At 42.2% G+C, this 288358-nt stretch overlaps 1 protein-coding gene and 1 pseudogene across 2 annotated transcripts; one reads left to right on the top strand and one right to left on the bottom strand.

Annotated features, from left to right (window-relative positions):
- The first annotated feature begins 55880 nt into the window (after positions 1–55880).
- AHR (aryl hydrocarbon receptor) lies at positions 55881–227543 on the top strand. 2 transcript variants are annotated; one of them, XM_040352834.1, is made up of 11 exons: positions 55881–56283; positions 125545–125732; positions 179043–179149; positions 193460–193549; positions 204931–205054; positions 212088–212218; positions 213553–213755; positions 214301–214410; positions 217336–217477; positions 220641–221889; positions 225599–227543. In XM_040352834.1, the coding sequence occupies exons 1-11, from the start codon at positions 56228–56230 to the stop codon at positions 225752–225754; spliced, it is 2556 nt and encodes an 851-aa protein (XP_040208768.1). In that variant the 5' UTR covers positions 55881–56227; the 3' UTR covers positions 225755–227543. The 2 variants fall into 2 exon arrangements, with proteins under 2 accessions (XP_040208768.1, XP_040208767.1); XM_040352833.1 differs by having other exon boundaries at positions 55882–56283; positions 225596–227543.
- A 16323-nt stretch (positions 227544–243866) lies between these two features.
- LOC120942148 lies at positions 243867–244043 on the bottom strand (annotated as a pseudogene).
- Positions 244044–288358: the final 44315 nt, after the last annotated feature.

Genomic DNA, 288358 nt, shown 5'->3' with positions numbered 1-288358 from the left:
TCAAAATTGCGCCCGCTCGTGGAATGGCGTCAAACTTTTACCCTTAAAAATCTCAATAGGCGACGTTTAAAAAATTCTATAGGTTGCATCTTTTGAGTTAAAGAGAAGGGCCCAGATTCAAGAAGCACTTGCGCAGGAGCAAGTGTGATTTGCGCCGCGCAAGTACTGATTTGCTCCCAGGCAAATTTGCGGCTGATTCTGTAAACCAGTTAAGCCAGAAATTCTGCCATTTTCCCGCGCACGCAGCCTCGCTGCTCCGGCGCAATTATTGCAAAATTTTGCGCGGGGTGTAAGTTGCGCCTTCATGGAATTCCCTCAGCGAATATGCAAATTAGGTACTGCCGATGATTCAGAAACATGCGCGTGTGATGCGCACCTTGCACTGGAAGCGCGCAAGCTTTTTTCCCCGGACAAACTTGCTCCTGCTAAAAGCAGGGGCAAGTTAGCAAAAGATGGCCAAATGTCAGCTGCAGGAGCGCGCAACTTCAGCAGCACCTAGACAGACGAGCTGAACAAGCAGAGCACCCACATTTTCGGGACCTCACATCTGTGCACCAACATGCCAGGGGCAGCTATGGTTCTTGATATCCTATTGACTGAGCCGACTCGTAGGAGGGCACGGGAGAGGATTTACAGAGGGCGCTACAACCTTTTTGATATGAGTGATAATGAGGTGTATCGCATGTTTCGCTTCAGCCCTGAAGTCATCCTTGAGTTGGTAACAATCCTGCAGGATGACATCAGCAGCCCGACCCATCGGGGACAGGCAGTGCAGCCACTGGTGAAGGCAGTGGCAACCCTTCATTTTTTGGCAAGTGGCTCATTTCAGCGCACAGGTGGAGTGGTGGCGGGGATGTCCCAATCCAGCATGAGCAGGTGTGTGCACCAAGTGATCCCTGCAATACTCAGACGCATGGGCGCACAATTTATCAAACCAACCATGGCTGACCTGCGGCAGAAGGCAATCAGTGATTTTTATGAAATAGCCAGATTCCCACGCACTGTGGGTGCAATAGATTGTACCCATGTGGCACTACGCCCCCCCCCCGGCTCCTCGAGCATATCTACTGCAACAGGAAGCATTGGCATTCGATAAATGTGCAGGTGATTGTGGATGCACATGGCCTCATATGGCATGTCCGTGCCAAACACCCAGGGTCAAGCCATGACAGTTTTATTTACCGACACAGCCCCATCCCAACCGAGTTTGACCAGAACATGTATGGAGACAGCTGGCTGATTGGTGAGTGACATGGGTGTCAGGTATGACTGCCCCCCCCCATGATGCAGACATCACAAGGGGCACATGCATGACTAACATCCTCCTGTCTTTTCCCTTCCAGGTGACTCTGCATATGCCCTGGGACCTCACATGATGACCCCATTTCGTAACCCTCAAACACCAGGAGAGGAAAGATTTAACGAAGCCCATGCACGTACCCGTGCGGTGGTGGAGCGCACATTTGGCATCCTTAAATCTCGATTCAGATGTCTGGATAAATCAGGGGGGACCCTGTTGTATTCACCCAACTTTGTGTGCCAAATCGTCGGGGCATGTTGTATTCTCCACAATTTTGCTGAGAGAAGGGGCATGCACATTGAGCTACGCAATGACCTTACCCCCGAACCACGCAACCCCCCCCCCCAATAAACACTACCGGATCTTCTGAGGGAAGAGCAATCCGGAATGGTCTTGTGGAACGTCTCTTTGCACATTAAACACACCCTGATCTTGTCAAGTATAATGCATGTATGCACACCACTGTAGTCCCTAGCACACACACGACACATGCACCCCAAATTGGATTAGACCCAACAATACCCCATGGTATTAGGGAGCAGCAACGCCGCGTCAAGGCTCCAATTATGTTGCTGTCCATTCATACACCTTTCACATGGCAGAGGGTGACACCCCTTTTCCAGCAGGAGTGCCACCCCCCCCCATTCACACACCAGTCACACTGTAGTATACACTCCTCACCATGTGTAGGGACTACAAATAAATATAAAAGCTCATATTCTGAGCATCTAAGAAAAAAAAAAAAACTCAGATTCTGAGCATATAATAATTGTTCAAATTATATCATTTTTTTGATTTCTTCTTTGGGCCAAGGGTGCCCCGGCTCTGGCTCCTCAATCTCCGTGGTGCGGAGGAGGCATGGGGTGGGGATGGAGGGGGGGAGGAGCATCAACCCCTACTTCCAGACTCCTCGCAGGTGGTGGCTGCATGCCCTCCATGGCGTTGGCCAGGCGGGCGAGGATGGTGTTGGTCTGGGCCAACATCCGCATTTGGCGGGTGGTGGTGTCCCGCTGATGACGGCGGGTAACTCTCCCCTCCTCCCGCACTGCAGCGGTGTTGGCCTGCACAGCAGCGGTGTTGGCCTCCACCGCAGCTGCCATCCTGCTTAATAAAGCGGGGGCGTTCTCCTGAGCCACCAAGCAGGTGACTATGGCCTTGGAGTTGCCACTTATTTCAGCCAGGCTCTGTGAGACATGTTTGTCCCGGTCTGCATGCAGGGTGAGGGCATGCTGCACAGAGGTGGAGGTGGATGCCATGCTGTCCACCAGACGTCGAACATCTCCCACCATGGCCCCTATATGGCGGGTCTGCAGGGCCTGCTCCTCCAGCAGACCGTCACGGAGGCTGGAGGATATATGCCTCGTTTTTGGACAGAGCCTTCCTGGTTCAAAACCACTTCCTCCACCATACTTGGCCCCGGTAGGATCTCCTCCTGGACCAGCATTGCCATAATGTCCATGGGGCCTGACTGGATCAGGTATGGATGGCGTGGGTCGCCCCGCAGCCGAAGACGGCCCAGCTTCATCATCCTCATCACCACCTGTGGATGACACCAAAACGAAAGATTTTGCTGGTGCAACACACTGCTCACATGTTCACTTCTACCCCCTCCCATGATGCACAGCAGATATGAATCAAAAATAATAGTTCCATCTTCACTTCTACCCACAAATATGTTGACTTCTACCCCCTCCCATGATGCACAGCAGATATGAATCAAAAATAATAGTTCCATCTTCACTTCTACCCACAAATATGTTCACTTCTACCCCCTCCCATGATGCACAGCAGATATGAAACAAAAATAACTTACCAGTCCCCAAGTTCCCAACAGTGGAGTCGTACCCTGCAAGTCCCTCCACCTGCTCCTGCACAAAAGTTTGGGCAATAAGCTCCTCCTCATGATTTAGGCGGATCTTACATCGCGGTCCACCTCCCGTGCCACCGGTATGTTTTCGGATAAGAGCCAGTTTATCCCGGACCCTGCGCCTCATATCATTCAGTTTTTTTTGGATGTCATCCCAGGAACAATCTTCATTACCCAGGGCATTGATGTCCAGGGCTATGGCTTCAAAGATAGCCCTCCTTTGGGCAACGGTGGTGTTTGCCCGCTGGGCACCATATAGGAGTTCTTTATGTTGCTGGAGTGCAGCAATTAGGATGTCCATCTCCGCAGCCACGAAGTTTGCCTTTCTTTTTTTAGTTCCTTTGGGAGGTGCCATCTCTTCAAAATGGGCTGAATTTCCTTGCTCAGGGGGGGTTGGAAAAAGCAGGATAAAATTCAGCAAAGAACCTGCGCAAGTCTGCTCCTATTTATTTGCTCAGTGCAAGCAGCTGAGCAGGATTTGCCCTGAAAGTATGCTAGGCGCAGTTTGACGCATGCGCAGACGGCAGCGCTCTAACTGCGCATGCGCGCACCCGGCGCAAACCTCTGCTGAGTCGAAAAATCCTCATTTACATAGGGGCACACCCACTTTCACTTGCGCGGCCTTGCGCCCTCAGCTTTGCCTTAAACAGGAGCAAATTAAATGAACAAACGATTCTTGAATCAGGTGGCAATTTGGCAAAATTGCCCCAGCGCAGAGAAATTCAGCTGAGCAGCTCATGTGTAAGTAATGGGCAAATCTACCTGAATCTGGGCCAAGGTCTAGAATTATTGCTCTCGCTCTAACGATCGCGGTGATACATCACTTGTATGGTTTGAACACCGTTTTCATATGCGCGCGCTACTCACGTATGCGTTCGCTTCTGCGCGCAAGCTCGTCAGGACGGGGACGGGGGGCTTTAAAAAAAAAAATTTTGTTTTCTTATTTACTTTTATTTATTTTATACATTTTTACACACAAAAAAAATGGGTCACTTTTATTTCTATTACAAGGGATGTAAACATCCCTTGTAATAGAAAAAAGCATGACAGGTCCTCTTAAATATGAGATCTGGGGTCAAAAAGACCTCAGATCTCATATTTACACTAAAATGCAAAAAAATATATTTGTCATTTGAAAAAATGACAACAAGAAAATATGCCTTTAAGAAGCATGGGCGGAAGTGATGTTTTGACGTCGCTTCCGCCCTGCTATGCTATGGAGACGGGTGGGGGCCATCTTGCCCTCACTCGTATCCCAGCCGAGCAGGAGACAGGACCCGATCGCCTCTGCCGCTGCCGACGGCTCTGGTAAGCGGCGGTGGGAGCGGGGGAGTGGCGGGAGGGGGGGGTCCCTCTCCCGCCGCGAATCCGTTGTGGAGACCACCGTTATCGTTTAAAGGACCGCTCACAGGAAAGATGGATATCTCGGTTGTGGCAGTGGCTGCTGCCGTTATGAGATATCCATCTTTAAAGTGATGACGTATATATACGTATAAGTGGTTAAAAGATACACTCCCCCGCATTCCACATATGCTTACAAGATTAATAGATAAATAAAAGTGCATCACTTAGAGCAGTGGTTCTCAATCTGGGGGTCAGGACCCCCTTGGGGGTCAAATGATGATTCTCCAGGGGTCACCAAATCCTGGGCAGTTTCTGAAGCATGCACCGCTCTCCCAGCCTTTTTGCGGCCGCCCAGCTGTTCCTGGAGCCCGCGGCTGACCACTCAATCTCTTCGCAGCTGCCCATTCAGTTCATGGCATGGGTGGGGGGGGCAGAGACTAAAGGTCAGCTGACTGGGGTTGGAATGTGAAATAAGAGGGTCTCCTATATCTTGATTTCGGCATAGGTGTCGCTGCTACGAGACACCCCAAAGTCTGAGACACAGTGAGTAACACTGCCTGTGATTATAGTTGCCATTTAAAAGTCCCCACTAGCTCCGCTCCCTTCCTTCTAATTCACTTTCCCTGTTATGTATAATTAAGAATGATCATTGTCAGTTCGTGCTGGCTGATTGGGGGCCTGCGTTACCTGGGGGGCTAAGCCCCCCCCGATGTTTTGGTGGGGGGTGGCTCTTCTGGATAGGCGGGCCTCCTACGGTGGCTTGGACTATGAGTTGGACTTCTGTGTGTAATGGGCCAGTATAAGCCATCTTGTCGCACTAGTAGGCACTAGCCCGCGTTCTAACATAGTTTTTTCTAAATGCATTCAACGGGACTAAAATTTTATGATCCCAAAAATGTTGTATTGATACTGTACAAGGAACAGTTGAGATTGTTGTATCCTTGTATCGAAAAATTTCAATAAAAATCATTGAAACTAAAAGTCCCCACTACAGTTCTCAGATCAGCAGATGACCTTGGTCAAGAGCACCAATGTTGGCTGATCAGAACTCCCCCAGCATTGCCACTCATCCCATTCCCCCCACCCCCCACCAAGGAGTAAGAGGGAATAAAAATAGAGAATACATGGAAGGGAGGGGAAAAGAGGGGGAGGAACAAAAAAAAAAGTAAGAGAAAGAACAAGAAAGACGGCTAGAGAGAGGAATGGGGGACAAGAAATTAGGATAGAGAGAGATAAAACGGAAAGAAAGGAGAACAAAAGAGAAAGAGAGTGGTACATCCCAAAATGTACCATAAGGGGTTTTAATACTGTACGAGTGGAAGGGACTCAGGGAGCACTAAATGTTCATGAGTTAGGGGCGGAAATTACTTGCCTTGGGACAACCCACACTACGAAAATCATTTTACTGTTAGGGGTCCCCACAACTTCAGAAATTTTATCAAGGGGTCACGGCACTAGAAAGGTTGAGAACCACTGACTTAGAGAGACATCAGCTCACTCAGATAGAAGTTCCTACGAACGATCTAGCAGCTGGGTGAGTCCTGGGTAGATCCTCCTTCCTGTAAGACGATACGTTGCGTAGCCACGCTCTGACGTGTTTCGTAATTGGTTCACGTCTTCAGAGGGCGTGTCTACACAAAGCGACTGATCGTTTAAATAGGGTAGTGAGTTTGGATGGCTCCGCCCACTCCTTCGGCGGCAGCTCGTCTCCAAGACAAGCTGCTTCCGAATACGTCAGCAGGTTCCAGTCTCCTCAGCTCATCAGCATGAGAATCCCCTTCGCTGCTGACACTTGTAATTCTACACACCTGCCTCTAAACAGATCGTAGTATAATCCTATCAGGCTGGGCATTACAGACTCCTGTTCCGCCTGCCTTTCTACTCAGTGCCTGCTATCAGAGAATGCAATAGTATCGGCTACATCCTGCCCTTTCATTTATCTGATGCACTCTAATCAGGACTGGATGTGCATGCCATTAAATTCTATGCACTGTCAAAATTAAAAACAGATCCTGTACAGACATCAACTTAGTTAATACCATGCATTGCTATCAAGAGTAAGCAACATTACATTACATCATTACTTAATATCATTAAACAAAACAGGCCTTATGCATGAATGTAATAAACCTAAAAATAAAATATAAATAAAAAAAAACTTTAAAAAAATCATCATACAAAATGAATGAATTCATTATGACACAATACCCTTTTCTAGGCTCAAAGGACTTCAGTGAAGAAGAGGTTCAATAAAACTTATATGCTTCTATGCAATGACTTACGATGACTACATGTGATTGTGTTACCACTATATGCATATTAACATCCCCATTCAGGCAGTCATAAAAAAAAAAAAAAAAATGAAATACTTGACATGCGTATCATCAATAATTGCTTATAAAGCAATTCAAGTCTAGGTCTATATTCAGCCCATTGGGGCAAAGGGCGTTGGTAAGAAATAGCCATTGAGTTTTTAACGTTTCTCCAATTGGGGTGTATCTTATCCACCCCCCAAAATTTCAGACCAATCGAATTCCTATTGTGTTTCTCTCTGAAATGTAGTGAAACACTGTGGCCCAGATTCACAGAGTGTGGGCGCACATTACGCCACCGTAGAGTAACCAATCTATGCTACGCCAACGCATCGCAGAGAGGCAAGCAATGCATTCAGCAAGCCAGTGCTCCCAACACTGCGCCAGCGTGGCGTGGGATTCAAAGGCATACGCCGGCGTAGGTGGAAGTGGGCGTGACCCATGCAAATGAGGCGTGACCCCATGCAAATGATGGGCCGAGCGCCAGACAGATACGTATCACGAACTGCGCATGCTCCGTGACGTGGACGCATCCCCCTGCGCCTACTCACAACCACATCGGAACAACTACCTAAACTACGCCGGATCACTGCGTCACGCGAGAACATAACCTACGCCCAGCCAGACACACGTCCAGCGTAAAATACGCCGGCTTGTGTTCCCTGGTGCAAACCTTTGCATGTCTGCTGCTGGGTTGCACCTCCTTTATGGGGAATAACTTTACGCCGGACGTACAACTTACGTGCACCTTGCGTAGGGCGCACGCAGGTTTGTGAATCGCCGTATTTCTCTCATTTGCATGTTTGAATGGCTAATCAATGGGAGCGGCACCATGCACCCAGCCTAAATGTACGCCCACCCTAAGCCGGCGTAAGCAAGCTACGTCGACAGGGTGTAGTCTGGTTTTAGGGGCATATCTGTTTGTGGGTCTGGCGCACAGATACGACGGCGCACATTTGCACTTACGTCGGCGTAACTTGTTATACGTTGGCGTAAGTGCTTTGTAAATCTGGGCCTGTGTTCCTTATACCCTATGGTGATATTGTACATATGTTCTGATACCCTTTTAGATAAAGTTCTTTTGGTACGACCAATGTACATTAACCCGCAAGGGCATTTCATGGTGTATACCACATGCGTTGTTAGGCACGTGATACACTCCTTGATTTCGAACTTTTTGCCGTTAGCTGTAGATATAAAGCTAGTTAGACCTCTTAAGTGAGTTGACACTTGTCAACATGCTTTGCAGCATCTACAGGCAGTAAAGCCTGTCCTTTCCCAAAATATTTGGATTTTCTTAGGTGGATCCAAAACTTTTTTAACTATCTGGTCCCCAAATGTTGATGTTTTTTGATGCTCCGGCATATAGCGCGCACCCCTAAAGTGGACCCGACATTTCTGTAAAAAAAAACATTTTAGTACTTACAGTTTTGGTGTCTTGCGCGGCGTCCATCGGCGGCCTCGTCGGGTCCAGCGTCCGTCTGCGGCTTCGGGTGTCCTCTTCGTCGTGTCCGGCGTCCTTCCCGCTTGATCCCCGCTTTCCCGCGCCGAGTTTGGATACTGCGCCGGCATATACCGAGCGCAGTACACTCGTGTATAATCGGGCAGGCTCAGCTACTCTCGCGCTCACGTCCTGTACGTCCAGGACGTGAGCGCGAGAGGAGCCGAGCCTGCCCAACTATACACGAGTGTACTGCGCTCTGTATATGCCGGCGCAGTGTTCAAACTCGGCGCGGGAAAGCGGGTATCGGCGTATATCGCGCACCCACGATTTTGCCCTGATTTTCAGGGCAAAAAAGTGCGCGGTATACGCCGATAAATACGGTACTTGAAAAAAAGTATCGGTACTTGTACTCGGTCTTAAAAAAGTGGTATCGGGACAACCCTAATTGTAACCCTTCTCCACAAAACGCTCCCTAATCAGTGTGGCTTGGGTTAAGTAATCATCATCCTGGGTACAATTGCATTTGATGCGCATAAATTGGCCCTTAGGTATATTTCGGAGCCATTGTGGATGGTGGCCACTTTGTATAGGGATATAACTATTACGATCTGTGGCCTTGAAATATGCCTCAGTGTAATAGTGTTCAATTCCCTTGATTACCATAGCATCCAGATAGTGTATCTGTTGTTGATCCCAATTGAATTCCAGTCTTATGAAGCCAGGGTCCGGTGAGTAGAACATCTAAAGGGGCACATAAGTGACACATTCTCTGCTTTCACCTAGGCTGGATAAAAGTTAGAACATGTTTTAATTTTTCTCATCGCGAATTGCAGCATTTTTTTCCTCTGCAGTTTTCTCATAGGGAAACCGGCCGTGTGTACACGGGGGAAAGGGGACCAAGCCAGTCCTCGGTTTTCCCGTCGGGTTTCTCGGCGGTGTTTTCACCGTCGAGAAACCCGATCATGTGTACACGGCATTAGACCCCCCAAACATCGTACAGTATATATATATTTAGCAGAAGCCCTATAGAATAAACTGATGGGTGTTGCAATGTTTTTATGTGACACAGTATTTGTTTTTCAAACTATTTTTTGGGGAGAATTTTTTTTTTTTTTTATAAATTTTATTGCACCCAAACACAATATAATACCAAATTGTTTTCGTAAAATATAAAATATGATGTTACGCCAAGTAAATAGATACCTAACATGTCACATTTTAAAATTGGATGTCCTACAGTCAGCAAGTGGTTAAACATACTAGTTGCCTGGCTACTTTTGTCATCCAAGTACCATATTTATCGGTGTATAACACGCACTTGTTTCCCCTGAAAATAGGAGGCAAATCACAGGTGCGTGTTATACGCCGATCGTGTACCTCAGAGGGGAAGGAGGGGGATGAGTGGCGCGGGAATCACTGAGCCATCATCTACTGTTTACCCGGCTCTAACTTGGCTCTGACGTCACACACACAGAGTCCCTGTGTTCTGTCAATTACAGGAGCTGGTCCAATGCCGATGGCGGAGGCAGGACTGTGTATGTGACTGTCGACTGAGTAAACATGAGATGACGGCCTCGTTGATTCCAGGCTGCAGAGTGAGTCTGCAGATCACAGGAGCTTGTCGAATGCCGATGGCAGAGACGGGACTGTGTATGTGACTGCCAACCGAGTAAACAGGAGATGACGTCTCGGTGATTCCAGGCTGCAGAGGTGAGGCTGCAGATGAGCATCAGGCTGCATTTATGGGAGATTGGCTGCAGATAGGCTCAGATCAGGCAGCAAATGGTACAGATCAGGCTGCAGATGGGCACAGATCAGGCTGAAAATGGACACATATCAGGCTGCAGATGGGGACAGATCGGGCTGCAAATGGGCGCATATCAGGCTGCAGATGGGCATAGATCAGGCTGCATTGAGGCTGAAGATGGGCACTAATCAGGCTGCATTAATGGGCACTGACCATTATTTTGCTTCAAAGTGGTTTATTTATTTTTTTTTTACGTTTTTTTCCTGAAACTTCCCTCAGTGAGCAATTGGGGTGCGTGTTATACGCCGATAAATACGGTAATTGAGCTACAACATCAAAGCAGAAGGTGAAGCCAGGACTTTTGCATACATGTTTTGAATCATAGGTGTTTATTTACTAAAAGAAAAAAGGCTGTTCACTTTGCAAGGAAATTTGCAAGGGAATTTTACCCAGAGCTTAGTGAATGCAGTGAGATTTCACTTTGCAAATTACGCCCAGTCAAGATTTTTTTTTAAAAAACTGTATTTTTGCTTGCACATGATTGGAAAGCTGCTTTCCATGGGGACACCTGTGCTTGCCCTCGCCCAAGTCCCGCTGCTGCGTCCATTGACACAGATAGCGGGCCTTGGCCCCACCCCCCACTCCAGTGTCACAGCTTTTGATTGACACCAGCAGGTTCCCACTGCTATTTATCTGCTATTAATCTGTCCAATAAGGAGGGAGACAGTGGCGGGAGCTGGATCAGATTGGGTTCAGGTAAGATATAGAAGGTGTCTGGGGGGGGGGGGGGGGCTGCAGCATAAACGGTTTTTCATAGAATGCACCTTAAAGAGTTTTTTAACCCAAAAAAATAAAAACAGACCCTGTTCCCTCTTAAAGCATGTTATACAGCACAGTGCTTGTGCGGTGGCATTTGCCCCCCTGTATCACCTAAAAACCTGGCTTATCCAGCCTGGCTAAAACACCCCCCCCCCAATAAACTGACCATGGTATATTTACGTGCCTTCATCATCTGCAGCCCTTGCCACTAGGTGCAATTTACCTACTCCAGATAAATTAGTCCAAACAACCTAGGTGGAACTTTGAGGACTCCCAGGCCTTTATGAGCAATGCCTCCATCTTCGTGTTAATGGAGTATTTAAGGACAGGAAAGAGACTACCCCTCCAGTTTTGGAACTGAATCATCAATCTGCTAAATTATAAGGGGGATAATGCTCCTGAGTTCCTACTACAACTCCAAATCTTGCTGCAATTTCTGGGACCTGTGTGAGAATCTTCACTTTGCTTGACACTAAAATAACATTCCCAGAAGGCAGAGAACTGGTGATGCAACCTACAGTAGTTGGTTAATCTGTGCACCTTCCCTGTTCTAGTTGGAGTGAAGTAGTTTTCTCATGTGATGTCCTGGAACATGATTGGGAAAGACAACAATAAATGGAAGTGAACACTGCTTCAGCAGTTCCACACCCAGCTTGTCTGCTGCACTCATGCTTCACCCTGGTAGGTTTTATACACTCATCTCCCCACGAGTTGGGTGGTTTTAGTGGTCACAGTTTTAGAGTTTTTTGTTCTATCCCTCTTGGCAGTGTTTTTTTAATCACATTTTTCTTCCTATCCCCGGTTATGCATTCACCCTGGGTTTTTGGGAGTTATCTCATTTAATTGGTACACTGACAGCCATTTAAGCTTACATTATCTTTTATGGCTTTTGCATACTACCACATATCTTTATTATACACTGGCTAACACCTCATTTTTAAATACATACATACGCATACAAAGTCACTTGACACAGTGATATTTTTCACCAGTTATTACATGGGTGCTAATTTAAAAAACGTTCACTTACTTAACTCATTGCTACGTTTTGTTTTTCACACACTCTGGGTGACTGGGACCAATTTTTTATTTTTTGATTCTATTGACCTAGCCCTATTGACACCTCCATCATCCTTCAATTATAATCTTACCTGGCATAGCACCTAATGACATTATCTTATTGTGACAGTGTAGCCGTTTACATACATATACCCAATTTAATTTGATATATATAAATTTTTCACAGTTACTACGATGGAGCATATATTGAATGGGATTCATGGCCCGTGTCACTGGCAAACTACATCTTGTGCTGTTTGTCCTCACTGATCCTAGGCCCACAGCTCCCAGGTTAGACATCCCTGATGGTCACTGCATACGTTTTGCAAATTTGTAAGTATATTTCCCTTACTGGTAACCTTTTTACAGAACATGAGTATCTCTGTGTCAACGAGTACAAAGAAGGGCAACAAAGCTAATAAAGGGTCTGGAGGATATTAGTTATGAGGAAAGGTTGCGAGCACTGAACTTATTCTCTCTGGAGAAGAGACGCTTGAGAGGGGATATGATTTTAATGTACAAATACCGTACTGGTGACCCCACAATAGGGATAAACCTTTTTCACAGAAGGGAGTTTAACAAGACATGTGGCCACTCATTAAAATTAGAAGAAAATAGGTTTAACCTTAAACTACGTAGAGGGTTCTTTACTGTAAGAGTGGCAAGGTTGTGGAATACCCTTCTACACAGGGCTCGAGTCCTGCGGGAACGCGTGGGAACGACCTCCCTGCACTTTTTCACAGCAGGAACACCGTTTCCTTTGCAGGACTCGAGCCGCGATTCCTCGATGCCGAAATGTCTCCTGGGAGCTTTTGTCATTGTTCCCAGGAGACATTGCGCCTAATGCCCCCCTCCTTCCCCCAGTATTTGCTTAGAAGTCATTGGTCGCTAGGACCAGTGTCCTAGCAACCAATGACGCTTGCCGATGCTCGGTCCACCTCAGCTCCGCCCCCTAATTCCAGCTCCCTCAGTTCCTCTCTGCTCTGCATGCAGAGCAAAGCAGCGGCCACCCTGACCCCACTCGTCCCTGTCAATGCAGCGCTTCTTGCAGGAGCCTGGCAGAAGGAGCAGCCAGTCAGAGTAGAGGGAGGAAGTGTGCAAGCAACCCACAGTTTATAGAACGGGACAGCAGGAGAGAGGTATGTGTACAGTCCATCACTGAGCACCACTGTCCCTCTAGCCATCCTACGGTCCCCCTAGCCATCCCATGGTCCATCCTGTCCATCCCACTGTCCATCCCATGGTGCCCCTGTCCATCCCACGGTCCCTCTGTCCATCCCACGGTCCCCCTGTCCATCCCACTGTCCCCCTGTCCATTCCACTGTCCCTCTGTCCATCTCACGGTCCCCCTGTCCATCCCACGGTCCCTCTGTCCATCCCACGGCCCCCCTGTCCATCCCCCTGTCATCCCTCTATCCATCCCACGGTCCCCCTCTCAATCCCATGGTCCCCCTGTCCATCCCTTTAGCCATCCCACTGTTCCTCTAGCCATTCCACAGTCCCTCTAGCCACCCCACTGTCCCCCTGTCCATCCCACGGTCCCCCTGTCCATCCCACGGTCCCCCTATCCACCCCACGGTCTCCCTGAGCATCCCGCGGTCTCCCTGTGCATCCCACTGTTCCTCTGACTACTCTGTGGGCCCTCTGACCACTCGGCAGCCTCTACAGGGCTGTGGCAGGGAGAGAGCAAGCAGTAGTGGAATAGGGCAGCCATGAGGTAGGTGGTGTGCTCTGCTTTTCCTAACATTCACCTGGCATGGATTAATGGCCATCACTCCTCAGGACTCTCTGCAGGGGGCACTCTAGAGGTACTATCTGTGTGCCTCCAGAGTGCTACTTTACTTCCTCCCCTTACTTTCTCCAGAGTGCCCCTTTACAGTAGGACTAAGGGGACACTCTGGTGGGCGATGTAAGGGGGTACTCTGGAGGAGAATGTAAGGCGCACTCCAGAGGATGTAAGGAGGCACTAAGGGGGCACCCCGGAGGATGTAAGGGGGCTCTGACTAAGTTAGTACCGCCAGAGTGCCCCCTTACATCCCCCCTTACAACCTCCAGGGTACCCCCTTAGTGCCTCCAGAGTGCCCCTTTACTTCCTCCAAAGTGCCCCCTTACATCCTTCGAAGTGCCCCACCACCAAGGTGGTATAGCAGGGGCTGACAGACTATCAGGAGGTGGTATTGCACACCTCTTCATCCTCTCTCCACTAACTACCCCCGCCATACACTCCGCACTTCTCTCCTGTACATATTACCCCCGTCATACACTCCGCACTCCTCTCCTGTACATATTACCCACCTCCATACACTCCCTACTCCTCTCCTGTACATACTACTCACCACCATACACTCTGCATTCCCTACTTAACATTACCACATTCTGCACTATATAAGTCATCTCAGACTCTCTTTAACAACACCCCCTTTAAGCCAATATTTAGCACAATTTAAGACCACTGTGGTGATTATTTTGTTAGTTTGACAAGTTAAGTTATTTTGTTTTTGTAAACTGGCACTTTACAATAAATGTTGCACTGTATTTTCTGTGAAATAAATATGCATATGAGCGTATGATTTTTTTTTTTTGGTGGGGGAGTGGATCTTGGGTGGGAGTTTTCACACATTTTTCCCCAGGACTTGACCCCTGCTTCTACAGGCAGTGGTCTCAGTGAGGAGCATATAGTTTCAATAAACTATTAGATAAGCGCCTGATCGACCACAACATACAGGGATATACAATGTAATATTGATATGTAATCACACACATAGGTTGGACTTGATGGACTTGTGTCTTTTTTCAACCTTACCTACTATGTAACTTTGTTGTATTTCATATAATTATTTTACATTACAGATAATTTATGCATGCATTAAACCCTGATGAAGTGAACGCTGATTCACGAAACGCGTCAGAACCAAAAGATGCATTTGTTGAACGAATTATGGACTGACTTGTTTCCTATTCATTCTGATACGGAAAGATCATGTTTACTATAACAAATCTGCTTGATAATATGGCATCTGTCTTTTATGTTAATTTATGAATATTGTACTTGTCAATAAATGTATATACCATTCATTTATAATTTGGTTTGTCATGACTAATTTTAAGTCCCAAGGGCAAATGTATGTTTTTACTATGCATTAGATGATTCAGTTCAGAATTCAAACATTGCATTACAAACCCTTCAAAAAATAATTGCAGACAAAGGTCAGAAGCATTAACCCTTTAGGAAGATGTACCTGACAAATTCCTTTATTATTCAATAAAAAAACTGAGGTGTGTGCTTGACCAACTCAAAAAGGAAACACTTAATTCCAGATCTGTCCAAAATGAGTCACAAGAACACTTCAGAGATCTACATACACAAAACCATATAGCAATAGAAATACTACACAATTTGAATAAATCATTTTACCACCTTAGGAACCTTGTAAAAAGGATTATGCAGAATGTATTTTCCAGGGTATGTAGTTACATTTTCCAATTACTGTCTACTACAGTGCATTCAATAGGACATCAAAAACGTAAGCTGAAATTGAGGCAAGTAATGTACAGTAAAACCTTGGATTGTGAACATAATTTGTTTCGGAAGCATACTTGTAATCCAAAGCACTTGTATATCAAAGCAAATTTCCCCACAGGAAATAATGGAACCTCAAATGATTTGTTCCACAACCATTTATTCATAAGTCCTTCCTTTTTTTTCACGATCTCATGCTTGTAAGCCTGGAGGAGAGATGTGGGGTCTTATTGACCCTGCATATCTCCATAAAGAGGACCTGTCACACTGATTCCTATTACAAGGGATGTTTACATTCCTTGTAATAGGAATAAAACTGATCAAAAAAAAAAAAAGTGTAAAAATAAAAAAATTAAGTAAAATAAAAATAATTTTTATTTTATATTTTAAACGCCCCTGTCCCCGGTAGCTTGCGCGCAGAAGCGAACAGGCACGCAAGTCCTGCCCACATATGTAAACGCCGTTCAAACCCCACATGTGAGGTATTGACACATGCGTTAGAGCGTGTGCAACAATTCTAGCACTAGACCTTCTCTGTAACTCGAAAATAGTAACCTGTAAACAATTTTAAAGCGTCGTCTATGGAGATTTTTAAGTACCGAAGTTTGGCGCCATTCCATGAGTGTGCGCAATTTTAAAACGTGTCATGTTAGGTATCTATTTACTCGGCGTAACATCATCTTTCACATTATACAAAAAAATTGGGATAACTTTACTGTTTTGTTGTTTTTTTAATTCATGAAACCGTTTTTTCCCTAAGAAAAGGCGTTTGAGAAATTATTGCGCAAATACCGTGCGAGAAAAAAAGTTGCAATGACCACCATTTTATTCCCTAGGGTGTCTGCTAAAAAAATATATAATGTTTGGGGGTTCTGATTAATTTTCTAGCAAAAAAAAACAATTTTTACATGAAGGAGAGAAGTGCCAGATTAGGCCCGGTTGTCAAGTGGTTAAAAGAGGCACATCTAGGTATGCAGGCATTCAGGGTAAAGCTGTCTGCAATCGTGGCCGGGAAGACTACCCTGCAGTAGAGCAATCTGAAAGCGAGGCTTGAACCGCTCGTGAAGCGCAGCGTAGAAGGGACAACATCAATGGTGGTGAGGAGGATGGTCTATGTGGACATCTTTACCCCAGATGCCTGCATACTTAGATGTGCCTGTTTTAATCATCAATCATGTGAGTTTCTAAATGTTGTACCTTCATTAAATTTAACTATTGTTACACTTGGAGGCACCTCTCTTCTCTTTTATACTGAGGCCGGGTACTCACGACCAAACATGTATGGTGAAAGCGGTCCGTCGGACCGTTTTCACCATACATGTCTGCCAGAGGGCTTCTGTACGATGGTTGTACACACCATCGTACAGAAGTCCGCGCGTAAACAATACGCGGGGCGTGTCCGCGGTGTCGCCGCGTCGATGACGCGGTGTCGCCGCGACAATGACGCAGCGACGTGGGCGGCCCGCCTTTAAAATGCTTCCACGCATGCGTCGAAGTCATTCGACGCATGCGAGGGACGGCGGGCGCCTGGACATGTACGGTAGGTCTGTACTGACGACCGTACATGTCCGAGCGGGCAGAATTCCAGCGGACTGTTTTAAAACAAGTCCAGGAATATTTGTCTGCTGGGAAAAGGCCCGGCGGGCAAATGTTTGCTGGAATTCGGCCCGCTCGCGCCCACACACGACCAAACATGTCTGCTGAAACTGGCCTGCGGACCAGTTTCAGCAGACATGTTTGGTCGTGAGTACGGGGCCTCAGTTGTGAGGTGACGCTACTCTTATATCAAGACATCGCTTGTATATCAAGTAAAAATGTATTTAAAAATGCTGCTTGTCTTGCAAAACACTCTCAAACCAAGTTACTCTCAAGCCAAGGTTTTACTGTAGTTATTTTCATTAAAACATATTACATGTATGTGTAAATGCAGCTAGCATACATGTTTGAATGTGTCTTAATGTGTCTTAGGCCTCCATTAAAATAAAGTACAACTAGAAAGTAAAAATAAATTGAGTATTGAGCACTCCGTCTCATGTAGATCTATGTTGTCATTAGGAAATAAGAGTACATTTTTTATGTCAGTTTGTGCTGCTTGTGGCTTCACCCCAGACAGAAGCCATATTTATGGGCATTCCTGTAGGTGCACTGATGCCCTGCCCTGCCCTTTCCATCTGTGCTGTGTGCTTCTTATTTAGAATGATGTGCCTAGGATCAGGTGATCATGAACAGTGGAACTGTTCTGAATGACCTGATGATAGGCACATTACACAGAACACGTACAAGAAGTATTATATGCAAGAAGTGCAGTGCAGATTCATATACTGCACTTGTGTACTGTACTATGTTATGAACTGTACACAAGAACAAGATCAGTGTTCTGGCCCCTCTCTACTCCCTCATTGTTTTTATATTCATTGCTCTGTCACTTTCTACCCTTAAGCCTCGTACACACGATCGGTTTTCCCGGAAGGAAAACTGCCAGGAGAGCCTTTGGCCGGGAAAACCGGATGTGTGTAAGCTTCCTAGCAGTTTTCCCATCAGGAAAACAGCCAGGAATCCCGGCGGGAAAATAGAGAACCTGCTCTCCGTTTTTTCGTTGGGATGCCCGCTGTTTTTTTTTCCGCCAGATCTACTACTTACCTATGGGAAACACTGCGAGACAGTGCCGATGGAGCATACACATGGCCGGGATTCCCGGCCAAAGCTCCATGGCAGTTTTTCTGCCGGGTTCCCGGCTTCCCCCTCGGTTTTCTCATGGACTTTTTACTGCTGAGAAAACTGAGCATGTGTACATGGCTTCAGACATTACCACCTTCTCTTTTCTTAAGGCAGCCACCAGACAAAAATGTTGTTATTTATGCGGATGTATTCAAATTTCTGAATCAGAATAGTAACGCATTTCAACAATTCCAAAATAAAATATTTCAAAACAAATTATCCGAATTCTAATTCAAACATTAATTCGATTTAAAATTTGGAAAATGTATTTAAAAAATGAATTTGAATATAAATTTGAAATGGAAACATATTGCAATAAATACTGGCTATAAAAGTAAAATAAGATAAAGGTTCCTTCTTATAGGCTGATGAATAAAACAGAACGGAATAGAATAAAGCATAATAGAATAAAATAGAATAGAAAAAATACTGGATAGAAAATAAAATAATACAATAGAAAAGAAAATATCGGTAATAGAACAAAAAATAATAGAACATATTTGAATAGAATAGAGTAAATATAGCTTACGAATTTCAAATAAATACAAATTTAAAATTGATTTGAAAATAACGAATATAGGAAATGAATCTGAATATACAAAATTTATTACAAAAACGAATCATTCTAACATAAGGAGTGTGATGAAACAAAATTAATAACTTAATGAATGAATCTGAAAATAAACAAAACAAATGTTTCCATCACACACATCTCTACCAGCCACAGCTCAGAGTGAATCAGCAGCACTTTAAGGGGCTACAAATTCCTTGAGCTGCTCATCCGCTTTTTTTTTTAGCCTTAGCAGTGGCAATTTCTTCCACACAAGGAGCCTTGTGCTGACAGGCTTCCTCTGTTCCTGCTGTGGTGAGTGACAGCATTCCTCTCCAGCGGCACCTGCTGCCAGAGACAAGCTTTGCCACTCACACCTCTATCTCTTGGCAAGCAGTGTTTGTGGACAGCAGTAGGCAGGGCTGGATTTGCTCTCCCTGCCGCCCCAAGGCCAGGTTCTGCAATGCACCCCCTCCCCGCCAACCGAACCCCCCCCCCCCCCCCCCAAATCAACAGAGAATGGCAACCGGAAGGCAGGGGCGGCTCGGTTAATTCAAATATTTTTTGTTTCTTTTTTTTTTTACTTTTTTTATCACTTTTTTTATATTTTGTAGCCTGTTACTTTTTTTTTTGTATAATTTTCTTCTTATTTTTAATATTATTTTTCTTATTCTTTACTTTTTAATTACTTTCTTATTTTAATAATTTAATTATTATTATTTTTTTTGTTATCATTTTTTTCACTTAACTTTATTGCTATCACACAGGAGAAAACAATTCCATGTGATAGCAATTGGAGGTGACAGGTTCTCTTTATTGACCCTGTCACCTCCAAAACAGGAGTCCTAGAACTGTGCTAGAACTCCTGTCACAACTGAGATGGGAAGAGCACAGCTTACCCCTCTCACTGTGTACATCAGCGGCAGGGACAGTCACAGGAGATAGACTCGGTGGCCGGGGGAGGACGGAGTCCCGAAGACAGAGCCAGTAGAGAGAGGTATGTGGGGGGGAGGGGAGGACGGCAGCACACATTTTACAAGTGATTGCGGCATCATCGAGCGAGCGGATTCCAGAAAGCAACTTACTGCCCTTAACTAGCCGTCGGGGGACTCCATGCCGCTGCCGCCCCGAGGCCCGGCCTAGGTGGCCTTGTGGGAAATTCGGGCCTGGCAGTAGGGGAAGGGAAGGGGAAAGCTGTCTGACGGCGCTGCAAAGCAATGGTAGCTTAGATTGGAATGGGATGATAAATTGTATGAGAAAGTATTCTGTTGTTTTTGTATTGCTTCCTTTATGTGAAATTCCTGGTGTTCCTGCTAGTCCCCTTGTTTTCCTATTAAAAACTGACCACACTAAGCAGGAGAGCACACTGTGGTCAGTTCTCTAGCTATGCTGGTAACTCAGTGTACTTTCCTCCAATGATCAGACTTGTCCTGACATGCCACTGCTACACAGCCATTCACTGGCAAGATCAGTGTGCTGATGATTCTCCTCCCCCAGCTCGTATGCAGCTGACAACAGAGGGAATTACTTATAAAAAAAGGGGGGGGGGAAAGGTATTTGTAATGTTTTTTTTTATATCTATACAAAAAATGTTTTGCCTTTCATTTCTATTTTAAACTGAATGGGTTGTTTTACAAAGTGATTGTTTACAATCACTTTAACTAGTGAGTTAGCAGCCTGGGGTCTGTTCTTGACAAAGCTGTACTGCTGCAGCAGTGGAAGTTGAAGACATTGATATGCTGTCTTGCAGGGGTGTGCTGGATCACAAGACTGGCCAAACAGGATTACAAATACTATGGTAGGTAAAACAGTTGCCATGTGTGTGTTTTTAAATGGATATTTAGTTACCTGCTTAGTTCAGTCTTCACAGGCCAAGACTCATGGGCCCCTATAAGAAAGGCGGACTCTGCCAGTGGATCCGTCTGCTTAGCTGGAAATCTGTCCACTGATTCCCGCTGAGCAGGTAGATGACAGGTCTGTGTTCACTCTTTTTATGCAGCGAGGACACAGACACAGCCTGCTTTCCTCTATGGGCAGTCGGATGTAAACGACCCCTTGTCTGTTTACACCTGACGGCCATCTGATCCTCTAGACCAGCCTTTCTCAACCAGTGTGCCGCGGCACACTGGTGTGCCGTCAGAGGTTTTCAGGTGTGCCGCGGGGGTCAGTGGAGAGAAGGCTGTCAGATGAGCTCTCCTGCCGAACTGTGAGAAGCTCTGTCGGCTTCAAAAATGAAAGTGAAGTGCAGAGGAGTGTGCTGTGCTCTCTGCTTCCCCCTAGAGTGCAGTACCCGGCTAAAGAGAAATCTGAAAAGGTACTGAGCTAGAAGCTACATAATTTTTTTTTTAAATGGCTTTATACATTTGTCTGTGTGTGTGTGCACATGTGACTGTCTCTGTGTGTGTGTGCACATGTGACTGTCTGTGTGTGTGTGTGTGCACATGTGACTGTCTGTATGTGTGTGTGCGTGTGTGTGTGCACATGTGACTGTCTGTCTGTATGTATGTGTGTGTGTGTGTGTGTGTGTGCACATGTGACTGTCTGTATGTGTGTGTGCGTGTGTGTGTGCACATGTGACTGTCTGTATGTATGTGTGTGTGTGCGTGCACATGTGACTGTCTGTATGTGTGTGTGCGTGTGTGTGTGCACATGTGACTGTCTGTATGTATGTGTGTGTGTGCGTGCACATGTGACTGTCTGTCTGTATGTGTGTGTGTGTGTGTGCACATGTGACTGTGTATGTGTGTGTGTGCACATGTGACTGTCTGTCTGTATGTGTGTGTGTGTGTGTGCACATGTGACTGTGTATGTGTGTGTGTGTGCACATGTGACTGTCTGTCTGTATGTGTGTGTGTGTGCACATGTGACTGTCTGTCTGTATGTGTGTGTGTGTGTGTGCACATGTGACTGTCTGTCTGTATGTGTGTGTGTGTGCACATGTGACTGTGTATGTGTGTGTGTGCACATGTGACTGTCTGTCTGTATGTGTGTGTGTGCACATGTGACTGTCTGTCTGTATGTGTGTGTGTGTGTGTGTGCACATGTGACTGTCTGTCTGTATGTGTGTGTGTGTGCACATGTGACTGTGTATGTGTGTGTGTGCACATGTGACTGTCTGTCTGTATGTGTGTGCACATGTGACTGTCTGTCTGTCTGTATGTGTGTGTGTGCACATGTGACTGTCTGTCTGTATGTGTGTGTGTGTGTGTGTGCACATGTGACTGTCTGTCTGTCTGTATGTGTGTGTGTGCACATGTGACTGTGTATGTGTGTGTGTGCGCATGTGACTGTCTGTCTGTGTGTGTATGTATGTATGTATGTATGTATGTATCAGGTTTGCCAACTTTCAGTAAATTTACAAAGAGTTTGTAAAATCCATACTTTTTGCATTTGTCCATGAATGTCCGTTACAGACATGCAGCCTACATGTCCGCAATGGACATTCAAGGACAGATGAAAAAAGTACGGATTTTACAAACTTCGTAAATTTACTGAAAGTTGGCAACCCTGGTATGTATGTATGTATGTATGTGTATGCATGTGTAAGCCTGTGTCTGTAGTCTGTATGTATGTTACTTTTAATCCTGCCCCCCCCCCCCATTCCTGTACCATGACAATGGATTTTGTAGGGCTTGTTTGATAGCAAGGACTGCTGCTTCTCTGAAAAGCAATCCATGCACAGATCGCTTTTCAGAGGCATTTGACAGGCGGTAAAGAGGAATTATGTTGCCTCTTTACTACCTGTTTTAAGCCCGTAAATGCAGCATCACTACACCGCAACCGTGCAATGCACACAGTTGCGGGGTAGTTGCAGTGCACCCCCATTCACCCTCGGTATACCTCCAGTTGCAGCCACAGCATGTGAACACCCCAGCTGCTGCCTCTGCAGCTAAAGGTAGAAAAGTTGAGGGTGGTAAAAACGTCTCAACCATGTGGTTTTACCGCCCCTTTGACATGTTAACAAGCCCTTGGTTCACATCTGTGCAGCTGCATGTAGGGCAGACCATTCATTTCAATGGGCTTCTGTACCCACAAAAATGCAGGGAAACAAGTCCCCAACCTTCTTCTTTTTTTTTAATTGCACTGCAGCTAAAGCACCCGACATTTTCCAATGTGTGGGTGTACCATTAAGAATTAATGGTACCTCTAAAGAGCAGAGCATTATTCTGTGTGTCAGGAATGAGCGCGATTTTGCGCGTGTTCTGCGACACACCATAATGTGAACCAAGCCTTGGACTGGGGTGCCTCAAGACTGAAAATACTTTTTAAGGGTGCCCCGACTGGAAAAAGGTTGAGAAACACTGCTCTAGACCAGGGATCTCCAAGCTCATAGAATAGAAAAAATACTGGATAGACTAAAAAAGAATAGAACATATTTGAATAGAATAGAGCAAATATAGCTTATGAATTTTAAATTAATCCGAATTTAAAATAGATTTGAAAATAACAAATATAGGAAATGAATCATTCTAACATAAGGAGTGTGATGAAACAAAATTAATAACTTAATGAATGAATCTGAAAATAAACAAAACAAATGTTTCCATCACACACATCTCTACCAGCCACAGCTCAGAGTGAATCAGCAGCACTTTAAGGGGCTACAAATTCCTTGAGCTGCTCATCCGCTTTTTTTTTTAGCCTTAGCAGTGGCAATTTCTTCCACACAAGGAGCCTTGTGCTGACAGGCTTCCTCTGTTCCTGCTGTGGTGAGTGACAGCATTCCTCTCTGCTGTCAGAGACAAGCTTTGCCACTCACACCTCTATCTCTTGGCAAGCAGTGTTTGTAGACAGCAGTAGGCAGAGCTGGATTTGCTCTCCCTGCCGCCCCAAGGCCAGGTTCTGCAATGCACCCCCTCCCCGCCAACCGAACCCCCCCCCCCCCCAAATCAACAGAGAATGGCAACCGGAAGGCAGGGGTGGCTCGGTTAATTCAAATATTTTTTTTTTTTTTTTTTTTTTTTTTTACTTTTTTATCACTTTTTTTATATTTTGTAGCCTGTTACTTTTTTTTTTGTATAATTTTCTTCTTATTTTTAATATTATTTTTCTTATTCTTTACTTTTTAATTACTTTCTTATTTTAATAATTTAATTATTATTTCTTTTTTTTTATCATTTTTTTTCACTTAACTTTATTGCTATCACACAGGAGAAAACAATTCCATGTGATAGCAATTGGAGGTGACAGGTTCTCTTTATTGACCCTGTCACCTCCAAAACAGGAGTCCTAGAACTGTGCTAGAACTCCTGTCACAGCTGAGATGGGAAGAGCACAGCTTACCCCTCTCACTGTGTACATCAGCGGCAGGGACAGTCACAGGAGACAGACTCGGTGGCCGGGGGAGGACGGAGTCCCGAAGACAGAGCCAGTAGAGAGAGGTATGTGGGGGGGAGGGGAGGACGGCAGCACACATTTTACAAGTGATTGCGGCGTCATCGCCGCAATCGCTTGTTAACGAGCGAGCGGATTCCAGAAAGCAACTTACTGCCCTTAACTAGCTGTCGGGGGACTCCATGCCGCTGCCGCCCCGAGGCGCCCGGCCTAGGTGGCCTTGTGGGAAATTCGGGCCTGGCAGTAGGGGAAGGGAAGGGGAAAGCTGTCTGACTGCGCTGCAAAGCAATGGTAGCATAGATTGGAATGGGATGATAAATTGTATTCTGTTGTTTTTGTATTGCTTCCTTTATGTGAAATTCCTGGTGTTCCTGCTAGTCCCCTTGTTTTCCTATTAAAAACTGACCACACTAAGCAGGAGAGCACACTGTGGTCAGTTCTCTAGCTATGCTGGTAACTCAGTGTACTTTCCTCCAATGATCAGACTTGTCCTGATATGCCACTGCTACACAGCCATTCACTGGCAAGATCAGTGTGCTGATGATTCTCCTCCCCCAGCTCGTATGCAGCTGACAACAGAGGGAATGTGATCACTTATAAAAAAAAATGGCATGTACCATCATAATTGTAAAGCATTGCTATTTTCGGTATAAACATTCTTGAAAAACAAAATAGCGGTCATTTCTGTGGCTTCCAAAAATTTCTGTAGGCCTGCACATTTTTATTTCTAAAAATACAGGTTAAAAATGCATCAGGAATTCATAACAAGAATGTACACACATTTCAGTGCCCTTTTCACCTGGCAGTGTAATGAAGAGAAGAGACTAGAGGAAAACAAGTTGCTAATGCTACGTGATCTTCAAATCAATTCATGTTTAATCTAATCTGTAATACATTCCTCTTGAATTATGTAAGTAGTATTGTTAATTCAGTACCATGTTTTAGGTGAGCAGAAGAGGTGATTCTTGTCTATGTACCAAAAACATGGGGCCGGATTCATGTAGCTCAGCGGATCTTTAGATCCGCTACAGTAGGTGTTTGTGATATTGTGTTTTTAGCACGACAGCATCGCGCTGATTCTCGGCGACATGGTGCCGAGATCTCGCACTCACTGGAATAGTGACAGCACATCCCAGCAAGCGCGTCATAGAAGCGACGGGAGATCCGACTTGGATTCCCGCCAATTCTACACGTGTGCGGCGTTTGTTATGAATCCTGAGGGGGAAGTCCCCGCCGGATTTTAAATAAAAATCCGGCATGGGTTCCCCCCTCAGGATTATACCGGGCCCTTAGGTCTGTTATGGGTTGTAAGAAGAGCCCCCCTACGCCGAAAAAAACGGCGTAGGGGGTCCCCCTACAATCCATACCAGACCCGTATCCAAAGCACGCTACCCGGCCAGCCAGGAAGGGAGTGGGGACGAGCGAGTGCCCCCCCCTCCTGAGCCGTACCAGGCTGCATGCCCTCAACATGGGGGGGGGGTTGGGTGCTCTGGGGCAGGGGGGCGCACTGCGGCCCCCCCACCTCAGAGCACCCTGTCCCCATGTTGATGAGGACAGGGCCCCTTCCCGACAACCCTGGCCGTTGGTTGTCGGGGTATGCGGGCGGGAGGCTTATCGGAATCTGGGAGCCCCCTTTAATAAGGGGGCCCCCAGATACCGGCCCCCCACCCTAAGTGAATGAGTATGGGGTACATCGTACCCCTACCCATTCACCTGCAAGAAAAGTGGTAAAAACACAAATAAACCACACAGGGTATTAAAATATTTTATTAGTCTGCTCCGGAGGCCTCCCCTGTCTTCTTTATTAGCTCTTTTACCAGGGGGAGCTTCTTCTTTGACGTCTTCGGGTGGGTGGGGGCCGCCGTCTGGTTCTCTTCCACCGGTTCTCTTTTAAAAAAGCCCCCACCCCCCGGCGGGTTTCCTCCGGCGTCTTCGGCGGGGGGGGCTTCTTCCGCTATCCCGACGGGTCTTCTCCGCTATCCGGGGGGTCTTCTCAACTCTCCGGGGGTCTCCTTCTATGTTCGCTGCTCTCCGCTGTTGACTCGGCGCACCCCGGTTCTTCGTCTCGCTGTCCGGTGCCTTCTTCCGTGCTGTACGTCTTCTTCTCCTTCCGTGCTGTGAGTTCTTCTTCCGTGCTGTGACGTCATGTTCTTCACTTCTCTTCTTCTCCCGATGTTGACACGCCGGCTCTTCTCGCTGAAATGACGGATGCGCGCCTTGCATCGGACCTATATAGGCCTCACAGTCCCATCATGCTCTGTACCTACCCATGTGATACCTACCCACGTGAAGAAGACAATAAAGAAGACAGGGGAGACCTCCGGAGCAGACTAATAAAATATTTTAATACCCTGTGTGGTTTATTTGTGTTTTTACCACTTTTCTTGCAGGTGAATGGGTAGGGGTACGATGTACCCCATACTCATTCACTTAGGGTGGGGGGCCGGTATCTGGGGGCCCCCTTATTAAAGGGGGCTCCCAGATTCCGATAAGCCTCCCGCCCGCATACCCCGACAACCAACGGCCAGGGTTGTCGGGAAGGGGCCCTGTCCTCATCAACATGGGGACAGGGTGCTCTGAGGTGGGGGGGCCGCAGTGCGCCCCCCTGCCCCAGAGCACCCAACCCCCCCCATGTTGAGGGCATGCAGCCTGGTACGGCTCAGGAGGGGGGGCGCTCGCTCGTCCCCACTCCCTTCCTGGCTGGCCGGGTAGCGTGCTTTGGATACGGGTCTGGTATGGATTGTAGGGGGACCCCCTATGCCGTTTTTTTCGGCGTAGGGGGGCTCTCCTTACAACCCATAACAGACCTAAGGGCCCGGTATGCTCCTGAGGGGGGAACCCATGCCGGATTTTTATTTAAAATCCGGCGGGGACTTCCCCCTCAGGATTCATAACAAACGCCGCACAGGTGTAGAATTGGCGGGAATCCAAGTCGGATCTCCCGTCGCTTCTATGACGGCTCTGTCTCCATCGCGGCAAGCCAGCTCGGCGCTGGCTCCCGCGATGGGGCTCGTAGGTGCTCAATCTCGCCGAGAAAGAGAGCGAGATTGACACAAAATCGGGTTCACCTACTGTAGATCTACCTGGTTTACGATCCGCCGGTGCAATTTAGCGAGGCTAGTGCATGATTCATAAAGCACTTACCTCGCAAATTGCACCGTTGGATCGTAACTCCCCCCGGCGGAATGCAAATTCTGCGGCTAGGGGGAGTGTACAATTTAAATCAGGCGCATTCCCGCGCCGATTTAACTGCGCATGCGCCGCCGGCTAAAAAGCCCAGTGCGCATGCTCCATATGACGTCGCTAGGACGTCATTGTTAGCGGCGGGTACGTCAATTGCGGCCATCGGGATTCCCGATCGACTTACGCAAACGACGTAAAAATTTTGAATCTCGGCGCGGGAACGGCGGCCATACTTAACATTAGCTACCCCTCATATAGCAGGAGTAGCTCTCCGCCGGAAAAAGCCGAACGCAAACGACGTTGAAAAAGAGCGACGGGCGGGCGTACGGACGTGAATCGGCGGTTCTCCTCATTTGCATATGCGACGTGTAAAACAAAGCGACGACACCTATCGGCCGGCGGGAGATTACAGCCTAAGATTCGACTGGTGTAAGTCACTTACACCAGTCAGATCTAAGGGAGATCTATGCGGAACTGATTCTTATGAATCAGTCGCATAGCTCCGACCGTGGGATCTCACAGATCCGACCGTCGGGTCTCACAGATACGACGGCGGATCAGGAGATCCGCCGGCGTATCTATTGATGAATCTGGCCCATTGTTTTTTTCTGAATACTTTTAGACCTCATGCACACTTGAGCTCCTAAACACCTGTTTTTCATGTTATAAATTAAGTTGCCGCTCAGTGAGTAAAATAAGTATTTGACCACCTACCAACGAACAATTATTCTGGCTCCCACAGACTGGCTACAGTATGTGCTCATGTGGTACACAGATTAGTCCTGTCAATTTTAGAAGGTGCTCCTAACGGCATCTGTCCTCAGAATCTCTTTCTTCCGTTCAAACCTCACCACCATGGGTAAGACCAAATAGCTGTCAAAGGAAGTCAGGAACAAGATTGTAGACCTGCACAAGGCTATAATGGGCTACAAGACCACCAGCAAGAAGCTTGGTGAGAAGGAGACAACTGTTGGAGCGATTATTTGCAAATGGAAGAAATACAAAATAACCATCAATCGCCCTCGGTTTGGAGAGCCATACAAGATTTTGCCTCATGGGGTAAGGTTCAACATAAGAAAAGTGAGGGATCAACTCAGAACTACACGGGAGGAGCTTGTGAATGATCTCAAGGCAGTTGGGACCACAATCACCAAGCAAACCATTGGTAACACAATAAGCCATCATGGAATGGAATCCTGCAGCATTCACAAGGTCGCCCTACTCAAGAAGGCACATGTACAGGCCCCTCTAATGTCTGCCAATGAACATCTATATGATTCAGAGAAGGATTGGGAAAAAGTGCTGTGGTCAAATGAGACCAAAATTGAGCTCTTTGGCATTAACTCGACTCGCCGCGTTTGGAGGAAGAAAAATGCTGACTATGACCCTAAGAACATTATCCATACAATCAAGCAAGGAGGTGGAAACATTATGCTTTTGGGCTGTTTCTCTGCTAAAGGTACGGGCCAACTTTGCTGCATTGAGGGGCCAATGGATAGGGCCATGCATTGTAAAATCTTGGATGAAAACCTTCTTCCCTCAGCCAGAACACTGAAGACAGGTCAGGGATGGATCTTCCAACATGAAAATGACCCAAAACCTACCGCCAAGGCAACAAAGGAGTGGCTCAAGAAGAAGCACATTAAGGTCATGCTGTTTATGATAGACTGCACCTCTGTGTATGACCTGGCTTGTCTGACTCTGCTCCAGTCTTTCTGCTTCCAGCCTGTGTAGCTCCAGTACTGCCGTCCTGCATCTACAGCTTACCTGCATCTGCTGTCCTGCATCCACAGCAATAACTGCATTCGCTGTTCCTGCTACCTTCTGCTGCTCACCAATCCAGTCTGGTCATCAGCTGCCACTACCGCTACCAACAGAGGATTTTGAAGGTTCCCTATGTGCTCTCACGGCTACTGTTGCAACTCCAGTGGTCCTTGATCCGGGGCTGTACCAGAGGTCTCCCTCTACTCGTCAGGCTCTCCCAGACAGTACGTAACAGTGAGGGATTTGTCCCAGAGGGAGACAAAATTGATATTTCTTATGAAATGTCTCATACCGCATTGCTTGAAAATAGCAGTGGTTCTAAATTGTTTTATAAATATTTTTTTACCTTAGTTAGTGTATTAATTGTATCAGTTTTTTTATATAAGTGTCTGTACCTAATTTATATACATAATTGATTCAAATCCATTTATGTTATTTGATTTAATGTATCACTGTAAGTCATTTTATATCATTATGATTAATTGACTTATGTAACATATAAAAAAATTTAAGAAGATTTTCCTCCTAAGAGGAAAAAACACTGCGTTAACAATAAATTAAAAATAATATTGAAAAAAAAAACACACATGTGTGAGGAAAAAGCATATAACCTAGGTACAGCGCTATGCAATTGATAAAGTGATATGCAAAACAGTGATTAATCAGCATGCATATGATGTAATTGTATCAGTTTTTTTATATAAGTGTCTGTACCTAATTTATATACATAATTGATTCAAATCCATTTATGTTATTTGATTTAATGTATCACTGTAAGTCATTTTATATCATTATGATTAATTGACTTATGTAACATATAAAAAAAATTAGGAAGATTTTCCTCCTAAGAGGAAAAAACACTGCGTTAACAATAAATTAAAAATAATATTGAAAAAAAAAAACACACGTGTGAGGAAAAAGCATATAACCTAGGTACAGCGCTGTGCAATTGATAAAGTGATATGCAAAACAGTGATTAATCAGCATGCATATGATGTAATAATTAACATATATAAAAAAATATATAAATGACCATAGTGAACAATGTCCAGAAAAAAATCCAGGAAAAATAAGTAAATATTAATAAAGTTCATAAGGAGTGATCTGTGGTAAAAATCTATTTCGTGAAAACGGAATTCCACCACCAAAAGGACAACAACTCGTGTATTGTAGTCTCCTTACCAAACATATATGACCACCATTACAGCGGTCAAAAGCAGGCACAGGGATATTTTAAGTCTTCCCGGGCAGACTTTCTCCAGATCAGAGTGCTGGGAGGATCAATCCATAAACCTCGTTCCAATGGGGGTGTGTTGAATTCAGACTTGAACATCAACATCTGCTTTTATCTTTTTTGCTTCTTGTGTTGAATTGCCAGTTTCTCTCAACCGTTTTACTTTGGGGAACGCTTTAACAATTCCTTTTGGTTCCATGCAAACTATTGCCCGAAATTGTCTGGGACAAGTCCGGGCAATAGTTTGCATGCAACCAAAAGGAATTGTTAAAGCGTTCCCCAAAGTAAAACGGTTGAGAGAAACTAGCAATTCAACACAAGAAGCAAAAAAGATAATATCCCTGTGCCTGCTTTTGACCGCTGTAATGGTGGTCATATATGTTTGGTTAGGAGACTACAATACACGAGTTGGTGTCCTTTTGGTGGTGGAATTCCGTTTTTACGAAATTGATTTTTACCACAGATCACTCCTTATGAACTTTATTAATATTTACTTATTTTTCCTGGATTTTTTTCTGGACATTGTTCACTATGGTCATTTATATATTTTTTTATATATGTTAATTATTACATCATTTGCATGCTGATTAATCACTGTTTTGCATATCACTTTATCAATTGCATAGCGCTGTACCTAGGTTATATATAAAAAAAAATTATAAAGATATATTACTTATTGTTATTTATGCATCAAATATAAGTATATACATGGCGGATGCTAGATACATCAACTCCTTGGGGACACTAGGCGGGTTGAAAATTTAGTCTTTGCCATTTGCATAAGGGGGAGTACTTAAATGAGGTTGCCGTGCCGTACAGAAAATTCCAGGACGAAGTCGGTATGACTAAACGCGCCAGGATATGGCCCTACGGCAACCATAAGTGATAATCACGTACCACCGGAAGTTACATTCCGAGTGGTGACATCCAAGTTTTCTTAAGTTCAACGGGACATAATATCTCTGGGATCATAAACGATACCAATGTGAGAATTTCATTGCCTTCTGGTAGGTGCTCTACCATTAGGCGGGTGAAGTAATGTTTTGTTTAATACATTTTTATATACTGTATCACACTATTTGGAGTTTATTTCCTCCACTTATTACGATTATCCTTGGACTTCTATCTGATGGGATGTCGTTTTTAACCTGATTGCTGTTTTTGACAAAACACGAGAGTGTGAGGCAATATTAGCTGGTTAGTGTACATCTGATTGGGGAAGCAGTGGCACGTTTGCTCACATGGTGTGGTGACAGTTGGAAGCCCAGCAATCAAGTGTCTGAATATTTATGGACTATTAATCTAATCTCTTTATGCCCTATCACTGTGGGGTTTTACATAAGTGTTATCACTATCTGTATCGCTACTATTTACCTTCAATATATATAGGTATATTATTTATTTTTAATTTTAGAATAAATTATTAATCTGGCTAATGAAAAAAATTAATTCCCAAGTGCTTGACATGTCTAAACGTGCTGTCGCATTTACAAGTGTTAGGAGTTTTTTCTGCTGCCAGCAGAAAGTCAAATTACTGAGTTGGTCAAAGTGTCCAGTGTTAATGAGGCCTTACACAGTTTTTGTCTCAATGTTGAATAAACTTTAGATTCTGAAACTGTAGCATCTGAGGAGAATTCAGCACTGAAAGAAGCTTCTGCAGTGACCATCCAACAGTGACATTCAAAGAAGTATGGGTTTTCTTTTTATTTAAGATTCATGCTTACCTAGGTGGATGCATCTTCCCTCTGCGCCTCTAAGACTGAGAACCGAGTGATCAAACACCGCCGATCGCTCAGTTCTCAGAGCTTTCTGAGCAGAGAGTTGGTGACTGTCAGTCAGCAGCTCTCTACTCTGCCCCCCCCCCCCCGGGCTCACTGGAGTGCTGAGCTGTGGAGGGGGCTCAACCATATGGTTGTGATCCTTCCTGAGCCTGGACCAGCTCTGTGAGGTCAGCCGACAGAAGGTTTCAGCCCACTGTCTGCTGAAAATGGGTCACAGGAGTGCATAACTAATTGCACTCCTGTGATCCATAGGAGAAGTACAGACAAAAACTTTAACTTTACTTCTGAACACAATGAACACTTTTCAAACAATGAAAAAACACCAATGGCTCTTTATAGTCACATTGGGTTTGATTTACTAAAACTGGGGAGTGCAAAATCGGATGCAGTTGTGCATGGTAGCCAATCAGTTTGTGACTTCAGTTTGTTCAATTAAGCTTGGCAAAAAAAATCCTGGAAGCTGGTTGGTTTCTATGCAGAAACCATTTGTCCCATTTCACGATTTAAGATGAATGTTCTGCACTTGTCTTTCACTTCCCCTCCTATAAACCCTAATCAGTCATACCTCTCATTACATCTCCAAACCCATCATCTGTCAGTTATTCTACACATCCACCCCCTCATTCCTTCTCTGAACCTTGGCTTCCTTTCATTCTTCCACTGCAGACAAGCTCCATATCCCAATCACTCATGAAACTTAGTCATTCTCCCAAGCTTAGTCATTTGTCTGGCATAATCCTCTGAATTTCAGTCATTTGTGGTCTTTAGTTTCACCTAAACTTAATTCCTAATCTGCAGATATAGAGTATTCCTCAGCTGTTAAACTAGCCATGTACAGCTAGATTTCTCTTGTTTGGATTGCGAGCTAAACGCTTCATCTATGTTAAATAGCATGGATGGAGGAATCCACACTGCCAGCTATTGTATTTAACTACTTCCCGACCGCGCACCGCCGTTCTACGTCGGCAAGGTGGCTGTCCTAGGCGAGAGCACGTAGTATAACGTCCTCTCTTCTAGCCGCCACTAGGGGGCGCCGCCGGAGGCGCGCGCGCGCCCCCCGCTCGCCCCCGACTCCCGTGCGTGTGCCCGGCGGGCTCGATCGCCGCCGGGCACCCGCGATTGCTCGTTACAGAGCGGGGACCGGGAGCTGTGTGTGTAAACACCCAGCTCCCGGTCCTGTCAGCGGGGGAAATGCTGATCTTCTGTTCATACAATGTATGAACAGAGGATCAGTGTTTCCCCTAGTGAGGCCACCCCCCCCCACAGTAAGATAACACCCAGGGACATACTTAACCCCTTCCCTGCCCCCTAGTGTTAACCCCTTCACTGCCAGTGGCATTTTTATAGTAATCCAATGCATTTTTATAGCACTGATCGCTATAAAAATGCCAATGGTCCCAAAAATGTGTCAAAAGTGTCCGAAGTGTCCGCCATAATGTCGCAGTACCGAAAAAAATCGCTGATCGCCGCCATTACTAGTAAAAAAATATATTAATAAAAATGCCATAAAAATACCCCCTATTTAGTAAACGCTATAACTTTTGCGCAAACCAATCAATAAACGCTTATTGCGATTTTTTTTACGAAAAATTGGTAGAAGAATACGTATCGTCCTAAACTGAGGAAAAAAAATGTTTTTTTATATATTTTTGGGGGATATTTATTACAGCAAAAAGTAAAAAATATTCATTGTTTTTCAAAATTGTCGCTCTATTTTTGTTCATAGCGCAAATAAAAACCGCAGAGGTGATCAAATACCACAAAAAGAAAGCTCTATTTGTGGGGAAAAAAGGACGCCAATTTTGTTTGGGAGCCACGTCGCATGACCGCGCAATTGTCAGTTAAAGCAGCGCAGTCCCGAATCGCAAAAAGTACTCTGGTCTTTGGGCAGCAATATGGTCCGGGGGGGTAAGTGGTTAAAGGGGTGTTCCAGGCATTTTTTGTGTTTATTAAAAGTCAGCAGCTACAAAAAGTGTAGCTGCTGGCTTTTAATAAACACACACTCACCTGCTCCACGTTCCAGCGACGCGCCGACCAGGGCTCCGCTCCTCTCCCCCCCCCTTCCCGGCCGGCGTCTTCATCCTAAGTGTGGGCACCCGGCCGTGACAGCTTTCGGCTTCACGGCCGGGCACCCACTGCACATGCGCGAGTGGCGCTGCGCTCTCTCATTGGACAGGCGATCGCATGGGACCTGTCATGTGTCCCAGGCGATCGCCTACAGGGAGGGGCTGCAGTAGGCGATTAAGCTATTCGCCTACGATGCCCCTCGGCGGAAGGGGGACAGGAAGTCCCACTCCTCCTGAAGCCCCCACTAACCCCCCAAAAAATTACATGCCAAATGTGGCATGTAAGGGGGTGAGGAGTGGGTTGAGCGAAAGTTCCAATTTTGGGTGGAACTCCGCTTTAACCAGCCGCAGCTCCAATGGCTGCATGAATACCCAAGCAGTGACTGCATCTTTATAAACTCCAGCTGTTAGCTAGGGGTTTTATACTCCTGACTGTATAGCGGGCAGTGGGCTTTAATGTGGCATTCTGCTGAAGGCACAGCACCCCCAGCCCGATAGCCCTTGCCATGTTTCCCAGGCTCCTCTGTCCCACCTGTGGACCCAGGACTGGCATGGCAAGTGTCGGTGGGTGGAATCATGGTGGGTCTGCCACGTGGCAGATTTCAGTGAATGAATGACCTGGCTGTGTGGGTTGAGCCCCGCACAACCACACTGTTTTCAAACTCTGACAGCGGGTGTGGGGAGAAGAACTTAAGGGAGCAGTGAGGGGGAGAGGAGCAGATCAAGAACATGTTACTCCCTAAGTTTGGTTGTAACATGTTCTAAAAGGTGAACTTAGCCTTTAGATCCTAACTCCCTCCCATCCCCCTGTAACTCATACTGGTGTTTATTTTTATTAACTGAATTAAGTAAATTATACTCACCTAAGGTCTGTCTGTCTATCTTTTTTTTCTACCTAATTTATTAGAGAAAAAAGGCATACAATTTTAAAGGCCATATGAAAACAGTGAGCACTTGAAGTGTTTACATTATAGTTTCTTGAAAAAAGTATTCATACCCCTTGAAATGTTCCACATTTTGTCATGTTACAACCAAAAATGTAAATGTAATTTATTGGGATGTTACCAACACAAAGTGGTACATAATTGTGAAGTGGAAGGAAAATGATAAATGGTTTTCAATTGTTTTTACAAATAAATATGTGAAAAGTGTGGCTGCTTCTCTGATTAATGCTCTTCTTGCCCAGCCTGTTAGTTTAGGTGGACAGCCATGTCTTGGTAGGTTTGCAGTTGTACCATACTCTTTCCATTTTCGGATGATGGATAAAACAGTGTTTCGTGAGATAGTCAATGCTTGGGATATTTTTTTATAACCTAACCTGCTTTATTAACTTTATCCCTGACCTGTCTGGTGTGTTCCTTGGACTTCATGATGTTGTTCCCTAAGGTTCTCTAACAACTCTCTGAGGGCTTCACAGAACATCTGTATTTATACTGAGATTAATTTACACACAGGTGGATTAACTATTTAGTAATTAAGTGACTTCTGAAGGCAATTGGTTCCACTAGATTTTAATTAGAAGTATCAGAGTAAAAGGGGATGAATACAAATGCACGCCACACTTTTCAGATATTTATTTGTAAAACATTTTGAAAACCATTTATCATTTTCCTTTCACTTCACAATTATGTGCCACTTTCTGTTGGTCTAACACAGAAAATTCCCAAAAAATACATTTACGTCTTTTTTTTTCATATTCATTCCTAATTCATTTTTCTTTCCAATATTAACACTTCATAAAAAATAAGGAAAACAAATTAATAGTTTTCTACATCATAGACTTAATACATATACAAACAGTAAGGATACATTGAGTTGTATACTAAAAAAACATCTAAGGGAAAGAAGACAACCGGCCCAAAGAACCTAGGGCCAGATTCACGTAGGTGAGCGGCGGCGTAACGTATCGTAGATACGTTACACCGCCGCAAGTTTTCATCGCAAGTGCCTGATTCACAGAGCACTTGCAATGAAAATCAAATGGGCGTGTGCCATTTAAATTAGGCGCGCTCCCGCGCCAGACCTACTGCGCATGCTCAGTTTCGCAATTCCTGTCGTGCATTGCGTGCCGTGACGTCATTTTTTCGAACGGCGACGCGCGTAGCGTACTTACGTATTCCCGGACGTGTTACGCAAACGGCGTTAAATTTTAAATTTCGACGCGGGAACGACGGCCATACTTTAAACAGCAATACGATTGCTGAGTAAAGTTAGGGCAGGTCAAACGACGACTAACTTTGTGACGGGAAACTAGACTAGCAGCGACGTAGCGAACGCGAAAATCCGTCGGAAATCGCCGTAACTCCTAATTTGCATACCCGACGCTGGTTTACGATGCAAACTCCCCCCAGCGGCGGCCGCGGTACTGCATCCTAAGATCCGACAGTGTAAAACAATTACACCTGTCGGATCTTATGGATATCTATGCGTAACTGATTCTATGAATCAGTCGCATAGATAGAAACAGAGATACTACGCCGTCGTATCTCTTTGGTGAATCTGGCCCCTATATCCCATTTGTTCTACCTAATTCCCATATTGTAAACATAACATTGCCCATTACTCCCACCCCTCTATTCCTCCCCAACTATTGCTACTCAATTGGTCTCCTTAAGATTAACCTCATAAAACAATTCTCTCGCCCAATTATCTCCTTCCCCCTGGTTTAACCAAGCGACTTAAAAAATCATAACACCGCTAAACTAGCAAATCTATGGCTTTCCAATCAAATATTGTATTTTAATTATTCTCCAGCCCTGCTATAGCTTTTGCCCTCTAAAGGGGGGCACCCATTTTTTCCAGCCAAGGCCTCCATATCTTCTCAAATTCCTTAAGATTACCTCTTTTTGTTAAACTGCTCTTTCTTTACAGATCGTCTCGTTTATTACCCCGATCCAATCCCTTACTGCCTTTTCTGGCTTGAAACAAGCATCTCAGAATTGCCACTGTGGTACTCTTCTGCTCCTCCCGTTCCTTCCTAAATCCCAATACGCATAGTGTGGCCTCCATCTCCACTGAGGTTCCAAATGTGTCACTCATGATATTAAGCACTCCCTCCCAGTACCGGAACAACTTTGGACATCGCCACACCATGTGTATAAGGTCTCCAGACCCATGGCATCTAGGACATTTATCATCTAATCTTCTACCATACTTAAATAGACGCTTGGGAGTGTAATAGGGTCTATTTATCAACATCAGGTGCAAGACTTTCTGCGGGGGTGAAACTGATACCTTCGGTCCCATCTCTAGAATTCTCCTCCACTGCTCCTGTGTTATTTCCCCTATGTATTCTTCTCATCTCTCTCTTACTTTCAGGAGTTTAAGCCCTGTGTTGGCTTTTTTGCTTATCTGTCTGTATATTTCGGATATAAGGCCCTTAGTTGAGCCTACCTTGAGTACGTTTTTTTTTTTTATATTCAATTTGTTTTTATTGGATTTTTTAAAACATAAATATAATTAACATTACATTATCGATAAGCATACAAAAGGATTCCACAATTTAAATGGATTCAACATTTCATACACATAAATTACAACAATAAACAATTACACATAACACAACAATATGGGTCAATCCTGCCTCCTCCTGATCTTTTACTCTCTCCTCAACCTTTGACCTCTCCTCCCGTCTCCCCCACCCCAGGAAGAAAGACAAGAAAGGAAGAAAAAAAAAGGGGGGGGATTTTAAGTGCTGGGTGCCCAATTTCTATTTCTAAACTATTGGTGCCTGTGCCCTCCATATTCTATTATTATGAGGGGACAAGAGTAAACTCTCGTACCCCATTACCTATTTGCCTCTCTCAAAGGTAGGGAGGGAGGGAGGGAATGGGAGAAGGTAAAAAAAAAAAAAAGAACAAAAATGCCCCTTAACCCAACCCCCTTTATTCACCAAAACTATTTGATTTAAGTGCAATTTGTGCTTCTCACCCTTTAATTTAAGTGACTTCACACATTTCTCCCTCCCTTCCCCTCTCCTTCCCTTGTACCAGGGAGAGAGGGAAAGAGAGAGAGGGGGAAAAAAAATAAAACAGACTTCCTCCCGGGGGGGGGGGGGGTGGGAGGAGGAGCCCCTAATCATACCTCAGGCCAAACAGGCCAATGTTACCTAAATACTATCTTCACTACACATGTAGCCTATATAAACCGTAGACTGTCTAAACTTTGCCCAGCCCCCCCAAGTTCCAATATCACGACTATTTGGTTCCTTATGTTAAGACGTTGCCTCCTCCATACTTCTTATCCTTTCTACCTCCCTTAACCACTCTTGTATCGGAGGGGCTAGCTTGTCTTTCCATCTTTTCGGAATCAATGTCTTTGCTGCATTTAATAATATTGGGATAATTGTCATTTTATATTTTTTCCTGGGGATAGTCGTAGCATGGAACAAACATTGCCATGGGTCCAAGCTAATTTCAATTCCACTGATCTCTTTAACTAGCTTTAGTATTTGGATCCAATATAACTGGATCTTCGGACACTGCCACCAAATGTGGGCATGCGTTCCCACCTCCCCACACTCCCTCCAGCATAGAGGTGTTTCCTGGGAATTTATCTTATTTAGTTTCGCTGGCACATAATACCATTTAATTAGTAATTTAAAATTAATTTATTTTATCTGTAAATCCACAGAAGTAGAGTGGACATAGTCCAAAATTCTACTTCTCATGCTGTCTGGCAGTGGCTGGTTTAGTTCTAATTCCCAGCTCTCCGTTGGGCACACGGCACCTCGCTCTAAATGTGTCATTAGCAACTTGTAAATGGTAGGAATTCCATGCTTATCTATCCCTATTTGATCAAATAGTTTTTCCCATGCATTCAAGCTACCAACCCCCTCAAGCAGCTGTTTATATCTCCAGGCTTCCCAAGGGGTGGGCCCATATCTTTCCCGCAATTCGCTTAATAAACATAGGACATTCCCCCTCATGACATCTCTTAGATGTCACACCATAGAATCCATCCCCAGATAAATCCCAGCAAATGGGTTTCAGCGGATAGATCCTATGGTGTGTACACGCCAGCAGATCTTTTTCCGCTGATATATCTCCCCTGGGATGGATTCCAGCAGATCGAATATTTGCTGACATGCAGAACATATCCATCTGCTGGAGTCCATCCCAACGGATGGATCCGCTGGTCTGTACAGACTCACCGGATCCATCCGTCCGAAGGGATCCCCCGCATGCGTCGTAATGATTTGACGCATGCGTGGAATTCCTTATATGACAGCGTCGCGCACGTCGCCGCGTCATAATCGCGGCGACGGCACGACACGTCATCGCCAGAGGATTTCGGCGCAGATTTCAATGCGATGGTGAGTACACTCCATCGCATTCAAATCTGCTGAAATCCTCGAGAGGATTTATCCGCGGAAACGGTCCGCTGGACCGTATTCGCGGATAAATTCTATCGTCTGTATGGGGCCTTAGTCTCAGATAGGTAGATGTGATCCATTTTAAATATAATTTATTATCTTTCCCTGGTGGGAAATAATTATTTCCTGTTAGGGGCATTAGGGGGCTATTATATTGTCCTTGTATATTTTTAATTAACTTATCCCACGTTCTTAAAGCTTCTAGCGTAATCGGGGCCGCTTCTTCCAAGGGACCTCTAAACTGTTTTGGAATCCAAATGGTCTGCCCTAACTCGGAGTTGCACATTTTTGCCTCCAGTTCTACCCATTTTTTCTGCTGGGGGACTAAGGTCCAATCCATGACCCTCTGTACGATTGCTGCCTCATGATATTTTTGCAGGTCTGGGAGGAATACTCCTCCCTTCTCTTTTGATCTAGTTAGTGTCCGGAAGGCGATGCGAATACTTTTATTGTTCCACACAAATTTCTGTATTACCAATCTCAGAGTTTTAAAAAAAGCTTGGGGAATATATATCGGCAAGCTTTGAAATATGTACAGAGCCTCTAGGGGGAACATCATTTTAACCACACTTATCCTGCCGAACCATGATAGTCTATTAGCAGGATATCTTTTCAATTATTTTTTAATTTTATTCAGCAATTGCATGTAGTTATCTTGATATAAATCTACAGTTGATCTTGACAAGAATACTCCCAGGTATTTTAGACCTTTTTGTTTCCATCCGAAGGGGTATAATTTTCAGAGGTCTCTACTATTACTTGTTGGGACCGAAATATTCAAAATTTCAGTTTTTTCCATACTTACCTTTAAATTTGAAACCTGACCATATTTTCCCAGTTCTTCCATAATTTTTGGGAGGCTTTGCGTAGGGTTTGTTATATATACCATAATGTCATCCGCAAAGGCAGATATTTTGTATTCTTGACCCCCCGCTTCTATGCCTATGTTAAGAAAGGTTCCAATGATAACACAAAGAGCAAAGGGGAAAGTGGGCAGCCCTGATGAGTTCCATTGAAAAGCCTTGAGTAGGTTTTGTAACAGAGGCATTTTATTCCATTCCAAGGTTTGTGTCCTAAATTGGGTTTCAAGGGCATGCCCCAGCTGGAGGTAAGTAAAAAATGAATGTTGTGGGATATTAAATTCCTGTCTCAAGTCCTGGAATTTCTTATAGGTGTCACCATCATACAGTTGTCTCAACCTTTTAATACCATGTGTTTCCCATTCCCTGACCCTTCCTATCTGGAGGATTTCCTGCAGGTTGCTGTTATTCCCAAGGGGGGTATATTCAGTGAGCCCAGTATATCCAATCAGTTTTTTAACTGTTTTCCATATTTTGTTTTTCATTTTTATTATTGGGTTCCTATAACTAAAGGAATCCGCCTCTAGTACTTCAATAATTGTATTATGTAATGCTCCATTCAGCATTATTCTCCCGTTGGGGGTACCTCCTCCCGGAGTGTCACATCCCATTAAGTGTTGCAGTTGTGCCGATAAGTAATAACTCTCGGGATGAGGGATTGCCAGGCCTCCTTCCGTTACCGGCAGCTGGAGTATGCAAAGTCGGATCCTGGCTTGTCCCTCTTTCCATATTAACTCTCTGAAAAGGGTTTCAATTTTTTTTAAACCATTTCTTACAAATCCAGATGGGCGAACTATGCAGTATATACATTAGTTGTGGCTGCCAGATCATCTTAATTAGACTGCATCTATCAGCCGCTGACAAGGGGAAGCGCTTCCAGATGTTAATTTTTTGTTTAAATTTGACCAATAATGATATTAGATTTTTACTTATATATTGATGGGATCTTTCGTCACCAATATCCCCAAGTATCTCAATGTATCCACCGCCGTCAGCTGCGGCATTCCTGGTACTATCACTTCTCCAATCAGATCCACCGGTAATAACTCAGATTTCTCACAATTTATCTCTAGGCCTGTAAAACTACCAAACACCTCCACTATACTCATTGCTTTTACCAATGATTGCTCCGTATCTCCCAAGAAGAGAAGGAGATCATCTGCATATAACGCGATTCTTTCATCTCCTGTCTTCCTCTGGAATCCAGCTATCTCAGAGCTTGATCTTATAGTAATGGCCAAAGGTTCCATCGCTAGGGCGAAGAGCAGGGGTGACAAAGGGCACCCCTGTCTCGTCCCCCTCTCCAACCCGTCCATTGACACAGACAGTAGGACTCAGCCCCGCCCCCGACTCCCATGTCTTTTTTTAGTAAGAAAAAAAATAATACACAGATAAGTTTGTGTCGCCAGATCCCCCACTGCTGTGACTGACATCTGATTGCTTTATCTCATGAATGGCATGAGAGCAAAGAGTGTGCTACGATTCCATCTTCACATCCCTCCTCCTTTCTTCTCCAGCTCTCCCGGGATTGGCTGTTCCACACCCCAGCATGATTGGGCATTCTGAAGTCATGTGGTGCCTTTCCTGAGTTTTAACTGGATGTTACTCATCATGGGGCATGATCAGTGTGACTGAAGAGTAGAGTGTAGGGGTGGGCGGGAAGTCTTGTGACATTACGACTCTGCCCACAAGCTCTGGCAAAAAGAACCAAGCACCAATTCCAGAGTTTTGTGGGGCTCCTACTGCTGAAGGGGGTGACATTTGAAGGTAGGGATACATGCAGAAGGCTTCCATGTATATATACATTAATTGTATAGTGAGGTGAGGGGCGCAATATCAAAATAGTGGATGCGTGTCTCAATGTGCGTTTGAGTAGTACACAGTGTAACTGTGTACCCAAATCTATGTGAAAAACCAAACAGATTATACTCTAAACTCTATAAGTACAATAGTGCCAAATGCCGTGGAAAAAAAAAAAAAATTTAAAAGAATGTCCAGCAAATAAATAGTTAAGTGCAAAATGGATCCAGTGTTGTATCAAGTCCAGGTGCAAAATGCAAATAATCCAATCCCAAATCGCAGGGAAAAGTGCAAATGCTAAAGTGCTTGTGAATCTTCAAAATAGCCAAAGTGCGAGAAAGAAGTGATCCGCCTTCACCTATAGGTCACCAGAATAATAATGGATGGCTCCTTACCACACGGTGTTGACCAGATTACTTAAAATATGGTCAATCAGGCTTGTTTTAAATGAGGATCAGCAGGGTCTCATTGGATTCCAATGTCAGCGATTGCAGCAAATGGTGTACCAAGAAAGGAGAAGAGATACCACCATAGTGTAAAACCATTTAATATACAAAAGTTAAAATTACAATGCCAAGTGGCCTCTTACTGTTGCTGGTGCCCGTTCCCGGCACTGAGGCTGTAGGTGGTGGGGATAGTAAGACAAGATAAGAGATGACCGCGTCCTGGTCCACTAGCGTGCGTTCCACCGCTAGTTGTCCATCAACCAGTGAGACCGGAAGTGCGTGGCTATGCGTGCGCGCCCGGATACCGCCTCGACGTCACGTTTCAGTTAAACCGTCTTCATACGCTTCCTGAAGACGGTTTAACTGAAACGTGACGTCGAGGCGGTATCCGGGTGCGCACGCATAGCCACGCACTTCCGGTCTCACTGGTTGATGGACAACTAGCGGTGGAACGCACGCTAGTGGACCAGGATGCGGCCATCTCTTATCTTGTCTTACTATCCCCACCACCTACAGCCTCAGTGCCGGGAACGGGCACCAGCAACAGTAAGAGGCCACTTGGCATTGTAATTTTAACTTTCGTATATTAAATGGTTTTACACTATGGTGGTATCTCTTCTCCTTTCTTGGTACACCATTTGCTGCAATCGCTGACATTGGAATCCAATGAGACCCTGCTGATCCTCATTTAAAACAAGTCTGATTGACCATATTTTAAGTAATCTGGTCAACACCGTGTGGTAAGGAGCCATCCATTATTATTCTGGTGACCTATAGGTGAAGGCGGATCACTTCTTTCTCGCACTTTGGCTATTTTGAAGATTCACAAGCACTTTAGCATTTGCACTTTTCCCTGCGATTTGGGATTGGATTATTTGCATTTTGCACCTGGACTTGATACAACACTGGATCCATTTTGCACTTAACTATTTATTTGCTGGACATTCTTTTAAATTTTTATTTTATTTTTTTATTTTTATTTTTTTCACGGCATTTGGCACTATTGTACTTATAGAGTTTAGACTATAATCTGTTTGGTTTTTCACATAGATTTGGGTACACAGTTACACTGTGTACTACTCAAACGCACATTGTGACACGCATCCACTATTTTGATATAGCGCCCCTCACCTCACTATACAATATATGCAAGTCAGTCACCTGATTTTATTTGGGAGCAGCTTCACTCAGTTAGTCACTTGATTTATCAAGTATATAATTTAGTGTAATTCATTTGGCGCGAGATTTATTTTTCCTGTATATATACATTAATACTATGCCATTGGTTTATACTGGGTGAGTGGTGGGTTTACATCCATTTTAAGGTAAAGATTGGGGATGTTGGGAGAAGATAAAGAGTGGGGATGTCAGGTAAAGGTGATGAATGATTGGGGATGTTGGGTGAAGGTGATAATTGGCAATGTCAGGTTAAGGTGAAGATTGGGGATGTTGGCAGAAGATGAAGATTGGGGATGTCAGGTAAAGGTGATGAATAATTGGGGGTGTTGGGTGAAGGTAATAATTGGCGATATTGAGTTAAGGAGAATAATTGGGAATATCGGGTGAAGGTGATAATTGGGGAAGTCAGGTTAAGGTGAAGATTGGTGATGTCGGTGATGATTGGAGATGTTGGGTGAAGGTGATAAAAGGCAATGTGGGGTTAAGGTGATGATTGGGGATGTCAGGGGAAGGTGATAAATGGCAATGTAAGGTTAAGGTGAAGATGGGGATGTTAGTAGAAGGTGATGATTGGGGATGTCAGGTGAAGGCGATGACTTTGGATGTCGGGTGAAGGTGACATCTGGGGATGACTGGAGATGTGCTGGGTGAAGCTGGCAATTGGAGAAGTCTGGTGAAGGTGATAATCTGGGATGTCAGGGGAAGGTGATAAATTGGCAATGTTGGGTTAAGGTAAAGATTGGGGATGTTGGGAGAAGATGACCAGTGGGGATGTCAGGTCAAGTAGACGATTGGGGATGTTGGATGGAGGTGATAATAGGCAATTTTAGGTTGAAGTGATGATTGGGAATGTTGGGTGAGGGTGATGATTGGGGATATCAGGTGAAGGTGATGATTGGGAATGTGGGGTGAAGGTTATGATTGGGTATGTGGGGTGAAGGTGATGATTAGGGATGTGGGGTAAAGTTGATGATTGGGGATGTTGGGTGAAGGTTATGATTGGGGATGTGGGGATGTGGGGTAAAGGTGATGATTGGGGATGTTGGGTGAAGGTTATGATTGGGGATGTGGGGATGTGGGGTGAAGGTGATGATTGGGGATGTGGGGGGAAAGTGATGATTGGGGATGTGGGGTGAAAGTGATTATTGGGGATGTTAAGTGAAGGTGATTATTAGGGATGTTGGGTGAAGGTGATGATTGGGGTTGTCAGGTGAAGGTGATGATTAGCGTGACGGGAGTCACTTTGGGTGGGGGGGTTCATGGAATCCAGCTTACTTTAGAGATGTTGGGAAACCTGTCTCAGCTCCCCATACCCCTCTTATGTCTAAGTGACCCTGTGTCTATTAGGGGAAATAATGGTTGACCGAGGAAATAATGGACAACTACTTAATGGTTGTCGGGTAAAGGTGATGATTGGGGACGTGGGGTGAAGGTGATGAATGGGGATGTGGGGTGAAGATTATGATTGGGGACGTGGAGTGAAGGTGATGATTGGAGATGTCGGGTGAAGTGATGATTGGGGATGTCGGGTGAAGATGATGATTGGGGATGTCGGGTGAAGATGATGATTGGGGATGATGAGTCAAGGTGATGACTGGGGATCACAGAAGGTGATGATTGGAGATGTTGGGTGAAGGTGATGATTGGGGATGTGGGGTGAATGTGATAATTGGAGATGTTGGGTGAAGGTGATGATTGGAAATGTTGGATGAAGGTGATGATTGGATATGTTGAGTGAAGGTGGCGATTGAGGATATGGGGTGAAGGTGATGATTGGGGATGTGGTGTGAAGGTGATAATTGGGGATGTTGTGTGAAGGTGATAATTGGGGATGTTGGGTGATGATTGGGGTTGTCGGGTGATGATTGGGGTTGTCAGGTGAAGATAATGATTGGAGATGTTGGGTAAAGGTGATGATTGGGAATTTAATGATATGGGACATAAACACTCAAATCAGAACACCTCATCCCGTTTAATGTGAATCAAAAAAGAATAAATGGACGAAGAGTAAATATACCCTGGGATTTTTAAACGGTGTTCAGTTATTGATATAAGAATACACAGGTATTAAAAGTGTACATGTTTATTGAGAAGGTAAAAGATAACAAGCAGTTGATAAGAAACCATCCATGTTGGGTATATGACATTTGGCCATACGCATAGAAAGCTGTAGTAAGATCACTCAACCAGTTTCGCTCGGATGAGCTTCTTCAGGAGTTTTTTTGATGTTACAGCAGATTATGCTAGAGATTACAGAAAACAAATACACAATGGATGGACAGCAAGTTAGTAATTGTTTGAAAGAAGAATTCAGACAATAAATCAAAGTACAGGTGTTGGTTTGATAACCAAGAATTATATATATAAATCATTGGAAAAAAAAAATATATATATATATATATAATTAATCAGATTGTAACTACAGTGCAAGCAGGGATAAAATCTAACCATAGCAGCCAATAAACAAAGGAGGTCATAAAGAGTTAATCTAGAAGGATCCCATATGTAGTTGTTCTCAACCTAGCAATCCAGATAGTTCCACCCATTCAGTTTGAGCCACAGAAGGTAAAGAGCAGTGTAGAGTCCCTCTAGAAGTACAAAGACAAATAGGGAACTTAATAGAAAGCTCGATGAAGAAATCAAACAACAGCATCCCAGGGATGGGAGACATAATCCCACCATCAAGCGATATAGTAGAACAAAAGAAAAAATTATAAAAAAAATAAATATCAACTAAAGTCATCAAAAGCTTCCGTACCTGTAAATCAAAGGTTTCCAAAGATTATATACCCAAATCTAAAACTTTTCCTGCTTTGCAAGGCAATCCAACATATGGGCCTTCACGAAAAAAGTGACACAAGAAATATGTCAAACAAAATGGAAAGACTTACCTCAGTCCAATTTAACTGCCAGTCAGAGGGATGCTTTGTTATCCCTACAACAAAATACAAATATAATCATTAAGCCCTCCGATAAGGGGGGCAATTTAGTGGTTATGGATGTTAAAAATTATGAGCATATGGTTTTGGCTTTATTACAGAACAAGGAATAGTACCGAAAGGTATCAGCTAGTCATGTTAAACTAACAATCAATCGCTATCAACATCTCATTGGCACCGGAAATCATAAAGGCCTGATAACCCAAAAAACTTGGGAATTCCTGAATGTTAAAAGCCGTAAAGATGTTGCTGGCCCAAGTGAAAATGTATTATATTATGTTATTATAGTGGGTGTGCTGCAATCAAGGTAGAAAAAAGGGTCAGGGTACCTCTTTGGTGTCTGGTCCTTTAAAAATATGTGTGGTAAGTGAATTGCGCTCCCCTACTTCTTCCTTTATTTATCACCACCTATTTCTAGGTACTGATTAGAAATATATGACACCTCTATTTAGATACACAAATGTGCTAATAATCTTCTCATGGGTAATATAAGTGCACCCAACAGAGACATAGACCTATATACAATTTGCGTGAATCTGTCTATACAGTTATGACATAGTGTTCATTAAGTGCTCTAGTGCCCTTATTCAATACGTTAAAAGTGACTGCCCATCCTAGACAAACCAGTGTTACACGAAGACCAAAAAAATATATGTAACAATATTATAGAACAATATATATGGTAAAATAACATATATGTATGACAATTCGATAAAGGAGTACAAAATGAATCCTCTATTCATTAAAGTCCCAATGTGCTGATTAAATATTCAATTTAGTGCTTCTCCCGTGGGTTTATAATGCAGCGATAATGACACCACTTTCTGTGATATGACACCACTTTCTGTGATATTCCCGTCACCGCTAGAAATGGCCACTCACCAGATCTCAATCAATCAAAATGCCTTTGGTTCATTCCCAGGATAACCACTCCTTTTACACGTCTGTTCACCAATCGCCAGATGCCTTGAGTGTGTCAATGGGGTCTCTATCTCTCCTACAATGGCTCATAAAAAAGAGGAGTGCCCCTCATGGTGTAGTATGTAAAAAATGTATTGGCTATTTAAAAACAAATAGATATTGCACTCATATTTAAATGTGCCCATATGCCGGCACCAAGCTTCTCCAACCATGTATGCAAAGCCAATCCAAGTTGGAAGGTAAAAGTTATTCCTCTCAGGTTCTCCCAGTGCCTACCTCACGATCAGCGCGCAGTTCTGTGGGTATCAGCAGCCTATACGCGTTTCACGATCAATGTTGCATTCTCAGTAAGCTCGATTCAATTCCTGAATGTTACCTCTCCCCGTACACCCACTTTGTACGCACTTCCCAAAATCCATAAGAAGCATTCAACCCTCCAGGACGTCCAATAGTGTCCAGCAACGGATCCCTGACTGAAACAGCCAGCCAATTAGTGGATGACTTCCTTAGACCTCATGTAGTGGGCCCTGTGTCCTGAAGATAGGACACAGGGCCCTCTACATGACCTTCTTAGGACACTGGATGGCGTTAACATACCAGTGGGATCCTGGCTGGTGGCACTGGACGTCTAAGCCCTCTACAACTCCATACCCCATGCCTTCGGTGTGCGAGTTGTGGAGGGTTTCATTTCCGAAAACCGAGAAACACCCAAACTTTATAATCGGTTTATTCTCGACTTGCTAGATTTAATTTTATCTAATAACATCTTCTTATTTGGGGGCTCCCACTACCTCCGGATACAGGGAATGGCTATGGGGACCAAATGTGACCCCTCCTATGCCAACCTGTATCTGAGGGGGGGGGGGGGGCGAGATCTCTTTTTCAGAGACAATCTGCAATCATTCTTTGAACAAATCCCAATCTGGAGAAGATTTATAGATGACATCTTCTTCATTTGGACAGGCCCAAGAGAGACTCTAACGACATTTCTTGATAGTCTGAAAGTCAACGACTTCAACCTTAAATTCACATTTGAAATGGATCAAAGACAATTGACCTTTTTGGATCTAAAGATAGTAGTACAGGAAGATGGCAGCATTGGCACCTCACGTTTTCGAAAGCCATCGGCAGGCAACTCTTTGCTGCATGCCGCAAGTTCTCAACCTAATTCTCTAATCTCGAGTGTGCCCTACGGGCAATATCTGAGACTACGACGAAATCGTAGCAAAGACGTTGACTTTGAGGTTGAAGCCAAATTGTTAAAGTCCCGCTTTTTGGAGCAATAAAGGTCTGAAAAAGGCCTACCTACGGGCCAAACAGCAAAATAGGAGATCTTTTACCATCCAAATCAAATTCAGGTGTACGTTTGATTACTAAATTTTCAGGTCAACACTACCAAATTCGTAAGATCCTAGAGAAATATTGGTATTTGTTGATGTAGTGCTACCCCCGCAGAAGCCGCTGATTTGTTTTGGGATCAGCGTATTAAGTTACCCTGCAGTATGCCTAGGGGTGATAGCAGTGAGTCAAAACAGTGAGCGGATGTCCAGACAGTGAATAAAGTTTTTTTTGTAATGCTTTATTCTCCAGGCCAACACGGCCAACATCAACATAAATTGGGAAGGACAAGGTTGATGAAGAGAGAGAGAGAGAGAGAACCTTGCAGTATCAGGCCTGAATATTGAATGGAGCAGTTAGTACTGCTCTGTATAGTACCAAGTTGTAACTCGTCGCCACTCCAAATGGAGTGGGTAAAGTGCCCCCGGACAGACCCCTCTCAAGAGCCTGGCAGCCGAGATGTCACTTAGGATTTCTGGGAGGAACAGGCCTCTCTCACAGACCTGGCTCTAGGGCCTCTGCCACAGGCCAATTACGATAACTGAGCTAGATGGATAAATGGAGCGAATCCTCCCAGTAGATTTCTGCATTGGTTATCAGATGACAGCAAGCATACCTGTCAGTACTCTGGTCACCAGATCCCCAATTGGTTTGTTCAGGCTCTGTTGGACAACCTGCCTCCGGGTCCTCCTCAGACCGACTCCCCAAACGAACGGCACCCAGCCTGGGATCCTTTCAATAGAACCGGGAACCCAGTAAGTCACTGGGGTCCCCTTGTACCTCCGCATGAGGTTCCAAGTAGTCTGCAACTTTGGCCAGGTGGGCCGCGCCGACGGGGTCCATGGATGCGCGCACCCTGAAGGTGGATGCCACACCTGGAACGGGGACCCCGCGAAAATTTTAGCACACATGACCCCTGTCACAGATATACCCCTTCCCAGCATGCCCCGCGAGGGAAAAGCTTCTCTAATTGGCTGCTGGGGAGAACTTGCTCTGCCAGAACCCCTCTGGCGCCAACTGCTGGCCAGTGATGGTATCACATCCCTGGAATACAGACTGACCCAGTGGACATTTCTGAAATGACAGAAGTCACAATTTAGACAAATTGTGAATGGGAGCAAAAAAACTCTCCCATTCCCACTAACTTTAGCGTAGTGCCCATACATTGACAAGTGACAAGATGGTGTCAAAACACATTAATGCCTGAGATCACATACAAAAGATCTTGATCATTACGGTATAGCCTTGTTCACAGTCATCATACTTCTCAAATGTCTCCCTCTTATGATCTCAAAGGCACCAGACCATGCCATAGGTGCCCTTACTGTAGATATGTCCATTCATCACAAACTGTTGTTCTTCCGAATGGACATACCCACTGACCCCAATTTTCTGTGACGTGTCTACATTATGCAATGTGTGTGCAATGCTTTTTATATAGGCAAGACTAAAATACCTTTCCACCATCGAATTTGTGACCATGTCTCACTGATTAGGAAAAAGAAAATGGAGACTCCAACATTAATCTTTTTCATCAGTTTGATAGTCTAAAAATGCACTTCTCTGCCCTGGAACATGTCCCTCCAGGGGACAGAGGAGGAGATTATGACAAAATACTTCTCCAAATAGAAGCAAGATGGATACAAAGCTTTAAAGTGGCCTCAATGACGCTTTCAGTTTATAACCATTTTTGTAATAGTTTTTTCGCTTTCTTTCCTCCCCCCCTCCCCAACTCCCTTCCTTTCTCTCCTCTTCCCCCTCCATTTTCATTGGCTATACTTCTCTGTTTCCTGATTTACAGGTACGGAAGCTTTTGATGACTTTAGTTGATATCTATTTATTTTATAATTTTTTCTTTTGTTCTACTATATCGCTTGATGGTGGTATTATGGCTCCCATCCCTGGGATGCTGTTTTTTTTATTTCTTCATCAAGCTTTCTATTAAGTTCCCTATTTGTCTTTGTACTTCTAGAGCAGTGGTTCTCAACCTGGGGGTCAGGACCCCCTTGGGGGTCAAATGAGGATTTGCCAGAGGTCACCAAAACCTGAGCTGTTCCTGAAGAACGTGGCCGCCCACTCAGCCTCTTCACAGCTGCCCATTCAGTTCACGGCATAGCTGGGGGGCAGAGACTAGAGGTCAGCTGACTGATGAGGAATGTGAAGTGGGAGGGGCTGGAGGAGACCCTATCTGCTGATTTCAGCGTAGGTGTCACTGCTACGAGAAACCACAAATTCAGAGACACAGTGAGTAACACTACCTGTGATTAGAGTTGCCTTTAAAAGTCCCCACTACAGTTTTCAGATCAGCAGATGACCTTGATCAAGAGCATCTAAGTTGGCTGATCCCAACTCCCCACCGTACATGTGAAACGCGTAGAGGCCTATGGGAAATTTCTTCACGACCGGAAATACGTCACGCGTCACCTCCACGGCACTTCCGCATACTGAACAGCGCACAATCGAGGTGTGGAACGCACGCCGAAGAGCCATAGCAGTAACGCTGAACAGACTAGTGCCGGTTAGGCACTTGGAAATGTGAGTGAAAAATCTTTTTATGTTTATAAATAAACCTGCCCTACTTTTACATACTACACCATATGGAGTTTTTTCTTTTGGAGCAAGGAAAGCAGTTGGAGGCTGGTGTGGATGCAAAAGTTTTTTCTGCATGTTGATCTAGCATACATCTAAAAGGAGAGACGGAAATATTGCCACAAAATTGAGGAGACACACACCTGGATACTAATTACAGGCTATGTACCTACCCTTGTCTGGTGAGAGTTTAGCACATAAGAGGTGGTGGTATCACACAGAGGGTGAAAAAGTCACAGAATTTCAGTCAAGAATATTGACACTATACATATATTTTCTTGGAAAAAATTTGGGAAATTTTCTCTGGAATTTTGAACATTGGACTTTTCTTTGTGCATGTTTTCATTGGTTTAATTATCCGTGATTGCATATTGCGGGGCACGTTTTGAGCACGTTGGTTTTATTGCATATTTAAATGATTTATGTTTGTAAAGAGATTGAAAGTGTTATATTTATAGGGGTCAAAAGTAAATTTTGCACTGAATCAGCGCAGTAGTATATGTGCAGCATATACAAATATATATTTCCTATATTATCACACCTCCTGGAGGTGTTCACAGTAACTGCAGCAGATATAGTAATTTGATGAAAAAACACAATTTTTGCGCCGGTGACACCACATACACATGGATGGTTTCTTATCAACTGCTTGTTATCTTTTACCTTCTTAACCACTTCCCGCCCGGCCTATGGCCGATTTACGTCCGGGAAGTGGTTGTGAAATCCTGACAGGACGTTCACGAACGTCCTGCAGGATTTCATGCTGCGCGCGCAGCGCGGCTATCGGTGATGCGGGGTGTCAGTCTGACACCCTGCATCTCCGATCTCGGTAAAGAGCCTCAGGCGGAGACTCTTTACCACGTGATCAGCCGTGTCCAATCACGGCTGATCACGATGTAAACAGGAAGAGTCGTCGATGGCTCTTCCTCACTCGCGTCTGACAGACGCGAGTAGAGGAGAGCCGATCGGCGGCTCTCCTGACAGGGGGGGTTCGCGCTGATTGTTTATCAGCGCAGCCCCCCCTCGGATCGCCACATGGACCACCAGGGAAGCCCACCCTGGACCACCAGGGTGGGCCAAACAAAAACAAAAAAAAAGCCTGAAATAAAAAATAAGTAAAAAAAAATAAAAATAAAGCATTAAAAAAAAAGATGCCAATCAGTGCCCACAAATGGGCACTGACTGGCAACCTGGGTAAATCACCTGTGCTGCCCCACAGTGTCCATCAGTGCCACCCCAGTGTCCAGTGCCACCCCACAGTGCCCATCAGTGCCCATCTGTGCCACCCATAAGTATCCATCAGTGCCACCCATAAGTGCCACCCATGAGTGCCCATCTGTGCCGCCTATGAGTGCCCAGTGCCGCCCAAGAGTGCCCATCAGTGCCGCCTATGAGTGCCCATCAGTGCCGCCTATGAGTGCCCATCAGTGCCGCCTATGTGTGCCCATCAGTGCCGCCTATGTGTGCCCATCAGTGCCGCCTATGTGTGCCCATCAGTGCTACATACCAGCGCCGCCAATCAGTGCCACCTCATCTGTACCCGTCAGTACTACCTCATCGATGTCCATCAGTGCCATCTCATCGGTGCCCATCAGTGCCACCATATCAGTGCCCGTAATTGAAAGAGAAAAACGTATTTACAAAAAAATTAACAGAAAAAAATAAAAACATAATTTTTTTTCAAAATTTTCAGTCTTTTTTTAGTTGTTGCGCAATAAAAAAAAATCGCAGAGGTGATCAAACACCACCAAAAGAAAGCTCTATTTGTGGGTAAAAAAGGACGCCAATTTTGTTTGGGTACAGTGTAGCACGACCGCGCAATTGTCATTCAAAGTGCGACAGTGCTGAAAGCTGAAAATTGGCTTGGGCAGGAAGGTGCGTAAGTGCCCTGTATGGAAGTGGTTTAATAAACATGTAAACTTTTAATACCTGTGTATTCTTACGTCAATAATTGAACACCGTTTTAAAATCCCAGGGTATATTTACTCTTCGCACTTTTTTGGTGAAAGTGATGATTGGGAATGTTTGGTGAAGGTGATAATTGGGGATGTGAGGTGAAGATTGGGGATGTTGGGTGGTGATGATTGGGGATGTTGGGTGAAGGTGATGATTGGAGTCACTTTGGGTGGGGGGTTCATGGAATCCAGCTTACTTTAGAGATGTTGGGAAACCTGTCTCGGCTCCCTATACCCCTCTTATGTCTAAGTGACCCTGTGTCTATTAGGGGAAATAATGGACAACCACTTAGTGGTTGTCGGGTGATTGGGGATGTTGGGTGAAGTGATGACTGGGGAGTTGGGGTGAAGGTGATGATTGGGGATGTCGGGTGAAGGTGATGATTGGGGATGTTGGGTGAAGGTGATGATTGGGGAGTTGGGGTGAAGGTGATGATTGGGGATGTTGGGTGAAGGTGATGATTGGGGAGTTGGGGTGAAGGTGATGATTGGGGATGTTGGGTGAAGGTGATGATTGGGGAGTTGGGGTGAAGGTGATGATTGGGGATGTTGGGTGAAGGTGATGATTGGGGAGTTGGGGTGAAGGTGATGATTGGGGATGTTGGGTGAAGGTGATGATTGGGGAGTTGGGGTGAAGGTGATGATTGGGGATGTTGGGTGAAGGTGATGATTGGGGAGTTGGGGTGAAGGTGATGATTGAAGATGTTGAGTGAAGGTGATGACTGGGGAGTTGGGGTGAAGGTGATGATTGGGGTGAAGGTGATGATTGGGGATGTCAGATGAAGTGGATGAAAGATGGGTGAAGCGGATGGATGAGTCGGGTGAAGCAGATGGATGGGTTGGATGGATGACACGGATGAATGGATGAGTCGGGTTTAGCGGATGCATGTGTTAGATGGATGAGTCAGGTGAAGCAGATGGTTGAGACAGGTGAAGCGGATGGATGAGACAGGTGAAGCGTATGGATGAGTCAGGTGAAGCGGATGGATGGGTTGGATGGATGAGTCAGGTGAAGCGGATGGATGGGTTGGATGGATGAGTCAGGTGAAGCGGATGGATGGGTTGGATGGATGAGTCAGGTGAAGCAGATGGATGGGTTGGATGGATGAGTCAGGTGAAGCGGATGGATGGGTTGGATGGATGAGTCAGGTGAAGCAGATGGATGGGTTGGATGGATGAGTCAGGTGAAGCGGATGGATGAGCCAGGTGAAGCGGATGGATGAGTCAGGTGAAGCGGATGGATGAGTCAGGTGAAGCGGATGGATGGATGAGTCAGGTGAAGTGGATGGATGGGTTGGATGGATGAGTCAGGTGAAGCGGATGGATGGGTTGGATGGATGAGTCAGGTGAAGCGGATGGATGGGTTGGATGGATGAGTCAGGTGAAGCAGATGGATGGGTTGGATGGATGAGTCAGGTGAAGCGGATGGATGAGTCAGGTGAAGCGGATGGATGAGACAGGTGAAGCGGATGGATGAGTCAGGTGAAGCGGATGGATGAGTCAGGTGAAGCGGATGGATGAGACAGGTGAAGCGGATGGATGAGTCAGGTGAAGCGGATGGATGAGACAGGTGAAGCGGATGGATGAGTCAGGTGAAGCGGATGGATGAGTCAGGTGAAGCGGATGGATGGATAAGACGAGTGAAGTGGATGGATGGGTTGGATGGATGAGTCAGGTGAAGCGGATGGATGGGTTGGATGGATGAGTCAGGTGAAGCGGATGGATGGGTTGGATGGATGAGTCAGGTGAAGCGGATGGATGGGTTGGATGGATGAGTCAGGTGAAGCGGATGGATGGGTTGGATGGATGAGTCAGGTGAAGCGGATGGATGGGTTGGATGGATGAGACAGGTGAAGAGGATGGATGAGTTGGATGGATGAGTCAGGTGAAGCGGATGGATGAGTCAGGTGAAGCGGATGGATGAGACAGGTGAAGCTGAGGGGTAGGAATGACAGGCTGGGCCACCCAATGACAGATTCCAGTGATGAGAAATGACTGGGCTGACCTGGGAGGATGATCTATCACCATGACAGGGGAGGAGGAGGCAGAGGACGAATGAGGGAGGTTAGGTGACCCAGATTAGGAGGACAGCTGAGGACATGATGTGAGGGAATTGTGAGGACGACAGAGGGGAACTAATGACCGACTTGTGAAACCTCCATGCTGGGGGGGGGGGGGGAGGGGTGAGCACAGTACGATATGTATGTGATGACAGGCTGGAACTCAAGTCACAGCAATGTCTTCTGATCCCGGAATATCCGTGTCCCGGTGTATCAGACTCTGCACACACCGACCTCCTCTCCCTTCCATCTACACTCCCACAAAACAACAAAATGGGAGCGCGCACACCTCTCTGCGCAGGCGCCGAACATTCTTACGTGCCCCCGCAATTACCAGTGACAAGGGGCCCTTCGCACATGCGCTACACGGCGGTGGGTGGAGCCGGGAAGTGTGGGCCGCGCCTGCGCATTGTACTCTCGGAGTCTGTCGGTGGCTGGACTTGCAGAAGTGAAGAAGAGTTGAGGAAGGGGGATAGAGGAGCGCTGGGCAGGACTCGTATCTAATGCCACCAACACAGATACGGCGCCTCTCCACACCTCCGATACACCCCGCTAGAAGCCCGCCGCCCCCCATCTACTGACCGGAGCCCGACCTTCCCCGCTCCACACCTCCTATACGGATTATTTCTTTTTGCTTTAAAAGCGCTGTTGGCCTGGAAGGCGAGGAGGAGGAAAGAAGAAAGATATTAAATATTTATCAAGTTTTTCTAAGCTGGAGGAAAAGATGAACAGCAACATCATGTATGCGAGCAGGAAGAGGAGAAAACCCGTCCAGAAGGCGTAAGTCACCGACCGACCTTCCTTCACAGGGGCCCCACAGGGGACACTTCCACATACGAGCCTACCAGGGGCCCCTTCTGCATTGTAACTTCGCAGGTGACACCAGTGGCCCCTCGTACATAGAAACCTCACAAGTGACACCAGGGGCCCCTCATGCATTGTAGCCTCACAGGTGACACCAGGGGCCCCTTCTGCATTGTAACCTCGCAGGTGACACCAGGGGCCCCTCATGCATTTCAGCCTAGCAGGTGACACCAGGGGCCTCTCATGCATAGAAACCTCACAAGTGACACCAGGGGCCCCTCATGCCTTGTAGCCTCACAGGTGACACCAGGGGCCTCTCATGCATAGAAACCTCACAAGTGACACCAGGGGCCCCTCATGCCTTGTAGCCTCACAGGTGACACCAGGGGCCTCTCATGCATAGAAACCTCACAGGTGACACCAGGGGCCCCTCATGCATTTCAGCCTAGCAGGTGACACCAGGGGCCTCTCATGTATAGAAACCTCACAAGTGACACCAGGGGCCCCTCATGCATTTCAGCCTAGCAGGTGACACCAGGGGCCCCCCATGCATTGTTGCCTCACAGGTGACACCAGGGGCCCCCCATGCATTGTAGCCTCACAGGTGACACCAGGGGCCCCTCATGCATAGAAACCTCACAAGTGACACCAGGGGCCCCTTCTGCATTTCAGCCTAGCAGGTGACACCAGGGGCCTCTCATGCATAGAAACCTCACAAGAGACACCATGGGCCACTCATGCATTGTAGCCTCACAGGTGACACCAGGGGCCCCTCATGCATTTCAGCCTAGCAGGTGACACCAGGGGCCTCTCATGCATAGAAACCTCACAAGAGACACCATGGGCCACTCATGCATTGTAGCCTCACAGGTGACACCAGGGGCCCCTCATGCATTTCAGCCTAGCAGGTGACACCAGGGGCCTCTCATGCATAGAAACCTCACAAGAGACACCATGGGCCACTCATGCATTGTAGCCTCACAGGTGACACCAGGGGCCCCTCATGCATTTCAGCCTAGCAGGTGACACCAGGGGCCTCTCATGCATAGAAACCTCACAAGTGACACCGCCCCCCCCCCCCCATGCATTGTAGCCTCACAGGTGACACCAGGGGCCCCCTTAATGCATAGAAACCTCACAAGTGACACCAGGGGCCCCTTCTGCATTTGAGCCCAGCAGGTAACACCGGGCACCCCTTCTGCTTAGCAATCTCACAGGTGACACCAGGGGCCCCTTTTGCATACAATACTCACAGGTGCCTATATAGGAAAAACTTCTCTTATTTAAATTCTTCATATTATTTATTTAACATTCTAAAACCACATCTATCATTTTAAAGATATGTCTTTATTTATCTACAAAATAGTAGTATTTATTCTAAGAGGTCAATATTTATTTTCTGAAAACTTAAAATATTTTGAAAGAAGAAACCTCACTGGTGATAACAGGGGCCACTTGCCTACAAGGGACACCAGGGACTCCTCCTGCATGGGGACTCACAGGTGACAGCGGGGGGGGGGGGGGGGGGGTCACATAGGAGCCTCACAAGTGACACCAGGGGCCCCTCATGCATAGAAACCTCACAGGTGACACCAGGGGCCCCTCATGCATTGTACATTTTCTAAAAGTCCATTTATTAATCTACAATGGACTAAGGAGAATCTTTTACCCTATTGTTAGAATATACAGTGTGCACAGCAAGTTTACAACTGATAACCCTGTCTGTGCTGGCAGATCTCGTTTTTTATATATAATATATAAAACATACACACACTCTTCCATAAGTTTCCACACCTTTTTTTTTATATTTACATTACATAGAAGGGAGATGGGAACTATGCAACCATTTATTATTTTTTATTTATTTTTGTGTCGTGTGAATGGGAACATATAACCAAAATAAATAGGGTGCAAAAGTGGAAATTTCCTTTTAATTGCATGATATAGATGGCTAGACTTTTTTTATATATAATATAGTAGGAAAGGGTTAAACGTTTGTCCTCCGAGTCTCTTTAGGAGATTTCCCTTCATCTCCTGTCCTATGGATTCAGCAGGATGTGAGGGAAAGTTTCCCTTTTAGTAGTTCCTGGAAGATTTCTCCTCTCTTCCTGTTCTGGTGACTACTCCAGGAGGTTTCATTCCCCATCCCTTGCTGGTGATAATAAGAGAGAGAACATCATTGTAAAGGGGGGGGGGGGGTTGTAATCCCTTCCCCTCCACCCCCAACCCCTATCCAAGTGAAGGAATAACGTTTTGCCTTTAGTTATATCAGTGCACTTGTAGCAGCACAGCTGCATCTTGTACATGAGATAGTTTTGTATTTACACCAACAGCTCTGTGTATGGGAGACCTTTTTTATTTGAACATTACAATCTGATTGTATGATCTCCTTTTAGATGTACCTAGGCCTGCATACAATGGATTAGATATATTAGGTCCTCATGTTACATAATGTTCAATCTAAAGGAGATTGTATTGTATGGTCAGACTGTAACGTGTGTAGTGTTGACCATAAGGGTTGATTCTTCTGTACCCACCTTCTACTCGTTATTCTTGGTCCAAGCAGAATTGTGTACAGCTTTGACCATGAAGAAGGGGGTAGACCTGGGAGGCTCATCCTGACCTCTTGGTGGAAATAAAGTATGTCATGTACAGTGATGGTGAAAACGGTTTCTTTGTGTGTTGGTGTGTGGTCATGGTCTGATGGGTGGGGGGCATGTGTCCCTGACCTGAGAGTCTGTCACAGAGCACTGACAGCTAGGATACCGACTACTATCACAATGACTTGTCTAGCTTTGCTGCTTCAAGATGTGATTCACTCTGGTGGCATGAACTGTGGTTAGAACTACTTAGAGCAAGTCTCATCTTACAGCTAGAGATGAACAATACTCGCTTGTGTTTCCACACTTTTTATTTTCCTTCTGTTTTTTTCTACAGTATAATGTTTCACCCCCTACTCCTTGCTTTGCCTATCAAAGTAAAAGTGTTTGGTTTTGTAATTGGGAATCTTCATAAGAAATTTATATATATATATATATATATATATATATATATATATATATATATATATATATATATATATATATATATATATATATATTTTAGTAGCCATATTTTAAAAGATTTCCACAAGATTTAGGGCTGTATACAGATGTTGGGTCTTTATGTTGACTTTTAGATCTCCATTGCATATATAATAAGGATAATTAGATTGTTTAATTGTAGAAACCCACCTTATAGAAGATTTGTCTCCTGTTTCTAAATTGGTTCAGACATCGGGTCTGGCAATTTTTTTTTTTTTTTTTTTTTTTAAATGGTATTTTGTATGTCTTTATTCTAAGCTGAAGGAGCCTCATGCGTATGCAGTATTGGGATGAACCATCTTGTTATATAATAGATCTTGAGCAACACATTGCACGCGCAGGAGATGGTGAAGGGTTAATGTTTACAAGCTGCACTGTAGTGGAAATAACATGGAGTGGCTGTCATATACATTACAAGTGCCCCTTAATTTAGGAAGGAAATAAGGAATTACTGTATGGATATATGAATCGTTAACATGGCCAGAAACAGATTGCTCTTGTGCCGTAAATACGTAATCGGAATTCACGATGGGGGCCATGTTTGCTTATCCTCCAATAGAAGCTTATACTAAATGTATTGTTATAACCTGTAGAAGCAAATAATGCACACTTAACAGTTTAGAACATTTTGTGTGTTGTTTTGGTCGGGCTGCTCCACCCCTTATTGTTTGTAGTTTTTCCTTCTTTCCTTCCCACAAGTATTACTACATGGCAGATCATACCCTTCATTTTCTCCCCTATTTTAATGCTGGCGGTTCCGTCAACCACAACGTGTGTTTTTTTTTTTTTTTTTTTTCACTTTTTTTTCCTGAGTGTTTTGAAACTGCAGAGCCAGATATTATCTGTTTTGTCTATCTCGTGTGGTCAGCCCTTTTCACTGCAACATCCTTGTCTGCCATACTTGATAGAGGCGTTGACTCCTTTAGTCAAGGACTACACAGATGACTTTGTGGCAGCTACTTTTTTTTTTCCAAGATGTTTTTTTTATTTTTTTTATAAAGTATTTTTGGATGTTTAAAGCATCATACATTGTTTTCACCTCTCGCATCTGTGTGTGTATTAAAAAAAAAATAAAAATATATATATATATATATATATATCACACACACACACACGTGTTGTCAACCTAATTTTGTGTGTGTATATAATATTTATATTCTCCATATACAGTATCTCAAAAGTGAGTACACCCCTCACATTTTTGTAAATATTTTATTATATCTTTTCATGTGACAACACTGAAGAAATTACCCTTTGCTACAATGTAAAGTAGTGTACAGCTTATATAACAGTGTCAATTTGCTGTCCCCTCAAAATAACTCAACACACAGCAATTCATGTCTAAACTGCTAGCAACAAACTGAGTAGACCCCCAAGTGAAAATGTCCAAATTGGGCCCAAAGTATCAATATTTTGTGTGGCCACCATTATTTTCCAGGATGACTTGACACTCTTGGGCACAGGTTGCCACTGGAGTCCTCTTCCATTCCTCCATAGCGACATCACGAAGCTGGTGGATTTTGGAGACCTTGCGCTTCTCTACCTTCTGTTTGAGGATGGATGCTCAATAGGTTTTAGGTCTGGAGAAATGCTTGGCCAGTCCATCACCTTTACCCTCAGCTTCTTTAGCAGGGTAGTGGTCATCTTGGAGGTGTGTTTGGGGTCATTATGTTGGAATACTGCCCTGCGGCCCAGTCTTCGAAGGGAGGGGGCTCATGCTCTGCTTCAGTATGTCACAGTACATGTTGTCATTCATGGTTCCCTCAATGAACTGTAGCTCCCCAGTGATGGCAACACTCGTGAAGCCCCAGACCACGACTCCCACCACCATGCTTGACTGTAGGCAAGGCACACTTGTCTTTGTACTCCTCACCTGGTTGCCGCCACACAAGCTTGGCACCATCTGAACCAAAAAAGTTAATCTTGGTCTCATCAGACCACAGGACATGGTTCCCGGAATCCATGTCCTTAGTCTGCTTGTCTTTAGCAAACGGTTAATGGGCTTTCTTGTGCATCATTTTAGACATGGCTTGCTTCTGGGACAACAGCCATGCACACCAGTTTGCTGCAGTGTGCTATGTATGGTCTGAGAACTGACAGGCTGACCCCCCCACCCTTTCAACCTCTGCAGCAATGCTGACAGCACTCCTATGTCTATTTCCCAAAGACAACCTCTGGATATGACGCTAAGCATTTGCACTTGACTACTTTGGTCAATCATGGCGAGGCCTGTTCTGAGTGGAACCTGTCCTGTTAAAATGCTGTATGGTCTTGGCCCCCGTACTGCTCCTCTTCTGAAGGATAAGAACGACACTGGATGGAAATGAGCGCCTTGAGGCGATTCAGTTCTCATTTGTAGCGCTATACAAGTTATTTACTCACTCACTGCAGCTCAGTTTCAGGGTCTTGGCAATCTTCTTATAGCCTGGGCCATCTTTATGTAGAGCAACAATTTTTCAGATCTTCAGAGAATTAATTGCCATGAGATGCCATGCTGAACTTCCAGTGACCAGTATGAGAAAGTGAGAGGAATAACCCAAAATTTAAGACGCCTGCTCCACATTCACACCTGAGACCTTGTAACACTAATGAGTCACATGAAATCGGGGAGGAAAAATGGCTAATTGGGTCCAATTTGGACGTTTTCACTTAGTGGTGTACTCTTATTGCCAGTGGTTTAGACATTAATGTCAGTGTGTTGAGTTATTTTGAGGGGACAGCAAATTTACACTGTTATACAAACTCACTACTTTACATTGTAGCAAAAAGTGTAATTTCTTCAGTGTTGTCACATGAGAAGGTGTGTGTGTTTTTTTTTTTTTTTTCCACTGTGCATGGACCCAAAAGGTAAAAATATATGAAGCTGTAGAATATTTTCTTCTCCACACTACTCTATTTCCTGTGCTCATGCTCTACTCCAGGGGTCCCCAAACTGGGCCAGGTGTGGCCCTTTGCTTGCCTTTTATGGCCCTTGAGGCACTATTCCTTCCTCTGACACCAGCAATGGGGTACTATTCCTCCCACTGACACCAATTTTTTTTTTTTTAAATCCCACTGACCACCAAACATTCGGCATTGTTCACACCCACCAATGCCAGGGTATTTTCTACTTCCACTGGCTATAGCCCAGCCTCCCCTAAAGTTTGAAGGCCAGTAAACTGACCCTTTTGTTTCAAAAGTTTGGAGACCCTTGCTCTTCTCTAAAGCCTCGTACACATGATTGAATTTTCATCGTACGAAGCGTAGGACTTTTGTCTGACGGGCGTTGGCCATGAACTTGTATTGCATACAAATGGCCAACAAACGCAAAACTACGTGGTTTTTCGGCTCTTTAGTGCCACCGTTTGGGCAACTTGTGTTATGGTGAGAATTGCTTCTGAGCATGCGTGTTGTGCTTTGGAGTTTTTTCCGACGGACTTGTTTACACACGATCAGAAAATCCAACAAGACACATTTGATGTTGTAAAATTTGAAAGCATGCTATCCCACATTTGTCTGCGAAAAATCCAACCAACAATTGTCCGATGGAGCATACAAACGCTCGGATTTACCGACAACAGCCTGTCCTCACACTTTTCCCCTCGGAAAATCCAATCGTGTGTACAAGGCTTAACTCTAATTTATGGGTACTCTGTGTAGTTTCTAAGTGTTCTTAGAACTTATATTTTTTTGCCCAAAAAAGCAGCTATTTGTTTTAAATTGTTCTGTTTAGCATATTGCACACCTGGAATGTAACGATTTGCCTTTTAGCTCTGGTGGCATAAGGTCTTCTCCTTGCCTGTATTCTTATGTGTAATTTTCTTTTGCAATTACTATAGGCTCAAATTGGAGTGTGTGTGTGTGCATATGACTACTAAAATGCATCACTTTTTTATTTTTTTTTCTCTAGTTATAGAACTGGAAGATGAATAATGTAAATAGCAGAACAATGAGGTTATGAAATAGTTGTGAAATGTACACACATATTTTGTCTATAGTTTAGAGACTTCATCCATTCCAGGCTCAGATTACATACAACCAGAGCTTGGAAACAAACCTGTGTGTGAGTTTGTATTTATTTTATTTTTAAAGGCACAGTCTAAAAGGAAGCTGTATAGTGGATTTTTTGTATGTACCGTACTTTCAATAGAGGAAAATATGGATGGATGGAATTTTTTTTTATTTTTTATTATGAGCTTTAATAATATTATTAACTCTGATTAACACATTCGACAAAAAAAGGTGTTAAATAAGGCTTTTAAATTGACAGTGGTGACCGATATATACTTTTATCAACATATACTTTCTCAGAATCTGGTTCTTGTAACTTGAATAAAAGAAGACCGATTTCTAATTAAATGTGGCTGCGGGTGCAGATCTTGGTGGTAGTAGCAAATATTCAAACAAGAACTTTGAAGGCCAAAGTGGAGAAGGGTTCCATGTGAACAGCAGTTGGCACAGAATTGGACCCTGCTCTTGATGCTTCACTTTCATGTCCTTTAGATTGTGATCTTTGACTGCTCATGTCTCCCGAGCCCCTATAGATTGTAAGCCTTTGCGCCATGTCTCGTGTCCTACCTTTCTTTTCAAACTCTTGATCTTCATGATTCGCCTCTCTTATTCTTTTGGTTTTGTAAATTTATTTCTGCTTGTGTCTATTCCCCCTCCCCCCAAATATCCTTTACCAGGATGTGCCTTGCATTTTTTCATTTTATACTTGATGTTTTAGTTGTGATTTTTTTATAACCAAACTGGTTGTCACTAGATGTATAAAGTAGAACAATATTTTAGTTTGTAGAACGAATTGTGATAAAATGCTATACAGTACGAGACTCAGACGGGTCTGAAGGATGGTCTCCATGAATAATCACATTCAATGTGTGTCGTGCCACCGTTACAGACAGTGGTGGGAGTTGCATGTTGGTGCATGTAGGATGATACTATTCAGGTAGTCATCGTGATGTTTAGAGATCTTGTGTAGTTTTCTGTGTGACGGTACTTGGGAGGATGGGCTGACGGGAACGTTTCAAAACATTGTAATTTAACACCATCACTTTAATTTGGATGCCTTTGCAAAACAATGAATATAATGAGGGGATGGAGAACATTCACAGAGTTTATAATGCGAGTCATGATGACTCATCTAGACTTTGTGGATCCCCTTTTATAAGGGAAAACAAATATTTGTGTGTGTTGGTTCTCCTTCTAAATATTTATTTCAAAGCTTATTAAGTTAGGAAACTGTTGGTATTTTAACTTTTTAAGACCTCATTAGGGCCTCATGAACATTGCAAGATTTGTAGTGGAGGAGATTGATCTTCTTAGAATCTTACATACTTTGTGCAGAACTAAAAGCATGGTATTTTCTCTGCAGTGCTTGTATTTTCCCTGCTATGTTATTTTTAATGCACATCTGTATATTTTTTACCACCATGGAAAATAAAATTGAGGAAAATCTGGTATTTTTAGTAAAGCTGAGAAATGTTCTGGCCTTCAGCTTTCATAATGTTTTCCATTGACTTAACCTATTGCACTCATAGCTTTTGTTACTTTTTTTTTTCCCTAAGTGTACACAGAATAAAATTTAGCCAAATGCAAAAAAATATCCAGTACTGTATGTTGCAACTCTCCAAAATATAGCAGAGTATCTTAAAGAAACAGTGATATTTTACTGCCACAACTATTTTTTTTTTTTTTTTGCCATACACTGTGAGCTCATTGGAAGAAAGGTGCACGTACACCAGGGGTCAACAATATCCGGGCGCCAGGTCGCCTTGGAGACAAATTGTGACCTGGCGCCCGCCGGGGGAGGTGGGGGGCGCACAGGATCCCCCGCCGCGCGATCGCCGGTAATTGAGGCCACGGCTTTGCGAAGTTCCAAGCTCTTCCTTCTGTGAGCTGGTGCCATCTGGTGGTGGCCATTGGCATTACAAGTTAAACAGCAATTCTAATGTGTGTAATTTTTTACTATTTTCACTGCCATCTCCTTCCCTCTAATTAGAACCCCCAAAAATGTATATATATTTTTTATTCTAACACCCCAGAGAATAAAATGGCGATCGTTGCAATACTTTGTTACGCCGTATTTGCGCAGCGGTCTTACAAGCACACTTTTTTTGGGAAAAAAATACTTTTTTTAATAAGACAACAGTAAAGTTATCCCAATCTTTGTTTATATTATGAAAGATAATGTTACGCTGAGTAAATTGATACCCAACATGTCACGCTTCAAAATTGCGTCTGCTCGTGGAATGCCGACAAACTGTTACCCTTTAAAATCTCCATAGGCGACGTTTAAAAGAATCTACAGGTTACATGTTTTGAGTTAGAGGAGGTCTAGAGCTAGAATTATTGCTCTCGCTCTAACGATCGCGGTGATACCTCACGTGTGGTTTGAATACCGTTTACATATGCGGGCGCTACTGACGTATGTGTTCGCTTTTGTGCGTGAGCTCGTCGGGACAGGGCGCATTTTCTGGCTCCTAACTTTTTTAGCTGGCTCCTAGATTCCAAGCAAATTTGTCAAACCCTGATGTACACACAACCAATCCTCATAAGGCAGAGACTTGCAGAGCTGTACTGTGAATTAACCAGCTGTCTGCTAATCTATTTATAGCACCCACCCAGACACAAAATTCAGCCAGGCTGACACATGTCAGAAGTTATCTAGCTGATAACAAAAAAAATGGAGCAGGAGAAAGGCATGGGACTTGGGGCTTTGGAGAGGGATAAGAAAACACTGCAGATATATGTGCCCAGCTCAAATGTCAGGAATCGGGTTTACATCCACTTTTAAAGAGAAGCTCTAGGCTCCCCCCAAAAAAATTTCAAGTCCGCAGGTACAAATACTGCAGCTGCTGACTTTTAATATTAGGACACTTACCTGTCCTGGGATCTAGTGATGTCCTCGCCTAAGCCAGCTCTTTAATCAGCTTCTGGTGCTGGCACTGGCATCATAAGTAAGGGAAACTGGCAGTGAACCCTTGCAGCTTCTAAGCCGGTTTCCTGCTTCCCATGTGTGAGCCTTGCTGTGATTTGTGCATGGTCCTGTAGTCTTCTGGGGCTTGTGATGCATCCCAGAAGGCTGGGGGGGGTCAACTTCCAGGCATCATCCTAGTACCTTTTTTAGAGCAGGCGATCAGCTTTTAAGGGATAACAACCAATGCGGCTAAAAGCCGCTCGGCTATTAGCCCGGAGGAGTGGGAGGGGACGTTTTGCCACTCTCCCTGGTCCTCCAGTCCCACCGGGAGACCCGAGCCACGATCCAGCACTTCCACCGGCTAGAGTGAGACTGAAAGGAAGATGGAAACGGCTTCCTTCCAGTCTACTATGTGTAAACATGGGAACAACGTCACTTCCAGTTTAGTTGGCTGCTAATGGCGACGATTTAAAAAAAAAAAGTCAGAATTGCTGTTTTTGGCAAACTGAATACTTTGAAGTGCAAAAGGAGGTACTCTATCCATAAAGAGTACCTGTCGCCACCTATTACTGTCACAAGGGATGTTTACATTCCTTGTGACAGCAATAAAAGTGATTAAAAATTAAATGGTGTGTGTTTTTTTTTTCACATTGTCTCTTAACCACATAAGGACCGCCTCCTGCACATATACATCGGCAGAATGGCATGGCTGGGCACATCCACGTACAGGTATGTCCTGTACTAGTACCCGCGACCCGGTCCGAAGCTCCGAGACCGCGGGACTCGCGGACCCGATCGCCGCTGGAGTCCCGCGATCGGTCCCCGGAGCTGAAGAACGAGGAGAGCCGTGTGTAAACACAGCTTCCCCGTTCTTCACTGTGGCGGCAGCATCGATCGTATCATCCCTTTTTATAGGGGGACACAATCGATGGCGTCACAGCCACACCCCCCTACAGTTGTAAACACACACTTCAGGTCACACAACCCCATCAGCGCCCCCTGTGGTTAACTCCCAAACTGCAATTGTCATTTTCACAATAAACAATGCCTTTTAAATGCATTTTTTGCTGTGAAAATGACAATGGTCCCAAAAATGTGTCGAAGTGTCCGCCATAATGTCGCAGTCACGAAAAAAAAAACGCTGATCGCCGCCATTAGTAGTAAAAAATTTTTTTTCATAAAAATGCAATAAAACTATACCCTATTTTGTAAACGCTATAAATTTTGCGCAAACCAACCGATAAACGCTTATTGCGATGATTTTTTTTTTTTTTACGAAAAATAGGTAGAAGAATACGTATCTGCCTAAACTGAGGAGAATTTTTTATTTATTTATTTTTTTTTTTATATATATTTTTGGGGGATATTTATTATAGCAAAAAGTCAAAAATATTGCATTTTTTTCAAAATTGTCGCTCTATTTTTGTTTATAGCGCAAAAAATTAAAACCGCAGAGGTGATCAAATACCACAAAAAGAAAGCTCTATTTGTGGGGAAAAAAAGGATGCCAATTTTGTTTGGGAGCCACGTCGCACGACCATGCAATTGTCCGTTAAAGCGACGCAGTGCCGAATCGCAAAAAGGGGCCTGGTATTTTACCTCCATTTTGGTCTGGGTCTTAAGTGGTTAAAAAAAAAAAAAAAAAAATGTAAACAGTGTTCAAATCAAACATGTGAGGAATCGCAGTGATCATCAGAGTGAGAGCAATAACTCTAGCACTAGAATGGGGATTTTTAGGTACTGTAGTTTGTCGCCATTCCACGAGTGTGCGCAATTTCAAAGCATGACATGTTGGGCATCCATTTACTCGGCAGAACATCATCTTTCACATTATACAGAAACATTGGGCTGACTTTACTGTTTTTATATATATATATATATATATATATATATATATATATATATATATATATATATATATATATATATATATATATATATATATATATATATATATATATATATATATATATATATATATTTTATTCATGAAAGTGTCTCTCTCCCAGCCCCCCCCACCGAAAAAAAGACACACACACACTAATATATGTATGTGTGCGTTTGGGGGTTCTAAGTAATTTTCTAGCAAAAAAATACAGATTTTAACTTTTAAGCAACAAATGTCAGAAATAGGCTTAGGCATGAAAGGGTTAACTGCTTGAATGGTCATATTTCGGAGAATGTGTACTACTTTTGTTTGTTTTTGTGCAGTTAAAGTTTGTAGCTAACTTTTGTTTTCTAGTTTTGGATCGAGTGGGAAAGGATTAGAGCCCCTGTCGGGTTTTAAGACTTCTTGGAGCAGCTGGAGAGATTTTCCCCTTACTGAGTGAGGGGAACTCTAACATCAATACAGAGGGAAATACAGGTGCTGTTTTTAACTTGGAAGGGAAAGGCTAAAACCATTATCAACTTTATAGTGTTGTCTGTGTGTCCCTTATGCCAGCGGTCGACAATATCCGGGCGCCAGGTTGCAATTGCGGCAAGAAATTGTGACCTGGCGCCCGCGCCTGCCGGTAATTGAGGCCGCGGCCTATAAGGCCACGAATCCGTGGCCTCAATTACCGGCCGCCGCGATCGCGTGGTGGGGGCGCAAGGAGGCACAGGATCCTGTGTCTCCGTGTGCCCCGCGATCACGGCGGACCCGTGACGGCCGGTAATTGAGGCCGCGGCTTTGCAGCCTTGTGAAGTCCCAAGCTCTTCCTTCTGTGAGCTGGCGCCATCTGGTGGTGGCCGTTGGCATTGCAAGTTAAACAGCAATTCTAAAATGTAATTTTTCACTGCCATCTCCTTCCCTCTAATTAGGACCCCCAAACATATATATATATATAACACCCTAGAGAATAAAATGGCGATCGTTGCAATACTTTCTGTCACGCCATATTTGCGCAGCGGTCTTACAAGCGCACTTTTTTGGGAAAAATATTACACTTTTTTTAATTAAAAAAATAAGGCAACAGTAAAGTTATCCCAATTGTTTTAATATTGTGAAAGATAATGTTACGCCGAGTAAATTGATACCCAACATGTCACGCTTCAAAATTGCGTCCGCTCGTGGAATGCCGACAAACTTTTACCCTTTCTCCATAGGTGACGTTTAAAAAAATCTACAGGTTGCATGTTTTGAGTTATAGAGGAGGTCTAGGGCTAAAATTATTGCTCTCGCTCTAGCGATCGCGGCGATACCTCACATGTGTGGTTTGAATACCCTTTACATATGCGGGCGCTACTCGCGTATGTGTTCGCTTCTGCGTGCGAGCTCGTCGTGGCTCCTAGATCCCAAGCAAATTTATCAAACCCTGCCTAATGCAAATTTTCTCTTGCTGTTGGGGGTGGTGGGGAAGGGTCACTAGAACAGGAACTGAGGGGACATCCCTCTCACAGGGCCTCAGATAGCAGTGAGGCTCTGTTCACACTAGTGCCACTTGTCGTGTGACTTTGGACATATAAACTTGCATGACAAGTCGCTGCCCATCATCTTCAGTGGCACCGGTACTTGTTACAATCTATGTATTTTTTTTTATTTTTCATGTAATCTTTATTTTGAGAGTTTTTATAAAGAACATACATACAGTCAGCCAACATGGCTCAGAAAAAAGGAAGACAAAGACGTTACATGACATGACACATCGGGTTGTGTACCGGGTACATGTGTTCAGCATAGGGGTTGTAACAATCCAGGGGTGCACCTGTCTCGGGGGACACATCCGGGAGAATGATTAACAACTTATTACAACCATGTTATAAATTCGCTCAATCGTGGGTCACCCCTGTCATCTTTATCCGGTACACCCCTGTGGAGGGTAAGGCTGGATTCACACCTATGCATTTTTGGTGCTTTTTGCAGATTTGCACTACAGATTGTATTTCATAGGAAACCATGTTAAATGGACTGTAGTGCAAATCTGCAAAATGCAAAAAGCACTAAAACTGCATAGGTGTGAATCCAGCCCAAATGCCTCAAAACAACCTTAGGAATCAAATCATACCTCTGGGTATCAGACCCACAGACAATGAGGGAGTAGAGAAGGGAAACCTAAATGAAGGAGGGACGAACGACGAAATAATAAAATAGTGAAACGGTACAAAAACCAGAAATTTGTCATATTTGTCCTTGCACTGCGCCATCCACTTCTCAGCAGCCATAATTGTATTCACCAATGCCACCCATTCAGTATGGGTTGGTACCTGTGGCGTCTTCCAATGGGGCCGCTTTGAGCAGATGGGGCAGTGTGGACTTGCGATACTGGCTGACAGGGACATTGGGGAAGTGTAGCAGAGACTCCAACGGGGAATCCAGTTCTACGTCTAGAATGAGCTTAATCTGTGCATGTACATCTTGCCAAAAGGGTTGTAGTTTGGGGCATTCCCACCAAATGTGGAGGAAAGTGCCCCTGTGGCCACAGTCTCTCCAGCATACGTCTGGTGGAGAAGGATAGATCTTTGTAAGTTTGGAGGGTACCCTATACCACCTGGTCAGGACCTTTATAGCTATTCTTGTTTCGACCGTGCTCAAATGAGTGAGTCTATATAAGTGGTCCAGCTGGGGCTCGGTGAAGACGTGCTGAAGGTCCCTCTCCCACTCCCGTATGAACCCCGGATTGTAGCAGGTTATATCCAATCTATGTAATTTAAAGCCGCAGCGGCTTTGAAAAATGTCCTGCACTACTTTGATGCAGCTTTCTTGTGACGTGAGTGCTAGAGAGTATAAAGTCGCACTCAGAATCGCTTTTAGAGTCTCACTAGTGGGAACAGAGCATAAAACTATACAGGAGTTTGAACTTTTGCTAAATCTATCCCAAACTACAAAAACTAAAAACAATTTGCTTATAAATACTTTAATGCATTAATCTGGCCCCCTGGCTGATTCATAATTTGAAGTGCCTTCGACAGAAACTTCCCAGCATACATATCATTTTCAAACTTTGGAATATATATATATATATATATATATATATATATATATATATATATATATATATATATATATATATATATATATATATATATATATATATATATATATATACTTTTTTTTCTTCTTATATTTTTGTTTTGCGGATGTTTAGGATGGGAGAAATGCGCGTTTCTGTGTTTTTACCTGCAAGTGTGTATGGTTTGGTTTGCTTTGGCAGTTATGCATAAATTTACCTGGACTTTTTGGCTTCTGAAGGATTGTGAATATTTTATTCAGTTTAATGAAACTTGGTCAGTCGTAGTCAAATTAAAAACCTTTTGCTTTTTATAGTTGTTTGAGCTCACAAGGTAGGTATATTTGACACATATGGTCTCGGGAACATTTTTATTGTTTACTGATCGGTGCAGGGGGTGTTTTTTCTTTTTTTTGCCTAGCGGGATGTGAAAAATGCAGCAAAAGTGGGCTGAATGCCAAATAATGTTTTAAAGGACATTAAGAAGACCTTTGGTCTTTTATTTAGAAGGATTTGGGAATTGGAACCTTTAAAGCATGACACTTTACTAGGGCACAAGGCAGAGAGCTTGTTTCTTGCAGCAAGTGGGGGAAATCTTCTTCTCATTTTCCAGAACATCAACGGCTGCTTTAAAGCAACTGTTTATAGACCCTCCTCTCCTTCTGCTCAGCAGTTCCATTTATTTAGTGCTTTGACATTGTACATGACATCAGTTATTATGAACTCGTTCAGTGCCAAGGTCTCTTTATATTCAATTAGCTGTGCTTTGCTTTGTAACTGGCTCACCTGGGTGTAGAAAACAGCAGGCGTTGCACAAAAGGGACGTACGGCTTAATTGAGTTTAAATATTAGGGCTGCGCATCTTTACTGGTCTCACAATTTGATTACCCTGTCCACAATTTGATTCCGTGATGCATCACGATTACTGCACAAGTGCGCATGGGTAAAAACTTTTTATACAAAAATTCAAGCAGTCAATAAAACAGTTTTTTGCAGAGGGGTGGCTGGGATCAGGCTGAGGGGTGATGAGAGTGGAGGGATGGGATCAGTGACACTGGCACTTACCTGTTCTCAGTGTCAGTTGATCCTCCTCCATGATGCTCAGTGTGTCTTTGGCTGTATCCAGTGAACGCAGCTGGATTGCGGCTGCGAGCAAGGTGCGTTTTCGGGAGGACCTCATCTGATGTAAATCTGGAACGCCGACAGTCCGTTCAGCTGTCATTTTGCAAAAGGCCGGGCGGGAAGTGTTTAAAACAAGCCTCCATTGTCTATAACAGTGTTTCTCAAATCCAGTCCTCAAGGCGCTCCAACATGTCATGTTTTCAGGCTTTCCATTATTTTGCATAGGTGATTTGATCAGTTTTTAGTAATTACCACAGCCGTTTCATCTGAGGGAAATCCTGAAAACATGACCTATTGGGGCGCCTTGAGGACTGGAGTTGAGAAACATTGGTCTATAAGCACTTTTAGTATGGATGTACCGCTGGCTTTTTTTTTTTTTTTTTGGTACTAGCTGATACCTACCACAACTGTTTAGTGTACACTTTATCTGTCTACAATGGTACAAAGCATTGAAAGGTAATTTACAAATTAAATACATTTTTACTTCTTATTTTGCACTTTAATGTGAAACATGTAAAAATATTAACGAATGAATCAAACAAAAAAGTTTTTTTAATTTTATTAATGGCTTATAAAATGGTCTGCACTTTTAACTCAGCTGTGTGTGTGTGTGTGTGTGTGTGTGTGTGTGTGTGTGTGTGTGTTTTATTTCTCTCTATCTCTATCTCTATCTCTATCTCTCTCTCTCTATCTCTCTCGTGCCTTGCGAAAGTATTCGGCCCCCTTGAACTTTGCGACCTTTTGCCACATTTCAGGCTTTAAACATAAAGATGTAAAGAAAAAAAAAGTGGGACACAATCATGAAGATGAACAAAATTTATTGGATATTTCAAACTTTTTTAACAAATAAAAAAACGAAAAATTGGGCGTGCAAAATTATTCAGCCCTCTTAAGTTGATACTTTGTAGCGCCGCCTTTTGCTGCGATTACAGCTGTAAGTCGCTTGGGGTATGTCTCTATCAGTTTTGCACATCGAGAGACTGAAATTTTTGCCCATTCCTCCTTGCAAAACCGTGAGGTTGGATGGAGAGCGTTTGTGAACAGCAGTTGTCAGTTCTTTCCACAGATTCTCGATTGGATTCAGGTCTGGACTTGGCCATTCTAACACCTGTATATGTTTATTTGTGAACCATTCCATTGTAGATTTTTCTTTATGTTTTGGATCATTGTCTTGTTGGAAGACAAATCTCCGTCCCAGTCTCAGGTCTTTTGCAGACTCCATCAGGTTTTCTTCCAGAATGGTCCTGTATTTGGCTCCATCCATCTTCCCATCAATTTTTTTTTTATCAAATAACGTTTTATTGAATAAATGAAGAGAAAAGTAGGTAGCATACAGTATACAAGAGCATATGTCACAGCATCTTCCCATAAATTTTAACCATCTTCCCTGTCCCTGCTGAAGAAAAGTAGGCCCAAACCATGATGCTGCCACCACCATGTTTGATAGTGGGGATGGTGTGTTCAGGGTGATGAGCTGTGTTGCTTTTACACCAAACATAAAGTTTTGCACGGTTGCCAAATAGTTCGATTTTGGTTTCATCTGACCAGAGCACCTTCTTCCACATGTTTGGTGTGTCTCCCAGGTGGCTTGTGGCAAACTTTAAACAACACTTTTTATGGATATCTTTAAGAAATGGCTTTCTTCTTGCCACTCTTCCATGAAGGCCAGATTTGTGCAGTATACAACTGATTGTTGTCCTATGGACAGAGTCTCCCACCTCAGCTGTAGATTCTCTGCAGTTCACCCAGAGTGATCATGGGCCTCTTGGCTGCATCTCTGATCAGTCTTCTCCTTGTATGAGCTGAAAGTTTAGAGGGACGGCCAGGTCTTTGTAGATTTGCAGTGGTCTGATACTCCTTCCATTTCAATATTATCGCTTGCACAGTGCTCCTTGGGATGTTTAAAGCTTGGGAAATCTTTTTGTATCCAAATCCGGCTTTAAACTTCTCCACAACAGTATCTCGGACCTGCCTGGTGTGTTCCTTGTTCTTCATGATGCTCTGCGCTTTAAACGGACCTCTGAGACTATCACAGTGCAGGTGCATTTTTACGGAGACTTGATTACACACAGGTGGATTCTATTTATCATCATTAGTCATTTAGGTCAACATTGGATCATTCAGAGATCCTCACTGAACTTCTGGAGAGAGTTTGCTGCACTGAAAGTAAAGAAGTTGAATAATTTTGCATGCCCGTTTTTTATTTGTTAAAGTTTGAAATATCCAATAAATTTTGTTCCACTTCATGATTGTGTCCCACTTGTTGATTCTTCAAAAAAAATTACAGTTTTATATCTTTATGTTTTGAAGCCTGAAATGTGGCAAAAGGTCGCAAAGTTCAAGGGGGCCGAATACTTTCGCAAGGCACTGTGTATGTATATGTATTTGTGTGTGTGTGTGTGTGTGTGTGTGTATATATATATATATATATATATATATATATATATATATATATATATATATATATATATATATATATATATATATATACAGGGAGTGCAGAATTATTAGGCAAGTTGTATTTTTGAGGATTAATTTTATTATTGAACAACAACCATGTTCTCAATGAACCCAAAAACTCATTAATATCAAAGCTGAATATTTTTGGAAGTAGTTTTTAGTTTGTTTTTAGTTTTAGCTATTTTAGGGGGATATCTGTGTGTGCAGGTGACTATTACTGTGCATAATTATTAGGCAACTTAACAAAAAAAAAATATACCCATTTCAATTATTTATTTTTACCAGTGAAACCAATATAACATCTCAACATTCACAAATATACATTTCTGACATTCAAAAACAAAACAAAAACAAATCAGTGACCAATATAGCCACCTTTCTTTGCAAGGACACTCAAAAGCCTGCCATCCATGGATTCTGTCAGTGTTTTGATCTGTTCACCATCAACATTGCGTGCAGCAGCAACCACAGCCTCCCAGACACTGTTCAGAGAGGTGTACTGTTTTCCCTCCTTGTAAATCTCACATTTGATGATGGACCACAGGTTCTCAATGGGGTTCAGATCAGGTGAACAAGGAGGCCATGTCATTAGTTTTTCTTCTTTTATACCCTTTCTTGCCAGCCACGCTGTGGAGTACTTGGACGCGTGTGATGGAGCATTGTCCTGCATGAAAATCATGTTTTTCTTGAAGGATGCAGACTTCTTCCTGTACCACTGCTTGAAGAAGGTGTCTTCCAGAAACTGGCAGTAGGACTGGGAGTTGAGCTTGACTCCATCCTCAACCCGAAAAGGCCCCACAAGCTCATCTTTGATGATACCAGCCCAAACCAGTACTCCACCACCACCTTGCTGGCGTCTGAGTCGGACTGGAGCTCTCTGCCCTTTACCAATCCAGCCACGGGCCCATCCATCTGGCCCATCAAGACTCACTCTCATTTCATCAGTCCATAAAACCTTAGAAAAATCAGTCTTGAGATATTTCTTGGCCCAGTCTTGACGTTTCAGCTTGTGTGTCTTGTTCAGTGGTGGTCTTCTTTCAGCCTTTCTTACCTTGGCCATGTCTCTGAGTATTGCACACCTTGTGCTTTTGGGCACTCCAGTGATGTTGCAGCTCTGAAATATGGCCAAACTGGTGGCATCTTGGCAGCTGCACGCTTGACTTTTCTCAGTTCATGGGCAGTTATTTTGCGCCTTGGTTTTTCCACACGCTTCTTGCGACCCTGTTGACTATTTTGAATGAAACGCTTGATTGTTCGATGATCACGCTTCAGAAGCCTTGCAATTTTAAGAGTGCTGCATCCCTCTGCAAGATATCTCACTATTTTTGACTTTTCTGAGCCTGTCAAGTCCTTCTTTTGACCCATTTTGCCAAAGGAAAGGAAGTTGACTAATAATTATGCACACCTGATATAGGGTGTTGATGTCATTAGACCACACACCTTCTCATTACAGAGATGCACATCACCTAATATGCTTAATTGGTAGTAGGCTTTCGAATCTATACAGCTTGGAGTAAGACAACATGCATAAAGAGGATGATGTGGTCAAAATACTCATTTGCCTAATAATTCTGCACTCCCTGTGTGTGTATATGTGTATATGTGTGTGTGTGTGTATATGTGTGTGTATATATATATATATATATATATATATATATATATATATATATATATATATATATATATATATATATATATATATATAATTTTTTACTGAAGGTAACTTTTTACCAATGCCATTTTTAATATACCTATTTAAAACTGCCAGGTTTACTTTGAAGAGCAGACCATAGGAGGGTTACTTTTACAATTCCAACCTGAACAGCTGTGAGACACGGGGGTCATCATATTTTTACATTTCTTCCACATGTTTCTGACTGTTGGAATAAGGACCTTTTTTTTTTTTTTTTATAATCTAGAGCTGTTGAAACAATTTCAAATAGTTTCATGCTATTTATATATCGTCAACATGCTATATGTAAGATTCATTCATATCTTTCTCTGTCCCTTAATCTAAAAATAAGCAATCAACACATGTATCTGTTGCATTGTGACTGGAGAGCAGCTGACACCTTCCCATATGATGTGTTCCCATCCTGCATGTATTGTGCTTGGTTCATACAGGGTCAGAGCAGGAAGTGGAAGGGGGGCACAGGCAGGAACTGAAATGTATTTGGCATGGGGAATGGGGGGATAAAGAATATTGTTACAGGGCTGTGGTTGTGGTGAAATTTGGTTGAGGGTATTCTGTGTGGTCTATTTAGATATGCATATTACCTTTTTAATAATGTTTGGGCTTTTAGGTCTGCAAGGGACACGTGTGATAAAGTTGTTGTGTGTTTTTTTTTTTTTTTTTTTTTGAGGGCACATTTTTTTGGGCCCACCAGTACATGGAGGCTTCAGCATCCCAAGGCATATACAGAGTCTTCATATACAGTGTCTTGCAAAAGTATTCACCCCCCTTGGCATTTTTTTGTGTTTTTTGGTGCCTCACAACCTTGAATTTAACTTAGATTGTTTTGAGGAACATTTTTTTGTTTTTTGTGAAGCAAACACATAGGACAACATAACAGAAAAAGTCAATGCATAACTTATTCACCCCACTAAAGTCAATACTTTGTAGAGCCACCTTATGTGGCTATCACAGCTCCAAATTGCTTTGGATAAGTCTCTGAGCTTGTGCCACATCTCACCACTGGAATTTTTGCCCATTCCTCCTTGCAAAGCTGCTCCAGCTCCTTTTAAACATTTCTGTTCACAAGCACAAATCATCCAACTTGAAGTCTGACCAAAGATTTTCTATTGGATTGAGGTCTGGGCTTTGACTAGGCCATTCTAACACATTTACATGTTTCCCCTTAAACCACTCAAGTGTTGCTTTAGCAGTGTGTTTGGGGTCATTGTCCTGCTGGAAGGTGAACCTCCGTCCTAGCCTCAAATCACAAATAGAATTGTACAGGCTTTGTTCAAGAATATCCCTGTATTTAGCACCATGCATCTTTCCCTCAACTCTGACCAGTTTCTCAGTTCCGACTTCTGAAAAATATCCCCACAGCGTAATGCTGCCACCACTATGTTTTACTATGGTGCTCTTTGGGTGATGTGTTGGGTTTGCACTAGACATAGCGTTTTCTTTGGCCGGTGCTGTCAATCAAAGGGAGTGAGCCAGTGAGGCAAGAGAGGAGGCAGGGCAGTGGCTCTGTATCTAAATGGACACAGGGAGCTTTGCTAATCCACTGCATGGGGCAGGCAAGTATGATATTATATATATATATATATATATATATATATATATATATATATATATATATATATATATATATATATATATATTGTAGTAAAGTCAAATATAGTGGAGTCCGGTTAGATAATTGATATTTAGGTATTAGTATGATGACTATAAATTATGTTCCGCAGCAACACACCAGGCTCTCCAGAGAGTGCATTTATTTGACTTCCAATACAGAACAAAGTCCAAATTCCACAGATGATACAAATCTAACAGAGTAATTCAAAGTCCCATTTGACTAGATCAGTTCTAGACCTGTGCCATATTCAGAGAATATACAGAGAATATTCTGAGTGACAAGACTGACCTCCAGAATTATATTGCCTATCCACTGAATGGCTGAGCAATTTGATTGTCTGTCTTTGATCTACATCCTGTCTTTCAGAGTAACAGATAATGACCCCAGCCATGCCCTAATGTTCATTCTTGCATACTAACAAGCTTCCTCTGATATGTGTAATTAGATTACAGATAACAAAGGTGCTCAAACCTGAGCACATCAGTCATTTTCTGCCCTTTTGATATGTGTAGTTAAATCTTGTTTGGCCACTAACCCCTTTGGTCAGCAAACACCCTTTGATGTGTAATCTTGAATGCCTGTATGGAACACATATATATGGTGATATACATATAACACACTAATATATATATAATGTGTATATACAGTCCTGATCAAAAGTTTAAGACCACTTCAAAAATGGCAAAAAATCATATTTTACATTGTTGGATCTTAACAAGGTTCCAAGTAGAGCTTCAACATGCAACAGGAAGAAATGAGAGTGAGACAAAACATTTTTTGAGCATTCAATTTAATGAAAATGACGAATAAACTAAAACAGGCTGTTTTTCAGCTGATCAAAAGTTTAGGACCACATGCCTTTAAAAGGCCAAATCTGTGCAAAGATGTGGATTCATTGTCATTCTCTGTCGGGTAGTCACACGTTGTGATGGCAAAGACAAAAAAACCCTCCCTTTTTGAACGTGGTCGGGTTGCTGAACTGCATAAGCAGGGTCTCTCATCAAGACACTGGACGATCCTCGACCCAAATTAAGGCCCTTACTGGTGCTGACTGCAGCCCCATAACCATCAGACGGCATCTGAGACTGAAAGGGTTCAAAAACCTTGTCTCCTTGAACGCCACAGAACTGCTCGTTTGGACTTTGCAAGAGAGCACCAAACATGGGACATTCAAAGGTGGAAGAAAGTTTTATTCTCTGATGAGAAAAAATTTAACCTTGATGGTCCTGATGGTTTGCAACGTTGCTGGCATGACAAGGGGGCACCATCATTTTTTGGGGTGCTTTTTCCTTCAGTGGAACAATGGAGCTCCAGGAAGTGCAGGGGCGTCAAACGGCCGCTGGCTATGTCCAGATGTTGCAGAGAGCATTCCTCATGACTGAGGGCCCTCGTCTGTGTGGTAACGACAGATTTCAACAGGACAACGCTACAGTACACAATGCACGCAGGACAAGGGACTTTTTCCAGGAGAATAACATCACTCTTTTGGCCCATCCTGTGTGTTTCCCTGATCTAAATCCAATTGAGAACCTTTGGGGATGGATGGCAAGGGAAGTTTACAAAAATGGACAACCGTTCCAGACAGTAGATGGCCTTCGTGCGGCTGTCTTCACCACTTGGAGAAATGTTCCCACTCGCCTCATGGAAACGCGAGGCATCAAGCATACCGAAACAAATTTGTGATCAACGATAACGGCAGAGCTACTCATTACTGAGTTCATGTTTTGGAAGTTGGATTTCTGTTTTAGGGGGGGTTTTGTGGAGCTGTGGTCCTAAACTTTTGATCAGCTGAAAAACAGCCTGTTTCAGTTTATTCGTTGTTTTCATTAAATTGAATGCTCAAATGTCTTGTCTCACTCTCATTTCTTCTTGTTGCATGTTGAAGCTCTACTTAGAACCTTGTTAAGATCCAACAATGTAAAATATGATATTTTGCCATTTTTCAAGTGGTCTTAAACTTTTGATCAGGACTGTATATATTAATATTACAACATATGCCCCCACTTGAGTCGGTTCTAACTACTAGAACTGACTCATAATTCAAGCAAAAAACATCATTATGGTTTGAGGTACTGGATGCTTTACAATGGCTCATATATAATATGAAGTTGAGACTGGTTACATCTCTCTTCACCAACCTCTAAAATATCCCCATGAAACAGTTCTTAGATAATATAACTTTAGACCATCACTGGAAAAGGGTTCGGTAAACGTGGCCCGTATAGCTGTTAGGCCTCATTTTAAAGCTTGCTCCTTTTTTTTTTTTTGTAAATCACGATCTTGAATATTGTGCAAAAATGAGCTGAAGTCAGTCCATCCTGACTTCATCACATCTCTCACCATCTCACTGAAAGTAAACTTGGTATGCCTTTGGAGCTCCAATCCACACAAGTCCAGGATTCTCATCTCCAGGCTCAAAGTTTCCATTTTTAAAGATGCTTTTACACAAACGCCAGCAAATCCTGAAATTCTACTTCCATCTTTATAGTAAGAAGAACCATTAATGTATCAGCAGTTGCTTTCAAGGTCAAAAGGTTTGGATACGGCAGTAAAAATTCTGTGCTGCAAACTATTTCCTTGCACTTGACACCTTTAATCATTAATCCCCACCAATCAGGACACTTGGTTCCTTTTAACATCAAACCCTCAATATTCTCTGATAATAAAGCTGTAGTCCATCTGCTTCCTTCCATTTCCTATTTAAGCAATGATGACCTGTTGTGTACATGTCAAGTACCTGAATTTGTTGATTGCCAGCAACAATTTGCTTTCGTAATGTGCTGTAGGCCGACCCCTCATTGCCTTTAATAGAGCTGTTATATGTATCATTCAGTCCATAATTCCACCAGAATGGTATACCAATACCCCCATGCGACGGTTTAGATAGAATCAGCTTGACATCAGTGTTTATCAGATCTTCTGTCCAGACAGGGTGGCAGTGGAAATTCTTGCCAGTATTTTTTCATGAAAGGTAGAAAGGTCTTTTTCATCCATATATGTCATAGCCTTCAGTATATTATAAACAACTGATTCCACAATGTTTCAAATCATGACTAGAGTGATGAATTTAATTCACCCCTCTTATAAATTTAGGAAAACCACCCAACCTACTATAATTTATGCCAAGCCATTGTGCAGCATTACCTCAGATGTCAAATATATTGATATCAATATGCATTGTACAGATGTTATAAAATTATTTTAGGTGTAAATGCTTCGCTCTGGTTTTAAGATGAAGTTCAAGAAATAAAACATAATAAAAATAAAGAAGCAAAATATATCAGGGAAAGGGAGAAAATGAAAAAAATAGGGCGTTGGGGGTCCATAAAAAAAAAAAAAGGAAATTTGAATGTTCAAAAAAAAAGTCCATTGCTTGATGAATATTGAGGGAGTGTCCATGAATTATTTATAATTTCTTGTATAGTGATATATTGTCCATTCAGCGTTTCTCCCCCACTAGCCAGCAATTTCTCCTGCTATTCATATGCAAAACGAGTATCTCCAGCAATATACCTGAAAGACAAAAAACTCTCCAACAAAAACTCATTAGCAAAGTCCTTAAACAAAGTACTATTTACAGTTTACACTTTAAAGCTAATTCACCCCCACTGCTAGAGAAGCGTCATTTGCATTCAAAAACAGATCTGGACCCTTCAACTGTTCTAATAATTTTGTAATATTCTATTTTCATCTTATCATACTCAATCTTCAGATGGTCATATTTGTTTTAACTGAGGAAATGGTATCCAGGTCCTTTTTTTATTATTATGGTCAGCTCTGTTTTTCATATTAATATCACCTATGTTTGACCCAGAGTTTCCTCTTTTGATGTGATCATTAGATATTATCTTCTGATCTTTCTGTTCAGTGTTTGTCCTAAACAATGTGGCTACATCAATTCGACAGCCTGCTCATTTGACCTTCTCCATAAATGATCTGCCCTCAACAATACATCTTTTAAATCATGAGGATTCGGGCTAACTAATAAAATATTTTGTTTAATATCTTCATGCAAAGCATCTAGAAACATACTGATATGTATCGAGCCTCCACGTTCAAATGCAAGATTATTACCGACCAATAATTCCATAATAGTTGCTATCCTGTGTGACAATTCATAGGGAGATTCACTTTGCATTTGTTGGACCTTCCAATGAATAGCAACATCAGAACGTACTCCATACAAAAAACATAATAATTCCAGTAATATGTCCCTTGTCCTCAGAGGCTGAATACAAATCGGTTTAATTCTCATCCAAAGACTATTTCCTATAGAATGTTGCAAAACTCTTTCTAAGTCAGATGGGTTGAGACTGTATATATCTCTGACCTGCTGCAAGTCACAAAACCATTTTAAAAATCTGTTTAAATCATGGCAGGGGAACCATTCCTATTTCTTTAAAAATTGCATCCAGTTATTTTGGTTTCAAATGTTTCATTACAAGCTGAACTTCACCTGTATTATTATTATTATTGTTGTAAATGTAAACTGTGCTGGTCACAGTGGGTGCGGCTGGCAATGAATTATCAGATTTAATATGAGGTTCTGTTTCATTTGATAGAAAGTTTGTGTTTGTATTTTGCTGCAGATTGCTGAATCCAAGATTTGATGCACATCTGCATCCCGAGATCTCTTTTCTAATTCCATAATAATTCTTAATTTTAATCTCTCATTTTCCTCTGATAATTCATCACAACGTTTAGATTTCTCAAGCAAAGCTCCCCCAATGGTAGCTGCATGCAATTTTAAATTTACCGTCTCAGTTTCTGATTGGTTTTGTAACCTCTGACAAATCTTATGGCTATTATCAACTGCATTCTGTAACTGCGTAATTTCCTCAACTTTATTATTCAAAGAACTTTCCATTGTTAAACAGCAAGACAACAAGCCCTGCACAATACAACCTTTTCTTTTACTTTCTGAAATTTTGCTATCAAAAATACTTTTCTCAAGAACCCGACGTTCTACCCCGGCATTGATATATCCCAACACCTTTAATAAATGGGTATTATACAAGCTGACAGACTCTTCCTCTTTCATGTCCTTTCCCACTATTTGTGAAACATATGGCATTCCACAAGCTGAGATATTTAGATATCTACAAATAAAAAATGTCTTCAAGTCATTTCTAGACTCTTCCCCGACGCCAACACGGTTATCCACTTTTGAAAATCTCTGTAGAAATGACCCCCATACTAAGGGAATTATTTCAACTATTTACTCCCAGTTACTGACCAGTTCCATTTCTGAGAAACTACCTTATGTGTGTAAATGGGAAAAGGACTTGGATCTAGAGCTAGACGCATCAGAATGGAAACAAATTTGGAATAACACTAAATCAGCATCCCTGAATGAAATAGCGGTTGAAACAAACTACAAGGTTCTCACTCGATGGTACTTAGTGCCAGTCAGGATTGCGAAATATGTGCAAAATTACCCGGACCACTGTTTCAGGGGATGCTCATCACCTGGGACATATTTTCACATTTGGTGGTCGTGTCCAAAAACACTATCATTTTGGTCAGAAATGTTCCATATTATCAGCGCCCTCTTCGAAAAGACAATTCCCCTAGATCCCAAAATGGCGCTACTAAACCTAAAACCTGACAATGTGTCAAATATGCAATTTAAACTAATTCTGCAGCTTCTTACAGCCGCGAAACAGACACTCGCGAAGGCTTGGAAGTCACCTAATTTATCACTAAATGAAGTGACAAATAGAATGAACAACGCAATGTCTCACGCCAAAATGATGGCAATCGATATGGATACGATCGCCAGATTCGAGAAAATATGGAAGCCTTGGTTCACATATGTAATTCCTAATGCAATAATTAACGATGTTTTACAGCCATGGTAGCCCAGCCAATTTAACAACCTACTGCAATGACTTCAGAACTCAGATTGCTCCTGCAGACCCCCTCTTCCTCAACCCCTCTCTTCTCCGCCTCCCTTCTCCCCCCCCCCTCTTCAGAAACCTGTTCTTAGCTTAACAATGTTGTTTTCGCAACTACTATTACAATGTTGAATATCGTTGAAACTCCCAACGATTGCACCAAAAGACTGTACATTGGGACATGGCCCTAGGCCCAGTTTAGTGTACAATGGCTAAAAGAAGTAATGCAAAGTGAACCTAGGTAGCCAGTTATTCAGTCACTATTGCTACTGTATACATTGTTAGGATGACTGAAATAAGTGACTTTTGCAATGTACAATGACTGTTTGTTTGTTAACCACTTCCCGACCTCCTCATGTACATATACGTCAGCAGAATGGCACGGACAGGCACATGTACATACCTGTACGTCCTCTGCTAGACGTGGGTGGGGGGTCAGATCGGGACCCCCCCGGTACATGCGGAGGTCGGGTCCGCTCGGGGAGCGATCCGGGACGACGGCGCGGCTATTTGTTTTTAGCCGCTCCGTCGCGATCGCTCCCCGGATCTGAAGAACGGGGAGAGCCGTGTGTAAACACGGCTTCCCCGTGCTTCACTGTGGCGGCGCATCGATCGGGTGATCCCCTTTATAGGGGAGATCCGATCGATGTCATTCCTACAGCCACACCCCCTACACTAGTAAACACACACACAGTGATCCCTAAATGTTACAGCGCCCCCTGTGTTTAACTCCCAAACTGCAACTGTCATTTTCACAATAAAGAATGCAATTTAAATGCATTTTTTGCTGTGAAAATGACAATGGTCCCAAAAATGTGTCAAAATTGTCCGAAGTGTCCGTCATAATGTCGCAGTCACAGAAAAAATCGCTGATCGCCGCCATTAGTAGTAAAAAAAAAAAAAATTTGTAAACGCTATAAATTTTGCGCAAACCAACCGATAAACGATTATTGCGATTTATTTATTTTTTACCAAAAATAGGTAGAAGAATACGTATCGGCCTAAACTGAGGAAAAAAAAAATTTATATATGTTTTTGGGGGATATTTATTACAGCAAAAAGTAAAAAATATAGCATTTTTTCAAAATTGTCGCTCTATTTTTGTTTATAGCGCAAAAAATAAAAACCGCAGAGGTGATCAAATACCACCAAAAGAAAGCTCTATTTGTGGGGAAAAAAAGGACGCCAATTTTGTTTGGGAGCCACGTCGCACGACCGCGCAATTGTCTGTTAAAGCGACGCAGTCCCGAACTGTAAAAACCCCTTGGGTCTTTAGGCAGCAATATGGTCCGGGGCTTAAGTGGTTAAAGAGTTTCTTCTCCTTGCAAAAACACTTTTCTCTAAAAATTCCTTCATCATGGTCCACGTCTGCTTACATTTTTCTGGAATTTCATAAGGACCGCCATGGCGCTTAATACATTTTAATACCCATCTGTTAATTTTATCAGAACTGACACTAGCTTCACACTGAGTAAGCATTTTGACTATATTACTAATAATAAAAAATAAATAAATAAGGAAATATTTTACTCACCGCATTTGAGGCTCCATATTGCCAGTTCCGATCTTCTGGTACACAACAGTCTTTTCTTTCTTCAGTTTCCAGTCTCCAGAGAATAATTCTGGGGTTCCAAACTTGTTTAATCTTGTAAATCAGACTCTCTTATATCACAACCAGACATTAGAGTCACAGCACAGTTCTTGGGTCTCCATCAGACTTCTGTCCACCTCACAGGATTGTTGTCATCACCGACCTTCTCTTACTAAGTCCTAAAAAAATGCTCTTCTGGTCGCTTGAACGGCACCAATGTAGTCAAGTCAATCCACAGAGTAAATATGACAACGAAAAGTAGATTTAGAGTCCCATCTTTTCCTAGACCTGTGCCATATACAGAGAATATTCTGAGTGACAAGACTGACCTCAAGGAATTATATTGCCTATCCACTGAATGGCTATCTTTTATCTACCTCCTGTCTTTCAGAGTGACAGATAATGACCCCAGCCATGCCCTAATTTGCATTCTTGCAAAACATGTAGCAATAACATGTAGGGCTGCAACTAACACATTTTTTCATAATCGATTAGTTGGCCAAATTATTGTTTTGATCGGATAATAGCCTTAAAGAAAAAAAATTGGGGGCCAATTTGTTGGGCAGATTACAAAACACAAATTGCCACAAAAACACATTACATGCTTTTCTGCAAATTCTCCATTGAAGTAAATTGAACCAAAAAAAACAAAATAGCACCGTTTTGTATTAAAAAGTCCTTGCCCTTTCTAAATACGCAGCAGCTGAGAAAAAATCATGGATGTGAACATGTCCCATAGGAAAAGATGTAAATGAACTGTAGTGTTTCTGCAAATAGCACCAAAAAACAGAGGTGTGACCCCCAGCCAGAGATGTTTAGTAACATAATGGGGGTTAAAAAATAAGTACAAAAAGAGCAAATAATCGCTACTGTAAGGGGTTACTTTTTTTACTGTGTGACAGTGAAAGTAATATTTACAGTAGCGATTTGCTTTTTTGTACTATAAAGGGCTAATTTTCTTTTTTTTTTAACCCCATTATGTTACTGGCCGATTAATCGATTATGAAAATTGTAATCGATTAATTTCATAATCGATTAGTTGACGATTAATCGATTAGTTGTTTCGGCCCTACTAACAAGCTTCCTTTTGATATGTGTAATTAGATTACAGATAACAAAGGTGCTCAAACCTGAGCACATCAGAGTAATTTTCTGCCCTTTTGATATGTGTAGTAAATCTTGTTTGGCCACTAACCCCTTTGGTCAGCAAACACCCTTTTAAAGGGGAGTTTTGAATGCCTGTATGTAACACATATATATGGTGTTATATAATATAAATATATATAATATAAATGTGTGTGTGTGTGTGTGTGTGTGTGTGTGTTACAACAGATCTATATATCTCTAATCTCTCTATTATTAATATTTTTTTTATAAATAAGACTTTAGTATGACTTTTAAAAATGGTGCTGATTGAGAGAGTTTTTCAGATTTAGTCCCTGTTCACACTGAAGCAAATTGGATCCGATCCAAAAGGCATAGTTTTGCATGTTATCTGAAAAAACAGTGGGTGTAGTGCGGGTATGGTGCGAATTTTATCTCCAGCTATGCCTAATCCCCTTAGAAATCACATTAATTTGCATTTAGAATTGCACCTTTTCACAACATACTAATTTTCTTAAGACTTTTCTAAAGAATTTCTGTTCATACTTCTATCCATCCATGGCCAGCTTTAGTGAGGGTTATAACCTGTCGTTGTTGTTTTTTTTTATTTTTTTTTTTTATGTCCTAATGGAGAGATTTCCCTTCACTTCTTTATCCTATTGCCAAAACAGGAAGTGAGAGGAAATCCCTCGCAAGCGGGCAAATCTCTGCATGTCACCAGGACTAGTGCCCCCATTGGAAGGTTTCCCCTTTATTACTATATTTGTTGCTTAATAATTTCAGTAGGCTGTGTTTAGCGCAGCGCATGCATCGCAAAGAAGACAGGCCAGTGTACAAGGTGTTATAAGGAGTTGATGTAGAGCCCTACTGCTAAACGGGCGGATGAACTGCTGCCGGGGCTCATTCACACAGAAGCACAGGGACATGTTTATTCTCTCGAATTACTACGCACATCCCTGTGTGTATACCTGCGCAGGATGGATGCGTGACTCTGAACGCAGTCAGAGACTGCTTTGGGTCCGCACAGAAGTACAGACAGGGATGTGTGTGAAAATCTGTGCAGCCATCAGCCTGTCATTGATTTGAAAAGGCTGGTTGCACAGACCTGACCCCCCCCCCCCAGGGAGATGAACCTGACCCTCTGCTTGGGTGTACAAATCCCACCGCATGTCTGAATGAGCCTGTTCTAGAGGCTGCAGCTGCATGGGAATTTTTTTGTGTTGTACTGTTTTTTTTTTTTTTTTTTTATTCTTTTAACTTTATTATAAATAATAATTTATTTTTTTATTGCTGTGTTGCAGAGCTTGTTCTGGGCAATAAGATCCTATTCTTATGTATGATCTGAGAATTCAGGAATTAGGGGGCTTCTGTCCCTTTTTAAATGGCCTTCAAGTTTGTCTTTTCTTGAGTCTGTTATATTTTCTTTAATGTGTTAATCCTGGTTTCTCTAGATAATAAGAGCTTTGTAGGCTGAAGAGAAAAGTCATGTTGCTTCTCGCCCCATGAAACTCTTAACTTGCCCTAATTTGCTCCATAGCAGCTTAGAAGAGACAGAAGCAGTTTCATTATCCTTGGAAGAATGTGTTGTGTGTTTAGGAACGTCTGCTAAATAATGTCTGAGGCTGAAAAATTGGACTTGAGATAGAAGTGAAGTTGAATGTCCATGTTTGTAACAAAATGCCATCCTGGAGTGGACCCATATGATTCAGTACAGTTTATTTCAGAAGAACCGTGGGATTTATCAGTAGAGTAAAAACTCCAGGTCTCAAGATCGGATCTGATACTTTTTGAATATCTTTGCGTCACTGATTCAATCCAAGCATGCTGAAAGTGGTGTCAGAACTCCTGGTCTGCATATGTGGTTTCAATTAGTGACTCAAAGTATTAAATTCAGAGGTTCAGCATAATTTCCAGGAATCTTGAATTTTCAGGAGGAAATTCCCTGTTGTAAGCAACATATTTCATGACGGGTATCCTTAAATCAATAATTACTTGGGGTTCACATTATTTAAAGTTGAAGTGTGGATAAGGTACATTGTGATGTGATTATAGCAAAAAGTAAACACTATTGCTTTTTTTTTTTTTCAAAAGTGTTACTCTATCTTTGTTTATAGCGCAAAAAATAAAAAACGCAGAGGTAATCAAATACCACCAAAAAAAAGCTCTATTTGTGGGATAAAAAGACGTAAATGTTGTTTGGGAGCCATGTCGCACGACCGCACAATTGTCAGTTAAAGCGATGCAGTGCTGAATCGCAAAAAGTGTCTGGTCAAATCCTCCGGATCTGAATTGTGTTTGTTTTTTGGGGCGGGAGGGGGGGGGGGGTTTAACAAACACTTTAAAGCAGAATTTCACTCTTTCAATCAACGTTAACTTTTTAATCATTATGCTGATATCATAAGTATATAGGTAAGCATATCATATTTATTTGAAACTTCATTGGTTACTTCTAGGCCTAGGCAAATTACGTCAAACATTCTAGGAGTCTTCAGGAGGGGAGAAGTTTTTTTTTTTCAGCTAAGCACACCCTCCTGTATGCATGCTTGAGCTAAGGGCAGATGTATTTCAGGAAGTAAATGCCACATGAACCACCTCCCCTTTTCTCATGATGGCCACAATCAGAAATTCCAGAGGGTACTTTCAAAGTGATTCCGCTGCAAAATAAAGCATGGAGACATGGCTGGATGGTTTATTTTGCTTTTAAATATAAGGCTTTGTGTAAATTTTAACTACTTTGACTGCCTGAAAACGCAAAATCGTGCCTTTTGTGGGCTGGTGGTTAAACCGTTCCTAACCTGAACGAGATTCTTCTGCATTCAGGAGAGGGTGGTTAGGGGAGGATGAACCTCTCCTAACTGTAGCAGCTCCTAAACGATCCTTAAAGCCTATGGGGCAGATCCACAAAGCGAGTACGCCGGCGTATCTACTGATACGCCGGCGTACTTTCAAATTTCCCGCGTCGTATCTTTGTTTTGAATCCTCAAAACAAGATACGACGGCATCTGGGTTAGATCCGACAGGTGTATGGCTTCGTACGCCTTCGGATCTAAGATGCAATTTTCCGGCGTCCGCTGGTTTTCCGCGTCGAGTATGCAAATTAGCCATTTCCGACGATCCACGAACGTACGAGCGGCCGTCGCATTCTTTTACGTCGTCTCTAGTCGGCTTTTTCCGGCATATAGTTAAAGCTGCTGTTTCGTGGCGTATAGTTAAACCTGCTATGTTAAGAATGGCCGTCGTTCCCGCGTTTTAATTAGAATTTTTTTTTGTTTGCGTAAGTCGTCCGTGAATCGCGGGATGGACGTAATTTACATCAAAGTCCAAAACAATGACGTCCTTGCGACGTCATTTCGCGCAATGCATTTCGCGCAATGCACGGCGGGAAATTTAGGGACAGGGCATGCGCAGTTCGTTCGGCGCGGGGACGCACTTCATTTAAATGAAACGCGCCCCCTACTCGCCGATTTGAATTAGGCACCGTTACGCCGCCGTAACTTACGGCGCAAATTCTTTGTGGATTCAAAGCTACAACAAGTAAGTTACAGCGGCGTAGCGTATCTCGCATACGCTGCGCCCATGCAATTCTTTCTGGATCTGCCCCTTAGTGTATATGGACACAGATTTTCTGGAGTTGAGTTTAGGTGCTTTGGCAAAAAAATGCAAAAATGGAGCCTAAAAATCAAATAAATGGCGTTCTTGATTTGCGGTGCTCAGATGCAATGTAGTTCCACTTTAAATTGACTCTCGGGACCCAGCAGACAGCAGTCCATTTTTCCTGCCTAAGAACTTGCTCAGGTGAGCAAAGGAAAAATATAATAGTTTTTTTTTTTTTTGTATAATTTTTTTTATAGAATTGTGCTTGGATGAATAGTACCTGTGGTGCCTTCAGATTTCAAGGATATTGATATTATTATTATTTTACAGAATTTATATGTTATGCATCGCTTTACAACATAAGGGCAGTCGGTACTATTACAATACCATTTTTAATACAGTAGGAATCGGCGGATCCTGTTCTCTGATTCCTATATGGAATGGGAACATTGGTTTATATAGACATTGTAATGACCGTGATCTCTAGCAGTGGCTGATTGTCTTCAGCTTTTCTGTAGCATTACATTTTATGATATTGTGTGAACCCCCTTTTTGATGAGGTCTTGAGGTCTCTTTTATCAAATAAGTTGACCAACTATCTAGCCTTCATTAAGCTTTCTAACCTCCCTCATCCTATTAGATATTGAAATGGAATACTGCGGATAAGAACCTACAACTTTCCTGGTCTAGTTATTTGTTCTGAGAGAGTGACTCATAGTATTGAAGTCAAAGGTCAGCATTTCAGCCACATTAGTTTCATTTTCAGAAGGTCCACAATGGTAGTCCCTGTATTTCTGGCATGACGTGTTTTTAATTGAAAATATACTTGTACTGATTTATTTTTATAGAAAATTTGCAATAAAAAATAGTGTGTGAAGAATAGAGCTTAAGGGCGGGGTAGGGGCTGCCTGTATTATTGCTATGTAGATATGATGGCCACCCTGATCACTTCTACTGAAAGGGTACAGACCCCATTTAAAATACATTTAGGCCTCCCAGTGCAGCCACAGGCTTGTTTCAACATTGTAATTGCTATGGCATTTTCTGTAGGTCATTGGCTGTCTAGGAGAGGGACAACAATAGTTATCAGTTAAAGGGTTTATTTCTAGTACATGTAATTTTTGTAGCTTACACAATAGATACCTTTTTGTTCTGCCGGTTTAGTGATTAATCACTACTGTTTGCAATTAGTCATTGGTAATTTGAGTAGTGATAATGAAACGTAAAAAATCATCTTTAGCCTAGATGCCCATTCACACCAATTGGGTCATTCATTTTAATGGGCTTTAATGTGTTATTGCATGTTGCAGTGCAATGCAAAGTGGGTGGCATTCAAAACGAATGGCACTGCAGCGCACCAACACGCATAACCTGTTGGCACACTGTTATGAGTAAGCTCTAAACAGACAGCCATTGGTGTCTTCAAAGATGCCCTAAAGAAAATATGATACAGAATGATATTATAAGAGGGATCCTTCACACAAGTAAATTAGTTAACTAGTTAAGTTGTGTTTTACTGCAGGATGTATTAAAATAAATCAAGCCACCTACAACGCCTTAATTATAATGTAAAGTACACTGCCACTTCTTTGTATTCTAGATCATCGTACCTGTGGCTATTGTGAGTTTATTTTTTATTTTATTTTTTATTATTATTGATTTTTTTTTCTCTCATGCAATAGCTTTCTAGCCTTATTCTAGATAGTAGTTATCAAAAGCTTAAAGCGGATGTCCGCTGAAAAAAAAAATATTAAAGCCAGCAGCTACAAATACTGCAGCTGCTGACTTTTAATATCAGCACACTTGCCTGTCCCAGACTCCCTTGCCGTCCGCAGCAGAGGACGAGTGTTCTATAATTGTTTTAAGAGTTCTATTTGGGTATTCCCTGAGCTGTGGAGAGTGGCAGCACAACCAAATGCGGTGGCTAAACCAGTGGAGACATCTGTTTTCAATTGTGCGCACAGCAATTTATCAAGGGCAGGAGAATTTGTTTCTCTTATGCATATCTGGCTGATTCCCCTGAAAGTGGGAAACCACTGAAATAGACACTGCTACACTCCACTTACTTCCAGGTCCTGTGTCAAGAGACTGGCCTGGTGCATTCTGAACACATTAGGTTGGCACAGTAGGAGCTATTTAGAGAATACTTTGCATTTTCTGAATGAATGCAAAGCATTCTCTGATTGGACATGGTGGAGAGGCAGGGCAGGGGTGGCACACTCCCCACATTGTCCAATTGGAGAATGTTTTGCATTTATGAACAAAGGAAGATGCATGTGCAGAGCTACTGCTCTCCTGTGCTTAAAATGCAACAGGACAGCCGCTTGTTGTGGGACACATAATCAAGGAAATCTGGGATTGGCTAAGTAGGCATAGCTACATATGGAAAAAAATACCCATACCTGGAATTTATCTTTTAATATTTTTATTTGGTTTCTTTTAACAGAAGTTCCCCATGATTGTCAGACACCTAATGTTGTACATATCCAAAAGAAGGGTATTAGGAAAGAAGCTTCCAACTAAAGGCCAGTGCGTTCTATTCACATCTGTAGTAGTAAAGATAATGGAATCGCTCCTAAAGAGAAGGATCATTGATCATTTAAAAAAAATCAGACTAATCTGATTTAATTTTTGAAGTCTGTTTTAGACCAAATTGATACTGTCTATCTTGGTTTCAGTAAAGAATTTGGTACAGTTCCACATACGGTAATATCTTTTAAAAGTTGTACAAGGTGTTTATTCAGAACAGAAACCAGTCACTAGCCGTGTAGCATAAGGCTCTGTTTCAGGCCTCGTTCTAGTTAATGTTTGTAAGTGGTTCAACTAAAGACCTAGTGGGAAAGGTATGTGTCTTGCTGATGACCTAAAGCTGTGTACTATTTGTAACATGATTTGGCAATGCCAGAATATTGGTCAAAGTGTTGGAAACTACAGTTCCATATATCTAAATGCAAATTTAATGCACCTAGGGAAAAGGAATTCTTTGATAGAATACAAAGTTGTGGATCCAGTGTTGGTCAGAAATACAGAGGAAAAAGATTGTGTGGTGCTTAGTCCAGATGATTGCAAAATGAGCAAACGGTATGACCATGCATTGGTAAAAGCGATTAGAAGTCTGGGATGCATCACTAGATGGTTCTCTAGCTGATGGAAGAAGGTTCTGATTGCCCTATTGAGATCTTTTAGTCCTATACTGGTCCTGACATATTTTTAAAAAATAATGCAGTGTAAATTAACATCCTTTTTGTTTGGGGCTCTTCAAAACCTTGCCTACCTAAGCATACGTTATATCTTCCAAAACTTAAACGTAGTCTTGGATTTCCTAACTTATCTACTTATTACCATGCGGCTCATTTGGCACAAATACCTAAATTCCATGGGACTACTGAAATTCCACTTTGGCTCTGGATTCTATAGATTGTGACCCATTATCAATATCCAATCTCTTGTGGTTACAACCCTCCTGCCGAAAAAAAAACGTAGAAATCCAATAACGAAACAGTCCCTTGTAATATGGGACAAATTGAAATTGTTCTGTGGCTTACAACCTTCTTATAATCCACTCTTATCGTTCCTTAAAAATCCTACCTTTTTTTTTTTTTTTTTTTTTTTTTTTTTTTTTTAATCCTGCCTGGAAATTTCCTAAAACCTCTAAAGCATGGACTGCCTCTAAATTGACCCAATTTCATGATCTTACTCTAATTCCTTTCTAGCATTCTCTGATTTAGGTAACGGTCATGAACTTCCAAACCCTGAAATTTTCCAACATCTTCAGATTAAAATATTTTATATGCCTAATATCCAAGGAAGACTTGCACTCGATAAATTATCATACTTTGAAAATATATGTAAACCTGACCTCCATGCAAAAGGACTGATTTCGAACATATATGCCCAACTCATTTCTAAATATGATTCTAGCCCGCCCACATATGTAGCGAAGTGGGAATCTGATCTTGTATTCTCATTGGACACAGAAGTATGGGATAAGATTTGGATTACTACAAAATCTTCCTCTCAAAAATATAGCCGCTTTAGAAACAAAGTACTTACAAGTTGGTACTTAGTTCCTACCAGAATTGAGAAATTTGCCCCCAATTACTCCTTCTCTTGTTTTCGAGGCTGCACTGAACCTGGATCACACTTCAATATTTGGTGGACCTGTCCAATTGTCAAAAGATTTTGGAAAAACATATTCCGCATGACCTCGACACTATTTGCAGTGTCCAACCTTCCTGATCCTTTGATTGCGCTTTTGAATTTAAAACCGACAACTCTCTCTAATAAACAGTTCAAGCTACTGCTACAGACCACTACAGTCACGAAACAAACAACCTCTAAAGCCTGGAAAACTCATACCCTGATATTAACTGAAACTAATTGTAGAATTAATCAAGCCATGGTTCATGCCAAAACAGAGGCTATAACACATGACTAAATTCAAGAATATATGGCTCCCTTAATTTCGATGCAACCCTATTGATACCTGCATAAATTTCTTATGCATTTTCATTTTCTCATATTGAATATATGATTGGAAATACGCCTTGCCTCGAAGATCCCTTTCCTTTCTTTTCTAACCCTTTCGCTATTTTACCTTTCCTTTTTCCTTTCTTATATTTTTCTCTCTTTATCAGGTTCACATAGCGTTGCTCATAATGGTATTTCTAATTTTTTATGACGTTATTAACCGTTGGAATTTTCTCTTACTTGGAAAATGAAAGTGATAATCCCTTAACGCTTCATTTATTAGGAACTTTAGATATTCCCAAATTATTATTATTTTGAGACTCCAATATTCTACCATAGTCTAAGTTTAGACAAATTTGTTTTCTTAACACTATAGGAAATATCTCTGAGTTGACAATCTCTCTTGATTAAAATACGAGGAAACTTTATTTTTATTTTTATTATAATGTTATACTGTACCTTACAATTGTATATACCTGTATCACTTTTGCACAAGGAACACCCAGCTCAAAAATCCGGGAGTCCCCAGACACTGATGCCGCCATCTTAAATTAGGGCAAACACGCCAGTTGTCTATTGCTAATACAGACATATAATGAAATTAGCCACGCACTAGCCAAAACCATATCAAAGCAAATAAACCTTGATAATAAAAATTACAACTTACAATTGTAAAAATTAAATTTTTTTAATTTTAAATATATTCAGGAAAGAGAACATACAGAACTCATCCTATGATGAATGAGTGACTCAAGAAATAAAAAATTATGTAAAATGGCCAGATACAATAGATGTTAAAATCTATATCGTGCTATTACATAGGATGATGAAAAGTATGTTTTTATAAAATTGATCCTGGGACTAACTATTGATCCTAGGCACGATCTTAAGGAATATAAAATTTGCCAGGTGTATGAATTATCACCTCTAAGCCAATTCTCACACAAGGTTGTTCTAGATGAGAGAACAAAAAAACTTGATAATTAGAATCCCATAAACTGTAGAAAAGAGCACATCAGACTATCAAATGGTGTAACCACGTGGCATTGGTAGGAAAGATGTTCAATGATGGTCTAATTGGGATGTTCCCTATGAATGAATTAATGGGACCTACCCAGATCTCTGAGCCAGTGTACATCCAAAGTATATCAATCATAGGTATCTCATCCCACCAACACAAAGTTCATCCATTCTCAATAAAGGCATTGACATCCGTATCTATGTTAAGGCCATGAGGCACATAACATTGTATCCGATAAATCCATGCCATCTCCAATTTGGAGAGTTGTCTCACCAAAGAACTGCCTCTCAAATGGGCATCAAATGTATCAATCCCTGTGAAGGACTTTTTGCCTATATGCTTCTGTTTAATCCTACCTGCTAGTTTACTGCTGTGTGTGTGTGTGTGTGTGTGTGTGTGTGTGTGTTAGAGGGAAGGTGGTTTCAGGTGGGACTCACTCCTCTAACAGACTATTGATATGTTAATGACCTCAGTGTGTTGGCTGGGTTACGGTTATGATGTACATCATAATGTTTAGAAACAGAATGATGTTGGAAACCAGTCTTAATATTGGTGATGTGCTCACCCAATCTAACTTGCATGGACATTTTGGTCCTGCCAATATACCGAAGCCCACAGGGACATTGTAAAAAGTATACTATTCCTGTAGAACTACATGTGATTAAAGGTACAATTTTATGTTCCCTAGATGTGCTTGTAGAGAAAGAGGAATCCGTTTTCTTTGATCTTCTTTTATTCAGTGTGCAGACCTGACATCTGCGACACTGGTAACCAGACAGATCCTTTTGAAAAAAAGAAAACCCTTTTCTTAGGAGGTTGACCACATTGGGGGCCACGCTATCTCTAAGGGAAGGAACTCCCCTAAAAATAACCTGGGGGTTTGGAGGCAAAAATGTGTTGACCCTATCATTCCCCAATATGTGCCAATGTTTACGTATGATATTCTTAATAGCAAAATGTTGTGTGGAAAAGGTGATAATGAATGGTACTGATGGTTTTTCCCTAACTTTTATAGTCCCAGCATTCAACAATACTGATCTATCAATATTAGCTATCTCCTCCATTGTTGTTTCAAGGGGTCCATGTTGGTAGCCCTTCTCCTGTAATCTTCCCTTAAGGATCCCTGCTTGCAACCTATAGTCATCTATGGTTGTGCAGTTCCGTCTGATCCTAATGAATTGGCTTTTAGGGACAGATTTCAGCCAAGAGTCATTATGACAACTCCCCAATGGGATAAATGAATTTAGATCTGTCTGTTTGAAATATGATTTAGTCCTAAAAGAATCGCTGGCCTTCATGATGGTTAAGATCTAAAAAGTTATTACTCTCTTGGCTGGCCTCATGGACAAAACTAATACCCCTCTCATTGTCATTGAGAGAGGAAAAGAAATCGTCAAATCCAGGTTTACTGCCCCCCCCCCATAGGAGGAGGACGTCGTCTATGTACCTTACCCACAAAATCAAATGGGGGTTTCTATGCTTATAGACGACGTCCTCCTCCCATTTGGCATAAACAGATAAGCCAGACTGGGGGCATATTTGGCCCCCATGGCTACACCGCGTTGTTGGCGGTAATATTGGTGGTCAAACCAAAAATAATTGTGTCCTGCTGCATATTCAAGTTGTTTCATAATAAACTCTTGTTGCAATTCAGGTACACTCGAGAAGAGTTCTAGATAGTACTTGACCGCTGAAATACCTAAATGATGTGGGATGATGGTGTACAGCGGCGTCACATCAGCTGTCACTATCCACATCTCATCACTAGGTGTAATTCGAGAAATCAAATTCAATACATGTCTTGTATCCTTAAGATACAAAGGTATTTGTTGTACCAAAGGTTGTAAAAAATGGTCTATGTACTTGCCCACCCGGACATGATGGAGTCGATCCCACTCACGATCAGTCGACCCTGGGGGCAAGTAAGACTTTTGTGTATTTTGGGTAAACAGTATAATACTGGTACCCTAGGGGCCTTTGGAATGAGAAAAATTTGCTCCGTTTTCAGTCAAAATACCCTGTTCAGAACCCTTTAAGACAGAATGCATTATTTTTTTACATATCAGAAAATACAGAGCACCACACGCATAGCTCGGTACACTGTCCATACGTGTCAGTATACACAGTGTAGCACACATATAGCTCAGTACACCATTCATACCTGTCAGTAGGTGCCTGAGAACTTGTGACTGTGTGAGGGCCAATTCTTCATGGAACATGTAGGTCTGGACAGAAAAATAAAGTGATTCTAAAGGCAGAAATGTTTTACCTTGCTAGGGGAACTGTACTTTGTGGCTTGCTATAGGGTCACTCTATAGTTACTATAGTTTGCTCCTCCTATAGGGGCACTCTATACTATAGTTTGCCCCTTCTATAGGGGAGAAGGAGCCAGAAGTGTTTACAGGCTGAAAAAAACCCCCCCACCAAAGGCATGTTCAGGAGCGGGAAAAAAACGATCTAGTATTTTGAGCGTCAATGCATTTCAATGGGCAGAATAAATTATTATTGGCCAATTTAATACATTAGCACTGAAATCCAGACACACCTAAATGCATGTGCAATATGTGACTTCTGCTGTGTGTTTTTTTTTTTTTTTTTTTTTTTTTTTTTAAAGAGGCTTTTTCTTGTCAGGAGTTCTGGCATTCAGATGGGCTCAAATAGGCACCCAGTGTGCATGAGGCCTAATATATTACAAGCAAGAGTTATTTTGTTGTATTACTGGTTTGCATAGCATTGGTTTTTCTGCTTTTCATATAATTCAGTCTGTTTGCAAATATGTTGCTGTTTGTTTTGTGTTCAAGTTTTTTAAGCAAAACTTTAATTTACATGCATTTAAGAAATAGAACATACATTTGCAAAGTTGCTAGAGCATGATCTTGAAAAATAATTCTAATTTGACCTTCGCGAGTGGTCTTGACATGAAAGCATTTTTAAACCCAAGAACCGAAATGTAATATTGCAGTTTTCCAGTCATTGGATGTGGTAATCGAGTTAAAGTGTTACTAAACCCAGGACTCTGCATTCACTATATGTCTGGTCTCCCACAGTACATGGAAGGCAATTTATTTTCCTAAATGTAAACTAAATACCTTTTCTGTTCAGCAGTGTATATATCAGTGTCCAGCTGAGAACTGGTTAATTCTTGTAGGAGGAGTTTTCAGTTTCCTCTGACTGTCCTATGAGGCTGCATGGCTTCTGGCCCTGTGCCGATCATCACATGCACACCCCCCCCCCCCTCCAAAAAAAGCTCTCTGCACATGCTCAGTTTGATGTGTAATGTTGGTGTGCCTCATAGGGCTCTGTACTATCAGCAGATTAATTATGGTCTATGGAAGAAGGGGAGGATCAAAGACAGGGTCAAACAGCCTTTTTACACAATGCGCAGGATTAACCCCTTAGGTTCCACGCGAGTACAACAAGCATACTTTACTGCATGTACAGACTGATTTTACTGTTGTGGGTTTAGTTACATTTAAATTTATTTTTATCAGGCTCTGCCCACCCCACTACTGAACTCCTTGGCCATGTGCCTGTCTTTGTGAGTGCACTAAGGAAGGTGTGCCAGGTATGGACACTGACCTCGGTGCCAGCCTCTGACAAATTTGGCACCGCCAATTTTGGTGCAGAAGCCCAACAAAATGCTAAAGCAGCCTTTTTCAACCAGGGTGCCTTTAAAAAAAAAAAATGCCTAAAAATTGCACAAAGATTGTATACAAGCCAACGGGTGGATCAGGCCTGCCTGGAAAAAGCCACAGGTTTTCATTGTGAGCTATTAAACCTTCCAGCTACCGTGTCCTAACAACCAATGATATCGGTTGATAAGGGGGATGTTGGGTGCCTGCACATTGTGCACAACAGCCTTGTTTTCACCTCTACTTCCCCACTCTGTCAGTACTGGGGTCATGTTGGCTGTGTGAGAAGAGAAATGCTGGAATAGTGGTCAGTCACAAGTGTGCAAAGGTGTATTTAGCTTTGAAAGAATAAATGACCTCTAATGTTGGGTGCCCTACATGTGTGGATATGTAAAACGATTTCATATTTTACATTTTAGAATGGGGTGCCTCGAGATGGTCCATAATTTTAACCACTTCACGCAAAACGATGTAAATAACGTTTTAAAAAAAGGCTTGGTCCTTTTGGTGGTTTAAGGGTGCCTTGATTGAAAAAAGGTTGAGAGACACTGATCTAAAGGGCGTCTATGGAAGTTTGTATGAATTCTACCTTGTGTTTTGGTGCACCTTAAAAGTATTTAGCTGATTTTAAACTGCAAGTTAAATTGGGGCTTAAAAGAGGCGTTTGTGTAGACCAGGGGTGCTGTGGCCCTTGGAGCCTGTGATGTGGCCCTCAACCTCAAACCAGGGAAGCTCTTGCCCAGGATCGGCAGGACATTGATCAGGATCTGGGCTTGCTAACCCGCCATCCCAGAGCATGAGAGTGCATCAAGTCTCCTCTGTAGCACCGGCTCCTGTACCATGTGGAGTGCACTTTGCATGGGTTCTTTATAGTAGCCTGGAGAGCCATACCAGCATAAGCTGGAAGAGGAAAAGAAAGTTGGTGTATTAAACAACATATATATTGCACTTTTGCAATGGGCATATTGGCACCTTAAAAGGGTAAATAACTATTAGGCTGCTTTCACACTGATCTACCAGTGCAGCACATTTAACCTGCAGCTTAGCTACGCTTTGCCATAGACTTCTATTATATCTTGCTGGTGTGGTGGACTTTCTGAAAGCAAAATTCCTGAATGTCGGAAATGTATGTGTACGGCTCAGGCTCGGTAGAGAGGGGGCATGACGGGATGCAGCCTGTCCTGGCTCCTGTGAAAATTCAAAGTGGGGAGGGGGGGGTTATTCCCTGGAAGTCGCACATCTATAGTATCCTAGAGAGGTGAGTAGTGGCAACCTCAGCCTGGACCCCCACCAGGCCACGCCCCCAACTTGGATCACTCCGCCCCTCAGAGCTTAGTCTCTTTTTCTTTTAAAATTCCTGAACCCTGGTGTTCTTTCAGAAAGTGCACCACACCCAGGTAAACCGTAGTACATCAGTGTGAAAATGGTCTTATAGGCTCAAGACAGTAAGGGCTAGTTTAAATTTGCAGTTTGGGGGGGGGGGGGGTAAAACCCCATAGTTGAGGCATGTTTTTACCACACACCCCCAACCACTGGTTTAATGTCAAGGGACGCAATGACGACCCCTCTCTATGCTCCACAGGGCCCTTTCAGCCTCCCTGTCACATTTTGTTTTACATTGGGACAGGAGGGGCGACGGGGCTGGTGCATACAGGAACCAATTCTCTCCATTTCCTTCCTGCTGAAAGCTGGCTCCTCCTTCTCCCGCCTCCTTCTCTCCCACCTCCTTCTCTCCCTCCTGGCTGCAGGAGGAAAATGTTCATTATGCTATTCATCATCATAATAATAATAATAATAATAATAAAAAAAAAAAATTGAAATTCTGAACCATTTAAATTGCGGCATGTGATCGTTTGCCAAATCACTTAAGTGGCCCTTGCTGTTCAAAAGGTTGAGCACCCTTGCTATAGACACTGCTTAGAAAAGCATCACAAAAAACATGGCAAAATCCTCTAAAACATTCTCCTGGGAGTCCAAATTGTGACCAAAGGAACTCCAAGTGGTTTGTAGGAGAGAGAGGTAGGCCAGTCATTTGATATACAGCTGGTATTGGAGGTCATCAAAAGAAATTCTAATTCTAAGAGCATGGCATAAAATTCAGAGCACAGGATAGGTTATGGAATCAACGGTGCGGCCGTATCGCACAATAAATGTGATCTTTGTTTACATAGTGCTTGTAACATTGTATAGATTACGTGCACTTGTGTGAAGGCAACAAGCCATGTTTAAGCTTGTGTCATTGAATAAACAAAATTGCATAGCACTCCTAGGGTTAGTCAGGACACAATACAAAAGAAGCAGAAATAATGCATGTTTACGCTTTTGAATTGGTCTTGACTTTTTTTTTTCTCAAGGATTATTTTAGGCATATTTGTTGATATAGTGTGCTGGTAAATGGGTTGGAACTAATATTTGTGACACGATGTAAGCCTTTGGACGAGACAAACATGGCAGTGTTCTGGTGGTGATGACCTCATTCAAATGTACATCTGTGGTTTAGTTTTATACAGTCATTGATTTACATGCAGCTAAAGGAGACCATTTCATTTTATTCTGAATCCGTTATCCAATCAAAGAAATGTGGTGCGATTAATTTGGGTTCTTTAATTGACCAGTTTAGCAAATTGCAGAGCTCTTTAGGCTCTGCAAATTACACTTCAAAGACCATAAATAGCTGCATTTGAAATGGCTTGTTCTTATCAGAAGCCTTTTCATCTCTAATTATGTTTTCGCTTGGTTGACTCTTGCTCTCAGTAGCCAGTTTTGATTGTCCTTAAAGTACTCTGCAAAAAAAGAAATAGAAAAAAAGTGTACAGAATAAATTGGGACATTTAATTGAGGGCACAAATTGTTCTGTAGAGTGTGGATAATTAGCACCAATACTGTACCAGTCTGATGGAAACAAAACTCCATATTCTGTTTGTCAGATGTGTGTCTAGAATGCTCTCGGTTAACTTTGATTACAGGAGAAGTGCTGGAAGTTATAATGAATCGAATGTTTTAGAAACATTGTATCCACTCTTGTTAGAATAGATGTAACCCTTCACTGAATGATACCACTGTGTACTGTATTGTAAACATTCGCCACATGGAATTTAAAATACGGTCTTCTCTTTTTGCTGATTTTTTTTCGCAGCCTGTCCCTGTGCATGCATTGAAGTGGTGGCTGCATGTTTTTTTCCCCCAGGTTGTATTTTGAACTCTGCAGATAATGATGAGGGGGGGGGGGAGCCTCCCCGTGAAAGTTTTTGTGCAGTCACTTCCTGTTGGGTGACAAGGTATGTCCCAGGCTCCTCAGATTTATTATGAAGATGATAAAAATTGTTCCTGCACAGCAAACCTGCCCTGTTATGCTGCAACCATTGAAGTACAAGTAGACAGGCGGTAGCTGCAAGAGGCCGCAACAAGGGAAACATTAGAAAATATTTTATATATAAAAAAAAAATTGCAGTTTATGATGCATGGTGCTTTTAGCTCACTGTTATTCATTCAAGACAAGTGTGTCCAACCTGCGACCCAAGTTGCCTATGAATGCAGCCCAACGCAAATTGTAAACTTAAAAATGCATTTTCACTTGGCAAACACATTTGATAGGGTCTCTTTATTGGACTTTGATAAGTTGTATCTTCCCAGGGGGACCACTAAGTATTTTTCTTCTTTTTTTTCTGTGCTCGGCGTTGGGCTTTAACTGTTTGTTTATTATTTGTAACCAACAGAGATGCTGTAGAGTTGACTGGTGGTAATCGGCAAGCAATCAGACTTCTGTATTTTTTTTTTTTCTTGTGCCAATTTGTATATGGAATGGAGATTGTAGATTAGGATATAAAAGGAAATATTGGGTTTAGGGCCATGCATATATATATATATATATATATATATATATATATATATATATATATATATATATATATATATATATATATATATATATATATATATATATATATAAAAAATGTATTGTGTCATTCAGACTCGCAGTACAATTATCCTTTAATAAAATAACGCCATACTATTACTTACAGATCTGTGTGCTGATTCTGCTTATGGTGTAAATTATATGGTCGTTCACTTGTTGTTTCAGGGTTGCTATATGGACTGTCTATAGGGAATATATATTTCCTATTTATCAAGGGATTGGTTTCTGCTTTGCTGTAATAGTTACTAAGCTTCTAATTATAATGATTATATATTTCCTCAGGTCCACCTCTTCTGATACCATTGCTCTATGCACTGTACACAGTGTTTATAGTTAACATAGTGTTTTTATTATATCCAGGACTATATTACGTTTTGGGTACATTTTATAAATATTTAATATTATGCAGTCTAATATCCAACCAGAAAATGGATCTCCTAGAATTCTTTTCCCATTTTCAGCTGTGCAGAAAGAAGTTCCATGGATTACATGGCTCCAAATTGTTCTCACTTGTCCCTTTTATCAGATGGTTTAGTACAGGGGTGCACAACCTTTTGAAGACTGGGCCACAGGGAAATGGAATAATTCAGAATGGTTTGAATGCTTTATTTTGAATAACATAATGGACATTTTCCTCCTGCAGCCACTAAATGTCAGCGGAAGGGACAGGAGGAGAAGCTGGATTTGAGCGGTTGTAGAAGGAAAATGGATAGGATCAGTTCCTGTATATGCTGCCCTTGTCACCCCCCCCCCCCCATCCAAGTGTAAAACAGAACGGGACAGGGAGGCTGTATGGGCCAAACAAGGAGAGAGGCGCCTCTGGGTGCAATACTACAAACAATTTAATTTTAAAAAAGCCACAGGTTAAAAACCACTCACATTTAGGTGGTCAAGTGAAGGCATGTAGGATTCCTCCAGAAGGAGGAGTAGGTGTCATCTGGTGCGTCTGGTTGGTATCTTCCTCGGGTCCCTGGTATGGCGCTGTGAAGTGAAGGGGATCAGTTCTACTACCGCTGATGGAATCCGGTGGTTTGCGGTGGACGGGGCGATCCTTAACAGCCACTGCATGCGCGGGTGTACCGATGGGAGATGACGTCACCAGGCAAGCGACGCGTTTCCGAATGCTGGCAGCGAATGACAGGGCTGCCGCATTCCTTTCTCAAGCTCTCAGGCTGTATGGGCCCCCTGGAGCAGGGCCGATCCTAGGGTCACAGATGCCTGGGTGCAGAAATACTTCTGATGTCCCCACATGGGCGTGGTCATCTTACTAACTCCTCCCCTTTATAAATGTTTCTATGGAAATGAGTCAATGGCACAACGCCTGAGGATAATTCTAAATTTAAGTTTACAGTTGTTTCACTAAGCCTAAACTGCAAGCATGCCCACCCCTTCCTGAATTTTACCAGCATCAACTAATCACAGCTCAACTACTAAGAAACATAGGGATTTGGAAACAAGCAATAAAGAACTTGAATGCAGTCTGCAGCTCCTATTGGCTCCAACATTTCCAACGCTGATCAAGAAAAATTAAATAATCCTTCCAAAGGACGTGTTGGCACTTAAATCATCCCAACACCGTGCTTAACACTTAACCCCTTCAGCGCTCCCTAGTGGTTAACTCCCAAACTGCAATTGTCATTTCCACAGTAAACAATGCATTTTTATAGCATTTTTTGCTGTGAAAATTACAATTCCCAAAGTCCCAAAAATTGTGCGAAGTGTCCGACATAATGTCGCAGCCACGAAAAAAAACGCTGATCGCCGCCATTAGTAGGAATTTTTTTTTATAAAAATGCAATAAAACTATCCCCTATTTTGTAAACACTATAAATTGTGCGCGAACTAATCGATAAACGCTTATTGTGATTTTTTTTTTTACCAAAAATAGGTAGAAGAATACACTGAGGAAAAAAATAGTTTTTTTTATATATTTTTGGAGGATATTTATTATAGCAAAAAGGAAAAAATATTGCATTTTTTTCAAAATTGTCGCTCTATTTATGTTTCTAGCGCAAAAAATAAAAACCGTAGAGGTGATCAAATACCACCAAAAGAAAGCTCTATTTGTGGGAAAAAAAATTACGGCAACTTTGTTTTGGAGCCACGTCGCACGACCGCGCAATTGTCAGTTAAAGCAACGCAGTGCCGAATCGCAAAAAAACTGGCTGGGTCCTTTTACCTGCCTAAAGGTCCGGGTCTTAAGTGGTTAAAGAGCAGCTCATGTACTCTGACAGGCGTTTTGCTAAGAGCGACAGGATGCTCGGATGTGAACAAGGATGACTGAAAACAATAGGTTTTTGCTTGTTGATCTTTGATCTGCAAACTACAAGCTATCAATCACCCAGGTTTGAACAGGGCCCAGTAAATCTGAGCTTTTGTTTTGGCTATGAATCAGCAGGCTGGGAGAGGAGCGGCCAAGAAAGCACATTCAAGGTGCATTTTTTTTTCTACAGTCGCACATCAGATGGGTCAGTAGCGCCTGTGATTTTAAGGGAAAGAGCCATGTTGAACTATGTACATGGAAGACCCGTAGTGATATTTCAGTGAGGTAAGACATACAGTATATACTGTATACGTAGGAATCAATTTCTTGAGAATCTCTTTTCATAACATTTTGTAAAGGTGCACACCACTGCATAAATAAAAGCATCAGTATCTCTTACCTGTGCAGTCTTCCAGTCATATGCGTGGAATGTCGATCAGGCCTTGGCTAGAATTTGTACATTCGCAGAATCCTATCCTAGCTTGAGTGTCTTAGATTAGTTCCCTTAGTTATATGTTATGACGAGGTGTTTTTGTGTTGTAAAGCAAAAATGGTGAAACCTGAAAAACAGTAATAATTTGCTGTTTAATGCCATCATTTGTTTAATATAGTTGTTTTTGAAGCTTTTAATGTCCTTCTGGGCTCATTATGACTTAAGCCTTTAATTATGCATTAAGTACCCAAATAACAAGTAGATCCAGTATATTAATATGGTAATGTGGTCATGTATTCAATTACATGCATGTGTTTATTCTTGTCTGTTGTGTCTTGTATGTCACCCAGGCAATAGGATTAATTCACAGAAGCATAATGCTTGCTGTGTTTTCATGGCCTCTATTTGCTTTTATTTGTACAGTGGATTTTTATTGTCTGATAGCTCCACTGGGCAGGCCGGGAAATCCCGCTGACTTCAGTCAGGGAAGCTGGGAGGAGAGAGCCAGGAGTCACATGAGCGCTGGGGAGGCACTGTGACGTCAGTTTTGTTGAGGGGAGCAGAGCTGCACTGGTGAAAGCTGGCAGGGAGGGGAGGAGATCTGCGGATGACAGAGGCACATAAATGGACCACGTTCATCTGCCATGATATACCGTGTTCAGTTTACAGGGGGGGTGGGGATCAGAACTGAGCAGGGTCAGCCAGGTATTTCAGGAGATACAGGGGGCCAAATTACACAGCACAAGCACTGTGCTGTGTAAAATGCTTTAAAGGAACAGGATAATTTTTTTTTTTGGGGGGTGGGTGGGTAATGCACTTTAACCACTTATGACCAGCCTTTGTCATTATACGACGGCAGGTTATCACGACCCCGCGAATCACCGTAGGTGTATGTCGACAACTTTAAGAGCGATAGCGGGCACCCTGATGCGCGTAGCAGGCGGTCACGAGAGCCAAAATGGGTGTGTGTGTAAACCCACAAACCCATGTTCTGAGAGGAGAGACAGATCGTCTGTTTCTAGTAATTAGATCGATCTCTCTCGCGCTCTCTCTCCCACCCCCCACAGTTAGAGACACTCATGAGACAACACGTTTAACCCGTTGATCACCGCCTAGTGTTAATCCCTTCCCAGTGACATTTATACAGTAAGCAGTGCATTTTTATAGCACTGATTGCTGTATAAATGTCAAGGGTCCCATCAAAGTGTCCAATCTGTCCACCGCAATGTCGCAGTCCCACTAAAAATCAGATATTGGTTTAAAAAAAATTAAAATGCGGAAGAATATTTATCAGCCTAAGCCCTAAACTGATGAAGAATTTTTTTATTTTTTACATTTTTTTTAATGTAGCAAAAAGTCAAAAAATATTTAATTTTAATATTTCTTTTCAAAATTGTCACACTTTTTTGTTTACAGCGTAAAAAAAAAAAAAAAAAACGCAGATGTGATCAAATACCACCAACAGAAAGCTCTATTTGTGGGAAAAAAATCATAAAATTTGTTTGGGTACAGTGTCGCACGACGGCGCAATTGTCAGCTAAAACGATGCAGTGCCATATCGTAAAGACTGGCCCGGTCATTAAGGGGGCAATACTTCAGGTGGTGATGCAATAAGTTGCGAGATAAAAAAAAAAGAAAGAGAGAAAAAGAGGCTTTGTTTCATGGGAAAACATTTTTGCACATCTCAAAGAAATATGTGTGTGAACTGAACATTTTTATAAGAAAGTTATGAGATACACAAGCTAAGAGTTAAGATAACACCTCCATCTTAGTGAATTGAGCTTAATGCTGCCTGCAAAAACACGTCCATTTAATTTTGTCTATGCATGCCCAGGCTGGCACTTAGGGTTGGCGGAAGCTAAAGTTGTTTCAGAAGGCTAACTGTCTTGTAGTCTCCTTAGTATTTAATGCCCTGTATGCATAGGGACTTGCTAAAGGCAAATAGGCTGCTAACTTTGCAAAGGAAATTATCCTTTAGCTTGGTGAATGTGATGAAATTTGCATTTTTGCTTGCACATGATTTGATGACGGTGGTCAACAGAGAATCACCTCAGTCACTTAGCTAAGGGAAAAATTCCCTTTTGTAAATTGAACAACCTTTTGCCTTTATTAAATTAACCCAATAGAATGTGTTTATTGATTATGATCTCCCATTGGGTGAAGTGCAGCTCTACCCACTGATTTAAAGTCTAAGTTCACATCTAGAACATGTTACACCTGTCTTTAGGGTTCAGGCACACCCCCCCCCCTCACCCAAAGCCATTGTCGCATTTAAATCAGCACGGCTGTGCAGAGATCTGTGACCTTGCACCTACGATCAACACATCACATGTGCAATGCTTTGCAGACTCCTGTAGAAAAAAAATAATGAATGCAGTTTTTTTTTCTACCCCTGCAAGAATATGTGCATTTATTTAAAAAAAAATCCTTAAAAGGGAACTTTACCTTTAACTTTTTTCAAAACAGTTGCATTTAAAGCACTACGGAACTCAAAACCAAAAATGTGTTATATTGCAGCTTACCCATCATTAGATGTGGAGGCTGCATAAGTTTCCTTTTTCTTTGGCTTTTTTTCCCCCTTCTGTTTTCACCAGGTGATCTGGCCAGTAACATACCTCCTGTATTAGTGAGACAATATTCTGGAGGAATGAGGCACAGCAAACAGCAGCATTGTCCGTCTGAGGGGGTATTGTTGGGAGTACTAGCGGATTTGGATTGAAGCCAAATTCCAGCTCACACTTTATAATCGGGTACAGTAAACGGTTATTTTCCTTTTGGGATAAAGGTGTTAAATGGATTGTCTCCATGTAAACTGATACATTCACGCAAGTCATATGTAAACGCTATTCAAACCAAACATGTGAGGTGTCTCCGCATGCGTAAGAGCGAGAGCAACAATTCTAGCACTAGACCACCTCTGTAACGCTAAACATGTAACCTATAAAAAAAATGCAAACCACGCCTATGGAGATTTTTAAGTACTGAAGTTTGGCGCCATTCCACGAGTGCACAATTTTAAAGCATGACATGTTGGGTATTTATTCGGTGTAACATCATCTTTCACATTATACAAAAAAATTGGGCTAACTTTACAGTTTTGTTGTTTTTTTAATGAACTTTTCCAAAAACAATTACCATGTGACATAAGTTGCAAAGACCACCATTTTATTCCATATGGTGTCTGCTAAAAAAAACATATATTGTTTGGGGGTTCTGAGTAATTTTCTAGCAACAAAATTATGATTTTTACATATAGGAAAGGAGTCTGCTATGGCAGCGTTGGCCATCTTACCCTTTTGTAGGTTTCTCTATAAGGCAACTCTATCTGATCTATTTTGTCGTGTTTCCTGTATGCTGGCTAAACAGCGTCTTGGACCCCTTTCACACTGAAGTGTTTTTACAGCGTTTTAGCGTTAAAAATAGCGCCATTAAAACGATCATAAAACGCTCTCCATGCATCTCAATGGACCCTTTCACACTGAGTCCCGCAAGCAGCATCTTTGGAGCAGCTTTTGGGCGCTGAAAAAAAAGCTCCAAAAATGCCCCTCTCCATTGAAATGAATTGAAAGCGCTGTAAAAACGCCTTACCCTTTCACACTGAGGCGTTGCACTGGCGGGGCGTTGAGAAAAGTCCTGCAAGCAGCATCTTTAGAGCAGCTTATGGGCGCTGAAAAAAAAATGCTCCAAAAACGCCCCTCTCCATTAAAATGAATTGAAAGCGCTGTTAAGCGCTTTACCCTTTCACACTGAGGCACTGCAAAAACGCCCTAAAACGTTAGGGTCTTAGTGGTGCTTTACCAGCACATTGGGATTGCAGATGAGGCTTCGCTCCAATAACGATTGAAAAACGCCCCAGCCTAAATGTAACATATGCAGGTTATTTTATTTCCTCTCCTAGGGATTATAGTATTCTTCTTGTCATTGCTATCATCTTCCTTTTTCTCCAGGACGGTGACACGTTGGGCAAGGTATCTTCTATGGTCAGGGCAAGCATCTACATGGCCTCAAATCTCTCTCCCCTAGATGTCACAATCATCGTCAATCTACTCTCCAGAACTAAATGGAAATACTAATCATGGAGGATAAGATCCTCACAAATGGTTTCATTTCTTGCTAATAACCGAAAGCCCATCCCAGACAATTTAAAACGTTTCCCTTGCCCTTGGCATGGGTCTTGAAGAATAATAAAAGGTTTCTGTACCTGATCCTCTGCTCTACTTTAATTGGACTTTTTTAAACTCTAATCTATTTCCTTGTTAGTCGTCTTCTCACATTATACATTACATCACAGCAGTCTCTTGCATAATTCAGTAATCTCTCAATGTCAAAGATTTGATAGCTTATGTAGATGCCTTAATGTTGGCTCCTATTGGCACACACATAATGATTTGGGTTTCTCTGTCAAACCCCCTCACATGCGCTTTCTTTCCCCTGATGCCCTTAGGGTTTTAAAGCTTACTTCTGTGATGCTGAAGGTGACCAGTAACAGAAAAGGTTCAGTCCGGCTTCAAGATTTGCATAAATTGCCTAAACCTTTAGCAAGGGCATTGTTCAACTTTAGTTAAAGCTACACAGTTTGTTTTTCTACAGATGCTTTTTATCTGTATCGGCAGTTTTTTTGGTAAAGGTGAACTAACCCTTTAAACGACTTCATATGAGGAGAGTGGTCCTGTGCGGTAGTTATTGGCTGAGCTGTGTGCATACATGTCTCGCATAGATCAAAGCCCTATTGCCTCCTCTCATCTTGGGAGTTTCCAGAAAATTACAATATTATTGTCAATGACATTGATGGGAGATCGAGGAAATGCTTTTCTCCTTCTTGCAACAAACAAATAACATTGTTCTTTAGCCTAAGCATAGTCGCATGCTTGGAATTGAAGGACTAAATTTAAATGACTAAGCCCACCTTTCTGACAATGCTTCATGTTACACGGAAAGGGAGCTAGTCTATGCTCCGAACAATCGTAGCAAACATCTAAATTGTCCCGAAAGCCGCACATCAAGACAGACCCGCTGTGTAGTGGTGAGTGGCAGTCTCAGCCTTGACCCCACCAGGCCATGCCCCCAATGTCTTTTGCTCCACCCAATGATTAAGCTCCAGGGGGTGGAGTAAAGCATGCTGGGAGGCATGACCTGGTGGTGATCCAGTCATTGCACAGAGGGGTCTGTCTTGATGTGCAGCTTTTGAAATACTTTGAATGTTTGGTTAAAATCACTAATTGGTACACTTTATAATGCACCTGTGCCCATAATGTGAACATTTAAATTAAGTCACTTTCTAAAGGGTTCATATTTATGGACTCTGAGGCCCGTGGAGTATGATGAGCTGTAAGTGTCTAGAGTAGTGTCGAGTTGTATGCAGGTAGCCTGTTTTCCTAAAGCAGAACGCCGCCCAAAAGGGAAAGTTCTGCTTTAAGGCCTCCTGTCCGCTCTTTCAAGAACGGCAGTTTTAGGGTGGGGGTTTGACAGGTACGTGCTCCCACTCACACTCCGAAAGCCCCCCCCCCCGCTTCCACATCCAAGAAGAATGCACAGCTTACACATGTGCAGTGGGCAGCCGACTGAAGCCACAAGCTGTCACAGCCAAATGCCCACAGTTAAGATGCTGGCGCCAGGATCCCGAAGGCTAGTGAAGAACTAGTCCGGGGTAGCATAGAGCTTGATCATGGGACAGGCGATTGGCTGTTTATTACAAGTCGGCAGCTACAGTTTTTAATTTTTAGACTGTAGCTCCTTTTTAACAAAGAAGTAGTAGCTGTACATATGAGTTTGACAGGTACACAGAGACGGGCGCACGGTCCTGAATGCAGACAGTGTGTGCTTCCAGAGCCATGCACTCTATGCTGCATACCTGGTAAGCTCCGTTATGTGGGTGAGTCTGTATAACTATTGCATTTCCATTGAATAACACAGACTGCCTGTACAGAGCTCCATGTTTCTCCAGAAACATAAAAAAATGCTTTTCACACTGAGCCTTTGCGCACATGTGAATGAGACCTGCAATCCACTGTGTGTGTTTACACAATGCCTAGATCTGCTGTCATAGATAAAAGCAGAGCTTTCACTGCCTGTGTTGTAAATGGTGAAAATTAGTTTTCTTCACGATGCTTATAGATACAGAGATGAATGAGGGCTTGCTTTTGAATGCTTTTATTGCTTATTTAGAATGTTTGAATACCGGTACTTTATTGTGCATGTTCGCAGAACAGTTTTATTTTAATGGCGATTTATCTAACATTTTACAAGCGATAATGTAATTCTTTGGCACTAAATGTGTTGGGGACAGAAGGTGCAACAGCAAATGCACAGAAAATGTTTGCATTATGGATGACTTGCCTCAAGCAGTGCCCCCTCTGATCATGAGGCATCCATACTCTCCCTTGGCACCCCATTCTTGCCATCTTCTCCCATTCTTTCTAGTCTGAAATCTTCAGCTGTATTGATTGGTCATCCCAAGATGATGTAACTTCCAGGCACTTAAGGTGTTCTGCAAAATTGTAATTGTAGCCAGAGAATCAACATTTTTGGTTGAAACGACATACAGAGCCACCTATTTGTCTTGACAATCTACCTACAAGCACGTTTTTAAAAGAAAACTTTTAGTTTCATTTTAATGGCTATTAAATCTCAATATTTTGTGCCCCACAAATCTGGAGTATCATTATACAGTCTCCAGGCATTGGCTCCTGGAATTCCCCAGTATAGTAACATTCCTTTGAACCTAATTGGAGGACATTACAAACATAAAACAGGACTTGAATCTCTGTAATCTTTGTTCAAACAAAATGTATTGCTGTGTCATGGCTCACAAGACTAAGTTGGAGCACAGCACTTTCTTCTATGACAGATACAGTATTCTTTAATGCCATACCAAAGTGCCGTTTTGTGCTTCGGTTGCCTTTTATGTTCTTAAACAACAAATGCTTTGTTTGGGATGTGATCATTTTTATGTATAGAAAATCCCGGAAAAGCGATGTCCCACTGTTACACAGTTGTATTTGTGTAGATGCGTTGTCACACACACATAGAAAATATATATATATATATATATATATATATATATATATATATATATAATTCTATTGCTCACACCCTATTTTGCTAGTTGCGTAGAGATGCTATTATAATAAATATGCATAAGTAAATATTTCATCATCAAGTAAATTGCACAATCTGACTTTTTATGTAAATGAGTTCTGCCTTCTACAGTAATGACCGAGAATCTGTGTGTGTGTTTATAACACAGCACATAATGTAGAATGTAACAGTGAAAATACATGTAAAGTTCATTCTCTGATAGTAAATAATCAAGCTTTCTCTGTCCTTATTTAACATAGGGTTAAACTGCTGATGTTTACTACAATTTTTACATGCGCAGTCTTCCTCCTTGCCGTCATCTAATTGTAGGGATGGACAAATTCATATAGAATTCAGGAGCCTGTCAGGCCAGCTTCAGAGGAAACTAGAAATGGTGCCAGAAGGGATTTGTTTACAACATTAGGTACTAGTTGTAACTATCTTGGGCACAGTGACTATCTGGCTGTTGGTAGCTTGTGTTATAAGCTCAGTTTAGCTAAAGAGGGCTACTGTATGTACAGTTTGTATAGTTTCTATGTATATTTATTTATATTCTATGTAGTTTGTATGTATAGTTTCTGCATACTGTTCTTAGGGAGTGACTATGTATGTATGTATGTATGTAAGCACTGATTTTCTATAATTAATGCATATCTAAACTCGGAAACAAACCACCCTTAGATGTGGTGGCTGCATTCATTTTCACTTTTCAGGCAACATTCACTGCATGTACAGAAATATACCTGTTAATCTTGCCAGAAATGCAGTGTCCTTGCCACTTATTGTGAGTTTAAATAAAAAACGCAAAGAACCTTTCTTTTGAATCATGTGATTTCCCACAGCCCTGTGTGGTTTGGCTGCACAAGTGTGCACCTAGCCTTATGCCTCATACACATGATCCGATTATCGTATGACGTATCGTTCGCATTTTGTTGCATGAATTTAATATCGAATACAACGGTGCAAAACTGGCTCTATGAAAAGTAAGATTTTTGTTGTAGGATTATGAAAAAACCTTCCGGTGTGCATAGCTACGTATCGGAAATGATTTCAAATACATGTCACCCCTGTGTCTGCCACGCCTTTTGGCTATCCGTTAGGGGTGCAACAGATCATCATTGGTAAAAAAATTGGTAAAAAAATTATTTTTTATAGTAGTCCAAAAAATAAGAAATAAATCCAGTTCTGTGGTTAGTGTTGGAACAATATCCGAGTGAAAGCGTTCAGGCTAACCCTTACCAGAAGTATAGATCCCCAAGGATCAAAAAGAGCCATCCATGGTGTAGCCAAGAGAAGATCCAACATGGAACGGTGCAGAAGCTCTTACTTCAGTGGACTCAGCCCAGCAGTGTAAATTACTGACAGGCGCTCAGTGAGAGGCACTGACCTCTCACTGAGCGCCTGTCAGTAATTTACACTGCTGGAAGTGTGCGGTCACCAAAAATAAGGACTTGTTTGACAAACGTCTCCCTGCTGTTGACCGTAACACACTGACATGCAATATTGATCCCTTGAGGGTCGCCTAGTTCTGGTAAGGGTCAGTGTGTCTTTATGGTGGTGGTGCTCCAGCTTTACTTCACAGTGTCTGTCAATATTAGCCACCGGGAGTTAGTCAGAGTGTTTGTTCACCATACGTTTTTGCACTATTTCTTTCTGTTTTCTCTTTTTCTACTGGGCTGAGTCCACTGAAGTAAGAGCTTCTGCACCGTTCCATGTTGGATCTTCTGTTGGCTACACCATGGATGGCTCTTTTTGATCCTTGGGGATCTATACTTCTGGTAAGGGTTAGCCTGAACGCTTTCACTCGGATATTGTTCCAACACTAACCACAGAATTGGATTTATTTCTTATTTTGTGGACTACTATAAAAAATAATTTTTTTACCAATTTTGTATGTGCACACTTATTGGGACTCCCAACTTGTTGATCTTTTGGTCACCTTTAGGAGGTGTCTCTAGTACAACTCCTTTTTATTTTTATTTTATATGGTCACTTATATATAATTTTTAGCGCAACTCCCACCTTTTATCATCCGTTTTTTATGTTGTATAACATTTTGAGTTTGCTGCTGTTTTAGAGGTTTTTTTTTGGTATGCGCATTTTTTCACTTCTTACAACAGATCATCATTGATCTGTGATCTGAACGGGTCACCGCATTCAGATCGGCACACCACTCAATCCGCAGCCATAGGAAAGGCCGCGGCTTTGTCCCTGCTCTGAATCGGCGGCCATCTTGGTACACCCAACGGCGGCGGCCTAGGTGAGCCCCCCAGAGCGGCGTGCTGACGGGGGAGATGACGTGGACATTACAAGGGGGGGGGTCACGTGGACATTACGGGGGGGGGGAATGACGTGGACATTACAGTGGGGACTATATATGGCGGTGATCCAAAAAATGATCCGATCCGTGACTCTGATCTGAGGAACGATCTGAATCGTGAGTTTAAGATACGTTGCACCCCTACTATATCCGTTCATAGTGTACAGGCTTATTCGTGTATACCAACGATTAGATTATAAAAACGATCATTGGATAATCGGATCGTGTGTAAGAGGCATTGGACTCGCATCTCAAGAAATGGTAAAATGCAGTATATACTTTTTGTTATTGGGGTTGAGAACTTATAAACTGGGTTTTTTTTTTTTTTGTGATCAGGATAGAATGGGATGGCCAGGATAATGAGGAGAAACCACTGCCAGGCCGCTGTAAACATTAACCTTTTATCTCAGTTTGCCAGATTTGGCAAAGGCCCAGACATCAGTCATGTTGAGTAGAACAAGGAAAGACGTAAGACAATCTGCAGTTGGCCTCTAAATTTGAGAACCCGACTACTTGTAATGGAGTTTGTATAACAACCAGATTTGTACACTAAATAAAGTGTAAACTGATGAAAATTACAAACTTCCCTTTCCCAAGGAACCTCATTTTATCTGTTTTACTAAATAAAACTTTTGCATTACTAAAACGTGAATGTTTGTTTTGTGAAATGTGTAGCACTACAAAAAAATACAGTTACTGAACTTAGATTATGAGTGTGTGTAATATATATATATATATATATATATATATATATATATATATATATATATATATATATATATATATATATATATATATATATATATATATATATATATATATATATATATATATATATATATAAAAAAATTTTTTGTGTGTGTATTGTGCCAATAAAATTGAGTACGTTTTTGTAAAAGTTGTACTGTAAAAAAAAATGAAAAATATTCAAAGATCTGCATTTTTCTTCTATTATGGCTGCTGCAGTAGACATAAACACGGTTCTTGTGCTCTGAGGCATTTGGCACTTGTTGTGTTCACTGCCTGAGAAGAAAACCGATGCATCGGTCAGTACCACTGTTATTGCCTCACAATCACCAGGCAGATTCATGCATTCTGAGTCGCCAAGACTGCTTTAATTCCCAAAGCACCATTAGCTTGATCCCTCCCTCCTTTTTATTTTTATAGGACAGTTGATATGAGTACCAATATCTGGTAAGCCAAGTTAATGCGGTTATGTACATTGGCATACCCACCTGTGTGAGGGCTGTGTTTACCCACATGGGGGATGTACAGGCGTTTTGCGCATCCTTGTGCAGGCAGTTCCATTCAGATCATTTGGGATGCAGGGGCGGCATGGACACGGCCACTGCTCCCGATTTGACAGTCATGTGGGTGCATGTAGCTCTCCAACAACAGTAAGTGCAGGCAAGCACACCCCTTGAAAAAGTGTACGGTTAAGTACCCCCACGTGAACAAGGCCTTAGCGCTGGCTTTCTCCATTAAAAATTAGCTCCTGAATAGCTAGACCTTCCCTATAAGGCTTGCTTCACACATTGTTTGCACATGCGCGTTGCACGTGGGTAAAATAATTATTCAGACAAGAATTGGTAAATAAGCCCCTCCCACGCATCTGCTAAAGAGCAGCGCGTTTCTATGCTTGACAGTAATGCATATTCTTAAAGTGGAGGTTCACCCGAAAACTTTAATTTTTAACATTAGATTGATGCTCATTTTGTCAAGGGGAATCGGGTAGTTTTTGTAAAATCGAAGCAGTACTTACCGTTTTAGAGAGCGATCTTCTCCGCCGCTTCCGGGTATGGGCTGCGGGACTGGGCGTTCCTATTTGATTGACAGGCTTCCGACGGTCGCATACATCGCGTCACGATTTTCCGAAAGTAGCCGAACGTCAGTGCGCAGGCGCCGTATAGAGCCGCACCGACGTTCGGGTTCTTTCGGCTACTCGTGACACGATGTATTCGACCGTCGGAAGCCTGTCAATCAAATAGGAACGCCCAGTCCCGAAGACCATACCCGGAAGCGGCGGAGAAGATCGCTCTCTAAAACGGTAAGTACCGCTTGGATTTAAAAAAAACTACCCGATTCCCCTTGACAAAATGAGCATCAATCTAATGTTAAATTTTTTTTCGGGTAAACTCTCGCTTTAAGTGTTTTCCAACGGCTCTAATTCACACCCGTGCAATCAGTTCCAGTCAGTTTCTGCACCAGAAATTGACTGCACTGGTGTGAACTAGAGCCATAGGATGACATGGAAAACACTGTGCATGCATTTTTAGAGCCAGCTCATACTTTCCAGGTCAGTTTTTGCTTACAATTCACACCACACACCGTTTCAGTGCGTTTTTGATACAATTTGCTAGGTTCCAGCACAGTTCTCTGCAGAAGAAATGCAGCACGCTCTTTTATTTTCTTGACTGGAAACTGATTGCCCTGGTGTGAACTAGAGCCATTGGAATACATGGAAAACACTGCATGCATTTTTGGTGCAGAAAAAAGTGCACAGAGCTGCATCTGGTGTGAACTAGCACTAAGGCTGGGTTCACACTGCTGCGCTGTTAGATGTTGAAAATTTGTTCAGTTTTTTTTTTTTGTCCCGTGTGAGGTGCGAATTTACCGCGATTTTACTGTGAATTTCCAGAGTTGGACACGTGTTAATGTCTAATGTAAAAAACTTCCTTTGTACTTCCTGGTTTTTGTGGAGAGTAGTGTGGTGGAATTCGCACATATCTGAACCGACAATGCAATTCCAGAACGATTTACATTGATGTCTATGGAGACTAAATTCGCAACGCAACGCTGTAAACTCGCACAAGACCCCTTTTATTATTTCATCACATTTGCATAGATGTGAACAACCGTCAATGAAAACAATGACTTTTTGGACGATATGCGAATCTAGGTTATTTTTTTTTTTTTTAACACATCGCATTTGTTATCAGCTCGCACATGTGTGAACAGGGCCTAAGAGGACAAAATGTTATAGAGGGGAGACTATGCACACAAGTTGATGTAGCAGTAGCTCATATTTTTGTAAAAGTGGAAGATCATTTACTGGTTATACTTTTAAATCCTGATGGTGCTGCATTCCTGAATTTTCTATATATTCCCTATAAGTATCTGCTCATTAATTGGCCAGTATTTGTTCAATAACTTTTTTAAACAGGTTTTTTTTTTATAGGAGTATAACAAGTGGGGTTCCAAACCAGCTCTTTACATACTCGTTGGGTGCAGGGAAAAAAAATAATTGGGGTACGGGACTAGTGGTGAATCAAGTTGATGTATAAATGGTATTTCTCTATCGTACATCACGGGACACAGAGCGGCATATTCATTACTATGTGGGTTATATGGAGTACCTTCAGGTGATGGACACTGGCAATCTTAAACAGGAAGTGCCCTCCCTATATAACCCCCTCCCATAGGAGGAGTACCTCAGTTTTTTCGCCAGTGTCTTAGGTGTTGGTCATGAAATAGCTTTGCCTCCACATCCTTGGGATCAAGGCAGGCTAACCGGATCTGTCCAAGGTGCCTCAGTGCCAAAGTGGACAGTACCCGGGCCCCCAAACCGAGGGGTTTTGCCTATAACGCTTCTCTTGTTAGAGAGCTGGACCCTGGGCCCAGGACTTAGAGCCTGTTTGTTAAAGTGCCTAAAGTAACCTGTTTGCCAGGGTGCTGTATAGGTCCAGGACAGTGGGTTCCTTCCAGGACCCCAGGGCCTGAAGGTCTAGTACGCTACCCACGGAGATGGGGGAAGGTTGGACCACTTGCTGTGCAAAGTCCTGCGGCGTGGAGCAGGTAAGAAGGGGGGCCTGCGGGACTTGGTTCGACAGCAGGCCCTCCAGGGAAAGATCCAGGGGAAGTTAGCCTGCATGTGCTCTAGCATTGGCAATAGGGGCCACTATGTCTAGGAAAGACAGGATGGTCTGTGTATTTTACTTCCCAAATATTGGATTTCCCTGGTCTGTTTGCAGGTAACCATCTGGCTGCGCGCTAGGTGAGCAAAGAAGGGGCTGTGGGCCTATACCTTTCCCAGAACTTAGGTTTTAACTACCAAAAGTTCCTACCTGGCTGGGTGTCAGTCTGCAGGTTTAAGGCCGCTCTGTGTCCGGTAAGAGAGAGAGGAAGAGAAGCCTCAAAACGCTTCCTCTGGCTCAGGGCTGTAGCAGGGCTCCGGGTGACTTCCAGCTTGGCCCCCCCGTGTTAACGGGCGCGCGCGCGTGCACGAGGATATGACAAAATTTCGCGCCGTTGCGCGGGGGGGGCGGGGATGTCAAGTTCATAGGAGGAAGGGGCGTCCCTTCCTCTGTGCTGTACAGCTCATTCAGTTCTGAGCTTGGAAGCAGGACGACACAGAGCGGCAGCGCTGCGGCTGAGGAACAGTGACACCCGGTGGCGCAAGCGAGTATTGCAGTTCTGGAATTCAGAACTAGCTTAATATTATCTAGCCTAAAAATCCTTATGGCAGCAGGTGGATACTAGCAATTTTTGTGTGGGGGACAGTGTGCTTTAAAAAAAAAAAAAAAAAAAAAAAAATAAAATAAAAAGGCATTGACTGGGCTCCCCACCAGGTTTTTGGTCATCAGTAGTACTGCTGTTCCCTAAACCACATATATTATCTCCTGACCACAACAGTCAGTTGTTGTATACAGGGGTACCTCGGTATTGTACCATGGCTCCCAAAGGCTCGGGATCAAGGGGTGCAAAAGGGGTCAAAAAACCAAAGGGTTCCCCCTCGGATTCTGAGGATACGAGTCAGGCTATGCCAGTACTCTCCCCACCTGTCAACCCAGTGGTGGGTGCCTTGGGTGAGCCATTAGGGGGGTCTGGTGCTGAGGCTGGCCCAGATCCACCCAACCCTGTGTTTATCACAGAGGAGATGCTAGCCGTCTCCCTAGGAGGGCTAGAAGAAAGATTGGCAGCTATGATCACCAAATCCATGTCAGGCAAGAAGCGGACTAGATCCCCTTCGCCTAAGTGTGTATCCTCGGATAATGAGGTTCTTTCCCCGGAGGAGTTAAAAGATCAAGAGGAATTGGACCAGAACCTAGAGGGTTCAGAGATTGAGGAATCTACTGTAGAGGAACCATTTTCAGCCTCCCAAGCGGAGGGTTTATGGATACAGTCTTTGACAGACATGGTCCGCTCGGCCTTTAAGTTGCCCTTACCAGAGCCTCGGGTTCCGGCAGTTTCTTCTTTGGGCTCCTTAAAAGTGCCCTTGAGCAACGCAGTTTTTCCGGTCCATCCTCTGTTAGAGGAGTTAATCTTCCAGGATTGGGTACGGCCGGACAGAGTTTTTCTGCCGCCTAGAAGATTTTCTATTATCTACCCTATGGAGGAGAAATTTGCCAAAAAATGGGCGCTCCCAGCCGTGGACGCAGCCATCTCCTGTGTGAATAAATCATTAACTTGCCCGGTGGAAAACATACAAATGTTTAAAGACCCGGTGGATAAACGTTTAGAATCACTTTTGAAAGCTTCCTTTGCTACGGCAGGAGCAGTGATACAGCCAGCGGTGGCTGCTATCGGGGTCTGTCAGGCTTTAAAGGACCAGACTAAACAGATGCTTAAAGACATTCCTGCCCAGCAGGCAGAGGAGCTATCTGATATTCCCAGAGCCTTGTGCTTTGCGGTGGACGCTATAAAGGACTCCATCCAACAGGCGTCTCGTTTATCACTATATTTGGTGCATATGAGAAGGCTCTTATGGTTAAAGAACTGGGCGGCCGAACCCCCATGCAAGAAGTTGCTGGCGGGGTTCCCCTTCCATGGAGGACGACTCTTCGGAGAAGATCTGGATAAATACATTCAGACTATTTCAAGTGGCAAAAGTACCCTTCTACCAGTAAAAAAGAAGTTCCGGGGGCCCGCCTTTAAAAGGCAGCTTTCCCCTATGCCGAGTAACTCAAATTCCAGGCAGTATCGACGGCCTCCTGCGCGATCCAACTTTAACAATAAGTCGCAGGGACAGGCCCCTGGGGGCAAGAAGCCATGGTATCGCAAACCAACAAAGCCAGCCCCTAAGTCTACTTTATGAAGGGGCGCCCCCACTCACTCGAGTGGGGGGGAAGGCTTTGTCTCTTTGCAGAGGTTTGGGAAGCCAACATCCCCGACAAATGGGTCCAGTCATCTGTGGCCTCAGGCTACAGATTAGAGTTTCAAAAGTTTCCTCCGCCTCATTTCCAGGAATCAAGGGTTCCGAACGATCCAGCAAAAAAGGCCTTGTTGCTAGCGGCATTGGATCGTCTGCTTCGCCAGGGCGTGATAGTAGAGGTACCAGCCCAAGAGAAAGGGCTAGGTTTCTACTCCAATCTGTTTGTCATACCAAAACCCAACGGCGATGTCAGACCAATCTTGGACCTAAAGAGTCTAAACGTTTACCTAAAGGTCCAGTCATTTCGGATGGAATCCGTTCGGTCAGCAGCCGCCGCACTCCAGAGGGACGACTTTCTGGCGTCTATAGACATAAAGGACGCTTACCTTCATATACCGATCTTTCAGCCACATCAAAGATTTTTACGCTTCACGGTGGCTCAGCGTCACTTCCAATTTGTGGCGCTCCCTTTCGGGCTGGCTACGGCCCCCCGGGTATTCACGAAGGTCCTAGCTCCAATTCTAGCCAATCTAAGAATCCAAGGGGTCACGGTCCTAGCATACTTGGACGACCTCTTAATCATAGATCACTCGCCTCCTTGCTTGGAGCGAGCAGTAGCCCTCACGGTTCAGTACCTGGAGAGGTTCGGTTGGGTCCTAAACCGAGAAAAGTCAGCATTTCAACCCTCAAAACAGTCGGAATATCTCGGCATGAGGTTAGACACGGCTCAGCAGAAGGTATTTTTGCCCCTGGTAAAGGTCAAAGATATCAAGGAATTGATTCGATTGGTTCTAAGCCAAAGAAAACCAACTGTTCGCCTATGTATGCGTTTACTAGGCAAGCTAGTGGCCCCGTTCGAGGCGGTACCTTACGCACAGAGCCATACTCGCGTCCTACAGGCAGCCATTCTCACAGCTTGGAGCAAGAAGGCCCAGGCCTTGGAGTTTCCTTTAACTCTATCATCAAGAGTCCGGCAAAGTCTGGGCTGGTGGTTAAACCCTCAGAATCTGCTAAAGGGAAAATCTTTCACCCCCATAGCCTGGAAGATAGTGACCACAGATGCCAGCCGGAAAGGCTGGGGAGCGGTCTTGGATGGTTGCACTCGCCAAGGTACTTGGGCAGAGGCGGACAAGCAGCTGCCCATCAATATCCTGGAGCTCAGAGCGGCTCGGCTAGCCCTCCTGGCATGGACATCAAAATTGCAGGGGTCCCCGGTGAGGATACAATCGGACAATGCCACAGCTGTGGCATATATAAACCACCAAGGGGGAACCAGGAGTCGCGCCGCTCAGAGAGAAGTGAGCTTAATTTTTCTATGGGCAGAAGCTCATGTACCCTGCATATCGGCAATATTCATTCCCGGAGTGGACAACCTGCAGGCGGACTTCCTAAGTCGCCAAACTCTGTCGCCGGGGGAGTGGTCTCTACATCCCCAGGTCTTTCGGACAATCTGCCAGAAGTGGGGTGTGCCAGACGTGGATGTCATGGCATCAAGGTTCAACAATAAACTAGACAGGTTCATGTCCCGGACAAGGGACCCGATGGCCTGCGGAACCGATGCGTTGGTGTGCCCTTGGCATCAGTTCAAACTTCTGTATGCCTTTCCCCCGCTACAGTTACTACCCCGCTTGTTGCGCAGGATCAGGGTGGAGCACAAACCAGTCATCCTCGTAGCTCCAGCATGGCCCAGGAGGGCATGGTACTCACTAATCCTAAAGATGGCAGTGGGAGACCCTTGGACGCTTCCTCTACGGCCAGACCTACTCTCGCAAGGCCCGATCCTCCACCCTGCATTACGGCGTCTAAATTTGACGGCCTGGCGGCTGAATCCCTGATTCTCAAGGGTAGAGGGCTGTCTAGGCAGGTAATCTCTACCCTGATCAGGGCTAGAAAGCCGGTCTCCAGGGTGATTTATTATAGGGTCTGGAAGGCCTACGTAGGCTGGTGTGAATCCAACAAATGGCTTCCTCGCAAGTTCACCATCGATAGAGTTTTAAGTTTTCTCCAGCTAGGAGTGGATAAAGGCCTGGCATTAAGCACAATCAAAGGACAGATTTCAGCTTTGTCAGTGTGGTTTCAGAGGCCGCTGGCCACCCACTCGCTGGTTAAGACCTTCATACAGGGGGTCTTACGTATTAATCCTCCGGTTAAGTCACCACTTTGTCCGTGGGACTTGAATCTTGTTCTGTCAACTCTGCAGAAACAACCTTTTGAGCCATTGGCTGAGGTTCCTTTGGTTTTACTGACAAGGAAGTTAGTATTTCTGGTCGCAATAGTTTCCGCCAGAAGAGTGTCAGAATTGGCAGCCTTATCTTGTAAGGAGCCATATCTTATTCTGCATAAGGACAGGGTAGTTCTCCGTCCTCATCCTTCCTTCCTACCAAAGGTTATATCCAGTTTTCATCTAAACCAGGATTTGGTACTACCATCCTTCTTTCCGAACCCTACTTCCAGAAAGGAAGGGTTGCTGCATACCTTGGATATTGTCAGGGCCGTGAAGGCCTATCTTAAAGCTACAGAGAAGATTCGAAAAACAGATGTGTTGTTCATTTTGCCAGATGGGCCCAAGAGAGGGCAGGCAGCTGCAAAATCCACCATCTCGAGGTGGATTAAACAGTTAATCACTCAGGCCTACGGCTTGAAGAGGTTGCCTCCTCCTTTGTCAGTAAAGGCTCATTCTACCAGGGCCATGGGCGCCTCCTGGGCAGCACACCATCAGATCTCTATGGCTCAAGTTTGCAAGGCGGCAACCTGGTCTTCAGTCCACACGTTTACTAAATTTTACCAGGTGGACATTCGAAGGAATACTGATACAGCTTTTGGGCAGGCAGTGCTGCAGGCTGCGATTTAAGACCCTCAGAATCGGGGGCACCCTTGAGTTAAAATTTAAATTTAAGTTTAATTTTTCTCGACTAAGTTGGATTTATTATTATTATTTGAGTATACCTCTAGATTAAATCCTTTGTCTTGGGAAGATGTCTCCCTCCCCTCATTAATAGCATTGCTTTGGGACATCCCACATAGTAATGAATATGCCGCTCTGTGTCCCGTGATGTACGATAGAGAAAAAGGGATTTTTAATACAGCTTACCTGTAAAATCCTTTTCTTGGAGTACATCACGGGACACAGAGCTCCCACCCCTCTTATGGGGACCATTTTTGGGAGGCATACTGCTTGCTACAAAACTGAGGTACTCCTCCTATGGGAGGGGGTTATATAGGGAGGGCACTTCCTGTTTAAGATTGCCAGTGTCCATCACCTGAAGGTACTCCATATAACCCACATAGTAATGAATATGCCGCTCTGTGTCCCGTGATGTACTCCAAGAAAAGGATTTTACAGGTAAGCTGTATTAAAAATCCCTTTTTTTTTTTAAAGGCTTTTGTATGGAAGGTGTACAGAAAGGTGTACAGAAACCCTGAAGCATAGGCTGTTCATTAACCCCTTCACGCCTAAGAGAAAATCAAATAATGCCGAAACACAATTTTGGCGACTTTAACATGTGTTCGTAAAACTGTACACATCATCACAACTACTTTGTACATCTGGGTGGATTATACCTCGTTTTCTGTTTTTTATTTAGCATTATATTTTTTGTTGGTACCATAACTTGCTGCCAAAAAACAACCCAAAATAAATTCTCCTGACGATCGCAGTGATAGATAGATATGAGGCCCCATGGCTTGTTTTTTGCAGGGTTATGATACAATTTAGTTTTATCCTATCTGTTAATATTCCAAGTAATTAAGATGTTGCGTATTTCTTGTTTCTGGAATTGGTTGTACAGTCGAAAGATCATTTACATGTCATACTATTTGTGTGTGTGTGTATGTGTGTGTGTGTGTGTGTGTGTGTGTGTGTATATGTATGTATGTGTATATGTGTATATGTGTGTATATATATATATATATATTTCTCAGATAAGCAGGTCTTAGACTGTAGGGGGAGACATTTGGTGTTTTCTGTAAAGCATATTCTTACTGATCAGATATTTATAATTTTTTTTTTTTTCTTCTTCTTCTTGGTAGGGCCAAGCCAACACCGCCTGATGGAGTCAAGTCAAACCCGTCAAAGAGGCACAGGGACCGTCTCAATACCGAACTTGACAGATTAGCCAGCCTCTTACCCTTCCCCCAGGAGATCATAACTAAACTTGATAAACTCTCTGTGCTCAGGCTAAGTGTCAGTTTTCTCAGGGCCAAGGGCTTTTTTGAAGGTAAGATCTGAGTAATGATTTATTCTGATATGATGTTTTGTTTTTTTCTTAATTAAACATTAGGAAAGAAGGAAAATACTTATTTGCTCCTAATTGATGTTTTTTGGGTTTTAACTTTGCGTTTCTGTATGGGGTTGAAAAGAGAAGTGAACACTTTTCTGGAAATGTCGGTTTACCATCGGACTTTAGAAAACGATTTCCCAGGATCACTTTAGATCGGTGACAGGGTCAGTTTAAACTTGGAGCTGTCATTGTTATGGAAATTGCCTAACATGGTTGTAGTTCAATATAACATATCTTCCTGAGCTAAAAAAAGGTCAGCTAATACTAACAGGCCGTTGGTACCAGCTTACCCTGCCTAGCTCAGGAAGATATGATGTATTGAACTACAACCTATGTTTTATAAACGTGTCCGCTCCAGCTTTGTTTCATGCCTGTAGGTCACCTCCGAACACAACCTATTAAATCTGTAAACATATTTTAACATTTCCTTTATCATCCTCATGTTACACTTAGATGAAATATGAAGGAAGTGGAGGAAATCGCTTATAGTTTCCCTATGACTTGTTGAACTGCAGTAATGTACACTGTTAGGTAATGTAGCTGCCCTGTGCAAGAACCAAATACTATGGGCAGTTCAACTTAAAGGTAGGGCAGAACACTTGTTTAGATTTTTTTGTGTGTTTTTATAACCAAGGTGTTCAAGATATTCACATTAGGTTGAAGGGAAAAAAACATCTCTCAGGAATAATTACCTGAAGCTACTTTGTTATGTAACCTCCTGTGTAAGTATATACTGTACAGCAATTGTAATTTGTTGGCTAGGATGCAGGGACTCGCTGACTGGCTCTATTTATTGCTCAAACTATAGCTCAAGCTAAGATGAAGCGGTCTGTGAATAACAGGATGCGAACAGGGGGCGTGTGAATTCCTGAGGAAAGTAAAATATAAATGTGCAATCGTATCATCTGGCTTGGAAGGAAGCCTATTTTTCTGCCAGTAACAATAGATATCTTTTTGAAAGAAAAACATTTTAATCTGAGTTAAAATAAGTTGAAGGCTGTTTTTTAACCAGTTCATGTGCGTCCTGTTTAGATATTATGATAAATTGATTTTACAAAAGGTATAATTAGGAAAACTGATAGAGATGTTGGATGATAAACCATATACGGACTATTCAATTCAGCACTGTATAATATTCCAAAATCATTGCAAGCTCCTTAGAAACCTATAAGAAGAAAATAAAATTACACAATGAGTGTTTAGTGGTGCCCAAGACAAGGTCATTCTTAATTAGTAGGTTAACAAAAAACTATAAGCAAAATTACAAAATCTCAGGGAATAGGCATGCAGTGCCACATCCCAAATACCATAGAACAGCCCTCAAAATTTCCACTCGCCTACTAGCATTTGGCGAGTGGATTTAAGCTGGGGGCGAGTGATGACAGGGCTGCATGACCAGGGCTGCATGACCAATCTCCCTCCAATCTGTGCCAACACTTAGAGTCCCGATGAGATTGGCGGCCGAAGAGGAAAGGTGCATGCTCGGGAAAAGTAGTCTGATGAGTCACGCACAGGCAGAGCAGTACACAGGTGCTCTCCTTACAATTCTCATTAAGCCATGGGACCTAACAGTATGACCTCTCTGAGCCTGCCCCCCTCCCCCGTGCCCCGACCAATGTAGCTGGAGAGCAGAAAGTAATGAGTGAGGTGGAGGATTGCAAAAATCACCACTCCGGTGCAGCGCTCACTGAAAGTTGCCCTGACATGAGAGCGGCAGCCTTCTAGTTTGTGCAGTTTTCTTCTCCTTGTGCTCTATGTAAGTTTAGCCTGAGCATTGTGAACAGACTGGTCTCAATGTGTGCTGTGCGCTGTCAGTGTGCGCTGTGCTATGGTGTCAATGGCTGTGCAGTTGTGTGGATTTCAGCGCTGGATTGTACTCCCTCCCACTGTGCTGCAGCTCCTCTCCTCTCTGCCAGCCTGAATAAAAGGGGAAGTGGGGACATGCAAGCGTGGAGCCGCACACACAGGCTCCTGATGATGAGATGAATGGGAGAGAGAGGATGGATGGGAGTTGCAGAGGAGACAACAAGAGAATGGGGAGGAGACCCAGTTCTAGTGCCCTGTCCCTCTGGTCTGCCCCCAGTGCCCTGTCCCTCTGGTCTGCCCCCAGTGCCCTGTCCCATTTTGTTAAAGTTGTTGTTGGTAATATTTAATTTTGTAACTTGATTCTGCATAAAACATTGTCATTCCATGAGATAATCTACGAGGGCGTGTTTACGGGTGCAATTAGGCGCAGGGCAGTGCATGAATTAGGTGGGGCAACTGGTGGCGAGTAACTCTTGAGGCCTGGCTAGTAGCTCAGGACTTGAAATTTTGAGCCCTGCCATAGAAGAAACATTTGAAGGATCCCCTTCAGAAATAAAAGGACGTTTCTAGAGTCAACAACACAATTAAAACAATGTATTTGTTCAATTTGATTAAAATGAATGGTAGACTAATGCATAGTCGCCATGTAAAATTTACAAATATAACCATACACCAATTATTAAAATCAATACAGTTGCATGAATAATAGTATATCTCGCTGGTAACTACTGATACAGTTCGCAGTCGTCGGCTGCTTCATCAAGGCCATCGTGGGATTATCTGAAGAGTTGAAAAAAAGTTTAGACAGTACACACGTAATCGTAAATTAAACGATTTAAGAGAGAGAGAGACCGAGAGATTTCTGAAAAAGTTATAAATTGATTTGCATTTTAATGAGTGAAATAAGTATTTGATCCCCTATCAATCAACAAGGTTTCTGGCTCCCAGGTGTCTTAAAGGGAGTGCTCCTAATCTCAGCTTGTTGCATGTATAAAAAACACCTGTCTACAGAAGCAATCAATCAATCGGATTCCCATTTCTCCACCATGGCGAAGCCCAAAGGGCTGTCCAAGGATGTCAGGGACAAGATTGTAGACCTAAAAGACCCTAGTCGAGCAGCTTGGTGAGAGGGTGACAACAGTTGGTGTGATTATTCACAAATGGAAGAAGCACAAAATAACGGTAATCTCCCTCGTTCTGGGGCTCCATGCAAGATCTCGCCTTGTGGTGTTTAAATGATCATGAGAACGGTGAAGAATCGGGCCAGAACTACATGGGAGAATCTGGTCAATCTCAAGGCAGCTGGGTCAATAGTCCCCAAGAAAACAATTGGTAACACACTGCACTGTGATGGACTTAAATCCTGCAGCACCTGCAAGGTCCCCCTGCTCAAGAAAGCTCATGTACAGGCCCGTCTGAAGTCTGCTAATGAAAATCTCAATGATTCAGAGGGGAAAAGGGTGAAAGTGCTGTGGTCAGGCGAGACCAAAATCGAGCTCTTTGGCATCAACTCAACTGCTGCCTATGACCCCAAGAACACCATCCCCACCATCAAACATGGAGGTGGAATCATGCTTTGTGGGTGTTTTTTTCTACTAAGGGGACAGGACAACTTCTCCGCATCAAAGGGACGATGGACAGGGCCATGTATAGTCAAATCTTGGTTGAGAACCTCCTTCCCTCAGCCAGGGCATTGAAAATGGGTTGTGGATTGGGATTCCAGCATGACAATGACTCAAAACACATGGCCAAGGCAACAAAGGAGTGGCTCCAGTAGAAGCACATTAAAAGAAGTATGGGTTTGCTTTTTGTTTTTTTAGATTAATACTTGCCTAGGTGGATGCAGCATGGGTCCAATGCTGCATCTGTCCCCCGGCAGCTGAGAGGCTGAGCCTGGTGTTGGTCCAGGCACCTGGCGTATCCAGGCTCCATTGTCGCGATGACCTAGTGCCTGGACCGACTTCTGTGATGTCCGCAGAGCAGACTTTAGCCGGCTCTCTGAAAATGAGTTGCACTCCTGTGATCCATAGGAAATGTACAGCCTAACAAGCTTTGGCTATACTTCTCCTTTTAGGTCCTGGAGTGGCCTAGCCAGTTTTCAGACCTTCATCCCATAGAAAATATGTGGAGGGAGGTGAAGGTTCGAGTTACCAAACGTCAGCCTCGAAACCTTAAAGTAGAGTTCCACCCATTTTCTTATGTTTGTCTGTGCTGCATGCCCTAATCTCATAGTGTTCAGAATGGACAATTTTTATTTATTTTGTTGCTTGTAAATACCTTATTTTGTAGTCCTTCATTACTTCCTCCTCATTAGCCTAGGCTATTAAGTCACAAGGCTATTCGCAAGGGTTTCTGGGATAGGCATCATGTATCCCAGTAGTCCTTGCAAATAGCCTATTTGCATAGAGAAGGGGCGGCAACTTCCTCTGACACTTCCGTTGCTATGGAAACCTGACTGAAACCTATTACATCGCTTGTGCAGCACTGAGCATGTGCGAGATCTGCAAGGCTGAAATCCAGGAAGTCATACAGTCTGGTTTCATGATGCCCACACTTAAGATGGCCACGGTCTATTTCTATAGATTCACTACCCCGGCTTCCGGGTAGTGAATCCCGCGGGAGTGGGCGTTCCTATTCAGAGACTAAGTGATTGACATATGACGAGCTTCACCCCCGGCGCAAAAGACGCGTCACCAGTTTCTGAAAAAAGCCGAACGTTGGTGCGCAGGCGCCGTATAGAGCAGACTCAACGTTCGGCTTCTTTCGGAAACTGGTGACGCGCATTATGCGCCGGGGGTGAAGCTTTTGTCATACGTCAATCACTTAGTCTCTGAATAGGAACGCCCACTCCCGCGGGATTCACTACCGGAAGCCGGGGGGAAAATACCTATACTACGGTATGTAAACCGAAAAAAAAAAAAAAAACAGCATACTGTACATGTCGGCAGTATGCTGGATTGAATGGTATATACTTGTTTTTAGGGTGAACCTCCACTTTAAGTGTTTTAATATACTGTGTGAGGTGCTTTTACTAGGGGGAGAGGTTGAATGTATTTCCTGCCTTGCAGGCACACAAACGTCATACCTTCCCTCCTGTCAAAACGGCATTCTGCCTTGTTTAAATAGGCAGATCTCCGTTCTGTTTTTTTCATGACGATCAGCGGATGGCAGAGGACATCGAGTACCCTGCACCCGCCAATCGACTTCCCCTGTGTGTAATCGGGGGAGGTGAGCCAGCGGCAGTGCACATGCACACCTCCTACCTGGAAGTGTCAGATCACGTATATATTCTTGATCTGGTGCACAGGTGCTGCCCTTTAGCAGTAAAACTGCTACAGTGTGGACCTAAAGTGGTTAAAGTAGTTGTAAAATCCAGACATCAAATATAAAGCATATCTCTATAGTGTGTACTTGTCTCAGTTAAAAGCACAAAGTGTCAATTCTGTCTGCTGCTTCTTTCCTCTGCTATCTGCATTAATCACTTTGACAAGTTTTCCCGACCCCAAGGTAGAAAATGGTGACATGGAGGGATCTTGCAGTTGATTTGACAGTCTTAGGCCCCATACACACGATAGAATCCATCCGCTGAAAAATCCCAGCGAATGGGCTTCAGCGGATAGATCCTATGGTGTGTACACTCCAGCGGATCTGTTTCCGTGGATATTTATCCCCTGGGATGGATTCCAGCAGATAAATATTTGATGACATGCTATCAAATCTATCCGCTGGAATCCATCCCAACGGATGGATCCGCTGGTCTGTATAGACTCACCGGATCCATCCGTCCGAAGGGATCCCCCGCATGCGTCGTAATGATTCGACGCATGCGTGGAATTCCTTATATGACAGCGTCGCACACGTCGCCGCGTCATAATCGCAGCGACGGCGCGACACGTCATCGCCAGAGGATTTCGGCGCGGATTTCAATGCGATGGTGAGTACACTCCATCGCATGGAAATCCGCGCAAATCCTTGAGAGGATTTATCTGCGGAAACGGTCCGCTGGACCGTATTCGCGGATAAATCCTCTCGTGTGTATGGGGCCTGAGCTCATGTTCCTGTGTGCTGTATGGAGGGGGTTTGTCCCTTCCCTCTAATCAGCTCTTAGAGCTCTCCTCGCTGAGCGCTGCAAAGTGTAAACTCAGCTCTCCACTCCTTTTTTTCTAAGCGCTCAGACAAACTTATAAATTCTGGGCTTTGAATGTATGTAGGGGAAAGAAAACTGCAGATAGACAGGTGCAACATTATGTAGGAGGATTTGTTTCATCTGTATATAACTTGAGGCCATTCACTGCACTGGGTATATGAGGGTCTACAAACTTTTTAAGTTTTAGCATCAGATTAAGGGGTAGGCTAAATTTAGACATTTGGCTTCATATCATATAATTTTTTTTTACACCAACAGCCCCATACTCAAAACTATCACTGCTGCACTGCAGTGCTAAAAGCTAAAGTAATGTCAGCTGCTGTCTTTGGTGAATTCTTTATTTAAAGCGGAGATTGTGCGACACAAGTAGTAATGGGAATTTTACAAGGTATTCTGCAATTGTTTGTTAGCTGTCAATAGCAAGTGCCTTACATGTAATGCAAACAATTTTTAAACTAACACAATTATTTTTGTTTCTTTTGAAAGTTGAACTATCCTTCACTAAAATAGAAAAGTTAGAGCCGGTTCACACTGGGGCGACTTGCGATCCGACTTCATGTCGCCTCAAGTCGTCCCAAGTCGCGCTGTAGAGAAAAACAATGGAAGTGAATGGGAGCAGTGTTAATACACACGACTCAAGGCGATCCGACTTCAGAAAAGGTTCCTGTACTACTTCAATCCGACTTGTAGGCGATTTGTACCCATTGATTTCAATGGAAGTCGCCTCAGAAGTCGGATCACTGTCTTAACTGAAGCTACTTTCTAGGAAGATAACATACATTTCTCAGGCAAACCCCTCCCTCCCCCTCCCTCTCCCAGAGCTGATTGTTGTTTTATTGGCCACTGGAATGTCTCCTGTCCTGGAGACGACTTCAAGTCGTGTTTTAAATCTCCCCAGATCGCCCTGTGGTTCACATTCAAGTCGTGTTGGAATCGCCTCTGGAAGTCGCGCTGGAAGTCGGATCGCCCCAGTGTGAACCGGCTCTCAGTAAAATGAAGTAAGGCTGAAGGGAAAAAAATAAACAATTTTCCATCCATATTCCTTTAGCTTACCACATTTTAATTTAGAAGCAGCTGCCTCCTAGCTACAGCCTCCAGAGGATATATGACCTGGTTTTCTTTCTCCTGCTGAGAGCTATGAAACAGACTGGTGGCGTTTTCATATGCTTTTGAAGTACAGTCCAAGTATTTATCAATGAAAGCTTAATTTGGTGCTGTGCTGCAAAATTTTACTGAGTCAAGGTATTCCCTTGTGTCAGTGTAGCCAGTTACTTGGTAAAATTAAGACCGTATTGATTCAGCATAATATTAAAATGATTGATTTTTTTTTTTGCATGCTTTCAAAGTAAATGCCTGTTATGTACTTGTAAAGAGTCTGTCTGCTTGGGACTGATTTCTGGAAGTTGTATCACTACGGTGTCCTGTAGTAAAATGGGGGCTGGGGGCCAGTTTCCCCCCAGTAGAGCAAATTGGATCATGCTTTATTATTATAATTTTTTTTTTTTTGCCTGTTGGTTTAACTCGATAGACTTGTTTCTTTTTTCAACCAGATTGACTATATAACTATATAAAATAAAGATTAAAATCCAGACCCCAACCCGGCCAGTTGGAAAGGTATTATGGATCATCTTCTACAAGGTGTTAGTAATTTTATATTTTTACAATAATATACTGTACTATAGTGATGGGATTGCTTTACTCCTCCTGTTGGGGTGGTCACTTGTGCAGGTCAAATGACCAAATACAAAGATAGATGCAGCTGCTGATCCAGAAGAAATTCTCCAACGTGACCCTTTGACAGCAGTCAATCTATTGATCGACATCTGTCGAGCAGGAACAGCCACACCCTTATTGAAATTCAGCTGATCCCTACTGAACTGGCCACATTTCAATCAGTATGGGCACAGGCTTATTTTCTGCATTGAGAAGACCATGCATACAGATTAAATCCCCCAAATCCATTTGTGGAAATGCAGCCCCAAACCTGAAGTAACATTCATCACGTTTCCTTCAGGCACTCACCCTTGTATCACTGTCCATGCCTTCAGCAAACAAACTACCTTCTTTTACAGATAAGTATTTCAAATTTGAACTCCTCAATCCAGAGCATCTGCTTCCATTAGAGGTGCACCGAAATTTCAGCAGAAATGTTTTTTTTAATTCGGTTGAAAGAAAAAACACAGCCAATACCTAAAGGGGGCAGGGGCTGCCCCGGGTGTCGCCCATTGCGAGAGCGTCACCCTGGCCTGCCCAGTCCTCAACTCTCTCCCTCCTCTCCTTGCTGCGATTTCCGTGTGTCACGGATCTGAATTTTCCAGTCCGTAGAAACAATGTACAGCATCCTGTGATGGACGGCACACTGATCCAATGGCGGGGACATTGAATCAGTGTGACGTAATCACAGGAGGTGGGGCATTGTTACTGCGGTCTGGGCAATTCTAATCCAGCTCCGTGATACACAGAGATCGCCGCTCTGATCCGGGCAATGCTAGGCTGCATATGCCGGGCACTGGTTAGGCTGCTGGGCACTGGTAGGCTGCATATTATGGGCACAGGTTAGGCTGCTGGGCACAGGCCAGCTGCAATTGATGGGCATTGGTGAGGCTGCTGGGCACTGGTAGACTGCATATGACGGGCACTGGTTAGGCTGCTGGGCACTGGTAGACTGCATATGACAGGCACTGGTAACGCTGCTGGGCACAGGTAGGCTGCATTTGATGGACACTGATGAGGATGCATTGATCGCCTGTACCATGTCTGCAGTCTCTGACCATGTCCTGTACCATGTCCTGTATCTATCATGTCTGCTAGAGGTGCACCAAATGGAAATTTTGCCAATACTATTAGCAAAGTGTTTTAAGTAACAGTATTCAGACATGATACAAGAGATTGTTGGAGACTGAGGACATGATACAAGTGGTGGTTGCAGACTGCATTTTTCTTGACCTTTCTTGCACTAAAGGTGCCAATCATGGCCAACAATAAATTCATATTTAAATTGATCATATTAAAACGTTGAATATAATACAATTTTATATATAAAAATATAATTTTTTTTTTAAAACTGTCATTTTCGGTATCGGTTTCGTTTTTTGGCCTAGTGCATCCTTCACCAAAGCTTCCATTTTTTTTTTCTGCACACCAGTTCTTGTATTTTTATGCATAGGAGGTCTTACTTCCAAGTTGGGCTTGTGGCTTTTTAGTTGCAATTCTTCTACAAAGAACACTTCTGACCAGACTTCTCCAAGGTGCATATAGTGTACCAGGGTCCTATTGGTTTCTGCCAGGTCTGAGCAAATGGTGCCACTGGACATCTTCCGATTGTGAAGGGAAGTTCCCCATGATGTGTCTTCCAGTTTTCTTGGCTGAGCACTGCATTTGTTTTGGTCCTCCAAGGTTGCCTGTTTGAGCTTTCAACAAAGAGCTTGGACAGCACATCTGGAAACGCCTATCTTCCTTCTAATTTCTGCCTGTGAGAGACTTTGCTGATACAGTAAGACCATACTTCTCTTGTGACTGTACTCGGTGTGTAAGGTTGTGTTTTTTTTTTTTAACCTTTTACTGCCTTCAGTGACCTTAATTTGTCAGTAGAACTTGGCCTTTTCTCACCCAGTTCCTTTCCTCACATAGCTCATTCTATGATGGTATAGATTGCTATTTTTCATTGCCGAGTATTGATAAAACAATTTAGAATTCTCAGATTAGTGGAGTTTGTTTTTGTTTTTGTTAGTTTTTTTTTTTTTTTTTGGTTTGGCTTGTTTGTTTTAGAAACCAGTGCTTGGGCACACAATTACTTTGACACCGGTTTGGACTTTGGTACTACACTTTTTTTATATATTTTGGTCATTTCGATTTACTATTTTTAGTGCCAATATTTCAGTTATTATGTATTTTAGATTACATTTTATGGAATGTGAAATATTTGTAAAAAAAAATAGTTGTACTTACCAGAAATGCTGGTCGTCTTCGTCGTCCTCCTCGCGGTGTCTTCTGGGGAATGGGGCACGCTGCCTTCTGGGAACTGTGTGTATCCCAGAAAGCAGCCGCCCATTTACAAAAGCGCCGAAAGACTCACGCATGCGCAGTAGGAAATGGGCAGTGAAGCCGCAAGGCTCCACTGCTTGTTTCCCTCAGTAAGGATGGCGGCGCTAGGAGCTGCCAGGATCGAGGGATCGGCCTCGGGGGTCGGCATCGCAGGTACGTGTCCTTATTAAAAGTCAGCAGCTACAGTTTTTGTGCTGGCAGCTTGTTGGTTCTTATATTTAAAGTGACACTAAAGGTTCAATTTATTTTTTTATTTTTAAATAATAAACGTGTCATACTTCCACTGTGCATCTTGTTTTGCACAGTGTGGCCCTGAACGGCATCTTCTGGTATCCCTCGGCGGCTATCTCGGCTCCTCCCCGCTTCTGATAACCCCCTCTGGGAAGCACTCTACCAAGGGGTTTACCTTGTGGACGTGGTCCCGAGTCCTGTATCCAGCGTCCATAGCTGCCGACTACAGGACCCGGCCCCAGCCCCCACCCCTCGTGTCATTGGAGTTGATTGGCAGCCGCGCAAGACAATAGCTGCACTGCTATCAATCTATCCAATGAAGAGCCGAGAAGACAGAGTAAAGGAATAGCGTGTTCGACTTTCCAGGGCTCAGGTAAGTAAAACGGGGGGGGGGGGGGGGGCTGGTGATCGTAAGATGTTTTTTCACCTTAATGCATAGGATTTATTCAGAACATTGGTTGCCTTGTTCCCTTTTTTTAAAGCCTGTGTTTAGTTTATTTTTATATTATCCTAATTTTTTGTTGTAGTGTTGTGTTTGTTTGATTTTGTTTTTTCTTTGATTTGCTGCGTTGACCAACTCCTATATTAAATGATTGTTGGATTGGCTTCCAAATGTAATATTACAATCCCTAGTCTCGGACACATGATGAGATGGTTTAGGAAACCACATGGCTTTGTTCAGAAATACCACAGAATGCGTTGCTGGAGGAGCACTTTGTGCAGTGAACCAGAAGGCCTGAGTGATTGTGTCTGGGGAATGCTTTTAAAGGAAAGCAAGAAGAATATGGAATTATTGGCCTCTGTGCACAATACTTTTACATGCTTCACAATCAGACCTGTGTTCAGGCAGAGATATTCTCATACCAGCATCACAGAAATATGAGAAATCTAGGCAAACAAAAATGAGTTGTTTAATGCTGGCAGTGAGCTGCATGCATTTCTGTCTGTGTGTAGAAGTCATTACAAAGAATGCTTTGTTTAACATTCCTCCTTCTCATACAGTAACTGCAAGTTGTAGCATGTTCCTTTTCATCCATGAGACTCTTTACAGGGTTTTATTTGTGTCTCTAGGACCACTAAAATGCCTGATCTATAGCGGCTTTATTTTTACAGTGTCTTTCCTTCCTGTAAAACACTTCCAACTTCCTCTAAATATTTTAAAAGTAACAATGGGTACATCAGCATTTTTTATATTGGTAGGTTTGCCCGTGACATGACATTTACAGCAATATAACTCTTGTATAAGGCAGGCAATACATGTCATGATCATACAATGGTCAATGTTGCCGACTATAGCATTCAGCGCTGATCATTCAGGAAAAACCCGACAGGCTGGTTATACACAAGTCAGTAGATCGACTAGTGTACACCCAGCTAGCCCATACATGGATTGAAATTTGGCCAGTCCCTGCTAAACTGGCTGAATTTTGTTCCATGTGTGGCCAGCTGTAGCCAGTATCCGCTAAGATGAATATCCCAGTTGCCTGTTTGTTACAGCTGATAGTGGTCTTGCTTCCTAATGTTATTCAGAAAGAAGGTAAAATATAAGCCACTTTAATAGGTGGCAGAGGTAGCTTTCATGGTTTTCTTTTACCACTGGGCACTTTCTCCCCCTTCCTGTCTGGAAAATTGTCAGCTTTCAGAGCTGTTGCAGTTTGACAATTGCGCGCTCATGTAATACTGTACCCAAATTAAATTTGTATCATTTTTTTCAAGACCGCTTTTTCTTTTGGTGTTTAACCACTACTTTTTTTTTTTTATGTTTTGCTAAACAAATGTATAAAGACGAAAATTTTTGAAAAAAACGTTTCTTAGTGTCTGTTATAAAATGCTGAAATTTTTTTTTCTCCTTCACTTATGTGCACTGAGGAGGCTGCACCAATGAGCACTGGTAGGCTGCACTAATGGGTGACACTGGTGGGCACTATTGGGACTGGACTGATGGTCGTGCCACTGATTATCAGTGTAAATGTCTCATGTCACACTTGCCAGTTACCGACTATCCTCTCCTTATGCTGTGACAACGTGTGAGGAAAGGAATACTGATAACCCACAGGTGTGTTTACATGTGATCAGCTGTGATTGTGAGTGTATCTAAACTTAAGAAAATAAATATTGCATTGTAGCTTACCAGTCCTTAGATGTAGTGATAACAGTGCAATAGAGTCAGAAAACAACTGAAATGATCAGCGCCCAAGATTTCTGGAAAGATAAACAGCTATTTTTTTATTTTTTTTGTACTGTACTTGTCAAACGGATATAACAATTGTGTATTCAACAGACCAAAAGGAAACCAATAAGAAAAATTCATTTTGGGGTTTGCATGCTTTTTAGGAGAATTGGAGTGGTTCTTTGTGTTAAATCTGATTGCTATACATTTCTGCTTGTTGCTTATCATACAGCCTGGGTAACATAGGAAGTAGGATTATACTATTACTTTTTCATTTTTTTTTTCCTCTGATGACTTTTTCTTTCCTCTCAGAGAATAGGTGCAGGGCCTCAACACCGCCTTGTCCAGGTTCAGGACTGTGGCGCGTACAGGGTGCAGGGTTTGGGGCTGTGGCGCGTACAGGGTGCAGGGTTTGGGGCTGTGGCGCGTACAGGGTTCAGAGTTTGGGGCTGTGGCGCGTACAGGGTTCAGAGTTTGGGGCTGTGGCGCGTACAGGGTTCAGAGTTTGGGACTGTGGCGCGTACAGGGTTCAGAGTTTGGGACTGTGGCGCGTACAGGGTTCAGAGTTTGGGACTGTGGCGCGTACAGGGTTCAGAGTTTGGGACTGTGGCGCGTACAGGGTTCAGAGTTTGGGACTGTGGCGGGTACAGGGTGCAGAGTGCATATCTCACTGGCCACTTTGATCCAAAAGTTACCCTCCTCCCCCCAATTGTCCCCTTTTTCCAGTAGAGAGTTTTCCTCTAATAGTACCTAATAGATTACGATCTACAGCTTACCTCAGAAGGAGAATACGGCTGCACAGCAGGTACAGGCTTTGGTAGGTGCTACCACCAGACCAGCGTAGTTGTGTGCTTCCCCTGCCCCCTCCTCTGCTCTCAGAGGCTTTATTACATACAGTGCCTTGTAAATTGTGCTTGGATTTCTTTGCTTTGAAGGGATGGTCATTACGGTTTCCTGTATGTAATTATAGCTTGATGATGGAAAAATGTTGTTTTAAGGTCTAAAGTTGTTTGTGGAAAGATTTTGTTTTCCTTTTGCTATTAATGGACCCTAGACCCAAAATATGTACTCGGTGGGGGGCTTACACACAGCACCGCCTCTGTCATCGCACACCTCACAATTTTCATTGTTTGCTAAATAGTCTTACTTAGCAATGGCTGAAAGCATTCCACACAACCTCTTCCTCCTCCTCGATTTCACCAGTTTATAGATGGGGCCATTTATTCATTTATCTTATTTGCGTGCGCACGCGTTTTTACTGTACTGACATAATCATTTACTAGAGAACTTTTTCATCTTATGTTGGATACCTCCTGGTACATATATTAATGTTTTTCTTTGCTTCTGCTACCCTCTTTTACTGAACTTTTTTTTACGGTATTTTCATGGAGAGCCATGTCTGATCTGCTGAGGTTTGCAGTGCCTACATAGCTCATGCCTTCTCTGAGGTGCAAATGTGTAGACGCATTTACCATTTTCTAACCATGCAGTGATGGATTGGAATCATTTTTGTACATTCCATTCCTCAGGGGATAATGAAAGATGATTGGTTGATATGTCTAAAGTGCACATTGCTCTTTACCTTAATGAATTAAAGCTGAGCTCCAGACAGACGTCTCCATTAATTATTTTGTGCAAAAGAAAAAAAAGCTGCTGTGTACTGTAAAATCTACTTTACTTTTGATTTTAATTTATTTTTTATTTCCTGCCAGATACTAAAATGATGTTCATCTTGTGTGCTGTGGATATCGGAGCTACAGCTCTCATACAGGGAAGTGATTGTGTAGTAGCCCCCCCCCCCCCTTCTGCTTTTCTGCTTTCACAGAACGGCTTATAGTCTGTAGAAAAAAAAATCCCCAAATAAAAGTAGTTCTGTAAATGGCCCAGGACAAGAAGAGTATGGGCATCTAAAAGATGTTATATCTTTCCTGTAGGAGAGTCGCAGGTCTCCTACCTAAAGCATGGGATTTATATAGTGCTAACAGTTTGCATTTTACAATGTAAAGTAAGTCAGTACAGTTGCAATAAAATTCAGGAGAAGAGGATTGGGGAGGCTCTTCTTGTGAGAGCTTACAATCCTAAAAGGGAGGAGAAAGCGATATGAATAGTAACTGTGGAAATATATTGATGGAGAAAGTAAAAGTACACTTGTTAAGAAGACATGGGATAGGCTTCATTGAGAAGTTTGAGTTTTTTAGTGATCACCAAAGGGTGGACAGTAGGAAATAGTTAAACAGATTGGGGTAGGGGGTTCCAGAGGATGTGCTAGAGACTGTGGAGAAGTGATAGAGGCTGTGGAGAAGTCCTAGAGGTTATGAGGGAGCTAGAGAGCAGGAGGATGCTCATCAAGGACCCTGTTTTGGGGGTCAAGAAGAATGGCTAATTTTCACTTGGGTGTCTGAGAAAAGTAGTATTTAAGTTTTACTAAACCCAGGACCCTGCACTCACAATATCTGGTCTCCCAACAGTACACATTACTTGAAAATGTAATTATTTTAGTAAATATAAACTGCTAAATACCTTCTACCTGTTTCTGGTAAAGCTTGTAGGAGGTGTTTTCATACTGAGCTGTCCTATCAGGATCCAGGACCCCTTACCCTCTGTCTGGATAGGGCTGATTTGGCCCTGTGCTGATCACATGCACTCTACCAAGGAAAAAAAAAACCCTCTAACACACACCATACTGAGCATGTGCAGCCTGACTGCAAAGGCTCGGTCTTATCTGGACATGTTCTGGAGTCAGTGGAAGAAGAGGCGGATCTATGCATACAGGATCAATCAGCCCTTTTACACAATACAGAGGATTAACCCCTTGGGTTCCACAGTATACCAAGCATCTCTTGCTGCATATACAGACTGATTTTACTGTTGTGGGTTTAGTAACACTTTAACCACCAGATTTATTTTTATATATAACAAACATGTCAAATTTGCCTGCTCTGTGCAGTCCCAATCCTTCTCGTGTCTCCCGCAGCTGCCCCTGGTCCCACCTTTCTGACGAGTGCACCAATAGCAAGCGGCTTACTATGGGGCCACCTGAACAAGTCTGTTTCAGAGGCAATGCTCTGCATGTGCTTTTCACACTCAGTGCGTGGCTCAGCCCCACCCCCACTCTCTCCTTATTAGCTTACTGGCTATGATTGACAGTAGCGGGAGTCAGTGGCTCCCGCTGTTGTCTCAGCCACTGAGGAGGAAGAGACTCAGGCGAGCCGCTGCTTTTGTGCACATTGCTGGATTATGATTGGGCTCAGGTAAGTATAAGGGGGCTGCTGCACACAGTTTTTTTGCCTTCATGCATAGAATGCATAAAGGTAAAAAAAAACATGAGCCTTTACAACCACATTAATGGCGATAATAGCACTGATAGAAAAGTGATGAATGCTTCCTGTATTTCATAAAGGGTACATGAATATCACCCTAGATCAATAGCTGTTATTTTTTTATTTACAGTGAGAACTTTAAATTATTTTTAATTGTAGTTATCTGTTTGCCTTTTTTATTTATCTGACAACTCATGAAAGTAATAGGCCATTAAAGTAAAAGGGCAGGTTCCATCATTTACATAATGACAAGTGCTTAAAATCATAACATGAAAACCTAGATAGAACCTACGGCCATTTCCATTCGCTTTTGTGCAACTAAAAAAAAAATGGAAACTTTTCTGGCATTTTCCAGAAATGACTGTATGAAAGCCACATGTTTGGTTTATTTTTTTTAAATTTAATGACAGTGTGGTAAAGCTTTGAAGAGACAGAATAGCTTTGTAAAATATTCAGAAAAGTCAAGCAGATTAAAAGGCAGTTGGCTGGCTTTAAGAAGAAATTACTGTAAATGATGATTTTCCATAGAAAGAAGGAATCATTTTGATATTTACTCATCAGAATCAAAACTTGTATTTTTTTTTCTTCTCCTATATTTTGAAACACACAGATCCTGTGATTTCATGCAGCTGGTTTAAGTTTAAGAAGAGTTTTTTACTATACTTTTCTTTTAGTGTCCTTTTGGGGGGAGATTTTCCCATAGCTATCTCCGTCCTGTAGACATAACCGGAAATGAGAGGAAATGCCACCAAACAGGGGAGACCTCTCTTAAAGTGATACTAAAGTTTCGAGGTGTTTTGTTGTTTAAAAAAAAAACAAAAAAAACATCATACTTGCCTCCACTGTGCAGTTCGCCCCCAGAGTGGCCCCGATCGTCGTCTTCTGGGGTCCCACGGCGGCTCTCACGGCTCCTCCCAACATTAGATTACCCCCTCTGGGAAGCTCTCTCAATGGGGTTACCTTGCGGTCACGCTCCTGTGTCATACACTCGGCCTCCATAGACGGCGAGTGTATGACTTGGGCCGCGGCCGCGTCATTGGATTTGATTGATAGCAGCACAGCCATTGGCTACTGTCAATCTATCCAGTGAAGAGCCACAAAGCCGTGGAGAGAGAGAGAGAGTGAGACGCGGGATCGCACCCATGGAAATTCGTGGCTTAGGTTAGTAAAACACAAGGGTTTACAACCCCTTTAAGCTGGCCATACATGGCTCAGTTTATTTTCTTTGTTCAGCCAGCATGCTGAGTGGGAAAAAAATGGAATCAATACCCCCAATTTGCAGAAGTCCTACCTACTGTGGCATTGTATTCTGACAGTAGAGGTGTGTCAGCCGGACTCCTCCACTGTCAGAAGGCTCTGCTCAGCACTGCAGCCTAGTGCAGAGCTGAGGCAGTTTTTCTGTCCCTGTGTCTATTGTGAGCTCCTAGCAGGCTTGTACCAGGTTGAATTTTTAAATGCTGCGGCTGCCTATGTTGTATTTTCTATAGTAAAATCTGTATTTTTTTGGCCATTTTGTGTAAGTTATTTCTGCTGTGTTCTAAGCATGTTGGCCACAGGGGGAGCCCCCCTCTCTATTTTTCTACTATGAACCACTAAAGGGAAATGTCACTTTTTTTTTTTACCTCCCCCTAGCCATTGGTGATGCAGTTTTTTTTTTTTCTGGGGGAAGTATGCACATATTGATGCCCCCACAAACATTTCAGTCCTCAGAGTCTGTTCCCTCTCTTTTTTTACCGGCTGTACTTTTTTGATTAGGTGTTGGAGTGATTTCACCATTCACAACTTAAAGTGGTTGTAAAGTCAGATTTTTTTTTTCTTTATCTTAATGCATTCTATGCCTTATGATTAAAAAATCTTCTGTGTGCAGCGGCCCACTAATACTTACCTGAACCCATCTCAATCCAGCGATGTTGCAGGAGTGTCTCGACTGGCTGAGACCGCAGCAGGGTGCCATTGGTTCCTGCTGCTGTCAATCAAATTCAGTGAGCCAATCAGAAGAGAGAGGGGGGCAGGCCGGGCTGCGGCCTCGTGTCTGAATGGACACAGAAAGCTGTGACTCAGGTGCCCCCATAGCAAGCTGCTTACTGACTAGGAGGCAAAGGCCAGGAGAGCTGAAGAGGGGGATCTGGGCCACTCTGTGCAAAACCACTGCACAGAGCAGGTTAGTATAATATGCTGCTTTGTTTTTAACCCAATAAAAAACAAGACTTTACAATCACTTGAGTTAGTATTGGGGGACGAGGGAAGGGGGTTGTAACACTCCAAGTGGCAATTTTTTTTTTTAAACCTAATGCAGGGAATGCGTTAAGGTAAAAGTTTCAGGGTTCAATGCCTTGTATTCATTGAAAAAAAATCAATATGTCAAAAGTCAATCTGTGAATGGCAGCAGACGAGTGACCCCTGTGATATTATGCAGAAGGGCAGCCACTCTGAATTTGACCTGGAAAACTGCTGTTATTACTGTAGTAGTGACTACATGCACCAACCGTGCAGGAATGACATGTACTATTGCACTTTACATTGATCCAAGCTTGACCAGTGTAACTCTGCAATAAAATCCATACCCTAAACCTAAAATCTAAAATACAGCTTTTTCCTTTTATATCAAAAGCACCTGGTTTATACATTCTGTATTTTAAAAGCAATCTTTAAGTGAATTACACTCTTAAAGGGGTTGTAAAGGTTTGTGTTTTTTCACCTTAATGCATCCTATGCATTAAGGTGAAAAAGCACCTGGCAATGACAGCCCCCCCCCCCATTTACATACCTGAGCCCGTTCACCTGCTGTGCGCGTCCCCCGGTGTCCTTTTCTCCACAAAGTCTGCCCGTTGATTGGGTAGATTGATGGCAGTGCTTGATTGATGACGCTGCTGTCAATCGCATCCAATGACGTGGCCACCAGTGGGCGGGACCAAGTCATACACTCTGTGTCTCTGGACGCAGCGTGTATGATGGGGAGCGCTCCCGCAAGCTAACCCCCTTCGGGATAGAGTTTCCCAGAGGGGGATTGGCTATTGCGGAGAGGAGCCGGGAGAGCCGCCGAGGGACCCCAGAACAGGAGAATCGGGGACACTCTGTGCAAAACGAACTGCACAGTGGCGGTAAGTAGAACGTGTTTGTTATTTAAGAAGAAAAAAAACGAACCCATACAACTCCTTTTAACCTTATAGAATACATTAATTCTATGTAAATTAGGGCTGCAACTAACGATTATTTTCATAATCGATTAGTTGGCCGATTATTGTTTCGATTAATCGGATAATAGTCTTAAAAAAAAGAAAAAATATTGTATTTAAAAAAAAATTTGGGCCAATTTGTTGTTGGGCAGATTACAAAACACACATTGCTGTAAAAACACATTACATGCTTTTCTGCAGCTTCTCCATTGAAGTATATTGAACCAAAAAACAAAATAGCACCGTTTTGCGTTAAAAAGTCCTTGCTCTTTACAAATACGCAGCAGCTGAAAAAAAAAAAATCATGGATGTGAACGTGTCCCATAGGAAAACATGTAAATGAACTGTAGTGTGTTTCTGCAAAAAGCACCAAAAACAGAGGTGTGACCCAGGCCTGAGAACAGCCTGAGCCTAAAAAAACAAAAATAAGTACAAAAAGAGCAAATAATCACTACTCTAAGGGGTTCATTTTTTTACCGTGGGACAGTGAAAGTAATATTTACAGGAGCGATTTGCTTTTTTGTACTATAAAGGCCTAATTTTAGTTTTTTTAACCCCATTATGCTACTGGCCGATTAATCGATTATGAAAATTTTAATCGATTAATTTCATAATCGATTAGTTGTCGATTAATCGATTAGTTGTTTCGGCCCTAATGTAAATGCTTGAAAATAGAATTGTTTGTTCGTGAACCATAGACTGGGCCAATGAGAATGTTGCTACCCCCCTGGGTAGGATGAAGCTTGTATATCAATGTGTAACTCCATAATTTCTTAAATTGTTTTGTGTGTAAAAAAAAAAAAAAATGTGAGCAGGTGAGTCTGTAGAGAAGCTTTTCTTCTGTACGCCATTGTATTTGCTTCCTCACATGCTTTAAAACTGCACAGAGTCAGCAATCCCATTTTAAGACGTTTCCGTTTGGTTGAGAATGATGTCATGTGACCTCGGAGTGAATGGTGCCATAATCTTGCTTGTAAAAATGTCATTCTATCACTCAGCACATGGTGGTTTCTATTTACAGTAAAATAAAAATTCTATATGTTTCAAAGATTTATCTTTTTAAATATGTGTAACAGTTATTGTTTCCTAGTGGAAGGGATTATCCCATGTTTTATTGCTTAGGAGTGTAAATCGGGCTGCTATTTTAATGGCTGATAAAGAGCTTGTATAGATCGTTTTATTAGGAGATGCCATATATTTCCTTTTGCTCTCAGCTGAAATATTGGGAAACATGATGTGTTCTGAAATGTGTCCTTTATAATCTCCAAAACATTTTCCAGCACAAAGCTTTCTGCTGCGGGTAAAATGGGCAAATTTTAAGACTGGCCAGGCTTTTCTTGCTCCCTACTTCCATGTCACTCATGTTTTATACCTGTTTGTACTTGTTTAAAAAAAAAAAATCAGTTTTATTAGTGTGCAATGAAATGTTAAGGGAAGATGCATTTTCCTGGGCTTTTGATGCTAGAATAGAAAAGGAAATCTATTAAAAGTCTATATAAAGAACGGGAAGCAGAGATGCTATAGGTTACTCGCTAACCTTGGCAAGGTTAGTAACAGCATATAATGTAGGTCGAGTGAGTTCACTGGAGTAGAAAAATGCATCTATTATTTATAGGACACAGCCAATGCAATCTCTTCTGTTGGATGGGAATTTTTTTTTTTATAGAATTCCTGATTCAGTGTACTGTCTAGCTGTTGCTAGTTTTTTTTTTTCCCCGAGAACATAAAGTTGTCCTTAAGATGAAGATATCTGCAGTGAAAGTATTCCCAAGGTCAGACTGAACAGTACATTGGTTCAGACTGTACAGACGCAGGGGATGTACTAATGTATTGTAAATATATATTTTATAGTATTAGAATAGGTTTTCATTTTATATATTGTAATACCTGTTTTTGTTACTACCCTTTGTACCACTTGTATTTTCCTATTGATTGTAAGCTCCTATGAGCAGGGCACCCCTAACCATTTGGTCTTGAATTGTATTGTAACTGTACTGCCTCATTTTACAGTAAAACCTTGGCATAATTCGTTCTAGAAACATGCTTGTAATCCAAAGCACTTGTATATCAAAGCAAAGTTGTACCTTCTTCATTAAATGTAACCATATTGCTCTCTTCTCTTTTATACTCAGTTGTGAAATGACGCTACTCCTTATATCAAGACATTGCTTGTATATCAAGTCAAAATAAAAAAATGGTGCTTGTCTTGCAAAACGCTCTCAAACCAAGTTACTCTCAAACCAAGGTTTTACTGTATTTTGTAATGTGCTGAACAAACAGTTGGCACTATATATTAATCTAAATAGTAATTACGGTCAATGTAGTTTATGCATTGGTCATGACAATGCACTATGTTCGATTTGTAATACCTCTTACTAAACCATGGGGGTTATTTACGAAAGGCAAATCCACTTTGCACTACAAGTGCAAAGTAAAATGAATTAAGGATTTCTGGACAGCCGCACTCCAAAACTTGTTGCTTTTATAATAAAATAAAAAACACAGGATACATGCCACAGCAAACGGGGTACAAGCTGACACGTTTCACATTAAACTTAAGTGCTTAATCGTAGAGCTATGATTAAGCACTAAAGTTTAGTGTGAAAGGCGTCAGATTGTACCCCGTTTGCTGTGTCATGTATCCTGTGTTTTTTATTTTATTATAAAAGCAACAAGTTTTGGAGTGCGGCTGTCCAGAAATCCTTCTTTATTTTGCATTATTGCATGCATTGCCAGCACCCGTGGCTTCAGATTTGGTGAGGAGCTTCCTAATTGGTATCCTTGAGCAGTGATTCTTTCTCTCTACAAGTGCAAAGTGCACTGAAAGTGCTCTTTGAAGTGCAGTCGCTGTAGATCCGAGGGGGACATGCAAGGAAAAAAAAACAGCATTTTAGCTTGCACATGATTGGATAATAAAATCAGCAAAGCTTCCCCTCACTTCAGATCTACCCCTCAGATTTACAGCAACTGCACTTCGAGTGCAATTTCAAGTGTAGTTTGCACTTGTAGTGCAAAGTGGATTTGCCTTTCGTAAATAACCCCCCATGTGTCTTCTTTATAATTCTAGCTGTAACTCTGGAATATATGCATTTGGAAGAAGGTTGGTCTTAGGGCTGCAACTAACTATTATTATTTTCATAATCGATTAGTTGGCCGATTTATTGTTTCGATTAATCGGATAATAGCCTTAAAAAAAAAAAAAAGCATTTTTAATTTGTTTTGGCCCAATTTGTTGTTGGGCAGATTACAAAACACAAATTGTCGCAAACACACATGACATGCTTTTCTGCAGCTTCTCCATTGAAGTATATTGAACCAAAAAACAAATGGCACGTTTTGCGTTAAAAAGTCCTTGCCCTTTCCAAATACGCAGCAGCTGAAAAAATCATGGATGTGAACTTGTCCCATAGGAAAACATGTGAATGAACTGTAGTGTGTTTCTGCAAAAAGCACCAAAAAACAGAGGTGTGACCCCAGACCTGAGATATTTAGTAACATAATGGGGGGTAAAAAAACAAAAATGTACAAAAAGAGCAAATAATCGCTACTGTAAGGGGTTCATTTTTTTACTGTGGAACAGTGAAAGTAATATTTACAGTAGCGATTTGCTTTTTTGTACTATAAAGGGCTAATTTTTTTTAACCCCATTATGTTACTGGCCGATTAATAGATTATGAAAATTGTAATCGATTAATTTCATAATCGATTAGTTGTCGATTAATCGATTAGTTGTTTCGGCCCTAGTTGGTCTCCAATCATGCAACCAACCTGGTTTCTTCCCTTTAACTCTGAGAAAATAAAACAAAGAAAATTAGGCTGAATGCTGTGCAGGTTTTTGTTTTTTTTTCCAGTTTTGGTGAGGGGAGCTGCACACAGGTTTTTTACCTTTTATGCAGAGAATGCTTCAAGGTAAAAACTTCTGCCTTTTAGAACCACCTTAACTTGCATAATCTCCTGAATGTGGTAAAAGACATATTTCTCTCTTAAGAATGCTTTCTAGTGACTCTGTTGGTAGAGTAAATGTCCTCACCTCTCCCACCTCCCACCCCACAATCTCCACTATATTGAAGAAAATTGTTGCCTGAGGAACTATCAGAATCCGACACTTCCCGAAAATAGGTTGGTCAGTTTACAGACCCTGTTGTCTCTGTTGTGTCCTCTGGTAACATAGGGGTGGTATTAACCATCTTCTTTAGCAGGGAACACATCTGTTTTATTTTTACCCTGCTTGTTTTTTTTATTCAACGAGTGGGCTGAATAGAAAAACAATTGACCGCTCAGATTGGAGCTGCTGTACTATCTGATGTTAGTCCAACAATCCCCTGCTGTGCTATTGTGTTCTGACATGGCGGGCCCCTTGCCAGAGCACTCTGGTCAGTGCTCTCAGCCATTTGCTGAGAGGACTGATTGGGAGCCGGTCGGCAGACCTTTTTTTGGGTCATGCCCGTTCAGACAGCTTCTTTTGGACCAAAATTATTATTATTATTATTATTATTATTATTATTATTATTACTACTACTATTTGTTTTTGAAGGGCGCATGTACCACTGGTCGGTGGTGCCAAAGCGCTTTGTGACAAAATAGCCCGGATGTTCTGGCGAGGGGAGCATAAATAAAAGAGAAGGAAGAAAAAGACAAGAAATCAGCGAGTAGATGAATGAAGAAAAATTGGCCTAGGATTGAAATGCTTGGCAGAATAGCCAGGTCTTCAGCTTCTTCCTGAACGTATATAGGCTTGGGGAGATGCGAATGTTAAGCGGGATTTGGTTCCAGAGAGTCGCCCCCTCGGAGCCAATCCGTTTTCCTCCTATAGAAATTAGCCTGTCAGTATTGCCAATGAGTAGAGCTTTGTCGGCTGAGCGAAGACAACGTCCAGGTATATATTGTGGAGTCAGATCTGATAGGAACTGTGGGCCCAGCTGGTGATAGCCCCTGTAGATCAGGCAGAGGATTTTAAAATCGGCACATTTTATAACAGGGAGCCAGTGAAGTTCTTTGAGCACAGGGCTGATATGATCTTGCTTTTGGAGATTGTAGATAAGCCTGGCTGCTTGATACTGCACCAGCTGCAGTTTCCTATACCATTTCATTGGAATGCCTAGTAGGACTCTGTTTGAAAAGTCAAGGCGAGAGATAATTAGTGCCTGGACTAAGTCTTTCCTCTGGTCTTGGGTCAAGAGATGTTTTGCCTTGCGGATAAGTCGTAGAAAATGGGAGGCTCTCGAAACCGATTGTCTAACCTGGGGAATCATACTTAGTTTTTCGTCAAGGATAACCCCCAGGACCGTCACCTTATCTTTCGGATTTGGTGTCAAGCCCAACTCAGTGGGCCAATTTTGAAGAAAGTCGGCCTTGCCTTTTCCAACTATCATGACCTCTGTTTTGTTACCATTGAGGCACAGTTTGATGATGGGCATCCAGTGGTAAATTTCGCGCAGACAATTGGCCAATCTTAGGGGCATGTCAGGGTAAGTTAGATCATCGGCTACCAACTGGACGACGTCCGCGTACAAATGGAACCAGAGACCATGTTTGGCAATAATGTCGGGTAAAGGCCTAAGATAAACGTTGAAGAGAATGGGGGACAGGGCGGATCCCTGAGGGACCTCATTCTCCACTGTGGTAATCGGGGATAGAAAAGAGCCCATCTTAACTTGGTGTGTGCGAGCTGTTAAAAAATCACAGAACCAAGCAAGGGCAGTATCTCCCAGCCTGAAAAACAGGCAGATTGTCAGGCGGTTTCTATTGAATCGGCCAATGTCGTGCAACATTCGGCCTGTGAGTTCAGGGTTTAGGAGTGAATGTGTCATAGATATTTTTTGCAGTTGGAAAATGAATAGAAATGCATTGTTTTGAATGCATGTACTTTATCACAAATCTCGCTGTTTCATGCCATTTGTATACTACATGTACCCTGTATTCTAGATCATTGGGCATGTGGTTAATAAAAGGCTTTTGCAGTTCAGAGTGGCAGCTAGGTAAAACCTGATTCAATATTCTGTGCAAAGTATTAAAAGATGTTGCTTATCCTGGTATGTAAGTAGTTGTTCGGTAACAGCCCTGTTTAAATTGTTAGTCATACTGATTGTCACTGAAAGAAGAATCTGCCATATACGCACTCATCTTATTTAATAATTACACCTGAAGGACAATCTTGAATGCATCAGCGTCAGTAAGTATTTGCTAAGCATTTGATAAGGCTTGAGTGGTACATCTGTCATAAGAGGAAACAGAGGTGGCACTCCTGTCAGCTTTCGCAAAATGTTGGTTGCCTGCTGACTTAAAAAAAATATCCATACTCGTCCTATACTTAAAGTGGTTGTAAAGGCAGAAGATTTTTTATCTTAATGCATTCTATGCATTAAGACAAACCTGTGTGTAGTAGCCCCCCTAATACTTACATGAGCCCCATCTTTATCCAGCGATTGTGCACCAGTGCCTCGGCTGTCCGGGACTCTCCCTCCTGATTGGCTGAGACACGGCAGTGGTGCCATTGGCTACCGCTGCTGTCAAACTCGGCCAATTAGGAGAGGGAGTGACCGAGGGCCAAACTGGGGCTCTGACTGAATGGATACACAGAGCTGCAGCTCGGGTCGGGTGCCCCCATAGCAAGCTGCTTGCTGTGGGGGCACGCGTCAGGAGGGAGGGGTCAGGAGCGCTGGCGAGAGACCCGAGAAGAGGAGGATCTTGGCTGCTCTGTCCCTGGCCCATGTCAGGAGTGAGCAAGGAGTGGCTAAGTTCTCTATACTGGATCACTACAGTAAAACAAGTCATTTTTGATTGAAGGATACATATTTGAATATGGTTGGTAATGTTAAACCACAGTTTAGTGCCACTTTAATACCTTTGCATCATTTGAGGTAAGTTGACCTCATGTGCGTCTTTTTGGGTTAGTGACTCGAACTAATGGATTAGCATGACAGCCAGGCAACAAGCATTTTCTTTAGAGGTCCGCAATAATTTATTTCAGGTTTCATTACAGGTTTACACACTGAGGTAATGCTTAAATCTATTCCAAATAATAAAAATAACTATAATATGATTTACTTATTGTGAAGAAATGCTAAAGTGCAATAAAGCCTTATAAATATTATCAATGTCTTCGAACAGACCACATAAAATGAGGAAAGATTTCAAATTCTAAAATAATGCTGTCCACCTCGAAGAAGAGCAAAATAACTGGAGATTCCTGCTTGTGGGTCTCGGGTAATGGAGATTTACCAGTTCTCTTTTATGTTAAGTGCAATTTATGTACTTTGCACTTGTGAATTTTACTATTGCCACTTTAGTTATAATAAAAGGTAGATCAGACAATTGGTGTTCAATTCTGTCTCATACTGTGGATGAGGATGCTGTTTTCTAAAGAGTTATCACTCTTCTGAAAATAACTGGAGATTCATGCCTGTGTAATCCTTTGCTTTGGAGAAGGCCCCTGTTAATGGTGTAGTTGACCTATAGCTTGGAGGTCATAATTTTTTGTGAGTACGATTTTGCAAAATGAACGGTCTCACAAGGAGCTGCATGACACGTTTTGAAAGCAGAAAGAAAATCAATTGTAAGGATTTGAGTGACTTTGACAAGTGCTATTGTGATGGGTAGGTGTCTGGGTCAGTGCAATGCCAAAACTTCAGTGGTCCAAGGAAGAAAAACCGGTGAACCAATGTTAGGATATGATGCACATGAGGAGTGAAGACTGGCCGTGTAGTGCAATTCAATAGAACAATGTTTATCAACTCCAGTCCTCAAGTACCCCCAACAGGTCATGTTTTCAGGATTTCCCTCAGATGAAACGGCTGTGGTAATTACCAAGGCAGTAAAACTGATCAAATCACCTGTGCAAAATAATGGTAAGCCTGAAAACATGACCTGTTGCGGGTACTTGAGGACTGGAGTTGAGAAACATTGCAATAAAAGAACCACTGTAGCTCAAATTGCAGAGAAAGTTAATGTTGATAGAAAGTTGTCAGAACACAGTTTATTGTGTATAGGACTGCATAGCCACAGCTAATCCTTGCCTATGCCCACCCATGTCCACAGCCAAGAGCACCTAAATTTGGCACATGAGCCTCAGAACTGGACCACGGAGCAGTGAAAGAAGGTGGACTGGTCTGATGAATTGCAGAATGGTTTGAGGAACACAATGAGTTTATGGTGTTGACTTGGCCTCCAAATTCTCCAGACCTTAATCCATTTGAGCATTTGTGGGTTGATCTGGAAAAACAAGTCCGATCCATGTAGACCCCACCTCGCAACTTGCATAATTTAAAAGATCTTCTACTGAAGGCTTGGTGCCAGATAACACAGCATATCTGTGCAATCAACGCTGTCAATATCTATCTCATAATACGATGTTATACATAGTGTTGTTTGGATATTTTGAAACAAGGACTTTCTTCATGAATTTCTCGTTTTAGATGGTTTGTTTGTAATATTGATATTTATAGGGATTTATAGCACATTCAATATAGATGGTTTACGCTGGATTCATTTAATCAACACTATTTGCATTGTATTTAGGCTCTTTCTGTGTGTTTATTTTATATTGATATTTGAGGCTAGCCGTTGCTATAGTAGGTATTTGCACAACTTTAAAATTTATAAATACAAATCCTAAAGTCGATAAATAACCCCAAAGTGTTTAACAGTTGTGCCGCGTACACACGATCATTTTTCAGCATGTCGAAAAAACGATGTTTTCCCAACTTCATCAATAAAACGATGTTGCCTACACACCATCGTTCTTAAAAAATTATCTAGCAAAGCGCGGTGATGTACAACACGTACGACGGCACTATAAAGGGGAAGTTCCATTCGCCTTTGGGCTGCTTTAGCCGATTCCGTGCTAGTAAAAGACGATTTGCGCTTTTCTGTCTGTTACAGCGTGATGAATGTGCTTACTCCATTATTAACGGTAGTTTTACCAGAACGAGCGCTCCCGTCTCATAACTTGCTTCTGAGCAGGCGCAGTTTTTTTACTTCGTTTTAGCCCACACACGATCATTTTTTACAACCCGAAAAACGACATTGTTTAAAACAACGTTAAAAAATGCAGCATGTTGGAATATTTTTTTGTCGTTTTTCTGAACCTGAAAAATGATGTGAAGCCCACACACACGATCATTTTAAATGATGTTTTTGAAAAACGACGTTTTTGAAAAACAACGTTTTTTTCATGCCGAAAAATGATCGTGTGTACGCGCCATTAGATTTAATTCACACCAGAGCATCATTGAGCTTGAAGTTCCAAAATGTTCAGCTTCCCAAATCCCATGTATTTAAAGTGGAGTTCCACCCAAAAATGGCACTTCCACATCAATGCACGTGTAAAATGCTCAATTTTTTTTTAAATGCTTGTATATGCAAAAAAAAGTTGGAAAACCCCTTAAAATCTGTTCAGGTGTGAATGCAGCCTTTAGTTTGCTAAATCACTTTTTATCATAAACAAACCCCTTTTTTGCCCCCCCCTTTTTTTTTTCATTCTTTGTATGCATCTCAGTCCTGCTGATCCTGTAGTGTACTAGGGTTTCTCAAACGCTTTACTTTGGAGGAATCCTTGGAAAAGTGTTTAAGGTGTCAGGGAAACCCTGAAATAATGACATCTACAGCTCACAGAACATTGGTGTCACCGAGCTGTTGATAGATCTATTTTTTTTTTAGAAATCGCATTAAATAGAATTAGTATTAGAACATACCTATTTAATGTGAAACTTGTGCTTGCTTTTTATTGCACAGATGATCTATTGTGGGTCCAGCTTGACACAAGCAATGTACATGGGGGTACATAGGAATGGGGCACACTACAATGGAGCACACAGCGGGGAAGATTATAGTAACAGGTTTCCTTCATATGCAGAGATGCACATTCCTTCTGTTTGAAGGCACTGTGTGTGTTTATCAAACATTTGATTAAAAAAGTCAATCTAATCGCTAGGTCAGAAAATTGTATTTTGGTAAAAAACTAGTGCGCAAGACCAATGTTTTTTTTTATTACAATGTGTTTTTTTATTTATTATATATTATGCAATTTAAGGTTAAATAATGTGATTCAGGCCCTGTCATAGCCACTCTGCCTTCCTGTTTGAAATGTCTCCACAATGCTGTAGTAGTTCTTGTGCTAAAACACATTCAGGGATAAATATTTACTGCATAACCTATGATTCAGCCGAATATTTGTTCAAAGCCAAATAACAAAGCGGCAACATCACGTACAGCAACGATGAGCCATCTTGGCATTAGTAATCTAAACATTCGTCCTGTATTCTGAAATTGAATTTTTTTTTGTACTGGTTATTTTATGGTTTTGTGTAGTTTGCCTTTTGACCTTTTTGTGGTCAGATGTTGGCTATACTTGCAAATATCAAGTCTAGCTGATGTAAATATTTAAACAAAGCAAGCATGCCTTGTTTTTTTAGTAGATAACCTTCAATTATTACGAATACCCTTCAAAGTCTGTTGCTTATATTTTGGCTGGGAGTATAACATCACTTCATGACTGTACCTTATTGTTGGGTACATTTTCATTTACTGTAGACTGTATCTAGCAAGTTATTGGTGTCCTTTGGTAATATTTTGTATGAAATGTTGAATAAATTTAACAGGGCTCAAAATGTCAAGTCCTGAGCTGCTCGCCACCATCCAACCCCTACCCTGCCCCTAATTCTGCCCCTAAACACGCCCTCGTAAATTATCTTATGAAATTACACTGTTAAGTGTTTTGCAATTTAATTTACATAAAAATCTTAACAACAAAAATATTAACATAAAGCATATGTCATTAATCGGATTGTCATAAATAAAATAAGGGTAAAATGATTGGCTAGTATAGGCACTGTACACTTTATTACTGCTTTAAGAATATTTTAATGCTATATTAAATATAGTATTAAATTCAAACCCAATGAATGACACTTTCTCTGATTTAGGATGCAGAGAGACTTATAGCTAGATTCACATAGAGTTCACATCAGTAGATACGCCGACCTAACTCGGAATCTGCGCCGACCTAAGTTTAAGTGTATTCTCAAACAGAGATACACTTAAACCTATCTAAGATACGACACCTTGCGCCGTCCTATCTTAGGGTGCATTTTCTTAGGCTGGCCGCTAGGTGGCGCTTCTATTGCGTTCGGCGTAGAATATGTAAATCACTAGATACGCCTATTCACGAACGTACGCCCGGCCGACGCAGTACAGATATGCCGTTTACGTAACGCATTATCAGGCCTAAAGATATTCCATCAAATAGTTGGAATTGTAATGTTAAAGTATGGCCCCCATTCCCGCTTCAAAATTCGAAAATTTTACGTAGTTTGCGCAAGTCGTCTGTGAATAGGGATTTACGTCATTTACGTCCACGTCAAAATCAATAGGACCGTGCAGCGTACTTAGCCGTAATGCACACTGGGAAATGTAGGCGGACGGCGCATGCGCCGTTCCAAAAAAACTTAAATCACGTCAGGTCAAACCAAATTATCATAAAACACGCTCCCTCAGCCTATTTTGAATTGGGCGCACTTGCGCCCGCCGCATTTAGTCTACGCCGCCGTAAGTTGGAAGGAAAGTACTTTGAGAATACAGTACTTGCCTCTCTGACTTAGGACGGCGTAGCGTAAATACGATACGCTACGCCGCCTTAAAGTTGCACGCCCCTACCTGAATCTAGCTATTACAGTGGAGCACAGCCCTGGACAGGGTGCGGGAATTGCCAAGGTAACCTTTCCTATTAACAAGTTGGTGATTGGTTGCTTCAACTCCCTATCTCATACTTGTTAATAGGAAAAGTAAACTTTGGCAGCAACTCCTGTTAAATTTAGCCACAAAACTGGTTCGCCAAATGATGGTGGCTCCATATATGTGACAAACTTTTAGGATGAACCTAGTTTTCAGTTTCAATACTGACATGGAACTCTACTGATTCTAAATGTTCTTTATTACTTAAAATTTTCTTTCTTTCTTTGCATTTCTATAACAAATTATTTTCAGGTACAGTTATGGTCTCCCGCTCATCCTTTTTTGTTTCCTAGTTTAATTGGATAACTGCAATTAAGTAAAAAAAATATTTGCTGTATTGAAACAAGTAACTTATACAGAGGAAGAAACTGTGGTTAAAGCATGCAATACTGGCAATACAGGAATGCCCAGAATATCCACATGTTTAAAAGAGTATTCATATAGAATATTTCTAGCAAATTAAATGGATTGCAACAATGCATTTCCACAAACAGTGGAAAAAGCAAAGTGAATTTCCAAGCTCTACAGTTTTTACTGAAATTATTTATAATATATATTGTGTGTGTGTGTGTATATGTATGTATGTATGTATGTATGTGTGTAATAAAAAAAAATAAAAAATATATATATATATATTATAATATATAAATTAGTTTTTTAAATGTGTGTGTAATTTATTCTCCCAGCACCCTGGTCTTCTTTGACTGGACCAGAGATTGCCATGCTCTGAGCACTTCTGGCAATCTCATTGGTTCACTAACTTTAATTGACAGCAGCGGGAACCAATGGCACCCTGGCTGCGGTTTCAGCCAATGAGGAGGGAGAGTCCCGGACATCCCTAGATTAAGATGGGCTCAGGTAAGTATGAGGGGGCTGCTGTACACAGAAGTCCTTTTTTCTTAATGAATAAAACTTCTGCCTTTAGAACCACTTTAACAACATTATTTTCCTGAATCTTCTAACATAGAAGATTACATTGAGTAAGATGTTATCTTTGGTGTGCTGTTTGGCGTAAAGACCTTTTTTTGTGACACGCAACTTGTCATCTCAAATTACATTTTTATTACTGACCAATGATATAGTGTATAGAAAGAAAATATAGAGATTTCCTTGGAGATGATTCCTAAGGCATGGCAATGTTGCAAACACACATATGACCTGTCATATCTTATTTAAATGAGCATTCAACATATAAACAAACACTGTGTAGATGCACAAATTAAATCTGATATTAAAATACAGTCAAACCTTGGTTTGAGAGTAACTTGGTTTGAGAGCGTTTTGCAAGGTAAGCCAAATTTCTTAACTTTTGATTTGATACACAAGCGATGTCTTGATATAAGAGTAGCGTCGTGTCACAACTGAGTATAAAAGAGAGGGGCCTGTAAGTGTAGCAGTATGGTTACATTTAATGAAGATACAACATTTAGCAACCAATTGCTACACTTATGCCTCGTACACACGAGCAGAATTCTCAATGGAAAAAGTCAGACGGAAGCTTTTCATCGGATACTCCGTCTGTGTGTATGCCCCATCAGACTTTTTTCAACGGAATTAGATGGAGAACATGTTCAGATTTTTTCATCGGAAAAAAAATGCAATTCCGACGGACTAAAAACCATGCATGCTCAGAATCAATTAGACGCATGCTCAGAAGCATCGAACTTAATTTTTCTCTGCTTGTCGTAGTGTTGTACGTCACAGCGTTCTTGATGGTCGGAATTTGGTGTGACCTTGTGCGTGCAAGACGGCTTGAGCGGAATTCCGTTGGTAAAACCGTAGGAGTTTATTCCGACGGGAAAACTGGTTGTGTGTATGCTGCATTAGAGGCGCCTCTCTTCTCTCTTATACTCTGTAGCTCCTGCTGGATTTTTCTTTTATTCCCCTTGTGGGGGCTTCCATTTGTGGATGGACATTTTATGGTTCCACAACCTGGTCACATTACTATAGTCTTTTTATATGGACTCTAAACTGAAGGACCCATGAATAAATGGTTGCAGAATGACTCATTTGAGTTTCCATTATTTCTTATGGGGAAATTGGCTTTGATATACAAGTGCTTCGGATTACAAGCATGTTTCTGTAACGAATTATGCTGGCAATCCAAGGTTTTACTGTATAGTTGAATTGGTTCTTTTCTAAAAACAAAAAAAAAACTTGCTAAAGTGTTCACCCCCAACAGAAACTGGGAACATTTCAGGATTGAAGGAAAGATGGATGGCCCAAAATACAGGGGAATAACCCTAAACGTACTGCTAAGGCTGTATTAGGGACTAGGGTTTTAACCCCTTCCTCACCCCTAGTGTTAGCCCCTTCCCTGCCAGTGATATTTTTTACAGTAATCGATGCATTTTTATAGCTCTGATCGCTATAAAAATGCCAATGGTCCCAAAAATGTGTCAAAAGTGTTCGAAGTGTCCGCCATAAGGTCACAGTACTGATAAAAATCGCAGATCGCCGCCATTACTAGTAAAAAAAGAAAAATATTAATAAAAATGCCATAAAACTACCCCCTATTTTGTAGACACTATAACTTTTGCGCAAACCAATCAATGAACGCTTATTGCGATTTATTTTTTATTTTTTTATGAAAAATATGTAGAAGATTACGTATCGGCCTAAACTGAGGGGAAAAATCGTTTTATATATTTTTGGGGGATATTTATTACAGCAAAAAGTAAAAAATATTATTTTTTTTTTCAAAATTGTCACTCTATTTTTGTTTATAGCGCAAAAAATAAAAACCACAGAGGTGATCAAATGCCACCAAAAGAAAGCTCTATTTGTGGGGAAAAAAGGATGTCAGTTTTGTTTGGGAGCCACTTCGCACGTCAGTTAAAGCGACGCAGTTCCGAATCGCAAAAAGTGGCCTGGTCATTGACCAGCAAAATGGTCCAGGGCTGAAGTGGTTAAAGGAAGACCTTTTACATTTCTTGGAATGACCTAGTCAAAGCCCAGAACCCAATCCAATTAAGAATCTGTGCCATGATTGTGGTAAGCTAAAAAAAAAATGCATGCCCTTAAAATTACAGCAGTATCTGCCTTATTTCCCCATTTTCTTTTTTTTTTTAAGGGGGTGAGGTGAATTAAAAAACCTCTCTTTTTTTTTTTTTTTTTTTTTTTTACTTTTGCAAGGCAATGTATAATATTTGTATAACTTTTTTATAAGTTTTCATCCTTTTGTTTTAAAATGGATGCAGTGGAACAGTTTAGAGCAGGGATATGCAATTAGCGGACCTCCAGCTGTTGCAGAACTACAAATCCCATGAGGCATAGTAAGACCGACAGCCACAAGCATGACACTCAGAGGCAGAGGCATGATGGGACTTGTAGTTTTGCAACAGCTGGAGGTCCGATAATTGCATATCCCTGTTTTAGAGTATCTAAAGCTTGGCAAATGCCCTGTGTGCATGAGGCCTTTGTCTTTTAGAAAAGTTTTTTTGCTAAACAATCTTGAGATATGAAATCCATACACAAAAAATAAATAAAAAAAACACACACACACAGCCCATTTTCCTTGAAGCCCCCTACTGCACACCATAAGGAAGCAACTCGGGAGAAGGTACAACCCTAAAGAAAAAAAAAATGCAATTCATTCCAGAGAAAAGACTGTTCTGAACATTTGTTCCATTGCCATCAAAAATAGCACTGATGAGAGGTGGAATGAAAAGCTCACGTACACAGATTCACTTGTTGGGCACTTTAGTTGGGTTGTTGCTGCATTTCTGCCAAACTGGAAATCTTGTATTGTGTTTTTAAGGGTTTGTACATGATCAGGATAAGCGGTGTCTATTAGTAGAGGATCTGAGCCAACATCATAAGTCCCTTTTATTAGGGAAGGCTGAAATTCACTGCTCTCATGTAAAATGTACCATAAACAGTCGATCGGAGATGTGCAGTGTCCGGGTGACACGAGTGCATCGGGATCGTGCTGCTGCGCGGGCGGTTCCCCTCCTTCTGAGGGATGTTCCTCAGGAAGCGCCCACCCGGCCGTATGGGTGGGAGGTGGTTAACTAAAAGTCAATGACTCTGTAAATTATTAATTTTCAAGGCAGATCAAATTGCATTGGAAATTGTGTGAAATGGTATAGACCTTTTTTTTTATGTTCCACCCATTTCGTGCTACATCTTGGTAATTTTTACCCCAGCAGTTGTGATATCCTATTGGTTTGAAAGAAAATTGATAAATTCATTCTCCATATACATTTGGACACAATTAATGTTGGACTATAAGTTCATGTTAAAATGAAGAACTGGTTTCTCAGCTCTTCAATCATGTTTGGTACCCACATCCCATCCCCAAGTGCTTGCATCGCCAGCCAGGCATAGAGACGTCCTGACAGGTCTGCATAACTTTTTCTTTATGTTTAATCTAAAATTCTCATGTATGCTAGCTAGCTTTGACACGTGCCCGTACTTTGTGCTTCCAGGTGAATTATACCTTGGTGGGTTTTTTTTTTTCAGAATAAGTTGGGCTTTCATTTGGTCTTAACCTGCCACCAAAGAGCACCCAAAATAAATTATTTTCTTCCCTACGATTGCAACAATACCACGTTTGTGTATGATGGTTTGTTTGTATCTGTAGTACAGCTACCAGAGGGATGCCACATATATAGAATAGGCAGAATAGGCATTGTCCCAGTAACTTTTTAAAATATCCATACCTGGAATTCTTCATTAAAGTGGAGTTCCACCCACTTTTTAATCTGCACTACATCCGCTTCTGAACTCGCCATAAAAACAGCATTGGGCATTTTTTTTCTTTTTCTCTTGCCTTACCTTGTTTCCAAGGCTTTCTTTATCTCTTCCTGTTTCCTCCCTCTGTGGCGCTGTAAGGAATTTCCTGTGGCACACTGGTGTGTCATGATTCCCAGGAGTCGGTGCCTCTCAGCATTGTGAGATAAAAAAAACGGAAAACCGTTGTGACGGCAACCAGAGAATTTTTCTGTGCTGCGCCGTGTGTTTAATGCGCATTGCCGAGATCAGGAGGTGCATACTGGGTAGCCAGCGGCACCTTATTCCGGAAAAGAGTCCTAGTGGGCTTCACATGCCCACAAGCAAGATGAAAGCGCTCAAGAAAGACAACACAAAGGTTAGTTTAAAAAAAAATGAGTTTAGACAATGAATAACTGCAAAACATGTGCGTTTTGAAAAAAATAAATAAAAAATATATGAATGCAACTCTGCTTTAAAGAGACCCTGTCACCAAACCAAAAATTTAAACAAAAACCTTTCCCTAAGGTTTATTAAATGCATATATGTGTTTACAAATTTCCTGTAAATGCTTATAATTGTAGGTTTGTCAATGCCAGTGTGAATGAGGCCTCCGTGAACTAAAAACAAACATGATCAAATTCTCTGCAAAAGATTATTGTGCATAGATGGTTTATTACAGCAACTGTTCCAAATGTTTACAATTAACTAGTTATAATTGAAGTTTTTTTTTTTTTTGATAACCATTCTTTAATAATGGGTACAACCGAGTTTTACACGATGACTACATAAAACAAACTAGAGGAGCTTGCGTGATTAATCTTGAATACATTGAACTTTTGACTCTTGGATTATGAAATTGTTTGCGTATAGTTAGTGATGTTAATATTCCAGCCTGTTTTGGAAAACCTTCAGGGCCATGTTGGTAAAGGTTTTGGAGAGCAATTTTTGGAAAGCTGTGTGAAAAAAAAGCACAGGCATTTTTTAAGTGGTTCTAAAAGCAGAAGAAATTTTACTCTAATGCATTCTCTCCATTAAAGTGTTACTAAACCTACAACAGGTACAAAAGTCTGTAAAGCATGCTTGTTATACTCACTGTGGAGCCTAAGGGGTTAATCCTCTGCATTGTGTAAAAAACGTTCTTTGATCCTGTCTTCTCTGATCCTCCTCTTTCACTGTCCCCAATCCATCCCCTGATCGCACAGAGTCTAGGGGGCACTCTGCACATGCTCAGTTTGGTGTGTATTGCTAGAGAGTTTCGTTTTTTTTTCTTGGAAGAGTGGATGTGATCAGCACAGGGCCAATCAACACTGTCCCAGGCAGATGATCAGGGGTCCTGCAGCCTCATTTGACAGAGGAGATGGCAAGCGCCTCCTACAAGCTTTAACCAGACACTGATAGAAGTCATAAGACTGCCCTAACTGCTTATGAGAAAAGGTATTTAGCAGTATATATTTACTAAAACTATTGCATTTCCATGTTCTATATACTGTGGGAGACCAGATATAGTGAATGCAGGGTCCTGGGTTTAGTAGCACTTTAAAGTAAAAAAAAACTTTTGCGCACAGGATACACCCACATCCATACTTGCCTTAGCCTGATCTCGATCCAGTGCTGTGTTGGGCTGGACAGAGGCGGGAGCCATTTGGCTCCTGCTGCGGTCAACCAAATCCTGTAAAGGGGAGAGGGAGGGGCTGTACACTCTGTAAAGATGCAGGCAGCATGGCTTGGGATCGAGCCTGCAGGTGGGCTAATAGGAAGTGGTTTCCTATGGTGGCACATAGGTTATGAAAGCCCGCTTCATTGCATATGATGGCCAGAACAGTCAATGCACTGTGGGCCATCAGACCATGTTTCAGTTTACCAGACATTTTGTTTTTTTGCTTGTGTTCCACACTAGGAGTTTTCCACTTTTACTGAAATTGAGGTATAATCAGAACCAGACACATTTTCCCACCCACTTTATAAACGTTATCTCAATCTATCACTGGCCATATTTGCTTCAATAAGCATTCATTTTTTTTCCGGTAAGCTTTTTCCATATCACTTCCGGGTTCTCCCACCCGCGGATATCTCCATCATATCCTGCAACACACTCCTGGGAGCTTTGTGTCATAATTCCCAGATGTCAGTGTGGCTCGCCGCCGCCGCTCTTCATCGCGAGATTCGAAAAACGGATCTTCGCTGCCATCACAACAGGGGCAGGTACTTCAGACGATGCCGCCCATTGTGATGGCAACCTGATATGTTTCCTGAGCTGCGCATACGCGAGAACGGGCGGTGGATGCTGGGTTTTATCAGCAGCACCGAATCCCGGAAAGATTATGCTTGTGGGCTTCACATGCCCACAAGCAAGATGGGAAATGCAAAGAACGAAAAATATAAGGCGATTTTTTGATCTAAAATAGTAATTTTAGCGGTGCAATGTAGAGGAATAATGCTTGCCATTATTTCATATTATGATGTAAATATACGAATTTAAAATAAAAAACAGTTGATATGTCCATGGAAGTTCGCTTTAATGTCAGGGAGACATGTTTCCTGAATATCAAGTTGTATGCATTTGGTATAATTTTCTTTGACTTGCAGCAGTACCTGCATTTAAAGGATAAGTTCACGTTTTAAACATGTTACACCTGTATTAAGGGTATAACATGCTCCAGAACTTCCCCCTCCCCTATCTCCACCCCTGTGACAGCGGGCGAGGGTTACTCTCCCCTAAACCTGCTGTCACATTAAAATCAGTGCAGCTGTGTGGGGCTCTATTCACACATCCGCGTCAATCTTTGAATGAGTAAACTACAATGCACTTCTAAAGTACATCTACTATCCATGCTCTTTGATATGTGTCATCGTCCATAATTATGTGCATGGTAAACACATAATTATATCTAAATTTCTCCATGACGATTGAACAAAAAATATTACTGTAAATGGAAGATCCTGTTAATTCTGTTAATAAATGTGAATGTATTTGCTGCTTACGTAAGCCTAGATCAGCCATTCATTTGTCATCTTGTTGGAAAATGAGCGGAAATATGAATTGCAGAGCTGAAGGAAATATCTGTCATGTGGAATCATTCTTTGCTGTGTTGAGAGAAAATGTGCAGAGTTAAAATCGGAACTCGGAAATGTGAGTTTACCTTGATAGCTGTGTAGTTGTTATATTTTTACTGTACATAGGTTACACTACAGGAAATTGATTCCTTCAGAGTGCAGCAGAGAAACCTTTAACCTCTTCTGCACCTAAAGTGTCTCCAGTTCTCACAGCGTGTTTCAATGTTTACTTTGTCTTTTCATAGTACTGTGAACACCTTATCTACTACTTTCAACTGGAAATATACATTGAAACACACCTAGGAGTTTTTTTTTTCTTTCTCTATTGACACAAAAACCTGATATTGTGTCCTTGTTTTGGAATATGTGCTTTGTTTTCAGACTGCACAGAGGCCATGTTCACATTATTTCTTTATATTCCTATTCAGTCTCACGTAGTGGATTGAAATGTGTACAACAGACTGGGAAATATAATATAAGTCTACATTCGATTAGCCCTGGTGCAAATGACAGCGACAGGAATACGTCAATTCCTTCTGCTGTTTTTGCCACCTGTGAGCAGCTAGCTGCGGCCACTGAGCCCTGTACAATTCTATGACAGGTTCACAGCTATTAATGTCTGTCCACGCATCCAACGATGAACTGCGGTAAACGCTGCTGGACGCACTGCGAGTCATCACTGGCTATGCAGACAGCCATGGATAGCTGTGACCACTGGTCGTCTGTCATTGAAGTGTACTGGCTTCAGGGGTTGCAGCTAGCCACTCGCAGTGGCAAAATCGGCAGCAATTCCTGCACGGTCATTAGCACCGTGGCTACTAGTTGCCTGAATGAATGCACCCTAATGGATTGCATGCAATAAAAATGGCATTTCATGCCATGTATCACCAATTTTATATGGTTCTGTACTCAATATCTATATGACCAAAGGCATATTAAAGTGTCAGGGAGCCATCATGCTATCTGGAAACTTTTCAGGCAGCAAAATATATAGACATTCTTTCAGTGACAATAGAAGTAAACTGCCAATGCATAGAATCTGGTACCACCAAAAAAAAAATTTTGCTTGAGCAACCTGGCAAGAAAATAAATTGCTATACATCTGGCCGAATGTGCCCCAACAGGCATGTACATTTAAAACTGTGCCTGAATGGCTTGTGTGTGCTTGGGGAACCATAAAACCTAGGTGCACTCTGAAGGCAGTGCAGAACTTAAAGGAACACTAAAGGTTCGTTTTTTATTAGTTAAATTGATTGCTGTAAGCTAGAGCATTTAAATATCACTTACCTCGTTTTTCCTTTTGCCCTCCAAAATACAGTGATCCAGGTTTGAAAATGCCATTTCCTGTCACTCCTCTTCTTGCTTTCCACCAGCATCTGAGTCGTTTTGCATGGTGGAAAGCAGAATGTGCTCACCCCCTCCCTATGACTACAGCCCTGCGTAAAGATGCTCTCTTATCCCTCACAGGCATGGAGGCTAATGGGAACTGTAATTCCCATTAGGCCGTTATGTAGCAAGAATGAATGCGCACCGCAAACCTGGAAGTCAGTGAGAATAATTATTCAGGAGTGACGGAGGTGAATAAAACAGCTCAATTTCAACAGGTATCAAACTAGTTATAATGCAACACATTACTTTCTACTTTATCAGCTATTGGCAGACTTTAATTTAAGAGGAAAATATTTGTGTCTTTACAACCCCTTTAAGATGGGCTCAAAGCCCCACAATGTATGGTGGCATGTGCATCCACATTACATTGTCACTATATACACTATACTGGGATTCAGAGGTTGCCTGGGAACACAGGAACCTTTTTTTCCTTTTTTATATATGGTTTTGTCACCCACTATTATGGTGCTTTTATGATGACATGTTTGCTTGCTAGTTCTTTCCACTCTCCAATGCACTTGGCACCATCTCTTACCATCCCGGAAGCGTATCAAATTGTAAAAAAATAATTTTTATACCAAAAAATTACAGTTTATAATACCCAATGCTTTTTACTAATAAATCCCATCTGGGTTTGCATCTATTTTAGAATGAATTCACATTGGGCACCAGTGATGCTTATTTATTTTACATTTGTTTTGTTTTTTTGGGTGTGCAGGTGCATTTTTCCAGTGAGTGGAATATGCTGTTGAAAATGTAGTGAATTGCTAAGCCAGGCTTTATTCCCCGAAGAGATAAATAATTGATTGTGTTGATACAACAATATTAAGAGACTGCTGCTGTTACAGGCCTCTGCTACAAGTCTCCTATAATGTTTCATTGGTGTAAGACTATTCTCGTTTTCTATATTTTATAATTTGTGGTACTAGCTGAACTCAATAGAAAACGGTTTAGCTAGCGAAGGTTTACATGGATTAAAATTAATATATATATATATTTTTAAAGTCTAATCATGAGTTTGATATTTTAGAACAGTACCGTCTTAGAAACGATTGTGCGCTATACTGATTACAGCGGGGTCCAGAAATGTCTGACTGGACAAAAACAGTGCAGCCTAATTGTAATATTGGTTCAGCTTTTTATGTTTTTGTGAATGTAAACTGCTTTGTAAATGAGGGCTTGTTCTTAAATGCGGCAGCCCTTGTTGCCCCTAATGGGTCGCGTTCAGTGGCGGTACTTCCTTCCAAATGCAATGGGGTCTAATTTTTGATGCAGCATGTGTACAACCCTGAATATGTCTTTGTTTAGCGGACAGTAAAACTACCGCTCAACCACTTGCTTTTACCATTTACTGTCCATGCATCTGAATTAACTGATTATTAGCAAGTATTGAAGTGGAAACTAAACCCATTGCTATAACAATTTCAAACTCTGCAAATTTGACCTAGGGCGAAGGCTCATTTACGCTATGCGTTAAAAAGGTTCTTGGCATCCCCCCTCATCTCGCCCGCCCCACCCCCTACCTTTTTACTTATCTGAGCCCTCATTTGATTCAGTGCTGTGCACATCAGCAGTTTTTCTCTCCCCTCACTTCTGGGACTCATTGGCTTTCCTGGGGCACTGGGAGTCATTGACAAGGCTGAGTCCCGCTGTCTGTGTCAATGGACGCAGCAGCGGTGCTCGGGAGCGAGCTTGCACAAGTGCCACCATGGGAAGTGTCTTCCCATGAGGGACGCTGGATAGAGGAGGGGCAAGAAATGCCGGCAGGGTTCTTGAGAAGAGGTGTTCTGGGCCCCTCTGTGCAACATTGTACAGACATGTTTGTTGTAGTTTTCTTTTTTCTTTTCTTTAAGGCAGCCCAGTGTGAATGGACTAGTATTCTCCCTTAAAGTGGTTGTACACCCTCACATGACTGGACTCTGGTGCTACAGAGATAATACAAATCCGCCTGCATAAGTTGTAGTGTCTATTCACAGCCCTTTCTTTTCTACGAACATTCAATGTGCTCAAATGTAATGCTTTTCTGAGAGTTCAGAAAAAGGGGGCGGAGAGCTGAATTTACACTCTGCAGAGTTCAGTGAGAGAGCGCTGACAGCTGATTGGAGAGAAAGGACACACCCTCCCTAAACAGCACACAGGAACAGAGCTGAGGCTGTCACTCAGAGGTTCCTCCCCTGTCGCTATTTTTCTCTTTGTGTCAACTTGTCAGAAGTGACTCATGCTGATAGCATAAGAATGAAGCAGCAGACAGAAATCACACTTAGGGCCGGCTCACACTGGTGCACTGTGCGAGATCGCATCGCATTTGGACTAAACTCGCACAGGACCCTTTTTCTTTGGTCCGCACCAGAATCGCATTGCAGGAGTGTTCCCACCTATGCGATCCAATTTATGTCAGAACTGACAGTTCGCAGTGCAATATGTGAGCTGAAATGGGGGTGTCATTAACAATGTATTGACACTCCCCAGCTGTTCGCATATGGCAGTGTAAACTGCCATGCGAGTCGGGTGCGATGCGGGAAACCGCAGTGGATTTGCAGGGTTCCCGCATCACACTAGTGTGAACCCAGCCTTAGTGCTTTTAATTGAGTACACACCATAGAGGGATATGCTTTGTTCATATTTCATGTCTGAGGTTTACAATCAATTTAACTCGGAGGAAAAAAATGGCAGTTAACGTACAAGCATTATTTGATGCTTTCAGTTTATAGTCTGAATGGCAAACCTCATATTTTCATTCTATTGACATTGTTATTTAAAATGTTTCTGATATTTTTTTTCTAGATCAGTAAAGAGTTTTCAAATTTATGTTAATTTGTGGTCATAATGAAGGCAACCATCAACGTTTTGAATTTCCATAACCTTCTAAAAACAACCTAATAACTTAATAAATGAATGTTGCATGACCTCTCTGACAAAATGGCCTGAACAATTTTAGCTTTGGTTTTCCTAATGTAGAAATTGAGCTAGGCTTGAGCTAGGGCTGGGGAAAAAATCGATTTGAATCGTAAATCGAGTTGCAAGGTCAAATCGATTCAGATTTTCAGCAAATCTTCTTTTTTTTTTCTCTCGGTCCTAAGAAGCTGCGGGCAGGAGTTTTTAGGCGAGGCCGCGGCTTTGGCCTAGTCCGCGAACAAGGCCGAAGCCGCGGCCTCGCCTAAAAACTCTTGCCTGCAGCTCCTCAGGACCGGCACGGTGTCCATAAAAAAAAAAAAAAAACTTGATTCGAATCGTGAATCAAGTGTGTGTGTTTTTTTTTTTTTTAAATCGCAGATTTTTTGGGGAGAAAATCGCCCAGCTCTAGCTTGCCATGTTCACTGAAGTGTTTCTCACAGTACACCATATTTAGTGAATTCTGTTCCCTGCTTGTAAAATGTATGTGAAACTGAAGCACTTTTAGGCTCCATGCACACTGAAGCTCATAAACTGTAGTTTAGGGCTGCAAATTGAGATTTTCCTAGCCTGTGAAGGAAAATATTAGTTATATGAAGACAGGAGGCGAGTATCTTATGCAAATCTCTCTTTACTAAAGCTCATAGCAGAAATACACAAAACCTTTATAGTAATCTAAAAATAAACTCAAAGGAACCACCAATCCCAGCAGTCCCTGGGCCAACGTAGCCCCTCCCAGGCCTCAGCCTATATAAGGGACTGCCTGAGGTAACCACATCCTCTTTCTTTGTGCAAATCCGTGCAATCAGGAAAACGAAAGTCCAATCAACTCTCCTTGCGATGGCCAGGAACCGTCCTGTTGAAACACGATATCCGCATCTGGAGGGAAAAGGAGGTAGGACCAACTTGGACCACTTCATACAAACTAACTTCGACCCAACGGGGTCAGGAGAAGTCGAATCACTCCGAGCCGACCAGTCAGTCGTCCTCAGGGAAAATGTATCAACTGCAATCCAACGGGGATTGTGTGCAACTTAAACCATCCGCATTCCAGGTTCAGGATTGTAATGTTCAATATCCTGCAAGGAGAAAAGAATAATCGTAATAGGGATGGGAAGGGAGGGAAGATACTCGCCTCCTGTCTTCATATAACTAATATTTTCCTTCACAGGCTAGGAAAATCTCAATTTATACATCAGACAGGAGGCTTCGTATCTTATGCAAGTTCAAAGCAAACAACAGAATTAACATTGTACATAATGCAGGTAAACCTCATAACATTGACATGGACACATGGGCCTCCGGTCTGAACTAGAAATTACGAAAGGTGGACTCTGAGGACCAATCAGCCGCCGTAAGTAAGTCGGAAAGAGAGCCTCCCGAGGAGACGATTTTCGTAGCCATAGCGCCCCTAGTAGAATGTGCTCCAAATAGGGAGATGTCTATGCCCGCCATTTCCATGGTGGAACGTACCCATCGTGCCAGTGTGGCGGAAGAGACTGGGTGATGAGGCTTGACATACGAGACAAGAAGTTGGGAGAAAGTCGGCGGTCGAAGAGCAATCGTGCGTGCCTCATAAGATTGTAGGCAGCGAACCACGCAAAGTCGCGGGTGAGTGGGAAAAAAGGGATAGAAGACCGAATGAATACCTGTTTTTGTTCTACGGACCACCGAAAATCTGACCCCTTGAGGCGAGAATTGGCGCCTGGAAATGTCTAACGCTCGCACGTCCGAGACGCGCTTGATAGAGACTAAACAAAGCAGGACTGTTATTTTGTAAGATAACAATCGCAGGGATAGGTCATCATTGTCTTCCCACGAGGCAAACATGTCGAGCAACTTGGAGATATCCCAAGTTGTCTGATATCTAGGCCTAGGGGGGCGTTGGAATCTAATACCTCGCAGGAGTCTACAGACTAGTGGATGTTTTCCCACAGCTACAGAATTCACTGGGCAGTGATACGCTGAGATAGCCGAGCGGTATATGTTGATGGAGCTGTAAGATTTGCCAGAATCAAAAGATTCTGCCAAATAATTCACCACTACCGATACAGGGGCACGTATGGGATCAACCTGTTGTTGATCACACCAACGAACCCAGAGTCGCCAAGCATGCTGGTAGGTTGATCTAGTCCCGGGGGCCCAGGCCACGGCGAGGAGATCCCTAGCTGATCCTGAAAGGCTGTTATCCGCTTCTGAGATCCTGAAATCAGCCATGCTAGGAGGTGGAGGTTGCCCTCCACGACTAGCGGATGGAGGTCCCCGGACGGGTTGGTCAGTAATAGTGGGAAAAGGGGGATCAGTCTGGGGTGATCCACGACCATCCCCAAGAGGAGAGGGAACCAGGGCTGCGTCGGCCACCAGGGCGTGATCAGTACAATCGTTGCCTGTTGATTCGAGGCGTGGAGGAGAACTCTGGGTATCATCTGGAAGGGGGGAAACGCGTAGTGGGTTCCCTCTGGCCAAATGTGACGGAAAGCGTCCACCCCGGATGCTTCTGGGTCCGGCCTCCAACTGAAGAAGCGAGGCAGCTGGTGGTTGAGACGAGAAGCGAACAGATCCATGCTCAAAGGACCCCAAAGACACTCTAAAAGGAGGAACACAGAGCGATCCAGCCGCCAGTCGCTGGAGTCGACAAGGTGGCGTGAGTTCCAGTCGGCTACCGTGTTGGAGACCCCCGGAATATATTCCGCGATGGGGACAATGTTGCGGGCCAAGCAAAAGTGCCAGAACTCCTTCGCAAGGTCTGCAAGGATCCTGGACCTGGTGCCTCCCAAGCGGTTGACGTATTGAACCGCCGCCACATTGTCCATGCGGAACAGTACATGCGGAAGCCTGTGGGATGAAGCTCTTGACGGCAAAAAATGCCGCCAAAAGTTCCAAAGCATTGATGTGCAACTCCGATTCGGAGGTAGACCAAGTCCCCCCTGTGGAATCTGTCCCGCAGCGAGCGCCCCAGCCGTGGCGACTCGCATCCGACTCTATGATGATGTCGGGTCCGGAGTTGAAAATGGTCTTGCCGTTCCACTCGACGGCGTGACGAAGCCACCACTGCAATTCTTCTATTGCCTCCGGGCAGAGAGGGATCTCGTCCGCATACCTGAGGCCCTGGCGAAGGTGTAAAATCTTGAGCCTCTGAAGGGCCCTGTAATGCAGTGGGGCCGGGAAGATGGCTTGAATAGATGCGGCTAAGAGCCCCACTAAGCGGGCTAGAACCCTTAAGGATAAGGAGCCTTTGCGAAGCACTGCCCTGATTTCCTTGCGAATTTGGGTTAATTTTGTTTTTGGGAGACGGAGGACCGCTTGTTTGGTGTCCACTAGGAAACCCAAGAATTCCATTACCTGGGCTGGAACCAGAACCGATTTTTCTCGGTTGATTAAGAACCCCAGTGTCTGTAGTAGGGAGACCGTCCATGACATGTGAAGGGAAGCTAGGGTCCTTGAATGGGCCATGATGAGGAGATCGTCCAGATAAATGATCAGACGAACCCCTCTGCTTCGCAGTGATGCCACCACCGGTTTCATCAACTTCGTGAAACACCATGGTGCCGACGATAACCCGAATGGGAGGCAGGTAAACTGCCACATCTGACTTTTCCAGAGGAAACGGAGTAGGTGTTGTGACTCCGGGTGAATTGGGACGGTGAGGTAGGCGTCTTTCAGATCTATCTTGCCTAACCAGTCTCCCGGTTGCAGGAGGTCTCGGAGGCAGTGAATGCCCTCCATCTTGAAATGTCTGTAGCAGACATGTTGGTTCAGATTTCTTAGGTTTATTACGGGACGGAACCCGCCCCCTTTTTTCTTGACAAGGAAAAGATTGCTTGTGAAGCCCGGGGAACAATTTTCTATTTTTAAAATTGCTTGTTTGGACCTGAGGTCCTGTATTTCGTTCTCGATGAGAGCAACGTTTTGGCGTGTGAATTTGATAGGATGAGGGACAACATTTAATGTCGGTGGCGACAGGAGTTCTATTTGAAAACCCCCGACCGTCTGCAATATCCATGGGTCTGCCGTAATCGCAGACCAGGCGTGGATAAAATACCTCAGGCGTCCCCCCACTGGTATGTGTGGTTGCGGAATGTAGGGTATACTCACCGAAGGGAGGCCGGGATCGGGTGTATCCACGTCCGCTGCGTCCGCGCCATGGTCTTCCTCAGGGCGGAAAGAACGGTGCTGGTTGCGCCACCGGAACGGGGTAGGTGGGAGGAGCCTGCTGATATTGGTACTGGGGGTTTGGTCTGTTCTGTGGCCTATAGGCGGACCCGCGGCCGGCAGATCGGCCTCTACCTCTGCCGGCCCTGTTAAAAACTCTCACAGCCCCTGATTTTCTCAATGATGTCTGGGCTTTATCAAGTCCTGAAAATAGTCCCACAAACTTATTAATATCTTTGAGGAGGTTATCCCCAAAGAGCATGCCGACCGCTGCAGGACCGGGTTCGGTCTCGGCCAGGTGGGAGAGTTGGGGGTCTAGCCGCATTAAAATAGAGCGGCGTCTCTCCACCGAGCAGGAGGTGTTAGCCGTACCTGCTAGACAAATAGCCCTCTGGGCCCAGCCGCGTAGCTGATTTAAGTCTACCGGTTGATCCGAAGCGGCTGCTTGTTCTGATAAATTCAGAATCTTAGTTAATGGTCCCATTAAATCTAAGATGCGTTCCTGAATAGATTTAAAGGAACGCTCAATCCCTTTTTTTGGGAAGTTTTCCCGATTTTGCCAGATATTTGGCCAGCATGGGGTCCACCTCTGGTGTGGCCACCACTTTATTGGGGATGGAGGGTCTAGGGCATTCGGCCCGTAGTTTGTTGCGGGCGGGTCTGTCCAGGGATTTCCTGGCCCAGAGCTCCACGTATTGAGATACGTGTGGCAAGGGGGACCAATCGCCAGATCGCGGGTGGGCGATGGCGTCCGGATGAAAGAATGGTTCCCCCAAGGCGTCTAATATTACTTCGCCCTGTGTATCAGGGGTGGCATTGGAGTGAAATGCCGTATCCCCAGCATCTTGTCTATCGTCATCAGACTCGTAGTCGTCAGACTCGCTTTTTCCTGAAACGCCTGGCGAGACCTCGTCCGAGGAATCGACGTAGGAGTCAGGTTTAGTCCTTCTAGAGGACCGTTGCCTCTTTATGTCTAACTCCCTGAGGCCCAGGGGTCGGTCAGAGTCTGGTGGATGCTGGGGTTGGCAGACCGGGGAAGGAACTGCCTGGAACACGTTGTTTACTTCCCCTGTCGGGGAGTCGGGTGCCGCTAGAATGTGTTTCTGTTTAAAAGAAACCTTGTCTTTTTTGTTTGGCGGTTCGCCACTTAGGACTGGAGGATTAGGCATAGCAGGCTTTGATAGGCGTGGTCCAGTGGACGGGATGGCCGAGGCCAGAGCCGTCTGGACAGAAATATTAATCAGATCCTGGATCTGAGCAGCTGTCATGAACTGCGTAGTGTCCAGGGTAAAAGCCTCCCCTGCGAGGGGGGCAGTATAATTGTCTTCAGACATGTTATGTTTGACCCGCAGGGATTTCTCAATCACGGGCAAATTCTTTATATATATATCTATATATGGTTAAATCAGTACATATATATCTATATCAGTTAATTCTCTAGATAATATTGTTTAGACTAAAGTATACAGGTGATGGTCCCCCTTAAAACTTTTAGTTCTATCCTTACAGAGGAATCTTGCTGTAAGCATAGGAGATGGATATAGGTTGGGAGTTATTTGTGTGGCCTGAGATAGCAAGTATCTACAGGCAGGCGAAAGGATATTGAGAAAGGGGGGAATGGGAGCAGCGCTGCAGGCTTCCTCACCTCCACACCGACCGTTCTGCACTGGGAGCGGTGGGAAGGAGAAAGCCCGCGATCCTCCGCGCTCTGGGGCGAAGTCTCGCGAGACTACGCTTACCAGAGCGCCGATTGGCTAACGCCGAGTCCCGCCCCTCCTCAGCGCGCGAAAACGTGAGGAGAGAGGGGGGAAAGATGGCGCCGTCTGCAGTGCTGTGATCGCTGACAGGCGAGAAACGGGGAGAGGACGGGGGTACCGCAATGCCGCAACGATCGCGTGCGGGGCAAGCGCCCGCACTTCTCGGCCAGCGATGGTGGAAGGGACACAGGGGGTTCACCTGTGAGGACTCCACCAAGCAGTAAAAAACAGTTAATAATATAGACACAGTAAAACGAACGGTACATGAATAAACAGCTTGAGGAAGAAAAACGGGGAGGTAGGGGATTACCCCACTCCCAACTCCACTCTAAAACAGCTGTATAGGAAAAAACAAGTAGTACTTATCTGTAAGCTGCCATGAGCAGAAAGAAAGAGGATGTGGTTACCTCAGGCAGTCCCTTATATAGGCTGAGGCCTGGGAGGGGCTACGTTGGCCCAGGGACTGCTGGGATTGGTGGTTCCTTTGAGTTTATTTTTAGATTACTATAAAGGTTTTGTGTATTTCTGCTATGAGCTTTAGTAAAGAGAGATTTGCATAAGATACGAAGCCTCCTGTCTGATGTATAACTAACGATTATTTTCATAATCGATTAGTTGGCCAATTATTGTTTCGATTAATCGGATAATAGCCTTAAAAAAAAAAAATAGCATTTTGAATTTTTTTTGGGACAATTTGTTGTTGGGCAGATTACAAAACACAAATTACCGCAAAAACACATGACATGCTTTTCTGCAGCTTTTCCATTGAAGTATATTGAACAAAAAAAATAAAAAAATAGCACCGTTTTGCGTTAAAAAGTCCTTGCCCGAGGGAGCTGTGGTGGCTCAACGTGATTGGCACTGCGCTGACAAGCCATTCACCTCTGCAGCTAGAGGTTCGGATCCCGGTCTCGGCTTCATGTGAATTGAGTTTGGTGGTCTCTGCTCGGCTCCCGGTGGGTGTGCTATGCGAGGTAAGCCTGCGCTTAGTACGCCCACCCCCCTCCCACAAAAACCACCACACCTACACACGCACTCTAAATTGGGTTAACACACTCACATTGACCACGCGGTCTCTAAAAGAGAGGCGAAGGACTAATGGGGCTGGTTGAGCGGGCTAATCCTCTCACTCCCTTATAGGGAGTCCCTCTGCCCCGTTGGGCTTCAAAGCGGAGCAGGTAGGGCGGGCTGTGTGGGAGGACCCCCTCACACACCCGCCATTGCCACCCGGGGCATGGAGAAAGGTGGCAGATTGCCTCTGGGGGAGGCCTGCCTACTCCCAACTCCTGCAGTCCGGCTCCTCTCTCGAGTACACGCACAAAAATACACTTTAAAAAAAGAAAAAAAAAAATCCTTGCCCTTTCCAAATACGCAGCAGCTGAAAAAAAAATCATGGATGTGAACGTGTCCCATAGGAAAACATGTAAATGAACTGTAGTGTGTTTCTGAAAAAAGCACCAAAAAACAGAGGTGTAAACCCAGGCCTGAGATGTTTAGTAACATAATGGGGTTAAAAAAACAAAAATAAGTACAAAAAGAGCAAATAAACCCTACTGTAAGGCTTCATTTCCATGGACGTTTTTACAGCCACTTTTCTGAGCTTTTTTTGCAGCTTAAAAACGGCTCTCCATGTTGGTCTATGGCCTCATGCCCACCATGACGTTTTTGAGCTGTAGATGGCTGAGACGTTTTTAAGCTGCAGAAGAAACCCAGGACCAGTGCGTTCTGAAGCTTCAGCGTTAGAGCTGTAAAAACGCCAGACGTTAAAAAATGTCAAAAACGTTACCGCTGCGTTTTTGAGCTCCAGCTCAAAAAAAAAAAAAACATGGACAGGCGTTTTTAAGCTGTAAAAAAGTGGCTGTAAAAAGGTCCATGGAAATGAAGCCTAAGGGGTTTCATTTTTTTACTGTGGGACAGTGAAAGTAATATTTACAGTAGCGATTTGCTTTTTTTGTACTATAAAGGGCTAATTTTAGTTTTTTTAACCCCGTTATGTTACGGGCCTATTAATCGATTATGAAAATTGTAATCGATTTAATTTCATAATTGATTAGTTGTCGCTAATATAAACGCTAATACAAGTCAAAAAACGCTCAAAAACACAGCTCACCAGCGTTTTATTGCATTTTATTTATCTATGGAAAAAAAAAAAACTAAAAAGCAATACACTGAAAACGCTAATAAACGCTATTGCAAAAAACGTTGACAGGCTCCCTGCAAAGCTACTGGCGTTTTTTGTACAGCTTCCAGTGATGCCATGATTGTGAGTTTTGTAATTGTACTATTAATTGCTTTGTAGAGATTTTCAGATATTGGGTTATTGGATAATGCCTGCCTTTATACTCGTGTAGTAGAATGAATATTTTGATGACAGTTGAGTAGAACCCTGGCAAAACCTATATTTATTTTTTTAGTCAATGTATATGCGCTCATTTGCTCATATTTTAAGAATAATTTTGTTATAGTAGTTGTGCTCAGAAGGTCCCAAGTTTGTCCCTTTTTATATCATTAAATTACTCGTATACTATTTAGCAAAAATGAGGTAGTCGGTAGTTAACAAGCAAGATATAAAGGGGTCGATTTACTAAAGTAAAATGGGTTGTACACCTTGCAAAGGAATTTTCCCTTGGCTTAGTAAATACGGTAAAAGAAAAAAAATTGTCTATAGCCAGCCGCACTGATTATTCAGGAAAAACCCCTTAGCAGAACAGTTCTCTCTAGTTTCTTGCCATATAGACAGATACAGGGGCGAACTTTCGGAGGACTATTGCATATATTAAAAAAGCATTAAGTGGCTTTAACTCTGTGGGCTTTTTTCTCTATTGCATTTAATATTGGGACTATGAACGAATACCTTGCATGCTGCCCTTGTTTATTTCTGGGAGAGATTCACTACAGCAGATGTAAAGGCAAATATTTGAGTTCTATGTTTATTTTCAGTAGACCTTGAGTTTTTTTGACCAAACCAACTGCTTTATTTTCTGTGAAATCAGAATTTTATTTCCGTTTTACACATGGGAGGCAAACTTCACACATTTTTAGTCTTAATTGTGCAGTGAATTTCACTTTACACCTTTTTCACGCTGCTTTTTATACCATTTTCACTTTACTTAAAAAAAAAACGAAAAAGCTTTTCACTGTTTTTAAATGACATGTGCAAGATATGTGTTGTACATCATAAGGTTAACTTTACAGTGTACACTTGCCAGTTCAAAACCTTAAAAATCAATAGATGGCTATATTCTGTATGCTCTTCATGGCATAGGAATGTAGTTAGGTGATGGAGTGCATGTTGTATATTCTGTATGTTGTAAGAGAGGATAAATCAGCTGGGTAAAAAAGAATGGACATAAAATGCATTATGGTTTGTGGAGCGATTTTTATATAATTGTGACAGTTTTTTTCTTTTTTTACAGAGTATATATCTTCATTGTTGACCTTGTCTGCCCAGCTAGCATGTTAACGACAAAGTCACTACTGCAGACTACTCCAAAACAAGCCTAACAAATAAGGGGGGGGGGATCACGGGAAGAGTAGAGCCTGTTGATCATGTGGCCCCTCAGTCATGTGACCAGTCTCGCCGCTTATCATGCAATGTTCTGCAGAGCATTACGTAGAGAATGCTACGGAATGGCTCATGAAATACTCATACATTATGGAGTGAACACGTTGGCCAGTGCAGAGCTTATTAGGATATCGGCTCTCCCTTTTAAATAGGCCCGTTTTGGCTTTTTGTAGCGTTAAAGCATTAATCTTTTAAAAAATTATACTTCTGTTTTCTGTGGATGCTAAAAAATTAAGCACCTTCTGGTTTCTTATATCTCAGGGACTCAAGTGGCTAAATCTGTGTACGTAAAGGAGAAGTACAGCCAAAGCTCATTTGGCTGTACTTCTCCTGAGAATCAGAGTAAGTGCAGTTCGTTCTGCACTCCAGAAGACAGCGAGCTGAAACTCGCTGTCGGCTGATGACACAGAGCTGGTCCAGGCTGGGAGAAGATCGTAACCATATGGTCGGAATCCACCCAGATGCCTGGACTGGTACCTAGCTCATCCTCTCAGTGAGCATGGGGGGGAGGGCAGAGCAGAGAGCTGGAGACTGACTGTCACCAGCTCTCTGCTCACAGAGCACTGAGAGATCGGCGGTCTTTGATCGCTCAGTTCTCAGTCTTGGATCCAGAGGGGGTAGATGCAGCATCAGACCGATGCTGCATCCACCTAGGTAAGTATGATTTAAAAAAAAAAAAAAAACTTCTCATTTTCTTGAGTTTCTGTAGTTGTGTTGCTGGGCTCCCACCATCTAGAATATTTGAATGTGTTTTTGTTATGAATAGGATGCAATGGAACATTTGGCAACACCCACTTTGTAGGAGATGAAGAACAGCCATGGGACTCACTGCTAGAATCCCAGTAACTGACTATACTAAAATATAATTTTCTTACTATTGTTTATGGTGTCTGTTTCCCCTGAAGTATATCTATATTTCCTTTTGCACTTCATTTGTCTACGGTTTGCGCAGATTGTTTTTGAGCTTTGTATAATTCCAGAAAACCTGTGTGATTATGATTGATTATTGTGTTTATAGTTTTACTATCCTGTATTATATGTTGTTGCTGTAATTATTGTATTGCGCATATTGATGATCTTTCTGTAATTCTTCCACAGTTGCACTACAAGGTTCTAAGACAGATGGCAATGGAATCAGTGACAATCGGAGAGCCATTAAACCAGGAGAAGATCTGCGTTCGTTTGAAGGAGAACTTTTGTTACAAGTATGTATGTTTAAAATTTACAGTAGCTTTTATGGTGGTCAGACTGTTTGATGTGACGTGATTTTTTTTTTCTATTTCTTATAGTACAGTTTTCCAGTGTTGTAATTCGTGCAGTGCCAACACACACACATTAAAACATTAAAACAAAATGTACAATTCAGTGGAAAGTTAATATAAAGGGTTGTAATATGATCCATCACCTACTAACTGTGTATAGTCAATAAACACACATTACAGTCTTTCCCAATGTTTCTGATTCACAAAATTCATTATCGGATTTTAAGAGCCGGTTCACACTTCCGTGGCACGACTTCAGAGGCGACTTGCAAAACGACTTCTGTACAGAAGTCAATGCAGGTCGCCCCGAGCCGCCCCCGAAGTCGTGCAAGAAGCTTTTTCTAAGTCGGAGCGACTTGCATCGCTCCTATTAGAACGGTTCCATTGCATTGAATGGGACGCGACTCGTCAGGCCCCAGTGTGAACCGGCTCTAAATTGTTGCATGTTTTGAATTCATTATTTATTTGTTTACTGTTTTTCATAGCTGTGTGAAACGTTTAGGCCCCTTTCACATATCACATAAAGAGCCTGATCAGGTCCACCTGTCGTTTTTTCAGGCGGACTTGTTCGGACCCTCCCCTTACCCCTATGGACCAGCGGATGTAAATGGCTTTGTGTCTGTTTGCCTCCGATCCAGTTGGCTAAAAAAAAAAAAAAAAACAGAAGGGAAACCACCCCCCTCCATCTGTTCGGATTCTGAGGCAGTCGGCTATAAATGGACACTGAAGACCGTTTACACCGGCCAGTCCATAGAGCAGAGTGGGCTCGGTATGTGTCCACGCTGCATAAACTGAGCGAACACAGACCTGTCATCTACCTGCTCTGCTCAGATCAGTGGGCAGGTCCCCTGCTGATTTAATCAGTGTCTGCCCTGTGTGAAAGGGGCCTGACTTAAAACTATTGAGCTTGCTGTTGCTGACCTCCTTATGAAAATGCTAGTTCCCTGACTGTCTCACTACCTTTCTGAGTCACTGACCTAAAACAAGTGTGCAGATCAGCAAAGTCATTTGAATGTAATGTTTTTAATGCAGATGTAATGCTTACACTATATTGGTCAATGTGTGAACCGTGGCTTGGAAGTGTTTTCTGATAAACTGTATGAGCCACAGTGGTGTGTATTTTTTTATCAGTTATAAATTATGTCAGAGAAATTATCTCTTTGTGGCTTAGGGTACTTGTTCTTCTGAATACCACATCAAAACCAAAGCTTCCTTTATTTTTTTGAGAGGTTTAAATCACCCCACGACCAGCTCTGTTGTACTCGTGCCGTTTTAGGTTGTGCTCTTGTAGTACATACAAACACTTCATGCAGTTGAGGAAATTTCAGTTGACATTTTTAACTTTTCTTTCTTTTTTAATGAAATGTTCATTGAAATGTTTAAAGTAAGCATCTTGTTGAATGTAAATTGGCATATGCAACAACGTCACTTGACTTCAAGCAAGCTAAAAATGGGAAACACTGCTGCTTTGTAGAGGGCTGCTGGGATATTTCATTATGTGTTACTTGAAATAACCTAAAAAATGGTTCTTAAATGCCATTACATTATTATGGCTATGTGCTGGGTATTAAAGTCAGCTATGAATGCTGTGGTCCGAGTTACCATTTATTATTAAATCCCTGCTAAAAAATAAAAATGAATTCACTTCGTATTTCTATGCAGAGGAAATTCTTCAATGCAACCTGACCAGGGTTGGCACAGTGTTTTTCTAGTTCTGATAGTCGTAGTCACAGTGCAATGTTGTTGTGTACTGAGTTGGGATAAAAAGGTGCAGACATGTTTTGTATATTCACCCTGATGCAGTTCTTATAATGCACCAGAGCAGATACAGTGCCTAGAAAAAGTATTCATACCCCTTGAATTTTTCCACATTTTGTCATGTTACAACCAAAAAATGTATTTTATTGCGATTTTTTTTTTTTGTTTGTTTTGTTTTGTGATAGACCAGGGATAGGCAAATTCAGCCCTCCAGCTGTTCTGAAACTACAAGTCCCATGAGACATTTCAAGAAACTGACAATCGCAGGCATGATTCCTAGAGGAAGAGTCATGATGGGGTTCGTGGTTTCACCACAGCTGGAGTGCCAAGGTTGCCTACCCTTGTGCATAGTCCAACAACAGGTGGCACATAATTGTGAAGTGGAGGGAAAAGATAAATGGGTTTTCAATTTTTTTTTTACAAACATGTTAAAGCGGGAGTTCACCCATTTAAAAAAAAAAAAAAAATCTCCCCTTAGCTTCCTGCTCGTTCGGTCTAGGGGAATCGGCTATTTATATTAAAATATGTGCAGTACTTACCCGTTTTCGAGCTGCATCTTCTTCCGTCGCTTCCGGGTATGGGTCTTCGGGAGCGGGCGTTCCTTCTTGATTGACATTCTTCCGAGAGGCTTCCGACGGTCGCATCCATCGCGTCACTCGTAGCCGAAAGAAGCCGAACGTCGGTGCGGCTCTATACTGCGCCCGCGCACCGACGTTCGGCTTCTTTCGGAAAATCGTGACGCGATGGATGCGACCGTCGGAAGCCTCTCGGAAACCTGTCAATCAAGAAGGAACGCCCATTCCCGAAGCCCATACCCGGAAGCGACGGAGAGGATGCGTCTCGTAAACGGGTAAGTACTGCACATATTTTAAAATAAATAGCCGATTCCCCTAGTAATAACGAGCAGGAATCTAAGGGGGAAAAGTGCCCTCTAAGGGTGAACCCCCGCTTTAAGTGTGGTGTGCATTTGTATTCACCCCAGTGGATACTTTTTAGAACCGCCTTTCGCTTTGCATATCTAGAGTGACATTTTTTCCCATTCTTCTTTGTAAAATAGCTCAAGCTCTGTCCGATTGGATGGAGAGCATCTGTGCACAGCAATTTTCAAGTCTTGCCACAGATTCTCTATTGGATTTAGGTCCATTCTAACACATAAAATATGTTTGACCTAAACCATTCCATTGTTGCTCTGGCTGTATGTTTAGGGTTGCTGTCCTGCTGGAAGGTGAATCTCCACCACAGTCAAGTCTTTTGCAGACTCTAAAGCATGGGTCTTCAAACTACGGCCCTCCAGTTGTTCAGGAACTACAATTCCCATCTTGCCTAGTCATGTCTGTGAATGTCAGCATTTTACAATGCCTCATAGGATGTGTAGTTCACAACAGCTGGAGGGCCGTAGATTGAGGATCCCTGCTCTTAAGCCTCGTACACACGATCACATTTTCAGACGGGAATTGTGTGTTGACAGACTGTTGACTGAAAATCTGGCCATTTGTATGCTCCATTGGACAATTGTTGGATTTTCCGCAGACAGATGTTGGATGGCAGTCTTTAAAATATTTCTCGGACAACTGTCTGTCAGATTTTCCGATCGTGTGTACACAAGTCTGCCACAAAAGTCCAAAGTACAAACACACATGCTTGGAAGCAATGCTCACCAAACACAACATTAGCCGAAGGTGCCTAAAGGGAGGCACTAAAGGGCAGAAAAAACACTTAGTACGTCACTACGTTCGTGTCTGTTGACCGACAATTCTGTGCCGTTTGTATGCAAGACATAATCCAGGCACACGCCCTTCAGACAAGTCTGACGCTTTGTCTGCGGAAAATCCGATCGTGTTTATAGGCTTTACAGGTTTTCTTCTAAGATTGCCCTGTATTTGGCTCCATCCATCTTCCCATCAACTCTGACCAGCTTCCCTATCCCTGCTGAAGAAAAACATCCCCACAACATGATGTCGCCACCACCATGTTTCACCGTGGGTAATGGTGTGTTCAGGGTGACGTGCAGTGATAGTTTTCCATCACACAGCATTTTTCTTTTAGGCTAAAAAGTTTAATTTTGGTCTCATCTGACCAGAGCACCTTCTTCCACAAGTTTGCTGTGTCCCCCACATGGCTTCTCGCAAACTGCAAACGGGATTTCTTATGGTTTTCTTTCAATGATTGCTTTCTTCTTGCTACTTTTCCATAAAAGCCAGATTTGTGGAGTGCAGGACTAATAGTTGTCCTGTGGACAGATCCTCCCAACTAAGCTGTGGATCTCTGCAGCTCCTCCAGAGTTACCATGGGCCTCTTGGCTGCTTCTCTAATTAATGCTCTTTGCCTGGCCTGTTAGTTTAGGTGGACGGCCATGTCTTGGTAGGTTTGCAATTGTTCCATACTCTTTCCATTTTCAGATGATGGATTGAACAGTGCTCTGTGAGATGTTCAAAGCTTGGGATATTTTTTTATAACCTAACCCTGCTTTAAAGTTCATAACTGTATCTCTAACTTTTCTGGTGTGTTCTTTGGCTTTCATGATGCTGTTTGTTCACTGAGGTTCTCTAAGGCTGCTTTCACACTGGGGCACGGGCGGCGTTGACGGTAAAGCGCCGCTATTTTTGGTGGCGCTTTACCGTTGGTTTTTGCAGAGGTATTGTGGCGTTTTTAACCCCCGCTAGAGACAGAAAATGGGTTAAAACCAACCGTCAGTTTGGTCGGTCTGTCTATTTATTTTAACCGATCCAAATATGCTGCTTGCAGGAGTTTTTTTTTAACGTCCTGCCAGTGCATCGGCCTCCGTGTCAAAGCCCTCGGGCTGCAGGAGAGACGTTTTTTCATGCGCTTTACAGGCACTATTTTTAGCCCAAAAGCACCTGAAAAACGAATTGGGTGAATGTATGCAGATAAGGCTGATCTGTCTTTCCTAAGGCCCCTTTTACACTGGGGAGGGAGGTGCGTCGGTGGTAAAGCGGCGCTTTACCATCAATTTTTGTGGTGCTAGCGGCCGAGAAAGGCACATTGCCGGCGGTATAGCCGCGGTGTCCCATTGATTTCAATGGGCGGGATCGGTGGAGGTGCGGTATGCACACCACTCCAAAGATGCGGCTAGCAGGACTTTTTTTACCGTCCTGCTAGCGCACCGCTCCAGTGTGAAAGCAACGGCTGTTTTGGGTCGTTTTGCAGGTGCTATTTTTAGCTCAATAGCGCCTGTAAACTGCTCCAGTTTGAAAGGGGTTCTAATGATATGCCCGTTCAGCAGCTAATAAAGTATTGAAGCCAGTGGTTCAACATAACCAGTCAACTAGCGTTTTCAGCAATGATGGTACCATATTTTTTTTGTGAAGACCCCCCAAGTCAGTTGGGGTTGTTTCTAAATCTATGCAAATGCTATCCATAATACATTCAGTAATGGATCAGCGTTTTTTTTGGCAGGGGCGTTTTCTGGCTGGAAAAAAACCCCCAGAACTAGTGAGTTTTTGGAGTTTTTTTAGCTTTAAAAACGCTGAAAAACTTGGCTATTCTGCGTTTGTCAGGATTTTTGAGCCATAAGCTTTTGTGGGAGTGTAGTTTTTGCAAAAAGGTAAAAAAAAACTCTACAGCTGAAAACCACTACTGCAAAAATGCTGAAAAACTCATTCTACAGCTAATGCTACTGACGTTTTTAGAACGCCCAATGTGCATGAGGCCTAACTCGCATGCTTTTATTTGAATTCTTTTTTTTTTTAAAGGGGTTTGCAAAAATGCAAATACTAAGGCTAGCCAGGCAGGCTGAACAAAAAAAAATTCAACAGTTTCCTCTGTTAACTCTATATGGTGCGAATGGATGGATGAATCTTCGGCTGTAGCTCTTGTATTCTGACAGCTCCGGTGGGCCTGGCTGATTGGATGCAGCCACTATTCGGTTAAAAAGCTTCCCACCTGGCACCTTAGATTTTTCAATGGAAGGATGGCGGATGGGAAGGTGCTGACAGAGCCACCCACAAAGAAAATTTTGACTGGTTAATCAGGAACTAGACAGAGAAAATATGGTAAGGATTTGGGTAGTAGGTTTAGGGATTATTTGAATATTGTGATAAGTTACATTACAGGGCTCGGGTTAATCAGAGGTTAATTGTAACGATTATGTTCTTGTTGGGGTTAAGTCATTTTAGGTTTTTAGTTAGTTTGTGATATACATGTAAAATATACATTTTCATCTGAAACTATTTACTATTGTATAATACTACTTGCACTATTCAAGTTCAATACATTGAGCTGCGCTAAAATGGAATATATGAAAACAATTCCAAATATGTGTATAATAGTGGTGTGGTGTACATCTAATACATATAAATTCAGGACTCGCCCACTGGTATATAATCTCACTGAGACTCGATTGTGGTTTTAGGCATGTACCATAACACCAGCTAAACTTCAAAATCCTCATAAGGACAAGCCCAGAGGCACAGCCACAACCTTTACTCAGTAGCAGAAAACAACTGAAACATCAAGATGGCCATGGGAAAAAAAATAGATGCATCCACAACCTTAACCCAGTAGTATAAAACGCCTTCAGCATCAAAATGGCCATCCAGGTACAAGCTATACTATTTAACACTACCAAGTGGCACTATTGGTGTTGGACAATTGGCATCTTCATAAGGAGAATTCAGCACTGGCATCTTACATATTTTGTTCACTACCGGTTTTCTTTAAACTGGCCATAGTAATTTTGTGTTGTGGTGATATAGTAGTAGCTGGTTATTTGAGCAATCTCCTGGGGGTGTCTCCTGAGGACATGAGTGTCCTTGGACCAAGATCTGGTCATCGGCACATCTTGCTGAAATCATTATCGTCCATGTAAAAAGGATTTTATTCCTTGACTAAAACTATTTATTTTTTACTTGGTGCTAAATAAATACTTAAATGTACCTTGAAAGACTTTCAAAAATGTGCATGTGTAGTAATGCATTTTCCATGAGTTAATTGGCTGTTTCAAAACTCGGCCCTATACTGAACAAGAAAAGTATATCAGATGCGTGGCTAAATACATGCATTTTTGAAGTCATGACATGGATTCCATTCATTTAATTGAATAGGGTCCTTTTCAACGCTTGACGCTGCATCAACACATGACAACTGGCAGCATGGCAAAATCATTGACCATTGTGGTCAGACTGCAGTGTCTGGCTATATCTGATGTAGCAAAGTCCGAAATGAAATGAGAGAGTGGGTAACCGCTCAAAGAGAACCAGGTAATCTAATTCCTGTGGTCCGAGCCAAGGGTGCAGGCAGTGCAATCAAAATGCAGGTTAGGATGAAGGAAAAAAGCTGGGACAGCCGCACTCCAAAAAAATACCTCCTTTAATTAAAAATCACAAAATACATGCCACAGCAAAAAACATCACAACAAAAGAAAAGCTGACGTTTCGCACTATGCCTTAGTGCTTCTTCATAGCTTTACCAGAGGCTCCTAAAGCAGATTACAGTACTTTAAAAACATTAAAGGGTCACTAAAGGAATTTTATTTTTTAGCTAAATAGCTTCCTTTACCTTACTGCAGTCCTGGTTTCCCGTCCTTTTTTTTTCGTTTTTGCTCTGATGTTGCTGTAATTCTTCTCTGTTCTGGACACTTCCTGGTTGTCTGTTTCCTGATGACCACAGTACTGGGAGATTCTAGTTTCATTTTCCAAACCATCACTGCTCTATTGCTCTGTACATGCACAGAGGCAGGATAACCTACAAAAGCGAAACTAGATGCAAAAAGGAAACTAGAGGTACATTATATGATTGATTTTTATCTATTTTTAATCAATTTTAAAAGGAATCGGTTAACTATTATGTCTCTATACCCTGTAAACAGTCATTTCAGCAAAAAAAATGTTTTCCTTTACAACTCCTTTAAGGCTGGGTTCACACTAGTGCGAATAGGATGTTTCACCTGAAATGGAGAACAGGGACGCACTGGACCCCTGCTGCGAGCCTCAGCCAGCACTAGTGTGAACCCAGCCTTGGTTTCCTTTAAAAATTTGTCTTGCCAGAACCATTCAGCTAAAATAAAATCCGGAGCAGCAGTACATATAGACCTGTAAATGTTAATCTTCCCCCTTCCATAACCACTCCAGAAATTAGGTTTACTGCCCCTTTTAAGGTTAATATAGTCTGTCATCACATAAAAGCGGCCCTGTTCTTGCTTACACTAAACCCCTATCCTGGTCTAGCAGCCAAAAGTTCAAGCTGCATTTTACATATTTTATGTTTACTCAGCTCATCACATTTTAAATTTACTCCGTTCATTGCAAACATGTTCATACTCTTAATGATCGTGCCACCACCTTTTAGAAATACTTTTTTTTTTTTTTTTTTAAAGGTTGCATTGCATCAGGCATAAAACTGGATCACAAAGCTGTCCAAGTACTTTTTGGCTTTTGTTACTACTTCTTACTGGAAGTTAATCTGAGCAAGTAGATGTACTGCCAATTTTTACATGTTTTGTTTGTTATCAACAAGGCATAGGCTATGTTGATTGTAAGTGCAGATAAATGCACTTTCCGTGACTTATCACAAAAGGAGCCGTCTTGTCTACTTGTTTACTGAGAGGCAGCCCCATCCAAATCAGATTTTCTTTCCCCTGTCGTGTGTTTATTGAGCAAATTAAACTTTGTTCTTTACATTTTCCCCAAACAAATGGACTAGACTGTAAACAAGGTATTAAAGCTACCTATTTTGCACACTTGGTGCATGCACACTTGAAAAACTATGATGGGAATATACAAAGACTGGTGCAGACCTTATCTAGAGCAGCTGTGCATGGTCACCAATCAGCTTCTAGCTTTTATTTTTCAAAGATTAACTAAGAAAGCTTATGTTAGAAGCTGATTGATCACTATGCACAGCTGCTCTAGATTTTATAGGCTCCAGTTTTAGTAAATTTCCCCCAATGTGTCTTGTGGCTTATCCAAAAGGTCTGCCAGCTGCTGTGTAGGCACAGTACCAGAACTGGGATTCTTTGAGCTCATGGTTTCAGCTGTTCTAGCTGCAAAGCATAGAGGCCATAGGATTTTCACACATCTCCTCCTGTAGTTGCATAAGTGGCCAGGAGCATTACTGCACAGAACAACGTGGCTCCTCCAAGTCCTACCCGTGTCCTACCATCACTTTTGTTGACTGCTGCATATTTCAAAACCGTTAAAGCCAAAGTAAAAACGATTTTTGTACATTTGCATCACAAACACGTGTGCCCCCTCTGGCTGCTGCTGCGTTTTTGTTAAAACTTGTTCTTATTCAGTTGAGTTTCTAGCTGTGGCTCCTAGTAGTGCTGCATTACAGACTAGGCAAGATGACAAGTGGATAAAATTGGCCTTTATATAATACAAGTGGTAACACGGATGTGCAAGTATTTGCATACATCCACTGCATTTTCAGAGTGTTTTGTATTAAAAATATATTTTTACTAATTGTTTACCGCTTTAAATTTGGAATTTATTTTATAATTCACACATGCGCAACTCAGTCGCATGACTTTGATGCGACTGAGTGTGACTTTGACCCAGCGTTACACTCTCTAGGTCAGTCACATCAAAATAGTGCAGGTACCTTTTTGAAAAGTCAGTGACTTTTCGTTACACCAGATTTAAACGGGTGCCATTGAAAAAAATTGGCTGGGACTGTCCAAAGTCACATGACAAGTTGCACAAGTGTAAATGCAATTTTTCTTTTACTATTGCAAATGAGGCAAAAGTGTTAGAATTTTTTTAATCAATTTTGAAAGAAGATGGATAAATGTCTCTCTAAAGTAAAGCTGCAAAAAAAAAACCCCCGTTCGGTTCGCACCAGAACCTTCGAACGGACCGAACGTTCGCGCGAACATTTAGAACCCCATTGACGTCTATGGGACTCGAACGTTCGAATTCAAAAGTGCTCATTTTAAAGCCTAATATGCAAGTTATTGTTGTAAAACGTCTTTGAGAACTCGGGTCTTGCCCCAGGGAACATGTATCAATGGAAAAAAAGTTTTAAAAACGATAGTTTTTTCAGGAGCAGTGATTTTAATGATGCTTAAATAAAAAAAATAATGAAAAATTCCTTTAAATATTGTACCTGCTGGGTGTCATAGTATGCCTGTGAAAACGTCTTTGAGAACCCGGGTCTTGCCCCAGGGAACATGTATCAAATTATCAATGGGAAAAAAAGTTTTAAAAACTGTAGTTTTTTTCAGGACTCCTGAAAAAACAACCCGTTTTTAAAACTTTTTTTCCATTGATACATGTTCCGTGCGTGTTATACGCCGATAAATATGGTAAATCCTTGCCGTCCGGAACCAACCACGCAGTTGGCTAGTTCTGGGAGGGAGGTTGATATCCTCCCAAAACCCCCGCTCCTTGGAAGCACATCAGGCGCATTCTGTGATTAAGGTTTACAGCTGCCCTTTACCATGTGATCAGATTGTAAACAGTCTTGCAGGTTATCAGCAGTACTTTTCCATACACACTGTGGTAACCGGCAATTCTATTCTGGCACATTTACACTGATTATCAGTGCAGGCTATCCATTCCACCTATCAGTGCCCATTAGTGCCTCCTCATCAGTGACAGCTCCTCAGTGCCCATCAGTGCAGCCTCATCTGTCACACATCACGAAGAAGAAAATTTTTTTTTTGCAAAAAAAATTAAATGTTACTTTTTTGTTTAGCAAAAAAAGTAAAAGCCTGGTGCTGATTAAATATCACCAAGAGAAAACTTTGTGTGAAAAAATGTAATATGGGTACAGTGTTGCATGACTGCACAATTGTCATTCAAAGTGTGAGAGAGCTGAAAATTGGCCTGGGCCTGGGCAGGAAGGGGTAGGATCCTGGTAGGCAAGTGATTAACATCTAAAAATAAAGACAGAAACTTTAGCTCTGCTGCTTACACGCAGCAGAGCTAAAGTGTTGTTTTTTTTTTTTTTTCACATACCAGCACCTATGTATTCTCCGTGTGTAAACCTGTGTCTGTAAAGATACACATCAAGGCTACGTAAGAGAAGGGGGTTTGTCATTGAAAGCAAATTTGTCAAGCCCTGCTATATCTGTATCTGTGCTTCCCATTTTCAGTTTTTTGATTTTTTTTAAGTCTAATTAGGCTATATTACATTGGCATTAAGAGAAAACTGTGCTTGGTAGCATTATTTTGTGTTTTAAAGCCAGTCTAACCTTATCATTTAATACAAATTAACAGTTGCACAAAGTGTTTTTGCTACTTTTGCTTAGTAACTAAAATTTTGCAGTGAATATGTGGAAGTTATAGTAGGTAATGGATCTGAGCATTACATTTATTAAAAGGTAATTAACTCATGTAATCATTATAATGTATCCGATCGGTTCACAATTGCCACTTTTCTTTTTTGCACGTAGTATACAGTATACCGATGATCCATAAGATTACCATCCATCATAACATTATGGCCACCCACCTAATTTTGATTAGGTCACCCTTTTACTGCCAAAGCAGCCCTGACTCTTTGAGGCATAAACTCCACCAGACCGCTAAAGTTTATGCTGTGGTATCTGGCACCAAGCTGTCAGTAGCAGATACTTTTAAGCCTATATCTGCTTGCCTTCTTCCCATAGTGCAGTGGTTCTCAACCTGGGGGTCGGGACCCCCTCAGGGGTCGAATGATTTGCCAGGGGTCACCGAATCCTGCACTGTTCCTGAAGCCTGTGCCGCGTTCCTGCAACCTGCGGAAGCCATGACTAAGCACTGACTGCCAGTGCGAAACGCGTCGGCCATACTGTATTTTGTTGGTTTGCAGTGACTGTATGTACAGTTGAAAAATAAAAGGCATCTCTTTTTAAGTGATTTTGGAGTGCGGCTGTCCAGTTTTTGTCCTTCTAATTTGCAACCTGCGGGCCGCCCACTCGGCCTCTTCGCTGAAATTTAATGATTTATTGATGCATCAATTGGTTCTAGATATCTAGCTGGAATTTCGCAATAAAAAGTAGGAGTAGGAAAATGTGTTCCTTGCTCAATTAAAACATTTCTAGCTGGGGAAACCCCTTCTTTCCCAGCCCTTGAACATTCTCTCTTTGAATCATGTATTATTATTATTAGCAGTAATGCTGTAAATGTCGCCATTAGACAGAATACGATACTGTAGCTTCATGCAATAGACCCAATATGTGTAATGTAGAAGAGACTATTTGTACACAATTATCTTTATCTTCTCTATACAAAAAATTGCGTCATTGCTGTATGGGACTTTCGCAGTTTATTACATCATTATTACAGAGCAAAAAAACATATCTCAACACATATAATGTAGGTTTAGCCTTAGACTATAGGGGAACAGAGCCCTCTATGCAGCTCTTATAGGTTAAAGTACAACAGTCTTTATGGAAAAACTGTTCGATACACTTCAAGTATCACTCTTCCTCAAGGGCATAAATATACCTGATTTTACAAGAATAAAGTATAATAATAATAATAATAAACTGAACAATAAAAAGAGGTTACCAGTTACAAGCCCACAGATGAAAGTCAAAAACAATAAGCCTGGTGTTGTGGTGCAGCGATCTCATGGTGAAAGGCTCCAAGAGGGGAAAGGGACAACTGTAAATGCAGGGATCCATGTAGTAGCTAAGATCTGTAAAAAAAAGAAAAGAAAAAAGTATGTGTGTATAAATATACACATAGTGTGCAATTAATACCAATACAGTGCCCTGTGCCAAACTATAACATATGAATTTCTCAGTCCATCAAAAAATGTGAAGTAAATCCAAAAAGATATCAAATATGCTACTATTACAATACACAGATTAAATGTGCCCCAAGAAAACAAGAAAAATATATTGTATACATAAAAAATATATATATATGTGCTAAGAAAGTCCTTAATAGCTTCTTGCAGTGATGCCCAGCTAGGTTTCCACCTTCACTGCAAATAGTGCCTACACCGACACCAGATAAAATGGCCACTGACCAGATGGACCCAGAAATCTGCCTTTGGTTCATATGGATAACCACTCCCTCTCTCAGGTTTATCAGAAATCACTCCCAATGCTTTGGCTGTAGTCTCGTTCTATATCCACTCATGTAATATATAAAAGACTATCATGGTGTAGTATATCAAAGAATTTATTATGATTAAAACATATATAGTTATTCCACTCACAAAAGTGAAAGTGCCTGGGAGCCAGCATTGAGCTAATCCAGCTGTAAATAGGAGTATTCAAATGTACGAGTATGTCCTGGTCCGCACGTGTGATGCCTCCCTTTTTTCGCCTGCGTTCCCAGCCTCGTTATACTCAGACTGTACATGACGAGCTGGCAATGGTCCCGCAGCCTCTATGCATTTCGCAATTTAATGCATCATCAGGAAGCTGCCTCATTGGTGCTCGTCAGTCTTTTTATACCTCCCTGTGCTACTTGTTATCCTATCATCTGCTTCGTACAACAGGAAGCACCACATCCGCCATTTTGACTACTGGTATTTGCCTGAGTACTGCAACTTTCAGCCGGAAGTCCAAACTCCATTTTACCGGAAGTGGACTGGCCGCCATTTTAGTTGCTGGCTATTATTCACTGCCGCTGGTGCGAACCTGCTAGCAACATTTTATTTTTTTACATAGCTCCCCTCCCCCGCTTTAGTTCCATTGGTTTTATATTCTCACATACTGTAAAAATGGTAGACAGGTTATTGATACACCATTAGGTAGTATCAACAAACTTTTGTGTGTAGCTCATGTAGTATGTACATTTCGATTAAAAGATATACCCACATAAATACAGTATGTATACAGGAGTATGTAGGAGTGGTGTTTGTGAACAGAAAATTAACGCTTTAACTTTTTCGGTGGAGCATAACCATGCTTTTCTTAAAGGGTTTGTAAAGGATTTTTTTTTTTATCTTAATAGCTTCCTTTACCTTAATGCAGTGCTGTTTTCTTGTCCTCATTGATTGTTATTGCTCTCAAGTTGCTGTAATTCTTCTCTGATCTCCACACTTCCTGGTTGTCTGTTTCCTGATAACCACAGTACTGGGAGCTTTCTCTCTGTGGTCACTTATCAAGGAGCCGTGATTACTGTGTGTCTAAAACCCCTCAGCACCAATTAGTTTCGTTTTCCAAACCATCACTGCCCTGTATTGGCTCTGTACTTCACATGCAAAAACGAAACTAGAAACTGCAGGTACATTATATGATTGATTTTTATCTATTTTTTAATCATTTTTAAAAGGAATCAGTTAACTATTCTGTCTCTATACCCTGTAAACAGTCATTTCAGCAAAAAAAAAAAAATTCCTTTAAGACGAAACAAACATCTGTGAGTTCTATGTACGTGTATGTATGTGTATGTGTATGTGTGTGTGTGTGTGTGTGTATATGTATGTATGTATATGTGTGTATATATATATATATATATATATATATATATATATATATATATATATATATATATATAGTCAGGTCACACACTGTAGGTTACTTTTTACATGTGGCAGTTTTGATAATTGAAAAAAGTATCAAAGTATTCATGTTATAATTTCATCTTTCAGGCACTCAATGGATTTGTCTTGGTGGTTACTGCAGATGGCCTTGTCTTCTTCGCCTCATCCACCGTTCAGGATTATCTTGGGTTTCAGCAAGTATGTGTTCTTCCCAAATTATTATTGTTCATGTTAACCTACTGTTTCAATTTGCACCCATTGTTCTTTAAAAAAAATGTGGAGGTTTGTGTAAAGTGACCAGAATGATACTATCTTGTGGAATTGCCACTGTTTTTAGAGAGCTGTCCCCAAATATAAACTGTGTTTGCTTCTATCCCTAGTTGACATCAGCAGCTTGTTTTGTACAGCAACATTTATATCAATCAGTTTTTGCTTTGAGGCAGATGTCATTTACATTTACTATCATCATATGGATTTATGTTGTGATCTAATATAAGGTCCAAGTTAGGCTAGTCAAAGACAGGCAGATGTCTCTGTAAGAAGATCCTGGGAGTTACCTAGCAGCGAGAGAGCTACCGCTGTTTCTTTTGCACATTATCTGACAGATTTCCTTTTCTCTTCTCATTCAGAAGAAGGAAGGATCTGTCAGGTCACACAGAGATTTTCAACAAGCTCTAAAATCCCTGTAATCCATAACAAGCACTTCCGACAATCAGAAGTGCAAATTCTCATCCCCTAAGGTAACCCCAAAGGACCTGATACTCACTCCAGTGTCATTTCGGGCAACAGATCAGGTCACCTATGTCCGCTCTTTAGTCATGCGTCAGGCTTATTCAATAGCTGCACAGGAGTTTGATACATTGAATAATCACATTGTAGCGATGTTGGGTTGGGCTTTGTTCTTGTTTTCAGTTTTAGGCTTCATTTCCATGGACATTTTTACAGCCACTTTGTTTAGCCTTTTCTACAGCTTAAAAACGCCTGTCCATGTTTTTTTTTTTTTTTGAGCTGGAGCTCAAAAACGCAGCGGTAGCGTTTTTGCGCGTTTTTGAGCATTTAACGTCTGGCGTTTTTACAGCTCTGGAGCTGGAGCTTCAGAACGCACTGGTCCTGGTTTTTTTTTGCAGCTTAAAAACGGCTCAGCCATCTACAGCTCAAAAACGTCATGGTGGGCATGAGGCCATAGACTAACAAAAAACGCTCAGAAAAGTGGCTGTAAAAACGTCCATGGAAATGAAGCCTTAAGCTCAGAGTGTGGAAAAACATTTCCCACTGGTTATTTGGTGCCAAATTTAAACCAAACCTTGTGTGGACCTTTGACACAACCTTTTCTGATTTTTAAAACGTTGATATTTTTGTCTACTAATAGCAGTGTTTTGATTTATTATGATTTTATAAAGTGCACCCCAATTATGTAAGCTAATATCTATTAAAAGAATGCTGCCATGACAGAAATATTAAAGCGGTCATTCCTGATTCCCCTTTAAAAATGCCAATTGCCTGGCTGTGTTGGTAGTTCACTAGCTTCAGTATTTTTTTAGTGCTTGTTAAGAATATACCGAACTTTGCAGCTATTGAAGTCATACATTCTGGTTTGTATACTTACTCTGTGTCCATGATTCAAAAGTATTGAAGCTTTGAATCAACATGACATGTGGGTAACTAGAATTTTTACAAAGGAGTCAGATTAGGCAGCTTCTGTTTTTCCTCAATGACAGGTTTTCTTTTTAAAGTGTATGTAAAGGAAATGTATTTTATTTTTTTATGAGAGTGGAGAAGAGTAAAACCCTCTGTCAGGTCAAAAATGTGGTGTTCTGACCGCAGTCATGGGGAAAAAAATGGGAATGTAAATTTAAGATTTTAATTTGTTAAAGGGGTTGTAAAGTCTCATGGTTTTCCACCCTAATGTATGCATTAAGGTGAAAAAAGCTTGGGTTCCTCATTGGATAGATTGATAGAAGCGGGAGCCATTGGCTGTCAATCAAATCCAGTGACATGCTGTCTGTGTCAATGGAAGCAGCAGCAAGACTCATGAGTGCACCCGCACAGGTGCCCCCATGGAAAGCGGCTCTCTATGGGGGCACCTGATGAAGAGGAGAAGAGCCGGGCGTGCACCCCAGAAAAATAAACCTTTGCAATCCTTTAAGGCAGTTAAATGATACCTGTTGTGATAACTGCCCAAGATGGTAATTTCCGTAGCTTTGGGCAGATTTGCTTATCAGCGCTCAGTTCATAAGCCTGAATATTTGATGATTTGGGGTGCATTAGTGTGCGTGGAATGGGCAGCTTGCTTATTGGAAAAGGCACCATCAATGCTGAAAATAAATCCAGTTTTTGGAGCAGCATAATGTCCCTTTTTAGACCAGTGGTTCTCAACCCTGTCGTCGAGTACCCCCAACAGACCATGTTTTGGGAATTTGGGAGGCTGTCCAAAATACTAAGCCATTGACTCTGATTTAAAGCACCTGTGCAAGATAAAGGAAAACCTGCGAACATGGCCTGTTGGGGGTACTTGAGCACAGGGTTGAGAACCACTGCTCTAAACAATTAGCTGGATTCAGGTAGGGGCGCGCATCTTTGCGGCGGTGTAGCGTATTTACACTACGCCGCCGTAAGTCAGAGAGGCAAGTACTGTATTCACAAAGTACTTGCCTCTTAAGTTACGGCGGCGTAGCGTGAATAGGCCGGCGTAAGCGCACCGAATTCAAATGAGGATGTGGGGGGCGTGTTTTATGCATATTAACTGTGACCCGTCGTGATTGACGTTTTTTACGAACGGCGCATGCGCCGTCCGTGTACATATCCCAGTGTGCATTGCGGCAAAGTACGCCGCAAAGACGTATTGGTTTCGACGTGGACGTAAATTACGTCCAGCCCTATTCACAGACGACTTGCGCACACAACGTAAAATTTTCAAATTTCGACGCGGGAACGACGCCCATACTTGACATTACTAGTCCAGCTATTTGATGGAATAACTTTACGCCTGAAAATGCCTTGCGTAAACGGCGTATCCTTACTGCGTTGGGCGCACGTACGTTCATGAATAGGCGTATCTAGTGATTTACATATTCTACGCCGAACCCAATGGAAGCGCCACCTAGCGGCCAGCCCAAATATTGCACCCTAAGATACGACGGTGCAGGCTGTCGTATCTTAGCTAGGTTTAAGTGTATCTCTGTTTGAGAATACACTTAAACTTAGGACGGTGCAGATTCCGAGTTAGGTTGGCGTATCTACTGATACGCCGGCCTAACTCTCTTTGAATCTAGCTATATGTCTTTTTTTTAGGAAAGGCCTTGCATATTTCAGCAGGACAATGCTAAATTGCATACTGCATCTCTAACAGCATGACATCATAGTAGAAGAGATCAGGTGCCTAACTGGCTTGCCTGCAGTCCAGACCTTTCACCAACTAACACATTTGGTGCATCTTGAAATTAAAAATATGACAAAGACCCAGTCCTGGGTAGGGCAGTTAGAATCCTATGTCGGGCAAGAATGGGACAACATTCCACTCCCAAAATTCCAGCAGGTGATCTCCACAGTTTCCAGAAGAGTACAAGGAGTTGTTATAAGAAGGGATGCTACTTCATGGTAAACATGACTCTGTCCCAACTTTGAGATGTGTTGCTACCATCAATTTTAAACCTACCCTATTTTCTCAGTTTAAACATTTGATCTGTTTTCTACTTTTTATTGTGAATAAAATGTGGGTTTGAGATTTTCAGATCATTGTAATCAGTTTTTATGCAATTTTTACAGTGTCCCAACTTTTTTGGAATTGCGATTTTGTATTTTAAATAACGTATTTTTGTAAAAGTTTTAAATATAGAGATTTCTAGATTGGCCAATAGACGGCGCTCTGGATAGAATACTACAGATTTTTTTTTTGTTTTTAATATTGTGTATTAAGTAATAATATTTAAAGCTGTTTTGTACAAGAAGGGTAATTATTCACTGACCAAATTGCACTGCTCAAGGCACCCATAGGGTTAAAAGAGCTCAGTACCCCTGTTTTTTTTCCGGCAGGAACGTCCAAGCCTTGAAAAAGTTGCGTGTGAAGTTCTAATTAAAAACTATGACTTTGATTGCTTTGGTATTTCCTCAGTATCAGCTGGCACAGTTAATGCTTTCACAGGCCAAGTAAAACATAGAGCTTTTTTCTGGGTTTTGTTTCTATTATATTAGATGGCGTCAGTAGAATGACAGGATTGAAATATTATACCGTATGCAAAATGATTCCATTTGAAGCAACTCTTAAAGCAACAAATCCCAATCACTAGGTTGGAGGTCTGAGCAATAATAATAATAAAAAACTGAAGATAATGAAGCGGTAAAAAAGCATGCTAAAAAAAAAAAAAAAAACACTTAATAGTAGTAGAGAAAATAGTGAGAACACTTTTTTACCTGCAATACTAGTTACAGGAAAAATGCAGAGCAGAAACAAGGTCAGTAACTTTACAAACTGCTTTTTGTTGTAAGAGCAGCTCAGTAAAGTAAACAGCCATTTAGGATATTGGATAAAACCCTGCTAGTACTGGTAAAACCAGCACAATATGCCAGCATTCCTGAGCCATGTCAGTGGATTTCTTCCAGTTTCTTATTCATGTTAGTAAATGGCAGCCTTGGGGAGATTTTAAACGATCACTTTGCCACCATATTTTTATGTATGGATTTCACTTACAGTAGTTGAACCAGTCTTCTCAGGATTTAAAGTTTTACTAAACCCACAACCGTAAAAACAGTCTGTATATGTCATAAAGTTGGCCTGTTATACTCACTGTGGTAGATAAGGGGCTAATCCTGCACTTTCTGTAAAAAGGATGGTTGATCATGTCTTCTTTGATCCTCCCCTTCGTCCACAGTCCCCAATCAATATCCTGATAGAACAGAGCCTTGGGGACACTTTGCATATGCTTAGTTTTGTGTGTATTGCTGGAGAATTATATATATTTTTTTGGGAAGTTGTATGTGATCAGCACAGGGCAGATTAGCACTGTCCAGACAGAGGGTCGGGGGTCCTGCATGTAAAACAAAACCAAAGAAAATTGTGCAAATTTTATTTGTTGCATATATATATATATATATATATATATATATATATATATATATATATATATACCGTATTTATCGGCGTATACCGCGCACTTTTTTGCCCTGAAAATCAGGGCAAATCGTGGGTGCGCGGTATACGCCGATACCTGCTTTCCCGCGCCGAGTTTGAATACTGCGCCGACATATACCGAGCGCAGTACACTCGTGTATTGTCGGGCAGTCTCGGCTCCTCCCGCGCTGACGTCCTGGACGTACAGGACGTCAGCGGGAGTGTAGCCTAGCATTGCCGACAATACACGAGTGTACTGCGCTCTGTATATGTCGGCGCAGTATTCAAACTCGGAGCGGAGAGGACACCGGACCCGACGAAGAGGACACCCGAAGCCTCAGACGGACGCCGGACCCGACGAGGCTGCCGATGGACACCGCGCAAGACACCAAAAATGTAAGTACAAAAAAGCTTTTTTCCACAGGATTCGGGGCAACTTTAGGGGTGCGCGGTATACGCGGGAGCGCGCTTTACCGCGATAAATACGGTATATATATATATATATATATATATATATATATATATATATATATATATATATATATATATATATATATATATATATATATATATATAATTTACTGCTCAAAAAAATTAAAGGAACACTTTGAAAACATATCAGATCTCAACGGGCAAAAATCTCATGCTGGATATCTATACTGATATGGACTGGGTAATGTGTTAGGAATGAAAGGATGGCACATCTTTTGATTGAAATTAAAATTATCCACCTACAGAGAGGGCTGAATTCAAAGACACCCAGAAAATCAAAGTGAAAAAATTATGCAGCAAGCTAGTCCATTTTGCTGAAATTTCATTGCAACAACTCAAAATGGTCCTCAGTAGTTTGTATGGCCCCCAAGTGCTTGTATGCATGCCTGACAACATCAGGGCATGCTCCTAATGAGACGACGGATGGTGTCCTGGGGTATTTCCTCCCAGATCTGGACCAGAGCATCACTAAGCTCCTGAACAGACTGAGGTGCAACCTGGCGGCACGTTTACACAACAGCACCTGGATGTTCCACAGCAGTACTGGCAAAATATTCTGTGGACAGATGAAACCAAATTTGAGTTGTTTGGAAGAAACACACAACACTATGTGTGGAGAAAAAGAGGCACAGCACACCAACATTAAAACCTCATCCCAACTGTGAAGTATGGTGGAGGGGGCGTCATGGTTTGGGGCTGCTTTGCTGTGTCAGGGCCTAGATAGATTGCTATCATTGAAGGAAAAATGAATTCCCAAGTTTATCAAGACATTTTGTAGGAGAACTTAAGGCCATCTGTCCACCAGCTGAAGCTCAACAGAAGATGGGTGTTGCAACAGGACAACGACCCAAAGCATAGAAGTAAATCAACAGAATGGCTTAAACAGAAGAAAATACACCTTCTGGAGTGGCCCAGTCAGTCCTGACCTTAACCTGATTGAGATGTTGTGGCATGACCTCAAGAAAGCGATTCACACCAGACATCCCAAGAATATTGCTAAACTGAAACAGTTCTGTAAAGAGGAGAGGTCAAGAATTACTCCTGACCATTGTGCATGTCTGATCTGCAACTACAGGAAAAACGTTTGGTTGAAGTTATTGCTGCCAAAGGAGGTTCAAAACAGTTATTAAATCCAAGGGTTCACATACTTCCACCTGCACTGTGAATGTTTACATGGTAAAGGGAGGAATAAGTTGCGCTGATGGAGTGAAAAATTGAATATTATGTTCAATGTGGATAAGACCAAACAATAAAAAGTCCAACAAAGTCCTCAAGATTGTAGGGATATATAACGTGAATAAATGCAGAAAAAAAACAAACGTGATCAACACCGATGAAGTAAATAGGATGTATGCTTACCAGAAGGCAAGCAAATTAAAGCTTGTGGCTGAACTCCAGCCAGGGCCTTTAACACGGAACTGTAGTCAGCATCAGAGGTAAGAATCCTTCCAATTAGTGAAGTGGCATAAAAGATCCAAGAAAAAAACTCATAGTGATGTACCGAATATACTGGGATTAAATCATATGATAGCACACTGGAAAGAAGAACCACCACCGATAGGGAACACCGTTATATTTATGCGCTTACCAGACAGATAAAATATGTAGGCTTGCGGCTGCACCCCAGCCAGGGCCTTTGTGGAACTAAATCCAGTCTCAATGGTACAGGGCTCCCCCAGTGAACCACCGAAAAAAATAAATTGAACCCAACAATAGTGAAGTACCGTAGGATGTAGGTTTAATGTATAAAAAAGTACACTTACAAAAAAATCAACGATTAAAAGATCGGCCGGCTTGTACGATCACCCGTCCTCGTGGACTGGAATGCTGTGCGTCAGAGCGTCTCCTACCCGACGTACGTTTTGTCAGATGTGACGTCGTCTGGGGACAAGTTATTGAAGTTGAAGGTTGAAGTTATTGCTGCCAAAGGAGGTTCAAAACAGTTATTAAATCCAAGGGTTCACATACTTCCACCTGCACTGTGAATGTTTACATGGTGTGTTCAATAAAAACATGGTAACATTTAATTCTTTGTGTGTTAATAGTTTAAGCAGACTGTGATTGTTATAACTATTGTGACTTAGATGAAGATCAGATCACATTTTATGACCAATTTGTGCAGAAATCCATATCATTCCAAAAGGGTTCACATACTTTTTCTTGCAACATGTGTGTGTGTGTGTATGTATGTATGTATGTATGTATGTATGTATAATATATATTATATAATATACATTTTTTATTTATTTTTTTGGAGGGTGGGGGGCGGGAGTTAGCGCAGATATTCTGCTACACGTACGAGAATTTTAGTAGCTTTAGTGACCTCTTCTATTTTTGATATGAGACTAGCATGCAAAAAATAACGAATTCGTCCAATAATCTCATTGTGTGTAACAAGCATTACTGTGCAGGGAATCGACCATTAGAATTGCCCCCTAAGCAAAAACAGGTGAACAATGGTTAATTCCATTTATCCATCCTTTGATTCCCTGCACTAGTCATGTGTAAATGACAACAGCTTTATACTAAAACTAATCACACAAATTGGTAATAATGGCAAATAGTAGAGTTGTATGATTACAGAGTTCTCTGCTGACAGCTGTCAAAAGAAAAAAAAAAAAAACGGGAGCCTGCCAAGTTTATCACAACATTGTCAGCACTCAGAGATAACGAATAAAGTATCATTTAGTTATTTTAGATCAAATTAATTAAAAACATAAACAGTAAAGTTAGCCCAATTTTTTTTGTATAATATAAAAGCTGATGTTGCGTCACGAGAATCGTGATCTTTTATTCGAAGCATAAAAATCCTGATTCTCATTTTAGCCAGAATCGTGCAGCTATAAGTGTATACCCGTAGGCATGAATTTTTCACTTTTGACTTTTTCTAAGAAAAAGTAAGCTAATATAGATAAAATTATTAATCTTCCAGTTTGTTTACAATCTTTACTAGATGCAAAAAGCAACTTTAATTAACTGAATTCTTTGGAGATTACAGTAATTTGTTTTTAAAGCTATCATAAATGGATCATCAAACAAATCAAGCCATCTCCAAATGAATTTTTAGAAAATGTAAAAGGATGTTTAAGCAGGAGTTGTAATCTTACTCTGCAAACTCTAGTCTTAAAAATAATGTTCAACAGGCATTAAGCAAGCTTTATTAAGCATTTACCAAGCATTAAAAAAAAACACATTCCGTCATCCACACAATTTGAGATGGATGGCAGAATTCTCTCCACTGGGACATTGTATTCTGATGGCAGGATATTTTTGCTGGCCGATCGAGTACAACATTTCCCAATAAGTCCGTTAGAAGTCGATCAGGCAAAGCCACACGTCCCTGCTGAACCAGCTAAATTTCAATCCATCTATTGCCAGCTTAAGTGTCTGCCAACTTGGTTCCCCAGAGCTTGCTAGATGCTTGAAACAAAACATGTGAAAGCTACATTTTTATTTAAGGGGAACAATAGTCTTTGTGTGTGTGTGTGTGTGTGTGATCAGCCCAATTGTAATTTTACTTAGAAACTCTACAACCCCAATTCCAAAAAAAAAGATTTGGACGCTGTGTAAAATGTCCATAAAACCAGAATACAATGATTTGCAAATCTCATAAACCCATATTTTATTCACAATAGAAAATGGAAAACCTCAAATATTTAAACTGACAAAATTACCATTTTAAGAAAGAAATAAGTTGGGTTATTGATGGCAGCAACACATCTGAAAATAGTTGGGACAGGGCCCTTGTTTACCACGTTGTAGCATCCCCTCTTCTTATAACACTCTGTAAACGTCTGGGAATGAAGACCAGTTGCTGGCGTTTTGGGAGAGGAATGTTGTCCCATTCTTTCCTGAGATAGGAATCGAACTGCTCAACAGTCTGGGGTCTTTGTCGTATTGTTTGTTTTCAAGATGGACCAAATATTTTCAATTGGACTTAAATTTGGACTGAAGGCAGGCCAGTTCAGCACCCAGACTCCTCTCCTATTAAGCCATGTCATGGATGCCATATGCAGTTTAGCATTGTCCTGCAAGGCCTTCCCTAAAAAATGACATCTGGATGGGAGCATATGCTGCTCCAAAACCTGGATATATCTTTCAGAATTGATGGAGGCCATACAGATGCGTAAGCCGATTCCATACGCACTAATCACATCCCATTAGCGATGCAAGCTTTTAAACCGAGTGCTGATAACAAGCCGGAAGGTCCCTCTCCACTTTAGTCTTGAGGATATGGCACCCATGGTTGCCCAAAAGATTTTCACTTGGCAGTAGACCATTATAAATGAGCTTTGGCCCAAAGAAGATGGCAGCATTTCTAGATCATATTCAGATACTAGTTTTTCTTTGCATGCTAGAGCTTTACCTAGGATTTTTAGAGGTATTCCTGAGCCCATTTAGTGATGTCTATCAAAGAAGCATGCCTGTTTTTAATGCAGTGTCCTCTAAGGGCCGGAAAATCGTGGGCATTCAATATTGCATTTTGTCATTGTCCCTTGCGTACAGAGATTTCTCCAGATTTTTATATTGTGATGATATTTTGCACTGTAAATGATTTTTAAAGTCTTTGCAATTTTACATATATTACTTATATTTAGATGCAGCTTTTCACAGATTGGTGAACCTTTGCCCATCTTTACGTCTGAGACACTCTGATTTTCTAAGATGCTCCTTTTATACCCATACATGTTACTGACCTGTTGTCAATAGCTGCAAAATGTTCTTACGGCTCTTCCTTGTTGGTACCACTTTGCCAGGTTTTTGTTGCCCTGTGCCATTTTTTTGAGACAGGTTGCTGCCATCAATTTAAAAAAAATTTTTTTCTTAATATGGTTAATTTTCTCAGTTTAAACATTTGATGTTTTCTATTTTCTGTAACGAATATGAGTTTATGAAATTATTGCATTCTGATTTTATGCAGATTTTACACAGTGTCCAAATTATTGATGTTGTACAAGCTAAGAAATGTGTCCATTCCAGGGCTGAAAGGGTTGATGATCTAACAAACAGAAGTGTCCTAGAAACTAAAATAGGAGTATGTCAGTGGAATTGGGGACAATGGAGGATGAAATAAAAGACACCAAAATGTAACTTATTTATTAGTAGTGACACTTATTGAGTGTGACCCCCTGAAGCTCTGGGATTGAAGGGTTAACCCCTCCTCTCTGGCGGCTGATCACCGAAAAGTTACACATACACTGTATACTGGTCACTGGTGGGTTATTGCACATACTTTGCTGGTGTAAGACTAGAGGCTAGAGAACTCGCTGTACGTGAGGGCTATAATACTGCTGATATGGATCCACAATCCTGGACAACTCAATTGCAAGTGATCAGAAACACATCTCCGTAGGGGGCAGAGACTGATGCTGAACCTTCTGACTGTATGTCTGAACTCATTGCGCAATGTTTAGTGGAGGTCACAGACATATTCAGTATGTGTGGTGGGAGTGTGAGACTGCAGACTAAGGAACTTCTGGTTGTAAAAATTGTGTGTGTGTGTGTGTGTGTGTGTGTGTTGGAGAAGAAAAACAGGGGAAAGACCAGCATGTGTCTGTTAGAGATGGGATCTTACTTGGGAAAGATCAGTTTGTGTGCTCATTTGTATGGATTGAACAATCTGTTCATTTTTTTTTTCCATCCCGCATGCTGAAAAACAAAAAAGGAGCCATCTATAGCTAGCTTTAGTCTGAGATTTCAGACAGAGCCTTATAGTAAGCATTGCCTGCTATGCTGTCTAAAATGCATCTGAACAACCAGAATGTTTCCTTCACATCCTTGAGTGCTGCAATACATGGTTCACCTTAGAAAATTGTGAGCTTTAATTTAGTAGTTGTATAGTACAAACCTACAGGAACGAGTGTTACTTTGAAAGATTTTTATTATGGTACTGTCCATCCAACAATTATTTTAAGGTTTTATCTTGGTTTTTAATACAGCACCTTTCTAATAATTTTTTTTTTTTTATCTTTACTTTTAGTCTGATGTAATTCACCAAAGTGTTTTTGAGCTGATTCACACAGAAGATCGAGGCGAATTTCAGCGTCAGCTGCACTGGGCGTTGGACCCTGTTCTACCTTCAGCAGATGCCCAGAGATCACCAGGTACAGAAATCACCTTGTTCTTCTTTTTTTTTTTTTTTCATTATGAGAGTCATTATTCATTAAAAGAATCAACAGCACAGATTATACAGCATAAAAAAGAATATGCAAATATATGACAAAAACAGTCTGAGATTTGATTATTACAAATGTGGGGTAGATAAACCTATAGCTTCAGGTATGCACATAGAGGTCAGATTACATGTAGACTCATGCAGGTAAATAGGCCTCTAATGAGGAGGCATCATTGCATTATAGCACATATTCCATAAATAAATATGATAATTACAGCTTCTACTAAGTATTTAAAATGGCATCCATAAGGAGAGTTGGTTAGTTTAGGAAGAACAAGCTGGGTGGGTGCAACACTAATCCCATTGAGTTTGGGTCAGGGTAAATTAAATGGGTGATTATATACAAGTGAAACCCTATGAAGGTAAATAATTGGGTAAATAATTTTTTTGCGAGCCAGGGCTGGAAAGTGAGAGGAATCGGCTTACACCTAGCCCCGGGCAATCAATTTCTTTGCACAGAATAGGATTTTATGGAGTCATGAATTTTTACTTCAGAGTCAGAAAATATCCGAAGTATGCCATGTTTGGGGTTTAGAGAGAAGGGAGATGCCATGGTGTCATGAATGAACCGCTCTCTTTGTAAGTGCTTCTCTAATAGAGGTAGAGAAGAAAAATTGAATATGCTAATAAAGAGTCCATAGTCTGGGAATCAAGGTTCCTCTGTATTGCGTGTAGAGAGCTAACCTATCAGTACCTGGAGTTTTGGCCTGGGCAGCTTGTGACATGGCTGTGGCAATTTCTTTGGTGGAAAGAGGTGCATCAAGAGCTCCTTCGGGTGGTTTTCCACAAGCACTGTGTATTTTAAATGGGCCTGGGTGTGTTATACTGTTTGTTTTTAATTAGTTATCCATTGCAAGATTATAAGGAGATACAGTATTTAGGGAAACCACATTTGTTTAAGGGTTGTGAGCATATTCATAATAATGTGTCTGTGGACTAACTGAATGACATGAAAGCCTCTATGCAAATGTAGGTATTTACATGCAACAAAACCAAACTGTAGCCATTCCTTTCATGTAATCAGTTATTATTCTGAGGCTTGCATAAAATGGCTTCATTATGACCAGTAAAGCGAGACATTCACACTTATTGTTGCTTCACCATTGAGTAACTTGACTTCCATTGAGAAGTAAATTACGATACCTTGAAAAAGTAATCACACCCCTTTAAATTTTCCACATTTTGTCATGTTGGCACAAAAAATTTAAATGTATTTTATGTGGACAACGACCCTTCACAGCTACAATAGAATGGTTTACATTAAAGCATATACCCATGTGTTCGAATGGCCCAGTCAAAGTCCAGATCTAAATCCAATTAAGAATTGCTGTTTACAGACACTCTCCATCCAACCGGACAGAGCTTGAGCTATTTTACAAAGAAGAATGGGCAAAAATGTCACTCTCTCTAGATGTGAAATGCTGGTAGAGACACCCCCAAAAAGACTTGCGGCTGTAATTGCAGTGAAAGGTGGAATACAAATACAGGCCACACCTTTCACATATTTATTTGTAAAAACATTTGAAAACCATTTATCTTCCTTCCACTTTACAATTATGTGCTGTTTTGTGTTGGCTTATTTTACGTGCATTTGTGCATTTTTTCAGGCATTTTTTGCGTATATGCGTTCGCAAGTTTATTCTCATTCTGTACAATATGCAAATAGACATTTGTGTGCATATTTGCATGCACAAGACATAAACTACTGACCAAAAGTGCAGATTTTTTATTTATTTTTTACTGTGCTTTTTTTTTCCCTTTTTTCACACTGCAGTGTGCAAGAGGCCTTTTAAAGGTGTTTAAAAAACGACAAAAAAGAAAGCAAAACAGTATAGACTGCCATTACATGTATGTAAAGTGCAATTGGTAGCACAATTCAGATAGTGTGTATAAAATGGACGATTGAGCAGTCTGTATATAACATAAGTTGCCCTGATAACAAACGGCACTATTCACACATACACACACACACACACACACTTTCAAGCTCACAGCACACATGAACACACATCAGCATTATAATTCCAGAGACTCACAGGCAATAGAATTGACATATACAGCAGTTTCTACCCATTTATAAAGACGTTAACATAGTAGCGATTACTGAATCACAGCAGCATAATGCCACGTACACACGATCCGAAAATCGGACGACCGAACGTCCGACTTTTTCCGTTTACTAGTCGCAAGTAGAAATTTAATAGGCCTTGGTAGATCCAATCACAAGTGAAGAGATAGTTGAGGTTATAAAGACACTTCCAGGGCAAAAAGCACCAGGCCCAGATGGAATTCCGGCCAAATTTTATAAAAAATATCAAATTCTATTGGCTCCAAAATTGGCAGAGGTATTTGAGTGGGCTATTGAGAGGGATATTACCAGATTCAATGAGGCGGGCGCATATAACCTTAATATATAGAGACGGGAAAGATCCAAAAAAATGCCCCATATATAGGCCGATAGCATTATTAAATATAATATATATAATATAATATTATATATATATAGATGTTAAAATACTAACCAAAATACTAACAATAAGATTACAGCCATTATTAAAAACTGTTATAGACTCCGATCAGACAGGATTTATGCCACAGAGAACGACAGATGTCAAAATGCCCATCATAATTGTGAAGGAACTAGGACGGTGGTATCTCTAGATACAGAGAAGGCCTTTGATACAGTCAAATTGCCTTTTCTATGGGAGATACTCAGAAGAATGGGATTCCCATTTATGTTTATCAAATGGATACAAACAATATATAAAGAACCTATGTCGGCTGTTAAGTTAGCGGGGAAACTTTCACCCTTTTTCCAGTTGTACAGAGGCACAAGGCAGGGCTGCCCTCTCTCTCCGGAGCGCTTCACTTCATGGTTCCCTCACTGAGGATGGCGGGGGGAGCAGCAGAGTGACGAGCGATCGCTCGTCCTCTGCTGCGGATGGCGCTGGACTCCAGAACAGGTAAGTGTCCTAATATTAAAAGTCAGCAGCTGCAGTATTTGTAGCTGCTGGCTTTTAATATTTTTCTTTCATGGCACATCCGCTTTAAAGTAAATCATTGTTATTTGCTATAGACCAGGCATGTCCAAAGTCTGGCCCGGGGGCCATTTGCAGCCCCCCTGGTGATTTAATATGCCCCCCCTGGGGATTTGTGTGTGTGTGTATATGTATGAGCATATATATATATATATATATGTGCATATATATATATATATATATATATATATATATATATATATATATATATATATATATATATATATATATATATATATATATATAATCTCCATTGCAGCCTCACATGTGCCCTGTGCCTGGGGGCCACAAAAGATATATACCATATTTATCGGCTCTGCCTCGGAGGGGACAGGACGTGCGCTGTCAGATTACATAAAGAGAATCTCCTGTTTACTCGGCGGCGTCTGTAATAGGAAGTCCCGTTTCCTGGGATGCCATTGGATGACTGTTCTGTTTATCATATGAGGCGGGACTTTGTGTTAAAGAGGCCACGAGTAAACAAGAAATTCTCCTGTTTGTAATCTGACGGCACTTGTCCCTCCCCCTTCCCTGTCCCCTCCTGCAGAGACGGCTGCAGGTGGGCATCGATCATGCTGCACTGATAGCAATGGTAAGGCTGCATTCATGGCACATGTGAGGCTGCATTCATGGCAATGGTAAGGCTGCATTCATGGCAATGGTGAGGCTGCATTCATGGCAATGGTAAGCCTGTGCGTGTTATACACTGATAAATACGGTATATCCAAATAACACGCCCAAGCTCAACCTTAGTCCTGAGCAGCGCTCTGGGATTCGTTGGGGCCACAAAAGAGATATATACAGTATATCCAAATAACACGCCTGAGCTCATCTCTTCACCACACACAGCCACAAATGCAAGAGAATTCTTGTTGCGCAGTGTATTAGTGCTCGGGCAAACACACTTGGATAACATTTTAATGGTTCAAAGAATGTCAGACAAAATGGTCGGCCCTCGAGCATGTTCACTTCATCAAATGTGGCCCTCTTTGAAAAAAGTTTGGACACCCCTGCTATAGACCAAGGAGCACAGGTTTTAGCAAGCTCAGCCCCATCACCAAAATGGGTAACTGAATTTAAATACTTAGGCGTAATAATAACACGACAGGTGGAAGATTATAAAAAGTCGAGTTTAGACCCGGTAATACAGGAGTATAGGAAAAATTAAAGGTATGGGAGACACTCCCCCTGTTGCTATTGGAGTGTATAAATCTAATAAAAATGAAGATTCTTCCCAGGTTGCTATATCTATTTAAAAATTCATCGCAATATCTATTAAAAATATTTTTTTGTAGAGCTGCATGGTATGTTGTCTTCATTTATATGGCAAAATAAATCAGCCGGAATAAAACCAAGTACATTGATGCGCTCAGTAGCACAGGGGGGTTTGGCCTTCCCAGATTTCTATAAATATTACTTGGCAGCACAAGTAGTGACAATAGGGAGGTGGTTAAACCCTGAAGGATATGATCCCGCTATAATGGTGGAAGCTGCAGTGGTCCAGTCTGTGGAGGCACTGCAGGCATTGCCATTTCGCGGGTTAAAATGTACTATGTACTATAAAAATATGGAAAATCACTATGGCAAGAGAAAGGAACAAAAAACAGGTATCTCTCCGAATATGCCACTATGGAAAAACCCAGAGCTTGCACATCTAGGTTCCATACAAGACCCCAGGGCATGGACAAAATATGAAGTTAAAAAAATATCACAAGTAATACATGAGGGAAAGATGCTTCCATTTGAAGGTATGAGACAGAATTGGAACATCCCCGGGAGCTGGCGCACACCTTATTGGCCCAGTTCCCTGAAGGGATTCCACAGCTAATAGAATCAGATTTGGAACAATTACTGAGAAAAAAAAGGGAAAACGGAATGATCTCAACTCTATATACCTATTTAATAAAAAAGGAACCGTCAAATAAGAACAAACTATGGGAGTGCTGGATAAGAGATATTCCAAATTTATCTGCAGAAAATTGGGGAGAGATATATAAATTTCCATTCCAGATTTTAGTCTCGCTAAGAGACAAAGTAATTCAATTTAAAATAACACACAGGAGTTACTATACATCGTATAAAATGTTTAAAATATCTCCATCAATTTCTCAAAATTTTGGAGATGTGCGGGTATTCCAGGAAACTTTATCCTTGTATTCTGGTTATGCCCAAAGATAATGGCATTTTGGAGAGAGATTTTGAGAACAATTGATAAGGTGGCGGCAGTCTTCCTAGACCTAGAGGCAGAGATATGCCTACTAGGACTAGTGGAGGAAAACAAGGCCTCTATAGAAAGAAGAACACAGGTGGGCCTGCTGCTCTTCTATGCAAGAAAAGCAATAGTCCTAAATTGGAAGCCTCTTCGTTAGCACAGTGGAAAAACCTAGTAAACCGTAACCTGTCACTATATAGGAAGACATATGTTAACCGAGGAAATGGGGAGGAATATGAGAAAATATGGAAGAATTGGATAGAAAATGTTAAGACGGCTTCAGGATAGGGGGTTATGGAAATGAGGGGAAAAAACACACCAATGGATGAAAGGGATAAGGAAGATATCAACTGTATAAACAATGTAAAAGTATAAGAGTATTTTATGTGAATGTGATTGAAATGATTGTAAATATGATTTTATAACTTCTGAGTAAGTTGAACAATTCAAGCTGTGAAATGTGCAATGTATATATGAAAGAGGAAGAAATTAATAAAGAGATTTAAAAAAAAAAAATTGAATAGGTTACTAAAGTCACAAAAATTCTCGTACGACAGAAAAATAAAATCGTAAGTGATGTTATGTGTTGTAATGTATTTGTGTTGTATTTTCGGACGACAACTGTACTGAGCAAACGAAAATTGTACGATCTGGTATCGTACGAGGAATTTTTTTTGTGCGTGTCCGATAAAATAATATCAGATGTCATGATCGGCTCACGGAAGCCCTGTACTAACGATCCGATTATCGGACGATTCTTCCTCGGACGACATTTTTCGTACAATATTCGGATCTTGTGTACGTGGCATTACACTCACTGAGAGAGCTGTGAGGAGAGGACATCCCCCCCCCCCCCAGAAGTCCTCCGACATCTAGCCATGGTTGCTATATGTTGGTGAACTTCTTAGGGCATGCCCTACTCTTATATATCAATTTGAATTTGGGGAGGACCCCATGGACAATGCAGAAAAAAAGCATTAGCCGAAAAGGGGCCCACGTCCTTCCAGTGTAGTAAAATGGTTTTACGTGCATAAAATAACAATATACGTAACAGAGTCCTGGCATGAGTGCAAGGAACATGGTCATTCAGAACCCCTAAAAGTCCAACTTCCGGAGTATGAGTTATCGGTAGGTGCAGTTTGTGGTTGAAAAAAGCAAAAATATCCTTCCAGAAGGTTGAAAGTCTAGAGCATGTCCTGAACACATGAAAGAAGTCAGCAGCAATCGTGTTATATCTAGCACATGCAATATCTCGGCCCAGACCCATCTTAACCAGCCTAGCTGGTGTATAGTGTAGAGATGTATAAACAAACTGTACCAGCAGATCAGCAGTGCTAATGATATCCTGAAAACATAGCAACATAACATTGTGAAATAATGGCTTCCATTATTTCTCGGTAATCTTTCTTCAGAATGGCAACAGACTAATTATTCTGGTGTTTTTTAGATCTTCCAATTTACAAATCGGAACCCCCCCTCTTAACATTAGAAACTGTGAAAAGTGGTGGTAGGTAATTTTTAAATGTGTGAACAGGTGTGCCCTTAGAAACTTCTAAATGTTCTGTTGAGTTCTTGTTGGAAGATGTGAACATTTGCCCTGTACATTTTTTATTTTTGAAATAAATCTATGTATTTCTAGAAAACAATGTCTTTACGATTACAACTTTTACCCGTAGAATAATAAAATATTATTTTGTTTTTTCTCTGCCCAGGTGACAATGGGTTCACAATGATGACGAACTTGTATAATCCTGACCAGCTTCCACCTGAGAATTCATCCTTCATGGAAAGGAACTTTGTCTGCAGGCTAAGATGTCTTTTAGATAATTCCTCTGGATTTTTGGTATGTGTAATTTTTCCAAATGGGCCACCAAACAGATCATTGAATAACATTTTTAATAACAAATATGTAAATAGTTTTTTTTATTGTTCGTTAAAAACTACAAATTGTTCATGATCAGTAATCTATATTGTTTTTCCATACTTTACTTGACACCAACTTCGGGCGCTGTCTTGGATGCAGCCTGATGACGTATTACACTGTATGACTTCAGCTTTTCTCCCTAGAATTGTGAACCTCCACATTACTTCTTTATGTGGAGACCTTCTTATGACCTGTCCTCATAGCTTTAACTGCTTGCGGACCAGCCGCCGCACCTGCGGCAGGTTAGTTCCGCTGTGCGAACTAATGTAGCTGTACGTCGGTCGCTTTAAGCGGTGGTAGCAGGCGCGTGCGCGCCTCCGCTGCATTGCAGGAGTGCACATGAGGCTCACACATGTCCTTGTTCTGTTCAGTGAGGAAATGCAGATCGTGAGTTCCTAATAGCTAGGAACTACCCCCCCCTTCCATTAGAAACACTCAATAGGTCACCCCCTAGGGTTAACCCCTTCCCTGCCAGTGTCATTTATACAGTAATCAGTGCATTTTTATAGCACTAATCTTAATATAAATCCCAAATGGTCCCAAAAATGTCAGATGTGTCCGCCATAATGTCGCAGTCCTGATTAAAAATCGCAGATCGCCGCCATTACTAGTAAAAAAAATAAAAATGCTATAAATCTATCCCCTATTTTGTAGAGGCTATAACTTTTGCGCAAACCAATCAATATACGCTTATTGCGATATTTGTTTTTTTTAACCAACATAATGTAGAAGAATACATATTGGCCTACATATTGGGATATTTATTATAGCAAAAAGTACACAATATTGTGTTTTTCAAAATTGGTGCTCTTATTCTTTTGTTTATAGCGCAAAAACAAAAAATCGCAGAGGTGATAAAATACCACCAAAAAAAAGCTCTATTTGTTTGGGTACAGCGTTGCATGACTGCGCAATTGTCAGTTAAAGCGGCGCAGTGCCGAATCGCAAAAAATGGCCTGGTCTTTGGGCGGCCGATTCTTCCGAGGCTGAAGTGGTTAACTGCATCTTTTTTATATTGTTGATACAAAATAAGATAAAGCCTTTTTTTTTCTTTTTTAACTGCCAGGCAGTTAATTTAGTACACAGTATGCAGAAATCTGTGAATGCACGTTTCATATCATTTTCTATGACCTCTTTGGTTTTCCTTTTAATTGCCAAACAATTCACAGGAAATGGGTAAAATAGAATTGCTATTCATGAGCCTCTCAATGTTTCCCATAATAGTCAGTATATTCTCTTATGTTGTGCTCCAGGCTATGAATTTTCAAGGACGTCTGAAGTATCTCCATGGACAAAACAAGAGAGGGAAAGATGGAGCGCAAGTACCCCCTCAGCTTGCACTCTTTACCCTGGCTACACCGCTGCAATCACCTTCCATATTGGAGATCCGAACCAAAAACTTTATCTTCAGAACAAAGCACAGACTAGACTTCACCCCAATAGGGTGTGATGCAAAGTAAGATATGAAGAGGAGTTTCTTTAAATCGCTACACTAATGTCCAGCAGCGAATGTGGCCCCTGTGGGGCATTGTTTTGTGTGTGGGAGGACCTTTAGAACCTTGTTCTTGGGTGACACTGACTGATGATATACTAAGTTGTATAGGAGTAGACCACAATGCACTAACATACCTCATCCATCCTGTTACTATTTCTTGGTGGGTCGCTGGGGGCAGATACACTCAGAAGTGTGCAGACCTCTAATTACATTTGAGAATATTACTAAATGAAACAGATAATTTGATGGATATGGGTACATGTTGACCACACTTTTATTGGTGGCTAGGTTTGTTTTATTTACACCACCTTTTACAGGATTTGTGTGTATGCATGTATATTTGTGTGTGTGTGTGTGTGTGTGTGTGTGTGTGTATGCATGTATATTTGTGTGTGTGTATATATTTATTGTGCTTGCATCCTGCAATCTCCTTTTTGCTTTTGTTTTGTTGTTGTCTTTCCTTTATGTATCAGATGGTATTAACCCTATTTTAATTTTCTCCACAGAGGAAGTGTGGTGCTGGGATACACAGAATCAGAGCTGTGTGTTAGAGGAACTGGATATCAGTTTATCCATGCTGCAGATATGCTGTATTGTGCAGAGAATCATGTCCGAAGTAAGACACAGAAAATAAACTGTAATTTTTGTCATGCCTGGATGAAATGGCTGCAACCATAGCGTTAAATGGGCTGTTTCTACTCGCATAAAGTGTCTGTTTTTGTGTTAAAGGGCAACCATCTTTTTGCCACGATTAGATGTTAGAACAAACCTTTTTGTTATATAGAGAAGTGCGTTTTTATTTTAATTTGACGTTGAAGATTCAGATCATTGTTTACTCATTATATTGACATTTGACGTTTTATTATCAATGGGTTTTTTACAAGGCCAAAACTTTGTTGCACTGTACTAAGGTCTATCAGCTTCAAGCCCATTAGTAACTTATCAATCTGCAAATACTGGTGGATGTAGGACATCTTTAATAAATAAAGGCTCCTTTAAGTGTTGTCACTGCAACTAAATAATGTTTCACTTTGGTCTTTTACGTGTATACCATAATTATTTTTTTTATTATTATTTATGAAATGGTTAATAGCCTATTTGTTGCCCAGCCCCTCTTATATTTACCTGAACCCGATCTTGATACAGCGATGAGCAGTTCTCTCTCATTAGCTCAGACACAGCAGTGGCAGTCACTGGCTTCCACTGCTGTTCATCACAGCCAACCAGTCAGGAAGGGGGCAGGTGGCGGGGCCAAGCCGCTCTGTGTATCTTATGGACACAATGCATTCACGACTGCCCAATAGTAAGTCGCTTGCTATGGAGGCACTCAGCAGAGGGGAGGGGCCAGGATCGCTGGCAGGGGGAGAGAAGGATAGGGGCTGCTCTGTGCAAAATAATTGCACAGAGCAGGTATGAGATTTTTGTTATTTAAAAAATAAATAAAAGATTTACGTTAGTATCATTATAATTGCCCACTTCACATTCCTCGAAGGACCTATCAAACTTTAAAAAATAAATCATATGCTTATAGCAGCCTTCTTGTCAGATCAATGTCTAGGGTGCTTTTTCTTTTTTGATGGCAGTGCAAAGCAGGTATTCCTCCTGGACAAGCAGAAATCGCGTAATGACATTTAGGTGAAGTATTGTAAGCCCAGCCTGCATAATGTTATGTAATGATGAACACCACCCCCCCCCCCCCCTCCATCCTGGGCTCACAGGAAAAGAGAAGAATTCCATGACTGTTCTTCTACATGAGAATTACTGGTGACACTTGACGAAGAAGGTAGCCAGAGACCTTGCTGGTTCTGCTTTAACATTTTAACTGCTTTTGCGATTTCTCCTTACCTCTGCCTAGCCCAGGCATGTCCAAAGTCCGGCCCGCGGGCCGAATGCGGCCCTTGTTCCGGTGTAATTTGGATATATATCTTTTGCGGCCCCATGGCTACTAAAGATATATTTATCAGCGCTACCTCAGAGGGGACAGGGAGGGGGCATAACAAGTGCTTACTCAGCGGCACTAGGAAGTTCTGTCTCCTGGGCTGCCATTGGACGACTGTTTTGTCTATCATGGAAGGCAGGACTTTGTATTAAAGAGGCCGCCGAGAAAACAGGATATTCTCCTGCATGTAATCTGTTAGCGCTCGTCCTGCCCCCTCCCTGTCCCCTCCGAGGCTGCAAATGGGCATGGGTCAGGCTGGATACATGGCAATGGGGAGGCTGCATTAATGGGCACTGACCCTTATTTTGCTTCACAGTTCTTTATTTAAAATGTTTTTGTTTTTTCCCCTGAAACTTCCCTCTTAAAGTGAAGGTGCGTGTTATACGTCGATAAATAAGGTATACATAAAATAAATAAGGTATACATAAAATAACACTCACTAGCTCATCCTTAGTCTTGAGCGGCTGCTCATGGATTCATTGGGGCCTCAAAAGATATATATCTATATATAGATAGATAGACACAAATAACACGCCCAAGCTCAACTCTTCACCACAAAGGCAGGAGAATTCTTGTTGGGCAGTGTATTAGTTGCTCGGACAAACACACTTAGACCGAATTTTAATGGTTCAAAGAATGTCAGGCAAAAATGGTCAGCCCTCACACATGTTCACTTCATCAAATCTGGCCCTCGTTGAAAAAAGTGCGGACACCCCTGGCCTAGCCTTTACTAGGATGCCTACCAGAAACCACATTTCTTTGTAAATCCTCTTGGATTTTTCAAGCATCACTAACCAGTGTTCACATAATGTGTACACGCTCCCTAAATTGCCCAGTAAGTATTTATTTTTATTAACTCCTCTCTCCAGGTGATCATAAAGTGTTCCAGCTTATAAAATATGAGTTTTGCCACCTACAGTGGTCGTTGGCACCACAAGCAATAAATACCCCCCCTTACTTCTCAGCATTGTTCATGGTTTGCACCAGGCGCTTTTTTGTGGATTTCTTTTTGGGCTTTTTAGTTTTCCCTCACTGTGTACCACAATTTGATGGAATCTTAGACTTGGAATTTCTGAAATGCTAACGTTCCTACATTTATGATTCAACAATCAGGCACGCACACACATTAAACACACGAGTGTTAGGGCTTTAAAACAAATGATAATTTATTGTTGTTGTGTACCATTCTAAAGATCTAGTAGAGGCTTTATTGCCTTATAGTATTAAAATTATACGATTTGCACGAATTGTATAATTTTGCTAGTTCGGCGAAAGACCAAACTGCAGTTTTAAGGTCGCATGTGAATGTGTCAACACAAGATAAATTTAATAATGGGTGTTGATATTATGACAGCTAAGAACTTTATCAGGGAGGAGATGTAGTGTGTGTTCCCAAAGATAATACATAAATAATATTTGGTGTTCTGAAAAAACAGACAAGATTAGTCAGTGGAAGGTGAATACGTTTCCCTGTTTTCCTGTTTTCATGAATGTGAATTGTATTGTTACTTTCACTGTAGCTGCTGGAAAGGTGTTTTTTTTTCTAATACAGACTTCTTTTTTTACCATGATTACCAATTCAACTCTCTTCCTTAATTGCAGTGATCAAGACTGGAGAAAGTGGTATGACTGTGTTCAGACTTCTCGGAAAAAATAACATATGGATCTGGGTACAAGCAAATGCACGTCTCGTTTATAAAAATGGGCGACCAGATTACATCATTGCAACACAAAGACCTCTTACGTGAGTTCTTGTTTTTGAGATATTGGCTAGAGTTGTCACCAGCATTTCATGTCATGTGGGATTTCTTTAGCTCTGCAGGCTAATAATAGAATGTTCTTGTTAGATGTTATTCCCAGACTAATAAGTCGTGCCCAGCTCATGTCTATGGTCATATCATTCAGCAAACACCAACCAGAAAAGTGTGCTGCAGCAAACTTTGTGTGCAGCAAACAACTGGTCAGAAGGCACCCTTTATACAGCTGACTCTCTCTTTTTTTTTTTTTTATGCATTAAAAACGTTTGGAAAGTAGGTTATATATTGGGTTCCAATTATATAGTTTACACCAGGGCAGTGTGTTTCAGTGCTTTTCAGTTCCAGAAAAGAAGTACAACATGCCTTTTTCCCTGCACAGAACTGTAATGGAATGTGGTAAAAAGCATAAAAAATGCATCAAAAACGCACCAAACTCCAGTACAGGGGGGGGGGGGGGGACAGGAAAAAAAAGCACCTGGAATGCATTCGAAAATGCTTTAAAAACATACATGCAGAAACTAATTGAATGGATCTGGAGGACGTTTTAATGGTGTGAACAAGCACTTAAGGTTTTGCACTTTATTATTGCTGTTTGTACTTACTGAATTAGTTTGACCACATATATGGGGCATATGTCTCATTCAGAATAAGATGTAGTGCCAGAGCTACCAGTGTTTCTTCATATCATCATGACATTACATTGCCATTGCTTTTATCTAAAGTGTAGCCAAAGTTTATAAGCTACAATCATACCAAGACTATTCTCTATTCAGTGAAGAAAAGGACACAGTTGCTAAACAATAACATTTTGCAACTTGATGCAAAATCCTTGTACAGTAACTTCTTCTTCAGACTGTTATTATCCTCAAGCTATTTTTCAATTGGTAATATTTGTACAGTGAGTGTCATGTCGCGTACACACCATCACTTTATGTGATGAAAAAAAACAAAATTTTTAAAAACGTCAATTTAAATGACCGTGTGTGGAGGAAAACGTCATTTTATGTCTTGTGAAAAACGACAAAAAAAAATTGAAGCATGCTTCAATTTTATGTGTCGTTTTTTGTTTCACAAAAATTGACCGTGTGTAGCAAAAAAACACGTTTAAAACGAAGTTTTTAAACCCGCGCATGCCCAGAAGCAAGTTATGGAGCGAGCTTCAATGGAAAAAAGTGGTGAACGTAACCTCGCTTTGCTAGAGCATTGTGAAAAAACGATGGTGTGTAGGCAACGTCGTTTTTGAAAATTGAAGTTTCAAAAACGTTGTTTTTTACTTCACAGAAAATGTCGTTTTTTTTTATCACATAAAACGACCGTCTGTACGCGGCATCAGGTTGTGTGTGAAGTTAAAGTGTTACTGATGCAGGCTAAATATTTTCAGAAAGCTATACTGAATTCTTGGCAGTTGCTAGTTAAATATTGTGCGCCAGAGCACTCAATGATTTGGGGTTGATCTATGTAAGAGCCTAACCGTGGAGGTGCCTGCTACATTGTTAGAAGTAAGGACTTTACACCTCTGTTCCATATTTGGGTATAAAAATATTATCAAGAAAACAGAATGGGAGTTTGAAATTGATTTTACAAAGTTGAAAATTGTATTAAACATTGTTAAAAGGGAAAAATATATATATTTTTTAAATGCACAAGATCTAGAGCTTGAAAAGCCCTATGGTCCCAATACAAAAGAATAGTTGCCTCTACATGTTTCACCACAATCGTGGCTTCTTCTGGAGCTTTTGTAGGACCTTTATTATAGTATATGCCCTTTAAAGAGATCATGGTTCCAAAGAGTCCCCAGGGCCCACCAGGAGGTCCAATGAGGTGTCGGTGTGCCATAAATGAGGGAGGAACAATAACTCTGCAATCACACCTTATTATAAGTTGTACGAATTGTTAGGCTGATAATTAAATCACTCCCAAGGCGTGAACTTCATATGCTTGTGGTAAACTTCAAAAAGGTTTATACTATATTCTTTGAGAATACCAGTATTCCTTAGTTTAGTATCAGGATGATACCTCTTGGGATAGACAAATCATACTTGATCCTTCCCTGACTTAAAGGTATCATCTTAATGCTAAACAAAGGAATAGGGGTGAAGATTGACACAGCACAGGCTTTGTTTTCACTGTTGCATAATGGGCTAGTATGCAATGCGTACTAGCCAATTAAGCTTTTCATTTGCAGGGTTTGCACAGAGCAAAGGAGGAAGTAAAACCTGTCAGGGTTTACTGCCTCTTTAAGCACTACACTCCCCTCCCCAAATCTGTACATGTTGGGATTGGTTTTTACAGTGTAAGATTCCCATCAGCAGCCACAGCAGTAACGTTTGGCAAACTTCTGCATGTCCACATTACAGGAGGTTGGAAGCAGTGTAAACTATGGCAGCATTTTTAGAACTATGAATATTGTTTGCATTAAGAGCTACAAAGTATTGATACGTTTCTTTCACAACTTTTGCAGGAAGAAACCACTGTGGTAACCAAATTTTAATTTATATAAAACAAAGTTTGAATAGCTATCTTGTATTTTGCTCTTTCCAAGTCAGTCTGCATTTATAGAAGCACCTGAGATACATCATACACCATGCTGCAGCAGTAACTCATATTGAATGCGTTTTTATATATATATATATATATATATATATATATATATATATATATATATATATATATATATATATATATATATATATATATATATATATATACCACTTTTAAGTACACAATGGGGTTTATTTACTAAAGCTGGAAAGCACAAAATCAGGCTCACTTTTGCATAGAAACCAATGAGCTTCTAACCCCAGCTTGTTCAATTAAGCCTGGTAATAAAACCTGGAAGCTCATTGGTTTCTGTGCAGAAGTGAGCCTGATTTTGCGCTTTCCAGCTTTAGTAAATAAACCCCATTGTGTACTTAAGAGTGGGGTATGCCTGTGTGTATGTGTATATAATATATATATATATATATATATATATATATATATATATATATATATATATATATAATATATTGTCAACATTGAAAAGGAAAATACATCCAAGTCTGAGAGTATTCCATACACAACTTGTAACCAAAGATTTTCTAAAATAACTTTTTGTAAAAATGTATTTTTACATCCTCACTGTGCCTTTTTGTTTGTTTTTGTTTTCAGGGAGGAAGAAGGAGCAGAGCACTTAAGAAAGCGAAGCACACAGCTGCCTTTCATTTTTGCGACTGGTGAGGCAGTGTTATACGAGTCCTCATTTCCCTTTCCAGGCCTAATGGGCCCCTCACAAAATAAACCTAAAAGTTCTTCAAGTAAAGGCTCCTCTGCCAAAGCAACAGCAAATGAGGCACCTGTCAATCCTGCCTCCCTTCTGGGTGCCATGCTGAGACAACAGGATGAGCCTCTGTACATTTGTCCTCCAGCTCCAAACACCTTCTCTTTTGATAATGTTTTCAAAGATAGCAGAAATGAACTGAGCAACAGCTTTCCCAGTGCTTGTCAGGACTCTCGGATACCTGCTACAAACAACAATATAAAGCAAGGGGAAGCAGCCTTTTTCCAGGGAAAGGGTACAGTGTTGTTGTCAGACCGTGCAGAAGGCTTCTCTGAGGGCAAAAACGGTGAGCTTTACAACATTATGAGAAGCTTTGGGATTGATTTTGAGGACCTTGAGATGATACAGCAAGATGAAGAGTTTTTCAGAAATGAATTTGATTATCCAGATATTGGGGAAATCGATGTGGCGGATGAAATTTTAAATTATGTTCAGGATTCTCTAAACAGGAAATCGGATTGCATGTTTATGAACTCTGTTCAGCAAATACCTTGCATACAGGACCCCAGCAATGTAGTACAAAGCAGCTTAAACACAGCACAAATGCGTCCACAACAGCCCAACCATATGATCCCACAGCAGCTGTGTCAAAAAATGAAACACATGCAAGTCAATGGTGTTCTAACGAATTGGAATTCTGTAAGTGGTGTCCCTTTAACGTATCGGGGTCAACCAGCTGAGCAATATGTTCCTAGCCTCAACAGTGTAGCCCCAGACTATTATAAATCAGAACTCACAAGTACTCCATTTGCTTGCAAACAGGAATATATGCCTTATCAGGAGACAATACCCTCAGTGCCACTGCCATCGAGCATTACACAGATGGACTTTGATCTTGGAAATGTGGAACAGCCAGTGTATTCTGCGCCCACAAACTTGGATGGTCTTTTGGAATGTTTATCACAGGCTCCTGAAATGCAAGACTGTGGTGTAAATGCACGGACAGTAATAATGAATGCCCAGCCTTGTTACTCTGGTGCTGTATCCATGTATCAGTGCCTCCAGGAACCCCAGCCATCTTGTATGAATCAGATGCAATATAATGCCACCATGCCAGCACAGCAGCAGTTAATAAATAAAGTAAGCATGCATGTCTAGATATATAGAAATTTACTTATTTCTCACAGATTTATTGTATTTAATTGTGAAACAGCTATGCATAAACATAGACCAATATCTTAATTTAACATAATCATGTATTTGTTTCAATATGAGTGGGTTTTCTTTTGGATTTTAATGGACATCTCTGCACAAATTTATTAATGAGTGGAGTCATTGTAGTGTGTAAATTATACTATCCTTTGTGTCCTCAGCTGTTCAGTTTGAAAAACACCCTGTGAATCCTAATCGGGATCATGCAGTCTGCATTTCAATATCTTAATTGTACAGTTCAAGACACAGGATGAATACTCTTACATCTTAGTTAAAGGTGTGTACATTCAGGTGATTGGACACTAGCAAAGCTTTAGAGGACACACTCCCTGAATGCTTCTTCTATAACCCTACCCAACTCCATAAGTTTTGCACTAGTATCTGAAAGTGATAGATTTTTTTTTTATTCACAAAGAAGACCACCCTTGGCTTAACTAGTTTATTATTTTTTCTTCACTATTTTGTATTCTAAATCTTAATTCGAGCCGTTACTGTCTTCCATTGCCAGCAAAGAGGCAGTGGATTGGGGCAACGTTGGTAAAGCCTTGGGAGCAGTACCTGGGACTCCACACTGTGGGGCCGACTTGCAATGTTGCTTTAGGCACTGGGTCCTGCATAGGCACTCAACTTGGCCCTTTGTGCTATTCAATGAGACCCAGTCCCTGAAAAGCCTTTCAGGGGTATGCCTACAATGACAGGCGAAGCCTGGACTTTATTTACAGTCCAGTATCATGTACAAGTAAGACAGGGTCACCCTGTCTTAAACGGGGCTATGTTTTAGTTGTATTCACTTCACAGTGTAAACTCTTCAAGCTTGATGCTAAAATTCAGCCACTTGGAGCTTAGTCTAATAAGGATGACCAGGTGTTACATTACACTACTGGTCACATACTTTAATTCCACTTTCACCATGAGCCCTTGTTAGGGACTTAGGCGTTTCCTTCCACCCTCTCGCCACATGGATTTGTTACAGGATGGGCTACTCCTGGGTTATCTTGTATTTTCCTTGAATGCTCTACATGGGAGTGCCCTCACTTTTAGCTATGGTGGGCACCAGGTGAAAGAAAGCCAATACAAAATTACAACTGAACATTTACTTTGCCAAAGGTCCGCACAACATTCAGCCTCAGAGTGGACTTGCACTGGAACAAGAACTGGCTATAACACTGGTCTCGGCATCCGATTCTAGCTCTATTTCAGGCACGCAACCAGTGGCCTGTTTGACTAAAGCAGAATTCTTTGCACCTATATCACTTTTCCTCAGATCTCTACACCGATTAATTCTGCAAAATAAACAAAAGACTGTCCAAGGGCAGGGTACAAAATAGATTTTAAGAGGTGTTTCTGAGTGTGCCATTCATACCTTGCTAAAAGCAAGTAAAGCCCATTTGAGAAGGATAATTTTTGCACTTGGGAATCCTTTTTTGTCTGGTGTTGAAAACAAGCACCCCATTCCTAGAGATTACTCTGTACCTTGCATTCAGGTCTCTGTCTTCTCTATCCCTTTTCAAAGGCCTCTGGCTTCACTTTCCCTTGTAAGAACCTTTCTTTAAGGTGTGTCTCATATTGCGCCCCACTTTCAGCACCCTGTGCTTCCTTGGGCTCTCAGCTTTGGTCTCTCTGCCATGCAAAAAACAACCATTTAAGCCATCAGGGATCTTCCTTTAGAGGTTCTCTCTTGTAAATTAGTCTTTTTGGTCACTATCACATCTGCCAGATGTGTTTTCTGAACTGGCCATCCTTTCCTGTAAAAAGCCCATCTCTGCAGCTGAGCATCGGGACAATGGCTGTGATTAGCGCAGCGCCGTGCAGACTTCCTGGCGGGCTCTGCATGTGTGTACTATGCGAACACGCTGGAGCTCATCCTTACAAAGACCATCCATTCTCCTGAAGGTGGTCTCAGCATTCTACCTCAATGAGGACATTGTCCTCCCATCCTTGTGCCCTGCTCCTAGGCATGCAAAGGAAATCTCTCTACATTGCCTGGACATGGGATAATACCTCAAGGCTACTGCTCCATTCAGATTCTCTGGACCTTTAAGGCGACACACACTGCTTCAAAGTCCATCACTGCAAGATGGATAAGAAACCTAAATGAAAGAGCCTACATTCCCAAAGCAAAATCTCCCCATGCTCTTTTATCAGATCAGTGAGAGTGTCCTGGGCATTTAAGCACCAAGCTTTGTTGTGTAAGGCTGCCACCTGGTCTTCTCTTCACATTTTTTCAAAGTTTTACCAGTTAGACGTTCAATCTTCAGCTGATGCAGCTTTTGGCTGCTAAGTTCTTTCAGCGGCTCTGAGGTTGGGTCGTCTTACCCTTTATTGAGCCTGTTGGTACAGTTCTATTTGCCAACCATTCCTATTCATTGCTTGGGGACATCCTATGGAGTATGCACTTTCCGCTTGTGTCTTATAGTGTACAATTAGAGGAATTTTGACTTGCCTATAAATTCCATATCTTGTAGTACAGGATACAGGCCACCTCCCTTCCACTCCTTGTTTTACTCTTCCATGCTTGCTATAAATCTGAGGACTCTCAAACTAGGGTAGGGCTATAGGGATGGTGCCCAGGGGGCATGTCCTCAAAATGTTTGCCAGTAGTGTCCAATCGCCTGCAGGCACGCGCCTATAACCCATGGTGTATGCATATTCTGCCTGTGTCGTGTATGGTACCTACATCCTTCAAGTTGCTATGTAATGGGAAAAAAAAACATTGACATTGCAATTTAAAAACAATGTCTTTATTACAAAAGATATTTAAAAACATATACATATTCAATTATTATGCCTCAAAAAGGGACACACTGATGGCTATCTTAAAAAAATAATATCATTAAAGCAATGTTATCAAACACCACAATGCAAATGATCGAATGATCGAATTTTGACCATATCCAGTTTTTCTCGGCATGTTTTGTGGATCAATCGCTTCTTCAGGAGTATTTTAGAGAGTAGCTTATCTGTAAAAATAGAGGATTATAATGCGGCAAACATTGGATTAGAGTCAATGGAAAAAATTGTCTTACCCGATGAGTCTTATCTGACCGGCACACAAAAGGGCACCAAAGGTTCGACCCCCCCTGGCATGCAAAGGGAAAACTGTACCTCCCTGCATGATAACATGAATTCATATAGTTATTAACTGGTTGCCGATCAGCCGCCGTCATTTTACGACGGCAGGTCGGCTCCCCTGCCGTACATATGCAGTGGCCGGGAAGTGGTTAAAAACACTATTACCATAAATATAACAAACAGTAATTGAAGAAATTCTGTTCACCTGTTGTCCACTAAACAACCCCCCTCCCCCCCCCAACATTCACACTTACACACACCATACCATTATTATTATCCTCCTGGTCCTCCTGCTCTTTTAGGCCCCTATTTTTAGATTATACTGTAGGTTGGGTGTGTACAGAAGACATACAAGCTGGCAGTGGGTGGATGCACATTCAGATTGTAGAGATGAGGATAGGAAGAAGTGTTCTGTAGCCCCAACACACTTCCTGTCCTAGACACAACACTGCTCTTCGATCTTTACCAAATGAAAGATTGTGTTTTTTTTTTCATGCATTTTTCTTTTAAATGTTTGTTGTATATATGCATATTATATTCATGTTTTTTGTTTTCATTTTAGCAGTTCCAAAATGGTTTTGTCGGAGGTAACCTGAATGAAACCTATACAGCACCAATTGAAATGGTAAACAGCACCCAAACCGCGCCACATTTACCATCGCATCATCTTCCTGCAAGCTCCAAGCTTTTTCCAGACATGCCGTCAAGTGGATTAATGTGAGGAGAACCACCTTTGTGCGCACCATAAAACTTGCCACACTCACTGCAGTCTGATTATACAACTTCCTTTAGATCTACCAATAGCTATGTAGTTCATGGTTCTTCCTGATTGGATACATATTGTTTGGGTAGGTCCTCGTATTACATAGTTTTGGTATATCTAAAGTTGATTGTACAAAGTTTGTATGGTCAGATTGTAACGTGTATAGTAAACTTAAGGTGTGCTTCTGTTGGCCTCAATAAAAGAAGACTTAATGCTGAACATGCTTTAAAAGCCACATTACATCATAAAGCGTTTATTTGGGCTATTTGCACTTTGTAGGCCTCCAGTGGCTTACACATTGGACAGGGCTGGCCAGGCCATACATGGAAGTAGAAAGAGCATATTATGGAATTAAGCAGAATGGCTCTGCTTTTCCCATGATTTAAAAATCATATTATTTTTAGTGAAATTTTAAGTCATCTTATTTTTGCTATCCAGTTCTAGAATATATAACATCATAAGCAACAAGATAAGGCAAAATTGTATTTACCTCTCCACTGCTGTACAATCAAAATGTTTCTTAATAGAGCACTTAAACCCTTTGAGTACTATGGCATGATATATACCGGTAGTTTTATATACATTTTGCTTACCTTTATAATTTTATGACTTCTGCAAAGAAAACATGTGTAACAGAAGCACTTAAAATGGCAGTTCTATTCTCTATATAAGGTTTATTGATGAACCTTAGGTTCTAATTTTTTCATGTCTGTGTGCATATTTTTCCTCACACATGACCACGGATGTGGATTTAGAGCTTACGCTTATAAATGTGTACCTACATCTGAATGCCCATGGGCCACTGAAAATGTAAATGTAACCCATAAAAAACAGAACTGATTTTATAATCCCTTTAGGATATTCATTTACAAAATAATTCTGCAAAATTAAGATAATTCCATAATAGGATTTGGTTAGACAGAACACCAATTTCTTCATGAGAACTTGGCCAGCATTAAAACCGTACCATCATGCCTTATGCTGCTATTCAGTCAATGATCAAAGTCTACCAGAGCCTGAGTGAATTCATGGAGAAATCTGACGGTGCTCTTTTATCCTCACATAATGCTTAATTTAGATTTAAACTCTGACATTGGTCAAATATACAGAGGTGGCTCATTACTGTTCAGTATCGGCCAGGACAAGAACACTAAAATGGCTGCTTGACTTATCAAATCCCAGGTCATCCCTCCTTCGGGAAAAGGCAGAGCTTTGTATATGCTGCAAATTGAAGGGCCTGCACTTATTTCACTGATTTCTTATCTAGAAGCAGTCTTCGCTGTCTGAACACAAACATTGAGCATATGCAATGCCCTCTTTAAAGTTTAAAATCCTCTTTTAATTTATTAGTTCCTAGTTTTTAATGGTTTACTTTTTAGACCAAAGTAAATCAACAGTTTGGTTGCATATTTTTTGTTTTGGCCAAGGGACAGGTTCTACTACATGTGGTTGCTAGATAGATCCTGGCAATTCTCAGGCTGGATCACACTGTTGGTCTCACCGGTTTGTTTAGAACGATTGATTAGTGGCAGTAATATACAATTTATAATAATATTACCTTCCATTGTTCATGTTCACAAGCCTGTTTAATACCCATTGAAATATGTAAGAACAACCTTTACTGTTAAAGACTACATGCTTATTCGTATATAGTATTGCAGCACATGTGGTTTGTATTAGCTTGAGATTTACAGAATTTTTGATACATAGACATTAAAGAGGAAGTAAACCCTCTCAAATAAAAAAACCCTGCAAGAGAAAGGCATAATGAGCTAGTATGCACAGCATACTAGCTCATTTTGTGGCACTTACCTGAGATCGAAGCCCACGAAGTCCTCCACGGTCCAGTCCACAGCCATGTCCCCTCGTAGCTACTTCCTGTTATCACCTCTCCGGCACCGTGATTGGCCGGAGCGGCGATGACGTCACTCCCGCGCATGCGCCGCAGATCCCTGCGCATGTGCAAGAATACAGCATCAACACTGTAATGACATTCACAAAAAACTGCACGCTCAGTGCACCTGCACTGTTGTCTATGGCGCGCATGCGCCGTAGACATCGGTGCATTCCTTATTGCAAGTATCCCCCTAACCATGTAGGTTAAGGAGATATTTCTTGCACCTACAGGTCAGCCTTAATCTAGGCTGACCTGTATAGGTGCAAGGTGAAAGGGAGGGTTTACAACCACTTTTTTAACTGGACAGTTGGGTTCTATCAACCAGTGTGTAGTTTAAGGTTTGATCTTTTTTTCAAGTACCAGGTTACCCTTAAATTTGTTGGCTATATTCATCTGATTTCTTCTAAACCTATGACAATTACTAAAGCTGGCCACGTGCTATACAGTCCAAATTTTTGCCTAAAGTTGTTCTCTAAACTTTAGTTATAAGGCATTTTATCATTTTAAACTGTCGAGTGAAGACCAGTAGTTTTGCATTCTCCAGTTGATAATTTTTCTACTCTTTGCTCAGTTCATTGGCAACCTACTAAAGCTAGCTTACCACTGTTTTTCGTAGAACTGCTTAAAAATAATCTGGTTTAAACAGTGATTTTCTTTGCCAAGTACTGAACAAATCAGTTTATTGCTGAGCAGCAGATCATACGCTTCCTGACCAACATAACGGATTCTATAAAATATAGAATATCAAGATATTATCAAGATAGCAAGAATATCAAGATTACATGCACCTGACATTTAAAAAAAAACAAAAAAAAAAACCCTATGGGCACTCACATTGAGGTGCTTCTAAACTGCCAGGAAAACACTGAGGGCACTTTTGAGACTCTTTCTATTCGTTTCAATGGAGAGGGACGTTTTTGAGGTGCTTTTTTTACTGCTCCAAAGATGCTGCTTGCAGGAGTTTTTTTCACCACCCCAGTGTGAAAGCATTCATTGATTTTAATGGAAATCGTTTTTCCGGGAGCATTTCAGGCGATTTTGTTAGTACAAAAGTGCCTGAAAAACGCTTCAGTGTCAAAGGGGCCCAACCCAAAACCAACTAAGCCCATGGGATGCTCACCTGATTGTTAATGTGAGGTCCAGGTATAGAGTATTTCCTGCTCTATGGAGAGGATTTGGTAAGCATGCTAATGTAAGCTGACATCTGATTGCTATGTATTGCCTCACATACTGTAATTGCTTTTTGGGACCAGCTTGTAAACTAAAAATATGCTGATCCTTACTTGGGTGTGACAACTGGATTTGATAAAAATGACCATAGGTAACAGTCCGCTTGCAGCTGTAAGTTTTATTGATACAGGAATGGAAAGCAAGTGACTAGTCATTAAAGGAAATATATTTTCTAGGTGTCTAGATTTATTCACAGTTGGGTCCTGTTACTAGGAAATTGTTCTGAACAAATTTTGTGCCAATGAATGAAGAGTGGAGTATGCTTATGGGCTTAGTGTCACCCATGTTTTATTATATCTTCTTTGGAGTATTTAAATGCAGCAGCTCCTGAATGCATTTGCATATAGTGAATTTTGAACACGTGTCTTGTAATAAATGCAGTCGACACGGATTATTCCTTTTGGCTAATATTTTATAATTTTAATGGTTTTGCCATTAAAAAGGGAATTCTGCATTGGTGGACATGAACAAGTGGAAGGCTGGCTTCCAACAGCCCAGAAAACGGGAAAAGCTATGTAGTTCATGATGTATAAATGCATATGCAGTAGTGGATTATTTGAAATGCGAAGAAATGGCACCAGTGGTGGTTCAGCATATCCATTATTCTGGAGAGCAGCTATTCTTAGGAGCTCCTGTCCTGCGGTGCTGTAGCAAAATAGTAGCTGTAGTAAATGTCTGTATGGGTCATTGCTATACATTAAACAGGACCCTTTTAAAGTCACAATGTATAATGCAGTGCTGCAATGAGGCTTGTCACTCAAGAGTGGCCCAGAGGGGCCTTTGCACTTTTCTAGCCATCCTCTGATATAAAATTACTGATTTGCTAAATTGTTTATTAGAAATATTTTTCAAACTATTGTGTGAAAGATTGCAGATTTAAATCTACCCATTAATCTGGTGCTAAAATGTGCAGAGGTAGTCAATTTTATTATGTTTAACAGTTTCTGACTGTGCTCATAGCACTACATTGGGGGCCATTTATGAAACTTGCTAAAGCTTAAAGGAACGCTATAACAAGTGAAATACATAGGCTGCTATTGCCTTTGAGAATGCTGCTTCCTTAGCGGTCATGCTTGAGATTCTCTGCCATTTATTGCTTTCTGATCACCAAGTATGCAACTTTACTTGCTGATCAGTAAAAAGAAAACATTGAAGTGAGGTGCTCATCAACAACTAACATTTTCATTTTAGCAATGGTACCTAAAATATTTTCACAAATTACAAAATTTGGAAAGTTTGCAGTTTTGCATTTTGGATTAGTGGAATATGGTGTATTAAAAAAAAATAAACTGGGTATATAAAACATACATGTCAGGGGGCAAAAACACAAATACTGTATTTATTGGCGTATTACACTCACTTTTTTACCCTGAAAATAGAGGGTACACTGTGCCTGCGTGTTATACGCAGGGGGCTGTGGAAAGTTTTTTTCCTGAAACTTCCTTCTTAAAGTTAGGGTGCGTGTTATATGTCAATAAATATGGTAACTCAGATAATGTCCAGTTTTTAGATTGCACACATTTTTTAGATGTCCCCGTGTTTCTCCACAGTGACTGTGAGATATGAATACGTTTGTTTTAACCACAGACAAGCAAGCTTGAGGCACAGAATCTGTCTTAACCCCTTTGTTCTCCATTCATTTAGAGAAAAAAAATCCCATTGGCCATTGTATTCCCCAAAAGTAAAACTCAAATTGTTTATCTTTAATATGATAACCTGTTCATCCCAGTGAAATCCTCCCTCATGTATAGATTGTGTTCATTTAGCTATGTTTGTACAATGCAAGGTTTAAGGACTTGCAGTAAGGAAAGCAAAGTTTTGTAATATATTAATATTGTGCTTGCTTGTTTCTCCTTGTCAGCCTGGGAAGCCAAATATTACATTGATATAGTGACCGTCTTTCCAAGCACTAGGAAAACAACCTGTGCCTTATCTTGTGTTTTTATTAATATTTTTTTTTAATTTTATTTTATATCTCTATGACTCTATGCAATGTTTTTCAACATGTTTGCTTGTCCAGTCACCAAGGACGATATGCATTAGGGTTTGCTTGTACAGTAGAAAATTAAACAGTATTGACTTTTTTTTCTTTTGGTTAGAGTGTAAAGAATGAAAGTAAAACATTGTGTTATGTATTTGGATTTTCTTTTTTTTTTTTTTTTTTTTTTCGAAAGCAGCAATCTATTGTGGAAATTTAAGGTATTGAACCTTCACTATAATTGCACTTATTGGAGTCCTTGCTTGCTTGGAATGAAGGATTCCTGATTGCAAAATCTTCCAAGCTTTAGTTTAATTGTGTTTCCAGCACTGTTTGTTGTTTGTCATGAGAGCCTCATTAAGATGAACGTAGCTCTGTCCAAGGCCTGTTACACTAAAATGCCCAAATGCAAGCTTTTTTTTTTGTTTGTTCATTTTTATATATTACAATGGCATACAACATAAAATCATGACCTCATCCTAGAGTTTTCTTGTACATAGTACTCAATGTTTGCGTTTAACATTGCCATTTACAAATTACACAGTTTGCTAGCACAAGAGATATTTTAAAGTGTAGACGTTACTTTTATAAAATGAAGTCATTATGTCAGGTTAACCAATCAAAAGAAGCCTGCAACATCAATGGGAACCAGTGACATCACCACAACATGGCTGATATGCATTCCTAGTAAAATTGGGGTAGGCTTTAGATTCATTATCAAGCTCATTTTGGCTCCATTGTGTGTAGGTGACCTAGACACTTTAAAATGTTCTTATTTAAGTATGTAAAAAAGGAAAAAAAAATAAAAAAATAAAGTTGAGTCCAGCGCAAAAACAAAAAAGGAAAAAAAATCACAGTGAAGGCTGCTTTGATGTGGAGCATAACCCGTGTGTTGTTACATGTTATTATACCTGCTGAATTGTATTCTTTTTTTATTTTATTTTTATTTTAAGTAAAATGTAAAACCTAAACACAAATATATGTTCATGTATTGTTTCAGAGACCTTTTGTGGGGTCAAGACTTCTCTAAACACAATGTTGTTTTTTGATTGTTTTTCATAAGTCCTGTCTTTCACAAAGGTTTAAAAAAAACAAATTTTTAAAAAGAATACAGCTTTGTAATTTTTTTTATCTTTAAAGATTATTTGAAATGTAGATGCACCAATGTTTGGTGCAAAATGTTTGAAATGATAATAAAAATGTATATGTTAAAGTGATTGCATTGTCTGTGAAATTAACAAAAGTAGTTTCTGTATCGTATATCTTGGAACACAGTATTTTTGTCATTATGATAGGGTTAAGCTGCCACCTTCAGATTGTTCACTGGCAAAAGAAGACAGGAGATATCCTCCTAGGCAGTGGCCCCTCACCGTTGGGTGTGTTTTTAGTGCGCCTATCTGGTAGAAGAGCCTGACGCGATGAGGAAGGCTTCTTACACCTCTGACTCAGGCCCCTCGAATAGAGCAGGCAGAAGGCGCAGGAGTACAGAGTGGCACGAGCGCCTGTTGGTCTTGCTAGCAGCAGGACTGGATGGACCCTCTGGTTCAAGCATGGGAAGACTGTCAGTAGGCCAAAGCGGAGCAGGAGTGCCAAATGAACACTAGTGAACAGGAGCAGGCTGGCACTGGTGAGAGACAGGTACAGGCTGGAAGCAAGCAGGCACCAGAGGAATATAGGTGGAGAATCACAGCAGGCAGGCTAGTAGTGATGGGGACAAACCAGGTCATACACAGGCAGACCAATCTCCCTATCCCTACAAGCTACTTCAGAGTGCTGTGCTGTCATTCCCATTGTTGATTGCTAGGGCTGTCTAATTTGAAAATTGATGGTGAAATGCCATATGTAAGTACTTCTATTTGGTTCCCATAGGCATCATCCCATGTACTCCTACAAATTGATTAGAGCCACAGAGAAACATTGTATATCACTCCCACACCCAAACTGATTTATGTAAAAATATCAATATTTATTATATCACATATTTAAAACGGCCATTAAATTCATTGTGTATACCGCAAAGTACAGAGCATGAACATATTGTAGGTATATGGTTTCATTCCATTGACCTTATGACCCAGTGAATCGTTGGTCTACACGTTCAGGGGGAATGCCCGCTTCATTAGAACCATAAAAAATGATCGAAATAATTCAATACACATATCTGACTATAAACAAAACACAAAAAAGAAATACATATACACTTATTAGGCAAGTTTCATTTTTGAGGATTCTTTTCAGTATTGAACAACTACAGTGCTCTTGGCTCTTCCAAAATGTTAATAAACCTCAAACCTAAATGCTTAAGAATGTAAAAGTGAGGTTTTGGCTTTATTAGGAAAATATCTGTGTGCACAATTATTAGGCAACTATTTGTGTGAAGAATTATTATGCAACTAAATGTTCCCATCTCACTTTTGTTTTCTTCTGTTAAAGTAAGAATAATAAACCACTCAATTTACAAATTAATATTTCTGACATTTAAAAGAAAAATTATTGACCAATATGGCCACCCTCCTTTTCAATAACAGTCATAAGCCTTCTATTCATGGAGTCTGTCAGTTTCTTGATCTGTTGCCAATCAACTTTTTGTGCAGCAGCAACTACAGTCTACCAGACACTGTTCAGAGAAGTGTACTGTTTTCCTTCATTGTAAATCTCCCGTTTAACCACTTAAAGACCGCCCACTGCATATGTTGTGAAAAAGTATTTGCCCCTTCCTGATTTATTTATTTTTTGCACATTTCTCACACTTCAATGATTCAGATCATCAAACAAATTTTAATAATACACAAAGATAACCGAGTAAATACAAGATTCAGTTTTTTAATTATTTAATATATTAAGGGAAAAAAACTGTTTAAACCTGCCTGCCATATGTGAAAAAGTAATTGCCCCCCCCCCCCATGCTGAATCATGAATGAACTGGGATTGTCACTATTTTAGGGAAAGCTGAGTTAAATTTCACTTTCACTGTGTTATATCCACAAATGGAGATAACTTGAAACAGTGGTGAACCGTCCCAGGAGTGGCTGGCCTAAAAAAAATTACTATTTGTCAGCTGCACATCCATAAAATTCAAAAACAGAATTACGAGTTGGAAAAAGGATCACCCCCTTCTAAAAATGACTTTTAAACTCAATCGGGTGTAGCTAATCACATTCTCAATGGCACACAAAGCCAGTTGACTTTCAACTGTGATGAGCTGTGGTCTTTATGATTAGCTCAACATGAAAAGAGCTTTTTGGAGAGTTTCAGTCTCTGGTAGTGCAACTGAAGTAAACAAATCAAATATGGGTGGCAAGTCACTGATAAAAGATCTCTGAGATAAAGTTGTGGACAGGCACAAGTCAGTAGATTGATATAAAAATATTTCAAAGGCTTTATCAATGCCTAGAAGCACAGTTCAGTCTATTTTTAAGAAGTGTAAGGTATTTGGTGCAACACAGACCCTCCCTGGATCAGGACATTGCTCCTAACTCAATGAAAGAGCCAGGATGAAACTGGTCAGAAAAGCTACCATGAGGCCTACAGCAACTCTGAAGCAGTTGCAAGAATTTGACAGAGTGGTCATTGTGTGCATGTGACAACAATCTTACAAATATTCCACACATGTATGTATGGGAGGGTTGCAAGAAAACAAGACACTCCTCAAACGCCACATGTAGTCATGACCTGAGCTTTGCCCAAGCACACCTTGACAATTCTGAGGCCACACAGAAAAAAGGGTTATGGGGAGATGAGTCTAAAATTGAATTATTTGGCATCAACGCAAAACGATATTTCGGGTGGAAATCCAATACAGCTCATCATCCAAATAACACCATTCCTGCAGTAAAGCATGAAAGTGGTAATATCCTGTTATGGGGGTGTTTCTCTGCAGCAAGGGCTGGACCAGTTGTCAGGATGGAAAATTCTTGAGGAAAATCTGCTGCCCTCCACCAGAAAGTGGTCAATGGGAAGGTTTACCTTTCAACATGACAATGACCCAAAGCACACAGCAAACATGACCACACAGTGGTTAAGGGGGGAGAAAAGGGTGAATGTCCCAGATTTAAACCCCATTGAAAATCTGTGAAATGACTTGAAGATTGCAGTCTACAAATGGTCACCATCAAATGTACCTGAACTTGAGCAGTTCTGCAAAGAAGTGTGTACAAATATTGCAAAGTCTAGATGTGAAAAGTTAGTAGAGACATATCCCAACAGTCTAAAGGCTGTAATTAAAGCAAAAGGTGGAATGGAGGGGTATGGGATTATTGCTGTGCCAACAAATAGAAACCGAAACACAGTAAATATATAAAAATAAAAAAGATTTATTAATTACAAAAGAGTAAAAAATCGGTTTAAACATATAGGCATTGAAACGTGGGAGCAAAACATCAAAGTACAGGCCATTGGCCAAAGGTTTTTTTACTGCTTAAGTAAACCTTTTAAACAGAATTACACTATGTGCATCTTTGCTTTCTTTTATATTCCTTTTCCTTGAGCTGTGATTTTGAACCTCATTTGGGTCTAAATCAATATACATCATAAGCTGATATTGGGAATATTCTTCTCCTGGTACGTCCACTATATGGCATCGGATCTCTCTCTCCTGCATACCATTTAAGACACCTCCGGAAGTTGGATACCATCAATTTTATGACTCGTTAGGTGTAAACTTATTTGGGTCCACTTAATCCGGTAAGCCTCCAATCATTCCTGGTGGTGGACACACTTCTGATTGTCACTTTATGTACATGAAGACAAATCACTTCACTGCTGATTGATTCACCAACTGTTGGGACTTTTTATTTTTACATTAGAGACTGTACTTATAAGTTCTTGCTCTTTTTTTATGGACTCACGATTTTATTTTATTTTATCATCACTTTGATTACTCTTCACAGGGTTTGTTTCTACATTCCCCTTTGCACGTATATTTAGTGCTACACTTTGCTGTTTTGTTGTATGTTTCTACAGAATTGATCTATTTCTGTTGTGTTGGCGGCCATTTATATGTTTTTAAGTAGCGCGGTGTTATTTATACTGTTTGTATAATCTTTTTACACCATTGGTCAGGTCCTCCCGACTATTTTCGCCAAACCTTTGGCTTCTTCAGGGTATTTGTGACATGACCAGCTCAGTGAGTGGCTCCAATGCTGCCATGTGAACCATTCAGGAACACCCAAATTGCCTGAAGGCGAATTCAGATCCAAAAACCCTCTGGTTGTGGCTAAAAAGGCTTGCGATTTAAAATAAAGAAAAGGCAGGGACGCTGGACTGATTACGGATACAGATATATAATATAACTACAGATTAACTGGATGACTGGGAATACCCAAATGTGGTTTCAAAGCTGATCTGCAATAGCAGTTAAATTGCCCAGTTCTTAAACGATGCTAGCTAATAGCATAGCGTCCCTGTATACCTATTTTTAAAGCAAAAGGTGGTTCAACAGAACACTGAAACAAGGGGGTGATCCTTTTTCCAACTTGATGATTTCTGTTATTAATTTATTAACTTTTTTTTCTGACATGTTAGCACTGAGTAAATGCAGATGGATAAAGCCATAAACTGTGCCTGTCTTCATGTGGGGGGGATTCTTTTCTATATCTTCGGTTTGTGTATTTAAAGATTTAGATGATTTATATGGTCCTGATGAAGCAGGTGTTCCTGAAAAATGCATAGACCAACAATCCATTGAGTCATAGCTCAATGGATTGAAGGCATATACCTAAAATATCGTCATGCTCTGTACTTTGTGGTAACACAATGATTTTAATGGATGTTTTTATTATGTGACATAATCAAATTTTATGTTTTTATATAAATCAGTTTGGATGTGATTCTCAGAGGATATACAACATTTCCCTTTCTCTGTGGTTCTAATCAATTTGTATATGGGATGATGCCTATGGGAACCAAATAGAGTATGTATGTATCTCGCCTTCAATTTACAAATTAGATAGTCCTAGTAACGATGGGTATAATGTCAGCACAGCAGGGGAAAACTCTGCAGTAGCTTTTAGGGATGGGGGGTTTGAGGCCTAAATCCTCAAATCTGTTCATAGTGAGGGTACGCCACTAACCCTAGCTGCCAAGTGAATGTGATGAGCTGTAGTTTGGAGACCCCTGGTCTAAAGGATAGACCCAGACCTGTTAGGGCCTTGTGGGTTTTCCAGCATCTGCGTCTCAGATTTGCAAGGCTGCAACTTTGTCTGGTAGTGCCATTTAAGGGTCAAATCTTAACCCTAGCCATTCTGTTTCTGAGACCATTGGGATCCTGTTTCTAAGTTAATGCCTTTGTGCAAGGTGTTGCAAAACTTGCTTCCCAGTTGCAATCCCCTGACACCGTAGGATAGTAACTTTTTTCTTGTAACTTCAGAGGCTGCCCTTTAAACCCAATTAGGATATGCCTTGTCCAGCCTCTTACAAGGTAGCTTGTGATCACCTCTGCACAGCGGGTCTGTGGGTTAGCAGCCTCATCCTTTAGTCCGGAGTCACACTTGTGCGGTGCGAATTTCAGCTCTCTCATCTCTGCAGAGAGATAAGAGAACTGTTCAGCAGATCAGCTCCGTTTTAGATGCGAATTTGGAGACCTGGGAGAGGGGAGGGGGGAAGTATATTGAGCTGAATGAGAGAAATCCTGAAGAGAAATTAACACATGTGCGAATCAGATGCGTGCCCATAGAAGATAATGGGCCTGAGCCGCACACGTTTTTTCGGCAATGCGCAGTGCACCAGCCTCATTGAAATCAATGTATTTGTATTTTATAATGTTATGCGAATTGGATGTGGTTTAAGCCGCAACCAATTCGCATAGGTGTGAACCCGGCCTCAAACTTCCTTCCCTATCATTTCACAAAGATAAGGCGGTTCTGTGGCCCAAGGCCTCCTATCTCTCCAAGGTGATTTCCTCCTCCTAGTTAAATTATGACATTATTCTTCCCTCGTGCCCTGTTTCCAAACATCTCAAGGAATTTTTTTTAAGGTCTTTAAGTGGTATGTATTGAGGGTCTTACCAAAAAAATGAGTACCCCTGGCTATTATCATTGTGCAGCAGGTGTCTGTCTCCCAGCTGAGCTCCTGTCAACTCTTGTGAGAGGCTACCTCTCTGTTACAGCCTTATTTTGAGTTTGGTTAGGTACTGGCTTGGAGTCCATCACTCCTCCACACATAGCTCGGTATAATCCAAAGTGAAAGTTTCCCACCAATGTCTTCACAGGCAAAACTTTAATCAGATAACATACTTCAGTACACAACCCTGCCCTCAGGGCCACCCCTCTAATATGTTTCAACTGATTGGCTGAATCACAGAGGATAAGGAGGTCAGGAGGGGAAGGCTTTTTATGCAATCTTTAAACCTGTGTTTTGCTGCTATGCAAACTCCTAAGGTGACCATGTAACCTTACTATTGCTATAGGCAAACGTAGCAGATGGGTAAGTGGGAGAAGGACCTGGGAGTATTGAAGGGAGGGTGGAAAAGGGGGAAAGAAGGAGCTTGAAGAAAAGGGGAGCAGAAGGGGTTGGGGGATGGGGCAGGAAAAGGGTGTGTCTCAGTAAAAAAAATTATCAGGGGGAGCCACTGTAGTATCTGAGGTTGGTACAGAAATGTCCCCCATTGAGCTATTGGGTTCTGACATGGGGACGGTCCCCTGCCAGAACAGGCTAAGAACACTGATCTCAGATGCCACTTGGCAGACCTTTTTTGGTCATGCCTCTTCAACAGAAGCCGGTTTCTATTGAACTCTGCTCTATTGCCGTTAGTTATTCGGCCCATGTATATTACAGCGCTTTACTTTGTGTTTGAATTGGGAGTAAAGCAGAGAACCTTGAGAAAAGTCACTCAAACATGGAGAAAAATAAAAAATTACATGTAAATACTATAACTGATACAAAAGTGAAATGGGGCTAGCTGAGGTGATTTGACGCTTTTACGGTTGTGCTCATAAGTTTACATACCCTGGCAGAATTTGATTTCTTGGCCATTTTTTAGAGAATATGAATGATAAAACAAAAACATTTCTTCCACTCATGGTTAGCGTTTGGCTGACGCCATTTATTATCAATCAACAATACCCCAGTTATTTTTACCGTGTATAAAATCAATGACAGCTTGAAGTCTTTTGTGGTTTTTTTTTTTTGTTTAATCTGTTTATCTTCTCAGATGTTAAAGCTGCCCATTCCTCTTGGCAAAAAGCCTCCAAATTCTTAATTCTTGGGCTGTCTTGCATGAACTGCGCGTTTGAGATCTCCCCAGAGTAGCTCAATGATATTGAGGTCTGGGAGACTGAGATGGCTATTCCAGAAACTTCCCATTTATTCTGCTGTAGCCAATGACAGGTCGACTTGGCCTTGTGCTTTGGATCATTGTCATGTTGGAATGTCCAAGTAGGTCCCATGCACAGCTTCCTGGCTGATGAATGCAAATGTTCCTGCAGTATTTTTTGATAACATACTGCATTCTTCTTGCCATCAATTCTGACCAAATTTCCTGTGCCTTTTTGTAGCTCACACATCCCCAAAACAAAAAGGGTATGTAAACTTATGAGCACAACTTTATATGTGTATGTTGTCCAGTGACACAAAGTCCTTATACAGTAGATATAAGACAAATTATGAGCATTCAGGAATGATTCTTGCTCAGTTGTAGAAATCCTTAGATAATTTACAGTAACATGCATACTAATTCCATTGTCTTTCTTTGCCAAGTTTAGATTTATATAAGCCCTCTACAGGCCAGAATCATTTGTTTTACAGTTCAGACCTCCCGTGTAGTAGAGGTCTGGCAGATGTTTTTTTTTCCTTTCGTTTTGTGAAAACCTGCTTTTCTATATGCCCTTTTCCCTACAACTAGCACAGTGCATCTCAATGTATCTAGCTTAACATAAATGCTATCACAGTTTCGGTAATCCTCTCCCTCAAAAACACCCATGGCCACGAGATGATCAGTCAGACAGATTTTGTCATGATTGCCTGGCTGACCTTGGGAGAAAAAGAGCAAACAGAATTAACCCTCTTTATCATACAGTATATGACACATGCATGTTCCTAAACAGCTGGGTTATATATTGCTAATTTCACATCTTCCAGTGACTGCTATCCTCAGTTTTTTGTTGGTGTCATTAGGTCATGGATTTACTTAATTTTTTACATTTTCTTCTCCAACTTGGATACATACCAGCTTTTCTGGCTACTTCGAAGGCTTCCAGGTCAGTACCCTAGGCATGTCACTTGGACCATACTCGGGCCCCAGCAAAATGATTGAAGATGTGGGGCCAGCTTCTAAAGTTGCTTCGGGCACTGGATTCTGCATTACGCGCTCCTTTGGCATGTTGTGCAAAACTCTGAGTTAAATGCAGGGTGCTATACAGGTTTAGAGCAGTTGTGATCCATGCAGGTGTAATTCAGTCCCTGAAGACCCTTTGGGGATATGCTCTTCAAGCAAACGGAGCAGGGTAGACACATTTCCCTTAAAAATTGCTGCCATGTTCTTTTTGCAGGATGATGAGTAAGGAACCTGTTCCCTTTAAAAAAAATCCACCCCTTGTGTCTCATTGCCAATCCCTTCTAGCTATATGGGAGATACAGTTCATGGCTATATATTTTTCCTATGTTTTCATGCATAATAGAATTGCTTAGCCTCGTTTCCATATCATATGCATGAAAATATAGGAACTGGGGTGAAGAACAATGGCAGCGGATGCTTCTCAAGATCTTTCCTTTGCACTCCGTGGTAGAGGAAGCTTTAAATGGTGATTGGTCACATGCAGAAAAGGTTTTCATACCTCTGAACTCCTTTTCTCCATAATCTTCAGTAGAAGAGGAGTTTTTTTTAAAAATGGACAGTTCCTTCTGTGGATTCTGCTCTTGCCAGCTCAATGGATCCCTTATGGTCCTGTTGAGGATTTCCCAGTCTTTAAGGATGCAGTGGACAAAAAAACTTGCATCCCGGGAGTGTCTGTTCTTTGAAAATCAACATCTCTTTGGTGAACATCTTTGCTCTTTTATTAAGGAAGTCCGATGGGAAGGCAGTGGATTCTATATGTGAACTCTCTACTCCTTAGAGAAAGATTATCATATAGCCGTAGTATAAATGGAACATCTTTGATATGTGATCTTGATTTGTTGCCAACACCCCTGAAGAACAAAGAAAGCGAGGAATCCCCCTGGTGGGGTTTTGTGAGCAACAGTGGTAAGAGTAGGGATAGTATATAAAAAGTAATTTTATTTTTCAAATAGAACAAGACATACATAGCATGATAATTAAAAACAAAGAACTTCAATAATAAAGTTGAAAAGATGATCCACAGAGTGAATACAAGGCCCTACGCGTTTCGGGTTTTCCCTTCCTCAGGGGCCGAAGTCAATGTGGAGCCGGTATATATCTAGTAAATTTATAAAGAAAACAATCACACATGTTGTAAGAAAATACCTTACAGTAAGAAATGGGTGGCAACATGCATATCAAGCAGCATCATACTGGTTAGAAAATGTTCAACTTTGCAGAAAAAGGACATCCCAAAAATGGCGCAGAAATTCCTCCAGATGGTAAGAGGTGGGAATGGAAAGCTGGTGTCTGTTATCTCAAGAAGCAAAACCCTGGACCCAAACTGCCAAGACGTGAAAATATACTGCCCCTAGAAAGGAGGGACAGTATCCACATAAGTCTATAAAATGCACAATTTCAAAGCGTATATGGATAAAGCACATAGTATCGCATAATGAATGCCATACAGAAAGTAGCAAATTAGTAAAAGCACACATACCTAAAAAATAGAGGGTGAACTTCATAAGTTGGCCAGAGGGGTCAGGATGGAGCACAATAGGCTCGATATCTGAAAATGAGTAGAGAGGTGACTCGCATGTGAAAAGTCACAGATAGAAAAGAAGAATGGTGTTGGCCCAAGAGGGACAGTGTACTTACACAATTCTATAGTTAGTAACAGGAGATACCTCCGCCGTCTGCCATGTCAGACATTGCAAGGCGGCGGAGGTGTTTAAATAGGGAACTTTTGGGGGGAGGGCCAGGTTGAATGGGAGGTGCCATGACGTGGCTGACACGGATAGGTTGGTTATGAGTGAGGGGCGGAGCCCCTGCGACGAGGTCGCATCCAATGTTATGGTTGGGGAAAGGCGGAGAGAGGCGGCAGGCGTGACTTCTAAAGCCGCCGCCGCCTACGATGTACACGTCACGCCGTAGAACACGTCATGACGCTCGGCAAGGGTAAACATCGGGTCGCCGTGGGTGACCATATGGAAACCCTGTGACCGAACAGACGAATGGGAGCGCGTGTGGACAGGGCACTGTGACGCGGAGTAGGGGGGAAACCGGTAAATTTGACCAGATATGGCAATCATGGTTGGGTGATGCCAGACTTTCGCCGCCACAGTCGGTAACGGATAGACTACGGAGTTAGGGAGCCAGGAGGGGCTGAAGGGAGGGGGAAGGGGAAAGATGGAAAGGAGCAAAGAAAGAAAGGAAAAAGAAAAGAGAGACAGAAAGGGAAAGAAAAGAGGAAAAGAAAAAGAGAAAAAAAAGCACAAAATCAAATAAAGAAACAAGGCAGAAGGAGGAAAAATATACACAATAGGCTCAAATAGGAATAGAATAGGGAAAAATACACGAGACGTAGATTTTAAAGATAAAGATAAGGTGGGAAGGGAGGGAGGAAAATAGAAATAACGCACAAAAGGTATATAGTTAAAGAAAAGGTAGTACGCTGGGGAACTAGAGTTTGATATGTTATTTTATCTATTAAATATGTACTGTATTTTGTATTTGATTAAGTGCACAAAGTGTATCATAAGCGCAAATTTTTGAATAAAAAGAAGTGGTTTCAAATAAAAAAAAAAAGGAAGTCACTGGTGAAAAGACCACACTTTTGCCTAGAAAAATAAAAGCGAAGACTTCTGCAAACAAATCCTTCTTTTCTGGATTTAGAAAGTTCCTTTCATCACACCCTTCTTTTTTTTTTAAAAAAAAAGCCTATGGCGTGTTAACACACCCAAAAAAACTCCACCCGGTGCAGAAAAAATGTGCACACACATAAACAGTGTTCACAAAAACGTGCAGACGGGTGCAATGTCAAGTGGTCCTCCTGTGAAGAAGGGACCCAAAACCCTGATCCCCTGGGGTGTTAGGCTCCAGACGGGGACTAAGGTACTGTGGTCCGAGCAACCGAAGCCGACACGGACCCTCCCAGTACTAGGTGGGGCTCCCCCAAAAGGAGACCCCATGAGAGCAGGTGAACTAAGCCAGAAGACCATGTCCACCCACTCCCAAGACGTTGAAAGGGATAGTGGAGAGGAGAGTGAAAGAAGTGGTCATTGTGATTGTGGTATACAATGAGCACGCCCTCCGTCCAGGAATAAAAAAATCCTCCGGTCCTAGCCAAAAGGCCCGGCCCAGGATGGAAGGTGCTAAAAAAAAGGGTGTAGCTGGTGCAGTGACCATGGTATCTTTAAATCACAGTGACCCTCACTCACAGTGATTCTCAGATACCCCTTGACTGCCACTCCAGGGGCACATGCACCATAGGCTTTTCGTTCCAAATCCAACCCCCCGACCGGGCCAGTGCAGCCCTCCACCCCTGCCAGCTAGAGAGCCCTTCAAGGTTTTCTTAGGGAGAACTGCCGCTCAGGTAGTAGCCTCCACCAATACTAGTTCTTCCAGATCCTCCGTCAACTCGGCGGATTTGCATGGTACTACCCGACCCATCACAGGGCAGCACCAGCTCCTCCTACCGGATCCCGACAGAAATCCGCACTTACACCAGCCAGCCAGAAGGCCAGACTAGAACTCAGCAAAAATACGAGACCAAGTGCAGCCACCCATCCTCACCAGGAGCACCCTTCCAGATGGCTCAGGCGCAACCATTGGCCGGCCCCCAGTATCTGTTGGCCAGCTCGGCATAGTCCCTGCTGAAACCATCCTTCCAGGTGCAATGACATCATTGCATTGCATCCACCCTCCCTATGGAGGTGTTTCAGCGCTCCTCTGACAACTGATAAGAACAGATACTACACTTGATCTTAGCCAAAAGGCAGAGAAGCAGCAGGGAAGACACCACGATCAGCACAGCCGGAGTGCAATGGCCGAGCCTCGCCCTGGGAGAACCACCTTCATGATCATGGTGTCTCCCCTGCCAGGTAAGTTTCATCCCACCCTTCTCTAAATTTAAGCCTAAGCACAGCTCCTCCCTTGACCGCAAGCCCTGGACTCCTAACCCAGCTAAGCCTGACTCCAAGTCCCCGTTCAAGTGATGGAGAGCCCCAAGTTTTTAAAGTACAGGGATGTCTGTTGGCTTTCTTGGATGCTGGATCTCTGGGTCAAGCGTGTCATGTCCAGAAGGTAGAGGGTGGAGTTTTGCGCTCTCCCTCATTCCTGATTCATGCCTTCTTGCTGCAGAGGCTGAGAGATCTGTATGCTGCTCGTCAGCAGTTGCTCACACCACAGGTAATTGTTCCTGTGTCTGCAAGGGAGAGGTTTTAGAGTTTTTACTTCAACTTGCTTACAGTTCAGAAAGCCAAGAGAAACCTTTTTCCTATCTTGACCTGAAGTGCCTGAACAGCTCACTTCTGTCCCAAATGTTTAAATGGAATCAGCCAGGTCAATCATTGCATGAGCTGCTGGTGACAGTTGACATCAGACACCTATTCCTATTCACATTCCTATTTTTCCCCTGCACCAGCATTTATTTATTTTGTTTTGCATTTTGCGGTGGCAGACTGTCATTTTTAGTTTATGGCTCTACCAATTGCTTAGCTTTGAATGCCAACGCACAACATACTGTGGGCTCTGCAGTGGATCCTCAATCCTCATAAGTCTGTACTCGATTCAACTTAGTTTGTAATGCTTGGGACTGATCTTGGATTCATACTGGACTCTGAGCTTTCTCTCCTCTGACAAGATCATGACCCTACGCTCTCAAGCTCAGCTACTTCTTCCTAGACATCACCCCTTAGTATGCTTTTACATGAGGTTAATGAAGGCAAGTAACAGGCGCAAAACCCAAATTACTATAGAAACCCTACAAGGTAATGGTCAGGGAGAAGAGGAACAAAACTTAAAAAACTTAAGACTAAAGTCCATAAAAAAAGTCCAAACCCAGAGGGCTGCAACCACGTGGAAACCAAAGTCAAGTTCCAGCAAAGCTGAAAGAAAACAAGGAGAGAGAGGCGTCTCTAAGTGTGGGAATAAAACAACTTTAATGGTAACATCCAATTAGCAACTCACATGTGTACAAAATTGCAGGGGGTCACAAGGGGTGTCATCGGTGGGAATTGTACTCTGCTCCTTCTCAATGGCTTCACTGTGTGCCTCACTGCTGTAGTTGGTGAATGGCAGTGGTGAGAACCAGAAGAAGGCTTAGTGTGCAGATACTAGGGTTGTGGAGGGAGGACATCACCGGAATGCGACGCGTTTCCTTAGCATGCACGCTATGTGTGTTGTGGTAGCCGCACTTCTTTCTCAAGCATGACAGATCTAACAAGTGTATCAGGGGACTCGTAATATATGAAACTACAGGAGGAGGGGCCAAGTGGTGGGGAGGTATAAAAAAATACTGAACAATAAAAACTGAAATATATGCAGCATAACGTTATGAACAAGATACAAAAAGCAAGCTATGAGAAATTGTATAAACCATTTGGCATATTAGCAGTAATATTGATACCAAGGGAAAATCCACAATTATAATATAGGAGTGTTACTGATAACATAAGGCAGCTAAAGAGGTATACACATATGATAGGGAGTACATATATAACAGTTTTATACTATTAGTACTATGGGAAAGGAATTAAATATACAGTATAGTTAAGATATGATATTAATGGAATACGCTAGCCAATAATAACTATGTTGGGTATGAATATTAGGAGTATAATAATAGAAATAGAATTGGCAAAAAAAATCAATGAAATCATTTCTTTAAAGGGGAACACAGAATTAAGAAAAAAACTATGTTGTGCAAAACCTAGAGCAGTGATGGCGAACCTTGGCTCCCCAGATGTTTTGGAACTACATTTCCCATGATGCTCAATTATACTGCAGAGTGCATTAGCATCATGGGAAATGTAGTTCCAAAACATCTGGGGGCGCCAAGGTTCGCCATCACTGACCTAGAGTAATATATAACACAACATATTGTGAAGGCAGTGCAATAAGTTGATATACAGTAAAACCTTGGATTGCGAGCATAATTTGTTCCGGAAGCATTCTTGAATCCAAAGATTATAGCAATGTGATAAGTTGTGTAACCATAAAATGTCCATCCACAAATGACAGCCTCCCTAAGGGGATTAGAAGCAAAATCCAGAATGAGCTACAGAGTATGAAAGAGAAGAGAGGCGCCTCTAAGGCCCCTTTCACACTGGAGCGGGAGGCGTGGTGGCGGTATAGCGGCGCTATACCGTCGGATTTGCTGCGATATTAATCCCCGCTAGCGGCCGATAAAGGGTTAATATTGCCGCGGTTTCCCATTGTTTTAAATGAGAAGGAGCAGTATGCATACCGCTCCTCTCACCGCTCCAAAGATGCTGCTTGCAGGAGATTTTTTTCTCTCCTGTCAGCGCATCGCCTCAGTGTGAAAGCCCTTTGGCTTTCACATTGAGTAGGCAGTGAATGAGTTTTTCAGGCGGCATAGCAGAGCTTTTTTTTAGCGATGTAACGCCTGAAACACTCCTCTGTGTGAAAGGGGTCTTAGTGTAGCAATATGGTAAAACATTTAGCAACTCACATGGTTGATGATTAAAAGAGGCACATCTAAGTATGCAGGGATCCAGGGTAAAGCGATCCACATAGACCATTCTCCTCACTGCTGGCTCTTACCACTGTCGGTCTGCAATCGTGACCGGGAAGCTTACCCTGCAGTAGAGTGTTTTGAAAGCAAGGCTTGAACCGCTCTTGGAGCGCAGCGTGGAAGGGACAACATCAATGGTGGTGCGGAGGATGGTCTATGTCAGGGATATGCAATTAGCGGACCTCCAAAACTACAAGTCCCATCATGCCTCTGCCTCTAGGTGTAATGCTTGTGGCTGTCAGAGTCTTGCTATGCCTCATGGGATTTGTAGTTCTGCAACAGCTGGAGGTCTGCTAATTGCATTTCCCTGGTCTATGTGGTAGGAAAAGAAGAACTGCGCCAACTGTATAAGCCAGCTATGAAACTGGAAAAAATGTTCAATATAAATTAAAACATAAAATCATATATTGAAAAATTGAATAATAAATAAATTAGTCCAAAATAAATGTCCTGATGAAAAAAGACACTGAATATGCAGCAGGAAACTGTACAGCTGGATTCTGATGACACCACAGTGAGAGGTATTACAAATCAGTGAAGCCACCACCACATTATCAATGGGAATGATAACGTCAGCCTATGACGAAACGCATCTGGGACGTGCATTCAGTGACGCTACCGCGCTCTATTCGAACGAGGAAGGGCTCTCGCTGTCGGCCGGCATTTGTTTTTATGCTTACTGTTTTTAGAATGATTGTAAGTACATCTTTTTATATTTAATAAACACCCTCAAACGGTATCACACTATAGTCTGTTTCTATTCTGGGGAACTACGTGATCTCTGAGTGGAAGGGCTGCCACTCTCTTTTTGTGTGGAGGATTGGATTCGCTGGATAGCTGGCTCTTCTCCCGTGGAGATTTTTCCCTTGGATGACTGTGTTCAGGATTCCTCCGGATTGGTTATCAACATAGAGCAGTGTATCTTGTTCAAGGCTATTCCCTCTTAGCTATCTGGTAAGAGGCTATCTATGTGGTGGTGGCTTCACTGATTTGTAATACCTCTCACTGTGGTGTCATCAGAATCCAGCTGTACAGTTTCCTGCTGCATATTCAGTGTCTTTTCATCAGGACATTTATTTTGGACTAATTTATTTATTATTCAATTTTTCAATATCTGATTTTATGTTTTAATTTATATTGAACATTTTTTCCAGTTTCATAGCTGGCTTATACAGTTGGCGCAGTTCTTCTTTTCCTATGTCATTTATGTGTATATGCACTGTTTATTGCTGCCTTCGGTGTTAACATACCTATATTTTATATATTTTCTTTATTTATTTTGTTTCTGGTTAGCGCAAATTTCTTTGTTCCTATCTGGTCTATGTGGATACTTAGATGTGCCTCTTTTAATCATCAACCATGTGAGTTTCTAAATGTACCTTCATTAAATGTAACCATATTGCTACACTTAGAGGCTCCTCTCTTCTATTTTATACTCGGTTGTGACATGACGCTACTCTTGTATAAAGACATCGCTTGTATATCAAGTCAAAATGTATTAAAACATTTTGCTTGTCTTGCAAAACGCTCTCAAACCAAGATTTTACTGTATTTAATACATTTTATTTATAATGTGTGTGTGTGTATATATATATATATATATATATATATATATATATATATATATATATATATATATATATATATATATATATATATATAATCAGGAGGACGGCAATTAAAAAAAACAAAAAGGAAAACTGCGCTAGATAATAACTAAAAATTGGTGAAAAACCCCACAGTGATAGTGAGATGAAAAGCTGCCAGTACTGAGAATTTGGATATAAACTCGAAAGATATATATATATAATGGTGGGTACAGCGTGTGAGAAATATATATAAAAAACTGATTAGGTGTTATACATTGATATACCTGATAAAGTATATGGTGATACAAAGTGACTTGGGGTCTGTGGATAAATGATGAAAAAGTGCCAAAAACGATACTTAAATGGCAATCAAATAGTACGTTTAAGAGCCAATATCATACATAAATCTTAAATGCGGCTGGTATGTATACCACAATAAAAAAAAAATATATATATTATATATATATGTGTGTGAATCCCAACTGTGAAAAGTTTTATAAATGAATATAAATAATCCCACACTGATAATATGCTGACAGATAAATCATATGTAAATTGATTGGAAAAAAACAGTCAGTCAATGGTGCACAAAAGAAAACTTGTGACAGAAGAATCTTCTTCCACCAATGAAGCACCCAAAAGTGGTATTGTAGTCTCCTTACCCTAACTGTATGACTGCTGTCACGGCGATCTCTCCAAGCACAGGGGTTTAAGGTCTCCCTATAGACTCACTGTTGATGGTTAGGTAACAAAAGATGGTATCTAATGTCTCAGGAAAATACAAACGAAAAAAGCTCCATAGCGTGATACTGTAAACAAAATGTTTTAATTTGGGAAAAAGTTTTGCACTTACAGAGTGGTTGTTTAAAATTTGCGGTTAGTTGTCATAAGGGAGCGCGGCGTCTCCTCGAGGCTTCTCCTGCTTGTTGTGCTCCATGTCTGTGTATCTCTGTATGGAGAAGCGTGATGATGTCAAATCTGCTAGCCACACCTGGGATTATCATTCACAGTTGGGATTCACTTTATATTTATATACAGTATATAAAATATATATAATTTTTTTTGTGGTATGCATACCAGCCGCATTTAAGATTTATGTATGATATTGGCTCTTAAACATACTATTTGATTGTCATATAAGTATCATTTTTGGCACTTTTTCATCATTTATCCACAGACCCTAAGTCACTTTGTATCACCATATACTTTATCAGGTATATCAATGTATAACACCTAATCAGTTTATATATATTTCTCACGCTTGGCTCTGTACCTACCATTTTATATATATATATATATATATATATATATATATATATATATATATATATATATTATTGACAATAAATACATTTGTCTATAAACAATTATCTAATAATATGCGATTATTTACATGAGGTTAATGGCAGCCTCGTTCAAGGCAATACCTTATGCCCAATTCCACTCCAAGTTACTGCAACTCAACATCTCATTTGTGATGAACATGTGGACTTTGGACAATCACATGTGTCTGTGTCCCTTGGCATGCCTCTTCCTGATTTTTATTCCCGATCCAGCATTGGATTTGGGCAAGTACATTTCCTTAAGTCTTGGCAGATTCTCAGGACAGATGCAAGTCTGTCGGGATGGGGGCAGTACTTGGAATTTGATGAGGTAGGTAAGCGGATAAATCCAAACTTTCAAAAAACATTTTTGAGCTCTGAACCACTTGGCTGTCCCTCCAACATTGTATGTCTATGCTTCAGGGACTTCTGGTTCAAGCAGACAATGCTAACCATCAAGGAGGAAAGAAAATTAAGCAGCTAAAAGGAAGTGGAATGGACTCTGGCCAGTGTCACATTCTGACCCTGACTGCAGTGAGAGCCCATTCACACAGGGACGACTTTGGATCCGACTTCAAGTCGCCCCAATTCACCCCTAGTCGCCTTAAGTCACGCTACATGGGAAAATCAATGTAAGTGAATGGAGCCGTCTTAATGCACACTACTGCAGTCGCTCCGACTTCAAGAAAGGTTCCTGTACTACTTCAATCCGACTTCTAGGCGACTTGTAGGCAACTTGTACACAATGATTTCAATGGAAGTCGCCTCAGAAGTCGGATCACTGTCTTAACTGAAGCAACAATACAGGAAGAGAACATACATTTCTCAGGCAAACCCCCCCCCTCCCTCCCACAGAGCTGATTGTTGTTTGATTGGCCATTGGAAAGCCTCCTGTCCTGGAGGCGACTTGAAGTTGCCTTGTACTGTCCTGGAGGCAACTTGAAGTTGCCTTGTAAGTTGCCTGATGATTCATACTCAAGTCGTGTCCAATTTGCTTCCGAAAGTTGTGCTGAAACACGTGTTGCCCCTGTGTGAATGGGCTCTAAATGTTTCAGGCGTAGAAAATGGGCAGGCTAACTTCCTCAACCATCTGCATCTGGAAAAAGGAGAGTGGTCCTTTCACCCTAAAGTTTTTAAGGACATATGTCACAAGTTAGGGGCACCAGATGTGGACTTGTTGGTATTCTGGTTGAACAACAAACTGAACAGGTTTGTTGTCTGGTCCAAAGATCCTCAAGCTTTCGCAGTGGATGCTCTGGTGACTGCTTGAAATTTGTTTTGCCTAACCTGTGCCTTTTCCTCCACTGAAACTCCTTCCTTGACTGCTCTGCAGGATCAAGTCAGGGGGCATTCCAGTGATTCGTGAGGTACTAAACTGGGCGAGGAGGGTATGGCGCTCAAACATACTCCAGCTTCTTGCAGACTCCTTGGCCTCTTTCACATCCTTCCACATTCCCGATCTACTATTCTTGGTCACTAGCTTTGATGGCCTGACTGTTGAAGCCCAGAACTCAAGGGAGAGAGGCTTATCGGATGTGGTTATCCTGACAATATTCTAGGTATATTCCAATTCAAACCAAACTTGCTACTCTTTTAAAAAAATAAATCAAAGTAGATTACAGTATTTTCACATAGAATATTATATAAACTGTGCGGTGCATGCTAAGACAACATAGCTCTACAACAATTTAATAAGTTTTTGTATACAGAGATGGTTGGAAACAGAGAATGTAAGAAACATTTTTACTATGACCACGTACCGCTCAATTTCTGTATACGATTTTCTTTTTACAATTTTATAAATATAGATTTGTGAACTCTGTTACATATTGTAAATAGTCTACAATCAATAGGTGTTAATGGTTTTAAAAAAAGTAATTTTGACTTACCTGTAAATTCTATATGTTGGCGTGTACTGTACTGGACACAGGCAAAGTATTCATAGACCCTGGGATATAGGCTTGTACCTTCAGGTGATTTGCAACTGGCAAAGCTTTCTAGGATATGCCCCTGTGAACCTCCTCAATAACCCTACTCCAGTCCAAGAGTCCACAATTTTGTATCAAGCAATGCAGAGTAACCAAGAAATGAAACAGAGGGTGGTAAACACTATAAGATATGAAATTTACAGGTAGATCAAAATTCCTTACAGGACAAAGACAACAAAAATTCATAGACCCTGGGATTTTCCAAGCAATGAATGAGAAGGGTAGGCAACAACTATCAAACAGAACTGTGCTAACAGGACCAACAATAGACCCAACTTAAGAGTGGTGGTACAAGAACCTTGTGGTCAAAAGCAGCATCCACAGATGACCTGGTAGACTTTACAGGCAAGTCAAAAATCCTTTTTTTTTAAGTTCCACAAGCATGCTTTACTGCATATACAGACTCATTTTACTGTTGTGGGTTTAGTAACACAATGGAGGAGATTTACATCGAAGTGATTAAGAATCTGGTGCAGCTGTGCATGGTAGCCAATCAGCTTCTAACTTCAGCTTGTTCAATTAAGCTTTGACAATAAAACCTGGAAGCCGATTGGTTTCTATGCATAGCTGCGCCATATCTTGCACGCTCCAGTTTTAGTAAATAAACCCCTTTCAGGCTGGGTTCACACTACTACACTACTTTCATCCTACTTTGCTCTGCTACATCGGTCCTACATTTATCCTACATTGGTCCTACATCCATCCTACTTTCATGAACAGGATACTACTTTGGTCCGACTTCAATGATATTCAATGGGCCTGAAGAAGGATCAATGTAGGACCAAAAGTAGTACAGGGAGCATTTTCAAAGTCGGACCGACTTGTGTAGGACGCTACAAGACGCTTTCATAGGGAAACATTGAACACAGAGCAAAGTAGGATGAAAGTAGTGTAGTAGTGTGAACCCAGCCTAAGGGTCACTTTAATACAACAACAAAAATGTTAGAAAAAGAATTTAAAGAAACTGTAAGTCACATCAACAATTACTTTAAGGTACACTGATAATTTTAAATATGTGCTCACTAAAAATGCTCTACACTTTATTTTAGTATAATGAATGGCAGTCTTAAAAAACTTTCCATTCATCGTTTTTAAAGTAGATAAATGTCAGTGAGTATGTAATTTTTGTTTTGACTTCAACAAGGTGCAGTTTTCAAATATAGATAGTTTTAAGCAATTAAGGAAAATATCTACAGCAAACTAGTGTTTCTAGATGACCTGATTTTTGTGTGTGTGTGTGAAATAAGCAGCGTTTGAAGGGAAAGGATCAGGAAAGTTGGATGCTTCCCAAAGCAAACACGGGAGAGCTGAAGACTACAGTGCTAAGCTGCTCTCCTTTTGTTACCAAAGCCAAACTCAGTGGGATGTTATGTAAGCTCTGAATTGCTGGCACTTACTCCGTACCAGGGTTTTTCTTCTTTCCTTCTGTACCAGGCACACAACACATTTTAAGAGGAAAAGGGGGAGAATAATGATACAAGCAGTGAATGTTTGTACAGTTTATTGGCTTATGAATAATACTGATACCTCATTAGCATTACGATTTGTGTTTCTTGTTGTTTAAGTCGCCTTGGGTATAAATCAAAACACATCAAATGTCCAGAACTTTTTGTGGTAATCTTTCTAAGACCCCAGAATATAAAGTACATTTAAAGTTACTATATAGCCAAAAAAAAATGTACTTCTATAGTTTTGGTTACAGTAGGAAATGATTACAATTTCTAAATTGTATTTGTACAGTACAGGACACAGGCTGGATATTCGTAGACCCTGGGCTTAAAGGGGTTGTAAAGGTACAATTTGTTCCCCCTAAATAGCTTCCTTTACCTTAGTGCAGTCCTCCTTCACTTACCTCATCCTTCCATTTTGCTTTTAAATGTCCTTATTTCTTCTGAGAAATCCTCACTTCCTGTTCTGTCTGACTCCACACAGTAATGCAAGGCTTCCTCCCTGGTGTGGAGTGTCGTGCTCGCCCCCCTTGAGGGGGTGAGCAGGAGAGTCAGGACACTCTCTACGTTGCAGAGAAAGGAGCTGTGTGTTAGTGGGCGTCCTGACACTCCTGCTCACCCCCTCAAGGGAGGGGGCGAGCACGACACTCCACACCAGGGAAAAAGCCTTGCATTACTGTGTGGAGTTAGACAGAAGAACGTGAATTTAGGATTTCTCAGAAGAAATAAGGACATTTAAAAGCAAAATCGAAGGATGAGGTAAGTGAAGGAGGACTGCACTAAAGTAAAGGAAGCTATTTAGGGAGTTTTGTTTTACCTTTACAACCCCTTTAAAGGCAGCTACATTCAGGTGATTAGACAAAGGGAAACCTTTTGGACACAGCCTTTTGGGGCGTATCCCTATAACTCTACACCACGCTGTGAGACCTTGGTTGTTTGATACTGTCCTTGGAAGATCAACCTCTTCTCCTTATCGAGAAGTTTCAATGCCTAACTAGTTCTACTTCAAATTCTTCAATTAACTCTTCATTGCCTTCGACTCTACAATAGAAGCAGTCATGGGCGTCCGCTGAAATTTTTCCAGGGGGGGGCATAATTTTGTGATCACCTATGCACCGCTTCTTTGACAATGTCGGAGAGGGGAGGGGCTTAGTCATTATCCTATAAAGCGCAGGCATGTGCCCATGATATGCAGCCTCACTGTGCTGATCAAATGTACAATACAGAGGGTGTACAGTATATGTATATAGAAGGGGTGGATGATATTGCTATATAGAGGAAGGAAGGTGGGTATATACAGCTCTATATACAGGACAGATGTATATCTGTATTCAGTGATGATGGAGGAATACAGGAAGAAAGATGGATGTATATAGCTGTATACAGGACATATGATATGATCTTTCCTATATTTGGCACCCCCCCCCCCTTCACTGATCATACCTGTATGCACTCAGCTGCCCCCCTCATCTGTATATATGTCAGTCCCCCCCTGTACACAAACAGCCTCCTCCCTTCACTTGTACTCACAGCCCCCACTTGTAAGGTCACGGTGGTCTTCCTTCTCCCAAGTCCTGTTCCCACATGTCCATTTGAAAATACATTACAGGCAGCAAAGCAAACACGAGGGTGCACATACAGGAAACGGCCAGAGGTGTCAGTAAAGAGCTCTGTAAGCTCCGTGACACTGTGGAGCCGACTCACACAAACACAGAGAGAGTCAGCACTCAGCACAGCTACAGATACAAGCATGGCAGACCCTTGTGGATTCCAGGGGGGGTCACTCGCCCCCCCTTAAGCCTATGAGCGGACGCCCATGGAAGCAGTGCATCTGAATCTGTGCAACCTTGGCAATACCTTAGGAACTGTACCCAGATGCCATGCTGTGGGGATGACCTATAATGTTGCTCTGGACACTGGATCCTGCTTGGGCACTGAGTGCAATCTGTGTAATTGGCAAAAAACTTTGCGGCGCCGCACCGATTCCCAAAAGTAGTTTCTGTACTACTTTTGGTGACTTCAGGGTGCAATTTGTATAGACATCTGTGCAGGAACCCGCACAGATGTCTCTGAAATCGCCTTTAAAATTGGCACTGACATGCAGGAATGAAATTGTGCATGTCGCACGATTTCAATCCCGCTGTCAGTGTAAACCTGGGCTTATGGGCAAAGGCCAGGGCCATACAGAGACGAGTAACGTGAAACGTAAGACATGTTCATCTTGTAGTTGGATTGTTACTGTAGCCTCATAGCAAGTATAAAACTTAAAGGGGAATTCTAGGATACATGTAACTAATCCTAACAATGCCCCCTCCCCCTCCTAACACCTATGCTGACTAACCTGTGTAAGAAAGATGCATGTACTTGCCTATTTTTAGGCAACTCCAGTCTGATTACGTGATCCTGCTACCCTGTTAGCCAGTGGTGGATGTAGAGGAAAGGAGGGAGCGCAGTCAATGGGTGGACAATAGAAGCCTCTGAGTGATGTCACCGTTTCCAGGCATATTACCAGCTATTGCCAACGCCAAGCACTCTCTGCTATCCACTACAGCTGGCACTGACTAACACAGGGGAGATCATGTGTCTGGACCGGAGCTACCCATAAAATAGGTAAGTGTATACATCTTTCTTAGACAGGTTAACCACTTCCCGGTCAATAGCATATTGACGTCTGGGAAGTGGTTCTGTTATCCTGACTGGGCGTCGTATGACGTCCAGCAGGATAATATGCTGGCACGCGGCGATTGCGAGTGCGACGTGTCATGTTTTTGGGAGACCTGAAAAATCCCTGTGTCTGGTGAGACTGCCGATGTGGTCTTTCTCTCTGGTAAGAAGATTGTTTGCTTACTTTTGGGTGTCCACCACTCTGGATGAAGGATCCCTCCCCTAAGATTTTCTCTTCACAATCCTGTTTTTATACCTATATGGAAGCACACTGAACAATTGTTTTATTTGTATGCTTGGGACTCTTTGCTTTTAGTCTTGGGACTCTGCCTTAGTTTTCCCTCCAATTTTGTTCACATCTATTTGGTATTTATATTGCCTTTTTAGCACATGATATTTGGCTAATTATTTATTATGTTAGTATATCCTGTTGTTTAGTGATTAATTCAAGTATATATTGTTCATTAATTAATGGTTTGGCTACATGTGATTAGCTCATCCAATACATTGTTTTTCATATCTATTAATTTATACTAACATTTTCACAACAATTAGTGGTTTGGTTAGATGTGATGAGCTTATTTAATATTGTTTTTTCCATACCTAGTAATCCACACTAATGTTTTCATAATAATTTTCACCTATTGGAATTTCATTTTTAGCGCTGCACTTCTTTTTATATTCTATATTTGAGTTTTGTATTGCAGACTTCTTTGTTCCGGCAGCTTTCTTTACTGTATTCATTTGTGGTAGTTTTTTATTACATTTTTTTCTAGCGCAACGTTAACCCTTTTGTTTTGTTTTTTACATAGTGTTCCTTCAAATTCCTATATTGTTTTTTCTTTCACTTTGGCAAAATTCTAAATAATTCATTAAATATATGCCTAGTTTCAAATTATCATTGTACGTATATTGGGTAGTAGCATTGTGTTATGTTAAAAATATGTGGAACAGTACAGATATCTCAAAACTGTTCACCTAATGGCTCGTACAGACGAGCAAACATGTACGATGAAACCGGTCCGCCAGACCGTTTTCACCGTACATGTCTGCCCCGGGGATTTCTGTATGATGGCTGTACTCACCATCATACAGAAATCGGCGCGTAAACAATACGCGGGGCGTGGCCGCGCTGATGACGCGGCAACGTGGGCGGCCCTGCCAGTTCAATGCTTCCATGCATGCGTCGAAGTCATTCGACGCATGCGAGGGATGGTGGTGGCTCGGACATGTACGGTAGGTCTGTACAGACGACGGAACATGTCCGAGCGGACAGGATTCCAGCGGGCTGTTTCTAAACAAGTTTGGAAATATTTGCCCGCTGAAAAAAGGCCCGGCGGGCAAATGTACGCTGGAATCCTGTCCGCTCGAGCCTACACACGACCGAACATGTCTGCTGAAACTGGTCCGCGGACCAGTTTCAGCACACATGTTCGGTCGTGTGTACGGGGCCTAAGAGTCATAAACTTAGTCTAGGTTCACATTTATGCAGTGTGGCAATGTACTTGCAGAGATGTGTTTTTTGACTGTTTTTACATGCATTGCTTTGGGCAGCCCACTGATATGAGTGGGCTGTCCAGCAGACCAAAACCACTGTAAAGAAGTGCATGTACCGTTTTTCTTTTTTTAAATGCATCGCACCAAATTGCATGGTAATACGTGGTATGCAAAGAGTATGGCACTGCAGTGCACCTACAATAACAATGTTCACAACTTTGCAACGTCTCACAGTGTGCAGGAGTAAACAGGAACCCACAGCATATTTCCAAAAAAGAAGTAAGCATAATTATAGTGATTACAGTTAGAAAAAATATATACATCAAGGGGGTGAATAAAGTTCAAGAGGGCAGTATTTTCAGCATGAAGAAAAGAACACGGGGAAGTGACCTCAAACTAGCAAGAGGAAACTAATCTTGGAGAGTATTTTTACTGAAAGGGTAGTTCATGTTTGGAATAAACTTCCAGCAGAGGTAGTAAGTTAGGCATCAGTAAATGACTTCAAACATGCTTGGGACAAACCTAGATCTATACTCAGAAAAAAAGTAAAATATAAGGTAATATCTAACACTACGCCACAAAGCTCCAACGTATCCAATTTTCAAATAGCTTTATATTAAAGCTGCACGATTAATCGTTAAAAAAATAGTGATCTTGATTTAACCTCCTTACGATCTTAATCCAGCATTTCCCCCACTCACAGTTGTCAAACATTTGTGGAGGCTTTTTTTTATCAACATTGCTCAGCGCTGAGAGATAAATATAAACATTGTATCATTTAGTTCTTTTAGATCAAAAGGATTAATTTGTCTGTAAATGAGGGCAGTTTAACCACTTAAAGACTAATGCCGCGTACACATGATCGGGCTTTTGCCCGGCCAAAAGCACATCGAAATTCCGACGGAATTCCATCGGAGCAAAATTGAACGTGTTTTATATTTAAACTCCAATGGAATTAATCGGAATTCCGATAGAATTTCTCCTATGGGGCATACACATGGTCGGAATTTCAGATGGAAAAAGTCCGTCTGACTTTTTCCATCGGAAATTTCGATCGTATGTACGCGGCATAAGTCTTTTTCTGACACTTGTTGCTTACAAGTTAAAATCAGTGGGCCAGATTCACGTAGAATTCTGGCGGCATAATGTATTGCATTTACGTTACACCGCCGCAAGTTTTATGGGCAAGTGCTTGATTCGCAAAGCACTTGCCTGTAAACTTGCAGCGGCGTAGCGTAAATCCGTCCGGCGCAAGCCCGCCTAATTCAAATGGGGCGTGTATCATTTAAATTAGGCTCGTTCCCGCGCCGAACGTACTGCGCATGCTCCGTTTTGAAATTTCCCGCCGTGCTTTGCGCGAAATGACGTCGCACCAACGTAATTTTTTGAACGTCGACGTGAGTTACGTCCTTTCCTATTCACAGACGACTTACGCAAAAAAAAAAATTGAAATTCGACGTGGGAACGACAGCCATACTTTAACATGGCACGTCTATCTATACGCCTTAGAATAGCAGCTTTAACTATACGCCGGGAAAAGCCGACTAGCGACGACGTAAGAGAATGCGACGGCCGCGCGTACCTTCGTGAATCGCCGTAAACAGCTAATTAGCATACCCGAAGCGGAAAACAACGCAAACTCCACCCAGCGGGCGCCAAAGTATTACACCTACGATCCGAAGGCGTACGAAGCCGTACGCCTGTCGGATCGAAGCCAGAAGCCGTTGTATCTTGGTTTGAGGATTCAGCAGATACTCCGGCGTACTTCTTCTCTGAATCTGGCCCAGTATTTTTTGCTAGAAAAGTACTTAGAACCCCCAAATATTTTATTTATATATATATATATATATATATATATATATATATATATATATATTTAGCAGAAACCCTAGAGAATAAAATGGCGGTCATTGCAATAGTTTGTCACACTGTATTTGCGCAGCGGTCTTTCAAGTGCAATTAAAAATAAATAAAAAATTCGGTGAATAATAATACAAAAAAACTAAACAGTAAAGTTGGCACAATTTTTTCTGTATAATGTGAAAGCTGATGTTACGCCAAGAATCGTGATCTTTATTCTAAGCAAAAAAAAATTGTGATTCTCATTTTATCCAGAATCGTGCAGCTCTAGTTTATATTCACCCATTGACAGGTAAGCACCTTTGGAACTGAGCTGTCTGCACATTACAACCACCATTCCTAATGCAAATGGAATTTTGAGCTGTTGCATAATTATTCATTATCAAGTTTAATTCTGGTTTTAATTAGCTCAGTGAGAGATGGAGAGTACCGGTATAAACAAATACATTCCAGTACATTGGGAAGTACCCAGAGGCGTAACTAGAAACTTCAGGGCCCCGGTGCAAGAAATCATGAAGGCCCCCACCGAAAAAGCATAATTTTGATACTTTTTTTGAGGGGTGTTGGGGGGGGGGGGGTGGTGGCATCAGTGGTGGTGGTGTTGAAGGGGGTGGCAGCGGTGGTGTTGGGGGGGGGGTGGCAGCGGCTGTGTTGATGGGGGGTGGTAGTGATAGTGTTGAAAGGGTATGGCAGTGGTAGTGTTGAGAGGCGGTGGCAGGGGTGGTGGTATTGAGGGGAGGTGTCAGAGGTGATAGTGTTGAGGAGGGGTGGCAGCGGTGGTGTTATGGGGGGTGGCAGCGGTGGTGTTATGGGGGGTGGCAGCGGTGGTGTTATAGGGGGGTGGCAGCGGTGGTGTTATAGGGGGTGGCAGCGGTGGTGTTATGGGGGGGGTGGAAGCGGTGGTGTTATGGGGGTGGCAGCGGTGGTGTTATGGGGGGTGGCAGCGGTGGTATGGGGGTGGCAGCAGTGGTTTTATGGGGGGTGGCAGCGGTGGTGTTATGGGGGTGGCAGCGGTGGTGTTATGGGGGGTGGCAGCGGTGTTGTTATGGGGGGGGGTGGCAGCGGTGGTGTTATAGGGGGGTGGCAGCGGTGGTGTTGGGGGGGTGGCAGCGGTGGTGTTATGGGGTGGCAGCGGTGGTGTTATGGGGGGGTGGCAGCGGTGGTGTTATGGGGGGGTGGCAGCGGTGGTGTTATGGGGGGGTGGCAGCGGTGGTGTTATGGGGGGGTGGCAGCGGTGGTGTTATGGGGGGTGGCAGCGGTGGTGTTATGGGGGGTGGCAGCGGTGGTGTTATGGGGGTGGCAGCGGTGGTGTTATGGGGGATGGCAGCGGTGGTGTTATGGGGGGGTGGCAGCGGTGGTGTTATGGGGGTGGCAGCGGTGGTGTTATGGGGGGGTGGCAGCGGTGGTGTTATGGGGTGGCAGCGGTGGTGTTATGGGGGGGTGGCAGCTGTGGTGTTATGGGGGGTGGCAGCGGTGGTGTTATGGAGGGTGGCAGCGGTGGTGTTATGGGGGGTGGCAGCGGTGGTGTTATAGGGGGGTGGCAGCGGTGGTGTTATGGGGGGGTGGAAGCGGTGGTGTTATGGGGGTGGCAGCGGTGGTGTTATGGGAGTGGCAGCGGTGTTGTTATGGGGGGTGGCAGCGGTGTTGTTATGGGGGGGTGGCAGCAGTGGTTTTATGGGGGGTGGCAGAGGTGGTGTTATGGGGGTGGCAGCGGTGGTGTTATTGGGGGTGGCAGAGGTGGTGTTATGGGAGTGGCAGCGGTGTTGTTATGGGGGGTGGCAGCGGTGTTGTTATGGGGGGGTGGCAGCAGTGGTTTTATGGGGGGTGGCAGCGGTGGTGTTATGGGGGTGGCAGCGGTGGTGTTATGGGGGGTGGCAGCGGTGTTGTTATGGGGGGGGTGGCAGCGGTGGTGTTATAGGGGGTTGGCAGCGGTGGTGTTGGGGGGGTGGCAGTGGTGGTGTTATGGGGTGGCAGCGGTGGTGTTATGGGGGGGTGGCAGCGGTGGTGTTATGGGGGGGTGGCAGCGGTGGTGTTATGGGGGGGTGGCAGCGGTGGTGTTATGGGGGGTGGCAGCGGTGGTGTTATGGGGGGGTGGCAGCGGTGGTGTTATGGGGGGTGGCAGCGGTGGTGTTATGGGGGGTGGCAGCGGTGGTGTTATGGGGGTGGCAGCGGTGGTGTTATGGGGGATGGCAGCGGTGGTGTTATGGGGGGGTGGCAGCGGTGGTGTTATGGGGGTGGCAGCGGTGGTGTTATGGGGGGTGGACTTTATTTGTATCATTTTGCCTATTAATTTGACACTTAATAGTTTCTTTAAATCACCTATCAGCACGATTTGCATTTTCTAAGTTAATATTCAGCGCAAATTAATTTATATATACATTGCACTAATTTGTTTGACCTACATCACTTTTTGCTGCGTTTATTATTTGGTAATTTTGTTAATGCTCCATAATTTGATATTTAATTAGCGCTGTAGTACCTATATATTTTTACATTTATTCACTGGTCACTTATCACTATTCAGCAGCAATTATGGACATATTCAAATTTATGGAAAATCGCACAGTTGATTTAAAAGATGTATTCACCACCAAACCTGTTTCTGAAGTGGGTGATCTTGATACCACTTTTAGAAAGTTTGGCCATTTAATGGAAAAGAAGGTTAGCGTATGGTGGGATATAACCACCCATGAACAATACATTAAAGAGGGTATTGTACCCCGGAGACTCAGATGGGATGTTCCAATTAATGATGGTCTCCTTGACCAAGATTCAATAGAAGAATGGTATAAGTTTTTTAATGAAAAAGGGATTGAAGTATTGCAATTTTTAATTAAACGGAAACAAAGAAAAATTGCTACGATCAACAAACAAATTGCTGATTGCAAGGTGTTTTTAGATGGTCATAAGGATAGCCCTTCATTTATAACGCTCACTGCCCAATTAAATAAAGTATTGGAGCAAAAGGATCTTGAGATTAAACAGCGCAAAAAAAGAAAATACCTTAGGGATACTAATGATTATCAACAGCACCAAACCTTCAAATGGCAAATCAACCTTAAGGATGGAAATAGGGGTTCAGTTTCGTCCTCCCCAGAGAGGGAGGTACGTATAATATCTCCCAGGAGAGAGATGAGATATAGATCTCCTGAACCCACTGGCAATAATGGAGGTGACTATGGCAGATCTTATAGGGACAATCCTAATGGTTATTATCCGAATAACCAAGTAAGATCATCAAGAAGTGACCATAATGAACCCAGGACCCCTAAACCCTGGTGGGGGAATAAGAATAATCAAAAACCAAGGTCCAAATCCCCCAAAAAACCTTTTTGGAAAAATAAGAACAACCAAAAACAGCCAAAACCTCCACAAAATCGACCTGAACAGCAGGGGGGGCATCAATATGGATACCAACAGGATTACCAACACCATACTCAAGAGTATAGGGATATCAGGGATAATTATCCCCAGCAACACCTTAGAGCACCGCCCCAACAATACCATCAAGGGAGCTCAACTCCCAGGGACTATCATCAGTATGAGAATAGAAGAAGTCCCATCCCAATGCATAACAGATATGAGCCATTGGGTAATTACAGAGAGGAAAATGATTCACGTTCTTTTTTAGAGTATCGCCGGAGCGACAGAACTCCTCCACGATACGAACAAATGACACATATGCGAAGCCCCAACGAAAGAGAGGATGCAGAGGCGGACACAAGGTCCAAAAGAAGAAAGGTACAGTAGGGGAAGGTATCTATAATATCAGTGGTATAGAACTAACACGTACAGAACTTTTTACTTTGGATAAAGGACTCAAGTTTGCTCCAAAACGAAATTTAAGCAAATTTGATGTCTATGTGGACATACAAAAATATACCAGGAAGTTAAACATCAAAAAATATATGATGAACCAACCTATCAAAGGAGTACAGGATCAAACTCTTCTGGGGAGAGTCCAGCATAGCCAATTGAGGAATAAGTCTCTTTTTAATCCTCAGGTTCATAATAATGAACATGTCGAAGTTTTCAATAAGTTGGTACTTAGAGACCTGGAGAAACTTAAAACTAAAAAAGTTCCTGATTCCAAAAGTATACATAAAGGAATCAAGGAACTTGAGGAAAATAAACAGGTCATCATTAGACCTGCGGACAAAGGAGGAGCTATAGTGGTACTTTCGAAAGAATATTATTATGAAGAATTGGAAGGTCAACTAGAAGATTCAAACACGTATATTAAACTTAAGGGAAACCCTACCTGTGAATACAAGGATGAGTTAATCGATCTGATACAAAGAGGAAGGGACAAAGGAGTACTACATAAAAGAGAACAAAAGTACCTGGTCCCAGATAATTGTAGGGTACCCATAATATACACAATCCCCAAGATTCATAAGGACCCACTCAGACCCCCAGGCAGACCCATTATTAATGGAATCCAATCAATAAACTCCCGATTGGGACAGTATGTAGATAAATTCATCCAACCGTTAGTCCCACAAACAAGGGCTTATCTAAGGGACACGAAACATCTGATTCAGATTTTGGACACTGTGAAAGTCGATAGATCAGAGAATTATCTACTAGCAACTGCCGATGTGTCCTCGCTCTACACGGTTATCAACCATGTAGAGGCGATTCAAGCATCAAAATGGGCACTAACGAAATTTGGGTCACTTGTGTCTAAGCAAAATAGGTTTGTGTTAAGATGTTTGGCATTCGGCCTACAACACAACTATTTTTGGCACAGACAGAAGTACTATCGGCAATTGAACGGCATTGGCATGGGGGCCAAATACGCACCTAGTGTTGCCAATGTCTTCATGGCAGAGTGGGAGGAAACAGCCATTTATGAGGACCCACCGGATCAATTAATACTCTACAAGAGATTTATTGATGATTGTATTCTTATATGGAGGGGTGACACTGAATCTTTAATCCAATTCTTTAATAAATTAAATTTAAACCAGAAAAATATTGTACTTACATATACTATTGATGAAAAAACTATACAATTTCTGGATTTAGAAATTACACTCGAAGCAGAATTGATTACCACAAAAACGTATTTCAAACCGGTCGAACGGAATAGCTATATACCGGTTGATAGCTGCCACCATGACCCATGGCTAATAAACATCCCGAAAGGCCAATTGGTCAGAATCCGCAGGAATTGCACTGACCCACAGACTTTTTTGGAGCAAGCCAAAATGATTGGGGAAAAGTTTGTGAATAAAGGATACGACGATAGTTTCATACAGACACAAATCCAAAACGTGTTAGAAATACCCAGAGAGACACTAATAGAAGATAGGATAAAAAATAAAGCTATGGATGATCAAGTACCAATTATTTTAAATTATAACGTACAACATAAACAATTGGAAACCATCTTCAAAAGGCATTGGTCTATATTACAGGCGGATAAACAACTACAATGTATACTGCCTAGTATGCCCAGAATAATATATAGACGTGCTCCTTCCCTGAGGGATTTGGTGGCAAAGAATGTACCTGATCCTCCCACCAAATCCAATACTCTAACCTTCTTCCAAGGAAAAGGTTTCTTTCCTTGTAAAAGATGCTTTGCTTGCAAAAAGACCAATTTCAATGGACACAAATGTTCAAGTTTTGTGTCCAATGTTACACAAAAAGAATACCAAATTAAAGATCTAATAACGTGTAGGACGGAGGGAGTAGTGTATGCTTTACAATGTTCATGCTCCCTCCAATACTGTATATTGGCCGCACTAAAAGGCCCCTGTGGAAACGTCTTAGGGAGCATGTGCAAAATATTGAAAAGGGCTTCCCTAAACATAATGTGTCACGACACTTTGACCTGTGCCATAATAGGGACCCCAAAGAATTAACATTTTGGGCCATTGCCAAATACAACCCACATTGGAGGGGTAGCCACATGGTACGGACATTGAGTCAATCTGAATCAAAATGGATTCATGAGATGAGATCCCTATCGCCCAATGGGTTAAATATTGAATTTGACCTCAATTGTTTCATCTCTGATTATTAAGTGTGTACAAGATGATTCCTCACGTGATGATTTTATCTTTCCATTTTAAATATTTTAAATATTTTAATTCTTGATTTTTTAAATGGTATGTTGTTATTTATAATTGTATTTTTATTTTTATATAAATGTACTTTATAGATATATTTATATACATTGTTATATTGCAACTATATCTGCTCATGGATTGATGTAGTGCAGCATTTGCTGGAGTTTTAAGTGCTGTATTTACTGTGGCCACTAGAGGCTGCTATGCATATAAGCATATCCTCAGTTTAATAATGCCACTAGATGTTCTTGGATATTTTTAAACGATGTTTTGAATTATTTTAATAATTATTATTCTTTGTATTAAATTGCCTACATGCACTATGTTAATGAACAGTGTATGATCCTTCGTTTATGCTTGCAATGATGTAAGATGTCTAATACTCCCTCACTACCAATCCCGTCTCTGCCTGATTCCCACGCTGACTATAAATAACATCAGCGGAGAGTGGACAGGCAGTGACCCATGACTAAGTCAAGTGACTATTGACGTAACGCGTGGGGGAGGAGTTACGAGCGGGACGGATCTAGGATTCGATCTAGGATTCGAATGAGGAGAGGAAACATCATATGAGCTGAGCTGCTTAATGAAGGATCGGTGTATTGTTGCTATATGCGGCTTTTAATCGGTGGATTCGTGAGTGTGCCATTGCTAGAGACCATCTATCCTCCTTGTATTGTTTAATACTCAGCTGCGCTATGAGAGTTTCTCTCTTTTGTTTTCCATGAGCTGTGGTTAATGTGGAAGAGGCGTTCTACTTGTGAAGCAGGAGCACGTTGTTTGAGATCACATCACACCTTCCTTTAATCATCACACTGATCTGGGTGTTGTTTCATTGAAAACCACTGGTGTATATTTATGCAATTGGACTTTATTTGTATCATTTTGCCTATTAATTTGACACTTAATAGTTTCTTTAAATCACCTATCAGCACGATTTGCATTTTCTAAGTTAATATTCAGCGCAAATTAATTTATATATACATGGCAGCGGTGGTGTTATGGGGTGGCAGCGGTGGTGTTATGGGGGGGTGGCAGCGGTGGTGTTATGGGGGGTGGCAGCGGTGGTGTTATGGAGGGTGGCAGCGGTGGTGTTATGGGGGTAGCAGCGGTGGTGTTATAGGGGGGTGGCAGCGGTGGTGTTATGGGGGGGGTGGAAGCGGTGGTGTTATGGGGGTGGCAGCGGTGGTGTTATGGGGGGTGGCAGCGGTGGTATGGGGGTGGCAGCGGTGGTGTTATTGGGGGTGGCAGCGGTGGTGTTATGGGAGTGGCAGCGGTGGTGTTATGGGGGGTGGCAGCGGTGTTGTTATGGGGGGGTGGTAGCGGTGGTGTTATAGGGGGGTGGTGTTATGGGGGTGGCAGCGGTGGTGTTATGGGGGGGTGGCAGCGGTGGTGTTATGGGGGGGTGGCAGCGGTGGTGTTATGGGGGTGGCAGCGGTGGTGTTATGGGGGGGTGGCAGCGGTGGTGTTATGGGGGGTGGCAGCGGTGGTGTTATGGGGGGGTGGCAGCGGTGGTGTTATGGGGGGTGGCAGCGGTGGTGTTATGGGGGGTGGCAGCGGTGGTGTTATGGGGGTGGCAGCGGTGGTGTTATGGGGGGGTGGCAGCGGTGGTGTTATGGGGGGTGGCAGCGGTGGTGTTATGGAGGGTGGCAGCGGTGGTGTTATGGGGGTGGCAGCGGTGGTGTTATGGGGGGTGGCAGCGGTGGTGTTATGGGGGGGGGTGGCAGCGGTGGTATTGAGGGGGGTGGCAGGAGTGGTGGGGGATGGGCTGATCAGTAAGAGGCAGAGGTGGTGGAGGTTGGAATCGATTGCACTGGCAATTTGTCACTTACTTAGTTCAGGCAATTGATTCCTCCTCAGAACTCTGTCACACGTGAGCCTAGGGATGCCTTTTCCTCATGGATTGCCAGCTCCTCCCCCTTCAGGTGATTGGTGTCAGCTGACTTTCTTTTTCAGTGACCTCCCTCGCCTCCCCACATTCTCTCTGGATAGGGGCGGGGCAGGGCGGTCCACGTCCACTGTCTCAGCGTTTCAGCTCTGCCTTCTCTCCCCTTATCCTCAACAGTATCAACTGACAAACCCCCCCTCCTCCCGCGGCGGTGCTAACTGGCGGGCTGTTCACACTAGCAGATGGACGGGCGGGGATTTCCGCGGCACCTCTCACTGGCGGACGGATGAAGGTGGGTCTGCGGGCCCCCCTAAAGTAGCAGAACTGCGGGGCCCAGTCGCAATTGCGACTGCCGCGACCATGATAATTCCGCCACTGGAAGTACCTCTACCATGTGTAATGGCTGTGTATGTTACATGATCAGTCTCTTTGGGATTTATGATTTTGCTTTAGTCTCGTGGGTGAATTAAATAATTAATTTTAGGTTGGGCTTTATGGCTTTTTAGTCTTTGAGCTAGGAGTTTACCAGCACTATTGCTGGAGGAATAGTGTAATAACTTAAGGGAAGTTAGATGTTTGTTATGTTGCTCTAGAAGCAATAGTCTGAGTTTAAATCGTAGTTTGAGGAGTTTGTTCATCGTCACAGTGTCTGTGCTTGCTTTATTGATTGACTCTTAGTTTGATTTCAGAGAGCAGATTCTCTAGTGTCTGCGTTCTCTGTTTTTTAACTCAAGAGCTGAGTTGTAATAGATGTGTGCATGACCTGTGCGTTTTCATGCCAAATAGAAATCGGATTAGTTATATTTTCTCCTGCACCACTATTGAGATTGTATCATTGTCTGACCACGATATTGTGTGAATGATGGAGGAAGACACTGACTGTAATAACATTCTGTCAACCAAGATTACATCAATAGGGAATAAGTGTTGTGCCTTAAGGAATGAAAAGAATAGTCACGTTCGTTGGCATGTTGACATCTCCAAATGTCGAATAGGTCATTAATGTGTAGGAGGGGCTGAAGCACTGGTAAAGGTTGCCTAGTCTTAGAAGTTGTGTCCAAGTTGGGATCTGCAGTAATATTGAAATTCCCACATATAAGTAAAGCTCCCTTTCGGAGAAGAGTAATCTTGCGGAACATCTTCCTGATGAATCAGTTGGTTGGAATTAGGTCTGTAGATATTTGCGATCGTGTAAGGTTTAGTATTAGATATGTGCCCTCTGAGTGGGCATGGGTTTCAAGTAGATTAAAGGCAACCAAATTTGTAATAGCTATGTCGACTCCTCTTTGTTTCGTTGGAGCAGAAGTAGTGCTGGAAAAATTATGTTGAGGGTTGGAGTGTTAGATGCTTGGAAGTGGGATTCCTGAAAACATAGACTGTCAGTTCCTAGTTTAAGGGCTTTCTTCCATAGTGCCGAGCATTTAACAGAGTGGTTGAGCCTGTTAACATTAAAGGAAAAAAACGTAAGAACCATGTATGTGAAGTAGGAGGAGGATTAAACAGTATCTCATGTGACTCGATTGGAGTTTCAGGTTCATGCTGGGACAGACCAGAGGAAATGTCCAGGTTGTGTAGATCGAAGGTGGGGTATCAATAGGGAGAAAACAATTTGCAGCCTGTAGGTTGGACCTTATACATGTAGAACAAATATAGTAGAAAAATTGAACATATAAAGTAAAAAAAAAAAACATTACAGTGGTAGTATAAAAAGGAGGATCCCAACGGGGATCCGTTAGCAGTGGTACTGGGCATTATAACTGGGGGTAAGTTAGTGGGCTTTTGAGCTCCTATGCGCCCCAGGGTTGTTGCTGCATTTGCTGTAAGGTGAAGGTGAGAGATTTATGTGTTTTTTGTTGCAGCGTTTGTGGGACACAAACTTCCAGTCCTTCTGGGTGTCCAACTTAGAAGAGGGAGATTGGTGCGGCGGTTCTTGCTCAGGCAGTATGTCCCAGGAGCGTAGTAGTTTCAGACCATCTTCTGGGGATAAGATCATGGTGGATAATCCATTGCGAGTAACAGTCAATTTAGTAGGGTATCTTGAGCGGTATATTATACTGTGATTGCATAGAGCCTTGGTGATAGTCAATAAACTTTTGTGTTTTTGCACAGTGTATTGGGATAGGTCTGCAAAAATTTGAATCGTAGCATATTTGTTAGAAGGTTGGGAGTTCTTGCGTAATGCTATCATAAACTAATCTTTAATGTGGTAGTAATGTACCTGCATCAGTACATCTCCAGGTATGTTTTCAGCTAAAAAGGCTGGTTTAGGAAGGCGATGGATCCTATGAATCACTATTTCAGAATCTGGTACATCAGGAAGAAATTCCTTTATGAAATCAGTGGCATATTGGAGTTGGAGTTGAACTGGCTGAATAGCTTCAGGAATGCAACAAACTTTCACGTTATTTCTTCATGAGCGATCCTCTAAATCAGCAACTTTTGCTTTAAGCCAGTCAACCTCATTAGATTGCTCATTATGGGAGTCAATCAGTGAATTATGAGATAATGCAAACTCTCCCATTTTTTTTTTCTCTACATGATCAACCCTGCCTCCCGGCTCTCCCATCTCAGTTTTAATACTTTGCATTCAGGTCATCATATCTGAGTGGAAAGAGCTGTGGAGGGAGATCAGGATATCTTTCAATGTGGTGTCTGAAACAGGTTGATTGGCAGTAGGAAAGGAGTTAATAGGATTTATCAGCTCCCTTGTGTCATCCAGGGAGATGTTCCCTTTGAGTAGCTCAGGACCTGGAGAGTCAGCGTTTTGGCTGGACTACATGACAGGGGTGTTGAGATGCTGGGTGAGGATCTCTGGGTTCCATGCTTGAGAGCAAGGGCTCTGTGAGTGGCCGGCACCATCTTGTGTCCTCTCCCCCTACACGGGAAGAAATGCAGACATTTTTTAGGCGAGTGGGTCTCCTTCCTCTTGCGGGTCATAGCTTGGGATGTTGGAGGCAGTCTGAGTGCCCGGGTGGTTGTGCTCACCTCTGGCATTGCTTTTCCCCCAGAATTCCTGAATTAGGCAGCCATCTTGTAGGGCGGTAGCCACGCCCCCACGTTCTTTTTCTTGTCCCATGATGACATCATGCACAGCACTCTATCACTTTTGTGAGAGTTTGCCAGGAAGAGAGGGGGTGAGCTATAAGAGGGCCAATGAGAGCTGCAGAACTGGAGGTGTGTAAATCCAGGAAGTGAACAGGCGGCAGCTTCAGCTTCCCACAGTTAAAATGGTTGCAGCCAGACTCAGTGGAGGGAGATTTCTGCAGCATATTTAGCAAGTACAGACTCGCATAATATATAAAATAATATGCAAAGTGGAGGGAAGCTTCAGAATGGCAAAGATGTTTTATTACAAATTGTGTGAGTAGACTGCAGTTCCTTTTTAAGTATTTGCGTGATGTTCAGTTTTCATTACCATCGAATCACTACTTATTGTGCAATGGTTTCTACTTCTAGAGTAGAAAACTTAACATGCATATAGTTTATATATTTGTCAGACCTGTAAACAATTTATTAACAGTAGGACATGTGTGAAAATAAACATGAATCCTTTTTTTTTCCCTTCCGCCTTTGATGAGGGTGATGTATGTATGCGGATACAGATACTGCCTCGAGGTCAAGAATTAGTAACTATTCTTGTAAATGTTCAAGATGAGACATGCCACACCTGTAACATGTTCAGAGCTTGACATTCTACAACGTCTCGCTGAAAAGTCTGTACAAATTCCATGTGTAAACTGGGATGAATGGCATGCTTCAATTTAAAAAACATTTGCAACATTTACATCTCCTTACAAAGCCATACATGAAAACAAGAAGCTTTAAACATGCCATACACTATACTATCTGATTGTACAAACTTCTTTAGATGTTACATTATGTATTATGAACACAAATCTAAACAATCCATTCAATGTGTATCAAATCAGGCAGACCTAGGTACTACATGGTACATCTAAAAGATATTGTACAATCAGATTATATAATCAGCCTTAAAGTAACACTGTTATTCAAAGAAAAGAAAATAGGACATAAATAGGAAAAAACGGGGTTACTTACCGGTAACATCCCTTTTCCTGGAGTCTTTCAGGACAGGTACTGTAGAGAGACACAGGCTCCTCCCCTCACAGGAAACACCGCCTTCCAATTAAGAATTTAAGCCTCATCCTCCCTCAGCTCCTCAGTTTTTTCCAGAGTACCTCCGGCCAGCTGGGGAGACACAAGAACACGTCATAAAAGTATAAAATTACATCTTACCTGACGGCCTCGTCTGATGAGTTTCCATAATATCCCCTACAACAAAAGAGGGTGGGTACCAGTGCTGTCCTGAAAGACTCCAGGAAAAGGGATGTTACCGGTAAGTAACCCCGTTTTTCCCTGTTCGTCTTTCAGGACAGGTACTGTAGAGAGGATAAGCGAGCACCTTACCCTAGGGTGGGACAACTGCTTGCAGTACTTTGCGTCCAAAAGCCTGGTCTTTGGTTGAAAGTAGGTCCAGTCTGTAATGTTTTACAAACGTTGAGAAACTAGACCATGTTGCAGCCTTGCAGATCTGCTCCGGGGAAGCACCAGCACACTCTGCTTGGGAAGTTGCTACTGCCCTGGTGGAATGAGCCTTGATACCCTGTGGAGGCTCTACTCCCCTAGAAGAATAGGCTAGAACGATGGCTGCCCTTAACCACCTGGCTATCGTGCGTCTAGAAGCCCTAGACCCTTTCTTGGACCCAGAAAACAAAACAAATAGTGAATCAGCTTTCCTGAACTGACTTGTGTAATCCAAGTATTGTAGGACACACCTCCTAACATCTAGGTTGTGAAACTTGTGTTCCTGTTCCCTCACAGGATTTGAACAAAAAGAAGGCAATGTTATTTCTTGACTTCTGTGAAACTTAGAAGCTACCTTTGGTAGAAAAGCCGGATCTGTCTTAAAAATGATGCGATCCGGAAAAACTTGAAAAAAGGGGACCCTAATAGATAGGGCCTCGAGTTCGCTCACTCTCCTGGCAGTAGTGATCGCTACTAAAAACACTGTTTTGAGAGTGATCACTTTTAAACTACATTTGTCTAAAGGCTCAAATGGTTCTACTGTAAAGGCTTGAAGAACCAATGAGAGATCCCAAACTGGGAAGTTGGAGGTTTTAACAGGTCTCCGTCTACTCAAAGCCTTAAAAAATCTAGAGACCCAAGGGTCAAATGCTAGTTGTTTTTCAAAAAATACACTTAGCGCTGACACCTGACCCTTCAGCGTGCTAGTTGCCAACCCTTTATCAGCTCCAGCTTGAAGAAATTCTAAAACAGCCACAGAGCTGTTGACACTGAATGAGCTTTCTGCACACCAGATGTTAAACCGTTTCCACACTTTTTGGTAAATGGCTTGCGTCTCCTTCTTTCTACAGCTTAGGAGTGTTTCAACCAAGCGTTCTGAAAACCCTTTGCCCCTCAGCAGCTCTTCCTCAGAAGCCAGGCTGCCAGGTTCCATCTCTCTACCTGCGGGCAGCAGATTGGACCCTGCAAAAGGAGATCCTCCCGAATTGGTAGAATCCAAGGAGATTCTATCGATAGATTTTTTAGGATAGAGAACCATGGTCTCCTGGGCCAATGAGGTGCGATGAGAATGAGTGTTGTGTTCTCCCCCTGCAGTTTCCTCAGGACTGCTGGTATTAGAACCGGAGGGGGGAAAGCATAACACCTGGAGAACTTCCAGGTTTGGGCCAGAGCGTCCACCGCCAGAGCTCCATCCCATCTGTTTAGGGAAAAAAAGAGCCGAGTTTTGGCATTTTCTCTTGAGGCGAATAAATCCACCTCCGGAAGACCCCATCTTTGAGTGATCGCTCTGAAAACTTCCTGATTCAGAACCCAATCGCCCTCCCTCAGTTTCTTCCTGCTGAGGAAGTCTGCGACCTGATTTAATTCTCCCTTCAGATGTATGGCTGAGAGGGACAAGACATTGGCCTCCGCCCATATGAGAATAGATTTTGTCAGATCCCATAAGGACTTGCTCCTGGTGCCCCCCTGCTTGTTGACATAAGCTACTGCCGAGGAGTTGTCTGTCCTGATTCGAACATGCTGTCCCTGCAGCTCCTTCTGAAAGGCTTTGAGGGCTAACTCTATCGCTTTTAGTTCTCTCCAATTCGAAGATTTTTGCGAGTCCTCTTTTGCCCAGCGACCCTGTGTCAGAAGGGAGTCCAGGTGTGCTCCCCAACCGGAGCCACTGGCATCTGTTGTCACTGTTCTGGAGATCGGGGAGATCCAATCCAGGCCCTGTAAAAGGTTCGCCCCCTTCCTCCACCACCAAAGGGACCTCTTGATGTGAACCGGTATGGATATCAGGGAATCCAAGGATTCCGGTTTGTGGTCCCAAATGTTCAGTATGAACAGTTGTAGAGGTCGGAAATGCAGACCCGCCCACTGTACTGCAGGAAGACAAGATGTTAATAACCCCAGAGCTGACATGACTTTCCTTATCGGAAGCTGGCAACTGCTCTGAAGAAGTGATATTACGTTGTCCACCTTCTGAACTTTTTCTATTGGGAGAAAAGTCATCTGTCTGGTTGAGTCCAGTACATATCCCAGAAAAGTGACTCTTTGGGAGGGTGTCAGGCTGGATTTTTCCAGATTGAGTAACCAACCTAGGTTCTCCAGAATCCCCTTTGCAACCTGGAGGTCCTGGGACAACCGTGTCGGAGAGTCTGCAAAGAATAGCAGATCGTCCAGGTAAGCTATCACCAGGATGCCCTTGAGACGTAGAAAGGCTAGTACCTCCACCATCACTTTGGTGAATATGCGGGGGGAAGAGGAGAGCCCGAAGGGGAGTGCTTTGAATTGCAGGTGAAATATCCCCTCTCTGGACCTCACGGCCAGTCTGAGAAATCTCTGATGGCATTCCGCTATTGGGATGTGTAGGTAGGCATCCTTTAAATCTATGGATGCCATGAAGCAGTTCGGAAGGAGGAGTGTCCTCACGGAATAGATGGAATCCATCCGAAACCGTTTGTACGTGACCGAGGTGTTTAGAGGTTTTAAATTCAGTATAAGCCTGAATTTCCCTGAAGGCTTGCGGACCACAAATATGTGGGAGTAGAAGCCCTTTCCTATCTCCTCCGATGGAACCCGAACTACCACCTCCTGATTCTCCAACTCCTGAAGAGAGGAGATCAGAGCCACAGATTTCTCTTTGCATTGGGGCAAATTGGTGACTAAGAGTCTGGATGGGGGGGGACTTGAGAACTCTAGTCTGTACCCTCTCCTTATGATCCCCAGCACAAATTGGTTGCTGGTGATCGTCTCCCATTGTGGGAGAAAGGCCCCCAACCTTCCTCCCACCTTGACTCCGTCATTGAGGTTTTTGGGGCTGTTCAGGAGCACGAAAAAGTGCCCCGGCACGGCCTTTCCCTTTTGGTCCCCAAAACTTTTTCTTTCCCTCAGGTTTGGGGACTTCCACCTTCTTTTGGGTCCAGAATTTTTTCTTTGTCTGTCCCCCAAATTTTTTCTTTAAGGGGAAAGCCTTCTTCTTGTCGGCTGTACGATCTAAGACAGCCTCCAAGCCTGGCCCAAATAATAAGTCTCCTGTAAGGGGGATCCCGCACAATTTAACCTTTGAGGCGCTATCCCCCTGCCATGTCTTGAGCCAGAGAGCTCTTCTTGCAGAATTAGATAGAGCTGCAGATCTGGCAGACATGCGGATTGACTCTGCTGAGGCGTCCGCTACATACCGTACGCCACTCAGTAAAGTTGGAAAAGAGGAAAGTATAGTCTCTTTTGGCGTTCCGGCCTCAATATGTGCCTTAATTTGTAAGAGCCAATGCTCTAAATTACGGGCCACCACTGTTGCTGCCATAGCTGGCTTAAGGTTCCCCTGGGAAGCATCCCAGGACTTTTTTAATAGCGAATCCATCCGCCTGTCCATGGGGTCTGAAAGGACCCCCATGTCCTCAAACGCCAAGTCCGTATGTCGGGATACCTGCGAAAAGGCGGCATCTAGTTTGGGGGATTTGTTCCATACTGAAGCCTCCTCTTCAGAAAAAGGAAACCTCCTCTTCAAAGAGTTTGAGAAGAAAGGTTTCCTCTCTGGGTCCTGCCATTCTTTTTTGATGGCATTGACCAGTACTTCATGGACTGGAAAAACCCTTTTCTTTTGTTCTCCCAAACCACTGTACATCTGGTCATGGAGTGACAGTGTCTTTTTCTCCTCAACTATCCCTAAAGTAGCGTGGATAGTTTCCAATAACTCTTCCACCTCTTCAAGGGAAAGCTTGTAGCGAGAGACCTTTGAGGACCCTGCCTCTGTCTTCTCACTATCTGACTCCTCTTGGGAGCTAGAAGCGGCACTGTCTTGCTCCTCCTCAGCATCCTCTCTGATATCCGCAGGTTTCTCTCTACTCCCAGAGGGAAGAACCTCAGGATTCGGTGGAATTACCTGTTGCGCTACAGAAGGGCTGCTTTGGGGCAATTGAAAATTAGCAAAAATATCTTTAAACGATTGAAAGGTGCCAGAAAGCTCTTTCATAGAAGCTGCTAATTCAGATGCCTGCTCTGCCTCCCTTTCTTTAACCAGCCCCTCAATACATCTCCTGCAAAGTGCTTTGTTCCAACTCTCACTAAGTGAAGATCTGCAGGAAGGGCATTTCTTCCTGCTGTGGGCTGATTTTTCTGTGGATTTCTCCGGAGGAAACACCATAAACTGAGGAGCTGAGGGAGGATGAGGCTTAAATTCTTAATTGGAAGGCGGTGTTTCCTGTGAGGGGAGGAGCCTGTGTCTCTCTACAGTACCTGTCCTGAAAGACGAACAGGGAAAATTACTTTACCATATCTCCCTGTCTTTTTTTCTTTCTTAATTCTGTGGTACTTGGCACAACTGTTACTGTCTATAGATCCAAATATAAACTATTTGGTCAAAATATGATGCAGAATGCCCGCTTAGCTTCCATTGCCACCATGGAACACAATCTCACTTCATGGCTGCATTTAAAAAATATCTTTCTGCTAATCTAACTGTATTCAATCAGGAGACAGTGGAAATAGTGGGTTACTATTAAAACTATGATGACTTGCGTACGTAGTCTTTACAGTGTGTAAACTCATCCTACATTTTAAAATTTTAGTGTAGAGTTCCAAAATAGTTTTTTAGTATTAACAATATACACTATGGGCCAGATTCAGGTAAGAGATACGACGGCGTATCTCCAGATACGCCGTTGTATCTCTGAGTGTGCGGCGTCGTATCTATGCGCCTGATTTTTAGAATCAGTTACGCATTGATTTGACTAAGATCCGACCGGCGTAAGTCTCTTACGCCGTCGTATCTTAGTTGCATATTTACGCTGGCCGCTAGGTGGCGCTTCCGTCGATTTACGCGAGGAATATGCAAATTAGGCCGATTCAGAAACGTACGTCCGCCCGGCGCATTTGTTTACGTCGTTTCTGTTAGGCTTTTTCCGGCGTAAAGTTACCCCTGCTATAGGAGGCGTATCCTATGTTAAGTATGTACGCCGTTCCCGCGTCAAATTTTTTAAATTTTAGGTCGTTTGCGTAAGTCATCCGTGAATAGGGCTGGACGTAATTTACGTTCACGTCAAAACCAATACGTCCTTGCGGCGTACTTTGGAGCAATGCATACTGGGATATGTCCACGGACGGCGCATGCGCCGTTCTTGAAAAACGTCAATCACATCGGGTCATGATTCATTAACATAAAACACGCCCCCCTGTTCCTCGGGCAGGGAGCTTATCGGAATATGGGAGCCCCCGCTACGGGGCCACTGCTTTCTTCTTTAAGCTCTTTTACAAGCAGGGGCCCCGGACTTCTTTGTCGTCTTCTCTGTTCTCTTCTGCTGGAGGGGGGCGGTCTTCACCGCCATCTTCTCTGTTCGCTTCTGCCGGGGGGGCCCAGTCTTCACCGTGTTCTGTTCTTCCAGGGCTCCTGCTCTCTTCTTTAAGCCCTTTTACAAGCGGGGGCCCCGGTCTTCTGTCTTCTCCCATCTTCTTCTTTTTCCATCTGCCGGGCTTTTTCGCTGTCTTCTTGCAGCTCTTTTACCAGCGGGGCCTGGTCTTCTGTCGCCTTCTTCCCTCTTCTCTTCTTCGATGTTGATACGTCGCTTCCTCCTGCTGTAATGCCAGTTGCGCGGCTCGCAACGATTTATATAGGCCTCTTATGACGTCACAGTCCCATCATGCTACGGGTGGTGACGACATAAGGGGGCAGGGTCACCAGGTGAACAGAACAAGACGGCGGTGAAGACCGCCCCCCCCCCCCCCCCGGCAGAAGTGAACAAAGAAGACGGCTGTGAAGACCGGGCCTCCCCCCCGGCAGAAGAGAACAGAGAAGACGGTGAAGAAGTCCAGGGGCCCCTGCTTGTAAAAGAGCTTAAAAAAGAAAGCGGGGGCCCCGGCAGAACGCCCCCAAAAGAGCGGAGAAGTCAGAAGAAGACCCACGGAGCTGACTAATAAATTACTTTAAAAACCTGTGTAGTGTGTTTTTTTGTCATTTTTTTTCCTCCAGGTAAATGGGTAGGGGTACGATGTACCCCATACTCATTCACCTAGGGTTGGGGGGCCGGGATCTGGGGGCTCCCGGATTCCGATAAGCTCCCCGCACGCAGACCCCGACAACCAACGGCCAGGGTTGTCGGGAAGAGGCCCTGTCCTCATCAACATGGGGACAGGGTGCTTTGGGGTGGGGGCGCTGGCTCGTCCCCACCCCCTTTCCTGACTGGCCGGGCTGAGTGCTCGGATAAGGGTCTGGTATGGATTTTGGGGGGGGGCGGTTTTTTTCGGCGTACGGGGGTTCCCCTTAAAACGTCTAGGGGGGAGGATGTGTGGCCTTCTGGTTCCTTCCTCCCCTGCCTCTGGAGAGTCTCCCCTGACTTAGTATTCGGGGTTGGCTTCAGCTGTCCTAGAAGAACGGGGTCTGCCAGGCCTTCTGACTAGGCAGACCGCGTAAAACCTATGCCCCCGTCAGGAGCCTTGTGTGTGTTCATATGCAATTTTTTTGTACACTTACAGGGTTTTTTTTGTAATAGGATTTTTGCATCACTGCAGGCGGATCTTAAAATCAAAGAGGAAAAAAAATTGTTATAAAAATATTTCAGAACTAGTGCATAAATTCAGCAGTGTCACTTTAAAATTATATATCTGACAAGAAGATATCCAGAGCACAACCATTACCACCTCCCCCATCATTGTGCTTAAATTCAAAACAAATGTAGCACATCTTCAGGCAAACGGATTGCAATCTCCTGGCTGAATTATAAAATTTCATATTGTTTAAATAAGATGCTTAAAGCATGGCCAAAAGTCCAGTTATAGATATCCTCTCAATGTCAAAGGAATGTGATGAATTCAACACAATCCGTGTTTCATATTATAACAGAAAGCAAGAGTATTTTCTCCAAGAGAAGAAATAATTTCCCAGATAAAGTGGAATTTATGCAGTGTTTATAGATTAATAATCTTAAATGTCAGATCTGGTCCTTGGCATTAAAAGGATTTATATCAGTTCTGTTTCCTGCAGATTTATGATAATCAGATTTTATTATCTAATATGAGCTGGGTTTGGCCGCTGCCCTGCTGTTTTTTTAAATGAAAGGCTTCATATGAAATATACTGTATGTCATATCACTAGGCGAGTGTTGTATAACAAAGCTGTCCTGGAAGCATTTTCTGAGGAGCCCAGCAGTGTATAGTTTCCAAGTTCTCTTCAGATAATATTCTGGGTATGAACACAGAGCCAACGCCATCTGAAGCAGGGAAATGTATTGCAAAAACTTTCCTTTGTTTTCTTTTTATATTGTGGGGAAGGGTTTATTCTTTGCTGGTAGTGCCCCATTTGAAAGATTCTCCATTGCTTTGTCTCAGAGGGACAACATGAAATTGGAAGAAATGTCTACTAACTGAGGAGAATTCCTCTCAGAGACAGTTGACACCGAAACAGGTGTTGCCATTGGAAGGTTTAACCTGACCTCTTATTCAAATGCTTCAGAATTTAGAATTTCTCATCACTTTTGTCCCCATGACAATGGTCACCAGAACAAATATAGAATGAGAATCCGCCTGGTGGGAACACATACAGAAATATAGTCCTGATCGGGGTTTTAACCCTTCATCACTCTGTCCAACACTAAAGAAAACACATTTTGGCCATACATACACATTTATTAATGAATAGAATTCTTAGACCTACATCTAGGTATCCACATTTTGTATCTACTCGACTAATCTGGAACTCCTGCCTGCCTGATTTTTTTTTTTAAATTAATGAAACTGATTCATTCAGTGTCTTTTGTTGTGATTAGCCGCGATTGACCAATGCTAATCACATGGTACAGATGGGCAGTGATTGGCCCTGTCTGTACCATGTGATCACTGTCAGCAATCACAGCTAGCAACACAATTGTATACAATTGTTGGCATGAAAGGAAGCCATCCATTGTTTTCAATTGTCATGTGATCTGCTGTGATTGATCACAGTGATCACATGGTACTGGCAATGGGCTGGTATAGTAATGAATCATCGGCTGTGGCTAGTGGACACAGCCAGTAAAAAATTGTGCCACTGGTGGCCCCGTGAGAGATGTGTTCTGGGAGCACGTCATATGATGTCCATCCAGAATGCCGAAAGTCCGGCCCTGCCATCATTTTGCTATAGGCTGGGAGGGAACTGGTTAATCTCACTGATGTTGGACCTGGGTCATTTTCTACCCCCACTGGCCATGATCTGCCCTCCCCCAAAGTCTGAAGGACAGTAAACTGACCCTTTTTTTAACCCATCATTAAAGAAATGGGGATAGCTTTCTAAAAAGGCAGTTTGCCAGTCTGTAAGACTTACCCGAAGGCTCCAGTACTTTCCAATAACGGACGACCAACAACAATTATGCATATTGGGATCTTAGAAAAGTTTTTCAGGCTATTTACTCAAAGAACTAAAGCCAAACAGTCAGCTGACAACCAATCAACTTTTTCAGGTTCCAAGTCTTTCTCATGACAGGTTTCCTGTAGAAGGAATAGAAGTGTCTAAATATTGTGTCTACTCATTACATCCTAAATGTTTGTCCTGTGACATCATTATTCAGCTAAACTATACACCCCCTCCCCCTTTGCTGCCTCCCACACCAGTCACAGGACCTACTGTAGCTGTTGTTACTTGCACTATATAAATGGCATTTTAGGCTTTGGCCTTTTGTTACAGGAATTCCAAGGCTCTTGGGCACAGCCGGTAAGTTCTACAGATCTGAGATCAAACTCTTAGGAGTTATGTATATGCACCTACAGCTGTGATAGATTAATTTGGCATGATATTTACAGACATCATATCTTTATAGTGACCTGCAGTATTTTTCTACTCGTTTGGTAAAGCACTGGTTATTTTTAGCATAGTTCAAGTTCATCAAAAATGCATCTACAGCTGTGTCAACACAAAAAATGTCATACATTAAATCCAGATGTTTAACTCGCCTTACATCCTTACATATTGTGCTATAGTTAAGAATTATATCTTTAAAGAGTTACGTGCTCTCTACTTTGTTCATTATTTAACTACACCAATAATATTACGCAGTATTTTTATTTACTTAAAGTGTAACTATACTTTTTTTTACAATTTTAAATAGGGTAAGAGAGTGTTACAACCCCTGTCATAGATTTCTCCTCTATTAGTGTTCTGTGGACAACCCAGAACACTAATTTTCTTTTACTCTCACTTTTAATGGTAATGGTAAACAGGGCAAATAGAAAGGGTGAATCTCCCTAACAGGGAGACCACAATAAAAACTGACTGGTGTTCTGATTTCTCTCCACTTTATCAAAAGCAACAAAAAATGTGTCTTTAGTGACGTGTAAAATCAGTGGTGTAGCTAGCACATCTGGCACCCGGGCCCCCCCCCCCCCCCCGGGAAAAAAGGTATGTGGCAATATATTGGCGCCTTGCCAAAACTGTGGGTGTGGTCAAATTGCATCAACAGTGTGAGGGGCTAAAATGGCCATATGATCTGATGACTGTGTCACAAGCTAGTATGTAACAGACAGTGCAAACCTCGGTACGCTCATTTTGATAAAATAAAACTGTTCTTGTTATGTCTCAAGGACATATAGCTAAACTTGCTTATTCCATAAACTTCAGATACCATATTTCTTTGATCTCAGTTTTATTAGAACAAGCCAGGTGAAACTACAAAATAACAGAAATAGACCATAATAAGTACAATATTGCATACATTACAGCATACATTACAGAAACAACAATCTACAATATAGGATGAGATGGTAAAAACATACTTTTTAAGTTCTCTAAGGGGTGATGATGATAGATTGAGAAATACATGTCTAGCTTCCTGCAGTATCTTCTCAAAGAATAGTAGCTGCTTCACTTCCTGTGAAGATTCTACCCAGAATTCCCTGCTTACTAACAACTCCTTAAAGCGGAGTTCCGGCCACAATTTCACTTTTTAAATATAAATACCCCTGTAATACACAAGCTTAATGTATTCTAGTAAAGTTAGTCTGTAAACTAAGGTCCGTTTTGTTAGGTTGTTACAGCATTTAGACACTTTATAAAATAGAAATTGACTGGGGCCTTCTTAAGTGTGGGCATCATGAAGCCAGACTGTATGACTTCCTGGATTTCAGCCTTGCAGATCTCGCACATGCTCAGTGCTCACAAGCAGTGTAATAGGTTTCAGATCAGGTTTCAGCACCTGTACTGTCCAAGTCACATGATTCTTCAAGACTGGGGAGTGCACAGACTCATGGAAAGTTACACCCACTACATTCCCAGGAGTCTGTGTGGTGTAGGTTAGGAAGCTTAAGCACCTAGGTGCAGGAAGTGGGAAGATTAACTATTCTGCCTAGCAACAACACTTTGAAGGCATCTAAAAAAAAAAAAAATTCTTAAAGGACTGATGACATTTTTTTAAAACTACTGATGTAATGTTATATTTATGGGTGGAACTCCACTTTAACTACACACACAGTAAAACAAATAAACAAAACAACTGCAGCAATACCAAAAAAAAGAATGCTAAATGGAGCCTGCACTCCCACATATGATTTTCTTCTATAAATTACAACAACAACAACACAGATAATCAGCATAGACATCTGGTGGACAGAACAGTTCTATTGCATATCCTTTACTACACACAGCTAACCTTTAAGTGATATTAAAGTCTTGTTGGTTTTGCACAGAGCAGCCCCGATCCTCTTCTTTTTGGGTCCCTCACTGGCCCCTCCCTCTTTCTGGGTGTCAGCAGTGTCGGGGGCATCCAAGCAGGGCGCATTCCCGCCCACTCCGTCTCATGATTGGCTCACTGTCTGTGATTTATGTTTGCCTCCCACTGCTGTCAAAAGCCAATCAGGAGTGAGAGCCAAGGCTTTCGTGGACATCACTGGATCAAGGGGGGGGGGGGGCTCAGGTAAGTATTAGGTTGGGCTAGGGGGGACTGCTGCACACAGAAGATTTTTTTTTCCACAAGAAACCACAGAAGATTTTTTACCTTCATGCATGGAATGCATTAAGGTAAAAAAATCTTGTGCCTTTATTTAGCCAAGGTTTGCTGCTATGCTTATGATTATGACAGTTTCTTTATTGTTATAATGGGTTTGGCTCCCACTAGTGTGTGCTGGACTCTGTGTTTTTTCTCTCCTGCGTGAAGACTCAGAGCAAGGCATCATGGAACATGTAGTCCAGGATGAGGAACTGATGTTGTTAGCAGGATCAATCTGGACTACAGGTAACAGAATTCTGTGTGCACAGAACAGCCTGCTGGGAGAGGAAATAAAAGAGCTGGTGCAGCCTGATTCGCTCTCTCTGGACGCCATTCTGACCCTGCCAGCAGGAGGTCTGTGTGACCGGGAGTGCTGAGAAAATGTGGCCTACACAGCGGGGAGCCAGATAGTCAGCCCCAGAGGGATCTCCGAGGACAGCATCGCTATCCCAGTACGATCGGACCGGCGTGTGTTCCGGACCATCCGGAGGTAACAGCCGGAGGTACCTGCAAACCAGTCTACTGGGAGCTGCAGCGTGGTGCGGTGCCGCCATTTTCACAGGACAAAGATACACAGACAGAGAATTCTGTCTGGAACCCTCTATTCATCTGATCCATTCATCGGATTTTCGTAGTGGTGAGCGGGCACAGCCCTTGTGATAGTTAACAAAAGTACTGCTGATTAACACTTATACAGACCGGCTGGTGATACTTGTAGTTCCACGGATGTGAATCTATTTCTACACAGGCCACACACAGCAGGCGCTTGGGGTCCATACACCTATTGTGCTTTAAAACCAGTATTGTGAACACTTATTTGTTACAGATAAAGGAGGAGCATACACCGGTTATCATTTCATTGGATAAGGTGCAGTTTAGTTTACTCTTATTACCTTTTACATCTTGGATTACAATTAACTGCAATACAAAGAACGCAGGCTAGCTGAAGATAACTGGAACTAAAGAAACAACTCTTATTTCCTCTATTTTGTGCACAACTTCCTTATACTCATTTGTAAAAATTGCATTGAACTACTACAGGGAGCCACCCAATAGGATATTATTTGAGTTTATACTGTCGATATTTTACAGTTTGCTGGTCTGTGTGTTGAGGACACAGAGGGGAGAGATCCAATACATGAGATATAGGGCCAGATTCACAAAGAGATACAATGGTGTATCTCCTGATACACCATCGTATCTCTGAGTTTTGCCGGTCGTATCAATGCGACTGATTCATAGAATCAGTTACGCATAGATATCCTTAAGATCCGACAGGTGTAACTGTGTTACACCGTCGGATCTTAGGCTGCAATTCCAGGCCGGCTGCTAGGTGGCGTTTGGGTTTATTTACGCGACGAATATGCAAATGAGGAGATACGCAGATTCAGAAATGAACGACCGCCCAGCGCTTTTTTTTTTACCTCGTTTGCGTTCGGCTTTTTCCGGCGGATAGTTACCCCTGGGTCTATGAGGCGCAGCCAATGTTAAGTATGGCCGTCGTTCCCGCATCGCGATTTAACAATTTTACGTCGTTTGCGTAACTTGTCCGTGAATGGGGCTGGACGCCATTTCCGTTCACGTTGAAACCAATGACGTCCTTGCGACGTCATTTAGCGCAATGCATGCTGGGTAAATTTGCGGATGCCGCGTGCGCTGTTCGATCGGCACGGGAACGTGCCTGATTTAAATACTACACGGCCCCTAGCCGCGGAATTTGAATTCCGCCGGGGGATTTACGATACGCCGCCGCAAGTTTTGAGGTAAGTGTTTTGTGATTTAACCACTTGCCTCAAAAATTTGCGGCGGCGGATCTTAACCACTTGACCACTGGGCACGTAAACCCACTTAATAACCAGACCAATTTTCAGCTTTCGGTGCTCTCACAATTTGAATGACAATTATAGTCATACAACATTGTACCCAAATGAAATTTTCGTCCTTTTTTTCACACAAATAGAGCTTTCTTTTGGTGGTATTTAATCACCGTTGGGTTTTTTATTTTTTGCGCTATAAGAGAAAAAAGACTGAAAATTCTGTAAAAAAAATTAATTTTTCTTTGTTTCTGTTATAAAATTTAGCAAATGTAGTATTTTTTCTTCATTCTTTTGCATAAATGTGAAAGATGAAGTTACGCCGAGTAAATAGATACCCAACATGCCACCCTTCAAAATTACACACGCTCATGGAATGGCGCCAAACTTCGCTACTTAAAAATCCCCATAGGCGACATTGCAGGGTATTTTGGGGTATTACAGAGTATTTTGGGGTATTGCAGAGTAGTTTGGGGTATTGCAGAGTATGGGGGTATTGCAGAGTATTGGTTTTATTGCAGAGTATTGCACAGGGAGGGATGGATGGCTGGATCTGTGACTGAATTTCTCACAAATCCAGCCCGCAGCAGCTGCTACTGCTTCCGCTCTCTCCACTCTCCTCTCCCACACTGTACCGTTCGGTACAGAGAGGGGAGGGAGGAACCGGCGTCATCACATGACGCCGGTTTGTTTACAAGTGATCGCTCCGTCATTGGACGGAGCGATCACGTGGTAAACCGCGGCTATCAGCGGCGATTTACCGTGATCGTCCGGGTCCGGAGGAGATTCCCGTGTGCGCGCCCCAGAGGGCGCGCGGGAGCGCGGTTTTGGGAGGACGTCCATGGACGTCCTCCCAGAGTTAAGCAACCACCTTGTAGACGTATTTCGTCTATAGGGCGGTTGTTAACTGGTTAAATCAGATAGGTTACGCGGATCTAAAGATCCGCTAACCTATGTCAATCTGGCCCATAGTGTTGGGTATTTATTCCTCTGTCTACCTGTCTACATAGGTCTTGTATTGAGTTTATGTCAAGTATTCATGCATAGTAATATATGGGGCATATTCATTGTTACCATAAGCAGAGTTTACTTTTGCAATTCTTTGTGTTTCTCTTATTTCAGTAAACATATCTGATTTGTTCATTGAGTGAGTCTCTATTTACTATCACAGCTGTGACAGAATGGAACCCAAGGTGTCAGAGGTAAGAGAGGATTTGCAGTCGAGGTAACCAATGGGGTAGAGTCTATTAGCAGGCCTCAAGGGGGTACCTCTACATTTGCAACCACTTTAACAAAGCATGTGCTGTACTTAGAATGCAGTAGCCAGAAGTAAGAAATGTAAAACACAGTGAAGGGTATTGACCAAAACTGGTGCCGTTAGAATCTGGAGCAGCTTCTATCTTCAGCTTGTTCAGGTTTGAAAATTAAAGCTATGAGCTGATTGGTTTCCATGCACAGCTGCTCCGGATTCTGTCTGCTCTAGTTTTGATTAATTACCCTAAGGGCTCATTCAGACAGGCGCTTAGACAGGTCCTGTATGCTAAGCCACTTTTTTCTGCATCCACCAGAAAGCCTATAGAAGTGGGTGCACAGATCAGAATGCAGACACTGTGCATTCGGATACATACATCCCTTCCTGTCTACATGTCAAATTTGGACATTGAATATGTCCATGCAGCTGCTGCGTCCCAATTGACTTTGACTGGACTGCCTGCACTGGGATGCACAGAACATCAAGTATCCCCACCCACGCGGTACACAGCCATCACACTGGGCATGGAAGCATATGCTCCATGTGAATGAGGCCTAATTGTCACGTGGGCCAGATAGCAGTAAAGAGGGGTAGTCGGGTATGGGAATAAAAAAAAAATGGGCTGTGGAGGGGTTGGGAGCAGCCAGCTCAGGCTGAGCTGGGTGCCGGTCCATGCATGTTAGCGGATCCCAACCATAAAGGTTGCGATCTTTCCCCAGCCTGGACTGACTTTATGACTTCAGCCGACAGCCCGCTGTCAGATGAAAACAGGTCACAGCAGTGCAAAACAATTTGCACTGCTGTGATCTACAGAAGTACAGCCAAATAAAGAATAAATCTGCTCCTGTTTGGCATTACTTCCGACAATTGACAAATGTCCCTATTTATGTTGTCAACTCACCCTCCAGGGCCCAGGAAGGCTCTCCCTCAGACCAGACTTTAGATCCAGGCTGTTTCTCCCTGAAGCTGGCAGGTCATGCAGACACCCTCTTTCCTATTTCAGAGGGCCTCCACTATCCCCCTCTCATAGTCCAGGGCCTCCTGCTGTGTTATTCCAGGGCCTATAGACACCCCCTCTTCTGCAGAGCCCCCCACCCAGTCCAGGGCTTCCTCTGCACTCCCCTCTTAGTCTAAGGCCTCCTCTGCAGCCCCCCCCCCCAATTTTTAAGTCCAGGGCCTCCTCTACACCTCCAGACTAGGGCCTCCGGTGTACTTCACTTCTAGTCCAGGGCCTACTCTACATCACCCAGTCCAGGGCCTCTTCTGCACCCCCCAGTCCAGGGCCTCCTATGTCCTCCCCCCCCCAAGTCAAGGGTCTCCTCTTTACTCCCCCATTAGCCCATGGCCCCCACTACACCCCCCAGTCCAGGGACTCCTCTAACCCCCCAAGTCCAGGGCCTCAGCCCCTCCTCCTCAGCCCAGGGTCTTTACTGCACCGCCCCAGCCCAGGGCCTCCTCTGCATCCCCCTAGTCCAGAGCCTCCTCTGCCCCACCCAGTCCAGGGCCTTCTTTGCACCCCCCCAATCCTTTGCCATACCAACCCCTACTTCCTAGTCCAGGGCCTTCTGCACACAAACCCCTCTCCTTGTCCTAATAAATGCCGTCCAAATCAACAATGGCTCTTTAATGCAGGGGCGTCGCACTGGAATCACTTTCTATAGTGCTGGCGGGTGGGAGGAGCAGAGTGATTCAGCGCCAGTGCGCCTGTGCAGTTGCCCTTCTATTTGGTTCTCCAGTGTTTGGCAAACTATGCTGTGGGCAGCAGTGACACCCTTAGAGCAGCGCTTCCCAGTGTGGGTGGTGGTCGTGGTGACGGAACCCCTTGCAGCGTCCCCCTAAATGTGTCACCCGTGTTCCCCCTGGTTATGGCCCTGTGTAAAATGTAGATACTCCTCGTTTAACAACTTACCTGTTTAAGCGCTGCGTAAACTGTTGGCGCTATATAAATCGTGTATAATAATAACAATAATAACGACCGCTCCGACTTGCGACCAGCTCTCCCAAACCAAATGATGCACTGTACATCATTGTATTGTACAGTAAAGGATTTTTGCTGTTTATATTTTTATGTTCTGTACTTATGCAAATTAAAACAACATTATTGAGCTGCAGTTTTGTGTTTAGACCTTTTTTGCAGAAGAGAGTACAGTATTAAAATAATTACTTGTGGCTCCTCATTTAACAACCAATTTGTTTAACAACCTCGTCGCTGGAACAGAACCTGGTCATTAAGTGAGAAGAGCCTGTAATGACAAGTATATTCTCAATATGATAAGAACATTTACTTTTTCAAGTTATAAAGATGCTCTCTAGTCAAAAATATAAGTATTTATAGTGGCATAGCCCACCTACAAAATAATTTTTCCATACAGCTAGTTCTTCATGTAATATTATGTCTTGGTGTAAAATTCTGTATCTACTTTACCCTGGATTTTCGGAATTCCAGTTTGAGTGTACACTACAGTTATTGCTTCATGGAGTCTCATTTCTGAAACGTTCTGACCTGTGTCTGAACCCTTGAACCACATAACACCATGCGGCCCATTATTTGTACATGAAATATGGTGTTGTTTCAGCTGAATCTATTTTAATCAGTCCTGTTATTTCCCTTTTTTATATTTTAAAGTTATCTTGTAATAACACTTTTTTATGAATGTGATCACTTGCTATGCATTATTCTGTACTTCTTTTCCATTTACTGCAGCAGACATGGTATAATTGCTATCCTATCCTCTTCTTCTTACCAGGGCCCACTATCCCTGCTTACCTGATTCGAATGCCTAGTACAAAT

The sequence above is a fragment of the Rana temporaria genome, chromosome 5 (assembly GCF_905171775.1).
Source record: "Rana temporaria chromosome 5, aRanTem1.1, whole genome shotgun sequence".
Classification (NCBI taxonomy): domain Eukaryota; kingdom Metazoa; phylum Chordata; class Amphibia; order Anura; family Ranidae; genus Rana; species Rana temporaria.
This window is presented reverse-complemented; position numbering and strand designations above follow the sequence as displayed.

Bases quoted from the DNA above. Each gene is read 5' to 3' on its own strand.
- AHR (XM_040352833.1), top strand. From the start codon at position 56,228: ATGAACAGCAACATCATGTATGCGAGCAGGAAGAGGAGAAAACCCGTC. The intron at 125,733-179,042 runs GTAAGATCTGAG...ATTCTTCCACAG, and splicing joins GGCCAAGGGCTTTTTTGAAG to TTGCACTACAAGGTTCTAAG. The intron at 212,219-213,552 runs GTATGTGTAATT...GTTGTGCTCCAG, and splicing joins ATAATTCCTCTGGATTTTTG to GCTATGAATTTTCAAGGACG.